Source organism: Pleuronectes platessa, chromosome 3, assembly GCF_947347685.1.
Source record: "Pleuronectes platessa chromosome 3, fPlePla1.1, whole genome shotgun sequence".
Lineage (NCBI taxonomy): Eukaryota > Metazoa > Chordata > Actinopteri > Pleuronectiformes > Pleuronectidae > Pleuronectes > Pleuronectes platessa.
The window spans coordinates 3,025,549-3,235,409 of record NC_070628.1 but is presented as its reverse complement, the minus strand read 5'-3'; the positions used below and the strand labels follow the sequence as shown (position 1 = coordinate 3,235,409).

Genomic DNA, 209,861 nt, shown 5'->3' with positions numbered 1-209,861 from the left:
AAATGATAAAGCTATTAATTAAGAAATGTAACACATTTAATTAGAAATGATACGGTTATCCATTAATAATAGTTAAAATAATTAATGAAAACAATAAAATTATCAATTAAGAATAATACAAATCTGTAATCATTGCTTATTGTTGCGGGGCACCACCCTGGTTACAGGGACCAACGATACAATCTATAAATATCAGTCTCATAATGATAAATGTCAAATCAATAATCTCAATATTTAATATTAATAATTATTTAATTAACAGTGAAGGCTACTAAGTTCGAGCACAGGCAATCATAATCCAGCTGCAATCACATACATATGCACAAATAATCACAGACTACAGATACTTTAATTACAAAAGCATTTATTAAAAAGGGGAAATAAAGTTAATGTTATTCAATGATTCATCATTTTAACAAACTCCCATATTTCAAAGATAACAACAGCAGCAGCACTTATCACAATTCAGAAAATACATGTAAAACCGGCGGTCTACCTATGTATGTCTGTCTATGTGTATGTGTGTGTGTCTGTGTCAAAGTGTCTCTCTGTGTGTGTGTGTATGTCTATGTGTATGCATGTGAAATAAAGTTAGTGTTATTTAATGATTCATCATTTTAACAAACTCCCATATTTCAAAGATAACAACAGCAGCCGCTTATCACAATTTAGAAAAACACATGTATTCATCTATGTGTATCTGTGTGTGTATCTGTCTGTGTCTATCAATGTGTGTCTGTGTGGGTGTGTCTGTGTGTGTGTGTGTGTGTGTGGGTGTGTGAGAGAGCGAGAGAGAGAGAGAAAAAGAAGGGGGCGTGGCGATGACGCAGTCACTTGGTGACGTCACATCTAAGATGGCGGCCGATCATGATTCGTGGAATCAAGGCCTAAAAACTCTCAAAATGGCGGATTGACTACAAAACAAGATGGCGGAGCCGTTATGAATTTAGAGCCAGAATGGGAGGAGAGGGAGAGAGGAGGTGTGGCAATAATAGATTCAAAATGGTGGTTTAACTTGCGTTATCCAAAATGGAGTCTATGTTAATGACACCATGTGGCCGGAGCTCACACTGGTGGTCGTCACATGAATTACACAAAGGGATTTTCAGACAAAGAGAATTCTTTGTCTCTGCTTTGGCGTTCGGCCGCATGGCTTCCAGATGTGTCCGGCCTCTCTGAATATAGATTTAACTATGTTACATGAACTGTATTCTAAATACAGATCGGATGTGTGTATAGGTCGGTTTAGAAGGAGAGAGAGAGAGAGAGAGCATACAAGGAGAGAGCAAAGCTCTTAAAAGCACCGTCAGAGACAAGTTACATTTACTTTACCACTCAGCACCCAAGTGGCGTTGTGTGCTGAGGTTTGACCGGTAAAGTCTCTTTAAAGTTGTTCAAACGGTCACAATGAGCTGGAGACGCTGCTCACGGCGCTTAAAAACTGTGGCACAAGGCCGTAACCGGAAACCGGAAGTGGCGAGTCGCCGCTAAACATTAGAGACTCGGCGGTCTCATACAAAACAAATACGTTCAATTATTAAAACAATACGCTACGTATTATATTAACATCTGCCCAGACAATAAAGCCTCTTACTGTACCACCCTCGCGGTGTGCGTGCGCGTCGGGCCAGTGAATCACGTGGTCTCTCAAGCGGTCTTCGGCCGCTGGACCGGACAAGCAGCGGATTTTCTCGTGCTGCTTCGACGGGATGAACGCCGTCCTTCTTCTTCAGGGATGTGGAGCTCGTGCTCCTCAGCGGAATGAATCTCGCGCTTCTGCAGGGGATGAACAGCGGTAACGCCGCTGTGGATTTGGAAAGAAAGTCTGTGATGCTCGACCGGCGAGCGAGTTCCTGTGCGCGGCCTCTTCAAGTTAAAATAACAAAAGTCCTTTTGAAAATAAAAACGTCGACTGAATAAAGAAATAAAAGAAATGAAAATAAAATAACTCTGGTTGATAAACTAAAGTTAAGGTTGCCCCCGTTAGCAACTGAATCAGCTGAGAGGCCCCGAAGGGGGCCTGGTGTTGTCTTCAGAGCAGGGTAAAAAAAAATGGCCGCGATGTTTGGGGTCTCAGTGGTTTTGTTCTACCTGAGAGGTCCTCCTCCTTGAGGAGTTGGTCATAGGATGATGCTGGCTTTAAGCCAATTGAGTGTCAGAAATGGATCTGAGTGGGCGGGGCTTGGAACTGAGCGGGGGTTTCTGGGAAAACCCCAGGACATTTCTCCACCACCAGGGGGAGATTATTGAGCCTGCAGGAGGATGTTTCCCGCCCAAAGTTTAACAACCCTTTGTTCCTCTCGGCTCCAGTGTCTGGCGGCCCCCCGCTGGGCTCTGGCCCAACATATGTATGTATTATGTATTTTGGTCTTTTGTTTTCACTCCTTATCAACTTGTTTGTTAGTTTTTATGCAGAATAAACACAGAAAACTAAAAAACGATTTTTCACACAATTTGGGCAGGAATCCTGATAAAGGGGCGGAGCCAGGAACCTGTTTGTATCACTTTCTTTATAATTGTGAGACTGATGAAAACAGTCAGGATTATTTAGAGGACTGTTTTCTATGAGTGATTGAACTCTGATGCAGCTTGATTGAATTGAGGGAGATTGAATTGATGGAGGCTGGCATGTACACACATAGACACCAAAGGGGGCTTGAGCAACTGCCCTTTTCCTTCCTCGAGAGAAAGTGGCCTTTTTTAAATACATGAATATTATATTCCTGTTTGCTCACAGCTTCCCTCTTAAACAAATATATTGAAATATAGTAAATAATCTAAATATCAGGGGGGGAGATTAGACTAGTCTCTGTACCCTCCCTCCCTCCACGTCTCCTGCACAGAGCTGAGCACTGGAGCTGTGGACATTTCTCTGTTTTTAGAAGCATCGCGACTCCGACTCTGAATAATTCTAACAGCGCTGCTCCAGGACAGACACTCGTTAAAGATCCGGTCTGTGTCAGAGTCTCTGACGGAGTCTGCTTCCTCCTCACTCCTCCTCTGACCTGCGCTCACTTTACACTTTAACATTAAACACCAGCACTGATCACAAGTTATCAGGACACCTCCAGGACTCATGTTTACTTTGTGTTGGTTTGATTCGCTTTAGAGTTCATGAGACACAAGTTTAAACCTGCGACACAACACGAGACGTGACGTGACACAGTCAGGACATCAGGGTTAAAGTGAGAGAACCATTCAGAGTCATGATCCGACATCATCGATTCATAACTAAATACATGTGATATCAGTTTGTGTGAAGAGGGACAGAGACCAACACACACACACACACACACACACACACACACACACACACACACACACACACACTACTCCTGCAGACAGAAGAGTTCCTCCATCAGATTCCGATGTAACACAGTGTTTTAACTTCTTTGCTGCAGAAGAAGCGACGCCCCGTTCCTCCAGGAACATAAATATAAATTCAGAAGGTTTTTATAAAGTTCAGTTCTAAATGTGATGATTAGAAAACATCAGAGGATCAAAGTCACTTGTTGACCTGCGGAGTAATGGCCTCAGTGCAGTGGGGCTGCTAAGGGGGGCCAGGTGGGGCCAGGCGGGGCCACCTTGATACAGTTAAGCCAATAATCAGAGTTTGTCCTTTTAACCTTTAGGTGCAGGACACAAGTCTAAACTGATTGAATGTCCAATCAGTGTGGAGAGCACTGACCACTGTCATAGACTCACTGCTGTAATGGAAATCCTTATTTTGTAAGTTAAAGCACAACTGTAAGAACAGTAACAGTCTGTAATACTTTTTAAAGCACTTTCTAAAATAAAACTGATTTCATATTTGTCTGACTGATTTAATTAACTCATGAATAAGCAGCCATGGGACATTGTGGATGTGGAACACTTTGACTTTTAGTTTTCACAATACACGCAGACCACAAAGTGGATCCAACTTGAAAAAGGTGAGTAGACTTCTAACATGAGGTTAAAAGAAAGAATAATTCAACATGATTTTTTAAGTCCAGTCTCAAGAAAATAAAGAAAGTGTTAAATTCACTGTCAGGCTGCAAAACTACTCTCTCTGTTATTTGCCTGAAATATATTTCAATAAGTTCAGGCATCATTTCCAAAGTAAAGGAACATTTCTTCATTTTAAAGAGGGGATTTACTGGTGTTTGTCCGTTCGTGCATGTTAATAATGTCAAGAGGAAGGAAGCCAGGCTGTTAACTGATCTATTATTTCTATCTCTCATCTTGACTGGCTGACAAACATCATTTCTCAAGAGTGGAATCTAGCTGCTGATGAGGCTTCACCACAAAGACGTGAGAAGCAACGATGGGTTTGAGAGAAGCAGCGAGTTGCTTTGTCATCTTCCTTCTCTCTGTGTCAGGTACGTCTACATTAACAGGAAAGCACTTTGTGTTGTATCCTGTTTGTATGAAAAGTGTTTGAATAATTGTTCCAGTCTTTCTCATGGTTCCAGCTTCTTAATGTTTGGGGTTTTTCTGCATTTCCCCCCTGTTCTCTCTCTCCGTCCCTCTCTCTCAAACTGAAACAGTCTCTCAAACCAGCAGTCAAGCACTAGGCACACATTCATACCATCACAGTTTGATTCAACAGAGTAGGATCAGGCCCACAACAAAGAGAAACTCTCAGTTCCCAACAGAGTTAAAGAGTAAGACACAGATTCCTGATCCCAGCAAGTATTTTACTGTACAACCAGATTTCAGCTGCGGCACACACACGACCAGCAGAGCAGCACCATGAGGTCCACTACGCCAGTGTCTGCTTCACCCAGAACCGAGCAGATGACCTCTACTCCAACATAGGTCGAGTTCAACCCCAGAGAGAAACTGAGGAAGAGGAGGAGGAGGCCTGTTCAACGCTGTTGATTTGACAGTGCAACAGGGTGAGAGTTGAGGAAGTTTCAGGTTTGGTAAGAACAGCCACTAAAGTCGTTTCTCACATTCTGTAAAATGAAGAAATTCGCAGTTTGTACAAACCACAGTTCAATCTAACACCATCAGGCTCAGCAAGCTGTTCAGTGGAAAGAGGAAGTAAGTTGGGTGTGTTTAACAGTTTAAATTTATCTTTCTCTTAGAGAATCTGTCTTTATTATCAGACTCTTCTGTGTTGTAGGTAGACGTGTCTGTGATGTGACTGAGTTTCATCTTGTGCACATTATTTATCTGTGGACGTTTTTCTTGTTTGAAGTCACAGACGAGAGCAGCAGCTACTATGAGTGTAACTGCAGCAGCCAGTGGATTTGTTGTCCTTCTTCTCACTGTGACAGGTACTGTACCTCTACATTCATGTTGTCACTCTATTTTACACTCAGACTTCTGATTCACCTGAAGTGAGTTTGAGAAAGAAAGTAAAAATATAAATGAACCATTCATTCATTTTCAGATCACCACCTGTAAAGTGATGCAGAAAGAAAATATATGAATGAATTATCATCAGTATTAATTTGTATCAAAGGTACAATTTTATTTCAGGCAGATCGAGGTCTAAAGCTCAAAATACAACAGAGTCTGAAACATGTTATTATAAAAAAAATTATTTATTATTATCATGACTGAATTCCTCTTCTCTCGATGCATTCGTTGAAATGCTGCTCATGGAAATGTGTTTCAGAGCCGGTGACACCCAGTGACCTCAGGCATCTTGTTTTCAGGTCGTCTCGTTGTCTGATTCTTGTGAACGTAATATCTCAAGATCCCTTTGAGGGAATTTCTTCAAATTTTGTGCAAATGTTCGTCACTTGGACTCAAAGATGAACTGATGAGGTTTTGTTGGTTGAAGGTCAAGGTCACAGTGGCCTCATGAAACCTGTTCCTGGCCTCTCGATCATGATATTTCTAGACTGCCTTTAGAGAATTTCATCAAAATTTAAGTGTAAATTTGAACTAATCACATTTCAAAGCTCAAACGTCACAGTGACCTCATATGATTCTGAAAGAGGAACACAGACTGAAAATGCTCTGGTGGGTGGAGGCATCCTACAGCAGGGTGGTCATTCTATTTTGTGCTGTGGTTACAGTGGTGCAGGGTGTGGATGACTGGGGAGTGAGGTGCACTCCTACTCAGATCTGTGCTGTAAAAGGATCGAAGGTGCAAATACGCTGCTCCTACTGGCACCCATCCAGAATAGATGACCATGATGTTGCAGTGGAGAAAGAGTTCTGGTTTACTAAAGTGCAGGATGGTCAACCTGTGGATCTGAGATCAGCCTCTGAGTACACAGGTCGTGTGAAGTATGACTGTGGAAACAAGGCCTGCACTCTGACCATCACAGACCTGAGAGACAGCGACTCTGATGTGTACCAGTTCAGGTTCATAACAAACCAACCTACTGGGAGTTTTACTGGTTCACCTGGAGTCTCCTTGTCTGTCACAGGTAACATTTCAGTTGGAAACAGTGAATCTATTGTTTGTTTATGTGGACAGCTCTGTCTAAAATGATGTGTGTGTTTCTTTACTTATACAGGTGTCCAGGTGCTCAACACAAAATTATCAGCTTGCTTGACGGATTACTGTTCATGGTCACGTGTGGAGTGTCAAACCAGTTGTTCTCCAACTCCCAGTCCGTCCTACATCTGGTTCAAGAACGGACAAAAGACATCGGGAGAAAAATCTTATAACGACTACTTTTATTCAAGAGACAGTATTTCCTGTGCTGTGAGAGGCCACGAGGATTTCCCCTCTGCTCCAGTGTGTAAGTTTACTTCTTCCAATGACCAATGATGTTCTGCTCTTTAACCTTCTGAGCTCAAACACTGACTAGAGTCAGAAATGGACTTGAGGGCTGATGCAGAGTAAAACAAATCTGACACATCAGCTGACATATCATATATTAAAAGAACATTGTCATTGATTCATAAGATGTTTATGAAACCTTTCTGATAAATTTTCTGCAGTCAAACAATGAATTTGAATGAGTCCAAACTAGAGTGGCAGTAGCAGTAGAGCACATTTCTCCATCAAGGCCCAACAGTCCATTCAATTCAATCAAGCTGCTCCATATTTCACACACTCCTCGATATCAGGCCTCTAAATATGTCGGATCTTTTCCATCAAGATCCATGAATTTGACTCTGGGAAAACTTGGAAATTTTGAAAACACGATCTTGTAATGCTAAAGAAAGTAAAAATAAAATCTTTGATCTGCACCAAAATCTTTTCAGTAAATTGTTGTGTTGTTGTGTCACACCAACCAGCCAATGTACTGGGGTGAAAACATAACCTCTGGGTGGAGGAGAAGAAAGCAAATCACAAATACAACCACAGATGTAGATCTGGAATTCAAAACATCATCGTCTTTACTGTAAAGCAAAATGAGCGTCTTTTCTGCATTGTTTATTTCCTGACATGGGAAACAGTCATCTGTGAATTATTGTTAAATACAGCAGTGAAGATTATACTTGTCATGGTGATAGTCAAAACATTTTTGTTTTTCAGGTGTCGATGGAAATTCATGCAACAGAGTGAATTACACCGACAGGAACATCTGTGCCTTTAAAGGCTCCTCAGTGGACATCTCTTGCAGTTACAGCAGTCACTATGATCCTATCACATCTAAGTTCTGGTTGGTTGCTGAGCGTAAGGATGTGCAGCTGTATCGTCCTCAAGCTGTGGACTTACTCAAAGACCCAGAGTTCACAGATCGTGTTCAGGTCCTTGATCCAGAGCCAGGGCGCTCCACTCTGAGAATAATGAACCTGAGACTGAGCGATTCAGCCCAGTATCGCTTCACATTCAAATCACAGTGGTTTGAATGGGAGAGCAGTTTCCCTGGCACAACTCTGACTGTCACAGGTACTGAGGAACACTAAGTCACTGTGTTGTTCACTGGTTCTCAACCTGGGGTCCCACAGCTGCTTCTATGTGTGTTTCCTGTTCCAGATGTTCAGGTGATCTGTTCTCCGATTGGTCCAACACTGACTTGTCACAGCAGCTGTCTTCTCTCTGGTCGTCCCTCCTTTGTCTGGTACAAGAATGGAAGAGAAGTTCACGGGGGAAACGTCTCCAACTTTCAGGGGATTCCTTCACCCTGAAAACAACTATTCCTGTGCGTATGAGCATCACCACTCGTCCTCTGTGTGTGAGTTGACTCCAAAATGTCCAGAGTGGAAACTTGACAGGTTGAGCTTGGTGATGTTCTATATTTTAATAATAGTAAAGAAATCCCTTGAAAAGAACAAATTAAATTATGTTATTAAAGCGCTTTTCATATCCAACAGAATATAGACTAAGAGCAATAAAACAAATAGAAACGATCTCATCAGCCAACCACACACAGAGAAAGACAAGATTACAGGAAGTGTGAAAAAGCTTGAATCACAGTGGCTCATCTTCCTTTTTCCCTTCAGATTTTGCATGTATGTGAATAGGTCACATGCAAATCCCACTCAGTGATTCCTAAGACAGAGGTGACATGTTCAGTTTTGTGAAGTCTGTATTAAATACAAACAATAATTACTTGGTTAAAACTACTGCACACTAAAGGGGCCTTCCTGTGTCCAAAGTAAATCAAACACTCTTCTAAAGATGCTGAGAACCAGGGACGGCTGTAAACCATTAAAAGACTATATTCTATAAAGCCACATTCTCATGTAAAGATCTGTTTATATCCTGCAGATGCTCCGAAGGTTCCTTTAGTGCAGCTGAGTCAACCTGGAGACATTCTGAAGGACAGCTCGGTGTCTCTGACCTGCAGCAGTGATGCTAACCCACCCCCTGCATACGCCTGGTACAAGGAGAACCAGACTTTGCTCAACAGAGCAGCTCAGCTGGTTTTCAGATCCATCCCGTTGTCTGACTCTGGAGAATATTACTGCACAGCTGAGAATGCGCTGGGGAAGACAGCGTCTAAACGTGTCTTAATAATGCTGTAACATTCTTGAAATCCATGTAAATCCAGATGCTCCACAGTCCTCCTCTGTGTCAGTGAGTCCCTCTGGTGAGATCATGGAGGGCAGCTCAGTGACTCTGACCTGCAGCAGTGATGCTAACCCAGCAGCTAACTACACCTGGTACAAGGAGAACGAGGACTCACCAACAGCATCAGGACAAATCTTCACCATCACTAATATCACAGCTGAACATGGTGGAAAGTATCAGTGTGAGGCCCAGAACACACACGGACGTAGTAACACCACCTTACATCTGACTGTTGGAGGTGATTTTAGCACTCTGACTTTTACAGCCTACACCCCCCCCCCTCCTCTTATTGCACCAGAACTTTAAACCATCAATACTCAGGATTTCCAGATGTGTCCCAGCTGTATATCAAGCCCATCATATTGCACATGAACAATACTGACTGACCAACAGCATCACCTGGCAAACTGAGTCATCAGTCTAACCACACTGCTAATGTCTCCTGTCTGTTGTCCAGGGAAGTCAGTGATAATCATGAATATCATCAGGCTGACTCTGGTGGTCGTGCTGGTTCCAGTGCTTGTCTGGACTCTGTGGACGAGGTAAAACAAATCCATCAGTTCACCCTCTGCTCTTTTACTGTCTTCTTCAATAATAATCAAAGTGTTTTTATTGATTTTCATATTCAGACATCAGACATCCCATCCAAGACAAAATAGTAGGATTCAAAACATACATCACAAGTACAGGACAGTACACAGACAGAACAATAACAAGACAGATCCTACTACTAGACATCAGACATACCCACCACCCGTGTAGTCCAGACACTCTCGGGTTAAAAATAAATACATAAATAGAAATGACAACAATAATAATAATAATAAATAAAAAAAATTAAAAAAAAGGGGAGGGGGGGGGGGGGGGTTCAGAAGCTGCCAATTATGTTGGAGCAGATGAAAACTCACGTTCAAAATAGGAAATAAAAGGCTGCCAGACCTTAGAATATCTCTTAGTGTTGCCCTGCAAAGTAAATCTAAGATGTTCTAATTTTAGGTGTGCCATCACCTCCTCTACCCACCGTTTGTGTGTTGGCGGTGCTGCCTTTATCCAGTTAAATAAGATCAGTCTCCTGGCCAACAATGAAGAGAATGCTATTGCTTTCCTTTGAGCAATCGTTAATTGTGTTTCCCCTGGTGCCACACCAAAAATGGCTGTCAGAGGACCGGGCTCTATATTTTTGTCGTAGATGGATGAGAAGGTTTCAAAAATTTTGGTCCAAAACTCTTTGAGCCTGGGACAAGACCAGAACATATGGCATATGTTGGCTGGCACCTGTTTACATCTAGGGCAAGTCGGATCAGCTCCCTGGTAAATTCTTGCCAGTTTGTCCCTCGTGAAATGAAGTCTGTGTAACACCTTAAACTGTATTAATCCATGTCTAACACATATAGAAGAAGAATGTATTAGTTCTACTGCCCATCTCCATTCATCGTCCGATATGTCCAACTCTAATTCTTCCTCCCATTTCCTTTTTATGTAATCAAGGGATGGGGAAGCCACCCTCTGGATATTCACATAAAGCATAGAAACTGTCCCTTTAAGAGTCGGGTCCATGTCCAATAGCCCATCTATCCACCCACTCTGTGGTAGTTCAAGGGATGAGGAGAATGTCTTTCTCACAAAATCTCGAATCTGAAAGTATCTGAAGTAGTTAGTCCTTAAGGGGATTCCATATTCCTTCTCCAGCTGAGCAGCAGACATAAATACACCATCTTTAAACAGATTTTTAACACATTCCACCCCAGCTCTATACCATTCCCTAAACGCTGCTCCCCCAAGGGCCGGAGAAAACAAGTGATTGCCATAAACGGGAGCAGACAGGAGGGCGTTTCTGTTTTTAAAATGAGTTCTGAATTGGACCCAGATTTTGATAGAGTCACAACAGGGTTGTTTGTGTAAAGGTGTTTGCTTAAGGGCAGAGGAGCACAGACCAGGGAGCGTAGGGATACCGGGCTAGATGCATATCTTTCCATATGTACCCACACTGGGGTTTCATCATCATTTAACTGTGAGACCCAAAACAACAGCTTATGTAGGTTAGCAGCCCAATAATAATGCATATAATTTGGTAGGGCGAGGCCCTCCTCTTCTCTCTGCCTCTCTAGGAACTCTCTTCTTATCCGGGGGACTGTTTTTTTCCAAATAAAGGTAGATGTACATTTATTCAGTTCTTTAAAAAAAGATTTAGGAATGAAAAATTGGCATTGCCTGGAATAAAAACAGGAACCGTGGCATTACAGTCATTTGAACAGAATTTATCTTCCCTGCTAATGATATTGGGAGAGATGACCACCTTTCCATATCTAATTTTGCCTTGTCCAATGTTACTTTAAAGTTATGATTAAATAAGTCTTTGTATTTACTTGTTACAGTAACACCTAAATAGGTGAATTTATCTTTGTTTGTTGTAAAAGGATAGGCCTGGAATGATAGTCTCCTCGCCTGTTTATTAATTGGGAAAATAACACTTTTTTCTAGGTTAATTTTATAACCCGAAACCCTCCCAAAGTCTTCGATAATATCCAGAGCCACCGGGATGCTTGTGACAGGGTTCGACAGGAAAAGGAGGAGGTCGTCAGCGTATAGAGAAAGTTTATGGTTTTGCATCCCCCTGCGTATTCCCCCCAGTCCAGCAGCATTCCTCAGCATTATTGCAAGGGGCTCAATTGCCACATCAAAGAGCAGGGGTGACAAGGGGCACCCCTGTCTTGTTCCCCGAAACAGAGGAAAAGGATCAGATATTATACTATATAGGATGGCATTTCCAGATTTTCAAAAAAATCCTTCACTCGCCCCCTGTCATTTACTTCCGAAGTATAAAGATCCTTATAAAAAGACTTAAATTGGTTGTTAATACCTTTCTGATCTATAATCTTATTCCCCAGGTTATCCCCTATCTCCACTATCATACCAGCGGCTGCTGACTGCTTCAGCTGGTGACTGAGGAGCTTACCTGCACGCTCACCATGTTCATAAAAATCCTGTCTCGACCTAAGATATAGATCCTCCTCACGCTGATTTATTAAGATATCATACTCAGTTTGGAACAAAATACGTTTTTTGTGTAGCTCCTCAGAGGGAGCCCTAGAATTTGCCAGGTCAACTTCTTTTATTGCCTTTGTTAATTCTGTGGTACGTTTCATCTTTCTTTTCCTTTCACCAGCATTGTATGAAATTATTTGTCCTCGAATATAAGCTTTTAAGGATTCCCACAAAATGGCACTGCTTATGTCGGGGGTGTCATTAAGCTCTAAGAAAAAAAACTATTTGCGAGTTTATAAATTTGGTAAAATTATCATCTGCCAATAGCCTGTTATTAAGGCGCCACATTCTCTGAGGTGGCGTGTTTTCTGGAAAGTGAAGTTTCAATATGACTGGGCTGTGGTCGGATATTACTATACCAGAGTATTCTATACCTGTTACTATAGGGGTCAGTTTATTGTCTAATAAGAAGTAGTCAATCCTAGTATACGTCCGATGTGGTGGGGAATAAAAAGAGTACTGCCTGGAGGTTGGGTTTACGTATCTCCATGGATCAAATATACCATATACCTTACAGAAGGAGTTAATGCATTGCGCTGATTTGCTCAGTACACTGGGTGTTGGACTAGAGCGGTCCAGAGTTGAATCTAGGACACAATTCAAGTCTCCCCCTAGGATCAGATTATGAGTATCCAAATTTGGTAATAATGAGAATAGGTCCTTAAAAAATTGAACATTATCCCAATTGGGTGCATATATGTTTGCCAGAACCACTGGCATATTGAATAATTTTCCAACTACAATAACATACCGACCATGTTTATCTTTTATAGTGGTTGTTTCTACAAATTGTACATTCCTGTGTATGAGGATGGCCACTCCCCGACCCCTACTATTGAAATCCGAGTGATAAACCTGATAAAATCCCCCCCTACAGAGCTTGAGGTGGTCCCTGTTCAACAAATGTGTCTCCTGTAGATATACTATCTCTACTCGCAGGTCTCTCAAATGTGAAAATACCTTACTCCGTTTAGCTGGATTATTGATCGCCCTTACATTCCAGCTCATCAGTTTTGTGGCCATTCTGCTCGGATCCATGTTTGGTGCCATGTCAGAAGACTGTGGCCTTTGGCAACAAAAGCAAAAAAGTTAAAAGGAGGGGGTCTGGAAAGGAAGGGGGGGGGCATTACACACGCAGACACAGCCAATACATAACACATAACATATATAAACACTAACCCAAATATAATGCTCTTTAGTGAGCTCTCTCGTGGCCAACCGGTCCACCATCTCCTGCACACCAAGCCTACCGTGTGCAGCTCTGTGTATATCGCTCTTAGTCTGAAAAGTATAACATCAACCTTTTAACTTATTCACCTCATTTTTCCGTTTGTCCATCCTATCAGCCAGACTTCTAATTTTATCAGCAACCAGCTTCACCTCCTCGCGTAGCAACTCAGATTGGGCTCTCGTGCTCTCTTCCAAACTTTTGGTCCATTTTTCCAACTCGGTTGTCATCTTTTTTCTTCCTTTTTCTATCTCTTCCTTACACTTTGCGATCTCAGTCTTTCTCTCCTCTCTGTATTTCGTAACCGCAACGTTGGCTTTTTTAATCTCGGACATCATGTCCTGAGCCCACTGAGGTATGCTGTCGGCTTGTGATGGGCTAACACTGTCCCTGCTAGCTAAGGAGGCTACGCCGCTAGCCACCTGCTGCTTCTCTCCACCCGTTCGACTCGTTCGAGTCGTCATTTTTCGGTCTAAAAATGTACTGAAAGCGCACTTGCTAGTACCCGAACAAAACAGTATTCGTTCACTCGCCCAAACTGATAACAGTATGGCGATATTAATATTTTTTGACAACTTTTACACGGAGCCTCCACACGCACGTCTTCACACGGCAAAGCACATCCGGAATTCACTGTCTTCTTCAAATGTCTTCAAACACTAGTTTCAGTGTTATGAAGTTCATTTTGTCAAATGTTGTGTTTGTTGTTGTTTTCGATCCAGGATGAAGAAAACTCTGAGCTTGAAATCAGAAGTGAATGAAGCTGTGGAGATGATAGAGGTGAGAGACAGTGAGGCCAAAAGAATGACTCCATATCACTGCTTTCATCTCACCATGTGAGAGAAAGAGAGAAAACATTTGTTGGATCAGCTACTTTGTCTGAATCTGCCCCAAAATGTAAAAGGTTCTTTCCATTGACCGTATATTAAAATGGACGTAGACTCTGGGTCTAGAAAGTGAAGTGAATGATCCATTTAGAGTCAAATAGACCATAAAGTACCACAGGCATTGGATAATGGATACCGTGTGATTGACAGCTAGTACTGGGTGCAGGTCACTGGTTTAAGTGGGCGGGAAGTGTCCTTGGGCCCTGAGTCAGGCTCCACCCCTTTTCCTCCCAATATGGTTACCTCTGGTTTAAAAAAAACAAGATGACGCTGGACAACATGTAAAAAATGGAGGCTTCAAAATGGCAGCTCACAAACCAATGGGTGATGTCACTGGTGCGTTGACATTTCTTTCTTGGCCCATGTCCCATCCTTCCACCAAGTTTTGTTGAAATCAGTTTATCAGTTTTTGTTTAATCCTGCTGATGAACAAACAAACGAGTTGACCGGGGGAGCAACTACGTTCAAACTGTTTTGAATGAACTGTGATTATTTGCAGGTTTCATGAATAAAGTCCAGTGAGGATTAATATTTTCTCATCTCTCCTCCATCAGTCAGACAACTGTCCTGAGTATGAGAACGTTGCTGCTGCAGCACAGACAGAAGACACAGAGGAGCAGGAAGACCTGGTGTGAAGCATCAGGTCAGAGCCACTGGGACAAACAGAACCAAGATGGACGACTTCAGAGAACATCCGTACAAGCTAGTTTTACTGAAACCATAGTGTGTAATTATTAAATACAGGAAATCTGTCCAAGCAGCAAAATATCTGAGTGCAAGCGCAGAGTTTGAGCACAAGCAGAGCAAATCTAAGCACCAGCAGGAGCTGTGTGAGTGCAAGCGCAGGGTTTTGAGTAAAAACACCACGAAATCTGAACGTGCAAGTCTAGCTCTCAAACTAAAAGACCACACTTTTTAATGAAGAGGAAAACACCCGTACATTTCCTTTCTACTCATGGTTTCCTGTTTACTTTTCTCCTCAGGTGCACTGTGATTGGTTGATGAAAGTATTAAGGAGGGAACAGGAAGTATCTCTCTTTCCATCCCCGGTTGCAGCAGCAGTTTGTACAGCATGACCTTTAGAGCAAGAGTATTGTTGTGTTGTGTCTTTTCTTTTTCTTTTCTGATGGGTCCAGTTGTCCAGTTTTCGCAACTTTATTTCTGTGAGCTTTAGTTTTGATGTTGGTTTAGGTTGAAGGAAGATTCTCAGGTCCTACGACCCTTTGTGGGTTGGTGTGTTGGGTTTTCCTTCTTCTGCCCATTTTGCTGGCCTGTTGTTGAAGTTATTGTCTTTTCTTCAATAAATATATTTTTTTTTTTGCTGTTACCCGACGATGAGCCTGTGAGGCTGTGGTAACACGACGTGACTCATCTCCTGTCTTATACATGATTTTAATGTGGTTATTACATGGATAATGAATTATTATGTATCGTGATTTTATGATTCTTTCTTAAATAAATGTTTTGGTTCTTTTGTTTTCACTCCTTATCTATCTGTTTGTTTGTTTCTCAGCAGAAGTACAACAGAAAACTAAAAACAGATTTTTCCACAAACTCATTAAATTTGGGCATGAATCCTGATAAAGGGGCGGAGCCAGGGGCCTGTTTGTATCACTTTATTTATAATTGTGAGACTGATGAGTGTTAGGATTATTTAGAGGACGAGTGATTGAACTCTGGTGCAGCTTGATTGAATTGATGGAGGCTGGCATGTGCACACATAGACACCAGCAGGGGCTTGAGCCACTGCCCTTTTCTTTCCTCGAGAGAAAGTGGCCTTTTTTAAATACATGCATATTATATTCCTGTTTGCTCACAGCTTCCCAGTCAAACAAATAATGGAAATAAAATAACTAATCTAAATATCAGGTGGGGAGATTAGACTAGTCTCTGAACCCTCCCTTCCTCCACGTCTCCTGCACAGAGCTGAGCACTGGAGCTGTGGACATTTCTCTGTTCTTAGAAGCATCGCGACTCGGACTCTGAATAATTCTAACAGCGCTGCTCCAGGACAGACACTCGTTAAAGATCCGGTCTGTGTCAGAGTCTCTGTCGGAGTCTGCTTCCTCCTCACTCCTCCTCTGACCTGCGCTCACTTTACACTTTAACATTAAACACCAGCACTGATCACAAGTTATCAAGACACCTCCAGGACTGATGTTTACTTTGTGTTGGTTTGATTCTCTTTAGAGTTCATGAGACACACGTTTAAACCTGCGACACAACACGAGACGTGACGTGACACAGTCAGGACATCAGGGTTAAAGTGAGAGAACCATCTGGAGTCATGATCCGACATCATCGATCAATAACTAAAACATGTGGTTATCAGTTTGTGTGAAGAGGGACAGAGACCAACACACACACACACACAGACACACACACTCCTGGAGACAGAAGAGTTCCTCCAACAGATGATCACGTAACACAGTGTTTTAACTTCTTTGCTGCAGAAGGAGTGACGCCCCGTTCCTCCAGGAACATAAATATGAATTCATCAGGTTTTTATAAAGTTCAGTTCTAAATGTGATGATTAGAAAACATCAGAGGAACAAAGTCACTTGTTGACCTGCGGAGTAATGGCCTCAGTGCAGTGGAGCTGCTAAGGGGGGCCCGGTGGGGCCAGGCAGGGCCACCTTTATACAGTGAAGGCAATAATCAGAGTTTGTCCTTTTAAGCTTTAGGTGAAGTACACAAGTCTAAAGTGAATGAATGTCCAATCAGTGTGGAGAGCACTGACCACTGTCATAGACTCACTGTTGAAATTGAAATATTTATTTTGTAAGTTACAGCACAGCTGTAATAACAGTAAAAGTCTGTAATACTTTTAAAGCACTTTCTAAAATAAAACGGTTTTCATATTTGTCTGACTGATTTTATTAATTGATGAAAAAGCAGCCATGGGACATTGTGGATGTGGAACACTTTGACTTTTAGATTTCACAATACACGCAGACCACAATGTTGATACCACTTGAAAAAGGTAAGTAAATCACTAATCTACTAATTAATTTAATTTAAAAACTGTATTTACCTAATTTTGTCAGATTTGTCCAAGTTAAAAACGGTAAGTAAAGTGACTCAAAGTAAAACTAGCTAGTCTGATTTAAATGAATATTTGTGTTTACTCTGGCTACATCCATATAACTGCGTTTTTAAATAAAAACGATCTCTCTTCACGTTCTGCTTGTGCTTTAATGTAGAATCAGACTAATCTAAACAATGAGCTCCAGAGTTGAGGTGGAGTTCATGTGAATTTCACAGTCGGGAATTAATTCTTCTGATTATTCCGACTCCACGTTAACGCACAACCAGAGCACAGTGGGAGGCTCCGCCCATCTGACCCAACAGTCGATGGTTCCTGTGTCTCTCTACTGCTCACGTGCACCTATGCGTGAGCTCATGAAGTCCAGTCTACACAAGTGAACAGTTTTACACGTGTATCACGTCCAGTCTCAAGAAATTAAAGAAAGTGTTTGATTCACTGTCAGGCTGCAAAACTACTCTCTCTGTAATTTGCCTGAAATATATTTGAATAAGTTCAGGCATCATTTCCAAAATGAAAGAACATTGCTTCATTTTAACCAGGGGATTTACTGGTGTTTGTCCGTTCATGCATGTTAATGATGTAAAGAGGAAGGAAGCCAAGGTCTTAACTGATCTATTTCTATCTCTCATCGTGACTGGCTGACAAACATCGTTTCTCGAGGGTGGAATCTAGCTGCTGATGAGGCTTCACCACAGAGACGTGAGAAGCAATGATGGGTTTGAGAGAAGCAGCGAGTTGCTTTGTCATCTTCCTTCTTTCTGTGTCAGGTACATCTACATTAACAGGAAAGCACTTTGTGTTATATCCTGTTTCTAAGAAAAGTGTTTGAATAATTGTTCCAGTCTTTCTCATGGTTCAGGCTTCTTCATGTTTGGGGTTTTCCTGCATTTCTCTGAAATTACTTTGACTTATCCTGAAGTTATGGGAGGGGGGGTGCTTATAAACGCTGCTTAAAATTGAGTTGAGAATGATTCAGGTTTGGTGGGAACAGACACTAAAGTCGTTTCTGACACTCTGTAAAATGAGGAGTACAAAAGACAACTTCCTTCTTTGTTTTAGGTTTAATCTAACACCATCGGGCTCAGCAAGCATGTAAGTGGAAAGAGGAAGGAAGGTGGGTGTGTTTAACAGTTTAAATTTATCTTTCTCTTAGAGAATCTGTCTTTATTCTCAGACTCTTCTGTGTTGTAGGTAGACGTGTCTGTGATGTGACTGAGTTTCATCTTGTGCACATTATTTATCTGTGGACGTTTTTCTTGTTTGAAGTCACAGACGAGAGCAGCAGCTACTATGAGTGTAACTGCAGCAGCCAGTGGATTTGTTGTCCTTCTTCTCACTGTGACAGGTACTGTACCTCTACATTCATGTTGTCACTCTATTTTACACTCAGACTTCTGATTCACCTGAAGTGAGTTTGAGAAAGAAAGTAAAAATATAAATGAACCATTCATTCATTTTCAGATCACCACCTGTAAAGTGATGCAGAAAGAAAATATATGAAGGAATTATCATCAGTATTATTTTGTATCTTTGTTTAGAAGTTTCAGGCAGATCAAGGTTTCCATCGACGATTATTATTATTCTTATAATTATCATCATGACTGAGTTCCTCTCCTCTCGATGCAGGACTTGTCATCAGTGTGTGGAGTCATTAGTTGAAATGTTATGGAATGCTGCTCATGGAAATGTGTTTCTTTTCTACAGAAAGTAAAAAGTAAACTAAGTGTTCTCTGGTGTGGTTATGAATCTGATTCTCTGTGTTACAGTGGTACAGTGTGAGAATGGCTGGGATGTGAGTTACACTTCTACTGAGATCTGTGCCTTCAGAGGATCAACAGTGGACATTACCTGTACCTACACATACCCATCCACATTTAATAACCATGATACTACAGTTCAGGAACCTTCCTGGTTCATTAAAGAGAGTAATGGGATTCACGTTGATCTAAGGACTGATCCGGAGTATTCAGGTCGTGTGGAGAATCTCTGTGGAAACAACAAGTGCACTCTGAGAATCTCTAACTTGAGAGAGAGCGACTCAGCTGTGTACAAGTTCAGGTTCACAACAAACCAACCTACTGGGAGTTTAACTGGTTCAGCTGGAGTCACTCTGTCTGTCACAGGTAACATTTACATCTGAACCTTCATTCATTTATTTCCTACATCTTGTTTGGTTCACTTGAGTGTGTATGTGCACTTTTATATGCATGTGTGTGTTGTCAGTTTGGACTAAAATTAATTTCTTATTCTCACACACAGATTTGCATGTGCAGGTGAGCAGATCAGAGAAGAATGAATATTATAACACCGTGTATGCAGAGTTCAGGTGTCAGAGCAGTTGTCGTCTTCCTGATCATCTGAACTACGTCTGGTACAAGAATCAAGATAAGATGAAGGAAGGAGCATCTTATTCACGTTATTTTCTTCGTGCAGACAGAGTTTCCTGTGCTGTTAAAGGACACAAGGATTTCCGCTCTCCATCAATGTGTGAGTTTAATCTACAGTATTTCACTAACATCACCATCTGCTGGAGTATTTGAGATAATGCATTGTACCATAACTTCATGCGTCTTTAAATACCTTTTTCTGCATGGGCACATTGAACTCTAGGGATACTACTGTCAGTACTGACAAACTAGTGTGGTACTAGTACAAGTATTCTGCTGGTGTAAATAAAGATGGAAGACATGACTACTCCCCAGAAGTGAAGCCAAAGCATTTTGATCGCCCCCTGGTGGTTGGATGCAGTATAGAACATACATCCTGTCTCCTCCGTGTTAGTGGGAAGGACATGGACCAATCTAAAAAGTAAAATACATTTTTCTCAAAGATGGTTTCTGTCATTTTAGGTCGTTCTTATCACACTCTATTGTTCATGTTTCTCATAAGTTTGGTCTTAATTTGTTATTTGATGAAATTAAAATTAGATTAAACTTCATGATTGACAGCTGAGGCTGACTCATGATTGGTCGAGCTCATGTATGGGCGGGACCATGATACTGTGGCTCCATCTCCGGATCACTACTGTGCAGACTGTGGTTCCAAATGTGAAAGATGGCAGCGTTGGTATCCAGGATATTTTGGCTTCATTTCTGGAGAGTGGGAGGAAGTGGAGACGTGTCGTCCATCTTTGATCGACTCTGCATAAAAGACACAGATCATTTCCTCCATATTGACCAGTTTGCTCCATTATAAGAGCAACTTATACAAGGTCCCTCATGTTCCTCACCTCCAACAGTGTGTTTCTCCCTCACTCTGAAGTCTAAAGGGAACTTCACTGTGTTTTATGTGAACTGAAAGTTTCCTCATCTTGGCATCGTCATCATCTTAAAATGAAAACCTGCCGACTGGTGATTCACCAGAAAAAATACATGGAGTTAGTTTTATAAATGTATAAGTTTATCTTCTGATTCTCTGATGTGCTCTGTGTTACAGTGGTATGGAGTCAGATTGACTGGGGTGTGAGTTACACTTCTACTGAGATCTGTGCCTTCAGAGGATCAACAGTGGACATTAACTGTACATACACATACCCATCCAGGTTGAATAACCTTGATACTACAGTTCAGGAAACTCTCTGGTTCATTCAAGAGAGTAATGGGATTCACGTTGATCTAAGTACTGATCCGGAGTATTCAGGTCGTGTGGAGAATCTCTGTGGAAACAACAAGTGCACTCTGAGAATCTCTAACCTGAGAGAGAGCGACTCAGCTGTGTACAAGTTCAGGTTCACAACAAACCAACCTACTGGGAGTTTAAATGGTTCAGCTGGAGTCACTCTGTCTGTCACAGGTAACATTTACATTAGAGTCAGTTTGAAATGTTAGTGTGTATGTTGAAATAAAATCACATGTTTGTTCACAGACCCTCAGCTCCAGGTACATGTGAGGAGATCAACAGCCAATCCATCTTCTACCTGGACAGAGCTGACCTGTCACAGCAGGTGTCAGCTCCCTGATCATCTTTCCTACGTTTGGTACAATAACAATAAACCTGTTGGACGAAAAAAATACTTTCACCTCCAACACTTTAATCCTGAAGACAGCTATCACTGTGCTATAAAAGGACAGGAGAGTTTCCCTTCTCCTACATTGTGTGAGTTTACTCCTCCTCATGAAGCTACAATAATGTGGAAATAATTTACATTTAAACTATTAACAAATAATACAGAGAGTGTTTTGATTGTATTCTCATCCTGTGTGTTAATATAATCTTTCCTTCAGATGCTCCAAAGCCTCCCTCTGTGTCAGTGAGTCCCTCTGGTGAGATCATGGAGGGCAGCTCAGTGACTCTGACCTGCAGCAGTGATGCTAACCCAGCAGCTAACTACACCTGGTACAAGGAGGACGAGGACTCACCAACAGCATCAGGACAAATCTTCACCATCACTAATATCACAGCTGAACATGGTGGAAAGTATCAGTGTGAGGCCCAGAACACACACGGACATAGTAAGGCCACCTTACATCTGACTGTTGGAGCAGGTGATTTTAGCACTCTGACCCCCCCCCCCCCCCCCCCTCCTTTTCATTGCACCAGAAACTTAAACCATCAATACTCAGGATTTCCAGATGTTTCACAACTGTATGTCAAGTCCATCATATTGCACATGAACAATACTGACTGACCAACAGCATCACCTGGCAAATTGAGTATTGAGGTCGTCAGCTGAGAATCATGAAGCACCTGACACAAAAACTAACATTTACAAAAAAGTGTTTTTTGTAAATGTTTCGTCCTGCAGCTTCAAGTATTGTGATTTCGTGACATGATAAAGTAAAAGTCATTTCATCATAGTTTTATCTGCAGCATGGAGATCAGCACTCATTGGATCAGCTGCTGCAGTTTTCCTCGCTGTGACTCTCCTCTCCGTGTTCCTACTGATCAGGTGAAAAAAAATGTTCCACTAAAGCTTTGTACGATGAATACCTTAAAATCTGTCCTGTTAAATTAAATCAACTCAATTATTATGTATATTGTTTGTTATTTGGTTCAATTGATCAGAAAAAAGAGAAACTCTCATCAATCTGCTGATCCTGGGGACAGACTTGACCACAGTGAGCAGGTGAGACACACAGTTCAGCTTCAATCCTTTCAAACGCCACTTTTCTCACATCAAACCCTTTTCTGTAATGTGAAGATTAAAAACTAGTTATTAAAATCACAGTCAAAATTATCATTGTAAAAACAATCATCTGGTTTTTTTTATTTCCTTCTGGTAATCTATCCATTTGAGCAAATTGCTGAGTGTTATAATTTTCTGTGCTGTGCAGTTTATTCAACAGTTTTTGCAGAACTATGACACTTGATGCTGCTCTAAGTTTGTTGATTTGTAACATGTGCTGCTTTAAATATTATGGAAGTTAGTGAAAGATTGTATTGATTGGTTCAGATATCTTTAGTGTGGAGCACTGTAATGTGGAGCAGATCACCATTTGGTGTGGCTGTGTAATACGTTGATTGTGCGTTGTTATGTTTGAGACTAAGTTTGTGTGAGACTGTGTTTGTAGAGTGTGTCGTTGGGACAAATAAAGTCAGTGTTGGCTGCGTGTAGATGCAGCTCTATAATTAAAGGTTGATCCACAGAGCAGTTGTGTTCTTTCATATCTGTATTTAGTGAGTATGTTGCCCTTTGACGTGAATTTGAGGTAATTGTGTTACGTGCTGGAGAGATAGCGTTGTGTGGCGCTTAGTGTCGACGAGTAGAGTGCGGTGCATCGGCGAGACGGAGAGTTGTGTACTCGTTGCTGGTCGGAATAAGACTGAGAGAAAGAAGGGAGTTAAGGGGGTGTGGCCTATCCCCCTTCCTTCTCGCTCCTTCAAGTTTCTGTGTGCCTGACTTTTCTTTTTTTAAGTGCTGACAGATAGTTTTGGGGTCTAGGGATTATATTTTGTGTAGCTCGACCTCTAATTAAATGTTACACAACTCGTTTTGTCCAAACTTGGCTGCAGTACGTGAACATCCAACTCCCAGATGTAGTCTTATCTGGACACAACCGATGTGAAAGCACACACACAAGTGGCTCATAGACACACTGAGTGAGAAGTTTGTATTGTAAGTGTTTGGAATTCATACTGAAGACCTTCCGTCCTTTTGGTTTATAGTAGAAACACATGTTTCCTGTCCTTGAAACACGTCTGGTGTAGAAGGAGGCGTTTTAAATAAATCAATAGCTGCTATAGTTGGACTCTAACGTTGTCCATTCTGCCACATGTTCACGATTAAAAAGCAAATTTGTGTTTGCAGCGTCTACCCAATCAGTCTGAGGAAAACTGTGACCTCAACTATGCCAGTGTCCACTTCATGAAGAGTGAGACGGATCCTGTCTACTCCAGCGTCAGATCAGCTGAACCCAGTGAACACAAGGAGGCGGAGGAGGTTGCGTACGCTTCTGTCAACTTTAACAGATCTGCCCCGAGGTGAGCAGCTCTTCATTCAGGACCATTATCCTCACTAACACCACAAAACCTCATAAACAGAGATACACTACCGTTCAGAAGTTTGGGGTCACCCAGACAATTTCGTGCTTTCCATGAAAAGTCACTTTTATTTATCGAATGAGTTGCAAAATGAATAGAAAATATAGTCAAGACATTGACAAGTTTAGAAATAATGATTTTTAATTGAAATATAAATATTGTTCTTCAAACTTTGCTTTCGTCAAAGAATGCTCCATTTGTAGCAATCATAGCATTGCAGACCTTTGGCATTGTAGCTGTTAATTTGTTGAGGTAATCTGTAGAAATTTCATCCCACGCTTCCGGAAGCACCTCCCACAAGTTTGATTTGCTTGATGGGCACTTCTTGCGTACCATACGGTCAAGCTCCTCCCACAACAGCTCAAAGGGGTTGAGATCTGGTGACTGCGCTACCAGCTGCCTGCTTCTTCCCTAAATAGTTATTGCATAATTTGGAGGTGTGCGTTGGGTCATTGTCCTGTTGTAGGAGGAAATTGGCTCCAATCAAGCGCTGTCCACAGGGTATGGCATGGCGTTGCAAAATGGAGTGATGGCCTTCCTTATTTAAAATCCCTTTTACCTTGTACAAATCTTTGCCACTCTGCCTAGAAGGCCAGCATCCTGGAGTCACCTCTTCGCTGTAGACGTTCACGCGTTTTGCAGGTACCATTTAAAGAAGCTGCCAGTTGAGGACCTGTGAGGCGTCTATTTCTCAAACTAGAGACTCTAATGTTCTTGTCTTCTTGCTGAGTTGTGCACCGGGGCCTCCCACTTCTCTTTCTACTCTGGTTAGAGCCAGTTTGTGCTGTTCTCTGAAGGGAGTAGTTCACACCATTTTAGGACATTTTCAGTTTCTTTGACATTTCTCGCAATGAATAGCTTTCATTTCTAAGAACAATAATAGACTTTGGAGTTTCACATGAAAGTTCTCTTTTTCTGGCCATTTTGAGAGTATAAAGGAACCAACAAATGTGATGCTCCAGATCCTCAACTCGCTCTAAGGAAGGCCAGTTTTATAGCTTCTCTCACCAGCTAACATTATTGCACAAGGGTTTTCAAAGGTTTTCAAATCATCCATTAGTCTTCGAAGGCGATTAGCAAACACAATGTACCATTAGAACACTGGAGTGATAGGTGCTGGAAATGGGCCTCTATACACCTATGTGTAAGGAATGCAGTCTGGTGTGCGGATCCAATAGCACGACTCGGAGACACAAGAAGGCGCAGTTAACCAACTTTACTGTTAAATAACGGTACATGTTAAGGCAGTCCAAACACGAGTACGTGAATCCAACAGGGAGCAGACAGCGGCAGAGTTTGTAATAGTTTCGGTCCAAGGTCGGTACACGGGCAGGCAGTCGATCAAAGTGCAGAGTATCCGGAAGGGAAAAGGCAGAGACGTAACTCGTTAAGCAGGCAGTGATCGGTAACAGGAGAGCTATCAGAAGTAAATGCTGGAACGCTAAGAACATGGAGAAACAAAGACGAACTGGCAACGCAACACAGGAACACACAGACTAAATACACCGGGTGATGAGGACCAGGTGCAAACAATCGGGGAGGAGCTGACAATAACCAAGGTGGAACACACACACGAGGGAGGGAGTGAGGAGTCTGAAACGGGAGGAGAGGTGAGTAAACAATAACAACACAGAACAGAAGAATAAGTTTTAAATATCAAGCCAACTTAACTTAATAATCGGGACTGGACATAACACTATGTAGATATTTCATTAAAAAAACAGATGTTTCCACCTAGAATAGTCATTTACCACATTAACAATGTATAGAGTGTATTTCTGATTAATTTAATGATTTCTTCATTGAAAAAAACACTGCTTTCCTTTGAAAAATAAGGACATTTCTAAGTGACCCCAAACCTTTGAACGGTAGTGTGTATCCTATAGAAGTCATTTGTTTTTACACTTTCATATTCTTGTATTATTTAAAAATGTGTATTTGGTAAAGGAGACATATTCTGCTCATATTCAGTTTAATTGTTTTAATTAGTGTTGTGACTTTAAAATGTTTAATGTTCAGAAAACATCACTTTCCTCAGACTGTCTATTGCTGCAGCTCCTCTTTTCAGCCTCTGTCTAAAACACTTGGTTTTAGCTCCTGTCTCTTCGCAGAAATTTAAAAGTCAATATGTCTCCTCTAGTGCTACGTCTCCATGACCTCCTGATCATTCATTTGTTTTATCTCCTTTCAGAACCAGAGGTCAGGACACTGGAGAGGATCCAGCTGCATTGTACAGCACAGTCAAAACACCTCCTGCTGTTTAGACCAACGTCTGGAAATCACCTAAGTCCCGATGGAAATATCTCAACAGCTGCAGGATGGATTTGAATAGAAGTTCATAAAACTGTTCATGGTCCCCTAAGGATGAATCCTTCTGTGGTGACAGTCAGACTCCAGCGTCATTGTTGAAGTGAATGTTCAGTTTTAAGAGACTTGTCTTGACAGCTAATTGATAAATTGCCCCGAGGATGAATCCAAACGACTTCAGTGACTCGACTTTTATCTGAAATATATCAGCAACTTGTAGAAGTTGTTAAAAACGCCACATTTAACCTGAATGAGAAATATCAAACATTTTATAAGTTGCAGCTTCAAACATGAAAATATCTGCAGTGTGTATCAGACGACAAACTGTAAACTTGTAAATAACTTTTTTCTATTCATAAAATTATCAAAACAAGAATTATTTGATAGTTGTAGTGTGACACTGCTGCCACTAGATGGTAGTAAAGAGTTTTACTGATAAAACCACAGAGAGGATTCTGTCCCTTTCTCTTCTTTCTGTTTCTACACTATTGTTTCCATCGTTTCCATCATCAGCCGATCAGGAGTTGAACTCATTTCCTCTGAGGACTGGAGGGAGCACGTCTCATGTGGATGTGAGCTGCTACTTACGTGATGAAGGCCTTGAATGTGACCGTTAACACAAAGTGAACTGCTGACACCAGATGAGCTGTGTTGCCTCTGGTGTCTGTTCAAAGTTTGCATCAGGCCCATTGATTTCACTTAAGTGTTTTGTGGTATTTCTCACATCACGTGTTAAACACGTTGTGGTATCACCGTAGGTTTAACCACTAAGGAGGGTGTAGGGCAGTGCGTCACAGAAGCAGAGAGAAGTCCAAAAAAAAGGGTTTCAAACCAATTCCGGTTTATTAAATAACAAAAAGGTCCCTCAGGAAGCAAATCATAAAGTTCATCAAAGTAATATTACAAGTTCTCCATCCACAGGCTTCTCAGGGTGTTCCGTTCCAAAGGATCTTTGTCCACGTCTCCTACTCTCTGCTGCGTGGTGATCTCCACTCCTTTGTTCGCCCTCTCGCCTCGCACACCTGAGCTCCAGCTTTAATGAGTAGGACCTTGGCACCTCCCCCAGCAGTGCCTTCTGGGAGATGCAGTCCTCCCGGCAGCCATCTTGTGGGGAGGCAGCCTCTCCCAGAGTGAGGCACATAACACCCCTCTACAACCCGCCCTCTTGTGATGCCACACATCCCTCCCCTCGAACCTGACGCCCTCGGCAGGTGGAATGAAGACCAAAAGGCATCACGGCGGGATAGTGCGTCAGCGTTTCCATGACTGCGACCTGGCCTGTGAATGACAGAGAAGTTAAAAGGTTGGAGCCCTAAAAACCATCTGGTTACTCTACTGTTCGATTCCTTGTTCTTGGCCATCCACTGTAATAGAGCATGATCCGTTACTAGTGTGAACCTCCTCCCCAACAGATAGTACTTGAGTGTTTCCAGGGCCCATTTTATCGCCAAACCTTCTTTCTCCACCGTGGCATAGTTCCTCTCTCTTGGCAGCAACTTACGACTCAAATAAAGCACTGGATGTTCCTCACCCTCATGGATCTGGGAAAGGACAGCCCCCAGCCCCACCTCCGAGGCATCTGCCTGAACCACAAACTCCTTGCTGAAGTCCGGCGCCATGAGGACTGGCTTTGAACACAAGGCCCTCTTGAGATTGCAAAAGGCTTCCTCTGCTTCCGGGGTCCACTCCACCATCCTCGAATGCTTCTTTGTGGTCAGGTCTGTGAGTGGAGCGGCTATCCTAGCAAACTCAGGAATGAATCTTCTGTAGTAATTTGCAAGGCCTAGAAACGATCTCACCTGCTTCTTGGTCAATGGGATTGGCCACTCTTGGATGGCCGCCAGTTTCGCCTCCTGCGGCTTGACGAGGCCTCGGCCAATGGTATACCCCAGGTAGTTTGTCTCACTGTAGGCCAGTTTGCACTTTTTGGGGTTCGCCGTCAAGCCTGCTTCTCTTATCGATGCCAGGACCTTCTCCACCCGAGGTAAGTGACTATCCCAATCAGGACTCTGGATCACCACATCGTCTAAGTAGGCAGAAGCATAGTCTTTATGAGGTTTCAGTACCTGATCCATTAAGCGTTGGAAGCTAGCAGGTGCTCCGGCCAAACCGAAAGGCAACATCCGATACTGCCAGAGACCTCCTGGCGTGGCAAAGGCTGTTTTTTCCTTAGACTCTGCTGCCAACGGAACCTGCCAATAACCTTTGGTAAGATCAATGAGCTCGTCAACACGAGGCATGGGGTAGTTATCAAATTCAGACACAGCATTCAGCTTCCTAAAGTCATTACAGAAACGTACAGTGTTATCAGGCTTGGCCACCAGGACGATAGGGCTTGACCAGGCACTCTTTGACTCTTCAATGACATTCAGTTCCAACATCTTGCTTACCTCCTCCTCAATCACTTTCCTGCGGGCCTCTGGTACCCGGTATGGCCTTTGGTTTACGGTTTTTCCCTCCGGGGTGCGTACTTTATGCTCCACCAGGTGTGTGCAGCCCGGGAGGGAGGAGAAAACAGCATGGTTGCGATCCACCAGCTCCTTTGCTTGCTGTAGCTGGTGAGGGGAAAGTTCGGGACCAAAACTCACTGCTTCCCGGGCTAATTCTCTTCGCTCCCTTGGGAAACAGCCAGTAAACAATGTCTCTCTGTCATGCCATTTTTTTAAGAGGTTAACATGGTATATCTGTTCACCTTTACGCTTTCCGGGTTGTCGTATTTTATAATTAACTTCCCCCACCTTCTCAATGACTTCGTATGGTCCCTGCCAGGTAGCCAAGAATTTACATTCTACGGTGGGCACTAGAACTAAGACCCTGTCCCCTGTTTGGAACTCCCTGGGATGGGCTGTTCTGTCATACACAGCGCTTTGATCCCTCTGTGCTTTTTCCATGTGCTCCTTCACAATAGGAAATATGGCGGCCATTCGGGTGCGCATTGCCGTCAAGTGTTCAATCATGGTCCTATGGGGACATGGTTGTTCCTCCCAGGTCTCTTTAGCGATGTCTAGCAGGCCCCTTGGCTTGTGGGAATATAGCAGATCAAAAGGCGAAAACCCAGTGGAGGACTGTGGGACTTCCCTAACTGCAAACAGGAGGTAGGGGATGAGCTGATCCCAATTTCTTCCATCTTGGCCGACTACCTTCCTTAGCATGTTTTTAAGAGTTTTGTTGAACCTTTCCACTAATCCATCGGTCTGTGGATGATATACAGAGGTTCGGACCTGTTTCACTTGCAGCAGGGCACACCACTGTCTCATGACACGGGACATAAAGGAAGTCCCTTGGTCAGTCAGTATTACTTTTGGTAACCCTACCCTAGTGCTGAAAAGGAATAGCTCATTTGCTATTTGCCTAGCATTAGCTTTTCTAAGGGGAATGGCTTCTGGATACCTGGTTGCGTAGTCCATCAGGACAAGGAAGTACTGATGGCCTCGAGCACTCTTGGGTAGTGGCCCTACAATATCCAGCCCCACCTTCTCGAAAGGAGTCTCTATTATGGGTAAGGGAATGAGAGGATTCTTATATCTTGGTTTTGGAGCGGTGACCTGGCACTCGGGGCAACTGCGACAGAAATTCTCTACCTCCCTGTGAATACCTGGCCAAAAGAACCTCTGTAGTATTCTCTCTTTGGTTTTCTCCACCCCCAAGTGAGCCCCTAGTATGTGCGTATGGGCTAACTGCATAACCGTTGGACGGTGAGGTTTTGGCACAAGAAGTTGTTCCACTACCTTATCCTGATACTTAATGACTTGGTACAAGAGACCATTCTTGACTGCGAAGTGAGGGAATGAAGGAGTTAGCCTGGGTCCCACTAGGGTTCCCTCTACAACCTGGACATTTTTACGAGCATTATTTAAGGTAAGGTCCTGCATTTGCGCCGTACCAAACTGACCTTTCAGTGGGGGTTTCGCTTCCACGTCCAAGACCTCCTCGTCACTTGAACCGGGACGCAGCTCTGAGTCGGCCGGCTCTTCTGGTTCTGAATCCCCACCACTGGAGTCTGCTGCAAAAACTTGAGCTACAACAGATGAGGAATCGCATGGCTTGGAAGGATTGACCCCTGACATGTTAGCTTTTGTGCCTAGAAACTTACGTTTTCGTGGTTCTATCTTACGCCTCTTTTCTGCCTCTTTCCACAGCAAGGAGAAGGCTGGGAAATCTCGACCGATCAGGACTGGGACAGGGAGGTTCTTAATAACCCCCACTATAACCTTAAATGTGCCTTTGGTAGTTCTCAGCCTCACGCTGGCCGTTGGACACTCACGAGTGTCCCCATGTACACACACAACCGGGACATGTTCACTTTCAGCAAGAGGTAACGCTTCCAGCACTGACTCCTGAACTAGGGTTCGGGCACTTCCTGAATCGAGCAAGGCTTCTACATCCCGATGATCCACAGTTACGGGGCAGGTCGGTCTATAGTTCGCACTTTCCCCAAGTAGCGCAGCAAAGTTTGCTTGCAGACTGCTGGAGGACGCAGCTGTGGGCATTGGCTCGTCTGGCTTGTCACACTGCCACGAGATATGTCCTAGTTGGCCACAGCGGTAGCACTGACGAGGTTCTGGGTTTGAGGAGCCTCGTTGCTGTTGAAACGGGTTAAACCCTCTTCTCTGTGAGCTAGCAGGAGAGCTACCCCGTTGAGTGACTCCAGGGCGAATTCCACTAGGCCGAACAGGAGCCCGAGCTGTTGGTTCACTCCGGGTGAGACGAAGCATATCCATGGCTGACTGATACTGTTCTACGGCTTCTACTAACTGCATGGTGGTGGTTATCTTCTGCTGGCTGATAACCTTTTTTGCCTCAAACGGCAGGGCTCTTAGATATCGGTCGATGATAAGGATCTCTACAATTGCAGCTGGACTGTTTTTTCCCGGGTCCAGCCACCTGTTTGTTACTCGGATCAACTCATGCATTTGTGACCTTGGGGTTGCCCCGGGTTGAAATGCCCATTCCTGGAACCGCTGCGCTAAACTAAACTTGGTAAGGCCCTGGCGGCTCAGTATCTCTTCCTTTAATTTATCATAGTCCTGCCCAATACTCGATTCCACATCTCGAAAAGCTTTAAGAGCCTCGCCTGACAGAAAAGGAGCCACAATTCCAACCCATTGTGTCTTCGCCCAACCCTCTCGAGCGGCTGTGGCCTCGAAGGCATGGAGGTAAGCTTCGACATCATCCGTCACTCCCAACTTAGAAATGAAATCACTTGCCCGGGGTGATGACCTGGTTTGTCGTAGCTCCTGCTCTTTGAGTTGATTTGCCTTCACTTGTTGTTGATGCAAAGCCGTGTTCATTTCATGTTGAACTCTTTGGCCCTCCACCAGCATCTGCAACAATTGCTCCATTTGTTTTTCCGGATCAGCTGGGTGTAGTCCTGAAAAAAAATTCCACTAAGGCGTTGATTTCTTCACCTCTGATCATTCGCACCTACGCCCTATGCCCACATTCTCCACCACATGTGGTATCACCGTAGGTTTAACCACTAAGGAGGGTGTAGGGCAGTGCGTCACAGAAGCAGAGAGAAGTCCAAAAAAAAGGGTTTCAAACCAATTCCGGTTTATTAAATAACAAAAAGGTCCCTCAGGAAGCAAATCATAAAGTTCATCAAAGTAATATTACAAGTTCTCCATCCACAGGCTTCTCAGGGTGTTCCGTTCCAAAGGATCTTTGTCCACGTCTCCTACTCTCTGCTGCGTGGTGATCTCCACTCCTTTGTTCTCCCTCTCGCCTCGCACACCTGAGCTCCAGCTTTAATGAGTAGGACCTTGGCACCTCCCCCAGCAGTGCCTTCTGGGAGATGCAGTCCTCCCGGCAGCCATCTTGTGGGGAGGCAGCCTCTCCCAGAGTGAGGCACATAACACCCCTCTACAACCCGCCCTCTTGTGATGCCACAACGTGAAGAAGAAAGAGTTAGGTGTGTTTTAATCCACCATGTTCACACGGCGGCCAATTTCCTCTGACGTCTCTCTCAGGGTGTGAAGCTCAAATGTTTTTACCAACAGAATAATGTTGTACTGCTGTGATCCAGGTTTATAAGTTAAGTAATACAGAGGGAAGAGTAATTTATGTATTTTATTCCTCAGTCATATTTGTATTGCAGAAATGTCTGATATCTCATGCATAACAAAAACAAAACTGACTGCTCTATACCTCTTAGACATAAAGGCCCATAATCTGCCCTATAGATGTTGAATGCATTCTGTAGTGAGAACACATTCAAACACACAGGCAAATTAATGGAGGTAAAAACAATATGTCCTACACCTCCATGGTAGGGGTGAGAAGGGGGAGGGATGAGAGGGGTGAAAGGGGGTGGGGTAAGATGGGGGCGGGGTGAGAGGGGAGGGGGCCCTCAAAACAGGTCGATCTGAGGAGGGCTGTTTTAGACAGAGTAAAAAGGTGCTGTTTTAAATGATCCTTGTGGTATTTTTACCAATTTTTTTTACAGACATTTCATTAAGACCCCAAGGAGCCATATCAACTGTGGTGAAATGGTCATAATATGTCCCCTTTAAATGTCAAACTGGTGGATTGATCGTTGGGCCCAATCTGTCTACATCATTCACTGGCTGTTTTTAGTCTCAGCTGGTCAGCTATAGTCAAACTTCTTCTAAAAAAAAATGGTTCCAACAGTTTTAATGGCAGTTTATTTTCCAGGTCAATTTTAAATCTTTCTTTAATTTGTCTTTTTCATGTCAATCTTTATTGCATCTTAATGAGACTTTGAACAGATTAAAAACACCCCAGTTTCTCTCAAGTCTCCTAAAATTTTCATTTCTTGTGTCAGTGAGATGTTGTGATGTGGATGATACAGGTTTGATAAGAAGTCGTTTCTCACACTCGTACAAACCACAGTTTAATTTAGCACCGTCGGACTCAACGTGCAGGTACGTAATAAGAGGAAGGAAGTAAGATGTGTTGAACAGTTTAAATTTATCTTTCACTTACAGAATCTGTCTTTATTCTCAGACTCTTCTGTGTTGTAGGTAGACGTGTCTGTGATGTGACTGAGTTTCATCTTGTGCACATTATTTATCTGTGGACGTTTTTCTTGTTTGAAGTCACAGACGAGAGCAGCAGCTACTATGAGTGTAACTGCAGCAGCCAGTGGATTTGTTGTCCTTCTTCTCACTGTGACAGGTACTGTACCTCTACATTCATGTTGTCACTCTATTTTACACTCAGACTTCTGATTCACCTGAAGTGAGTTTGAGAAAGAAAGTAAAAATATAAATGAACCATTCATTCATTTTCTGATCACCACCTGTAAAGTGATGCAGAAAGAAAATATATGAAGGAATTATCATCAGTATTATTGTTTTCATCTTTGTTTAGAAGTTTCAGGCAGATCAAGGCTTCTATCGAAGAAAGTCTGAAATATTATAATTATAATTATTATTATTGTTATTATAATTATTATTATCATGACTGAGTTCCTCTCCTCTCGATGCAGGACTTGTCATCAGTGTGTGGAGTCATTAGTTAAAATGCTATGGAATGCTGCTCATGGAAATGTGTTTCTTTTCTACAGAAAGTAAAAAGTAAACTAAGTGTTCTCTGGTGTGGTTATGAATCTGATTCTCTGTGTTACAGTGGTACAGTGTGAGAATGGCTGGGATGTGAGTTACACTTCTACTGAGATCTGTGCCGTCAGAGGATCAACAGTGGACATTACCTGTACCTACACATACCCATCCACAGTTAATAACCATGATACTACAGTTCAGAAAACTTTCTGGTTCATTGAAGAGAGTAATGGGATTCACGTTGATCTAAGGACTGATCCGGAGTATTCAGGTCGTGTGGAGAATCTCTTTGGAAACAACAAGTGCACTCTGAGAATCTTTAACCTGAGAGAGAGTGACTCAGCTGTGTACAAGTTCAGGTTCACAACAAACCAACCTACTGGGAGTTTAACTGGTTCACCTGGAGTCACTCTATCTGTCGCAGGTAACATTTCAGTTGGAAACAGTGAATCTATGGTTTGTCTATGTGGACAGCTCTGTCTAAAATGATGTGTGTGTTTCTTTACTTACACAGGTGTCCAGGTGATCAGCACAAAATCATCAAGTTGCTGGAGGGATGACTGTTCATGGTCACGTGTTGAGTGTCAAACCAGTTGTTCTCCAACTCCCAGTCTGTCCTACATCTGGTACAAGAACGGACAAAAGACACCGGGAGAAAAATCGTATACAGCCTACTTTTATTCAAGAGACAGTATTTCCTGTGCTGTCACGAGGATTTCCCCTCTGCTCCAGTGTGTGAGTTTACTTCTTCCAATGACCAATGATGTTCTGCTCTTTTGTTTGTTATCAAACCTTTATGATAAATATTCTGCAGTTGAACAATGAATTTGAATGACTCCAAACTATAGAGTGGCAGTAGCAGTAGAGCACATTCCTCCATCAAGGCCCAACAGTCCATTCAATTCAATCAAGCTGCTCCATATTTCACACACTCCTCGATATCAGGCCTTTAAATATGTCAGATCTTTTCCATCAAGATCCATGAATTTGATTCTGGGAAAACACGATCTTGCAATGCTAAAGAAAGTAAAAATAAAATCTTGGATCTGCACCAAAATCTTTTCAGTAAATTGTTGCGTTATTGTGCATGCACACCAACCAGCCAACAGACTGGGGTGAAAACATAACCTCCTGGGGGAGGTGATGAAAGAAAATCACAAATACAACCACAGATGTAGATCTGGAATTCAAAACATCATCGTTTTTACTCTAAAGCAAAATGTAGCATCTTTTCTGCATTGTTTATTTCCTGAGATGGGAAACAGTCATCTGTGAATTATTGTTAAATACAACAGTAAAGATTATACTTGTTTTTTGTTTTTCAGGTGTCCATGGAAATTCATGCAACAGAGTGAATTACATCAACAGGAACATCTGTGCCTTTAAAGGCTCCTCAGTGGACATCTCTTGCAGTTACAGCAGTCACTATAATCCTATCACATCTAAGTCCTGGTTTATTGCTGAGCGTGAGGATGTGCAGCTGTATCGTCCTCAAGCTGTGGACTTACTCAACGACCCAGAGTTCACAGATCGTGTTCAGGTCCTTGATCCAGAGCCAGGGCGCTCCACTCTGAGAATAATGAACCTGAGACTGAGCGATTCAGCCCAGTATCACTTCACATTCAAATCACAGAGGTTTGAATGGGAGAGAAGTTTCCCTGGCACAACTCTGACTGTCACAGGTACTGAGGAACACTAAGTCACTGTGTTGTTCACTGGTTCTCAACCTGGGGTCCCGCAGCTGCTTCTATGTGTGTTTCCTGTTCCAGATGTTCAGGTGATCTGTTCTCCGATTGGTCCACCAACACTGACTTGTCACAGCAGCTGTCTTCTCTCTGGTCGTCCCTCCTTTGTCTGGTACAAGAATGGAACAGAAGTTCACGGGGAAACGTCTCCAACTTTCAGGGGATTCCTTCAACCTGAAAACAACTATTCCTGTGCTTATGAGCCTCACCACTCGTCCCCTGTGTGTGAGTTTACATGTTCCATTTTCACTTCCACTTTTCCCTTCATATTTTGCATGTATGTGAACAGGACACATGCAAATCCCACTCGTTGATTCATGAGACAGAGGTGACATGTTCAGTTTTATGAAGTCTGTATTTAATACAAACAGTAACTACTTTGTAAAACTACTAAACACTAAAGGGGCCGTCCTGTGTCCAAAGTAAATCAAACACTCTTCTTAAGATGCTGAGAACCAGGGACGACTGCAAACTATTAAAAGACTATATTCTATAAAGCCACAGTCTCATGTAAAGATGTGATTATATCCTGCAGATGCTCCGAAGGTTCCTTTAGTGCAGCTGAGTCAACCTGGAGACATTTTGAAGGACAGCTCAGTGTCTCTGACCTGCAGCAGTGATGCTAACCCACCCCCTGCATACACCTGGTACAAGGAGAACTAGGCTTTGCTCAACAGAGCAGCTCAGCTGGTTTTCAGATCCATCCCATTGTCTGACTCTGGAGAATATTACTGCACAGCTGAGAATGCGCTGGGGAAGACAGCGTCTAAACGTGTCTTAATAAATGTGAAATGTGAGTAAATATTTAGAAATATTCAAAAGCTGAGAGGTTTTGTAGATCTTCAAAATTCCAGATGCTGCAACGTTCTTGAAATCCATTAAATTCCATGTAAATCCAGATGCTGTGTCAGTGAGTCCCTCTGGTGAGATCATGGAGGGCAGCTCGGTGACTCTGACCTGCAGCAGTGATGCTAACCCAGCAGCTAACTACACCTGGTACAAGGAGAACCGAGTTCTGCTTCAAGGACCAGAGGGTGTTTATCATCTCTCCTCCATCAGCTCTGGGGACAGCGGGGTCTACTCCTGCAAGTCTGAGAATCAGTACGGTCGGATCAACTCCACGTCTCTACACTTAGACGTCCAGTGTGAGTAGAAAACATCCACATGTCCATGAAACCCAGCACTGTCTCACAACCTTACAGAAGGTTCCTGGGTCCGCCCCCTTATCTGGATTCACACCAAACTTTACTGAGTTCTTCTCTGACCCGTTCCTCATCCTACCTCCAAGTTTCATGGTAATCGACTCAGTAGTTTTTGTGTAATCTTGTTTTAAATCAACAACCAACAAGCAAATTGACTGTGGGGAAAACATCTGTTATTGCACAGCTACACTATATGACGTCATTTTCTAAATTCATAGTGACGACATTCCCATCATATGATCATAGATTATTTTTCAATGTATATAATCTTCAGGTCGTCTTTATAGTCCTATTAGAGGCAGGAATACAGCATGAAGGAAGTTTTAAGGATTCATGATGTAAATCTCTAACTTCTCTGTGACATTACTTTTAAGTCATCTATCATTATATGATGGGGAATAATGTTCTGATCAGTATATGATTTAGTCTCTCTGCTATTTGTGGAAATATCTTATAAAAATTTGTCTTTTGGGTCAAAACTTTGCTCGTCTTGACCTCTGATCTTTGACCCATCAGCTGAAAAGATAATATTCAGTATAATATTCAGTAATTTTTGGTTCATGTGTTGAGTTATTTTTTCTACATTCACACAATCTGGCTGAAAACAAAACCCTCAGTACCTGCTTCTGTCTGTGCTGGCGCTCCGCGTTAATAATGATCATCTATATTTAAGAAGCACTTATCAAAACCAGAGATTGAAAAGTTCTTCACTTTGGTTAATGAATATTTCTGAATTGATTTCATGATCTTGCATGTTTTATACCAGACGCTCCAAAGCCTCCCTCTGTGTAAGTGAGTCCCTCTGGTGAGATCATGGAGGGCAGCTCAGTGACTCTGACCTGCAGCAGTGATGCTAACCCAGCAGCTAACTACACCTGGTACAAGGAGGACGAGGACTCACCAACAGCATCAGGACAAATCTTCACCATCACTGATATCACAGCTGAACATGGTGGAAAGTATCAGTGTGAGGCCCAGAACACACACGGACGTAGTAAGGCCACCTTACATCTGACTGTTGGAGCAGGTGATTTTAAGACTCTGACTTTTACAGCCTATACCCCCCCCCCCCCCCCCCCTCCTTTTCAATGCACCAGAACCTTAAACCATCAATACTCAGGATTTTCAGATGTGTCACAGCTGTATATCAAGTCCATCATATTGCACATGAACAATACTGTCTGACCAACAGCATCACCTGGAAAACTGAGTCATCAGTCTAACCACACTGCTAATGTCTCCTGTCTGTTGTCCAGGGAAGTCAGTGATAATCATGAATATCATCAGGCTGACTCTGGTGGTCGTGCTGGTTCCAGTGCTTGTCTGGACTCTGTGGACGAGGTAAAACAATACAAATCCATCAGTTCACCCTCTGCTCTTTTACTGACTTCTTCAAATGTCTTCAAACACTAGTTTCAGTGTTATGAAGTTCATCTTGTCAAATGTTGTGTTTGTTGTTGTTTTCGATCCAGGATGAAGAAAACTCTGAGCTTGAAATCAGAAGTGAATGAAGCTGTGATGATAGAGGTGAGAGACAGTGAGGCCAAAAGAATGACTCCATATCACTGTTTTCATCTCACCATGTTAGAGAAAGAGATAAAACATTTATTGGATCAGCTACTTTATATTTATTTTAAAATGGACGTAGACTCTGGGTCCAGAAAGTGAAGTGAATGATCCATTTAGAGTCAAATAGACCATAAAGCACCGCAGGCATTGGGTCATTGATACCCTGTGATTGACAGCTAGTACTGGATGTAGGTCACAGGTTTAGGTGGGCGGGGAGGGTCCTTGGGCCCTGAGTCAGGCTCCACCCCCTTCCCTCCAAATATCGTTACTTCAAAATGGCAGCTCACAAACCAATGGGGGACCTTATATTGCGTTGACACTTCTTTCTTGGTCCATGTCCCATCCTTCCTCTAAGCTTTTTGGAAATCAGTTTTTGTTTAATCCTGCTGATGAACAAACAAACGAATGGACAGGGGGCGGAACTATGTTCAAACTGTTTTGAATGAACTGTGATTATTTGCAGGTTTCATGAATAAAGTCCAGTGAGGATTAATATTTTCTCATCTCTCCTCCATCAGTCAAACAACTGTCCTGAGTATGAGAACGTTGCTTCTGCAGCACAGACAGAAGACACAGAGGAGCAGGAAGACCTGGTGTGAAGCATCAGGTCAGAGCCACTGTGACAAACAGAACCAAGATGGACGACTTCAGATTACATCCGTACAAGCTAGTTTTACTGAAACCATAATGTGTAGTTATTAAATACAGGAAATCTGTCCAAGCAGCAAAATATCTGAGTGCAAGAGCAGAGTTTGAGCACAAGCACGTTTTTTTTGCTGTTACCCTCTGAACTATGTTGGACGTCTTGGTGATGAGCCTTTGAGGCTGTGGTTACACCACGTGACTCATTTCCTGTCTTATACATGATATTAATGTGGTTATTACATCGATAATGAATTATTATGTATCATGATTTTATGATTCTTCTTAAATAAAATGTTTTTGGTCTTTTGTTTTCACTCCTTATCTATTTGTTTGTTTGTTTTTCAGCAGAAGTACACAAGAAAACTGATTTTTACACAAACTCATTAAATTTGGGCATTAATCCTGATAAAGGGGCGGAGCCAGGAACCTCTTTGTATCACTTTCTTCATTATTGTGCGACTGATGGAAACAGTCAGGATTATTTAGAGGACTGGTTTTTATGAGTGATTGAACTCTGGTGCAGCTTGATTGAATGGAAGGAGATTGAATTGATGGAGGCTGGCATGTACACACATAGACACCAAAGGGGGCTGGAGCCACACCCCTTTTTCTTACTCGAGAGAAAGTGCCCTTTTTTCAAAAAAGTAAAATTATATTCCTGTTTGCTCAAAGCTTCCCTGTCAAACAAATATGTTGAAATATAGTACAGACAGTCATTAAAGATCTGGTCTGTGTCAGAGTCTCTGTCGGAGTCTGCTTCCTCCTCACTCCTCCTCTGACCTGCGCTCACTTTACACTTTAACATTAAACACCAGCACTGGTCACAAGTTATCAGGACACCTCAAGGACTGACGTTTACTTTGTGTTGGTTTGATTCACTTTAGAGTTCATGAGACACACGTTTAAACCTGCAACACAACACAAGATGTGACGTGACACAGTCAGGACATCAGGGTTAAAGTGAGAGAACCATCCGGAGTCATGATCCAACATCATAGATTAATAACTAAACACATGTGGTTATCAGTTTGTGTGAAGAGGGACAGAGACCAACACACACACACACACACACACAGTCCCACACACACACACACACACAGATTCCGATGTAACACAGTGTTTTAACTTCTTTGCTGCAGAAGAAGCGACGCCCGTTCCTCCAGGAACATAAATATGAATTCAGCAGGTTTTTATAAAGTTCAGTTCTAAATGTGATGATTAGAAAACATCAGAGGATCAAAGTCACTTGTTGACCTGCGGAGTAATGGCCTCAGTGCAGTGGAGCTGCTAAGGGGGGTCAGGTGGGGCCAGGCGGGGCCACCTTGATACAGTAAAGGTAATAATCAGAGTTTGTCCTTTTAAGCTTTAGGTGCAGGACACAAGTCTGAACTGAATGAATGTCCAATCTGTGTGGAGAGCACTGACCACTGTCATAGACTCACTGTTGTAATGGAAAACCTTATTTAGTAAGTTACAGTAAGAACAGTAACAGTCTATAATACTTTTAAAGCACTTCCTATAAAAAACTGATTTCATATTAACTGATGAAAAAGCAGCCATGGGACATTGTGGATGGTGACCAGAGCACAGTGGGAGGCTCCGCCCATCTGACCCAACAGCCAATGGTTCCTGTGTCGCTCTACTGCTTACGTGCACCTGTGCATGAGCTCATGAAGTCCAGTCTACACAAGTGAACAGTTTGACACGTGTATGAGACAAAACAAGTTTGACTCACATGAGTTGAATTCTCGTGAGAAATGAGTAAAGAACACTAAAGTAATGTAAGTTTGTATAATTATGACCTTTTACAATGTGATTTTATGACCCAGTCTTCATATGGACTGGAGCTGTAAAGAAACAGGAACTGACTTCTAACATGAGTTTAAAAGAAAGAAAAAAAAATTTTAAGTCCAGTCTCAAGAAAGTGTTCAATTCACTGTCAGGCTACAAAACTACTCTCACAGTTTTTTGCATGAAATATATTTTTCCAAAATAAAAGAACATTTCTTCATTTTAACGAGGAGATTTGTTTGTCCGTTCGTGTATGTAAAGAGGAAGGAAGAGGAAGGGGGGGTGGGGGCAGGGTGGGGCTGTTCAACGCTGCTTACAGCTTCAGTTGAGCGTGATTCAGGATTGATGGGAAGAGCCACTAAGGTCATTTCTAACACTCTGTAAAATGAGGAAATTCACACTTTGCACAAACCAAAAGTTACTTCTTTGTTTTAGGTTTAATCTAACACCATTGAGCTCAGCAAGCAGTTCAGTGGAAAGAGGAAGGAAGGGGGTATTAAATAGTTTAAATGTATCTTTCTCTAACAGAATCTGTCTTTATTCTCAGACTCTTCTGTGTTGTATGTAGACGTGTCTGTGATGTGACTGAGTTTCATCTTGTGCACATTATCTATCTGTGGACGTTTTTCTTGTTTGAAGTCACAGACGAGAGCAGCAGCTACTATGAGTGTAACTGCAGCAGCCAGTGGATTTGTTGTCCTTCTTCTCACTGTGACAGGTACTGTACCTCTACATTCATGTTGTCACTCTATTTTACACTCAGACTTCTGATTCACCTGAAGTGAGTTTGAGAAAGAAAGTAAAAATATAAATTAACCATTCATTCATTTTCAGATCACCACCTGTAAAGGGATGCAGAAAGAAAATATATTAAAGAATTATCATCAGTATTATTTTGCATCTTTGTTTCAAAGTTTCTATCATTTAGAGCTCAAGTTATTAAAGAGTCTGAAACATATTAGTTATTGTTATTATAAGTATTGTTATTATCATCATGACTGAGTTCCTCTCCTCTCGATGAGGACTTGTCATCAGTGTGTGGAGTCATTAGTTGAAATGCTATGGAATGCTGCTCATGGAAATGTGTTTCTTTTCTACAGAAAGTAAAAAGTAAACTAAGTGTTCTCTGGTGTGGTTATGAATCTGATTCTCTGTGTTACAGTGGTACAGTGTGAGAATGGCTGGGATGTGAGTTACACTTCTACTGAGATCTGTGCCGTCAGAGGATCAACAGTGGACATTACCTGTACCTACACATACCCATCCACATTTAATAACCATGATACAACAGTTCAGGAAACTTTCTGGTTCATTAAAGAGAGTAATGGGATTCACGTTGATCTAAGGACTGATCCAGAGTATTCAGGTCGTGTGGAGAATCTCTGTGGAAACAACAAGTGCACTCTGAGAATCTCTAACCTGAGAGAGAGCGACTCAGCTGTGTACAAGTTCAGGTTCACAACAAACCAACCTACTGGGAGTTTAACTGGTTCAGCTGGAGTCACTCTGTCTGTCACAGGAAACATTTACATCTGAACATTCATTCATTTATTTCCTACATCTTGTTTGGTTCACTTGAGTGTGTGTGTGCACTTTTATATGCATGTGTGTGTTGTCAGTTTGGACTAAAATTAATTCCTTATTCTCACACACAGATTTGCATGTGCAGGTGAGGAGATCAGTGAGGGGTGAATATTATAACTGGGCAGAGCTCAGGTGTCAGAGCAGTTGTCGTCTTCCTGATCATTTGAACTACGTCTGGTACAAGAATCAACAGAAGAAGAAGGAAGGAGCATCTTATACAGATACTTTCTATCCTACAGACAGAGCTTCCTGTGCTGTTAAAGGACACGAGGATTTCCGCTCTCCGTCAATGTGTGAGTTTAATCTACAGTATTTCACTAACAGCACCATCTGCTGGAGTATTTGAGATAATGCATTGTACCATAACTTCATGTGTCTTTAAATACTTTTTTCTGCATGGGCACATTGAACTATTGGGATACTATTGTCAGTACTGACAAACTAGTGTTGTGCAATAGTGCTTAAAAAGTGTTACCATAGAATGGTGTGCCTTTATGCACTCAATAAATTTGGTAATCAAAATAAAATATAAAACATTAATATTTAAAATATTAATATTAAATCATAACTTTAATTGGTTAAAGTTCTCGCGGGGCACCACCCTTCATAGAAGGGAAAAGATAGCCAATTTATTGATTAAGATCAGTCTCATTTAGATCTAGTTCAATTAGAAATCTCAATATATTACCATTAAAGATTATATAATGAACAGGGAAGGCTATGGAGTTCTTAACAGTGTTACTTTTGGCAACATTCACTTATGCAATATTAATGAAATAACAATTGTGAAAGCAGAACATTTATTATGAACATAATAAAGTATAAAAACACAAATTACTAAACAATCAAACTAACTAATGACTAACTGACTAAATATGAGTGTGTGTGTGAATGCAAATTAGGGGCCTCCCAAAATGGCTGACCAAATTTCACACCTTTCTAGAATGCTTTCAAAATGGTAGTTTATCCCCTAAGATAAGAGCCCCCCCCCCCCCCCCCCTTCTTCTGAGGTGGCTTTACGGGGGTAGGTTTAATTAGGTGGAGACTATGCGTGTGTCTGTGTAGATGTCAGATAATGCAAGAGTCAGAGAGACCTACAAAGTAGGCCTATGAAGGCAAAATACTTGTTGCCACAATATCACAACACATATCAAACTTATAAACACACACCGATCAAATAAACAGTCTTGCTTAGGGTAGTATAATTATTAAGCCCAGATTATGTTACCAGTCCGAGGGAAAGGGGAAAAGAAGTTGCAGTCCAGTTGCAGTTCTGTGACGTCTCCTGGCTTTGTGGTCGTAGAGTTCTGCATTCGCGATTCTGTCGAGCCGTGTGCTCAGATGCTTGTTGAAGTTCTCCCGCAGGACATCGTGTCGCTACGAGGAGTTTTGTAGAGCTTGAAGGGCGAGGAGATTTTCTTGAGAAGATGAGCTGGGAGCTGCACCCTTGACCTCCGGTAGTTGGTGGGAAGAGAAGATTAGGCTGGGGCAGCCAGGCCCTCTCCTCAGCAATGCAGGAGAAACGGCTGGAAAGCCCTGCTGTCCTCGGTGGGTGGATGGAAAAGAGAGCTTGAGCAGCCTTCCGCCCTCGGCGGGATGGAAGAAGAGAGAAGAGAGAGAGATTTTGGGAAGACCTCTCGTTATATTGGCCCCGGTGACCTCACAGGTCTTGGACCAGAGTGACCAATAGGAGTGACCCTCGTGGTTCTTGACACCTTTGTGTGACATTGCCCAGATCACAGGAAATGCAGCATCCTGTTACATCCTGGGAGACGGAGTTCCTTGACTGTCTTAAGACAAAGGGAACATGTGGCACTCTGGGAGACTGAGTTCACTCCAGAACATGCGGCTTGCTTGTTTCAAGTTTGACTGAAAGGAGGCCTGTGGTTTGCACAAAAACCATGTCCCAACACTAGTGTAGTACTACTACTAGTATTGTGCCTCTGTAAATATAGATTGAAGACATGACTGCTCCTTAGAAGTGAAGCCAAAGCATTGTGATCGCCCCCTGGTGGCTGGCTGCAGTATAGAACATACATCCTGTCTCCTCCATGTTAGTGGGAAGGACATGGACCAATCTAAAAAGTAAAATACATTTTCTAAAGATGGTTTCTGTCATTTTAGGTCGTTCTCATCACACTCTATTGTTCATGTTTCTCATAAGTTCGGTTTTAATTAGTTATTTGATGAAATTAAAATTAGATTAACCTTCATGATTGACAGCTGAGGCTGACTCAGGATTGGTCGAGCTCATGTATGGGCGGAACCTTGATACTGTGGCTCCATATCCGGATCACTACTGTGCAGACTGTGGTTCCAAATGTGAAAGATGGCAGCGTTGGTATCCAGGATATTTTGGCTTCATTTCTGGAGAGTGGGAGGAAGTGGAGACGTGTCGTCCATCTTTGATCGACTCTGCATAAAAGACACAGATCATTTCCTCCATATTGGCCAGTTTCCTCCATTATAAGAGCAACTTATACAAGGTCCCTCATGTTCCTCACCTCCAACAGTGTGTTTCTCCCTCACTCTGAAGTCTAAAGGGAACTTCACTGTGTTTTATGTGAACTGAAAGTTTCCTCATCTTGGCATCGTCATCATCTTATAATGAAAACCTGCCGACTGGTGATTCACCAGAGAAAATACATGGAGCTGGTTTTATAAATGTTTGAGTTTATCTTCTGATTCTCTGATGTGCTTTGTGTTACAGTGGTGAGGAGTCAGAATGGCTGGGGTGTGAGTTACACTTCTACTGAGATCTGTGCCTTCAGAGGATCAACAGTGGACATTAACTGTACCTACACATACCCATCCAGGTGGAATCACCTTGATACTACAGTTCAGGAAACTTTCTGGTTCATTAAAGACGTTAATGGGATTTACGTTGATCTAAGGACTGATCCGGAGTATTCAGGTCGTGTGGAGAATCTCTGTGGAAACAACAAGTGCACTCTGAGAATCTCTAACCTGAGAGAGAGCGACTCAGCTGTGTACAAGTTCAGGTTCACAACAAACCAACCTACTGGGAGTTTAACTGGTTCAACTGGAGTCACTCTGTCTGTCACAGGTAACATTTTCATTAGAGTCAGTTTGAAATGTTAGTGTGTATGTTGAAATAAAATCACATGTTTGTTCACAGACCCTCAGCTCCAGGTACATGTGAGGAGATCAACAGCCAATCCATCTTCTACCTGGACAGAGCTGACCTGTCACAGCAGGTGTCAGCTCCCTGATCATCTTTCCTACGTTTGGTACAATAACAATAAACCTGTTGGACGAAAAAAATACTTTCACCTCCAACACTTTAATGCTGAAGACAGCTATCACTGTGCTATAGAAGGACAGGAGCGTTTCCCTTCTCCTACAGTGTGTGAGTTTACTCCTCCTCATGAAGCTACAATAATGTGGAAATAATTTAAATTTAAACTTTTAACAAATAATACAGACAGTGTTTTGATTGTATTCTCATCCTATGTGTTAATATAGACTATCCTTCAGACGCTCCAAAGCCTCCCTCTGTGTCAGTGAGTCCCTCTGGTGAGATCATGGAGGGCAGCTCAGTGACTCTGACCTGCAGCAGTGATGCTAACCCAGCAGCTAACTACACCTGGTACAAGGAGAACCGAGCTCTGCTTCAAGGACCAGAGGGTGTTTATCGTCTCTCCTTCATCAGCTCTGGGGACAGCGGGGTCTACTCCTGCAAGTCTGAGAATCAGTACGGACGGATCAGCTCCAGGTCTCTACACTTAGACGTCCAGTGTGAGTAGAAAACATCCACATGTCCATGAAACCCAGCACTGTCTTGCAATCCTATAGAAGGTTCCTGGGTCCGCCCCCTTATCTGGTTTCACACCAAACTTTACTGAGTTCTTCTCTGACCCGTTCCTCATCCTACCTCCAAGTTTCATGATAATCGACTCACTAGTTTTTGTGTAATCTTGCTTAAAATCCACAAACAACAAACGAACGGACTGGGGTGAAAACATCTTTTGTTGCATGGCTACACTATATGACGTCATTTTCTAAATTCATAGTGACGACATTCCCATCATATGATCATAGATTATTTTTCAATTTATATAAGCTTTAGTTTATCACTATAGTCCTATTAGAGGCAAGAATACAGCAGAAGGCAGTTTTAAGGATGCATGATGTAAACTTCTTTGTGACATTACTTATAAGTCATCTATCATTATACGATGGGGAATAATTTTCTGATCAGCATATTACTTAGTTTCTCTGCTATTTGTGGAAATATCTTGGAATATGTGTCTTTTGGGTCAAATCTTTGCTCATCTTGACCTGTGACCTTTGACCGATCAGCTGAAACGTTAATATTCACATAATATTCAGTAAGTTCGGTTCGTGTGTTGAGTTATTTTGTACATTCACACAAAGAGGCTGAAAACAAAACCCTAAGTACCTGCTTCTGTCTGTGCTGGCGCCCCGCGTTAATAATGATCATCTATATTTAAGAAGCACTTATCAAAACCAGAGAATGAAAAGTTCTTCACTTTGGTTAATGAATATTTCTGAGTTGATTTCATGATCTTGCATGTTTTACACCAGACGCTCCAAAGCCTCCCTCTGTGTCAGTGAGTCCCTCTGGTGAGATCATGGAGGGCAGCTCAGTGACTCTGACCTGCAGCAGTGATGCTAACCCAGCAGCTAACTACACCTGGTACAAGGAGGACGAGGACTCACCAACAGCATCAGGACAAATCTTCACCATCACTAATATCACAGCTGAACATGGTGGAAAGTATCAGTGTGAGGCCCAGAACACACACGGACGTAGTAAGGCCACCTTACATCTGACTGTTGGAGCAGGTGATTTTAGCACTCTGACCTTTACAGCCTACCCCCCCCCCCCCCTCCTTTTAATTGCACCAGAACCTAAAACCATCAATACTCAGGATTTCCAGATGTGTCACAGCTGTATATCAAGCCCATCATATTGCACATGAACAATACTGACTGACCAACAGCATCACCTGGCAAACTGAGTCATCAGTCTAACCACACTGCTAATGTCTCCTGTCTGTTGTCCAGGGAAGTCAGTGATAATCATGAATATCATCAGGCTGACTCTGGTGGTCGTGCTGGTTCCAGTGCTTGTCTGGACTCTGTGGACGAGGTAAAACAATACAAATCCATCAGTTCACCCTCTGCTCTTTTACTGTCTTCTTCAAATGTCTTCAAACACTAGTTTCAGTGTTATGAAGTTCATTTTGTCAAATGTTGTGTTTGTTGTTGTTTTCGATCCAGGATGAAGAAAACTCTGAGCTTGAAATCAGAAGTGAATGAAGCTGTGGAGATGATAGAGGTGAGAGACAGTGAGGCCAAAAGAATGACTCCATATCACTGTTTTCATCTCACCATGTTAGAGAAAGAGATAAAACATTTCTTGGATCAGCTACTTTGTCTGAATCTGCCCCAACATGTAAAAGGTTGTTTCCATTGAACAAACAAACGAATGGACAGGGGGCACAACTATGTTCAAACTGTTTTGAATGAACTGTGATTATTTGCAGGTTTCATGAATAAAGTCCAGTGAGGATTAATATTTTCTCATCTCTCCCCCATCAGTCACACAACTGTCCTGAGTATGAGAACGTTGCTGCTGACAGAAGACAGAAGACACAGAGGAGCAGGAAGACCTGGTGTGAAGCATCAGGTCAGAGCCACTGGGACAAACAGAACCAAGATGGACGACTTCAGAGAACATCCGTACAAGCGAGTTTTACTGAAACCATAGTGTGTAGTTATTAAATACAGGAAATCTGTACAAGCAACAAAATATCTGAGTGCAAGCGCAGAGTTTGAGCACAAGCAGAGCAAATCTAAGCACCAGCAGGAGCTGTGTGAGTGCAAGCTCAGGGTTTTGAGTGAAAACACCACGAAATCTGAACGTGCAAGTCCAGCTCTCAAACTAAAAGCCCACGCTTTTTAATGAAGAGGTAAACACCCGTACATTTCCTTTCTACTCATGGTTTCCTGTTTTCTTTTCTCCTCAGGTGAACTGTGATTGGTTGATGTATGTCTGTAAGTATGTGAGAGGAAACAGGAAGTATCTCTCTTTCCATCCCCAGTTGCAGCAGCAGCAGTTTGCACAGCATGACCTTTAGAGCAAGAGTATTGTTGTGTGTTTTCTTTTCTTTTTTTTTTCTGATGGGTCCACTCGTTCAGTTTCCGCAGCTTTATTTCTGTGAGCTTTAGTTCTGATGTTGGTTTAGGTTGAAGGACGATTCTCAGATCCTACGACCCTTTGTGGGTCGGTGTGTTGGGTTTTCCTTCTTTTGTACATTTTGCCGGCCTGTTGTTGAAGTTGTTATCTTTTCTGCAATAAATCAATTTTTTTTTTTTGCTGTTACCGTCTGAACTATGTTGGACGTCTTGGTTATGAGGCTTTGAGGCTGTGGTAACACCAGGTGAATCATCTTGTGTCTTATACATGATATTAATGTGGTTATTACATGGATAATGAGTTATTATGTATCGTGATTTTATGATTCTTTCTTAAATAAATGTTTTTGGTCTTTTGTTTTCACTCCATGTCTATTTGTTTGTTTGTTTTTCAGCAGAATTACAGCAGAAAACTAAACAGATTTTTTTATGAACTCATCAAATTTGAGCAAGAATCCTGATAAAGGGGCGGAGCCAGGAGCCTGTTTGTATCACTTTTTTTATAATTGTGAGACTGATGAAAACAGTCAGGATTATTTAGAGGACTGGTTTCTATGAGTGATTGAACTCTGGTGCAGCTTGATTGAATGGAGGGAGACTGTTGGGCCTTGGTGGAGGTATGATCTCGACTCAGTGACAGACTTGCTTGGTGGGTTTAACCAGGGTTTGTATGTGTGATGGATAAATGTCGATAGTTGTCCTCATTTCCTCTGAGGACTGGAGGGAGCACGTCTCATGTGGATGTGAGCTGCTACTTACGTGATGAACGCCTTGAATGTGACGTTAACACAAAGTGAACTGCTGACACCAGATGAGCTGTGTTACCTCTGGTGTCTGTTCAAAGTTTGCATCAGGCCCATTGATTACACTTTAGTGTTTTGTGGTATTTCTCACATCACGTGTTAAACACGTGAAGAAGAAGGAGTTAGGTGTGTTTTAATCCACCATGTTCACACGGCGGCCATTTTCCTCTGACGTCTCTCTCAGGGTGTGAAGCTCGAATGTTGTTACAAACAGAATAATGTTGTACTGCTGTGATCCAGATTTATAAGTTACACAAAAAAGATAATATATTATTACTTTTTCTTCTTTAGGAGTATTGATTCATTATTATAATAGTATTGGTAATTTTAGTAACATAATAATTTTTTTGCTGCACCTTTAAGAGACTGATTTTAATTATACTTTTTCTATTTTCAAATTTACATATGAACAATATTCAAATTTTAAGTCTATTTCATTTCATTTGTTGTTCACTCACAACTTCCTCTTTTCTAACTTTGTTATGTACAGTTTTGCAACAGGGAAGATTTTCTTTCAGGGATCATTTAAAGTTTTTTTTATTCTGTTCATATATTTTTATTTTTACATTAAATATGAAGCTCATTTGTTCCTATTTGCTATTGTTTTGAAACTCTTCCTATATTTTAATCTCACTTCCAGTATTTGTTCTGTCTTTCGTTCGTCCTTTTCATAATAAAGCCATTCAGACGCCATACGAGACTTCCATCACTCACATATTTATTGTCTTCTTCCCGTGAGTTGAGCTGCTTGCGGGTCCCGCTGCAGAGACGAGGTGGATGAATGCTTGTGTGACCCTTGGTTACACTAGAAAGAGTGTAAATGTGGAGCAGGATGAGAGATACTAGGTAAACAGGAGCCCTGGACTTGAATTAACACCTGGATTACTTTGAATGAACTTGTATTAGAACACATAACCTGCAGTTCAAGTTGGTTTGACAGTTACAATACAGCATAAATTTACCCAAAATAATAGGACAAATAAATGAAAGGGAAACAAATTGCACTTAAAAGTCCCTTCAACGTCCGTGAGTCCAGTCTTAAATGTCAAACTGGTGGATTGATCGTTGGGCCCAATCTGTCTTTGTACAGTGTCTGTCCTACCACACCGTGGAGTGAAGAGGAACATGGAAGTCTGAATCCCTCTCAAAGATCTGTATGTTGGCTCACCATCCAGTGAACTGGAGTCTTCATTCTTCGGTGGATGTCCTCTCTGGCACCGGAGAATTCGTCTCTCACCAAAAACCTGAGTGTTGAATAGTAAGAGTCCCTGTACCTTCCAGCAGGTCAGCAGGGTGACCTCACACTTCCACACGATATAACAGAATCTGAGCAAAGCAGGTAGTGAGATTGTAGCTTGAGAAGCAAAATGGCCGACAGGATGCAGACAGATGAAAAAACAATTCACTGGCTGGTTTTAGTCTCAGCTGGTCAGCTATAGTCTAACTTGTTCTAAAATAAAATGGCTCCAACAGAATTAATAGCAGTTTATTTTCCAGGTCAATTTTAAATCTTTCTTTAATTTGTCTTCTTTATGTCAATCATTATTTCATCTTAATGAGACACTGAACTGATGAGATTAAAAACACACTAGTTTCTCTCAAGTCTCCTAAAATTTGCATTTCTTGTGTCAGTGAGATGTTGTGATGTGGATGATACAGGTTTGATATGAACATCGACTGAAGTTGTTTCTCACACTTGAACAAAACCACAGTTTAATTTAGCACCGTCGGACTCAGCATGCAGGTACGTATTAAGAGGAAGGAAGGAAGTAAGATGTGTTTAACAGTTTAAATGTATCTTTCTCTTACAGAATCTGTCTTTATTCTCAGACTCTTCTGTGTTGTAGGTAGACGTGTCTGTGATGTGACTGAGTTTCATCTTGTGCACATTATTTATCTGTGGACGTTTTTCTTGTTTGAAGTCACAGACGAGAGCAGCAGCTACTATGAGTGTAACTGCAGCAGCCAGTGGATTTGTTGTCCTTCTTCTCACTGTGACAGGTACTGTACCTCTACATTCATGTTGTCACTCTATTTTACACTCAGACTTCTGATTCACCTGAAGTGAGTTTGACAAAGAAAGTAAAAATATAAATGAACCATTCATTCATTTTCAGATCACCACCTGTAAAGTGAAGTAGAAAGAAAAAATATGAAGGAATTATCATCAGTATTAATTTGTATCTTTGTTTGTAAATTTATATTGTCTAGAGGTCAAAATATTACGGATCTTATTATGATTATAACTATGATTATTATCATCATGACTGAGTTCCTCTCCTCTCGATGAGGACTTGTCATCAGTGTGTGGAGTCATTAGTTGAAATGCTATGGAATGCTGCTCATGGAAATGTGTTTCTTTTCTACAGAAAGTAAAAAGTAAACTAAGTGTTTTCTGGTGTGGTTATGAATCTGATTCTCTGTGTTACAGTGGTACAGTGTGAGAATGGCTGGGATGTGAGTTACACTTCTACTGAGATCTGTGCCGTCAGAGGATCAACAGTGGACATTACCTGTACCTACACATCCACAGTTAATAACCTTGATACTACAGTTCAGGAAACTTTCTGGTTCATTAAAGAGAGTAATGGGATTCACGTTGATCTAAGGACTGATCCGGAGTATTCAGGTCGTGTGGAGAATCTCTGTGGAAACAACAAGTGCACTCTGAGAATCTCTAACCTGACAGAGAGCGACTCAGCTGTGTACAAGTTCAGGTTCACAACAAACCAACCTACTGGGAGTTTAACTGGTTCAGCTGGAGTCACTCTGTCTGTCACAGGTAACATTTACATCTGAACATTCATTCATTTATTTCCTACATCTTGTTTGGTTCACTTGAGTGTGTGTGTGCACTTTTATATGCATGTGTGTGTTCTCAGTTTGGACTAAAATTAATTCCTTATTCTCACACACAGATTTGCATGTGCAGGTGAGAGCATCAGAGAAGAATGACTATTCTATCAAGTTAGAGCTCAGGTGTCAGAGCAGTTGTCGTCTTCCTGATCATCTGAACTACGTCTGGTACAAGAATCAACAGAAGATGAAGGAAGGAGCATCTTATTCACGTTATTTTCTTCGTACAGACAGAGTTTCCTGTGCTGTTAAAGGACTCGAGGATTTCCGCTCTCCCTCAATGTGTGAGTTTAATCTACAATATTTCACTAACAGCACCATCTGCTGGAGTATTTGAGATAATTCATTGTACCATAACTTGATGTGTCTTTAAATACGTTCTTCTGCATTCGCACATTGAACTCTTTGGATACTACTGTCAGTACTGACAAATTTGTGTAGTACTAGTACTAGTATTCTGCTTGTGTAAATAAAGACAGAAGACATGACTGCTCCCCAGAAGTGAAGCCAAAGCATTGTGATCGCCCCCTGGTGGCTGGCTGCAATATAGAACATATTTCCTGTCTCAAATACATTTTCTAAAGATGGTTTCTGTCATTTGAGGTCGTTCTTATTACACTTTATTGTTCAAGTTTCTCATAAGTTTGGTTTTAATTTGTTATTTCATGAAATGAAAATTAGATTCAACTTCATGATTGACGGCTGAGGCTGACTCAGGATTGGTGGAGGTCATGTATGGGCGGGACCTTGATACTGTGGCTCCATCTCCGGATAACTACTGTGCAGACTGTGGTTCCAAATGTGAAAGATGGCAGCGTTGGTATCCAGGATATTTTGGCTTCATTTCTGGAGAGTGGGAGGAAGTGGAGACGTGTCGTCCATCTTTGATCGACTCTGCATAAAAGACACAGATCATTTCCTCCATATTGGCCAGTTTGCTCCATTATAAGAGCAACTTATACAAGGTCCCTCATGTTCCTCACCTCCAACAGTGTGTTTCTCCCTCACACTGAAGTCTAAAGGGAACTTCACTGTGTCTTTTGTTAACTGAAAGTTTCCTCATATTGGCATCGTCATCATCTTTAAATGAAAACTTGCTGACTGGTGATTCACCAGAGAAAATACATGGAGTTAGTTTTATAAATGTATAAGTTCATCTCCTGATTCTCTGATGTGCTCTGTGTTACAGTGGTATGGAGTCAGATAGACTGGGGTGTGAGTTACACTTCTACTGAGATCTGTGCCTTCAGAGGATCAACAGTGGACATTAACTGTACCTACACATACCCATCCAGGTGGAATCAACTTGATACTACAGTTCAGGAAAAGTTCTGGTTCATTAAAGAGAGTAATGGGATTCACGTTGATCTAAGGACTGATCCGGAGTATTCAGGTCGTGTGGAGAATCTCTGTGGAAACAACACGTGCACTCTGAGAATCTCTAACCTGAGAGAGAGCGACTCAGCTGTTTACAAGTTCAGGTTCACAACAAACCAACCTACTGGGAGTTTAACTGGTTCAGCTGGAGTCACTGTGTCTGTCACAGGTAACATTTTCATTAGAGTCAGTTTGAAATGTTAGTGTGTATGTTGAAATAAAATCACATGTTCGTTCACAGACCCTCAGCTCCAGGTACATGTGAGGAGATCAACAGCCAATCCATCTTCTACCTGGACAGAGCTGACCTGTCACAGCAGGTGTCAGCTCCCTGATCATCTTTCCTACATTTGGTACAATAACAATAAACCTGTTGGACGAAAAAAATACTTTCACCTCCGACACTTTAATCCTGAAGACAGCTATCACTGTGCTATAGAAGGACTACAGTGTGTGAGTTTACTCCTCCTCATGAAGCTACAATAATGTGGAAATAATTCAAATTTAAACTTTTAACAAATAATACAGACAGTGTTTTGATTGTATTCTCATCCTGTGTGTTAATATAAACTATCCTTCAGATGCTCCAAAGCCTCCCTCTGTGTCAGTGAGTCCCTCTGGTGAGATCATGGAGGGCAGCTCAGTGACTCTGACCTGCAGCAGTGATGCTCACCCAGCAGCTAACTACACCTGGTACAAGGAGGACGAGGACTCACCAACAGCATCAGGACAAATCTTCACCATCACTAATATCACAGCTGAACATGGTGGAAAGTATCAGTGTGAGGCCCAGAACACACACGGACGTAGTAAGGCCACCTTACATCTGACTGTTGGAGCAGGTGATTTTAGCACTCCGACTTTTACAGCCTACACCCCCCCTCTCTCCTTTTCATTGCACCAGAAACTTAAACCATCAATACTCAAGGTAACCAGATGTGTCACAGCTGTATATCAAGCCCATTATATTGTACATGAACAATACTGACTGACCAACAGCATCAACTGGCAAACTGAACATTGAGGTCATCAGCTGAGAATCATGAAGCACCTGACACAATAACTATAATGACAAAAAGTGTTTTTTTAGTATTGCTTTTTGTGAAATGATAAAGTAAAAGTTATTTCATCTTAGTTTTACCTGCATCATGGAGATCAGCACTCATTGGATCAGCTGCTGCAGTTTTCCTCGCTCTGACTCTCCTCTCCGTGTTCCTACTGATCAGGTGAGCAAATCTGTTCCACTAAAGATTTGTACGATGAATTCCTGAAAATCTGTCCTGTTAAATTAAATCAACTCAATTATTATGTATATTGTTTGTTATTTGGTTCAATTGATCAGAAAAAAGAGAAACTCTCATCAATCTGCTGATCCTGGGGACAGACTTGACCACAGTGAGCAGGTGAGACACACAGTTCAGCTTCAATCCTTTCAAACGCCACTATTTCTCACGTCAAACCCTTTTCTCTGTCATGTGAAGATTAAAAACTAGTTCACTGTCAAAATTAGTTTGTTGATTTGTAACTTGTGCTGCTTTAGATCTTGTGGAAGTTTGTGAAAGATTGTATTGATTGGTTCAGATATCTTTAGTGTGGAGCACTGTAATGTGGAGCAGATCACCATTGGGTGTGGCTGTGTAACACGTTGATTGTGCGTTGTTCTGCCTGACACTAAGTGTGAGTGAGTCTGCTGTTTGTAGTCTGTGTCGTTGGGACAAATAAAGTCAGTGTTGGCTGCGTGTGGATGCAGCTCTATAATTAAAGGTTCATCGACAGAGCAGTTGTGTTCTTTCATATCTGTATTTAGTGAGTATGTTGCCCTTTGACGTGAATTTGAGGTAATTGTGTTACGAGTTTGGAGAGATAGCGCTGTGTGGCATTGAGTGTCGTTGAGTAGGGCGCAGAGAGTTGTGTTGTGTTTATATCAACAATTTGCTGACAGATAGTTTTGGGCTCTACTGATTATATTGTGTGTAGCTCGACCTCTACTTAAATAATGTTACACAACTTGTTTTGACCAAACTTGGCTGCAGTACGTGAACATCCAGCTCCCTGATGTAGTCTTATCTGGACACAACCGATGTGACAGCACACACACAAGTGGCTCACAGACACACTAAGTGAGAAGTTTGTAGTGTTAGTGTTTGGAATTCAAACTGAAGACCTTCCCTCCTTTTGGTTTTTAATAGAACAACATGTTTCCTGTCCTTGAAACACGTCTGGTGTAGAAGGAGGCGTTTTAAATAAATCAATAGCTGCTATAGTTGGACTCTAACGTTCTCCATTCTGCCACATGTACAAGATTAAAAAGCAAATTTGTGTTTGCAGCGTCTACCTAATCAGTCTGAGGAAAACTGTGACCTCAACTACGCCAGTGTCCACTTCAGGAAGAGTCAGACGGATCCCGTCTACTCCAGCGTCAGATCAGCTGAACCCAGTGAACACAAGGAGGTGGAGGAGGTTGCGTACTCTTCTGTCAACTTTAACAGATCTGCCCCGAGGTGAGCAGCTCTTCATTCAGGACCATTATCCTCACTAACACCACAAAACACAATAAACAGAGATGTATCCTATAGAAGTCATTTGTTTTTACACTTTCATTTTCTTGTGTGATTAAACATGTGTATTTGGTAAAGGAGACATATTATGGTCATATTTAGTTTGATCATTTTATTTAGTGTTGTGACTTTAAAATGTTTAACGTTCAGCAAACATCACTTTCCTCAGACTGTCTATTGCTGCAGCTCCTCTTTTCAGCCTCTGTCTCAAACACTTGGTTTTAGCTCCTGTCTCTTTAAGACTGGTCTGATTGGTCACCCTGCCCACTCTGTTGTGATTGGTTAACCACTTCCTGTGCGTGTAGGAAATCCTCCACTCTCACTTTACGAGGGACACATTCAATCTCAAATCATTTCTTATAGTTTAACTAGCGTTTCTGTGGTGAAGGACATGTTTGTTTGAACCCGTGTGCAGCGGGCTCTCGTCTGGTGGGTGTGTCAGAGGTGTTCTCCAATCAGCAGCGACTGTTTTAAAAGGCAGTGACACAATGGATTCTAAAGTTCTCTCCAGATGCTGGTGTTAGAAGCTGCTGTTCCAGACGATGGAAGCAGAGACTGTGACATTCAGCCTGTATTGAAGCATTCAACACGTATTTTAACTCACATCATCTTCCTCCAAGATGTTTTCCACGAGAACGCCAAGAATGAACTCCTCCGCTAACATTGTTGCAACATTTCATAACACAAGGTGTTCAACACACCACTGTTTACCTTTAAATACTGCTTATGCTACGTTTGCTACAGCCCTGGCTTCTGCCGATGATGCAGAGGTATGGGCGGGACTACTGGTGAGGTGTTTCAGGAGCTTCATGTTTTCTGTGGGGCAGAGGAGCTCGTTTTACCCGGAGAGGAGCTCAGACTTTGGGCTTTTTAACTTTGCAGAACTTAAAGAGGACATATTATGCCCGTTTAACCACAGTTGATATGGCTCCTTTGGGTCTTAATGAAATGTCTGTAACATTTTTTGGTCAAAAAACCACAAGGATCATTTAAAACAGCACCTTTTTACCCTGTCTAAAACAGCCTTCCTCAGATTGACCTCTCCTGTGTTTATCTCATCTCATTTATCTCACCTCATATTGTCTGTGTTTGTGTACATGTGAGAAACATAACAAATACTTGAACATAACAATGAACGGGGTTGTGCTTTTTATATGTCAGGGCCCTATGCTGCATTGCATTTGCAAAAGACCAAATTGGCCAAAAGTCTGTCAGTCATTTGTGCACGATGGGAACGTAGTATGATTCCAAGAATAAACAAGTTAAACACGAATAGTCAATATTCTTTAACTTTTTTTGAGCAATTTAATGTATCTCTTGTTCTGACTTTTTTGTGATATACATGGCTAAAAGGTACCTAATATTTCCATACTGAAATAATATCGGCATTATAATTGTAAGCTAATTTATTTAATGACGTTATTGTTGAGGGTTGATTTGTATTTCCGGTTTTAAGTGGGTTGTTGGTAGTGACTCTTATTTTGAAAGGGGGTTTAAAGGAAGTGGGTGCTGTGATGAGTGAAGTTGTAAAATGAACGGAGGATAAACGGGTGTGCTGTCCCGAGCGCATGACCTGCTCTCGTGTCCTTTGTCGGCTGAAGCCGGACTTATGATACAACCAAACGCTCGGCTACATAATTATTATAACTATGATGATTTTTCAGTTGCTTTTTTTTTGGTGCCCCCTCAGGACTTGGTGCCCGATGCACAGCGCGTAGTGCGCGTTTTGGGCACATACACACACACAGACGCACACAAACACGATGAATGATACAGAGCGCTCCTTAATAACATACTTTTTAATCTTTGTGCTTTGGGGAAAGGAGCAAGTCTTATCAAGTCAAACGGCTCAAGTCCAAGTGAAGTCACGAGTCATTGAGGTTGAAGTCCAAGTCGAGTTGCAAGTCTCTTTACATTTTGTCAAGTCGAGTCTAAAGTCATCAAATTCATGACTCGAGTCTGACTCGAGTCCAAGTCATGTGACTCGAGTCCACACCTCTGGTAAATACATTCACAAGCAGCCATTCCAGAAAGTGAAGCAACTTTAAACACAAACTAATAACCAACTAGCGTTAGCTCCCTGCTGCTAACCGTAAACAAACAGCAATAGGTCCACCAGAAGCGAGCCGCAGACATAGGTCCAGCAGCCCGACATCCCCTAACGAGCCAGAGCTGAGGAGGGGGCTTTGGCATGTGACTTACCCCGACCGCAGGCTCTGCTTCTCGGCCAGATCTCCGCCTCTCACCCCGCTCACCGGCTGGTTAGCGTCCCCCCTCAGCTAGCTTCCCAGCTAACACCCGCAGCCTTGAGCTGAGGAGGGTGCTGTGGCTCGTAATGTAACCCAGTCTCCTCCTCCACCAGATCTCCGCCTCCGGGGGGGGGGGGCTATGCCATGTAGACCGACTGTGACGTCAATTCTTGTCGTATTCCCATTCTACGCACTCTGTCGTTTCTTACATAGAGGAACCACAACAAATCGCGGGAGTTGTTTTTTCCAGAGTTTTTGGGACGGTAGAAATGCCAGATACCCACATTAACGTGTAGAAGCACTACAAAAGTGGATTTTTCATAATATGTCCCCTTTAATATGTCTCCTTTAATGCTACGTCTCCATGACCTCCTGATCATTCATTAGTTTTATCTCCTTTCAGAACCAGAGGTCAGGACACTGGAGAGGATCCAGCTGCATTGTACAGCACAGTCAAAACACCTCCTGCTGTTTAGACCAACGTCTGGAAATCACGTTAGTCCTGATGGAAATATCTCAACAGCTGCAGGATGGATTTGAATATAAGTTCATTCTACTGTTCATGGTCCCCACAGGATGAATCCTTCTTTGGTGACAGACTCCAGCATCATTGTTGAAGTGAATGTTCAGTTTTAAGTGACTTGTCTTGACAGCTAATGGATAAATTGCCCCGAGGATGAATCCAAATGACTTTGGTGACTCGACTTTTATCTGAAATATATCAGCAACTTGTAGAAGTTGTTAAAAACGCCACATTTAGCATGAATGAAAAATATCAAACATTTTATAACTTGCAGCTTCAAAAAATGAAAATATCTGCGGTGTGTGTTAGACGGTCGACAAACTGTAAACTTGTTAATAACTTTTTTCTATTCATAAAATTATAAAAACAAGCATTATTAGTTAGTTGTAGTGCTACACTGCTGCCACTAGATGGTAGTAAAGAGTTTTACTGATAAAACCACAGAGAGGATTCTGTCCCTTTCTCTTCTTTCTGTTTCTACACTATAGTTTCCATCGTTTCCATCATCAGCCGATCAGGAGTTGAACTCATTTCCTCTGAGGACTGGAGGGAGCACGTCTCATGTGGATGTGAGCTGCTACTCACGTGATGAACGCCTTGAATGTGATGTTAACACAAAGTGAACTGCTGACACCAGGTGAGCTGTGTTGCCTCTCGTGTCTGTGCAAAGTTTGCATCAGGCCCATTGATTTCACTTTAGTGTTTTGTGGTATTTCTCACATCACGTGTTAAACACGTGAAGAAGAAGGAGTTAGGTGTGTTTTAATCCACCATGTTCACACGGCGGCCATTTTCCTCTGACATCTCTCTCAGGGTGTGAAGCTCGAATGTTGTTACGAACAGAATAATGTTGTACTGCTGTGATCCAGGTTTATAAATTAAACAAAAAAGTAATTTGTTATTCATTATTCTTCATTAGGATGATTGATTCATCATTATAATATTATTTTGGTAATTTTAGTAACATAATAAGTTTGCTTGCTGCACCTTTAGGAGACTGATGTTAATTATACTTTTTCTTCACAACATTCTTCATATTTTACTCTTTGTTGTCTTGTTTATTTAATTTGTTGCTCACTTACAACTTTCTCTTTTCTAACTTTGTGATGTACAGTTTAGCAACAAAGCAGATTTTTCTTTCAGGGATCATTTTATGCTTTTTTTTATTCTCTTCATATATTTTTATTTTGGTTCTAATTTGCTCTTGTTTAGAAACACTTACGATGTTTAAACCTTCCAGTATTTCTTCTGTCTTTCGTTCATCCTTTTCATAATAAAGCCATTCAGACGCCATACGAGACTTCCATCACGAACATATTTATTGTCTTCTTCCCGTGAGTTGAGCTGCTTGCGGGTCCCGCTGCAGAGACGAGGTGGATGAATGCTTGTGTGACCCTTGGTTACACTAGAAAGAGTGTAAATGTGGAGCAGGATGAGAGATACTAGGTAAACAGGAGCCCTGGACTTGAATATCAGTAACGAGAATTAACACCTGGATTACTTTGAATGAACTTGTATTAGAACACATAACCTGCAGTTCAAGTTTGATTAACATTTATAATACAGCATAAATGTACACAAAATAATAAACAAAATTAAATAAAATAAAATAAAAGTGTGCACATCAAAGTCCCTTCAACGTCCGTGAGTCCAGTCTTAAAAGTCAAACTGGTGGATGACTGCTTCGGCCCAATCCGTTGTTGGGACATGGTTTTTGTGCAAACCACAGGCCTCCCTTCAGACAAACTTGAAACAAGGGAGCCGCATGTTCTGGAGTGAACTCAGTCTCCCAGAGTGCCACATGTTCCCTTTGTCTTAAGACAGTCAAGGAACTCAGTCTCCCAGAGGATGTAACAGGATGCTGCATGTCCTGGGATCTGGGCAATATCACACAAAGGTGTCAAGAACCTGGGGGGTCACTCCTATTGGTCACTCTGGTCCAAGACCTGTGAGGTCACCGGGGCCAATATAAGGAGAGGTCTGCCTAAAATCTCTCTCTTCTTCCATCCCGCCAAGGGCGGAAGGCTGCTCTCTTTCTACAATCCTTCGAAGGCCAGCAGACTGTCAAGCCTCTCTTCTCCTACATCGCCAAGGGGGGGGGGGGCTGGCTGATCCAGCTTCCTTCTCTATCCAACCCACAACCGGAGGTCAGAGGTGCAGCTCCCAGCTCACCCCTCTCAAGGAAATCTCCTCGCCCTTCAAGCTCTACAAAACTCCTCGTAGCGACGCGATGTCCTGCAGGAAAACTTCAACCAGCATCTGAGCACACGGCTCGACAGAATTGCGAATGCAGAACTCTACGACCACAAAGCCAGGAGACGTCACAGAACTGCAAACTGAACAGCAACCTTCTTTTCCTCTTTCCCTCGGACTGGTAAAATAATCTGGGCTTAATAATTATACTACGCTAAGCAAGACTGTTTATTTGATCGGTGTGTGTTTACAAGTTTGATATATGCTGTGATGTTGTAGGTATAAGTTAAATGAAGGTTAATGGCAGTTAGGCTCGCCACAAGCTTTGTCCCTGACTATCATTATCTGATTAACATACACACAGACACGCACAGCATCTCACCAAGTTAAACCTTCCCCCTCAGCCGTAAAGCAACGGCCATAAAGCAACCTCAGAAGAAGGGGGGGGGGGCTCTTATCTTAGGGACCATTTTTAAAGCATGCTAATTTACATTCACACACACACACTCACACACCTCCTTGTTAGTTAGTTTGATTGTTTAGTCATTTGTGTTTTTATACTTTATTATGTTCATAATAAATGTTCTTCTTTCACAAATGTTCTGTCATTAATATTGCATTAGTGAATCTTGCCAACTGTTACACTGTTAAGAACTCCATAAACCTTCATTGTTCATTATATAATCTTTAATGGTAAAATATTGAGATTTCTAATTGAACTAGATCTAAATGAGACTGATCTTAATCAATAAATTGGCTATCTTTTCCCTTCTATGAAGGGTGGTGCCCCGCGAGAACTTTAACCAATTAAAGTTATGATTTAATATTAATATTTTAAATATTGATGTTTTACATTTTATTTTGATAACCAAATTTATTGAGTGCCTAAAGGCACACCATTCTATGGTAACACTTTTTAAGCACTATTGCACAACATAAATGGTGCCCCGTGTGAGGCGGAACGCTGCACCTAATTTACATTTATGGTGCAGCCCGTGTAAGCAGAGTACAGTTGGCAAAAACTTCATGACTATGCAATATTAATGTGTTTTTCATTTTTGGCAAAAGCCAGAAATAGGTGAATTTGGAATTTTCAGTCAAGCCAGAGGCTTGAATTCAATTCCACTAGTCTGCTACCGGAGTAGACATTCAACCGTATTTACAAACAAGTGCATTGTGGTGAAATTTAATTTACTCATAAATTAAATGTTTATTAATTATAAATTATTAAGAACTACCACTTTAAGTCCCATAGTGTTACCCTAAAAGATTGCTATTGTTGCTAATAATTCTTGTTGAACGTTCTTTGTTGAAATTTTTTAAGAATTTCTTTTAACATTTGAATATCACATATTCAATGTTAACTGGTCAAGCTGCGAAATTGCCTGTAACTGTTAAATGCTTTTGAATTAAGACATAGCGTGCCCCCGGCCCTATGTAACAGAGCTTGTACCTGGCTGTTACTGCCTAGCATATCAGCCCAAGTTGGATAAGAGAACATGAGAAAGAGCCACAGCGTGCTTACAGCCCTGTGAATTTATAGAACCCTTAACTGTTACTGCCCTGCATATCAGTTATTGTGATTCAAAGTTTGGTGAATTGTTTTACTCACCATAGTTTTGGTTAGGCTAGTGTACAATCAAATCCACACTACAAGGTGTCTGCCATCGCAACACCAAAGCCAACCACACTGTTTTTGATTTATAAACTTAAATCTAATCACTACATTACTGATCCAACAATGGAGAATCCCTGTGTAGAACAATTTGTTTCTTCCCTAGCACCAAGCCTGACCCCTGGCTATCCTGAATTCATCAACAAGTTGAACTTCAATGAGTGTAATAAAGAAATAGATTCTTTACTTAATGACAGGTGTGATGCACAAACAGCATCAAAGGGTCCATTGTTGAGATGTATGATTCTTAATTTCCACAGGCAAATCAACCTTGCCTGTCAGAGCAAAGCAGCCATGGAACAGGAGGTAAATGCCCTTAGAGCACAAAATGCTTTTCTCCTCCAGGAGGTTCAGACTGCTAGTAAGAAAACTCTGCACTATTTGGAAGACCTGCACTCAGCAGAGTCAGATCTGTTTTCACACAAGGAGGAATTGTTAAAACTTAGATTAGAAGGCGCGGCCTCACATCAGTTTTTGAACCAATGTGATTCTGGTTACTCCGATTCATACTCCTCTGATAGTGTACGGTTAACTCCCTCTTCACTCCCAAGATGGGACAGAATCCCATCCGACCCGAAGTCTTTGGGAATGAAGTCACTTTCTGATCCTCCACTGACAGGAAGAGGTAACAGCTTCCTAACCGCCCACCTTTCTGACTCTGAGACTGACATTGATGACACATGTAGTTTATCTTCAAGAACACATTGTGCCTCATACACTTCTCATCCACTGCTGCATGACACATTGCTCCGTGCACAACTCTCGAAAGGGGGGACTTCAACATTCAAAAATGTTTTAACACCTCCCCCTCAACCAGAGAGACCTGTAGCAGGAGATGCACGCAGCCGGACCTCACAGTGTCCGCGCTTCAAGTTGCTGGAGTTTCTAGCTAAAGATATTGAACAATTTGATCCAGACAACTGTGATCACAACATTGATAATTACTTTAGAGAACTAGATCTCAGCTTAAGTGATGTGGCAAATGCAACAGAAAGAGAGAAGGTTAGACTTGTGTTAAAAACCAGCTCTACAGCTGTTCACAAGTTAATTCGGTCAGTTCCTTCCAGTGTCACCAGTAACTACACAGAGCTCCGTCAAGCACTAGTCGAGGAATTCTCTTCTACTGCTGATGAGATAACAGCCATTGTTACAGCATCCGAAATTAAACATTCACGTCGCGAAAATCCCAAGGATTATTTCAAACGTTTAAGACATGTTTATTTTCGAGGAAAGAACGAACCAGGCCTAGAAGAAAATCCCACCTTCAAGGCCATGTTCTTACGCAATTTACATCCATGTATACGCACACATGTTGTACTGATGACACAGGAAGGAAAACCATCAATGCAGCAGATCAGGAAGATGTCACAGGTGGCTTGGGAAACTGTTATCACTCTCAAGGCTACAGTTGGTGCAACTGAGCCTGTCAGAACAAACACCAAGGTGTCAAATTTATCCACAGCTTCAAAAAGGCCCCCTCACAACAAAACGAGGGGGGGTGACAACAGGCAGCATGGGGACACAGAGCGTATCCGCCATGTTCACCAACTGCCCAGAGATAGGCATTCCCACAGTAGAAGCTGCAGGAAGCCGTACTCTGACATTCTGGCCCAAACAGACAACCACTACTCAGAAGATGATGACAGCATCTCTGAGTACAGTTCAAAATATGGTTATGACCGAGCACACAGTGACAGCGCCTCTGAACGCAACTTAGAGCCTGGCCCCGCAGCGCGTTACAGCCTTGAGCCGAGACACAGGCGATCAAGAGCTCGCTCCTCACGGCCATAACCAACACACAGTTAAATCCTGCACGGACAGTCAGTATTAAGTTTCATGCAGTTAAATAGGAAAACTGTTTTTGTTAGCAACAGCAGCAAACTCAAAAACCTAAATTCTGATTAAACTTATATACCACTGCCAACTTTGTAAATATGTTTGGATCGAACACCTTTCATATCATAATAAAAGTCCATACCACACAGGTTAGGACATTAGCATATTATTACAGAAACAATGATAGTCATTTGAATTTTGAGATTTTGAAAATTATGACATCCTTCTGCAGAAAACCTGAGGAGTTAAAAATTGTTAAGTCTAACAGATACGACTGAGTACTACATTAAGTAAGATCCAATGAGGTAAAAAAAAACTCTTGGACATTCCCCCCCCAAAAAAAGAGATGACCTTACCAATGTACGTGTCTCTCTCTTCATCTTGTCTTACAATTTAGAAATGTCAAATTTTTTCTGTTTTCTCCTTAAACCTAGTGAACAGCACAGGTTATTCATATTGTACTGTTACTGTAACTCTGAATGATTTCTCTAATTTGAATCTTGCTTAGCTTAACTAGATAGTATATACAAATGCCCAGATGTTACCGTCCAAATGAACTGACAATTGACTTTTCCAGCCTTGCACTAAACATGTTCAGATATGCCCTCAGGAACACACGTCAGGTGCAATCCCTGAAGCCACAGGGGGGATGTTGGGACATGGTTTTTGTGCAAACCACAGGCCTCCCTTCAGTCAAACTTGAAACAAAGGAGCCGCATGTTCTGGAGTGAACTCAGTCTCCCAGAGTGCCACATGTTCCCTTTGTCTTAAGACAGTCAAGGAACTCAGTCTCCCAGAGGATGTAACAGGATGCTGCATCTGGTCCAAGACCTGTGAGGTCACCGGGGCCAATATAAGGAGAGGTCTGCCTAAAATCTCTCTCTTCTTCCATCCCGCCGAGGGCGGAAGGCTGCTCTCTTTCTACAATCCTTCGAAGGCCAGCAGACTGTCCAGCTTCTCTTCTCCTACATCGCCAAAGGGGGGGGGGGGGGGGGGGGGGCCTGGCTGATCCAGCTTCCTTCTCTATCCAACCCACAACCGGAGGTCAGAGGTGCAGCTCCCAGCTCACCCCTCTCAAGGAAATCTCCTCGCCCTTCAAGCTCTACAAAACTCCTCGTAGCGACGCGATGTCCTGCAGGAAAACTTCAACCAGCATCTGAGCACACGGCTCGACAGAATTGCGAATGCAGAACTCTACGACCACAAAGCCAGGAGACGTCACAGAACTGCAAACTGAACAGCAACCTTCTTTTCCTCTTTCCCTCGGACTGGTAACATAATCTGGGCTTAATAATTATACTACGCTAAGCAAGACTGTTTATTTGATCGGTGTGTGTTTACAAGTTTGATATATGCTGTGATGTTGTAGGTATAAGTTAATTGAAGGTTAATGGCAGTTAGGCTCGCCACAGGCTTTGTCCCTGACTATCATTATCTGATTAACATACACACAGACACGCACAGCATCTCACCAAGTTAAACCTTCCCCCTCAGCCGTAAAGCAACGGCCATAAAGCAACCTCAGAAAAAGGGGGGGGGGGCTCTTATCTTAGGCACCATTTTTAAAGCATGCTAATTTACATTCACACACACACACACTCACACACCTCCTTGTTAGTTAGTTTGATTGTTTAGTAATTTGTGTTTTTATACTTTATTATGTTCATAATAAATGTTCTTCTTTCACAAATGTTCTGTCATTAATATTGCATAAGTGAATCTTGCCAACTGTTACACTGTTAAGAACTCCATAAACCTTCATTGTTCATTATATAATCTTCAATGGTAAAATATTGAGATTTCTAATTGAACTAGATCTAAATGAGACTGATCTTAATCAATAAATTGGCTATCTTTTCCCTTCTATGAAGGGTGGTGCCCCGCGAGAACTTTAACCAATTAAAGTTATGATTTAATATTAATATTTTAAATATTAATGTTTTACATTTTATTTTGATAACCAAATTTATTGAGTGCCTAAAGGCACACCATTCTATGGTAACACTTTTTAAGCACTATTGCACAACACCGTCTTTGTACAGTGTCTGTCCTACCACACCGTGGAGTGAAGAGGAACATGGAAGTCTGAATCTCTCTCAAACATCTGTATGTTGGCTCGCCATCCAGTGAACTGGAGTCTTCATTCTTCGGTGGATGTCCTCTCTGGCACCGGAGAATTCGTCTCTCACCAAAAACCTGAGTGTTGAATAGTGAGAGTCCCTGCACCTTCCAGCAGGTCAGCAGGGTGACCTCACACTTCCACATGATATAACAGAATCTGAGCAAAGCAGGAATTGTGCTTGTAGCTTGAGAAGCAAAATGGCCGACAGGATGCAGACAGATGATAAAACTCTCCACAGAGTAGATTCACCAGAGAGGACGACTGGGTACCTCCCCCTACTGGCTAGAAAATATCACAGCAGGTCACCCAATGAGCCACTACTGTGTTATACAAAGTGTACAATCTCTTTCTCTATAGCACTTATACAATATACAATACTGCAGCCTTAACAATGTGTTTTCGCTGCTTTACTAGTGTGGTCTACACCTGCGTGTGGTGTGAATGTGAGGTGGCCTGACGTCTAGTTCTGTTAGGGTTTGTGGTGGTGTTCGGACCCCAAAGCAGACACGGAGGAGCAGATAGTGAAAAGAAGGTAACAGTTTATTTGACTGTAGGCAGGTACAGGCTGGAGCGGCAGGGTGCAGGCTGGCTGGAGGATCAACGGAGAGGCGAGGATGACAGCCGAGCGAAGAGGCACACGGAGGTTCTGCGTGGAGCAAGCAAGAGAGAAGAATTAGTCCACGATATAACACAAGACGTGAAGGTTGAGAGCATCAGCGAGACAACTACCCAGATCTATGGAATAATCTGGCGCCGGCTTGTTGAGCGGACCAGATCTTTATAGTGGGGAAGATTGGGATTGAGTGCAGGTGCGCCTCGTCCGCTGCAGGGAACCAGCCACGCCCCTAGCGCTCACAGCAACTGCCAAGGGAAACAGAGAAGGGGAGGAGGAGAGATGAAAACAACAACAAACAACTACACAAATCCTCATCAGTATTAATTTGTATCTTTGTTTAGAAGTTTCTATCGTCTAGAGCTCAAAATATTACAGAGTCTGAAACATGTTATTATTATAACTATAATTATTATTATTATTATTAGTAGTAGTAGGATTAGTATTATTAGTATAATCATGACTGAGTTCCTCTCCTCTCGATGACTTGTCATCAGTGTGTGGAATCATTAGTTGAAATGCTATGGAATGCTGCTCATGGAAATGTGTTTCTACAGAAAGTAAAAAGTAAACTAAGTGTTCTCTGGTGTGGTTATGAATCTGATTCTCTGTGTTACAGTGGTGCAGTGTGAGAATGGCTGGAGTGTGAGTTACACTACTACTGAGATCTGTGCCTTCAGAGGATCAACAGTGGACATTACCTGTACCTACACATACCCATCCACATTTAATAACCATGATACTACAGTTCAGGAAACTTTCTGGTTCATTAAAGAGAGTAATGGGATTCATGTTGATCTAAGGACTGATCCGGAGTATTCAGTTCGTGTGGAGAATCTCTGTGGAAACAACAAGTGCACTCTGAGAATCTCTAACCTGAGAGAGAGAGACTCAGCTGTGTACAAGTTCAGGTTCACAACAAACCAACCTACTGGGAGTTTTACTGGTTCAGCTGGAGTCACTCTGTCAGTCACAGGTAACATTTACATCTGAACATTCATTCATTTATTTCCTACATCTTGTTTGGTTCACTTGAGTGTGTCTGGGCACTTTTATATGCATGTGTGTGTTTCAGTTTGGACTGAAATGAATTCCTTATTCTCACACACAGATTTGCATGTGCAGGTGAGAGCATCAGTGAAGAATAGTTATGACTCTTCTATCTGGGCAGAGCTCAGGTGTCAGAGCAGTTGTCGTCTTCCTGATGATCTGAACTACGTCTGGTACAAGAATCAACAGAAGAGGAAGGAAGGAGAATCTTATTCAGGTCATTTTCAATCTGCAGACAGAGTTTCCTGTGCTGTTAAAGGACTCGAGGATTTCCGCTCTCCTTCAATGTGTGAGTTTAATCTACAGTATTTCACTAACAGCACCATCTACTGGAGTATTTAAGATAATGCATTGTACCATAACTTCATGTGTCTTTAAATACTTTTTTCTGCATGGGCACATTGAACTCTTGGGATACTACTGTCAGTAGTGAAAAACTAGTGTAGTACTAGTACTAGTATTCTGCTTGTGTAAATAAAGAAAGAAGACATGACTGCTCCCCAGAAGTGAAGCCAAAGCATTGTGATCGCCCCCTGGTGGCTGGCTGCAGTATAGAACATACATTCTGTCTCTTCCATGTTAGTGGGAAGGACATGGACCAATCTAAAAAGTCAAATACATTTTTCTCAAAGATTTTGGTGTCATTTTAGGTCGTTCTTATCACACTCTATTGTTCATGTTTCTCATAAGTTTGGTTTTAAACTTAAAATCAAAACCTGCCGACTGGTGATTCACCAGAGAAAATACATGGAGCTGGTTTTATAAATATAAAAGTTCATCTTCTGATTCTCTGATGTTCTCTGTGTTACAGTGGTGAGTCAGAATGGCTGGGATGTGAGTTACACTTCTACTGAGATCTGTGCCTTCAGAGGATCAACAGTGGACATTAACTGTACCTACACATACCCATCCACATTTAATAACCATGATACTGCAGTTCAGGAAAATTTCTGGTTCATTAAAGAGAGTAATGGGATTCACGTTGATCTAAGGACTGATCCAGAGTATTCAGGTCGTGTGGAGAATCTCTGTGAAAACAACACGTGCACTCTGAGAATCTCTAACCTGAGAGAGAGCGACTCAGCTGTGTACAAGTTCAGGTTCACAACAAACCAACCTACTGGGAGTTTAACTGGTTCAGCTGGAGTCACTCTGTCTGTCACAGGTAACATTTTCATGAGAGTCAGTTTGAAATGTTAGTGTGTATGTTGAAATAAAATCACATGTTTGTTCACAGACCCTCAGCTCCAGGTACATGTGAGGAGATCAACAGCCAATCCATTTTCTACCTGGACAGAGCTGACCTGTCACAGCAGGTGTCAGCTCCCTGATCATCTTTCCTACGTTTGGTACAATAACAATAAACCTGTTGGACGAAAAAAATACTTTCACCTCCGACACTTTAATGCTGAAGACAGCTATCACTGTGCTATAGAAGGACAGGAGCGTTTCCCTTCTCCTACATTGGGTGAGTTTACGTCTCATGAAGCTACAATAATGTGGAAATAATTCAAATTTAAACTTTTAACAAATAATACAGAGAGTGTTTTGATTGTATTCTCATCCTGTGTGTTAATATAATCTTTCCTTCAGATGCTCCAAAGCCTCCCTCTGTGTCAGTGAGCCCCTCTGGTGAGATCATGGAGGGCAGCTCAGTGACTCTGACCTGCAGCAGTGATGCTAACCCAGCAGCTAACTACACCTGGTACAAGGAGGACGAGGACTCACCAACAGCATCAGGACAAATCTTCACCATCACTAATATCACAGCTGAACATGGTGGAAAGTATCAGTGTGAGGCCCAGAACACACAAGGACGTAGTTACACCACTTTTCATCTGACTGTTGGAGCAGGTGATTTTAGCACTCTGACTTTTACAGCCTACAACCCCCCCCCCCCCCCCCCCCCCTCCTTTTCATTGCACCAGAACCTTAAACCCTTGTAGACGAATGTCGCAAATTTGCCTCAAACCCCATTCCGGTCTTAATGCCGCCAAGATGACGATTGTGCCTGATGGTGCAAATACTACACATACCAAGGAAGGTATTGGAAGCACTCTGCCGCCATCTAGTGGTCGGAGTGGAAAATACATACTGTGCAGCAAAGTTACTTTGAGGTATTAGGCTGTATTTGAAAAACTGTTATGATGGAACAGCAATGATTATACAGAAAACATATGTTGATATTCAATTTCAAGCAAAAGCAACATCAATATAATAACCCACATACCAAAATTTGTTAAATTAAGGTTATGCCCCATTATGCCTAAAGTCGCTAATTTGCCTCATACCTAAATTATATCTATTGTATATTCTACATTGAAATTAACAATCCTCACTTAATTTATCATCTGTATGACAGGCCAACAACACCAATCATTTTTTTGTTATATAATTGGAAATTAATTCAGGCAGTAAGGGGTTAAGCCTTCAATACTCAGGATTTCCAGATGTGTCCCAGCTGTATATCAAGCCCATCATATTGCACATGAACAATACTGACTGACCAACAGCATCACCTGGCAAACTGAGTCATCAGTCTAACCACACTGCTAATGTCTCCTGTCTGTTGTGTAGGGAAGTCAGTGATAATCATGAATATCATCAGGCTGACTCTGGTGGTCGTGCTGGTTCCAGTGCTTGTCTGGACTCTGTGGACGAGGTAAAACAAATCCATCAGTTCACCCTCTGCTCGTTTACTGTCTTCTTCAAATGTCTTCAAACACTAGTTTCAGTGTTATGAAGTTAATTTTGTCAAATGTTGTGTTTGTTGTTGTTTTCGATCCAGGATGAAGAAAACTCTGAGCTTGAAATCAGAAGTGAATGAAGTTGTGGAGATGATAGAGGTGAGAGACAGTGAGGCCAAAAGAATGACTCCATATCACTGTTTTCATCTCACCATGTTAGAGAAAGAGATCAAACATTTCTTGGATCATCTACTTTGTCTGAATCTGCCCCAAAATGTAAAAGGTTCTTTCCATTGACCGTATATTAAAATGGACGTAGACTCTGGGTCTAGAAAGTGAAGTGACTGATCCATTTAGAGTCAAATAGACCATAAAGCACCACAGGCATTGGGTCATGGATACCGTGTGATTGACAGCTAGTACTGGGTGCAGGTCACAGGTTCAGGTGTGCGGGCAGTGTCCTTGGGCCCTGAGTCAGGCTCCACCCCCTCTCATCCAAATATGGTAACTTCTGGTTTCAAAGAACCAAGATGGCGCTGAACAACATGTCAAAACTAGTCTTCAAAATAGCTGCTCAAAAACCAATGGGTGATGTCACGGTGCGTTGTGTTGTGTAAGACTTGATGTTGGCTAATTATTAATAATCATGAAATATGATTATTAAACTAATACAAATTATTTATTAAAAATGATAAAGCTATCAATTAGGAATAATAAAATAATCAATTAGAAATGATACGGTTATCAATTAAGAATAGTTAAATAATTAATGAAAACAATAAAATTATCAATTAAGAATAATACAATCTGCAATTATAATTTATCAAGACGGGGCACAACCCTGGTAACAGGGACCAACAGTCAATCTGTGAGGGTCAGTCTCGGTTTATAAAGGTTCAATTAATAATCTCAATAATTAATGTTAATGATTGTATAATGAACAATGAAGGGTTTTAAGTTTGATCACAAGCTATCATAATCCAGCTGTATTCACATGCATATGCACAAATGATCACAAGATACAGAAACTTTTATTACACTAGAATTACACTATATCACAGATAACAACAACAGCAGCACTTATCACAATTTAGAACACACATGTATCACCGATGGTAAATCTATGTGTGTGTGTGGGTGTGTGTCTGTGTGTGTGTGTGTGTTTGTGAGAGAAAGGGGGAGTGGCAATGGTGTAATGACGCAGTCACGTGGTGACGTAGTCTGGCCGAATTCAAGATGGTGGTACACTCACGCAGAGGTGTCAAGTAACGAAGTACAAATACTTCGTTACCTTACTTAAGTAGAAATTTTGGGTATCTATACTTTACTGGAGTATTTATTTTTGAGAGGACTTTTTACTTCTACTCCTTACATTTTTTTACACAAATATCTGTACTTTCAACTCCTTACATTTTAAAAATAGCCTCGTTACATACACATTTTTTCTTGTTTTCATTCCGTTTTGTCATCGTTCAAAAACACACCAAAAAAAACCCCTTTTTTTTTTTGAGACATTAAACCCCCCTCCTCCCTCCGGAGGAATGAGGAGAGTTTGAGTTGGGTGCCCGCCGCACGCGTGGGATGACAGCCAGGCCGAGGCCGCCAAACAAACGCAATGGGAGGGGTTCCGAAAAGGATGAGAGCAAAGCCAGAGCTGCGTGCGGCGTGCGGCACCGTCCTCGCAGCATCAGCCATCCTCCCGCCTCCGCTGACGCGCCTCGCTGTCAGGTCCGTCGGCCATTGGAGCAGGCCGGCAAAGGCGCACGGAGGTGGGGGTGGAAGAGCGTGGGAGAAGGAGGCACCGCACGGCCATGGACAGAGCTCAGACGAAGTGGAGGAGACAGAAAAATAGAAGGAGTGGGGGGGTAGGTGGTAGAGCACTCGCGTGCCACACCAACACAACCCCGGCCTCGGGAGACACGCTGGCCCTGGGGCGCAGCGCGAGACCTTGAGCACCTGTGGGGGGGTTTTAGGTGCCATGCAGTCGAATCCGGCTGTACCGGTAATGATCCTTCCGCAGGTTCACCTACGGAAACCTTGTTACGACTTTTACTTCCTATAGATAGTCAAGTTTGATCATCTTCTCGGCGCTGCGCCAGGCCCTTACCGACTCCGGCGGGCCGATCCGAGGACCTCACTAAACCTAAACTTTTACTTACGTAAAAAGCTTGAGTTGAACTTCTACAAAAGTATTTTTAAACCCTAGTATCTATCTATACTTCTGCTTGAGTAATGAATGGGAATACTTTTGACACCTCTGCAGTCACGTGATTCAAAATGGAGGATTGTGTTAATGACGCCAGTAGGCCGAAGTCAAGATGGCGGTAGGTCACTAGAGTTGAACAAAGCTAATTTAGGACATAGAGAATCTGATTTACCTCGTGGTTTGAAACTAGAACCAGGAGTTTTGAACAAGGGAATTTTAGAAAAAACTCTGATCTAGCAGAGAAAAATATGCAAGGAGTGATCAGAAAAGCTCTCAAACTACGGCAGAGACATTTTTACAGTGACTTTACCACTCGGTACCCAAGCGGGCGTTGTGTACCGATCTTTTGATCGGTAAAGTTTCAGCAAACTTGGTTGGACGATAACAATGCGGCCAGGGATGCTTCGTCACGGCTCGACGGCACTTCAATACAGTCGACACGGTGGTCATACACAAAATAACATGTCTTAACATACACTTAACATACACTTAACATACACTCCAATAATGACACGCTAATTATTAAAGCTAGTCTCTGCCCAGACATATGCCTCTTACTTTGAACAGCTTCGCGGTGCTTTCATGCGCGGGTGTGGCGCGAATTCCGAAAAGAGGAAGTGAATTGTTTTCCGTGGCCTCGGGGGCGCTGGCTCGGCCGGAAAGGAGCGGATTCTTCTCGTGCTCCTTGACAAGGTCTTTGTCCGTCTGCAGGGAAGAAACAACTGTGGCAGAGTTGTTCGTAGATCGTGGGGAATGTCTCTGAGCTCGGCCAGCGACAGGGGGCTTCTGCTGCTGTCTCTTCAAAATAAAATTAAGTAAAGAGTCTTGTCAAAATAAAAGCGTCAACTTTTAAGGTAAAAATAAAGAAAATGAAATAAAACAAACGTTCATTTGATGCGTCCTTTAGCAACTTAATCATCTGGAGAGACCTGGAGAGACCTGGAGAGGTCTTCACTGCAGGGAAAAAGCTGAGATTTCAGGGCTCTTCTGTATTTATTACCTGAAAGGTGCCTGCCCCTTTCCGATGGGGGCCGTGGGGTTCTGTTAGCTCTCAGCCAATGAAATGTCACGGTTCAACTTTCAAGGAGCGGCTAGGAATACAATGGGGGTCCCTGAAGGACACTGGGGAAATCTCCCCCGCTAGGAGAGGACTCCAGGCTGGCTTCAGCATGTCCTGCAGGCCTTTGTTTTAAGACCCATGGTGTGGACTCTACCCGCACAGTTGACACTTCTTTCTTGGTCCATGTCCCGTCCTTCCACCAAGTTTTGTGGAAATCAGTTTATCAGTTTTTGTGTAATCCTGCTGATGACAAACAAACAAATGGACAGGGTGCGCAACTACGTTCAAACTGTTTTGAATGAACTTTGATTATTTGCAGTTTTCATGAATAAAGTTCAGTGAGGATTAATATTTTCTCATCTCTCCCCCATCAGTCAGAAAACTGTCCTGAGTATGAGAACGTTGCTGCTGCAGCACAGACAGAAGACACAGAAGAGCTGGTGGGAAGCATCAGGTCAGAGCCACTGGGACAAACATAAACAACATGGACGACTTCAGAGAACATCGGTACAAGCGAGTTTTACAGAAACCATAGTGTGTAGTTATTAAATACAGGAAATCTGTCCAAGCAACAAAATATCTGAGTGCAAGCGCAGAGTTTGAGCACAAGCAGAGCAAACCTAAGCACTAGCAGGAGCTGTGTGAGTGCAAGCGCAGGGTTTTGAGTAAGACACCACAAAATCTGAACGTGCAAGTCCAGCCCTCAAACTAAAAGACCATGCTTTTAAATAAAGAGGAAACCACCGTCCATTTCCTTTCTACTCATGGTTTCCTGTTTTCTTTTCTCCTCAGGTGCACTGTGATTGGTTGATGTATGTCTGTAAGTATGTGAGAGGAAACAGGAAGTATCTCTCTTTCCATCCCCAGTTGCAGCAGTTTGTACAGCATGACCTTTAGAGCAAGAGTATTGTTGTGTTGTGTCTTTTCTTTTTCTTTTCTGATGGGTCCAGTCAACCAGTTTCTGCAGCTTTATTTTTGTTACTTTTAGTTCTGATGTTGGTTTAGGTTGAAGGAAGATTCTCAGGTCCTACGACCCTTTGTGGGTTGGTGTGTTGGGTTTTCCTTCTTTGTCCATTTTGCCGGCCTGTTGTTGAAGTTGTTATCTTTTCTGCAATCAATAGATTTTTTCTTTTGCTGTTACCCTCTGAACTATGTTGGACTTCTTGGTGATGAGCCTGTGAGGCTGTGGTAACACCACGTGACTTATCTTGAGTCTTATACATGATATTAATGTGGTTATTACATGGATAATGAATTTATGTATTGTGAATTTATGATTCTTTCTTAAATAAATGTTTTTGGTCTTTTGCTTTCACTCCTTATCTATTTGTTTGTTTGTTATAATGCAGAATTACACCAGAAAACTAAAAAACTAAATTTGGGCAGGAATCCTTATAAAGGGGCGGAGCCAGGAGCCTGTTTGTGTCACTTTCTTTATAATTGTGAGACTGATGAAACAGTCAGGATTATTTAGAGGACTGATTTCTATGAGTGATTGAACTCTGGTGCAGCTCGATTGAATTGATGGAGGCTGGCATGTGCACACATAGACACCAAAGGGGGCTGGAGCCACTGCCCTTTTCCTTCCTTGAGAGAAAGTGCCCTTTTTTAAATAAATTAATATTATATTCCTGTTTGCTCACAGCTTCCCTGTCAAACAAATATATTGAAATATAATAAATAATCGAAATATCAGGTGGGGAGATTAGACTAGTCTCTGAACCCTCCCTCCCTCCATGTCTCCTGCACAGAGCTGAGCACTGGAGCTGTGGACATTTCTCTGTTCTTAGAAGTATCGCGACTCGGACTCTGAATAATTCTAACAGCGCTGCTCCAGGACAGACACTCGTTAAAGATCCGGTCTGTGTCAGAGTCTCTGTCGGAGTCTGCTTCCTCCTCACTCCTCCTCTGACCTGCGCTCACTTTACACTTTAACATTAAACACCAGCACTGATCACAAGTTATCAGGACACCTCAAGGACTGATGTTTACTTTGTGTTGGTTTGATTCACTTTAGAGTTCATGAGACACATGTTTAAACCTGCGACACAACACGAGACGTGACACAGTCAGGACATCAGGGTTAAAGTGAGAGAACCATCCAGAGTCATGATCCAACATCATAGATTAATAACTAAACACATGTGGTTATCAGTTTGTGTGAAGAGGGACAGAGACCAACACACACACACACACACACACACACACACACACACAGATTCCGATGTAACACAGTGTTTTAACTTCTTTGCTGCAGAAGAAGTGACGCCCCGTTCATCCAGGAACATAAATATGAATTCAGCAGGTTTTTATAAAGTTCAGTTCTAAATGTGATGATTAGAAAACATCAGAGGATCAAAGTCACTTGTTGACCTGCGGAGTAATGGCCTCAGTGCAGTGGAGCTACTAAGGGGGGCCAGGTGGGGCCAGGCGGTGCCACCTTGATACAGTAAAGGTAATAATCAGAGTTTGTCCTTTTAAGCTTTAGGTGCAGGTCACAAGTCTAAACTGAATGAATGTCCAATCAGTGTGGAGAGCACTGACCACTGTCATAGACTCACTGTTGTAATGGAAAACCTTATTTTGTAAGTTACAGTAAGAACAGCAACAGTCTATAATACTTTTAAAGCACTTCCTATAAAAAACTGATTTCATATTAACTGATGAAAAAGCAGCCATGGGGACATTGTGGATGGTGACCAGAGCACAGTGGGAGGCTCCGCCCATCTAACCCAACAGCCAATGGTTCCTCTGTCGCTCTCCTTCTCACGTGCACCTGTGCATGAGCTCATGAAGTCCAGTCTACCCAAGTGAACAGTTTTACACGTGTATCAGACAAAACAAGATCTTGTGAGAAATGAGTAAAGAACACAGTTTGCATAATTATGACCTTTTACAATGTGATTTCATGACCCAGTCTTCATATGGACTGGAGCTGTAAATAAACAGGAACTGACTTCTAACATGAGGTTGAAAGAAAGAATAATTCAACATGATTTTTAAAGTCCAGTCTCAAGAAAGTAAAGAAAGTTTTCGATTCACTGTCAGGCTACAAAACTACAGTCACTGTTTTTTGCATGAAATATATTTTAATAAATTCACGCACCGTTTTCCAAATAAAAGAACATTTCTTTATTTTAACGAGGGGATTTACTGGTGTTTGTCCGTTCGTGCATGTTACAGTTTTTTTCGATTGCATAAACACTGAAATCAAAAGTATAACACAATTATCAAACCTGAGACTCATGTAGCAGAACATGGGCCCAGATCTGCACCACTATAAGCACAATGTCAGCTTCACACTTTTTGCAAAACAATACACACAGTGATCTGCAAAACACTAAACACACTTGTATACATTAAACATAGAAGTATATCAAGATGTCACTTACTTGCAATTCCTAAGCACTGACTGTCAAATGACCACCCCTATGGGCCAATTGGTTAAACACATCCATCAGGTGTTCAAACACATGATTGCTTAATTGTAGACACACCAATCAGGTTTAAGCACTTTAAAAATGCAGCAGCTGAGTTCACCTGTTTTCAACCAAAATGGAGCTTGTGCTCAAAAAAGAAGAAGAGTGAGGGTGAGAGGGGGAATCCTCGGAGGAGGAGAAGGCTGCGGCTGCGGCATTAGTAATGATGTTGTGTGTGATGTTGCATACTGCTCACATAACTTTCATAATGTAAATGTACTGTATTCCAGACCTATGCTGAACTACACAATCTTGTCTTTCACTGTATTTCTGAGAGTTTTACAGATGGATGATGAGGAAATCGCATGAATTCATATACATAGATGAGGCAGGGTTCATAGGACAAAATCAAAAAGGAGAGGCAGACATATCATTGGCCACGGGGCTATAATCAATGTCCCAGGAAAACGTGGTGGTAACATCACCTTTTGTGCTGCCACTACACAGAATGTGGTCCTCCTCCGTCACGCCAACATGGGCCCTTACAACACAACTCACATTCTCACATGTTTGGACCGATTACACAACATCATCACAGCAGTAAACCACACGCACCAGATGCAATCTATTGTCATCTGGGACAATGTGTCATTCCAACGCTCTACTCTGGTCCAGAACTGGTTTCAACACCATCCACAGTTTACAGTACCATACCTTCCACCATACTCTCCGTCTCTAAACCCAATCAAAGAGTTTTTCTCGGCATGGCGGTGGAGGCTTAATGATCTCCAGCCCCAGGCTCAGGTACCCCTCATTGAAACTGTACTGGATACAGAATTTTCAGCTTGTCTGATATTTGTGGAGCTTACAGTGTTATGCACACTCCTGTAGTTGCATGAAAACTGGGACATGTTTTGTTGTGATTCTCCATGTTGACATGTTGACTGATTTGGGGATATGGAAAGAAATACATTCAATTTTCATGGGACTGCAGCATGGTCTTGTGTAGTGTTTGCTGAATTTATTGTATATTTGCACTTTCTCAGTACTTCACTTATAGAACTCTAATCACTGAGAACTGGAATTGCTAAGTGTTTGAGGTTAGCAACAGCAGTGTGTAACTGGCTCAAACAGAATTAAGTCATATGAAGCGTGTGTGTTTCATATAGTAAAAAAATATGGTTTTGATAAATAAGTGTATAGTTTTTACAAGAGTGTTTCGTTTTGCAAAGGATCTGAGGTGTTCTGCTGATTGTGTGTGTGGTTGTGCTGATTGTGTTTAGTGTTTGAAACACCGGGCCCTGTTTTGAAAATCGTGCTTAAGCAATCGAAAAAAACTGCAATGATGAAAAGAGGAAGGAAGCCAAGGTCTTAACTAATCTATGATTTACATCCCTCATTGTGACATGCTGACAAACATCATTTCCCAAGGGTGAAATCTAGCTGCTGATGTGGATTTACCACAGATCTCTCTCTCTCTCTCTCTCTCTCTCTCTCTCTCTCTCTCTCTCTCTCTCTCTCTCTCTCTCTCTCTCTCTCTCTCTCTCTCTCTCTCTCTCTCTCTTCTCTCTCTCTCTCTCTCTCTCTCTCTCTCTCTCTCTCTCTCTCTCTCTCTCTCTTTTTCAAATCATTCATATTCAGTCCCAGTCACTGTGCCACCTACTGGTCACTGGAAGTAACCCTTGTGTTAATTACCATTCTGTTCACAAGGAATGTTCATGGTGTGTTGTACTCTTGATTTACAGCAGCATAGTGCGTGCAGGGTGTGTTCTCCGCTGCCACATAGTGGACACAGGAAGCATGTACACAGCTGCACACTCCACACTGGAATTAGCATCTTTCTCAATCGTGCAGTGTCGGACGGGTGAGAAAAGTAAACCTCTGCTTCAACTGGCTGTTCAACGCTGCTTACAGCTTCAGTTGAGCATGATTCAGGATTGATGGGAAGAGCCACTAAGGTAATTTCTAACACTCTGTAAAATGAGGAAATTCACAGTTTGTGCAAAACACAAGTTACTGCTCTAGATTTGATTTAACACCATCGAGCTCAGCACGCAGTTCAGAGGAAAGAGGAAGGAAGGAGGGGGGTAATAAATAGTTTAAATTTATCTTTATCTTTCAGAATCTGTCTTTATTCTCAGACTCTTCTGTGTTGTAGGTAGACGTGTCTGTGATGTGACTGAGTTTCATCTTGTGCACATTATTTATCTGTGGACGTTTTTCTTGTTTGAAGTCACAGACGAGAGCAGCAGCTACTATGAGTGTAACTGCAGCAGCCAGTGGATTTGTTGTCCTTCTTCTCACTGTGACAGGTACTGTACCTCTACATTCATGTTGTCACTCTATTTTACACTCAGACTTCTGATTCACCTGAAGTGAGTTTGAGAAAGAAGTAAAAATATAAATGAACCATTCATTAATTTTCAGATCACCACCTGTAAAGTGATGCAGAAAGAAAATATATGAATGAATTATCATCAGTATTAATTTGTATCAAAGGTGAAATTTTATTTCAGGCAGATCGAGGTCTAAAGCTCAAAATACAACAGAGTCTGAAACATGTTATTATAATAAAAATTTTTATTATTATCATGACTGAATTCCTCTCCTCTCGATGCATTCGTTGAAATGCTGCTCATGGAAATGTGTTTCAGAGCCGGTGACACCCAGTGACCTCAGGCATCTTGTGTTCAGGTCGTCTCATTGTCTGATTCTTGTGAACGTAATATCTCAAGATCCCTTTGAGGGAATTTCTTCAAATTTGGTTCAAATGTTCATCACTTGGACTCAAAGATGAACTGATGAGGTTTTGGTGGTTGAAGGTCAAGGTCACAGTGGCCTCATGAAACCTGTTCCTGGCCTCTCGATCATGATGTTTCTAGTCTGCCTTTAGAGAAAGTGTAAATTTGAACTAATCACATTTCAAAGCTCAAACGTCACAGTGACCTCATATGATTCTGGAAAGAGGAACACAGACTGAAAATGCTCTAGTGGGTGGAGGCATCCTACAGCAGGGTGGTAATTCTAGTTTGTTCTGTGGTTACAGTGGTGCAGGGTAAGGATCCCTGGGGGGTGAGGTGCACTCCGACTCAGATCTGTGCTGTAAAAGGATCACAGGTGCAAATACGCGGCTCCTACTGGCACCCATCCAGAATAGATGGCCATGATGTTGCAGTGGAGAAAACGTTCTGGTTTACTAAAGTGCAGGATGGTCAACCTGTGGATCTGAGATCAGCCTCTGAGTACACAGGTCGTGTGAAGTATGACTGTGGAAACCAGGCCTGCACTCTGACCATCACAGACCTGAGAGACAGCGACTCTGATGTGTACCAGTTCAGGTTCACAACAAACCAACCTACTGGGAGATTTACTGGTTCACCTGGAGTCTCCTTGTCTGTCACAGGTAACATTTCAGTTGGAAACAGTGAATCTATGGTTTGTTTATGTGGACAGCTCTGTCTAAAATGATGTGTGTGTTTCTTTACTTACACAGGTGTCCAGGTGCTCACCACAAAATTATCAGCTTGCTGGAGGGATGACTGTTCATGGTCACGTGTGGAGTGTCAAACCAGTTGTTCTCCAACTCCCAGTCTGTCCTACATCTGGTTCAAGAACGGACAAAAGACATCGGGAGAAAAATCTTATAACGACTACTTTTATTCAAGAGACAGTATTTCCTGTGCTGTGAGAGGCCACGAGGATTTCCCCTCTGCTCCAGTGTGTGAGTTTACTTCTTCCAATGACCAATGATGTTCTGCTCTTTAACCTTCTGAGCTAAAACACTGACGAGAGTCAGAAATGGACTTGAGGGCTGATGCAGAGTAAAACAAATCTGACACATCAGCTGACATATCATATATTAAAAGAACATTGTCATTGATTCATAAGATGTTTGTTATCACACCTTTATGATAAATATTCTGCAGTTGAACAATGAATTTGAATGACTCCAAACTAGAGTGGGAGTAGCAGTAGAGCACATTCCTCCACCAAGGCCCAACAGTCCATTCAATTCAATCAAGCTGCTCTATATTTCACACACTCCTCGATATCAGGCCTCTAAATATGTCGGATCTTCTCCATCAAGATCCATGAATTTGAATCTGGGAAAACGTGGACATTTTGAAAAACACTTCTTACAATGCTAAAGAGAGTAAAAATAAAATCCTGGATCTGCACCAACGTCTTTCCAGTAACTGTTGCGTTGTTGTGCACGCACACCAACCAGACAACAGACTGGGGTGAAAACATAACCTCCTGGTGGAGGTGATGAAAGCAAATCACAAATACAACCACAGATCTACAGCTGGAATTCAAAACATCATCGTCTTTACTGTAAAGCAAAATGTAGCATCTTTCCTGTATTGTTTATTTCCTGACATGGGAAACAGTCATCTATGAATTATTGTTAAATACAGCAGTAAAGATTTCAGTTTTCATGGTGATAGTCAAAAGGTTTTTGTTTTTCAGGTGTCCATGGAAATTCATGCAACAGAGTGAATTACACCGACAGGAACATCTGTGCCTTTAAAGGCTCCTCAGTGGACATCTCTTGCAGTTACAGCAGTCAATCTAATCCTATCACATCTAAGTCCTGGTTGGTTGCTGAGCGTGAGGATGTGCAGCTGTATCGTCCTCAAGCTGTGGACTTACTCAAAGACCCAGAGTTCACACATCGTGTTCAGGTCCTTGATCCAGAGCCAGGGCGCTCCACTCTGAGAATAATGAACCTGAGACTGAGTGATTCAGCCCAGTATCGCTTCACATTCAAATCACAGTGGTTTGAATGGGACAGAAGTTTCCCTGGCACAACTCTGACTGTCACAGGTAGGGGGGAGCGGGGTAATGTGGGACATCAGGTGATGTGAAACACCCCCTGTATCTAGGCAACGGAACACATTTGTGGTCATGTGACTATTATGTTTTCAAGCCCCTCCCATTCCCCCCTTGCCATGAAGGAGAAGTTGGTGCAGGTGCTGTGGAAAGTATGTTTTTTCACAATTTTTTTTGCATGTAATAGTACATTTTCTTGCTTTGAACTTAATCAACTGTTGTTTCAAAACAAATTGAATCAGGTAGAAAAACTTATATCATACATGTTGGTGAACTTCCAACATATAAAACCATGTGATTGATGCTAGCTGAAGATTAGCCTGAATTGATAAGAGATGTTGTTTTTCAAAAATGGTGGCTTCGGGGTAAAGTGAGACATGAAGCACAAGTTAGGTTTAGTCTTAAACATATTTTAGTGTTATATTACATTATATATGTTTTATTTTTAATGTCATAAACATTGTAGAAAAGCCATCATGCCAAGAAACTACACCAGGAAGACAACCTGGGGCCAAACACCCCTCGCAGAGATGGAGAGTGCAGCCGCTGAGGTCATGCAAGGAAAGAAGTCCTTAAGAAAAGCTGGAAGGGATAGAAATATTGATAAGACAACCCTCAAAAGATTCATAAAGAAAAAAGAGAAAGGGAAAGTAAAATCAGTAGCCTGGGGTGCAGTAGCTGAGGTAAAGAGAATATTCACAGATGAGATGGAGGAGGAGCTTGTCAAACACTTGAAACAACTAGCTGACCAGTTCCATGGCCTTGATCCAGTTAAGTGCAGTGAACTGGCATTTGAATACGCAGAGAAAAACAATATCCCTGTCCCTGCCAATTGGACAGAGAAACAATGTGAATCATCCTGAATTAATAGGAAATGTGTAAATTTTACTGATATATCAGTTTAGCTCGCCTAGAGGGGAGCAAATGTAAAAAATGTCCCACATTACACCGCTCTCCCCTACTGAGGAACACTAAGTCACTGTGTTGTTCACTGGTTCTCAACCTGTGGTCCCACAGCAGCTCTATGTGTGTTTTCTGTTGACAGATCCAGATGTTCAGGTGAACTGTTCTCCGATTGGTCCAACACTGACTTGTCACAGCAGCTGTCTTCTCTCTGGTCGTCCCTCCTTTGTCTGGTTCAAGAATGGAAGAGAAGTTCACGGGGAAAAGTCTCCAACTTTCAGGGGATTCCTTCACCCTGAAAACAACTATTCCTGTGCTTATGAGCATCACCACTCGTCCCCTGTGTGTGAGTTGACTCCAAAATGTCCAAAGTGGAAACTTGACAGGTTGAGCCTGGTGATTTTCTATATTAGACCAAATTAAACTTAGTTATTAAAGCACTTTTCATATCCAACAGAATATAGACTAAGAGCAATAAAGCAAATATAACCGATTCTCCCCACCCATCCACACACAGAGAAAGACAAGATAACAGAAAGTGTGAAAAAGCTTTAATCACAGTGGCTCATCTTCCATTTTCACTTCCACTTTTCCCTTCAGATTTTGCATGTATGTGAATAGGTCACATGCAAATCCCACTCAGTGATTCCTAAGACAGAGGTGACATGCTCAGTTTTATGAAGTCTGTATTTAATACAAACAATAATTACTTGGTTAAAACTACTAAACACTAAAGGGGCCGTCCTGTGTCCAAAGTAAATCAAACACTCTTCTAAAGATGCTGAGAACCAGGGATGGCTGCAAACCATTAAAAGACTATATTCTTTGAAGCCACATTCTCATGTAAAGATGTGATTATATCCTGCAGATGCTCCGAAGGTTCCTTTAGTGCAGCTGAGTCAACCTGGAGACATTCTGAAGGACAGCTCGGTGTCTCTGACCTGCAGCAGTGATGCTAACCCACCCCCTGCATACACCTGGTACAAGGAGAACCAGACTTTGCTCAACAGAGCAGCTCAGCTGGTTTTCAGCTCCATCCCGTTGTCTGACTCTGGAGAATATTACTGCACAGCTGAGAATGCGCTGGGGAAGACAACGTCTAAACGTGTCTTAATAAATGTGAAATGTGAGTAAATATTTTTCCAAAGCCGAGAGGTTTTGCACATCTTCAAAATTCCAGATACTGCAATATTCTTCAAATCCATTAAATTCCATGTAAATCCAGATGCTGTGTCAGTGAGTCCCTCTGGTGAGATCATGGAGGGCAGCTCGGTGACTCTGACCTGCAGCAGTGATGCTAACCCAGCAGCTAACTACACCTGGTACAAGGAGAACCGAACTCTGCTTCAAGGACCAGAGGGTGTTTATCGTCTCTCCTCCATCAGCTCTGGGGACAGCGGGGTCTACTCCTGCAAGTCTGAGAATCAGTACGGACGGATCAACTCCACGTCTCTACACTTAGACGTCCAGTGTGAGTAGACAACATCCACATGTCCATGAAACCCAGCTCTGTCTTGCAATCCTACAGAAGGTTCCTGGGTCCGCCCCCTTATCTGGATTCACACCAAACTTTACTGAGTTCTTCCCTGACCCGTTCCTCATCCTACCTCCAAGTTTCATGCTAATCGACTCACTAGTGTTTGTGTAATCTTGTTTAAAATCAACAACCAACAAACAAACACACTGGGGTGAAAACATCTGTTGTTGCATAGCTACACTATATGACTTCATTTTCTAAACTCATAGCGATGACATTCCCTTATGACATATTTTTCAGACGCTCCAAAGCCTCCCTCTGTGTCAGTGAGTCCCTCTGGTGAGATCATGGAGGGCAGCTCAGTGACTCTGACCTGCAGCAGTGATGCTAACCCAGCAGCTCACTACACCTGGTACAAGGAGGACGAGGACTCACCAACAGCATCAGGACAAATCTTCACCATCACTAATATCACAGCTGAACATGGTGGAAAGTATCAGTGTGTGGCCCAGAACACACACGGACGTAGTAACACCACCTTACATCTGACTGTTGGAGCAGGTGAGTCAAGTGAAGTCCTAACACCTTTAAAGGTTCTGGACCTGTGTATTGACTTTAGCCATTCTTTGTCCTTTACATTTTAAATGTGCAGATATGGGTCGTTTGACTTCTGCCACATAAATATTCACAGTCAGATCATCAGCAGCACAAAGAGGAATCCACCCAGTGTCAGTAAAAACATCCATAAAGTTTTCACCATCCTCAGTAAACTTGAAAGATATTTCCTTCACTGTGCACATTCACATGACGAGCAAACAGCTCTCAGCAGACAGACTGTGGTGAAAAGAAAACCCTGCTCCTGTGCACATGTCACACATACACCTCCCAGCAGGGGGAGCAGTGGCTCATAAAGAGTTTAAGAGACAAGTCCACAAACAGGCCACTCTGAGAGCTCAGAAATCTTCAAAATGCTTCATAAGAAAATATTGAATCAGAACATCGACACAGGTTTAGCAAACATGACCAAAAGTAGTTTTTGTAAATGCTTCGTCCTGCACCATTAAGTATTGTTATTTGTGAAATGATAAAGTAAAAGTTATTTCATCATAGTTTCACCTGGATCATGGAGATCAGCACTCATTGGATCAGCTGCTGCAGTTTTCCTCGCTCTGACTCTCCTCTCCGTGTTCCTACTGATCAGGTGAGCAAATCTGTTCCACAAAAGCCTTATACGATGAGTTCCTGAAAATCTGTCCTGTTATATTATATCCACTCCATTATTATGTATATTGTTTGTTATTTGGTTCAATTGATCAGAAAAAAGAGAAACTCTCATCAATCTGCTGATACTGGGGACAGACTTGACCAAAGTGAGCAGGTGAGACACACAGTTCAGATTCAATCCTTTCAAACGACACTATTTCTCACATCAAACCCTTTTCTCTGTCATGTGAAGATTAAAAACTAGTTCACTGTCAAAATTAGTTTGTTGATTTGTAACTTGTGCCGCTTTAGATCTTGTGGAAGTTTGTGAAAGATTGTATTGATTGGTTCAGATATCGTTAGTGTGGAGCACTGTAATGTGGAGCAGATCACCATTGGGTGTGGCTGTGTAACACGTTCATTGTGCGTTGTTCTGCCTGACACTAAGTGTGTGTGAGTCTGCTGTTTGTAGTCTGTGTCGTTGGGACAAATAAAGTCAGTGTTGGCTGCGTGTGGATGCAGTTCTATAATTAAAGGTTCATCGACAGAGCAGTTGTGTTCTTTCATATCTGTATTTAGTGAGTATGTTGCCCTGTGACGTGAATTTGAGGTAATTGTGTTACGAGTTTGGAGAGATAGCGCTGTGTTGCATTGAGTGTCGTTGAGTTGAGTTGAGTTGTGTTGTGTTTATATCAACAATTTGCTGACAGATAGTTTTGGGCTCTACTGATTATATTGTGTGTAGCTCGACCTCTACTTAAATAATGTTACACAACTTGTTTTGACCAAACTTGGCTGCAGTACATGAACATCCAGCTCCCAGATGTAGTCTTATCTGGACACAACCGATGTGAAAGCGCACACACAAGTGGCTCACAGACACACTAAGTGAGAAGTTTGTAGTGTTAGTGTTTGGAATTCAAACTAAAGACCTTCCCTCCTTTTGGTTTTTAGTAGAACAACATGTTTCCTGTCCTTGAAACACGTCTGGTGTAGAAGGAGGCGTTTTAAATAAATCAATAGCTGCTATAGTTGGACTCTAACGTTGTACATTCTGCCACATGGACAAGGTAAAAAAGCAAATTTGTGTTTGCAGCGTCTACACAATCAGTCTGAGGAAAACTGTGACCTTCACTATGCCAGTGTCCACTTCAGGAAGAGGGAGACGGATCCTGTCTACTCCAGCGTCAGATCAGCTGAACCCAGTGAACACAAGGAGGTGGAGGAGGTTGCGTACGCTTCTGTCAACTTTAACAGATCTGCCCCGAGGTGAGCAGCTCTTCATTCAGGACCATTATCCTCACTAACACCACAAAACCTCATAAACAGAGATGTATCCTATAGAAGTAATTTGTTTATATACTTTAATTTTCTTGTATTGTTTAAAAATGTATATTTGTTAAAGGAGACATATTATGCTCATATTCAGTTTGATCATTTTATTTAGTGTTGTGACTTTAAAATGTTTAATGTTCAGAAATCATCACTTTCCTCAGACTGTCTATTGCTGCAGCTCCTCTTTTCAGCCTCTGTCTCAAACACTTGGTTTTAGCTCCTGTCTCTTTAAGACTGGTCTGATTGTTCACCCGACCCACTCTGTTGTGATTGGTTAACCACTTCCTGTGCGTGTAGGAAATCCTCCACTCTCACTTTACGAGGGACACATTCATTCTCAAATCATTTCTTATAGTTTAACTAGCGTTTCCCTGGTGAACGACATGTTTGTTTGAACCCGTGTGCAGCGGGCTCTCGTCTGGTGGGTGTGTCAGAGGTGATCCCCAATCAGCAGAGACTGTTTTAAAAAGGCAGTGACACAATGGATTCTAAAGTTCTCTCCAGATGCTGGTGTTAGAAGCTGCTGTTCCAGACGACGGAAGCAGAGACTGTGACATTCAGCCTGTATTGAAGCATTCAACACGTATTTTAACTCACATCATCTTCCTCCAAGATGTTTTCCATGAGAACGCTAAGACTGACCTCCTCCACTAACATTGATGAACCACTTCGTAACACATCTGTTTACCTTTAAATACTGCTTATGCTACGTTTGCTACAGCCCTGGCTTCTGCCGGTGATGCAGAGGTATGGGCGGGGCTACTGGTGAGGTGTTTCAGGAGCTTCATGTTTTCTGTGGGGCAGAGGAGCTTGTTCTACCAGGAGAGGAGCTCAGACTTTGGGCTTTTTAACTTTGCAGAACTTTGAAACTCAATATCATTCATTTGTTTTATCTCCTTTCAGAACCAGAGCTCAGGACACTGGAGAGGATCCAGCTGCATTGTACAGCACAGTCCAAAAACCTGCTGTTTAGACCAACATCTGGAAATCACCTTAGTCCCGATGGAAATATCTCAACAGCTGCAGGATGGATTTGAATAGAAGTTCATTCAACTGATCATGGTCCCCACAGGATGAATCCTTCTTTGGTGACAGTCAGACTCCAGCATCACTGTTGAAGTGAATGTTCAGTTTTAAGTGACTTGTCTTGACAGCTAATGGATAAATTGCCCCGAGGATGAATCCAAACGACTTCAGTGACTCGACTTTTATCTGAAATATATCAGCAACTTGTAGAAGTTGTTAAAAACGCCACATTTAGCCTGAATGAAAAATATCAAACATTTTATAACTTGCAGCTTCAAACATGAAAATATCTGCAGTGTGTGTCATACGGACGACAAACTGTAAACTTGTAAATAACTTTTCTATTCATAAAATTATCAAAACAAGCATTATTAGTTAGTTGTAGTGTGACACTGCTGCCACTAGACGGTAGTAAAGAGTTTTACTGATAAAACCACAGAGAGGATTCTGTCCCTTTCTCTTCTTTCCGTTTCTACACTATTGTTTCCATCGTTTCCATCATCAGCCGATCAGGAGTTGAACTCATTTCCTCTGAGGACTGGAGGGAGCACGTCTCATGTGGATGTGAGCTGCTACTTACGTGTTGAACACATTGAATGTGACATTAACACAAAGTGAACTGCTGACACCAGATGAGCTGTGTTGCCTCTGGTGTCTGTTCAAAGTTTGCATCAGGCTCATTGATTTGACTTTAGTGTTTTGTGGTATTTCTCACATCAGGTGTTAAACACGTGAAGAAGAAGGAGTTAGGTGTGTTTTAATCCACCATGTTCACACGGCGGCCATTTTCCTCTGACGTCTCTCTCAGGGTGTGAAGTTCGAATGTTGTTACCAACAGAATAATGTTGTACTGCTGTGATCCAGGTTTATAAGTTACACAAAAAAGATAATATATTATTACTTATTCTTCATTAGGATTATTGATTCATCATTATAACATTAGTTTTGATAATTTTAGTAACATAATAAGTTTGTTTGCTGCACCTTTAGGAGACTGATGTTAATTATACTTTTTCTTCACAACATTCTTCATATTTTACTCTTTGTTGTCTTGTTTATTTAATTTGTTGCTCACTTAGAACTTTCTCTTTTCTAACTTTGTGATGTACAGTTTAGCAACAAAGCAGATTTTTCTTTCAAGCATTCATCCACGAGGTGGATGGATGCTTGTGTGACCCTTGGTTACACTAGAAAGAGTGTAAATGTGGAGCAGGATGAGAGATACTAGGTAAACAGGAGCCCTGGACTTGAATATCAGTAACGAGAATTAACACCTGGATTACTTTGAATGAACTTGTATTAGAACACATAACCTGCAGTTCAAGTTTGATTAACATTTATAATACAGCATAAATGTACACAAAATAATAAACAAAATTAAATAAAATAAAATAAAAGTGTGCACATCAAAGTCCCTTCAACGTCCGTGAGTCCAGTCTTAAAAGTCAAACTGGTGGATGACTGCTTGGGCCCAATCCGTTGTTGGGACATGGTTTTTGTGCAAACCACAGGCCTCCCTTCAGTCAAACTTGAAACAAGGGAGCCGCATGTTCTGGAGTGAACTCAGTCTCCCAGAGTGCCACATGTTCCCTTTTTCTTAAGACAGTCAAGGAACTCAGTCTCCCAGAGGATGTAACAGGATGCTGCATGTCCTGGGATCTGGGCAATATCACACAAAGGTGTCAAGAACCTGGGGGGGTCACTCCTATTGGTCACTCTGGTCCAAGACCTGTGAGGTCACCGGGGCCAATATAAGGAGAGGTCTGACTAAAATCTCTCTCTTCTTCCATCCCGCCGAGGGCGGAAGGCTGCTCTCTTTCTACAATCCTTCGAAGGCCAGCAGACTGTCCAGCCTCTCTTCTCCTAAATCGCCAAGGGGGGGGCCTGGCTGATCCAGCTTCCTTCTCTATCCAACCCACAACCGGAGGTCAGAGGTGCAGCTCCCAGCTCACCCCTCTCAAGGAAATCTCCTCGCCCTTCAAGCTCTACAAAACTCCTCGTAGCGACGCGATGTCCTGCAGGAAAACTTCAACCAGCATCTGAGCACACGGCTCGACAGAATCGCGAATGCAGAACTCTACGACCACAAAGCCAGGAGACGTCACAGAACTGCAAACTAAACAGCAACCTTCTTTTCCTCTTTCGCTCGGACTGGTAACATAATCTGGGCTTAATAATTATACTACGCTAAGCAAGACTGTTTATTTGATCGGTGTGTGTTTATAAGTTTGATATATGCTGTGATGTTGTAGGTATAAGTTAAATGAAGGTTAATGGCAGTTAGGCTCGCCACAGGCTTTGTCCCTGACTATCATTATCTGATTAATATACACACAGACACGCACAGCATCTCACCAAGTTAAACCTTCCCCCTCAGCCGTAAAGCAACGGCCATAAAGCAACCTCAGAAGAAAGTGGGGGCTCTTATCTTAGGGACCATTTTTAAAGCATGCTAATTTACATTCACACACACACACACACCTCCTTGTTAGTTAGTTTGATTGTTTAGTAATTTGTGTTTTTATACTTTATTATGTTCATAATAAATGTTCTTCTTTCACAAATGTTCTGTCATTAATACTGCATAAGTGAATCTTGCCAACTGTTACACTGTTAAGAACTCCATAAACCTTCATTGTTCATTATATAATCTTTAATGGTAAAATATTGAGATTTCTAATTGAACTAGATCTAAATGAGACTGATCTTAATCAATAAATTGGCTATCTTTTCCCTTCTATGAAGGGTGGTGCCCCGCGAGAACTTTAACCAATTAAAGTTATGATTTAATATTAATATTTTAAATATTAATGTTTTACATTTTATTTTGATAACCAAATTTATTGAGTGCCTAGAGGCACACCATTCTATGGTAACACTTTTTAAGCACTATTGCACAACACCGTCTTTGTACAGTGTCTGTCCTACCACACTGTGGAGTGAAGAGGAACATGGAAGTCTGAATCTCTCTCAAACATCTGTATGTTGGCTCACCATCCAGTGTACTGGAGTCTTCATTCTTCGGTGGATGTCCTCTCTGGCACCGGAGAATTCGTCTCTCACCAAAAACCTGAGTGTTGAATAGTGAGAGTCCCTGCACCTTCCAGCAGGTCAGCAGGGTGACCTCACACTTCCACACGATATAACAGAATCTGAGCAAAGCAGGAAGTGTGCTTGTAGCTTGAGAAGCAAAATGGCCGACAGGATGCAGAGAGATGATAAAACTCTCCACAGAGTAGATTCACCAGAGAGGACGACTGGGTACCTCCCCCTACTGGCTAGAAAATATCACAGCAGGTCACCCAATGAGCCACTACTGTGTTATACAAAGTGTACAATCTCTTTCTCTATAGCACTTATACAATATACAATACTGCAGCCTTAACAATGTGTTTTCGCTGCTTTACTAGTGTGGTCTACACTTGCGTGTGGTGTGAATGTGTGAATGTGAGGTGGCCTGACGTCTAGTTCAAGTCAACTGGTAGATTAAGGTATAGTAATTAAATTATGTCCAAGTCCGAAGTAACAAAATAACAAACGATAATTAATGAAAATCAACAAACTTAGGAGCGTGCATTTGAAAATCTGTTTCTCTGCAGCGTCTTTGTCTCTCGTCAACACCTGGTTCCATTGACCTCATTCTGCTGAATGTGACGTCACTGGCTGGTTTTAGTCTCAGCTGGTCAATTACAGTCAAACTTGTTTTAAAATAAAATGGCTCCAACAGTATTGATGACAGTTTATTTTGTATGTCAATTTTAAATCCTTTTTTAATTTGTCTTTTTCATTTCAATCTTTATTGCATCTTAATGAGACACTGAACAGATGAGATTAAAAACAACCCAGTTTTTTTCAAGACTCCTTAAATTTGTCTTTCTTGTTACAGTGAGATGTTGTGATGTGGGTGATATATGTTTTGTATAAATAGCCACTGAAGATGTTTCTCACACTTGTACGATCCATAGTTTTAACACTTTCTGTTTAAGCATGCAGTTAAGTGTAAAGAGGAAGGAAGATGTGCTAAAAAGTTTGACTTTCTCAGACTCTTCTGTTTCCACTTGCTGGATCGAGGGGGGGGGGGGGGGGTGTTCAACGCTGCTTAAAGGTTTGGTGGGAACAGACACTGAAGTCCTTTCACACTCTGTTAATGAAGAAATTCACAGTTTGTACAAACCAGAGTTCTCATCTCTCCCCCATCAGTCACACAACTGTCCTGAGTATGATGACATCGCTGCTGCAGCACAGACAGAAGACACAGAGGAGCAGGAAGACCTGGTGTGAAGCATCAGGTCAGAGCCACTGTGACAAACAGAACCAAGATGGACGACTTCAGAGAACATCCGTACAAGCAAGTTTTACAGAAACCATAGTGTGTAGTTATTAAATACAGGAAATCTGTCCAAGCAGCAAAATATCTGAGTGCAAGCGCAGAGTTTGAGCACAAGCAGACAAATCTAAGCACCAGCAGGAGCTGTGTGAGTGCAAGCGAGGGTTTTGAGTAAAAACACCACGAAATCTGAACGTGCAAGTCCAGCTCTCAAACTAAAAGACCAGGCTTTTGAATAAAGAGGAAAACACCCGTACATTTCCTTTCTACTCATGGTTTCCTGTTTTCTTCTCTCCTCCGGTGCACTGTGATTGGTTGATGAAAGTATGTGAGAGGAAACAGGAAGTATCTCTCTTTTCATGCCCAGTTGCAGCAGCAGCAGTTTGTAAAGCATGACCTTGAGACCGAGATTATTGTTTTGTTGTTTCTTTTCTTTTTCTTTTCTACTCAGGTGCACTGTGATTGGTTGATGAAAGTATGTGAGAGGGAACAGGAAGTATCCATCTTTTTCCATCCCTGGTTGCAGCAGTTTGTAAAGCATGTTTGTAGTGCAAGAGTATTGTTGTGTTGTTTCTATTCTTTTTCTTTGTTATGGGTCCAGTCGTCCAGTTTTCGCAGCTTTATTTCTGTGAGCTTTAGTTCTGATGTTGGTTTAGGTTGAAGGAAGATTCTCAGATCCTACGACCCTTTGTGGGTTGGTGTGTTGGGTTTTCCTTCTTTTGTCCATTTTGCCGGCCTGTTGTTGAAGTTGTTGTCTTTTTTGCAATAAATAGATATTTTTTTTGCTGTTACCCTCTGAACTATGTTGGACGTCTTGGTGATGAGCCTTTGAGGCTGTGGTAACACCACAGACTCATCTCCTTTCTTATACATGATATTAATGTGGATATTACGTGGATAATGAATTATTATGTTTCGTGATTTTATGATTCTTTCTTAAATAAATGTTTTTGGTCTTTTGTTTTAACTCCTTGTCTATTTGTTTGTTTGTTTTTCAGCAGAATTACACTAGAAAACTAAAATAAGATTTTTCCATAAACTCATAAAATGTGGGCATGAAGCCATATAAAGGGTTAGGGTTAGCCAGGAGCCTGTTTGTATCACCTTCTTTATAATTGTGAGACTGATGAAAACTCTCAGGATTATTTAGAGAAGCGCTACGGACCGGTTGGATGTCAGACAATATTTTCACGAACCGGCCTTGTCACCAGAGGGCTTCACTACAGAGGCCCTCTGGTGACATCGGTAGATTTTTTTTTTTTAACGAAATTAATTAATTGTTGTGGTTGTGGTAAGTTACCAGCAAGACGGCGGTTGACGGATACCAAAGCTCCATCATGCACACGCTGCGCCCCTGTGCGCTTTGGGGAGGTTTTCTTGTTACTTATAATAAAAAATTAATTCGTTAATCAAACAAAAATTCCACAGATGCCACTAGAGAGACATCTAACTAATACATAAATACATGTGGTTATCAGTTTATGTGCAGAGGGAAAGAGACCAACACACACACACACACACACACACACACACACACACACAGATTCCGATGTAACACAGTGTTTTAACTTCTTTGTTGCAGAAGAAGCGACGCCCGTTCATCCAGGAACATAAATATGAATTCAGCAGGTTTTTATAAAGTTCAGTTCTAAATGTGATGATTAGAAAACATCAGAGGATCAAAGTCACTTGTTGACCTGCGCAGTAATGGCCTCAGTGCAGTGGAGCTACTAAGGGGGGCCAGATGGGGCCAGGTGGGGCCACCTTGATACAGTAAAGGCAATAATCAGAGTTTGTCCTTTTAATCTTTAGGTGAAGGACACAAGTCTAAACTGAATGAATGTCCAATCAGTGTGGAGAGCACTGACCACTGTCATAGACTGACTGTTGAAATTGAAATCCTTATTTTGTAAGTTATAGCACAACTGTAATAACAGTAACAGTCTATAATACTTTTTAAAGCTCTTTCTAAATAAAAACTGATTTCATATTTGTCTGACTGATTTTATTAACTGATGAAAAAGCAGCCATTGGACATTGTGGATGTGGAACACTGACTTTTAGTTTTCACAATACACCCAGACCACAAAGTTGATCAGAATCAGGTTTATTGGCCAAGTAAGTTTTCACAAACAGGGAATTTGACTCGGTAAAGTGGCTCTCAGATGCTTTCACAGAATACACATCACAAAAACAAACATAACAAAACAAAACAATACAAACAGTCCGAACAGTGCGACGGTCTAAGAAAAGAAGTGCAGGTGTGCATATTACAATTATCCAGTGAGAGTGAAATAAGTAAACATAAGTAAATATAATTATATATAATATATATTATATATAATATAATATAATTCCGGGAGTAACTGTACAGTGGTTATTATAAGGATCCAGAGTTATTGCACAGTGCCAGAGTGGGTTGGCTGTTCAGTAGTGAGACGGCGAGGGGGAAGAAACTGTTTTTGTGTCTGGTGGTTTTGGTGAACAGCGATCTGTAGCGCCTACCAGAGGGGAGGAGTTGGAAAAGGTTGTTTCCAGGGTGAGAGGGGTCTGCAGTGATCTTTCCTGCCCGTTTCCTGACTCTGGATGTGTACAGGTCCTGGATGGTGGGCAGGTTGGCACCGATGATCTTTCCTGCAGACCTGACTGTCCGTTGGAGTCTGTTCTTATCCAATTCGGTGGCCGATCCAAACCAGACAGTTATGGATGTGCACAGAACAGACTCGATGACTGCAGTGTAAAACAGGATCAGCAGCTCCTGAGGCAGGTTGTGCTTCCTAAGCTGGTGCAGGAACTTGAAAAAGATAATTTAATTACAGTTTTTCTCCATTGCTTTTGCTCATTTCACGAAACAGAAATGACATTCTCAGAGCTCTAAGTGCAATTGGCAAAATAGCCCATTTGGTTCAGCACAACTACATAGATCACATTTTGCAAATTGCACTTATAGCTCTGAGAATGTAATTTCTGTTTCGTGAAATGAGCAAAAGCAATGGAGAAAAACTGTAAACTTACTGTGTGATTGGTGATCAGATGTGTGAAACTCAACCCTGATTACTAAAGTTCTAGTTGCACCTGAAAATTAAGCCGATGATCAAAGAGATCCTTATTACAGTATATACCATGATTTTTTTCATGGTATTATGTGCCTGAAATAATTTGACAGTAGAGTGAACTATTGTGCAGGTGATGATGTACAGAAGGAAATTATGCCAACATGTTCTACAGAGAACAACCACTTGACTGAGAAGCGACAGTCAGTTTTGACCAGCAATATATATTCAATTGGTAATTGGGCTAACTGAAGGCAATTGTACCAAACCATTTGCAAAGGTGTGCTAAATCATTTGAAATTTGTGCAAGCTGTTGGAAATTGTACTTGTCATTGCTAGGATGTGCTAATACAATTGCAATTTGATTAAAGGAATGAGATATTCCAATCTGTTGTGAACAAGTGCCCAGTGGTTTGGAGGTTTGCACGTGTTGTTTTGAGAATGTCATTTCTGTTTCCTCAAATGAGCCAAAGCAATGGAGAAAAACTGTAATTTAATTCATATCTACTTATTAAATTAACTTAAAAACTGTATTTACTTAATTTTGTCACCTTGTTCCAACTTAAAAAAACGGCAGGTGAAGTTAACTCAAAGTAAAACCAGCTAGTCTGATTTAACTGAATAGTTGTGTTTACTCAGGTTACATCCATGTTGAGGTGGAGTTCAGGTGAATTTCACAGTCTGGAACTAACTCTTCTGATTATTCCGACTCATCGTTAACCCACAACCAGAGCACAGTGGGAGGCTCCGCCCATCTAATAGTCAATGGCTACGCTCTACTGCTCACGTGAACCTGTGCATTGTAGCAGAAAGGAGAAAACTAAAAGGACAGAATGGCCCTTTACTCCTCAACAGGAAAAGGAGGGGCGAGGGAGATGATACGTGGGACACACCAGTGAGCCAGAGAGGAGAGGGAAACTCAACCAACGGCAGCATGGAGTGGAAGTGTGAGGATTGTGTTTTGTTGTTGTGTGGTTTTGTTGTTTCTCCTCCTTCCCTTCTTCTTCTCCCTGTGCAGGTTGTGTGTGGAAGGGGGCGTGGCTGGCTCCTGCTGCTGCGGACGAGACACACCTGCGCCCAATCTCATCTCATCATCCCCTCCATAAAGGCCTGGTCGTTTCTCCACTTCACTGCCAGATTATTCTGTCTACGATGGTAGCAAGCGCACTGCAGAAACTCTGGACCGTAACGTCTTTTGGATTCCTTCTAACCTTTGTATTTCCCTCTACACAGACTCTCAGTTTGTCTCTCCGCTCGGCTCCTCATCTCGGTCTCGTCCAGGATCTCCCAGCCAGCACCCTGCCGCTCCAGCCTGCACCTACTTTACCTACAATAAACTCTGTTCATTCTTCTACAATCTACCCGTCTGTGTCTGCTTGGGGTCCAAACCTAACTCACAAATTAACAGGAGGCATGTGAAGTGAGAGTAACTGTAGGAAGGAGATCACAAAACAGATAAACTAGTTTCTGGAAAGTTGATCCAAGACATTCCGAGTTTATTTCAAAATCGTCCATGAGGCAAAGAAGCTGATCCCTGGAGCCTGAAGTGGATTTAAAAAAATTTACTAATTAATCTCACACTTTGAAATTGCTTAATCTAGTTGAATCGCGATTAAAAGTTTTTTTTTTTTCTAAAGTCTAAATCTTATAAATTAACGAGTAATCACTTCAGACAGCGTGTATTTTAGACACTGTTCTTTAATTTTATTTTGTTTAAACACAAAACTACACACAGAGCTGTGTTTTCAAAGAGGCTCAGGCCTATAACTACTACCTATAAAGTGGCAGTTTATATGAATATCATGTCTGATAAATTGTGCCAAAAATAAATAATCTAGATGAGAATATGCGCAATGTCCTTGGAAATAAAAACATTGCTTCTTTCTTCAGTGAAACATCCAGATTAGGGGGGAAAAAAGGTATATTTGAGACACCATTGGTACTTTCATCTTAATAATTGAACAACACACACAACAGCATAACAAGTGGCCTCGTTAAACTGAACTGACATTCAAATCTGTCATGTTAAAGGGCAAAAACTTAAAGTGCAAACAAACATGAAAATGAAAACAGGAGGATCTCTGCTACTTTAACTGAATTGTGCCTAATCATCTTTGACTTTCAGCCAATTGCTGAGACAGACAAACATGTTCACAATTTCTGGAGCCAATGCTGATCTCCTCTTCTGGAAAATATGATCCGAGAGTGAGAACAGAGGCTCACACACACACAGGACGGGGAAACCGAAAAAAAAGGAAATACCAACAGAGTGAAAGCATAAGTAGAGAGAGAGAGAGAGAGACAGCATAGAGTAGAATATAGGCCTCACTCAAAGAAAAAGACTGTCAGAGGGAGAGCACAGACACACACAGGTCAGAATATAGGCCCTATCGAAAAGAAAGGGAGAGCAGGGACACAGAGGGAATGAGAGAAGACGGGGAGAGGAGTAGCTTAGGCTACAAGCAGAAAATACTAGCAGAGGAAGAGAGTAAGTAGGCCTACACACACGACCACACACACACACACATTTGAGGCAGACAAAACAATACACATGAGAGGACGGAAAGAGAGGACTTGCCTGCACGGTTCAAGTAGTTGCTCCAACTTATCCAGTTTAACCAGCTCTGGTGAAGTCAACATCCAGATGTTGGTCTTGTGCTGAGCCAGGGCCGCAGCAAGCGGACCCGTGTTCCGCTGGATCCGTCTGATCTTCTCCAAGGCAGAACTCCACCGGGAGGAAACATCTTGATCAAGCGACTCTTCCTGCTGTGCTTGTGCAGTTTGCTGTGCTCTCAACTCTCGATCATTTGACAGGCTGTGTTTGAAGTGCCCAACAATCTTCGGACATTGTGATGGGAAATTCTGTATTTAGATATGTTTAATGAAAGAAATGACAAGTGTACAATGTATGTTATGTTTTCTGTAGTTAAGACTTGGAACATGTGGGGGTTTTGCTTAGAGAACTAAGATGTTTCGTAACTTCCTCTGCTCAGATGTGTATTGCTTCGAGACTCCTGTGCCTGTTGCTAAAACAAAGGGTGTCACAGCAGGGGCCAATCAAGCAGATGTAGCAGAGTAGCTATGAGTTTTACTGACCAGAGACAGGGGTCTCTGAGAGCGATGTTTATTCACACCTAGAGTCTTAGCAGAACCCAGATGTCATTGTGTTGTAAGACTTTAAAGAAGTCCTCATGCACATTGATGGAGACAGAATGTCCAAGCCTTCTGTCAGGACAGTCAGAGAGCTGATTGGACAACGTTCTGCCTCTGTGAAACCAGGGGTTTGACTTGTATCTTTATATTGAAGTGACTTTACAAGGCTCAAGGCCAAATGACTTGTATCTGTCACCGTGGTACAAGCTTTGAGCCACCATCCGCAGATGGTAGAATTAAAACACCAGCAGATAATTGTTTGCTGTGTCATGTATTGAAATTCCGATTGCAACATTTAGCCAGGATGTTTTCAAAACCACTGTCTTTTAGGGCAGCAGTGATGGTCCTTTGAAGACTGTGTGCCGCGCAGCGTAGATGTTGAAATGGAAGTAGCCTAGCAGCTGCCAACATGTTACGGGCATCAGTGCCTAAAGTGCTCAGTTTGGCAGTTATCTCCCATCTGTTTGAGACGTCGAGGAACCACCGGAACCTCCGCATACCGGAAGTAAACAAGGTTGTGTTAACTCGATCAATTATTTTATCGCATTAATCTCGGACACAATAATCTTATAGATTAACGCATCAACTTTGACAGCCCTATAAAAACAGCATCTAACCTGCTCGGATTGGAACGTGATTTCACTCTGTCCTGCATGAACCAAACAAGCTAAGTCTCCCTATTGAAACTCTCCTGGCTTCACCGAGCTCTCTTTGCCTCTAGAAAACCCCCCTCATATTCCCTCTACCTGGAGATTAAAGGACCACCAAAAAGAACACACATTCCCTTACTCTACCTTTTCATTGGACCCTAAAGGCCGGCGCATGCTTCTGCAACTGCGTCGGCGGCGTTTCACGCAGCTTCCCCAACCTTCCCCAAGCGCTGCGAGTCTTATAAAGCAATTCCCCGCCAGAACACTAGGCGGAGTAATGTTTTTTGTCAAAGACGGCCTTCTTTCTTCTTCGTCGATTGTTTATTTACATAGCCACTGCGGCTCCTCGTAGCCTTTTTCTTGCGGACAAATCCTCCAGTCAGTGACGGGTTATACAAGTGATCATACTATCGGATCTCTTCTGCCAAGTGCTCCTCTATTTGGTCCATATTCGTTCTTCTAAATCTTCCGTGATTTCTGCCGGTATTATGGCCGGTATTGTGGGCTGCATGAGGCTCGCGTCGCTTTGACGTATAGTTATAAAAATTGGGCGACGCACGTAAGAAGAGATACATAAGCACGTAAGGGGCCCGGAAGGGCTCTTGCGCTTGAGGGCCCGTGAAAACGCAGAAGCATGCACCGGCCTTTACTCCCCTTTCCAACAACCACACACACACACACACACACACACACACACAGACACAAACTCACACTTGATCTGAACTCGAACTATACTCATCATGAACTCGTAATGGAAGCTTCTTTCATATGTTTATTGAATGGACGGTCTTATTTGGAAATGAATTTGTTTGCATTGATTCCTGGATGTTTTGGTCAAAATTTGTTCTTTGTCTGTTTATCCATCATAACTATTTGATTTGATTGTTAACGTGATTGAATAATTCAATTGAATATATATTGATAAACCGAATTGATTGTTTGGGATTTCTTTTTCTACGATGCCTTTTGTAGTTAGCTAAATAAGCTATCCGGGTTTACTCTCGTACCGGGAGGTGAAGAATCCCTTTCTAGTGCCAACTTTTTTATTTTTTCAATTTAGAAAACCTACGCTACAGCATGAGCTCATGAAGTCCAGTCTACACAAGTGAACAGTTTTACACGTGTATCAGACAAAACAAGTTTGACTCACATGAGTTGAATCCTCGTGAGAAATGATTAAAGAAAACTAAAGTAATGTAAGTTTGCATAATTATGACCTTTTACAATGTATTTGTATGACCCAGTCTTCATATGGACTGGAGCTGTAAATAAACAGGAACTGACTGACATGATTTTTTAAGTCTGGTCTCAAGAAATTCAATTAAGTGTTCGATTCACTGTCAGGCTGTAAAACTACTCTCACTGTTATTTGCATGAAATATATTTTAATAAGTTCAGGCATCATTTCTGAAATGAAGGAACATTTCTTCATTTTAACAAGGATTTACTGGTGTTGGTCCATTCGTGCATGTTAATGATGTAAAGAGGAAGGAAGCCAAGGTCTTAACTGTTCTATGATTTTGTATCTCTCATCCATCATTTCTAAAGAGTGGAATCTAGCTGCTGATGAGGCTTCACCACAGAGACGTGAGAAACAACGAGTTGCTTTATCATCTTCCTTCTTTCTGTGTCAGGTACATCTACATTTACAGGAAAGCACTTTGTGTTATATCATGTTTGTATGAAAAGTGTTTGAATAATTGTTCCTGTCTTTGTCATGGTTCCAGCTTCTTCATGTTTGGGCTTTTCCTGCATTTCTCTTAAATTACGTTGAGTTATTGTGAAGTTTGGACAAAACAGTTATTGTGAAGATGTCACTTGAGTCTCTGCTCTGCGTAGAGATGATGTTATTCTGAGTTTCTAGAAATTTTTATGCCTCAGTGACACCCGCTCATCCAGGAACAAAAAAATGATTAATGTTATATATTCACGTTTCCATGGTGACATGTCAAACTATGATGTTTCACCATGAAACAGGAATTTGTTTCAACTCAAATTTACAACATCTAATCTTCACTTAACTAAACAGTTTCACTTTCTCAGCCGCTTCTGTGTTGTAGGTAGACGTGTCTGTGATGTGACTGAGTTTCATCTTGTGCACATTATTTATCTGTGGACGTTTTTCTTGTTTGAAGTCACAGACGAGAGCAGCAGCTACTATGAGTGTAACTGCAGCAGCCAGTGGATTTGTTGTCCTTCTTCTCACTGTGACAGGTACTGTACCTCTACATTCATGTTGTCACTCTATTTTACACTCAGACTTCTGATTCACCTGAAGTGAGTTTGAGAAAGAAAGTAAAAATATAAATGAACCATTCATTCATTTTCAGATCACCACCTGTAAAGTGATGCAGAAAGAAAATATATGAAGGAATTATCATCAGTATTATTTTGTATCTTTGTTTAGAAGTTTCTATAGTCTAAAGCTCAAAATATTACAGAGTCTGAAACATATTATTATTATTATAACTATAATTATCATTATTAGTATTATTAGTATTATTAGTATCATCATGACTGAGTTCCTCTCCTCTCGATGCAGGACTTGTCATCAGTGTGTGGAGTCATTAGTTGAAATGCTATGGAATGCTGCTCATGGAAATGTGTTTCTTTTCTACAGAAAGTAAAAAGAAAACTAAGTGTTCTCTGGTGTGGTTATGAATCTGATTCTCTGTGTTACAGTGGTACAGTGTGAGAATGGCTGGGATGTGAGTTACACTTCTACTGAGATCTGTGCCGTCAGAGGATCCACAGTGGACATTACCTGTACCTACACATACCCATCCACATTTAATAACCATGATACTACAGTTCAGGAAACGTTCTGGTTCATTAAAGAGAGTAATGGGATTCACGTTGATCTAAGGACTGATCCGGAGTATTCAGGTCGTGTGGAGAATCTCTGTGAAAACAACAAGTGCACTCTGAGAATCTCTAACCTGAGAGTGAACGACTCAGCTGTGTACAAGTTCATGTTCACAACAAACCAACCTACTGGGAGTTTAACTGGTTCAGCTGGAGTCACTCTGTCTGTCACAGGTAACATTTACATCTGAACATTCATTCATTTATTTCCTACATCTTGTTTGGTTCACTTGAGTGTGTGTGTACAATTTTATATGCATGTGTGTGTTGTCAGTTTGGACTAAAATGAATTCCTTATTCTCACACACAGATTTGCATGTGCAGGTGAGCACATCAGTGAAGTATGACTTTTCTATCAAGTTAGAGCTCAGGTGTCAGAGCAGTTGTCGTCTTCCTGATCATCTGAACTACGTCTGGTACAAGAATCAACAGAAGATGAAGGAAGGAGAATCTTATTCAGGTTATTTTCTTCATACAGACAGAGTTTCCTGTGCTGTTAAAGGACTCGAGGATTTACGCTCTCCCTCAATGTGTGAGTTTAATCTACAGTATTTCACTAACAGCACCATCTGCTGGAGTATTTGAGATAATGCATTGTACCATAACTTCATGTGTCTTTAAATACTTTTTTCTGCATGGACACATTGAACTCTTGGGATACTACTGTCAGTACTGACAAATTTGTGTAGTACTAGTACTAGTATTCTGCTTGTGTAAATAAAGATTGACGACATGACTGCTCCCCAGAAGTGAAGCCAAAGCATTGTGATCGCCCCCTGGTGGCTGGTTGCAGTATAGAACATACATCCTGTCTCCTCCATGTTAGTGGGAAGGACATGGACAAATCTAAAAAGTCAAATACATTTTTCTCAAAGAAGTTTTGTGTCATTTTAGGTCGTTCTTATCACACTGTATTGTTCATGTTTCTCATAAGTTTGGTTTTAATTTGTTATTGATGAAATTAATATTAGATGAATCTTCATGATTGACAGCTGAGGCTGACTCAGGATTGGTCGAGGTCATGTATGGGCGGGACCTTGATACTGTGGCTCCATCTCCGGATCACTACTGTGCAGACTGTGGTTCCAAATGTGAAAGATGGCAGCGTTGGTATCCAGGATATTTTGGCTTCATTTCTGGAGAGTGGGAGGAAGTAGAGACGTGTCGTCCATCTTTGATCGACTCTGCATAAAAGACACAGATCATTTCCTCCATATTAACCAGTTTGCTCCATTATAAGAGCAACTTATACAAGGTCCCTCATGTTCCTCACCTCCAACAGTGTGTTTCTCCCTCACACTGAAGTCTAAAGGGAACTTCACTGTGTTTTATGTGAACTGAAAGTTTCCTCATCTTGGCATCGTCATCATCTTTAAATGAAAACTTGCTGACTGGTGATTCAACAGAGAAAATACATGGAGTTAGTTTTATAAATGTATAAGTTCATCTTCTGATTCTCTGATGTGCTCTGTGTTACAGTGGTGAGGAGTCAGACTGACTGGAGTGTGAGTTACACCTCTACTGAGATCTGTGCCTTCAGAGGATCAACAGTGGACATTACCTGTACCTACACATACCCATCCAGGTGGAATCACCTTGATACTACAGTTCAGGAAAAGTTCTGGTTCATTAAAGAGAGTAATGGGATTCACGTTGATCTAAAGAATGATTCAGAGTATTCAGGTCGTGTGGAGAATCTCTGTGGAAACAACAAGTGCACTCTGAGAATCTCTAACCTGAGAGAGAGCGACTCAGCTGTGTACAAGTTCATGTTCACAACAAACCAACCTACTGGGAGTTTAACTGGTTCAGCTGGAGTCACTCTGTCTGTCACAGGTAACATTTACATTAGAGTCAGTTTGAAATGTTAGTGTGTATGTTGAAATAAAATCACATGTTTGTTCACAGACCCTCAGCTCCAGGTACATGTGAGGAGATCAACAGCCAATCCATCTTCTACCTGGACAGAGCTGACCTGTCACAGCAGGTGTCAGCTCCCTGATCATCTTTCCTACGTTTGGTACAATAACAATAAACCTGTTGGACGAAAAAAATACTTTCACCTCCGACACTTTAATCCTGAAGACAGCTATCACTGTGCTATAGAAGGACAGGAGCGTTTCCCTTCTCCTACATTGTGTGAGTTTACTCCTCCTCATGAAGCTACAATAATGTGGAAATAATTTAAATTAAAACTTTTAACAAATAATACAGACAGTGTTTTGATTGTATTCTCATCCTGTGTTAATATAGACTATCCTTCAGACGCTCCAAAGCCTCCCTCTGTGTCAGTGAGTCCCTCTGGTGAGATCATGGAGGGCAGCTCAGTGACTCTGACCTGCAGCAGTGATGCTAACCCAGCAGCTAACTACACCTGGTACAAGAGAAGTGGAGATAAAAGAGTTCAACGTCTCAGTGAAGAGACACAATTTGTCCTCAGCTCCATCCGGTCGTCAGACTCTGGAGAGTATTACTGTACAGCTGAGAATGAGCTGGGAAGGAGTTCAGCAAACATCTTTATTACTGTGACATGTGAGTGAAACACAGGTTATTAAGTAAAGATATATTGAATCTGTCCCATTCTTTCTCCTTTAATTTTAAATGTGCAGATATGGATCGCTTGACTTCTGTCCCATAAATATTCACAGTCAGACCATCAGCAGCACAAAGAGGAATCCACCCAGCGTCAGTAAAAACATCCATAAAGCTTTCACCATCCTCAGTAAACTTGAAAGATATTTCCTTCACTGTGCACATTCACATGACGAGCAAAAAGCCCTCAGCAGACAGACAGTGGTGAAAACAAAACCCTGCTCCTGTGCACACGTAACGCACACACCTCCCAGCAGGGGGAGCAGTGGCTCATAAAGAGTTTAAGAGACAAGTCCACAAACAGGCCACTCTGAGAACTCAGAACTCTTCAAAATGCTTCATAAGAAAATATTGAATCAGAACATCGAGACAGGTTTAGCAAACATGACCAAAAGTAGTTTTTGTAAATGTTTCGTCCTGCAGCTTTAAGTATTGTTATTTGTGAAATGATAAAGTAAAAGTTATTTCATCATAGTTTTACCTGCATCATGGACATCAGCACTCATTGGATCAGCTGCTGCAGTTTTCCTCGCTCTGACTCTCCTCTCCGTGTTCCTACTGATCAGGTGAGCAAATCTGTTCCACCAAAGCCTTATACTATGAGTTCCTGAAAATCTGTTCTGTTATATTATATCAACTCCATTATTATGTATATTGTTTGTTATTTGGTTCAATTGATCAGAAAAAAGAGAAACTCTCATCAATCTGCTGATCCTGGGGACAGACTTGACCACAGTGAGCAGGTGAGACACACAGTTCAGCTTCAATCCTTTCAAACGACACTATTTCTCACATCAAACCCTTTTCTCTGTCATGTGAAGATTAAAAACTAGTTATAATTTTCTGTGCTGTGACACTTGATGCTGCTCTAAGTTTGTTGATTTGTGCTGCTTTAGATCTTGTGGAAGTTTGTGAAAGATTGTATTGATTGGTTCAGATTTCTTTAGTGTGGAGCACTGTAATGTGGAGCAGATCACCATTGGGTGTGGCTGTGTAACACGTTCATTGCGCGTTGTTCTGTCTTAAGGCCAATGTATGCTTCTGCGTTTTGACGGACACGGACAGATAGGACCGCCCTCTCCAACGTGGAACGCCCTCTCCGTGCCTCTCCGCAGCTCCTCGGAGAGCTTTTCGTGCAGCTCTCATTTTTCTAACTACACGTCGAAATGGCGGACAGCCCACGGATAGCACTTGGCTGTGATTGGTCCGCTAACGCCAGCCTTTCGGAATGGAAACTTCCTGTTCCATTCCCTACATCACAATAAACCAAAATCACAACTACGACTCTATGATTAATGTGACAAGTGTGTTAAGCCAGCGGCGTTGTCCGGCTGACGGTGGCTGGTTAGAGCACTTACAGCATGTGTGTACGGTCACATACGGTTATAACGAACTTTCATAACGGGGCTAGCGGGCTAGCCACCATGCTAACTGCGGTGGGAACAGCGCAAAAACCCGCTGACTTTAATCCCACGGCTCTCATGACACAGTTTCTCAAACACCGTCAGGTTAGAAGCAAACACTTGGTAGTAGCTAGTATCGGGTGTCCCTGCTGACTGTGTGTGGAAGCTGGGGGAAGCTAGCTGCCTCCGTGTAGCTTCAAGCTGTTGCAGCTGTTGAATTAGCAACACAGTTTGGAAACAAGACCGGGTAACCGCTGCGCTAAGACACGATAACAAAAGCATTTTGACCCGCTGGGTGTCACTTTATTTCAGCAAAAACTGTCGCGTCATCAACATCCTTTTTCTGTTAGTTGCCATCGTTCACTGTGTGTGAGGAGCCGGGAGGACGTAAATAAACCAGCGTGGACTTCTTCTATATACCTCATGAGGTAGGCTTCTCTAAGCTCGACTTCAGTTGCGCCATCTACTGTTCTGGCGGTGAATTGTTTTCACAACAAAAAGGCTCGTAGAACTATAAATCAAAAAGTGTCCGTCCGCTCTGTCCGTCCGTCAGTCCGCAACGGACTCGGAGAAGCATACAGAGGCCTTTAGACTCAGTGTGTGTGAGTCTGCTGTTTGTAGTCTGTGTCGTTTAGACAAATAAAGTCAGTGTTGGCTGCGTGTGGATGCAGCTCTATAATTAAAGGTTGATCCACAGAGCAGTCGTGTTCTTTCATATCTGTATTTAGTGAGTATGTTGAACTTTGACGTGAATTTGAGGTAATTGTGTTACGAGCTGGAGAGATAGTGTTGTGTGGCACTGAGTGTTGGTGAGTAGGGCACGGTGCATCGGCGAGACGGAGAGTTGTGTACTCGTTGCTGGTCGGAACAAGACTGAGAGAAAGAAGGGAGTTAAGGGGGTGTGGCCTATCCCCCTTCCTTCTCGCTCCTTCAAGTTTCTGTGTGCCTGACTTTTCTTTTTTTAAGTGCTGACAGATAGTTTTGGGGTCTAGGGATTATATTGTGTGTAGCTCGACCTCTAATTAAATGTCACACAACTTGTTTTGTCCAAACTTGGCTGCAGTACGTGAACATCCAGCTCCCAGATGTAGTCTTATCTGGACACAACCGATGTGACAGCACACACACAAGTGGCTCACAGACACACTAAGTGAGAAGTTTGTAGTGTTAGTGTTTGGAATTCAAACTGAAGACTTCCCTCCTTTTGGTTTTTAGTAGAACAACATGTTTCCTGTCCTTGAAACACGTCTGGTGTAGAAGGAGGCGCTTTAAATGAATCAATAGCTGCTATAGTTGGACTCTAACGTTGTCCATTCTGACAAATGTACAAGATTAAAAAGCAAGTTTGTGTTTGCAGCGTCTACCTAATCAGTCTGAGGAAAACTGTGACCTCAACTATGCCAGTGTCCACTTCATGAAGAGTCAGACGGATCCCGTCTACTCCAGCGTCGGATCAGCTGAACCCAGTGAACACAAGGAGGCGGAGGAGGTTGCGTACTCTTCTGTCAAGTTAAACAGATCTGCCCCGAGGTGAGCAGCTCTTCATTCAGAACCATGATCCTCACTAACACCACAAAACACAATAAACAGAGATAAATCCTATAGAAGTAATTTGTTTTTACACTTTCATTTTCTTGTGTGATTAAACATGTGTATTTGTTAAATGAGACATATTCTGCTCATATTCCGTTTGATCATTTTAATTAATGTTGTGACTTTAAAATGTTTAATGTTTAGGAAACATCAATTTCCTCAGACTGTCTATTGCTGCAGCTCCTCTTTTCAGCCTCTGTCTCAAACATTTGGTTTTAGCTCCTGTCTCTTTAAGCCCCCCCACTCCTGATAATGCCCAGTCTGCTCTGATTGGTCACCCTGACCACTCTGTTGTGATTGGTTAACCACTTCCTGTGCGTGTAGGAAATCCTCCACTCTCACTTTACGAGGGACACATTCAATCTCAAATCATTTCTTATAGTTTAACTAGCGTTTCCGTGATGAAGGACATGTTTGTTTGAACCCGTGTGCAGCTGGCTCTCGTCTGGTGGGTGTGTCAGAGGTGTTCCCCAATCAGCAGAGACTGTTTTAAAAAGGCAGTGACACAATGGATTCTAAAGTTCTCTCCAGATGCTGGTGTTAGAAGCTGCTGTTCCAGACGATGGAAGCAGAGACTGTGACATTCAGCCTGTATTGAAGCATTCAACACGTATTTTAACCCACATCATCTTCCTCCGAGATGTTTTCCACGAGAACGCTAAGACTGACCTCCTCCGCTAACATTGATGAACCACTTCATAACACATCTGTTTACGTTTAAATACTGCTTATGCTACGTTTGCTACAGCCCTGGCTTCTGCCGGTGATGCAGAGGTATGGGCGGGGCTACTGGTGAGGAGTCATGTTTTCTGTGGAGCAGAGGAGCTCGTTTTACCAGGAGAGGAGCTCAGACTTTGGGCTTTTTAACTTTGAAACTCAATATGTCTCCTTTAATGCTACGTCTCCATGACCTCCTGATCATTCATTAGTTTCATGTCCTTACAGAACCAGAGGTCAGGACACTGGAGAGGATCCAGCTGCATTGTACAGCACAGTCAAAAAACCTCCTGCTGTTTAGACCAACGTCTGGAAATCACCTTAGTCCCGATGGAAATATCTCAACAGCTGCTGGATGGATTTGAATAGAAGTTCATTCAACTGTTCATGGTCCCCACAGGATGAATCCTTCTTTGGTGACAGTCAGACTCCAGCATCATTGTTGAAGTGAATGTTCAGTTTTAAGTGACTTGTCTTGACAGCTAATGGATAAATTGCCCTGAGGATGAATCCAAACGACTTCAGTGACTCGACTTTTATCTGAAATATATCAGCAACTTGTAGAAGTTGATAAAAACGCCACATTTAGCCTGAAAGAAAAATATCAAACATTTTATAACTTGCAGCTTCAAACATGAAAATATCTGTGGTAAACTTGTAAATAACTTTTTTCTATTCATAAAATTATAAAAACAAGCATTATTAGTTAGTTGTAGTGTGACACTGCTGCCACTAGATGGTAGTAGAGAGTGTTACTGATGAAACCACAGAGAGGATTCTGTCCCTTTCTCTTCTTTCTGTTTTTACACTATTGTTTCCATCGTTTCCATCATCAGCCGATCAGGAGTTGTCCTCATTTCCTCTGAGGACTGGAGGGAGCACGTCTCATGTGGATGTGAGCTGCTACTGACGTGATGAACGCCTTGAATGTGACGTTAACACAAAGTGAACTGCTGACACCAGATGAGCTGTGTTGCCTCTGGTGTCTGTTCAAAGTTTGCATCAGGCCCATTGATTTCACTTTAGTGTTTTGTGGTATTTCTCACATCATGTGTTAAACACGTGAAGAAGAAGGAGTTAGGTGTGTTTTAATCCACCATGTTCACACGGCGGCCATTTTCCTCTGACGTCTCTCTCAGGGTGTGAAGCTTGAATGTTGTTACGAACAGAATAATGTTGTACTGCTGTGATCCAGGTTTAAAAGTTAAACAAAAAAGTAATTTGTTATTCATTATTCTTCATTAGGATTATTGATTCATCATTATAATATTATTTTTGGTAATTTTAGTAACATAATAAGTTTGCTTGCTGCACCTTTAGGAGACTGATGTGAATTATACTTTTACTTTTTCTATACAACATTATTTATATTTATAGTCTTGTTTATTTCATTTGTTGTTCACTCACAACCTCCTCTTTTCTAACTTTGTGATGTACAGTTTTGCAACAAAGCAGATTTTCTTGAGGGATCATTAAAAGTGTGTTTTTTATTCTGTTCATATATTTTTATTTTTACGTTATATTGTGAAGCTCACTTTTTCTAATTTGCTTTTGTTTTGAAACTTTTACTATATATTAATCTCACTAACAGTATTAATGGCATTTTATTTTCCTGTTCAATTTTAATCTTTCTTTAATTTTTTTTTTTTTTATGTCAATCTTTATTGCATCTTAATGGGACACTGAACAGATGAGATTAAAAACACCTCAGTTTTTCTCAAGTCTCTTTAAATTTATTTTTCTTGTGTCCTTGAGATGTTGTGATGTGGATGATACAGGTTTGATATGAACAGCCACTGAAGTTATTTCTCACACTGGTACAAACCACAGTTTGTACAAACCACAGTTTGATCTACGACCATCGGTCTCAACATGCAGGTCAGTGGAAAGAGGAAGGAAGTAAGATTTGTTTAACAGTTTGACTTTCTCAGCCTCTTCTGTGTTGTAGGTAGACGTGTCTGTGATGTGACTGAGTTTCATCTTGTGCACATTATTTATCTGTGGACGTTTTTCTTGTTTGAAGTCACAGACGAGAGCAGCAGCTACTATGAGTGTAACTGCAGCAGCCAGTGGATTTGTTGTCCTTCTTCTCACTGTGACAGGTACTGTACCTCTACATTCATGTTGTCACTCTATTTTACACTCAGACTTCTGATTCACCTGAAGTGAGTTTGAGAAAGAAAGTAAAAATATAAATGAAGCATTCATTCATATTCAGATCACCACCTGTAAAGTGATGCAGAAAGAAAATATAGGAATGAATAATCATCAGTATAATTGTGTATCTTTGTTTAGAAGTTTCTCTCATCTAGAGCTCAAAAGTCTGAAACATATTATTATTATTAATTTTTTTTTAATAATTATAATTCATATCATGACTGAGTTCCTCTCCTCTCAATTCAGGAATTGTCATCAGTGTGCGGAGTCATTAGTTGAAATGCTATGAATGTTATGAATCTGATTCTCTGTGTTACAGTGGTGAGTCAGGCTGGGGTGTGAGTTACACTTCTACTGATATCTGTGCCTTCAGAGGATCAACAGTGGACATTACCTGTACCTACACATACCCATCCACATTTAATAACCAGAGATTAGAAACTTTTTCACTTTGGTTAATGAATATTTCTGAGTTGATTTCATGATCTTGCATGTTTTACACCAGACGCTCCAAAGCCTCCCTCTGTGTCAGTGAGTCCCTCTGGTGAGATCATGGAGGGCAGCTCAGTGACTCTGACCTGCAGCAGTGATGCTAACCCAGCAGCTAACTACACCTGGTACAAGGAGGACGAGGACTCACCAACAGCATCAGGACAAATCTTCACCATCACTCATATCAGAGCTGAACATGGTGGAAAGTATCAGTGTGAGGCCCAGAACACACACGGACGTAGTAACACCACCTTACATCTGACTGTTGGAGCAGGTGATTGTAGCACTCTGACTTTTACAGCCTACACCCCCCCCCCTCCTTTTCATTGCACCAGAACCTTAAACCATCAATACTCAGGATTTCCAGATGTGTCCCAGATGTATATCAAGCCCATCATATTGCACATGAACAATACTGACTGACCAACAGCATCACCTGGCAAACTGAGTCATCAGTCTAACCACACTGCTAATGTCTCCTGTCTGTTGTCTAGGGAAGTCAGTGATAATCATGAATATCATCAGGTACACTCTGGTGGTTGTGCTGGTTCCAGTGCTTGTCTGGACTCTGTGGACGAGGTAAAACAAATCCATCAGTTCACCCTCTGCTCTTTTACTGTCTTCTTCAAATGTCTTCAAACACTAGTTTCAGTGTTATGAAGTTCATTTTGTCAAATGTTGTGTTTGTTGTTGTTTTCGATCCAGAATGAAGAAAACTCAGAGGTTGAAATCAGAAGTGAATGAAGCTGTGGAGATGATAGAGGTTAGAGACAGTGAGGCCAAAAGAATGACTCCATATCACTGTTTCATCTCACCATGTTAGAGAAAGAGATCAAACATTTAAACAAGGTTCTTTCCATTGACCGTCTATTAAAATGGACGTAGACTCTGGGTCTGGAAAGTGAAGTGAATGATCCATTTTGAGTTAAAAATACCATAAAGCACCACAGGCATTGGGTAATGGATACTGTGTGATTGACAGCTAGTACTGGGTGCAGGTCACAGGTTTAGATGGGCGGGGAGGGTCCTTGGGCCCTGATTCAGGCTCCACCCCCTTCCCTCTAAATATCGTTACTTCAAAATGGCAGCTCACAAACCAATGGGTGACGTCCTTGTGTAATCCTGCTAATGAACAAACAAACGAGTTGGAGGGGGGTGCAACTACGTTCAAACCATTTTGAATGAACTGTGATTATTTGCAGGTTTCATGAATAAAGTCCAGTGAGGATTAATATTTTCTCATCTCTCCTCCATCAGTCACACAACTGTCCTGAGTATGAGAACGTTGCTGCTGCAGCACAGACAGAAGACACAGAGGAGCAGGAAGACCTGGTGTGAAGCATCAGGTCAGAGCCACTGTGACAAACACAACCAAGATGGACGACTTCAGAGAACATCCGTACAAGAGAGTTTTACTGAAACCATAGTGTGTAATTATTAAATACAGGAAATCTGTCCAAGCAGCAAAATATCTGAGTGCAAGCGCCGAGTTTGAGCACAAGCAGAGCAAATCTAAGCACCAGCAGGAGCTGTGTGAGTGCAAGCGAGGGTTTTGAGTAAAACACCACAAAATCTAAACGTGCAAGTCCAGCTCTCAAACTAAAAGACTACGCTTTTTAATGAAGTGGAAAACTACCGTACATTTCCTTTCTACTCATGGTTTCCTGTTTTCTTCTCTCCTCAGGTGCACTTTGATTGGTTGATGAAAGTATTTAGGAGGGAACAGGAAGTATCTCTCTTTCCATCCCCTGTTGCAGCAGCAACAGTTTGTACAGCATGACCTTTAGAGCAAGAGTATTGTTGTGTTGTATCTTTTCTTTTTCTTTTCTGATGGGTCCAGTCGTCCAGTTTCCGCAGCTTTATTTCTGTCAGCTTTAGTTCTGATGTTGGTTTAGGTTGAAGGAAGATTATCAGGTCCTACTACCCTTTGTGGGTTGGTGTGTTAGGTTTTCCTTCTTTTTTCCATTTTGCCGGTCTGTTGTTGAAGTTGTTGTATTTTCTGCAATAAATAGATTATTTTTGTTTACCCTCTGAACTATGTTGGACGTCTTGGTGATGAGCCTGTGAGGCTGTGGTAACACCACGTGACTCATCTTGTGTCTTATACATGATATTAATGTGGTTATTACATGGATAATGAGTTATTATGTATTGTGATTTTATGATTCTTTCTTAAATAAATTTTTTTTGTCTTTTGCTTTCACTCCTTATCTATTTGTTTGTTTGTTTTTATGCAGAATTACAACAGAAAACTAAAAAACAAAATTTGGGCAGGAATCCTCATAAAGGGGCGGAGCCAGGAGCCTGTTTGTGTCACTTTCTTTACAGTTTTTTTCGATTGCATAAACACTAAAATCAAATGGATAACACAATTATCAAACCTGACACTCAAGGAGCAAAACATGGGCCCAGATCTGCACCACTATAAGCACAATGTCAGCTTCACACTTTTTGCAAAACAATACACTCAGTGATCTGCAAAACACTAAACACACTTGTATACATTAAACACAGAAGTATATCAAGATGTCACTTCCTTGCAATTCCTAAGCACTGCCTGTCAAATGACCCCCCCTATGGGCCAATTGGTTAAACACATCCATCAGGTGTTCAAACACATGATTGCTTAGACACACCAATAGGGTTTAAGCACTTTAAAAATGCAGCAGCTGAGTTCACCTGTTTTCAACCAAAATGGAGCTTGTGCTCAAAAAAGAAGAAGAGTGAGGGTGAGAGGGGGAATCCACGGAGGAGGAGAAGGCTGCGGCTGTGGCATTAGTAATGATGTTGTGTGTGATGTTGCATACTGCTCACATAACTTTCATAATGTAAATGTACTGTATTCCAGACCTATGCTGAACTACACAATCTTGTCTTTCACTGTATTTCTGAGAGTTTTACAGATGGATGCTGAGGAAATCGCATTAATTCATATTCATAGATGAGGCAGGGTTCATAGGACAAAAGCAAGAAGGAGAGGCAGACATATCATTGGCCACGGGGCTATAATCCATGTCCCAGGGCAACGTGGTGGTAACATCACCTTTTGTGCTGCCACTACACAGAATGGGGTCCTCCTCCGTCACCCCAACATGGGCCCTTACAACACAACTCACATTCTCAAATGTTTGGACCGATTACACAACATCGTCACAGCAGTAAACCACACGCACCAGATGCAATCCATTGTCATCTGGGACAATGAGTCATTCCACCACTCTGCTCTGGTCCAGAACTGTCCATCAGCAGTTTACAGTACCATACCTTCCACCATACTCTCCATTTCTAAACCCAATCAAAGAGTTTTTCTTGGCATGGCGGTGGAGGGTTTACGATCTCCAGCCCCAGGCTCAGGTACCCCTCATTGCAGTGTTCATTTTGGCAGCTATTTTTGATGTAGTTTTATACTTAGTCTTTTGACGAAAATGCATATTAGTTTTAGTCACATTTAGTCTATTTGAGTCCTCCCCATATTTGTGGGAAATGTATGAAATAAGAAGTACCCTATTTTGAAATAACTAAAAACATATAGCTGCAGCCTAATAGCTTAAAATATATATTTAGTTTTAAATGTGAAAACTAAAAGTGAGAGCAGGTCAGACTGGAGGCGAACACAGAAACTGAAGCTCGGTAGAAACCAACTGCAGCTTCTGCTCTGATCAAGAAGCTGAGGCGCTGATCTCTGATCAGCTGAGACCAGAGAAACTCTGTGTTTTCACTGTTTCCATAGTTAAGAAGCAGTGAGTCACTGAGCTCTGATCTCACTGTGTCTCTCTGAGCGAAGTGAGCGGGGCGGGGGCGGAGCCTCGGGACCGGTGCGCTATCTTGGGCACTCACACACACACACACACACACACAGACACAGACACTCGCCCGCTCCTGATACGTCATGACGGCCTGATACGATGATGTTTAAAAAAATTATGTGACTTAGTCATCCACCAACATAGTCATAGTTTTTATTTTCAAAGATCCGTTTTCGTTAAGTCTCGTCTTAGTCATGGTAAAAAGATCGTTAACGAATATTTTTCGTCCCAGTTTTCGTCAACGAAATTAACACTGCCTCATTGAAACTGTACTGGATACAGAATTTTCTGCTTGTCTGATATTTGTGGAGCTTACAGTGTTGTGCACACTCCTGTAGTAGCATGAAAACTGGGACATGTTGTGTTGTGATTCTCCATGTTGACATGTTGACTGATTTGGGGATATGGAGAGAAATACATTCAATTTTCATGGGACTGCAGCATTGGTCTTGTGTAGTGTTTGGTGGATTTATTGTATATTTGCACTTTCTCAGAGTACTTCACTTATAGAACTCTAATCACTGAGAACTGGAATTGATAAAAGTGTTTAAGGTTAGCAACAGCAGTGTGTAACTGGCTAAAGCAGAATTAAGTAATATGAAGCGTGTGTGTTTCATATGGCAAAAAAATATGGTTTGATAAATACGTGTATAGTTTTTACAAGAGTGTTTCGTTTTGCAAAGGATCTGAGGTGTTCTGCTGATTGGGTGTGTGGTTGTGCTGATTGTGTTTAGTGTTTGAAACACCGGGCCCTGTTTTGAAAATCGTGCTTAAGCAATCGAAAAAAACTGCAATGATGTAAAGAGGAAGGAAGCCAAGGTTTTAACTGATCTATGGTTTCTATCTCTCATTGTGACATGCTGACAAACATCATTTCCCAAGGGTGGAATCTAGCTGCTGATGTGGATTCACCACAGATCTCTCTCTCTCTCTCTCTCTCTCTCTCTCTCTCTCTCTCTCTCTCTCTCTCTCTCTCTCTCTCTCTCTCTCTCTCTCTCTCTCTCTCTCTCTCTCTCTCTCAAATCATTCATATTCAGTCCCAGTCACTGTGCCACCTACTGGTCAGTGGAAGTAACCCTTGTGTTAATTACCATTCTGTTCACAAGGAATGTTCATGGTGTGTTCTACTCTTGATTTACAGCAGCATAGTGCGTGCAGGGTGTGTTCTCCGCTGCCACATAGTGGACACAGGAAGCATGTACACAGCTGCACACTCCACATTGGAATTAGCATCTTTCTCAATCGTGCAGTGTCGGACGGGTAAGAAAAGTAAACCTCTGCTTCAACTAGCTGGATCGGGGGGGGGCTGTTCAACGCTGCTTACAGCTTCAGTTGAGCGTGATTCAGGATTGATGGGAAGAGCCACTAAGGTAATTTCTAACAGTCTGTAAAATGAGGAAATTCACACTTTGTACAAACCACAAGTTACTGCTCTAGATTTGATTTAACACCATCGAGCTCAGCAAGCAGTTCAGTGGAAAGAGGAAGGAAGGGGGGGGGGGTGGGGGGGGGATTTAATAGTTTAAATCTATCTATACATCTTTCTCTTACAGAATCTGTCTTTATTCTCAGCCTCTTCTGTGTTGTAGGTAGACGTGTCTGTGATGTGACTGAGTTTCATCTTGTGCACATTATTTATCTGTGGACGTTTTTCTTGTTTGAAGTCACAGACGAGAGCAGCAGCTACTATGAGTGTAACTGCAGCAGCCAGTGGATTTGTTGTCCTTCTTCTCACTGTGACAGGTACTGTACCTCTACATTCATGTTGTCACTCTATTTTACACTCAGACTTCTGATTCACCTGAAGTGAGTTTGAGAAAGAAAGAAAAAATATAAATGAACCATTCATTCATTTTCAGATCACCACCTGTAAAGTGATGCAGAAAGAAAATATATGAAGGAATTATCATCAGTATTAATGTCTTCATCTTTGTTTAGAAGTTTCAGGCAGATCAAGGTTTCTATCGATGATTATTATTATTCTTATAATTCTCAGCATGACTGAGTTCCTTTCCTCTCGATGCAGGACTTGTCATCAGTGTGTGGAGTCATTAGTTGAAATGCTATGGAATGCTGCTCATGGAAATGTGTTTCTTTTCTACAGAAAGTAAAAAGTAAACTAAGTGTTCTCTGGTGTCGTTATGAATCTGATTCTCTGTGTTACAGTGGTACAGTGTGAGAATGGCTGGGATGTGAGTTACACTTCTACTGAGATCTGTGCCGTCAGAGGATCAACAGTGGACATTAACTGTACCTACACATACCCATCCACAGTTAATAACCATGATATTACAGTTCAGGAAACTTTCTGGTTCATTAAAGAGAGTAATGGGATTCACGTTGATCTAAGGACTGATCCAGAGTATTCAGGTCGTGTGGAGAATCTCTGTGGAAACAACAAGTGCACTCTGAGAATCTCTAACCTGAGAGAGAGAGACTCAGCTGTGTACAAGTTCATGTTCACAACAAACCAACCTACTGGGAGTTTTACTGGTTCAGCTGGAGTCACTCTGTCTGTCACAGGTAACATTTACATCTGAACATTCATTCATTTATTTCCTACATCTTGTTTGGTTCACTTGAGTGTGTGTGTGTGCTCTTTTATATGCATGTGTGTGTTGTCAGTTTGGACTAAAATGAATTTCTTATTCTCACACACAGATTTGCATGTGCAGGTGAGCAGATCAGTGCAGCATGACTCTTATAACTGGGCAGTGCTCAGTTGTCAGAGCAGTTGTCGTCTTCCTGATCATCTTAACTACGTCTGGTACAATTATCAACATAAGATGAAGGAAGGAGCATCTTATACAGATTATTTCTATTCTGAAGACAGAGTTTCCTGTGCTGTTAAAGGACTCGAGGATTTCCGCTCTCCGTCAATGTGTGAGTTTAATCTACAGTATTTCACTAACAGCACCATCTGCTGGAGTATTTTAGATAATACATTGTACCATAACTTCATGTGTTTTTAAATACTTTTTTCTGCATGGGGACATTGAACTCTTTGGATACTACTTTCAGTACTGACAAACTAGTGTAGTATAAGTACTGGTATTCTGCTTGTGTAAATAAAGATGGAAGACATGACTGCTCCCCAGAAGTGAAGCCAAAGCATCTTGATCGCCCCCTGGTGGCTGGCTGCAGTATAGAACATACATCCTGTCTCCTCCATGTTAATGGGAAGGACATGGACCAAACTAAAAAGTAAAATACATTTTTCTCAAAGATGGTTTGTGTCATTTTAGGTCGTTCTTATCACACTCTATTGTTCATGTTTCTCATAAGTTTGGTTTTTATTAGTGATTTGATGATACGAAAATTAGATTAAACTTCATGATTGACAGCAGACGCTGACTCAGGATTGGTCGAGGTCATATATGGGCGGGACCTTGATACTGTGGCTCCATCTCCGGATCACTACTGTGCAGACTGTGGTTCCAAATGTGAAAGATGGCAGCGTTGGTATCCAGGATATTTTGGCTTCATTTCTGGAGAGTGGGAGGAAGTGTAGACCTGTCGTCCATCTTTGATCGACTCTGCATCAAAGACACAGATCATTTCCTCCATATTGGCCAGTTTGCTCCATTATAAGAGCAACTTGTACAAGGTCCCTCATGTTCCTCACCTCCAACAGTGTGTTTCTCCCTCACTCTGAAGTCTAAAGGGAACTTCACTGTGTTTTATGTGAACTGAAAGTTTCCTCATCTTGGCATCGTCATCATCTTAAAATGAAAACCTGCCGACTGGTGATTCACCAGAGAAAATACATGGAGTTAGTTTTATGAATGTATAAGTTTATCTTCTGATTCTCTGATGTGCTCTGTGTTACAGTGGTGAGGAGTCAGAATGGCTGGAATGTGAGTTACACTTCTACTGAAATCTGTGCCTTCAGAGGATCAACAGTGGACATTAACTGTACCTACACATACCCATCCTGGTTGAATCACCTTGATACTACAGTTCAGAGAACTTTATGGTTCATTAAAGAGAGTAATGGGATTCACGTTGATCTAAGGACTGATCCGGAGTATTCAGGTCGTGTGGAGAATCTCTGTGGAAACAACAAGTGCACTCTGAGAATCTCTAACCTGAGAGAGAGCGACTCAGCTGTGTACAAGTTCAGGTTCACAACAAACCAACCTACTGGGAGTTTAACTGGTTCAGCTGGAGTCACTCTGTCTGTCACAGGTAACATTTACATTAGAGTCAGTTTGAAATGTTAGTGTGTATGTTGAAATAAAATCACATGTTTGTTCACAGACCCTCAGCTCCAGGTACATGTGAGGAGATCAACACCCAATCCATCTTCTACCTGGACAGAGCTGACCTGTCACAGCAGGTGTCAGCTCCCTGATCATCTTTCCTACGTTTGGTACAATAACAATAAACCTGTTGGACGAAAAAAATACTTTCACCTCCGACACTTTAATGCTGAAGACAGCTATCACTGTGCTATAGAAGGACAGGAGCGTTTCCCTTCTCCTACATTGTGTGAGTTTACCTCATGAAGCTACAATAATGTGGAAATCATTCAAATTTAAACTTTTAACAAATAATACAGAGAGTGTTTTGAGTGTATTCTCATCCTGTGTGTTAATATAAACTATCCTTCAGACGCTCCAAAGCCTCCCTCTGTGTCAGTGAGTCCCTCTGGTGAGATCATGGAGGGCAGCTCAGTGACTCTGACCTGCAGCAGTGATGCTAACCCAGCAGCTAACTACACCTGGTACAAGGAGGACGAGGACTCACCAACAGCATCAGGACAAATCTTCACCATCACTAATATTACAGCTGAACATGGTGGAAAGTATCAGTGTGAGGCCCAGAACACACACGGACGTAGTAAGGCCACCTTACATCTGAATGTTGGAGCAGGTGATTTTAGCACTCTGACTTTTACAGTTTACATCCCCCCCATCCCCCCCATTTTCATTGCACCAGAACCTTAAACCCGGGGTTTTCAACCAGGGGTCTGCGGCCCCCTGGTGGTCCGCGACGGCATTGCAGGGGGTCCGCGAAATTGTTGTGATATTTCAACACATTTCCAGATTACTCTTGAATATCGTGAAAAATATTTAAAATAAGAAAAATATGTCTAAAATAATATAAAAGTGATGAGGGGAAAATTGAAACTGGCTTTGGGCTAGAAACTGCCAGTAGTTTCCCCCTGTGCATGTATTAAAGGTAGATGTAGAAGATAGATAGATAGATAGATAGATAGATAGATAGATAGATAGATAGATAGATAGATAGATAGATAGATAGATAGATAGATTACTTTATTCATCCCCGAAGGGAAATTAAGTCGTCATAGCAGCCGGTACATTTGAATACAATAAAATACAATACAATACAATAAAATATAAAATATAAAATATTGCAGTAGAAAGAATAAGAACAGAAACACAAGATAATATTGTAGTAGAAAGAATAAGAACAGAAACACAAGATAAATAGGTAGAAGAAGAGCGGTTGAGCTCGTCAGAAAAACTCTCAGGAGGTCTTGGAGAAGTAGTTTGTATCATGGGAATTTGTATTTTTCCAAAAAGAAGGCCCAAAAGGGCAGAATTAATAATGAAAATATTAAATAAAACAAAAGAGCCAAAAACAAATACTTTGTAATAAGAAAAGTAAAATGGCATAATAGCCAAAACAGTTAATTGCAATAACAGTCAACTTTACCAGGTTCGCTGGTTGAGAAACAATTTCTTAGGAGAGCTCTAGACACACAAACACACAGAAGAACTACTCACGCAGTAGGTGGGATTTGCTGCTGGTGATCATGAGGTTAAACTTCAGTAGGCCTCAATTGTTTGTGTGATATTGTATGATTATCATTTGTGACATATTCTGCATTACACTGTCATCTTCCCTATTCAGTTGCAGCCCCAGTTTATGTTGATTGTTATTGATCACCAATACTTTAACGTTATCTCAACATGTCAGCTACATGTCTGTATATTTAAGTCATGAACGTTATATATTGACGTACATATGGTTCTGAGATGCAGTACAACTACAAACTGCGTTTTAATTTTGTTTTCAATTCTTAAGCACTGAAAATCAACCGTTGTTAGTGATTTTTACACATTTTTGTAGAGTTGTTTGAGGTTTTTAAATAAACCAACATGGAAAACCAAATGTTAAAGATTCCTTCTATCCACTTGCACGCACACACACGTAGTCACGCACGCGCATTGGCACATCAGTGGGCCGCGGATTACTTACTCTAGTCAGAATGGTGGTCCCTGGGACAAAACCAGTTGAAAACCCCTGCCTTAAACCATCAATACTCAGGATTTCAAGATGTGTCACAGCTGTAAATCAAGTCCATCATATTGCACATGAAAAATACTGACTGACCAACAGCATCACCTGGAAAACTGATTATTGAGGTCGTCAGCTGAGAATCATCAAGCATCTGACACAAAAACTAACATGAACAAAAAAGTTGTTTTTGTAAATGTTTCGTGCTGCAGCTTCAAGTATTGTGATTTCGTGAAATAATAAAGTAAAAGTTATTTCATTATATTTTTATCTGCAGCATGGAGATCAGCACTCATTGGATCAGCTGCTGCAGTTTTCCTCGCTCTGACTCTCCTCTCCGTGTTCCTACTGATCAGGTGAGCAAATCTGTTCCACTAAAGATTTGTACGATGAGTTCTTGAAAATCTGTTCTGTTAAATTATATCAACTCCATTATTATGTATATTGTTTGCTATTTGGTTCAATTGATCAGAAAAAAGAGAAACTCTCATCAATCTGCTGATCCTGGGGACAGACTTGACCACAATGAGCAGGTGAGACACACAGTTCAGCTTCAATCCTTTCAAACGCCACTATTTCTCACATCAAACCCTTTTCTCTGTAATGTGAAGATTAAAAAATAGTTATAATTTTCTGTGCTGTGACACTTGATGCTGCTCTAAGTTTGTTGATTTGTAACTTGTGCTGCTTTATATCTTGTGGAAGTTTTTGAAAGATTGTATTGATTGGTTCAGATATCTTTAGTGTGGAGCACTGTTGTGTTGAGCAGATCACCATTGGGTGTGGCTGTGTAACACATTCATTGTGCGTTGTTCTGTCTGAGACTAAGTGTGTGTGAGTCTGCTGTTTTTAGTCTGTGTCGTTTAGACAAATAGAGTCAGTGTTGGCTGCGTGTGGATGCAGCTCTATAATTAAAGGTTGATCCACAGAGCAGTCGTGTTCTTTCATATCTGTATTTAGTGAGTATGTTGCCCTTTGACGTGAATTTGAGGTAATTGTGTTACGAGCTGGAGAGATAGTGTTGTGTGGCACTGAGTGTTGGTGAGTAGAGTGCGGTGCATCGGCAAGACGGAGAGTTGTGTACTCGTTGCTGGTCAGAACAAGACTGAGTGAAAGAAGGGAGTTAAGGGGGTGTGGCCTATCCCCCTTCTTTCTCGCTCCTTCAAGTTTCTGTGAGCCTGACTTTTCTTTTTTAAGTGCTGACAGATAGTTTTGGGGTCTAGTGATTATATTGTGTGTAGCTCGACCTCTACTTAAATAATGTTACACAACTTGTTTTGACCAAACTTGGCTGCAGTACGTGAACATCCAACTCCCAGATGTAGTCTTATCTGGACACAACCGATGTGAAAGCGCACACACAAGTGGCTCACAGACACACTAAGTGAGAAGTTTGTAGTGTTAATGTTTGGAATTCAAACTGAAGACTTCCCTCCTTTTGGTTTTTAGTAGAACATGTTTCCTGTCCTTGAAACATGTCCGGTGTAGAAGGAGGCGGTTTAAATAAATCAATAGCTGCTATAGTTGGACTCTAACGTTGTCCATTCTGACAAATGTACAAGATTAAAAAGCAAATTTGTGTTTACAGCGTCTACCCAATCAGTCTGAGGAAAACTGTGACCTCAACTATGCCAGTGTCCACTTCAGGAAGAGTCAGACTGATCCCGTCTACTCCAGCGTCAGATCAGCTGAACCCAGTGAACACAAGGAGGTTGCGTACGCTTCTGTCAAGTTTAACAGATCTGCCCCGAGGTGAGCAGCTCTTCATTCAGGACCATTATCCTCACTAACACCACAAAACACAATAAACAGAGATAAATCCTATAGAAGTCATTTGTTTTTACACTTTCATTTTCTTGTGTTGTTTAAAAATGTGTATTTGTGACATATTCTGCTCATACTTAGTTTGATCATTTTTATTAATGTTGTGACTTTAAAATGTTTAATGTTCAGAAAACATCACTTTCCTCAGACTATCTATTGCTGCAGCTCCTCTTTTCAGCCTCTGTCTCAAACACTTGGATTTAGCTCCTGTCTCTTTAAGGCCCCTCCTCCTGTTAATGCCCAGTCTGCTCTGATTGGTCACCCTGCCCACTCTGTTGTGATTGGTTAACCACTTCCTGTGCATGTAGGAAATCCTCCACTCTCACTTTACGAAGGACACATTCAATCTTCTCGTCTGGTGGGTGTGTCAGAGGTGTTCCCCAATCAGCAGAGACTGTTTTTAAAAGGCAGTGACACAATGGATTCTAAAGTTCTCTCCAGATGCTGGTGTTAGAAGCTGCTGTTCCAGACGACGGAAGCAGAGACTTTGACATTCAGCCTGTATTGAAGCATTCAACACGTATTTTAACTCACATCATCTTCCTCCGAGATGTTTTCCACGAGAACGCCAAGAATGACCTCCTCCACTAACATTGATGCGACACTTCGTAACACAATGTGTTCAACACACCACTGTTTACGTTTAAATACTGCTCATGCTACGTTTGCTACAGCCCTGGCTTCTGCCGATGATGCAGAGGTGTGGGCGGGGCTACTGGTGAGGTGTTTCAGGAGCTTCATGTTTTCTGTGGGGCAGAGGAGCTCGTTTTACCAGGAGAGGAGCTCAGACTTTGGACTTTTTAACTTTGCAGAACTTTGAAACTCAATATGTTTCCTTTAATGCTACGTCTCCATGACCTCCTGATCATTCATTAGTTTTATCTCCTTTCAGAACCAGAGGTCAGGACACTGGAGAGGATCCAGCTGCATTGTACAGCACAGTCAAAAAACCTCCTGCTGTTTAGACCAACGTCTGGAAATCACCTTAGTCCCGATGGAAATATCTCAACAGCTGCTGGATGGATTTTAATAGAAGTTCATACAACTGATCATGGTCCCCACAGGATGAATCCTTCTTTGGTGACAGACTCCAGCATCATTGTTGAAGTGAATGTTCAGTTTTAAGTGACTTGTCTTGACAGCTAATGGATAAATTGCCCCGAGGATGAATCCAAACGCCTTCGGTGACTCGACTTTTATCTGAAATATATCAGCAACTTGTAGAAGTTGTTAAAAACGCCACATTTAGCCTGAATGAAAAATATCAAACATTTTATAACTTGCAGCTTCAAACATGAAAATATCTGCGGTGTGTGTCAGACGGTCGACAAACTTTAAACTTGTAAATAACTTTTTTCTATTCATAAAATTATCAAAACAAGCATTATTAGTTAGTTGTAGTGTGACACTGCTGCCACTAGATGGGTGTAAAGAGTTTTACTGATAAAACCACAGAGAGGATTCTGTCCCTTTCTCTTCTTTCTGTTTCTACACTATTGTTTCCATCGTTTCCATCATCAGCCGATCAGGAGTTGAACTCATTTCCTCTGAGGACTGGAGGGAGCACGTCTCATGTGGATGTGAGCTGCTACTGACGTGATGAACGCCTTGAATGTGACCGTTAACACAAAGTGAACTGCTGACACCAGATGAGCTGTGTTGCCTCTGGTGTCTGTTCAAAGTTTGCATCAGGCCCATTGATTTCACTTTAGTGTTTTGTGGTATTTCTCACATCACGTGTTAAACACGTGAAGAAGAAGGAGTTAGGTGTGTTTTAATCCACCATGTTCACACAGCGGCCATTTTCCTCTGACGTCTCTCTCAGGGTGTGAAGCTCGAATGTTGTTACCAACGGAATAATGTTGTACTGCTGTGATCCAGGTTTATAAGTTAAGTAATACAGAGGGAAGAGTAATTTATGTATTTTATTCCTCAGTCATATTAGTATTGCAGAAATGTCTGATATCTCATGCATAACAAAAACAAAACTGACTGCTCTATACCTCTTAGACATAAAGGCCCATAATCTGCACTATAGATGTTGAATGCATTCTGTAGTGAGAACACATTCAAACACACAGGCAAATTAATGGAGGTAAAAACAATATGTCCTACACCTCCATGGTAGGGGTGAGAAGGGGGAGGGATGACAGGGGTGAAAGGGGGTGGGGTAAGATGGGGGCGGGGTGAGAGGGGAGGGGGCCCTCAAAACAGGTCGATCTGAGGAGGGCTGTTTTAGACAGAGTAAAAAGGTGCTGTTTTAAATGATCCTTGTGGTATTTTTACCAATTTTTTTTACAGACATTTCATTAAGACCCCAAGGAGCCATATCAACTGTGGTGAAATGGTCATAATATGTCCCCTTTAAATGTCAAACTGGTGGATTGATCGTTGGGCCCAATCTGTCTTTGTACAGTGTCTGTCCTACCAAACCGTGGAGTGAAGAGGAACATGGAAGTCTGAATCTCTCTCAAAGATCTGTATGTTGGCTCAACATCCAGTGAACTGGAGTCTTGATTCTTCGGTGGATGTCCTCTCTGGCAAAGGAGAATTCGTCTCTCACCAAAAACCTGAGTGTTGAATAGTAAGAGTCCCTGCACCTTCCAGCAGGTCAGCAGGGTGACCTCACACTTCCACACGATATAACAGAATCTGAGCAAAGCAGGAAGTTAGCGTGTAGCTTGAGAAGCAAAATGGCCGACAGGATGCAGAAAGGTAAAAAAAACATTCACTGGCTGTTTTTAGTCTCAGCTGGTCAGCTATAGTCAAACTTGTTCTAAAATGAAATGGTTCCAACAGTTTTAATGGCAGTTTATTTTCCAGGTCAATTTTAAATCTTTCTTTAATTTGTCTTTTTCATGTCAATCTTTATTGCATCTTAATGAGACTTTGAACAGATTAAAAACACCCCAGTTTCTCTCAAGTCTCCTAAAATTTTCATTTCTTGTGTCAGTGAGATGTTGTGATGTGGATGATACAGGTTTGGTGTGAACATCGACTGAAGTCGTTTCTCACACTCGTACAAACCACAGTTTAATTTAACACCATCGGACTCAACGTGCAGGTACGTAATAAGAGGAAGGAAGTAAGATGTGTTGAACAGTTTAAATTTATCTTTCTCTTACAGAATCTGTCTTTATTCTCAGCCTCTTCTGTGTTGTAGGTAGACGTGTCTGTGATGTGACTGAGTTTCATCTTGTGTACATTATTTATCTGTGGACGTTTTTCTTGTTTGAAGTCACAGACGAGAGCAGCAGCTACTATGAGTGTAACTGCAGCAGCCAGTGGATTTGTTGTCCTTCTTCTCACTGTGACAGGTACTGTACCTCTACATTCATGTTGTCACTCTATTTTACACTCAGACTTCTGATTCACCTGAAGTGAGTTTGAGAAAGAAAGAAAAAATATAAATGAACCATTCATTCATTTTCAGATCACCACCTGTAAAGTGATGCAGAAAGAAAATATATGAAGGAATTATCATCAGTATTATTGTTTTCATCTTTGTTTAGAAGTTTCAGGCAGATCAAGGTTTCTATCGAAGAGAGTCTGAAATATTATAATTATAATTATTATTATTGTTATTATAATTATTATTATCATGACTGAGTTCCTCTCCTCTCGATGCAGGACTTGTCATCAGTGTGTGGAGTCATTAGTTGAAATGCTATGGAATGCTGCTCATGGAAATGTGTTTCTTTTCTACAGAAAGTAAAAAGTAAACTAAGTGTTCTCTGGTGTGGTTATGAATCTGATTCTCTGTGTTACAGTGGTACAGTGTGAGAATGGCTGGGATGTGAGTTACACTTCTACTGAGATCTGTGCCGTCAGAGGATCAACAGTGGACATTACCTGTACCTACACATACCCATCCACATTTAATAACCATGATACTACAGTTCAGGAAACTTTCTGGTTCATTAAAGAGAGTAATGGGATTCACGTTGGTCTAAGGACTGATCCGGAGTATTCAGGTCGTGTGGAGAATCTCTGTGGAAACAACAAGTGCACTCTGAGAATCTCTAACCTGAGAGAGAGCGACTCAGCTGTGTACAAGTTCAGGTTCACAACAAACCAACCTACTGGGAGTTTTACTGGTTCAGCTGGAGTCACTCTGTCTGTCACAGGTAACATTTCAGTTGGAAACAGTGAATCTATGGTTTGTTTATGTGGACAGCTCTGTCTAAAATGATGTGTGTGTTTCTTTACTTACACAGGTGTCCAGGTGATCAGCACAAAATCATCAAGTTGCTGGAGGGATGACTGTTCATGGTCACGTGTTGAGTGTCAAACCAGTTGTTCTCCAACTCCCAGTCTGTCCTACATCTGGTACAAGAACGGACAAAAGACACCGGGAGAAAAATCGTTTACAGCCTACTTTTATTCAAGAGACAGTATTTCCTGTGCTGTGAGAGGCCACGAGGATTTCCCCTCTGCTCCAGTGTGTGAGTTTACTTCTTCCAATGACCAATGATGTTCTGCTCTTTAACCTTCTGAGCTCAAACACTGACGAGAGTCAGAAATGGACTTGAGGGCTGATGCAGAGTAAAAAAAATCTGACACATCAGCTGACATATCATATATTAAAAGATAATTTTCATTGATTCATAAGATGTTTGTTATCAAACCTTTATGATAAATATTCTGCAGTTGAACAATGAATTTGAATGACTCCAAACTATAGATTAGCAGTAGCAGTAGAGCACATTCCTCCATCAAGGCCCAACAGTCCATTCAATTCAATCAAGCTGCTCCATATTTCACACACTCCTCGATATCAGGCCTTTAAATATGTCAGATCTTTTCCATCAAGATCCATGAATTTGATTCTGGGAAAACACGATCTTGCAATGCTAAAGAAAGTAAAAGTAAAATCTTGGATCTGCACCAAAATCTTTTCAGTAAATTGTTGCGTTATTGTGCACGCACACCAACCAGCCAACAGACTGGGGTGAAAACATAACCTCCTGGGGGAGGTGATGAAAGAAAATCACAAATACAACCACAGATGTAGATCTGGAATTCAAAACATCATCGTTTTTACTGTAAAGAAAAATGTAGCATCTTTTCTGCATTGTTTATTTCCTGAGATGGGAAACAGTCATCTGTGAATTATTGTTAAATACAACAGTAAAGATTATACTTGTTTTTTGTTTTTCAGGTGTCCATGGAAATTCATGCAACAGAGTGAATTACATCGACAGGAACATCTGTGCCTTTAAAGGCTCCTCAGTGGACATCTCTTGCAGTTACAACAGTCACTCTAATCGTATCACATCTAAGTCCTGGTTAGTTGCTGAGCGTGAGGATGTGCAGCTGTATCTTCCTCAAGCTGTGGACTTACTCAAAGACCCAGAGTTCACAGCTCGTGTTCAGGTCCTTGATCCGGAGCCAGGGCGCTCCACTCTGAGGATAATGAACCTGAGACTGAGCGATTCAGCCCAGTATCGCTTCACATTCAAATCACAGTGGTTTGAATGGGACAGAAGTTTCCCTGGCACAACTCTGACTGTCACAGGTACTGAGGAACACTAAGTCACTGTGTTGTTCACTGGTTCTCAACCTGGGGTCCCACAGCTGCTTCTATGTGTGTTTCCTGTTGACAGATCCAGATGTTCAGGTGATCTGTTCTCCGATTGGTCCAACACTGACTTGTCACAGCAGCTGTCTTCTCTCTGGTCGTCCCTCCTTTATCTGGTTCAAGAATGGAACAGAAGTTCACGGGGAAACGTCTCCAACTTTCAGGGGATTCCTTCACCCTGAAAACAGCTATTCCTGTGCTTATGAGCATCACCACTCGTCCCCTGTGTGTGAGTTTACATCTTCCATTTTCACTTCCACTTTTCCCTTCATATTTTGCATGCATGTGAACAGGACACATGCAAATCCCACTCGACTGAGACAGAGGTGACATGTTCAGTTTTATGAAGTCTGTATTTAATACAAACAGTAACTACTTTGTAAAACTACTAAACACTCAAGAGGCCGTCCTGTGTCCAAAAGTAAATCAAACACTCTTCTTAAGATGCTGAGAACCAGGGACGACTGCAAACTATTAAAAGACTATATTCTTTAAAGCAACATTCTCATGTAAAGATGTGATTATATCCTGCAGATGCTCCGAAGGTTCCTTTAGTGCAGCTGAGTCAACCTGGAGACATTCTGAAGGACAGCTCGGTGTCTCTGACCTGCAGCAGTGATGCTAACCCACCCCCTGCATACACCTGGTACAAGGAGAACCAGACTTTGCTCAACAGAGCAGCTCAGCTGGTTTTCAGATCCATCAGGTCGTCAGACTCTGGAGAATATTACTGCACAGCTGAGAATGAGCTGGGGAAGACAACGTCTAAACGTGTCTTAATAAATGTGAAATGTGAGTAAATATTTAGAAATATTCAAAAGCTGAGAGGTTTTGTAGATCTTCAAAATTCCAGATGCTGCAACGTTCTTGAAATCCATTAAATTCCATGTAAATCCAGACGCTCCAAAGCCTCCCTCTGTGTCAGTGAGTCCCTCTGGTGAGATCATGGAGGGCAGCTCGGTGACTCTGACCTGCAGCAGTGATGCTAACCCAGCAGCTAACTACACCTGGTACAAGGAGAACGAGGACTCACCAACAGCATCAGGACAAATCTTCACCATCACTAATATCACAGCTGAACATGGTGGAAAGTATCAGTGTGAGGCCCAGAACACACACGGACGTAGTAAGGCCACCTTACATCTGACTGTTGGAGCAGGTGATTGTAGCACTCTTCCTTTTACATTTACATCCCCCCCCCCCCCCCCCCCCATTTCCAATGCACCAGAACCTTAAACCATCAATACTCAGGATTTCCAGATGTGTCCCAGTTGTATATCAAGCCCATCATATTGCACATGAACAATACTGACTGACCAACAGCATCACCTGGCAAACTGAGTCATCAGTCTAACCACACTGCTTATGTCTCCTGTCTGTTGTCTAGGGAAGTTAGTGATGATCATGAATATCATCAGGCTGACTCTGGTGGTCGTGCTGGTTCCAGTGCTGGTCTGGACTCTTTGGACGAGGTAAAACAAATCCATCAGTTCATCCTCTGCTCTTTTACTGTCTTCTTCAAATGTCTTCAAACACTAGTTTCAGTGTTATGAAGTTCATCTTGTCAAATGTTGTGTTTGTTGTTGTTTTCGATCCAGGATGAAGAAAACTCTGAGCTTGAAATCAGAAGTGAATGAAGCTGTGGAGATGATAGAGGTGAGAGACAGTGAGGCCAAAAGAATGACTCCATATCACTGTTTTCATCTCACTATGTTAGAGAAAGAGATAAAACATTTGTTGTATCAGCTACTTTGTCTGAATCTGCCCCAAAATGTAAAAGGTTCTTTCCATTGACAAACAAACAAATGGACAGGGGGCACAGCTATGTTCAAACTGTTTTGAATGAACTGTGATTATTTGCAGGTTTCATGAATAAAGTCCAGTGAGGATTAATATTTTCTCATCTCTCCCCCATCAGTCACACAACTGTCCTGAGTATGAGAACGTCGCTGCTGCAGCACAGACAGAAGACACAGAGGAGCAGGAAGACCTGGTGTGAAGCATCAGGTCAGAGCCACTGTGACAAACAGAACCAAGATGGACGACTTCAGAGAACATCTGTACAAGCGAGTTTTACAGAAACCATAGTGTGTAGTTATTAAATACAGGAAGTCTGTACAAGCAACAAAATATCTGAGTGCAAGAGCAGAGTTTGAGCACAAGCACGTTTTTTTTGCTGTTACCCTCTGAACTATGTTGGAGGTCTTGGTGATGAGCCTTTGAGGCTGTGGTTACACCACGTGACTCATTTCCTGTCTTATACATGATATTAATGTGGTTATTACATCGATAATGAATTATTATGTATCATGATTTTATGATTCTTCTTAAATAAAATGTTTTTGGTCTTTTGTTTTCACTCCTTATCTATTTGTTTGTTTGTTTTTCAGCAGAAGTACACAAGAAAACTGATTTTTACACAAACTCATTAAATTTGGGCATTAATCCTGATAAAGGGGCGGAGCCAGGAACCTCTTTGTATCACTTTCTTCATAATTGTGCGATTGATGGAAACAGTCAGGATTATTTAGAGGACTGGTTTTTATGAGTGATTGAACTCTGGTGCAGCTTGATTGAATGGAAGGAGATTGAATTGATGGAGGCTGGCATGTGCACACATAGACACCAAAGGGGGCTGGAGCCACACCCCTTTTCCTTACTCGAGAGAAAGTGCCCTTTTTTCAAAAAAGTAAAATTATATTCCTGTTTGCTCAAAGCTTCCCTGTCAAACAAATATGTTGAAATATAGTACAGACAGTCATTAAAGATCCGGTCTGTGTCAGAGTCTGTGTCGGAGTCTGCTTCCTCCTCACTCCTCCTCTGACCTGCGCTCACTTTACACTTTAACATTAAACACCAGCACTGATCACAAGTTATCAGGACACCTCCAGGACTGACGTTTACTTTGTGTTGGTTTGATTCGCTTTAGAGTTCATGAGACACAAGTTTAAACCTGCGGCACAACACGAGACGTGACGTGATACAGTCAGGACATCAGGGTTAAAGTGAGAGAACCATCCAGAGTCATGATCCAACATCATAGATTAATAACTAAACACATGTGGTTATCAGTTTGTGTGAAGAGGGACAGAGACCAACACACACACACACACACACACACACACACACACAGATTCCGATGTAACACAGTGTTTTAACTTCTTTGCTGCAGAAGAAGCGACGCCCCGTTCATCCAGGAACATAAATATGAATTCAGCAGGTTTTTATAAAGTTCAGTTCTAAATGTGATGATTAGATAACATCAGAGGATCAAAGTCACTTGTTGACCTGCGGAGTAATGGCCTCAGTGCAGTGGAGCTACTAAGGGGGGCCAGGTGGGGCCAGGTGGGGCCACCTTGATACTGTAAAGGTAATAATCAGAGTTTGTCCTTTTAAGCTTTAGGTGCAGGTCACAAGTCTAAACTGAATGAATGTCCAATCAGTGTGGAGAGCACTGACCACTGTCATAGACTCACTGTTGTAATGGAAATCCTTATTTTGTAAGTTACAGTAAGAACAGTAACAGTCTATAATACTTTTAAAGCACTTCCTATAAAAAATTGATTTCATATTAACTGATGAAAAAGCAGCAATTGGACATTGTGGATGGTGACCAGAGCACAGTGGGAGGCTCCGCCCATCTAACCCAACAGCCAATGGTTCCTGTGTCGCTCTACTGCTCACGTGCACCTGTGCATGAGGTCATGAAGTCCAGTCAACACAAGTGAACAGTTTGACACGTGTATCAGACAAAACAAGTTTGACTCACATGAGTTGAATCCTCGTGAGAAATGAGTAAAGAACACTAAAGTAATGTAAGTTTGTATAATTATGACCTTTTACAATGTATTTTTATGACCCAGTCTTCATATGGACTGGAGCTGTAAAGAAACAGGAACTGACTTCTAACATGAGTTTAAAAGAAAGAAAAATTCAACAAGTTTTTTTTAAGTCCAGTCTCAAGAAAGTGTTCAATTCACTGTCAGGCTACAAAACTACTCTCACAGTTTTTTGCATGAAATATATTTTTCCAAAATAAAAGAACATTTCTTCATTTTAACGAGGAGATTTGTTTGTCCGTTCGTATATGTAAAGAGGAAGGAAGAGGAAGGGGGGGTGGGGGGTGGGGGTGGGTGGGGCTGTTCAACGCTGCTTACAGCTTCAGTTGAGCGTGATTCAGGATTGATGGGAAGAGCCACTAAGGTCATTTCTAACACTCTGTAAAATGAGGAAATTCACACTTTGCACAAACCAAAAGTTACTTCTTTGTTTTAGGTTTAATCTAACACCATTGAGCTCAACAAGCAGTTCAGTGGAAAGAGGAAGGAAGGGGGTATTAAATAGTTTAAATTTATCTTTCTCTAACAGAATCTGTCTTTATTCTCAGACTCTGTGTTGTAGGTAGACGTGTCTGTGATGTGACTGAGTTTCATCTTGTGCACATTATTTATCTGTAAACGTTTTTCTTGTTTGAAGTCACAGACGAGAGCAGCAGCTACTATGAGTGTAACTGCAGCAGCCAGTGGATTTGTTGTCCTTCTTCTCACTGTGACAGGTACTGTACCTCTACATTCATGTTGTGACTCTATTTTACACTCAGACTTCTGATTCACCTGAAGTGAGTTTGAGAAAGAAAGTAAAAATATAAATGAACCATTCATTCATTTTCAGATCACCACCTGTAAAGTGATGCAGAAAGAAAATGTATTAAAGAATTATCATCAGTATTATTTTGCATCTTTGTTTCAAAGTTTCTATCATTTAGAGCTCAAGTTATTAAAGAGTATGAAACATATTAGTTATTGTTATTATAAGTATTGTTATTATCATCATGACTGAGTTCCTCTCCTCTCGATGCAGGACTTGTCATCAGTGTGTGGAATCATTAGTTGAAATGCTATGGAATGCTGCTCATGGAAATGTGTTTCTTTTCTACAGAAAGTAAAAAGTAAACTAAGTGTTCTCTGGTGTCGTTATGAATCTGATTCTCTGTGTTACAGTGGTACAGTGTGAGAATGGCGGGGATTTGAGTTACACTTCTACTGAGATCTGTGCCGTCAGAGGATCAACAGTGGACATTAACTGTACCTACACATACCCATCCACATTTAATAACCATGATACTACAGTTCAGGAACCTTTCTGGTTCATTAAAGAGAGTAATGGGATTCACGTTGATCTAAGGACTGATCCGGAGTATTCAGGTCATGTGGAGAATCTCTGTGGAAACAACAAGTGCACTCTGAGAATCTCTAACCTGAGAGAGAGCGACTCAGCTGTGTACAAGTTCAGGTTCACAACAAACCAACCTACTGGGAGTTTAACTGGTTCAGCTGGAGTCACTCTGTCTGTCACAGGTAACATTTACATCTGAACATTCATTCATTTATTTCCTACATCTTGTTTGGTTCACTTGAGTGTGTCTGTGCACTTTTATATGCATGTGTGTGTTGTCAGTTTGCACTAAAATTAATTCCTTATTCTACACACAGATTTGCATGTGCAGGTGAGGAGATCAGTGAGGGGTGAATATGCTAACTGGGCAGAGCTCAGGTGTCAGAGCAGTTGTCGTCTTCCTGATCATCTGAACTACGTCTGGTACAAGAATCAACAGGAGATGAAGGAAGGAGCATCTTATTCAGATACTTTCTATCCTGAAGACAGAGTTTCCTGTGCTGTTAAAGGACTCGAGGATTTTCGCCCTCTGTCAATGTGTGAGTTTAATCTACAGTATTTCACTAACAGCACCATCTGCTGTAGTATTTGAGATAATGCATTGTACCATAACTTCATGTGTCTTTAAATACTTTTTTCTGCATGGGCACATTGAACTATTGGGATACTACTGTCAGTACTGACAAACTAGTGTAGTATTAGTACTAGTATTCTGCTTGTGTAAATAAAGATTGAAGACATGCCTGCTCCCCAGAAGTGAAGCCAAAGCATTGTGATCGCCCCCTGGTGGCTGGCTGCAGTATAGAACATACATCCTGTCTCCTCCATGTTAATGGGAAGGACATGGACCAATCTAAAAAGTCAAATACATTTTCTAAAGATGGTTTTTGTCATTTTAGGTTCTTATCACACTCTATTGTTCATGTTTCTCATAAGTTTGGTTTTAATTAGTTATTTGATGAAATTAAAATTAGATTAACCTTCATGATTGACAGCTAACGCTGACTCAGGATTGGTCGAGCTCATGTATGGGCGGGACCTTGATACTGTGGCTCCATCTCCGGATCACTACTGTGCAGACTGTGGTTCCAAATGTGAAAGATGGCAGCGTTGGTATCCAGGATATTTTGGCTTCATTTCTGTGGGAGGAAGTGGAGACGTGTCGTCCATCTTTGGTCGACTCTGCATAAAAGACACAGATCATTTCCTCCATATTGGCCAGTTTGCTCCTTTACAACAGCAACTTATACAAGGTCCCTCATGTTCCTCACCTCCAACAGTGTGTTTCTCCCTCACTCTGAAGTCTAAAGGGAACTTCACTGTGTTTTATGTGAACTGAAAGTTTCCTCATCTTGTCATCGTCATCATCTTAAAATGAAAACCTGCCGACTGGTGATTCACAAGAGAAAATACATGGAGTTAGTTTTATAAATGTATAAGTTTATCTTCTCATTCTCTGATGTGCTCTGTGTTACAGTGGTATGTAGTCAGATAGACTGGGATGTGAGTTACACTTCTACTGAGATCTGTGCCTTCAGAGGATCAACAGTGGACATTAACTGTACCTACACATACCCATCCTGGTTGAATCACCTTGAAACTACAGTTAAGGAAACTTTCTGGTTCATTAAAGAGAGTAATGGGATTCACGTTGATCTAAGGACTGATCCGGAGTATTCAGGTCGTGTGGAGAATCTCTGTGAAAACAACAAGTGCACTCTGAGAATCTCTAACCTGACAGAGAGCGACTCAGCTGTGTACAAGTTCAGGTTCACAACAAACCAACCTACTGGGAGTTTAACTGGTTCAGCTGGAGTCACTCTGTCTGTCACAGGTAACATTTTCATGAGAGTCAGTTTGAAATGTTAGTGTGTATGTTGAAATAAAATCACATGTTTGTTCACAGACCCTCAGCTCCGGGTACATGTGAGGAGATCAACAGCCAATCCATCTTCTACCTGGACAGAGCTGACCTGTCACAGCAGGTGTCAGCTCCCTGATCATCTTTCCTACGTTTGGTACAATAACAATAAACCTGTTGGACGAAAAAAATACTTTCACCTCCAACACTTTAATGCTGAAGACAGCTATCACTGTGCTATAGAAGGACAGGAGCGTTTCCCTTCTCCTACAGTGTGTGAGTTTACGTCTCATGAAGCTACAATAATGTGGAAATAATTCAAATTTAAACTTTTAACAAATAATACAGAGAGTGTTTTGATTGTATTCTCATCCTGTGTGTTAATATAATCTTTCCTTCAGATGCTCCAAAGCCTCCCTCTGTGTCAGTGAGTCCCTCTGGTGAGATCATGGAGGGCAGCTCAGTGACTCTGACCTGCAGCAGTGATGCTAACCCAGCAGCTAACTACACCTGGTACAAGGAGAACGAGGACTCACCAACAGCATCAGGACAAATCTTCACCATCACTAATATCACAGCTGAACATGGTGGAAAGTATCAGTGTGAGGCCCAGAACACACAAGGACGTAGTTACACCACTTTTCATCTGACTGTTGGAGCAGGTGATTTTAGCACTCTGACTTTTACAGCCTACAACCCCCCCCCCCCCCCCCCTCCTTTTCATTGCACCAGAACCTTAAACCCTTGTAGACGAATGTTGCAAATTTGCCTCAAACCCCATTCCGGTCTTAATGCCGCCAAGATGACGATTGTGCCTGATGGTGCAAATACTACACATACCAAGGAAGGTATTGGAAGCACTCTGCCGCCATCTAGTGGTCGGAGTGGAAAATACATACTGTGCAGCAAAGTTACTTTGAAGTATTAGGCTGTATTTGAAAAACTGTTATGATGGAACAGCAATGATTATACAGAAAACATATGTCGATATTCAATTTCAAGCAAAAGCAACATCAATATAATAACCCACATACCAAAATTTGTTAAATTAAGGTTATGCCCCATTATGCCTAAAGTCGCTAATTTGCCTCATACCTAAATTATATCTATTGTATATTCTACATTGAAATTAACAATCCTCACTTAATTTATCATCTGTATGACAGGCCAACAACACCAATAATTTTTTTGTTATATTATTGGAAATTAATTCAGGCAGTAAGGGGTTAAGCCTTCAATACTCAGGATTTCCAGATGTGTCCCAGCTGTATATCAAGCCCATCATATTGCACATGAACAATACTGACTGACCAACAGCATCACCTGGCAAACTGAGTCATCAGTCTAACCAAACTGCTAATGTCTCCTGTCTGTTGTGTAGGGAAGTCAGTGATAATCATGAATATCATCAGGCTGACTCTGGTGGTCGTGCTGGTTCCAGTGCTTGTCTGGACTCTGTGGACGAGGTAAAACAACACAAATCCATCAGTTCACCCTCTGCTCGTTTACTGTCTTCTTCAAATGTCTTCAAACACTAGTTTCAGTGTTATGAAGTTAATTTTGTCAAATGTTGTGTTTGTTGTTGTTTTCGATCCAGGATGAAGAAAACTCTGAGCTTGAAATCAGAAGTGAATGAAGTTGTGGAGATGATAGAGGTGAGAGACAGTGAGGCCAAAGAATGACTCCATATCACTGTTTTCATCTCACCATGTTAGAGAAAGAGATCAAACATTTCTTGGATCATCTACTTTGTCTGAATCTGCCCCAAAATGTAAAAGGTTCTTTCCATTGACCGTATATTAAAATGGACGTAGACTCTGGGTCTAGAAAGTGAAGTGAATGATCCATTTAGAGTCAAATAGACCATAAAGCACCACAGGCATTGGGTCATGGATACCGTGTGATTGACAGCTAGTACTGGGTGCAGGTCACAGGTTCAGGTGTGCGGGCAGTGTCCTTGGGCCCTGAGTCAGGCTCCACCCCCTCTCATCCAAATATGGTAACTTCTGGTTTCAAAGAACCAAGATGGCGCTGAACAACATGTCAAAACTAGTCTTCAAAATAGCGGCTCAAAAACCAATGGGTGATGTCACGGTGCGTTGTGTTGTGTAAGACTTGATGTTGGCTAATTATTAATAATCATGAAATATGATTATTAAACTAATACAAATTATTTATTAAAAATGATAAAGCTATCGATTAGGAATAATAAAATAATCAATTAGAAATTATACGGTTATCAATTAAGAATAGTTAAATAATTAATGAAAACAATAAAATTATCAATTAAGAATAATACAATCTGCAATTATAATTTATCAAGACGGGGCACAACCCTGGTAACAGGGACCAACAGTCAATCTGTGAGGGTCAGTCTCGGTTTATAAAGGTTCAATTAATAATCTCAATAATTAATGTTAATGATTGTATAATGAACAATGAAGGGTTTTAAGTTTGATCACAAGCTATCATAATCCAGCTGTATTCACATGCATATGCACAAATGATCACAAGATACAGAAACTTTTATTACACTAGAATTACACTATATCACAGATAACAACAACAGCAGCACTTATCACAATTTAGAACACACATGTATCACCGATGGTATATCTATGTGTGTGTGTGGGTGTGTGTCTGTGTGTGTGTGTGTGTGTTTGTGAGAGAAAGGGGGAGTGGCAATGGTGTAATGACGCAGTCACGTGGTGACGTAGTCTGGCCGAATTCAAGATGGTGGTACACTCACGCAGAGGTGTCAAGTAACGAAGTACAAATACTTCGTTACCTTACTTAAGTAGAAATTTTGGGTATCTATACTTTACTGGAGTATTTATTTTTGAGAGGACTTTTTACTTCTACTCCTTACATTTTTTTACACAAATATCTGTACTTTCAACTCCTTACATTTTAAAAATAGCCTCGTTACATACACATTTTTTCTTGTTTTCATTCCGTTTTGTCATCGTTCAAAAACACACCAAAAAAACCCCCTTTTTTTTGTGAGACATTAAACCCCCCTCCTCCCTCCGGAGGAATGAGGAGAGTTTGAGTTGGGTGCCCGCCGCACGCGTGGGATGACAGCCAGGCCGAGGCCGCCAAACAAACGCAATGGGAGGGGTTCCGAAAAGGATGAGAGCAAAGCCAGGGCTGCGTGCGGCGTGCGGCACCGTCCTCGCAGCATCAGCCATCCTCCCGCCTCCGCTGACGCGCCTCGCTGTCAGGTCCGTCGGCCATTGGAGCAGGCCGGCAAAGGCGCACGGAGGTGGGGGTGGAAGAGCGTGGGAGAAGGAGGCACCGCACGGCCATGGACAGAGCTCAGACGAAGTGGAGGAGACAGAAAAATAGAAGGAGTGGGGGGGTAGGTGGTAGAGCACTCGCGTGCCACACCAACACAACCCCGGCCTCGGGAGACACGCTGGCCCTGGGGCGCAGCGCGAGACCTTGAGCACCTGTGGGGGGGTTTTAGGTGCCATGCAGTCGAATCCGGCTGTACCGGTAATGATCCTTCCGCAGGTTCACCTACGGAAACCCTGTTACGACTTTTACTTCCTATAGATAGTCAAGTTTGATCATCTTCTCGGCGCTGCGCCAGGCCCTTACCGACTCCGGCAGGCCGATCCGAGGACCTCACTAAACCTAAACTTTTACTTAAGTAAAAAGCTTGAGTTGAACTTCTACAAAAGTATTTTTAAACCCTAGTATCTATCTATACTTCTGCTTGAGTAATGAATGGGAATACTTTTGACACCTCTGCAGTCACGTGATTCAAAATGGAGGATTGTGTTAATGACGCCAGTAGGCCGAAGTCAAGATGGCGGTAGGTCACTAGAGTTGAACAAAGCTAATTTAGGACATAGAGAATCTGATTTACCTCGTGGTTTGAAACTAGAACCAGGAGTTTTGAACAAGGGAATTTTAGAAAAAACTCTGATCTAGCAGAGAAAAATATGCAAGGAGTGATCAGAAAAGCTCTCAAACCACGGCAGAGACATTTTTACAGTGACTTTACCACTCTGTACCCAAGCGGGCGTTGTGTACCGATCTTTTGATCGGTAAAGTTTCAGCAAACTTGGTTGGACGATAACAATGCGGCCAGGGATGCTTCGTCACGGCTCGACGGCACTTCAATACAGTCGACACGGTGGTCATACACAAAATAACATGTCTTAACATACACTTAACATACACTCCAATAATGACACGCTAATTATTAAAACTAGTCTCTGCCCAGACATATGCCTCTTACTTTGAACAGCTTCGCGGTGCTTTCATGCGCGGGTGTGGCGCGAATTCCGAAAAGAGGAAGTGAATTGTTTTCCGTGGCCTCGGGGGCGCTGGCTCGGCCGGAAAGGAGCGAATTCTTCTCGTGCTCCTTGACAAGGTCTTTGTCCGTCTGCAGGGAAGAAACACCTGTGGCAGAGTTCTTCGTAGATCGTGGGGAATGTCTCTGAGCTCGGCCAGCGACAGGGGGCTTCTGCTGCTGTCTCTTCAAAATAAAATTAAGTAAAGAGTCTTGTCAAAATAAAAGCGTCAACTTTTAAGGTAAAAATAAAGAAAATGAAATAAAACAAACGTTCATTTGATGCGTCCTTTAGCAACTTAATTATCTGGAGAGACCTGGAGAGACCTGGAGAGGTCTTCACTGCAGGGAAAAAGCTGAGATTTCAGGGCTCTTCTGTATTTATTACCTGAAAGGTGCCTGCCCCTTTCCGATGGGGGCCGTGGGGTTCTGTTAGCTCTCAGCCAATGAAATGTCACGGTTCAACTTTCAAGGAGCGGCTAGGAATACAGTGGGGGTCCCTGAAGGACACTGGGGAAATCTCCCCCGCTAGGAGAGGACTCCAGGCTGGCTTCAGCATGTCCTGCAGGCCTTTGTTTTAAGACCCATGGTGTGGACTCTACCCGCACAGTTGACACTTCTTTCTTGGTCCATGTCCCGTCCTTCCACCAAGTTTTGTGGAAATCAGTTTATCAGTTTTTGTGTAATCCTGCTGATGACAAACAAACAAATGGACAGGGTGCGCAACTACGTTCAAACTGTTTTGAATGAACTTTGATTATTTGCAGTTTTCATGAATAAAGTTCAGTGAGGATTAATATTTTCTCATCTCTCCCCCATCAGTCAGAAAACTGTCCTGAGTATGAGAACGTTGCTGCTGCAGCACAGACAGAAGACACAGAGGAGCAGGAAGACCTGGTGGGAAGCATCAGGTCAGAGCCACTGGGACAAACATAAACAACATGGACGACTTCAGAGTACATCGGTACAAGCGAGTTTTACAGAAACCATAGTGTGTAGTTATTAAATACAGGAAATCTGTCCAAGCAACAAAATATCTGAGTGCAAGCGCAGAGTTTGAGCAGAAGCAGAGTAAACCTAAGCACTAGCAGGAGCTGTGTGAGTGCAAGCGCAGGGATTTGAGTAAAACACCACAAAATCTGAACGTGCAAGTCCAGCCCTCAAACTAAAAGACCATGCTTTTAAATAAAGAGGAAACCACCGTCCATTTCCTTTCTACTCATGGTTTCCTGTTTTCTTTTCTCCTCAGGTGCACTGTGATTGGTTGATGTATGTCTGTAAGTATGTGAGAGGAAACAGGAAGTATCTCTCTTTCCATCCCCAGTTGCAGCAGTTTGTACAGCATGACCTTTAGAGCAAGAGTATTGTTGTGTTGTGTCTTTTCTTTTTCTTTTCTGATGGGTCCAGTCAACCAGTTTCTGCAGCTTTATTGTTGTTACTTTTAGTTCTGATGTTGGTTTAGGTTGAAGGAAGATTCTCAGGTCCTACGACCCTTTGTGGGTTGGTGTGTTGGGTTTTCCTTCTTTGTCCATTTTGCCGGCCTGTTGTTGAAGTTGTTATCTTTTCTGCAATCAATAGATTTTTTCTTTTGCTGTTACCCTCTGAACTATGTTGGACTTGTAACCTTGTAGACAATTGGGCCCTGTTTATTATAATTATTATTTATTATCATTTACTATCATTATTTTATTTCCATATAATATATACTTATTTCTCGATTTCCCCTTTCTGTACCATTCCCTGCATTCACATATCGTTTACCTGTTGGTTAATTAAGCTGTCCATCAGTGATTGAGTATACTGGAGTCTAATTGGCTGTATCTGAGGATGCAGACCTACGATTGGGTAGAGGGAAGTAAGCCCCGCCTTTTCACGTAGCTGTCGTCGATGCGCAGCCACACACGAGCAGACGAGAGACAAGCAGAGAAAACTAGTAGAAGTCGTAAAACTAGTATAACTGTAGAAACTGTGTTTATAAAACTATATAAAGCAGTGGAAGTGGAAGTTGAAGGAAACGGAACCGAAGTGAGACCGAATTGATGAGCGTCGGGAGTTTTATTATTTTCGGCGGAGTCTTGGTGAGTTCACAGCGCTAATGCTAATGCTAATCGCTAACCATGCCATGTCTTAACACGAGGCACTGTAGGAAGCATGTGAACCTGACTGTTGTGTATTTTACTTTTGTGGTGTTTTTATGTTTATCATTTGAGCATGTATGTTCTGTATGCACTTAATTTAATGTTCAGGTGTAGCCTGTAATATGTGTTTTATGTTAACAAATGGTTAAGAAGTGAAGTAATGAATAACTAAATATATAACTCATATTTAGTCAAACGATTACATTTAGAATACATTTAATATGGAAAAAAGCTGTGCAGTTAAAGAAGATAATTAATTCATATTACTACTATGTTTTGATATCTATAATGGCCATGAGAGTAATAGCCTGTTCTCATATAGGCTAGGTTTTTTGGAATCCCTTGAAACCGTTGAGAGATTGGATCGAATTCCCCTTGACGAAGGGGTGGCGAGCTAGTGATGAAAACACCTCCTTATCCCAAGGAGTGGATCGGATGACCTGTATGAGAAGCATCACCTCCCATCAGGTGAACACGTGCTGAAGCGCACACGTGACCATTGACTAACTTTTTGACTTACGACCTGACATTTTGACTTGAAGTACATTGAACCAAAGAACACTTGCAAGGATTTTATTTTGTTTTTATTTTATTTTTCCTTATGGACATTCTGCAGCCATTTATTGGTGTTTAAAAGAAATTGTTTTGAATTGTTCTAATGTTACCGGATATTGATTATTATTGAAAATTGAATGTTACTGATTGCACTTGAATCTATTTTATTATTTTTCTAAAAGCCAATACAATTCATCTAAACGTAATCAGTGGCTCCAGTTGATCATTGTGTGTGTCCTTTTATTCTTCCCTCCGTACGAACCTGGTAACTAGCCCACATCTGAATATATTCTATTGCCCATTGGGGTTACAGACTTCTTGGTGATGAGCCTGTGAGGCTGTGGTAACACCACGTGACTTATCTTGAGTCTTATACATGATATTAATGTGGTTATTACATGGATAATGAATTTATGTATTGTGAATTTATGATTCTTTCTTAAATAAATGTTTTTGGTCTTTTGCTTTCACTCCTTATCTATTTGTTTGTTTGTTATAATGCAGAATTACACCAGAAAACTAAAAAACTAAATTTGGGCAGGAATCCTTATAAAGGGGCGGAGCCAGGAGCCTGTTTGTGTCACTTTCTTTATAATTGTGAGACTGATGAAACAGTCAGGATTATTTAGAGGACTGATTTCTATGAGTGATTGAACTCTGGTGCAGCTCGATTGAATTGATGGAGGCTGGCATGTGCACACATAGACACCAAAGGGGGCTGGAGCCACTGCCCTTTTCCTTCCTTGAGAGAAAGTGCCCTTTTTTAAATAAATTAATATTCCTGCTTGCTCACAGCTTCCCTGTCAAACAAATATATTGAAATATAATAAATAATCGAAATATCAGGTGGGGAGATTAGACTAGTCTCTGAACCCTCCCTCCCTCCACGTTTCCTGCACAGAGCTGAGCACTGGAGCTGTGGACATTTCTCTGTTCTTAGAAGCATCGCGACTCGGACTCTGAATAATTCTAACAGCGCTGCTCCAGGACAGACACTCGTTAAAGATCCGGTCTGTGTCAGAGTCTCTGTCGGAGTCTGCTTCCTCCTCACTCCTCCTCTGACCTGCGCTCACTTTACACTTTAACATTAAACACCAGCACTGATCACAAGTTATCAGGACACCTCAAGGACAGACGTTTACTTTGTGTTGGTTTGATCCGCTTTAGAGTTCATGAGACACACGTTTAAACCTGCGACACAACACGAGACGTGATACAGTCAGGACATCAGGGTTAAAGTGAGAGAACCATCCAGAGTCATGATCCGACATCATCGATTCATAACTAAACACATGTGGTTATCAGTTTGTGTGAAGAGGGACAGTGACCAACACAAACACACACACACACACACACACACACACACATACAGATTCCGATGTAACACAGTGTTTTAACTTCTTTGCTGCAGAAGAAGCGACGCCCCGTTCATCCAGGAACATAAATATGAATTCAGCAGGTTTTTATAAAGTTCAGTTCTAAATGTGATGATTAGAAAACATCAGAGGATCAAAGTCACTTGTTGACCTGCGGAGTAATGGCCTCAGTGCAGTGGAGCTACTAAGGGGGGCCAGGTGGGGCCAGGCGGGGCTACCTTGATACAGTAAAGGTAATAATCAGAGTTTGTCCTTTTAAGCTTTAGGTGCAGGTCACAAGTCTAAACTGAATGAATGTCCAATCAGTGTGGAGAGCACTGACCACTGTCATAGACTCACTGTTGTAATGGAAAACCTTATTTTGTAAGTTACAGTAAAAACAGTAACAGTCTATAATACTTTTAAAGCACTTCCTCTAAAAAACTGATTTCATATTAACTGATGAAAAAGCAGCCATGGGACATTGTGGATGGTGACCAGAGCACAGTGGGAGGCTCCGCCCATCTAACCCAACAGCCAATGGTTCCTCTGTCGCTCTCCTGCTCACGTGCACCTGTGCATGAGCTCATGAAGTCCAGTCTACACAAGTGAACAGTTTTACACGTGTATCAGACAAAACAAGATCTTGTGAGAAATGAGTAAAGAACACTACAGTAATGTAAGTTTGCATAATTATGACCTTTTACAATGTGATTTTATGACCCAGTCTTCATATGGACTGGAGCTGTAAATAAACAGGAACTGACTTCTAACATGAGGTTGAAAGAAAGAATAATTCAACATGATTTTTAAAGTCCAGTCTCAAGAAAGTAAAGAAAGTGTTCGATTCACTGTCAGGCTACAAAACTACAGTCACTGTTTTTTGCATGAAATATATTTTAATAAATTCACGCACCGTTTTCCAAAATAAAAGAACATTTCTTTATTTTAACGAGGGGATTTACTGGTGTTTGTCCGTTCGTGCATGTTACAGTTTTTTTCGATTGCATAAACACTAAAATCAAAAGTATAACACAATTATCAAACCTGACACTCATGTAGCAGAACATGGGCCCAGATCTGCACCACTATAAGCACAATGTCAGCTTCACACTTTTTGCAAAATAATACACACAGTGATCTGCAAAACACTAAACACACTTGTATACATTAAACACAGAAGTATATCAAGATGTCACTTCCTTGCAATTCCTAAGCACTGCCTTTCAAATGACCCCCCCCTATGGGCCAATTGGTTAAACACATCCATCAGGTGTTCAAACACATGATTGCTTAATTGTAGACACACCAATCAGGTTTAAGCACTTTAAAAATGCAGCAGCTGAGTTCACCTGTTTTCAACCAAAATGGAGCTTGTGCTCAAAAAAGAAGAAGAGTGAGGGTGAGAGGGGGAATCCTCGGAGGAGGAGAAGGCTGCGGCTGCGGCATTAGTAATGATGTTGTGTGTGATGTTGCATACTGCTCACATAACTTTCATAATGTAAATGTACTGTATTCCAGACCTATGCTGAACTACACAATCATGTCTTTCACTGTATTTCTGAGAGTTTTACAGATGGATGATGAGGAAATCGCATGAATTCATATTCATAGATGAGGCAGGGGTCATAGGACAAAAGCAAGAAGGAGAGGCAGACATATCATTGGCCACGGGGCTATAATCCATGTCCCAGGGCAACGTGGTGGTAACATCACCTTTTGTGCTGCCACTACACAGAATGGGGTCCTCCTCCTTCAGGCCAATATGATCCCTTACAACACAACTCACATCCTCAAATGTTTGGACCGATTACACAACATCGTCACAGCAGTAAACCACACGCACCAGATGCAATCCATTGTCATCTGGGACAATGAGTCATTCCACCGCTCTGCTCTGGTCCAGAACTGTCCATCAGCAGTTTACAGTACCATACCTTCCACCATACTCTCCGTCTCTAAACCCAGTCAAAGAGTTTTTCTCGGCATGGCGGTGGAGGGTTTACGATCTCCAGCCCCAGGCTCAGGTACCCCTCATTGCAGTGTTCATTTTGGCAGCTATTTTTGATGTAGTTTTATACTTAGTCTTTTGACGAAAATGCATATTAGTTTTAGTCACATTTAGTCTATCTGAGTCCTCCCCATATTTGTGGGAAATGTATGAAATAAGAAGTACCCTATTTTGAAATAACTAAAAACATATAGCTGCAGCCTAATAGCTTAAAATATATATTTAGTTTTAAATGTGAAAACTAAAAGTGAGAGCAGGTCAGACTGGAGGCGAACACAGAAACTGAAGCTCGGTAGAAACCAACTGCAGCTTCTGCTCTGATCAAGAAGCTGAGGCGCTGATCTCTGATCAGCTGAGACCAGAGAAACTCTGTGTTTTCACTGTTTCCATAGTTAAGAAGCAGTGAGTCACTGAGCTCTGATCTCACTGTGTCTCTCTGAGCGAGTGAGCGGGGCGGGGGCGGAGCCTTGGGACCGGTGCGCTATCTGGGGCACTCACACACACACACACACACACACACACAGACACACACACTCGCCCGCTCCTGATACTTCATGACAGCCTGATACGATGATGTTTAAAAAAATTATGTGACTTAGTCAACCACCAACATAGTCATAGTTTTTATTTTCAAAGATCCGTTTTCGTTAAGTCTCGTCTTAGTCATGGTAAAAAGATCGTTAACGAATATTTTTCGTCACAGTTTTCGTCAACGAAATTAACACTGCCTCATTGAAACTGTACTGGATACAGAATTTTCTGCTTGTCTGATATTTGTGGAGCTTACAGTGTTGTGCACACTCCTGTAGTAGCATGAAAACTGGGACATGTTGTATTGTGATTCTCCATGTTGACATGTTGACTGATTTGGGGATATGGAGAGAAATACATTCAATTTTCATGGGACTGCAGCATTGGTCTTGTGTAGTGTTTGCTGAATTTATTGTATATTTGCACTTTCTCAGTACTTCACTTATAGAACTCTAATCACTGAGAACTGGAATTGCTAAAAGTGTTTGAGGTTAGCAACAGCAGTGTGAAACTGGCTCAAACAGAATTAAGTCATATGAAGCGTGTGTGTTTCATATGGTAAAAAAATATGGTTTTGATAAATAAGTGTATAGTTTTTACAAGAGTGTTTCGTTTTGCAAAGGATCTGAGGTGTTCTGCTGATTGGGTGTGTGGTTGTGCTGATTGTGTTTAGTGTTTGAAACACCGGGCCCTGTTTTGAAAATCGTGCTTAAGCAATCGAAAAAAACTGCAATGATGTAAAGAGGAAGGAAGCCAAGGTCTTAACTGATCTATGGTTTCTATCTCTCATTGTGACATGCTGACAAACATCATTTCCCAAGGGTGGAATCTAGCTGCTGATGTGGATTTACCACAGAGAACTCTCTCTCTCTCTCTCTCTCTCTCTCTCTCTCTCTCTCTCTCTCTCTCTCTCTCTCTCTCTCTCTCTCTCAAATCATTCATATTCAGTCCCAGTCACTGTGCCACCTACTGGTCACTGGAAGTAACCCTTGTGTTAATTACCATTCTGTTCACGAGGAATGTTCATGGTGTGTTCTACTCTTGATTTACAGCAGCATAGTGCGTGCAGGGTGTGTTCTCCACTGCCACATAGTGGACACAGGAAGCATGTACACAGCTGCACACTCCACACTGGAATTAGCATCTTTCTCAATCGTGCAGTGTCGGACGGGTGAGAAAAGTAAACCTCTGCTTCAACTGGCTGGATCGTGGGGGGGGGGCTGTTCAACGCTGCTTACAGCTTCAGTTGAGCATGATTCAGGATTGATGGGAAGAACCACTAAGGTAATTTCTAACACTCTGTAAAATGAGGAAATTCACAGTTTGTGCAAAACACAAGTTACTGCTCTAGATTTGATTTAACACCATCGAGCTCAGCACGCAGTTCAGTGGAAAGAGGAAGGAAGGAGGGGGGTAATAAATAGTTTAAATTTATCTTTCTCTTACAGAATCTGTCTTTATTCTCAGCCTCTTCTGTGTTGTAGGTAGACGTGTCTGTGATGTGACTGAGTTTCATCTTGTGCACATTATTTATCTGTGGACGTTTTTCTTGTTTGAAGTCACAGACGAGAGCAGCAGCTACTATGAGTGTAACTGCAGCAGCCAGTGGATTTGTTGTCCTTCTTCTCACTGTGACAGGTACTGTACCTCTACATTCATGATGTCACTCTATTTTACACTCAGACTTCTGATTCACCTGAAGTGAGTTTGAGAAAGAAAAATATGAATATAAATAAACCATTCATTCATTTTCAGATCACCACCTGTAAAGTGATGCAGAAAGAAAATATATTAATGAATTATCATGAGTATTAAGTTGTATCTTTGTTTCAAAGTTTCTATCATTTAGAGCTCAAGTTATTAAAGAGTCTGAAACATATTAGTTATTGTTATTATAAGTATTATCATCATGACTGAGTTCCTCTCCTCTCGATGCAGGAATTGTCATCAGTGTGTGGAGTCATTAGTTGAAATGCTATGGAATGCTGCTCATGGAAATGTGTTTTTCTTTTCTAAAGAAAGTAAAAAGTAAACTAAGTGTTCTCTGGTGTGGTTATGAATCTGATTCTCTGTGTTACAGTGGTACAGTGTGAGAATGGCTGGGATGTGAGTTACACTTCTATTAAGATCTGTGCCTTCAGAGGATCAACAGTGGACATTACCTGTACCTACACATACCCATCCACATTTAATAACCATGATACTACAGTTCAGGAAACTTTCTGGTTCATTAAAGAGAGTAATGGGATTCACGTTGATCTAAGGACTGATCCGGAGTATTCAGGTCGTGTGGAATATCTCCGTGAAAACAACAAGTGCACTCTGAGAATCTCTAACCTGAGAGAGAGCGACTCAGCTGTGTACAAGTTCAGGTTCACAACAAACCAACCTACTGGGAGTTTAAGTGGTTCAGCTGGAGTCACTCTGTCTGTCACTGGTAACATTTACATCTGAACATTCATTCATTTATTTCCTACATCTTGTTTGGTTCACATGAGTGTGTCTGTGCACTTTTATATGCATGTGTGTGTTGTCAGTTTGGACTAAAATGAATTCCTTATTCTCACACACAGATGTGCATGTGCAGGTGAGAGCATCAGTGAAGTATGACTATTCTATCTGGGCAGAGCTCAGGTGTCAGAGCAGTTGTCGTCTTCCTGATCATCTGAACTACGTCTGGTACAAGAATCAACAGAAGAAGAATGAAGGAGCATCTTATTCAGGTTATTTTCATCCTGAAGACAGAGTTTCCTGTGCTGTTGAAGGACTCGAGGATTTCCACTCTCCGTCAATGTGTGAGTTTAATCTACAGTATTTCACTAACAGCACCATCTGCTGGAGTATTTGAGATAATACATTGTACCATAACTTCATGTGTCTTTAAATACTTTTTCTGCATGGGCACATTGAACTCTTGGGATACTACTGTCAGTACTGACAAACTAGTGTAGTAATAGTACTAGTATTCTGCTTGTGTAAATAAAGATTAAAGACATGACTGATCTCCAGAAGTGAAGCCAAAGCATTGTGATCGCCCCCTGGTGGCTGGCTGTAGTATAGAACATATATCCTGTCTCCTCCATGTTAGTGGGAAGGACATGGACCAATCTAAAAAGTCAAATAAATTTTCTACAGATGGTTTCTTTCATTTTAGGTCGTTCTTATCACACTCTATTGTTCATGTGTCTCATAAGTTTGGTTTTAATTAGTTATTTGATGAAATTAAAATTAGATTAACCTTCATGATTGACAGCTGAGGCTGACTCAGGATTGGTGGAGCTCATGTATGGGCGGGACCTTGATACTGTGGCTCCATCTCCGGATCACTACTGTGCAGACTGTGGTTCCAAATGTGAAAGATGGGAGCGTTGGTATCCAGGATATTTTGGCTTCATTTCTGGAGAGTGGGAGGAAGTGGAGACGTGTCGTCCATCTTTGGTCGACTCTGCATAAAAGACACAGATCATTTCCTCCATATTGGCCAGTTTGCTCCATTATAAGAGCAACTTATACAAGGTCCCTCATGTTCCTCACCTCCAACAGTGTGTTTCTCCCTCACACTGAAGTCTAAAGGGAACTTCACTGTGTCTTTTGTTAACTGAAAGTTTCCTCATCTTGGCATCGTCATCATCTTAAAATGAAAACCTGCCGACTGGTGATTCACCAGAGAAAATACATGGAGTTAGTTTTATAAATGTATAAGTTTATCTGCTGATTCTCTGATGTGTTCTGTGTTACAGTGGTAAGGAGTCAGATTGACTGGGGTGTGAGTTACACTTCTACTGAGATCTGTGCCTTCAGAGGATCAACAGTGGACATTAACTGTACCTACACATACCCATCCAGCTGGAATCAACTTGATACTACAGTTCAGGAAAAGTTCTGGTTCATTAAAAAGAGTAATGGGATTCACGTTGATCTAAGGAATAATCCAGAGTATTCAGGTCGTGTGGAGAATCTCTGTGGAAACAACAAGTGCACTCTGAGAATCTCTAACCTGACAGAGAGCGACTCAGCTGTGTACAAGTTCGGGTTCACAACAAACCAACATACTGGGAGTTTTACTGGTTCAGCTGGAGTCACTCTGTCTGTCACAGGTAACATTTACATTAGAGTCAGTTTGAAATGTTAGTGTGTATGTTGAAATAAAATCACATGTTTGTTCACAGACCCTCAGCTCCAGGTACATGTGAGGAGATCAACAGCCAATCCATCTTCTACCTGGACAGAGCTGACCTGTCACAGCAGGTGTCAGCTCCCTGATCATCTTTCCTACGTTTGGTACAATAACAATAAACCTGTTGGACGAAAAAAATACTTTCACCTCCAACACTTTAATCCTGAAGACAACTATCACTGTGCTATAGAAGGACAGGAGCATTTTACTTCTCCTACAGTGTGTGAGTTTACTCCTCCTCATGAAACTACAATAATGTGGAAATAGTTTAAATTAAAACATTTAACAAATAATACAGACAATGTTTTGATTGTATTCTCATCCTGTGTGTTAATATAAACTTTCCTTCAGATGCTCCAAAGCCTCCCTCTGTGTCAGTGAGTCCCTCTGGTGAGATCATGGAGGGCAGCTCAGTGACTCTGACCTGCAGCAGTGATGCTAACCCAGCAGCTAACTACACCTGGTACAAGGAGGACGAGGACTCACCAACAGCATCAGGACAAATCTTCACCATCACTAATATCACAGCTGAACATGGTGGAAAGTATCAGTGTGAGGCCCAGAACACACACGGACGTAGTAACACCACCTTACATCTGACTGTTGGAGCAGGTGATTTGAGCACTCTGACTTTTACATCTACGCCCCCCCCCCCCCAATTTCAATGCACCAGATCCTTAAACCATCAATACTGAGGATTTCCAGATGTGTCACAGCTGTATATCAAGCCCATTATATTGTACATGAACAATACTGACTGACCAACAGCATCAACTGGCAAACTGAACATTGAGGTCATCAGCTGAGAATCATGAAGCACCCGACACAATAACTATAATGACAAAAAGTGTTTTTTTAGTATTGTTATTTGTGAAATGATAAAGTAAAAGTTATTTCATCATAGTTTCACCTGGATCATGGAGATCAGCACTCATTGGATCAGCTGCTGCAGTTTTCCTCGCTGTGACTCTCCTCTCCGTGTTCCTACTGATCAGGTGAGCAAATCTGTTCCACTAAAGCTTTATACGATGAATTCCTGAAAATCTGTCCTGTTAAATTAAATCAACTCAATTATTATGTATATTGTTTGTTATTTGGTTCAATTGATCAGAAAAAAGAGAAACTCTCATCAATCTGCTGATCCTGGGGACAGACTTGACCACAGTGAGCAGGTGAGACACACAGTTCAGCTTCAATCCTTTCAAACGCCACTAGCAGATCACCATTGGGTGTGGCTGTGTAATACATTGATTGTGCGTTGTTCTGTCTGAGACTAAGTGTGTGTGAGACTGGCTGCTGTTTGTAGTCTGTGTCGTTGGGACAAATAAAGTCAGTGTTGGCTGCGTGTGGATGCAGCTCTATAATTAAAAGTTGATCCACAGAGCAGTTGTGTTCTTTCATATCTGTATTTAGTGAGTATGTTGCCCTTTGACGTGAATTTGAGGTAATTGTGTTACGAGCTGGAGAGATAGTGTTGTATAACGCTGAGTGTCGGTGAGTAGAGCACGGTGCATCGGCGAGACGGAGAGTTGTGTACTTGTTGCTGGTCGGAACAAGACTGAGAGAAAGAAGGGGGTTAAGGGGGTGTGGCCTATCCCCCTTCCTTCTCGCTCCTTCAAGTTTCTGTGTGCCTGACTTTTATTTTTTAAAGTGCTGACAGATGGTTTGGGGGTCTAGGGATTATATTGTGTGTAGCTCGACCTCTAATTAAATGTTACACAACTCGTTTTGTCCAAACTTGGCTGCAGTACGTGAACATCCAGCTCCCAGATGTAGTCTTATCTGGACACAACCGATGTGACAGCGCACACACAAGTGGCTCACAGACACACTAAGTGAGAAGTTTGTAGTGTTAGTGTTTGGAATTCAAACTGAAGACTTTCCCTCCTTTTGGTTTTTAGTAGAACCAAATGTTTCCTGTCCTTGAAACACGTCCGGTGTAGAAGGAGGTGGTTTAAATAAATCAATAGCTGCTATAGTTGGACTCTAACGTTGTCCATTCTGCCACATGTTCACGATTAAAAAGCAAGTTTGTGTTTGCAGCGTCTACCCAATCAGTCTGAGGAAAACTGTGACCTCAACTATGCCAGTGTCCACTTCAGGAAGAGGGAGACGGATCCCGTCTACTCCAGCGTCAGATCAGCTGAACCCAGCGAACACAAGGAGGTGGAGGAGGTTGCGTACGCTTCTGTCAAGTTTAACAGATCTGCCCCGAGGTGAGCAGCTCTTCATTCAGAACCATTATCTTCACTAACACCACAAAACACAATAAACAGAGATGTATCCTATAGAAGTCATTTGTTTATATACTTTAATTTTCTTGTATTGTTTAAAAATGTATATTTGTTAACTGGGACAAAAGTGAGTTAATGCCAGTGTCCAAGGAGGTTAATATGACGTATTTATTGTCCACTCCCTTTAAAAAGGCTTATGAGCATTTTTCATATCTTGGTGTTATTGTTACGAAAAAATCTGAGGACCTCTTACGAAAGAACTGGAACAGCAAAATTGAACAGCTTAAGCAGGGAATTAATTTCTGGAAGACTCTTCCTATTTCTCTCGTAGGGAAGATTAATGCTATTAAGATGATTGTACTGCCGCGTTTCCTCCATCTTTTTCAATCCATTCCTTGCTTTATTGCTCAGTCTTACTTTAAGCAACTAGATTCCATTATTGTATCATTTATCTGGAACTACAAAGCCGTTAGAATTTCTAAAAAACATTTATGTAAAGCAAAGAATGTTGGTGGCTTTGCTTTACCAAATTTTAAAATGTACTATTGGGCTACGCATCTGTCTATGCTTGCTTGGTGGAGAAGGGGCCCCCCGTCTATTTCAGATTCATGCCCAGCGTGGCTACGCATAGAACGGCTGCTTTGCAAAAAGTCGTCCTTGTTGGCTCTGCTTAATAGCCCCACCACAGTCAAGAAGTCATGCTATAGTAACAGCCTTGTAATTCATGGCACTATACGCATATGGGAGCAGATCAAATCTTATATTAAGGCTCCAAAAATGTATACTGACACTCCCATTTGTAATAATCACTCTTTTATACCAGGCATTAAAGATGCAGCTTTCTTTGACTGGAAACAAAAGGGTATTGTTAACATAAATGATTTGTATATTGAAGGATGTTTTGCCACATTTAGACAGCTACAAACTGCGTATAATATTTCTACCTCAAGCTTTTTCAGATATTTACAAATTAGAGACTTTATTCGTAAAAATGTAACGAACTATCAGAGCCTGAATAAGCACGAAACTCTTGAGACAATGAATAAATTTGATCCGGCTACTCGCGGGGCGGTTTCCTTCTTTTACAAAATTCTTCATAAGGGAGCTGTGTTGGGTACCGAGGAGCGTAGGCAGGCATGGGCAGATGAGTTAAATTTGGAACTGAGTGATGATATTTGGGATGAATGTTTGCGGAATGTGCACAGATGTTCAGTTAATGTTAGACACAATCTTATACAGTTTAAAACAGTCCACAGACTTTATTATTCCCTGGAGAAGCTAAACAAATTTTACCCTAATGTCTCACCTGTCTGTAATCAATGTAAGTCCATGATAGGTAATTTAGCACACTCATTTTGGTTATGTAGCAAACTCCATTCATATTGGAAAAGTATTTTTCAATGCTTCTCTGAGGCTTTTGGGAAACGTTTGGAACCTGACCCACTTGTGGCAATTCTGGGAGCTACAAGTCCCTTGTCTTTTATTAATAAATACGAGAAGAAGGCTATTGAATTTGGGATGGTGCTTGCCAAGAAATTGATATTACGTGTGTGGAAGTTGGACTCTGTGCCTACATACGACCTGTGGTTAGGAGAAATGTCTAACACACTGCATTTGGAGCGACTGAGATACTATAACGATGATAGAGGAGATGTGTTTGATAAGATTTGGGACCCTGTACTAGGATTCTTTAATGGGTAGGCCGCTCTATAGTGCTTTACTATGCATATGTATGTGTATTTTTCTTTTTTATTGTACTCTGACATTCACTTGACAAAACTTCTGATCCTTTTACTTAATATTTATGTTTTGACCATGGACCGCGGCTACTAATTTTGATGTGCTTTGTTCTGTATGTTATATGTGTTTGTATGCACTGTCTGTTCTAAAAACTGAAAACTTCAATAAACATATTTAAAATAAAAATGTATATTTGTTAAAGGAGACATATTATGGTCATATTCAGTTTGATCATTTTATTTAGTGTTGTGACTTTAAAATGTTTAATGTTCAGCAAACATCACTTTCCTCAGACTGTCTATTGCTGCAGCTCCTCTTTTCAGCCTCTGTCTCAAACACTTGGTTTTAGCTCTGATTGGTCACCCTGCCCACTCTGTTGTGATTGGTTAACCACTTCCTGTGCGTGTAGGAAATCCTCCACTCTCACTTTACGAGGGACACATTCAATCTCAAATCATTTCTTATAGTTTAACTAGCGTTTCCGTGGTGAAGGACATGTTTGTTTGAACCCGTGTGCAGCGGGCTCTCGTCTGGTGGGTGTGTCAGAGGTGTTCCCCAATCAGCAGCGACTGTTTTAAAAAGGCAGTGACACAATGGATTCTAAAGTTCTCTCCAGATGCTGGTGTTAGAAGCTGCTGTTCCAGACGACGGAAGCAGAGACTGTGACATTCAGCCTGTATTGAAGCATTCAACTCGTATTTTAACTCACATCATCTTCCTCCAAGATGTTTTCCATGAGAACGCTAAGACTGACCTCCTAACATTGATGCAACACTTCGTAACACATCTGTTTATGTTTTAATACTGCTTATGCTACGTTTGCTACAGCCCTGGCTTCTGCCGATGATGCAGAGGTACGGGCGGGGCTACTGGTGAGGTGTTTCAGGAGCTTCATGTTTTCTGTGGGGCAGAGGAGCTTGTTTTACCAGGAGAGGAGCTCAGACTTTGGGCTTTTTAACTTTGCAGAACTTAAAGGGGACATATTATGCCCATTTCACCACAGTTGATATGGCTCCTTGGGGTCTTAATGAAATGTCTGTAACATTTTTTGGTCAAAACACCACAAGGATCATTTAAAACAGCACCTTTTTACCCTGTCTAAAACAGCCTTCCTCAGATTGACCTGTTTTGAGTGCCCCCCCCCCCCCCCCCCACACACACACACAGCCCCGCCCCCCCCTCACCAACAACCCATCCCCCTTCTCACTGCCCCGCCCCCTACACACACACACACAGACACACACAGACACAGACACACACACACATCTTAAATCTCCCCTTAGCATATTTAAGGTGGTTAAAATCATTTTAAGTCACTGTCCTACACATATATTTCTGTATCTGTTTGTTGAGTTTCTTCATTGAAGCTACAATTTTCTAAATACTACACCTTCTGATAAAGATGTACATTATTTAAATACATGCATTAGATGTGTGTATACACTATAATTGTATGTGTATATTTATTCATATAGGGCATATATTCTGAGCGCACACACACACACACACACGCACACACACACATACACACACACACACGCACACATCCAGTTTCACATCTTAAATCTCCCCTTAGCATATTTAAGGTGGTTAAAATCATTTTAAGTCACTGTCCTACACATATATTTCTGTATCTGTTTGTTGTGTTTCTTCATTGAAGCTACAATTTTCAACTACTACACCTTCTGATAAAGATACATTATTTAAATACATGCATTAGATATGTGTGTATACACACATATCTACACTTAAAATATGCGCTGCTGTACTCTCAAGCCCCGATGAGAGACCAGCTAGCCGCTGAGAGCTAGTTCGATTTGACGGTTCTCGACGTCTCAGTCCAGTTGTTGTCACGCCCTCACTCCTGGAACCCCTCACCCAGACACGGGTCTGTCCGAGTTCCCCTCCGCGTGGACTGACGGTCCGTGTGAACAACATCGCTGTGCTGCGTTCAGGGTAACTCGGATATCCCGACCTCTTGCAACATAGCGAACATGAAATAGTTTTCATCGATGAACATACACACCGACACACACACACACACACACACACACACACACACACACACACACACACACACACACACACACACACACAGACACACACACACACAACCCACACACAGACAAAGGGATCGTGGAGGGGCTACAGCTTTGGAGGCTAACACTGCTGCAACTTTTGCGGCGAAATGCACTTAAAACCCCGGCTATGAGTCTATTTTAAAGCGAGCGACGGAGGCAGCAACGAGCTGCTGGTGACCGGCACCGGTTCGTGCAGGTCGGGGTGCGTGGAGCAAATCTGTACGGGCCACAAAAGTTAGAAGGCGCAGCTCTCTCCCCCCCTCCTCCTCCTCCTCCGCTTCGCCGCCCGGGCATCACAGGAGAGGCTGTCGGCTGCAGCCGGAGACCGGGGGGGGGGGGGGGGTCCTGGAACACGTTCCGTTGCTATTTTATAACAAAGTTCCACAAACAGCTGTTTTAAGTTATACCTGCTGTTTCAACCGGGCGACACACACAGAAGCAGCGACTCGGGTTAGCCTCCCGGCCGGGGTTCCACTTAATGTACTGCTGTAAATACGTTCACAAGCAGCCATTTCAGAAAGTGAAGCAACTTTAAACACAAACTAACAGCAAGCTAGCCTTAGCTCCCTGCTGGTAACCGTAAACAAACAGCGATAGGTCCACCAGAAGCGAGCCGCAGACATGGGTCCAGCAACCCGACATCCCCTAACGAGCCCGAGCTGAGGAGGGGGCTTTGGCATGTGACGTAACCTGGTCTCCTCCTCCACCAGATCTCCGCCTCCGGGGGGGGGGGGGGGGGGGGCTATGCCATGTAGACCGACTTTGAAGTCAATTCTGGTCGTATTCCCATTCGACGCACTCTATGGTATAGTTTCTTACATAGAGGAACCACAACAAATCGCGGGAGTTGTTTTTTTCCAGAGTTTTTGGGACGGTACAAATGCCAGATACCCACATTAACGTGTAGAAGCACTATAAAAGTGGATTTTTCATAATATGTCCCCTTTAATATGGCTCCTTTTATGCTACGTCTCCATGACCTCCTGATTATTCATTAGTTTTATCTCCTTTCAGAACCAGAGGTCAGGACACTGGAGAGGATCCAGCTGCATTGTACAGCACAGTCAAAACACCTCCTGCTGTTTAGACCAACGTCTGGATATCACCTTAGTCCCGATGGAAATATCTCAACAGCTGCTGGATGGATTTGAATAGAAGTTCATTCAACTGTTCATGGTCCCCACAGGACAAATCCCTCTTTGGTGACAGACTCCAGCATCATTGTTAAAGTGAATGTTCAGTTTCAAGTGACTTGTCTTGACAGCTAATGGATGCATTTCCCCGAGGATGAATCCAACGACTTCGGTGACTCGACTTTTATCTGAAATATATCAGCAACTTGTAGAAGTTGTTAAAAACGCCACATTTATCCTGAATGAAAAATATCAAACATTTTATAACTTGCAGCTTCAAACATGAAAATATCTGTGGTGTGTGTCAGACAGTCAATAAACTATAAACTTGTAAATAACTTTTTTCTATCCATAAAATTATCAAAAAAAGCATTGTAAGTTAGTTGTAGTGTGACACTCCTGCCACTAGATGGTAGTAAAGAGTTTTACTGATAAAACCACAGAGAGGATTCTGTCCCTTTCTCTTCTTTCTGTTTCTACACTATTGTTTCCATCGTTTCCATCATCAGCCGATCAGGAGTTGAACTCATTTCCTCTGAGGACTGGAGGGAGCACGTCTCATGTGGATGTGAGCTGCTACTTACGTGATGAACGCCTTGAATGTGACGTTAACACAAAGTGAACTGCTGACACCAGATGAGCTGTGTTGCCTCTGGTGTCTGTTCAAAGTTTGCATCAGGCTCATTGATTTCACTTAAGTGTTTTGTGGTATCTCTCACATCACGTGTTAAACACGTGAAGAAGAAGGAGTTAGGTGTGTTTTATCCACCATGTTTACACGGCGGCCATTTTCCTCTGACATCTCTCTCAGGGTGTGAAGCTCGAATGTTGTTACGAACAGAAAAATGTTGTACTGCTGTGATCCAGGTTTAAAAGTTATACAAAAAAGTTAATTTATTATTACTTATTCTTCATTAGGATTATTGATTCATCATTATATTATTATTTTTGGTAATTTTAGTAACATAATTAGTTTGTTTGGTGCATCTTAAGGAGACTGATGTTAATTATGCTTTTACTTTTTCCATACAACATTATTTATATTTATAGTCTTGTTTATTTCATTTCAGTTGTTCACTCACAACTTCCTCTTTTCTAACTTTGTGATGTTCAGTTTTGCAACAAAGCAGATTTTCTTGAGGGATCATTAAAAGTGTGTTTTCTATTTTGTTCATTTATTTTGATTTTTACATTATATTGTGAAGCTCATTTGTTATAATTTGCTTTTGTTTTGAAACTGCTACTATATTTTAATCTCACTTACAGTATTAATGACTTTTTCATGTCAATCTTTATTGCATCTTAATAAGACACTGAACAGATGAGATTAAAAACAGCCCAGTTTTTCTCAAGTCTCCTTAAATTTGTCTTTCTTGTGTCCTTGAGATGTTGTGATGTGGATGATACAGGTTTGATATGAACAGACACTGAAGTTGTTTCTCACACTCGTACAAACCACAGTTTGATCTACGACCATCGGTCTAAGCATGCAGGTCGGTGGAAAGAGGAAGGAAGGTGGGTGTCTTTAGCAGTTTGACTTTCTCAGACTCTGTGTTGTAGGTAGACGTGTCTGTGATTTGACTGAGTTTCATCCTGTGCACATTATTTATCTGTGGACGTTTTTATTGTTTGAAGTCACAGACGAGAGCAGCAGCTACTATGAGTGTAACTGCAGCAGCCAGTGGATTTGTTGTACTTCTTCTCACTGTGACAGGTACTGTACCTCTACATTCATGTTGTCACTCTATTTTACACTCAGACTTCTGATTCACCTGAAGTCAGTTTGAGAAAGAAAGAAAAAATATAAATGAACCATTCATTCATTTTCAGATCACCACCTGTAAAGTGATGCAGAAAGAAAATATATATGAATGAATTATCATCAGTATTATTTTGTATCTTTGTTAAGAAGTTTCTATCGTCTAGAGCTCAAAATATTACAGAGTCTGAAACATATTATTATTATAACTATAATTATCATTATTAGTATTATTAGTATTATTAGTATTATTAGTATCATCATGACTGAGTTCCTCTCCTCTCGATGAGGACTTGTCATCAGTGTGTGGAGTCATTAGTTGAAATGCTATGGAATGCTGCTCATGGAAATGTGTTTCTTTTCTACAGAAAGTAAAAAGTAAACTAAGTGTTCTCTGGTGTGGTTATGAATCTGATTCTCTGTGTTACAGTGGTACAGTGTGAGAATGGCTGGGATGTGAGTTGCACTTCTACTGAGATCTGTGCCGTCAGAGGATCAACAGTGGACATTACCTGTACCTACACATACCCATCCACAGTTAATAACCATGATACTACAGTTCAGGAAACTTTCTGGTTCATTAAAGAGAGTAATTGGATTCACGTTGATCTAAGGACTGATCCAGAGTATTCAGGTCGTGTGGAGAATCTCTGTGGAAACAACAAGTGCACTCTGAGAATCTCTAACCTGAGAGAGAGCGACTCAGCTGTGTACAAGTTCAGGTTCATAACAAACCAACCGAATGGGAGTTTAACTGGTTCAGCTGGAGTCACTCTGTCAGTCACAGGTAACATTTACATCTGAACATTCATTCATTTATTTCCTACATCTTGTTTGGTTCACTTGAGTGTGTCTGTGCACTTTTATATGCATGTGTGTGTTGTCAGTTTGGACTAAAATGAATTCCTTATTCTCACACACAGATTTGCGTGTGCAGCTGAGCACATTAGTGCAGTCTTCCTATTTTAACCATGCAGAGCTCAGGTGTCAGAGCAGTTGTCGTCTTCCTGAACATCTGAACTACGTCTGGTACAAGAATCAACAGAAGATGAAGGAAGGAGCATCTTATTCAGGTTCATTTAAATCTACAGACAGAGTTTCCTGTGCTGTTAAAGGTCAAAAGGATTTCTGCTCTCCGTCAATGGGTGAGTTTAATCTACAGTATTTCACTAACACAGAACCATCTGCATATGTGAGATAATGTATTGTACCATAACTTCATGTGTCTTTAACCCTTGTGTTGTTCCTGCCTCCCCAAGCTTTTGTCCGTGCTTCCCCCGGCTGTTGGCCCCCTCAAATAGCCCACCACATATTAACACACACATGTAGGGCAATAGACAAGTGAGCAGCCCTTGCAGATGTATTTCTTACACCCGCGGAACACATTGTGAGATTGACAGTCCTTTTTCCTGGGGCATATCTGACACCCCTACTCGCCCCGAGCGGGGCTGCTGCAGCGGCGACTAGGGCCGGATGATCTGGTCCGGCGGCTTTCACAGACTTCACAACCGTCGTGGACACTTCCACGCGGGGGATGCGCTCCCTTCATGTGATGAACGGAGTCAACAGATCCTTTCCCAGCTGCTCAAGGAACACCCACCGCTTGTTCCGCTTGCCGGCATCCATTCGGGGTTGAGTAGTAGGAAGAGACATCAAGTATGTTGTCTAACCTTGTCTAGGTTGTCCACACCTCCTTTTTTGCGGTTGTAGTACAGGATGATGACCGGTTTCCCGTCCTCGCGGTCGCTGACGTCGGCATCCGCATGCCACGTGCTCAGGAGCACCAGGTTCTGTTTTTTCTTTGGGATGTAGGACACGAGAGTGGTGGTGGGTGTGAATGCGAACTTGGATGAGACACCTTTCTTCCCTTGATCGCGAGCAGCCTGGTTGGGAGCGCGGGTTTGTTCTTCCGATTGTCCTGCAGATTCATTATCCACCAAGGATGATGAATCTGCAGCAGCATCACCCACTGGGTTGTCGTCTTCGTCGCCGTCTTTGTGGTCGCCGTAGTCTTGGTCCGCTTCTGCGTCCATTTCTCGATCTTGCGAGTCCTCTTCGGGATCAGAGGATTGTTGCTGGAAGAATAGCTGTTCGAGAACCTGTTCTCTGGTGAAACGTGCTTGATGAGACATTGTGTCATGGTCAGGGAGAACGGCACACGGAGAAACACAACGTATTCTCTGTTGGTCTAATTTACCCCCGAGAATACAATTGGAATCAGCTGTGGGTCTAAATGACCCCGCAGAGAAGCGAAGTGTAACCCCCTGCTTGGGTGTTCCAGCAGGGATTAAACCTTACAACCCACACAGGGATAGAGGAGCTCCTGCTGGGGGTCAATAATGTTTTAGTACCAAAAAAACTGTGATCGAGAGGATCGAGAAAACAGTGTTGCTGATCGTTGCGATGTCCAGGTTTCACCCCCCCTGACAGAATACACTCTGCACGATTTCAGAAGCTTGGTTTTTAGGTGACACTCACTCTCATGAAATGGGTGAAATGACTGTAAACACAAGGCGTGTGTGCCCAGGCTATAAGCACTGTGAACCTGCCGCTGTGGATGGTGATATGGGCTCTCACTGGGGAGGGAGAGATCCTAAAATCCCCCACGGGATACAGCTCCTGCTGGGCCCGGAGAGCGGGCCCGGACCTGGTGTGTGATGCATGGAACCACAGAGAGACACAGAGAGACACAGAGAGAGACACACACACACACACACACACACACACACACACACACACACACACACACACACACACACACACACACACACACACACACGGTCTATCCGACCCAGGAACAACACAAGGGTTTAGTACAGTTTTCTGCATGAGCACATGCACTTTTGGGATACTACTGTCAGTACTGACAAACTAGGGTAGTACGAGTACTGTTATTCTGCTTGTGTAAATAAAGATTGAAGACATGACTGCTCCCCAGAAGTGAAGCCAAATCATGAGATCGCTCCCTGGTGGCTGGCTGCAGTATAGAACATACATCCTGCCTCCTCCATGTTAGTGGGAAGGACATGAACCAATATAAATAGTCAAATACATTTTTCTCAAAGATGGTGTCTGTCATTTTAGGTTGTTCTTATCAAACTCTATTGTTCATGTTTCTCATAAGTTTGGTTTAATTTTTTTTTGAAGAAATTAAAATTAGATTAAACTTAATGATTGACAGCTGAAGCTGACTCAGGATTGGTCGAGCTCATTGGCGGAACCCCGATACTGTGGCTCCAAATGTGAAAGATGGCAGCGTTGGTATCCAGGATATTTTGGCTTCATTTCTGGAGAGTGGGAGGAAGTGGAGACGTGTCGTCCATCTTTGGTCGACTCTGCATAAAAGACACAGATCATTTCCTCCATATTGGCCAGTTTGCTCCATTATAAGAGCAACTGATCCAAGGTCCCTCATGTTCCTCACCTCCAACAGTGTGTTTCTCCCTCACACTGAAGTCTAAAGGGAACTTCACTGTGTTTTATGTGAATTGAAAGTTTCGTCATCTTGGCATCGTCATCATCTTAAAATGAAAACCTGCAGACTGGTGATTCACCAGAGAAAATACATGGAGTTAGTTTTATAAATGTTTAAGTTCATCTTCTGATTCTCTGATGTGCTCTGTGTTACAGTTGTATGGAATCAGAATGGCTGGGTTGTGAGTTAGACTTCTACTGAGATCTGTGCCTTCAGAGGATCAACAGTGGACATTACCTGTACCTGCACATACCCATCCAGGTCGAATCACCGTGTTACTACAGTTCAGGAAACTTTCTGGTTCAATGGGATTCACGTTGATCTAAAGACTGATCCGGAGTATCTCGTGTGGAGAATCTCTGTGGAAACAACAAGTGCACTCTGAGAATCTCTAACCTGAGAGAGAGCGACTCAGCTGTGTACAAGTTCAGGTTCACAACAAACCAACCTACTGGGAGTTTTACTGGTTATACTGGAGTCACTCTGTCAGTCACAGGTAACATTTACATTAGAGTCAGTTTGAAATGTTAGTGTGTATGTTGAAATAAAATCACATGTTTGTTCACAGCCCCTCAGCTCCAGGTAGATGTGAGGAGATCAACAGCCAATCCATCTTCTACCTGGACAGAGCTGACCTGTCACAGCAGGTGTCAGCTCCCTGATCATCTTTCCTACGTTTGGTACAATAACAATAAACCTGTTGGACGAAAAAAATACTTTCACCTCCGACACTTTAATCCTGAAGACAGCTATCACTGTGCTATAGAAGGACAGGAGCGTTTCCCTTCTCCTACAGTGTGTGAGTTTACTCCTCCTCATGAAACTACAATTATGTGGAAATAATTTAAATTTAACCTTTTAACAAATATCAGTGTTTTGATTGTATTCTCATCCTGTGTGTTAATATAAACTATCCTTCAGACGCTCCAAAGCCTCCCTCTGTGTCAGTGAGTCCCTCTGGTGAGATCATGGAGGGCAGCTCGGTGACTCTGACCTGCAGCAGTGATGCTAACCCAGCAGCTAACTACACCTGGTACAAGGAGAACCGAGTTCTGCTTCAAGGACCAGAGGGTGTTTATCGTCTCTCCTCCATCAGCTCTGGGGACAGCGGGGTCTACTCCTGCAAGTCTGAGAATCAGTACGGACAGATCAACTCCACGTCTCTACACTTAGACGTCCAGTGTGAGTAGAAAACATCCACATGTCCATGAAATCCAGCACTGTCTCACAACCTTACAGAAGGTTCCTGGGTCCGCCCCCTTATCTGGATTCACACCAAACTTTACTGAGTTCTTCTCTGACCCGTTCCTCATCCTACCTCCAAGTTTCATGCTAATTGACTCACTAGTTGTTGTGTAATCTTGCTTTAAATCAACAACCAACAAGCAAATGGACTGGGGTGAAAACATCTGTTGTTGCATAGCTACACTATTTGACGTCATTTTTCTAAACTCATAGTGACAACATTCCCATCATATGATCATAGATTATTTTTCAATGTATATAATCTTCAGGTCGTCTCTATAGTCCTATTAGAGGCAGGAATACAGCATGAAGGAAGTTTTAAGGATGCATGATGTAAATCTCTAACTTCTTTGTGACATTACTTATAAGTCATCTATCATTATATGATGGGGAATAATGTTCTGATCAGTATATGTGTTACGGTTTTCAGGAGGAGATGGACCCAGGATGCAGAGGTTACAAACAAAAGGTATTTAATATAATAAAAGGGGTTTAAACAAGACAAAAACAAAACAGGAACACTAACAAAAGTAACACTGGCGACAAGGCGCACTGAGAACGAGGAAGCAGGAGAAGCTGGACGAAACAGCAGGAGCAAACAAACCATTTCTCACGACGTGGGGAGAAAACAACTAGTACAAACTGACAGAGGACAAAGGGAAACACAGAGGCTTAAATACAAGAAGGAAGGCAGGGGCAATTACACACAGGTGAAACACATGAGGATTGGGGACGACAATCAAAGACAGGAAGTGAGACACCGAGAAGCTGGAACAAGACACAGTGAAAGTGAAGCTACAAAATAAAACAGGAAGTAGAAAACACAAAGACTGAAATTAACAAACTAAAATGACAGGACGTCACAGTACCCCCCCCCTCAAGGACCGGATTCCAGACGGTCCATAACGAGCACCGAATCGGGAGGGAGGAGGGGGGAACCGGAGGAGGGACTCCGGGACGTGCCCAGGTTCTCGGACCGACGGCTCCGTGGCCGCTTCGGAACCTGGCATAATGTCTCAGGTGGACGGCCCAGAGGCCGGACAGGGACGAAGCATGGGAGCTCCTCAGGAGGGCGGCGCCTTGGCTGCTCCGGGAAAGAGTTCTGAGGCTCGGGAGGGCGGCGCCGTGGCCGCTCAAAGTCAGAGTTCTGAGGCTCGGAAGGGGGGTCAGGAGCCCAACACGGGAGCTCCTCGAGCAAGTGGCCCGAAGACCAGTCAGGGGCAGAGGGCAAGAGCTCCGACCTCAACCCCGGACGTGGGGCAAGAACTGGAGCTGGCACCGCGAGGATCTCCGACGCCGAAACACAGGGGTCGTCAGCCGAGAGCCTCCGGCGCGGAGCAGGCACTGGAGCAGGGACTGGAGCAGGTGCTGGAGCAGGTGCCGCTGTGAGGACCACTGACGTTGGAGAACAAGTGAAATCAGCTGAGGGCCTCCGGCACGGAGCAGCGACTGGAACTGGGTGCAGAGCAGGCACTGGAGCAGGGACTGGGGCTTGGTGCGGAGCTGGCACCGCGAGGATCTCCGACGCCGAAAGACAGGGGACGTCAGCCGAGAGCCTCCGGCGCGGAGCAGGGACTGGGGCTGGGTGCAGAGCTGGCACCGCGAGGATCTCCGACGCCGAAACACAGAGGACGTCAGCCGAGAGCCTCCGGCGCGGAGCAGGCACAGGAGCTGGGTGCGGAGCTGGCACCGTGAGGATCTCCGACGCCGAAAGACAGAGGACGTCAGCCGAGAGCCTCCGGCGCGGAGCAGGCACGGGAGCAGGGTGCGGAGCTGGCACCGCGAGGATCTCCGACGCCGAAAAACAGAGGACGTCAGCCGAGAGCCTCCGGCGCGCAGCAGGCACGGGAGCAGGGTGCGGAGCTGGCACCGCGAGGATCTCCGACGCCGAAAGACAGAGGACGTCAGCCGAGAGCCTCCGGCGCGGAGCAGGCACGGGAGCAGGGACCGGGGCTGGGTGCAGAGCTGGCACCGCGAGGATCTCCGACGCCGAAACACGGAGGACGTCAGCCGAGAGCCTCCGGCGCGGAGCAGGCACAGGAGCTGGTTGCGGAGCTGGCACCGCGAGGATCTCCGACGCCGAAACACGGAGGACGTCAGCCGAGAGCCTCCGGCGCGGAGCAGGCACGGGAGCAGGGACCGAAGGTGGGTGCAGAGCTGGCCCCGCGAGGATCTCCGACGCCGAAACACAGAGGACGTCAGCCGAGAGCCTCCGGCGCGGAGCAGGCACTGGAGCTGGGTGCGGAGCTGGCACCGCGAGGATCTCCGACGCCGAAAGACAGGGGACGTCAGCCGAGAGCCTCCGGCGCAGAGCAGCGACTGGAGCAGGTGCTGGAGCAGGGGACTGCGACCCAGTCGGGGCTGGAGGTGGCTGGTCCCTCTGAGCATGCTGCTGGAGGGATTGGCTTCTGCTGGGGATCCCCTCTCTCCAAGGTCCGCAATCCGCCAGAGGAAACCCCTTGAGGTTGCGGGGTCCCCAAAAGACTCCGCCGCTTCCAGCGTAGAGGACTACGGCTGGGGGATGGTGCCTGCGAGCTGGCTTTACAGGTGCCAGGTTAGTGCTGCGACCTCTGCCACCAACCGCAGACCTCTGCTGCAGGCTGCGGGGTCCACCTCTTGCCAGGCGGGTTCCGTAAAACGGGTTAGAGGATGGGTCTGCATGGCTGCGCAGCTTCCTCAACCTCTCCTGCACCTCCGGAAGGTATGGCACGGTGTGGCTCACCCAAGGGCGATCTTTAAGCCAGGCCTCCACCACCAAGATCTCCCTCAGGGTCTCCGCAGGGTCTGAGGATCCATCCTCCAGCTCGAACACCAAAAACTCAAAATAATAAACTTTTTCAAAAAATAAATTAACCTCTGCTGGGTCCATAGTTTGGTCGGTTTGTTCTGTTACGGTTTTCAGGAGGAGATGGACCCAGGATGCAGAGGTTACAAACAAAAGGTATTTAATATAATAAAAGGGGTTTAAACAAGACAAAAACAAAACAGGAACACTAACAAAAGTAACACTGGCGACAAGGCGCACTGAGAACAAGGAACGAGGAAGCAGGAGAAGCTGGACGAAACAGCAGGAGCAAACAAACCATTTCTCACGACGTGGGGAGAAAACAACTAGTACAAACCGACAGAGGACAAAGGGAAACACAGAGGCTTAAATACAAGAAGGAAGGCAGGGGCAATTACACACAGGTGAAACACATGAGGATTGGGGACGACAATCAAAGACAGGAAGTGAGACACCGAGAAGCTGGAACAAGACACAGTGAAAGTGAATCTACAAAATAAAACAGGAAGTAGAAAACACAAAGACTGAAATTAACAAACTAAAATTACAGGACGTCACAATATGATTTAGTCTCTCTGCTATTAGTGGACATATCTTAAATCTATCTACAAAACTTTGCTCATCTTGACCTCTGATCTTTGACCCATCAGCTGAAAGGTTAATATTCACTATAATATTCAGTAAGTTTGGTTCATGTGTTGAGTTATTTTCTACATTCACACAATCTGGCTGAAAACAAAACCCTCAGTACCTGCTTCTGTCTGTGTTGGCGCTCCGCATTAATAATGATCATCTATATTTAAGAAGCACTTATCAAAACCAGAGAATGAAAAGTTCTTCACTTTGGTTAATGAATATTTCTGAGTTGATTTCATGATCTTGCATGTTTTACACCAGACGCTCCAAAGCCTCCCTCTGTGTCAGTGAGTCCCTCTGGTGAGATCATGGAGGGCAGCTCAGTGACTCTGACCTGCAGCAGTGATGCTAACCCAGCAGCTAACTACACCTGGTACAAGGAGGACGAGGACTCACCAACAGCCTCAGGACAAATCTTCACCATCACTGATATCACAGCTGAACATGGTGGAAAGTATCAGTGTGAGGCCCAGAACACACACGGACGTAGTAACACCACCTTACATCTGACTGTTGGAGCAGGTGATTTTAGCACTCTGACTTTTACAGCCCCCCCCCCCCTCCTTTTCAATGCACCAGAACCTTGTACCATCAATACTCAGGATTTCCAGATGTGTCACAGCTGTATATCAAGTCCATCATATTGCACATGAACAATACTGACTGACCAACAGCATCACCTGGAAAACTGAGTCATCAGTCTAACCACACTGCTAATGTCTCCTGTCTGTTGTCCAGGGAAGTCAGTGATAATCATGAATATCATCAGGCTGACTCTGGTGGTCGTGCTGGTTCCAGTGCTGGTCTGGACTCTGTGGACGAGGTAAAACAAATCCATCAGTTCACCCTCTGCTCTTTTACTGTCTTCTTCAAATGTCTTCAAACACTAGTTTCAGAGTTATGAAGTTCATCTTGTCAAATGTTGTGTTTGTTGTTGTTTTCGATCCAGGATGAAGAAAACTCTGAGCTTGAAATCAGAAGTGAATGAAGCTGTGGAGATGAGAGAGGTGACAGACAGTGAGGCCAAAAGAATGACTCCATATCACTGTTTTCATCTCACTATGTTAGAGAAAGAGATCAAACATTTCTTGGATCAGCTACTTTGTCTGAATCGGCCCCAAAATGTAAAAGGTTGTTTCCATTGAACAAACAAACGAATGGACAGGGGGCACAACTACGTTCAAACTGTTTTGAATGAACTTTGATTATTTGCAGTGTTGGGCCAGAGCCCAGCGGGGTGCCACCAGACACTGGAGCCGAGAGGAACAAAGGGTTGTTAAACTTTGGGCGGGAAAACATCCTCCTGCAGGCTCAAGAATCTCCCCCTGGTGGTGGAAAAATGTTCTGGGAATGCCTTGGAACCCCCGCTGATTTCCAAGCCCAGCCCACTCAGGTCCAGCTCTGACACTCAATTGGCTTAAAGCCAGCATCATCCTATGACCAACTCCTCAAGGAGGAGGACCTCTCAGGTAATTTAAAAGCCCATGAACCCCAAACATCGCTGCCATTTTACCCTGCTCTGAAGACAACACCAGGCCCCCTTCGGGGCCTCCCAGCTGATTTAGGTGCTAAAGGGTGCAACCAGAGTTATTTTATTTCATTTCTTTTATTTCTTTATTCAGTCGACGTTTTTATTTTCAAAAGGACTTTTGTTATTTTAACTTGAAGAGGCTGCGCACAGGAACTCGCTCGCCGGTCGAGCATCACAGACTTTCTTTCCAAATCCACAGCGGCGTTACCGCTGATCATCCCTGCAGAAGAGACGAAGCTGAATTCCATTCCAAGAGCAAGAGAAGTTCGCTCGATTCGGCCCAGCGCTGATCTCCGTTGCAACCACGAGACCCACCGGAGCACCGCTTAAGAGGCCAGGACACTGATTTTGTTTTCCAGGAATCCGCCCGTTCGCACGCATCCTGGGGTTTAACGAGACATTCACTGGACTCCCGGAAATCCGCGCCCCACGCGCAAGCAACACCGCGGAGGTCACAGTAAGAGGCTTTATTGTCTGGGCAGATGTTAATCTAATACGTAGCGTATTGTTTTAATACTTGAATGTATTTGTTTTGTATGAGACCGCCGAGTCTCTAATGTTTAGCGGCGACTCGCCACTTCCGGTTTCCGGTTACGGCCTTGTGCCACAGTTTTTAAGCGCCGTGAGCAGCGTCTCCAGCTCATTGTGACCGTTTGAACAACTTTAAAGAGACTTTACCAGTCAAACCTCAGCACACAACGCCACTTGGGTGCTGAATGGTAAAGTAAATGTAACTTGTCTCTGACGGTGCTTTTAAGAGCTTTGCTCTCTCCTTGTATGCTCTCTCTCTCTCTCTCTCCTTCTAAACCGACCTATACACACATCCGATCTGTATTTAGAATACAGTTCATGTAACATAGTTAAATCTATATTCAGAGAGGCTGGACACATCTGGAAGCCATGCGGCCCAAAGCAGAGACAAAGAATTCTCTTTGTCTGAAAATCCCTTGGTATAATTCATGTGACGACCACCAGTGTGAGCTCCGGCCACATGGTGTCATTAACATAGACTCCATTTTGAATAACGCAAGTTAAACCACCATTTTGAGTCTAGTATTGCCACGCCTCCTCTCTCCCTCTCCTCCCATTCTGGCTCTAAATTCATAACGGCTCCGCCATCTTGTTTTGTAGTCAATCCGCCATTTTGAGAGTTTTTAGGCCTTGATTCCACGAATCATGATCGGCCGCCATCTTAGATGTGACGTCACCAAGTGACTGCGTCATCGCCACGCCCCCTTCTTTTTCTCTCTCTCTCTCTCTCTCTCTCACACACACACACACACACACAGACACACCCACACAGACACACATTGATAGACACAGACAGATACACACACAGATACACATAGATGAATACATGTTTTTTTCTAAATTGTGATAAGCGGCTGCTGTTGTTATCTTTGAAATATGGGAGTTTGTTAAAATGATGAATCATTAAATAACACTAACTTTATTTCACATGCATACACATACACACACACACACAGAGAGACACTTTGACACAGACACACACACATACACATAGACAGACATACATAGGTAGACCGCCGGTTTTACATGTATTTTCTGAATTGTGATAAGTGCTGCTGCTGTTGTTATCTTTGAAATATGGGAGTTTGTTAAAATGATGAATCATTAAATGACACTAACTTTATTTCACATGCATACACATAGACACACACACACAGAGAGACACTTTGACACAGACACACACACACACACACACCGAGACAGACATACATAGGTAGACCGCCGGTTTTACATGTATTTTCTGAATTGTGATAAGTGCTGCTGCTGTGTTTATCTTTGAAATATCGGAGCTTGTTAAAATGATGAATCATTGAATAACATTATAACTTTATTTCCCCTTTTTAATAAATGCTTTTGTAATTAAAGTATCTGTAGTCTGTGATTATTTGTGCATATGTATGTGATTGCAGCTGGATTATGATTGCCTGTGCTCGAACTTAGTAGCCTTCACTGTTAATTAAATAATTATTAATATTAAATATTGAGATTATTGATTTGACATTTATCATTATGAGACTGATATTTATAGATTGTATCGTTGGTCCCTGTAACCAGGGTGGTGCCCCGCGACAATAAGCAATGATTACAGATTTGTATTATTCTTAATTGATAATTTTATTGTTTTCATTGATTATTTTAACTATTATTAATGGATAACCGTATCATTTCGAATTAAATGTGTTACATTTCTTAATTAATAGCTTTATCATTTTTGATTATTTTTAAGAAATAATTATTATTTTAATAATCATATTTCATGATTATTAATAATTAGCCAACGTCAATTCTACTCCTACTATTGCACAACAGCAGGTTTCATGAATAAAGTCCAGTGAGGATTAATATTTTCTCATCTCTCCTCCATCAGTCACACAGCTGTCCTGAGTATGAGAACGATGCTGCTGCAGCACAGACAGAAGACACAGAGGAGCAGGAAGACCTGGTGTGAAGCATCAGGTCAGAGCCACTGGGACAAACAGAACCAAGATGGACGACTTCAGAGAACATCCGTACAAGAGAGTTTTACAGAAACCATAATGTGTAGTTATTAAATACAGGAAGTCTGTCCAAGCAGCAAAATATCTGAGTGCAAGCGCAGAGTTTGAGCACAAGCAGAGCAACTGTAAGCTCCAGCAGGAGCTGTGTGAGTGCAAGCGCAGGGTGTTGAGTAAAAACACCACGAAATATGAACGTGCAAGTCCAGCTCTCAAACTAAAAGACCACACTTTTAAATAAAGAGAAGACACCCGTACATTTCCTTTCTACTCATGGTTTCCTGTTTTCTTCTCTACTCAGGTGCACTGTGATTGGTTGATGAAAGTATTTAGGAGGGAACAGGAAGTATCTATCTTTCCATCCCTGGTTGCAGCAGCAGCAGTTTGTAAAGCATGACCTTTAGATCAAGAGTATTGTTGTGTTTCTTTTCTTTTTCTTTTCTGATGGGTCCAGTCGTCCAGTTTTCGAAGATTTATTTCGGTTAACTTTAGTTCTGATGTTGGTTTAGGTTGAAGGAAGATTCTCAGATCCTACGACCCTTTGTGGGTTGATGTGTTCGGTTTTCCTTCTTTTGTCCATTTTGCCGGCCTGTTGTTGAAGTTGTCTTTTCTGCAATAAATAGATTTTTTTTTTTGCTGTTACCCTCTGAACTATGTTGGACGTCTTGGTTATGAGGCTTTGAGGCTGTGGTAACACCACGTGAATCATCTCGTGTCTTATACATGATATTAATGTGGTTATTACATGGATAATGAAGTATTATGTATCGTGATTTTATGATTCTTTCTTAAATAAATGTTTTTGGTCTTTTGTTTTCACTCCTTGTCTATTTGTTTGTTTGTTTTTCAGCAGAATTACAGCAGAAAAATAAAACAGATTTTTCCGTGAACTCATCAAATTTGGGCAGGAATCCTGATAAAGGGGCGGAGCCAGGAGCCTGTTTCACTTTCTTTATAATTGTGAGACTGATGAAAACTGTCAGGATTATTTAGAGGACTGGTTTCTATGAGTGATTGAACTCTGGTGCAGCTTGATTGAATGGAGGGAGACTGTTGGGCCTTGGTGGAGGTATGATCTCGACTCAGTGACAGACTTGCTTGGTGGGTTTAACCAGGGTTTGTATGTGTGATGGACAGATGTCGATAGTTGTACTCATTTCCTCTGAGGACTGGAGGGAGCACGTCTCATGTGGATGTGAGCTGCTACTTACGTGATGAACGCCTTGAATGTGACCGTTAACACAAAGTGAACTGCTGACACCAGATGAGCTGTGTTGCCTCTGGTGTCTGTTCAAAGTTTGCATCAGGCCCATTGATTTCACTTTAGTGTTTTGTGGTATTTCTCACATCAGGTGTTAAACACGTGAAGAAGAAGGCGTAAGTGTGTTTTAATCCACCATGTTCACACGGCGGCCATTTTCCTCTGACATCTCTCTCAGGGTGTGAAGCTCGAATGTTGTTACAGACAGAATAATGTTGTACTGCTGTGATCCAGGTTTATAAGTTACACAAAAAAGATAATATATTATTACTTATTCTTCATTAGGATGATTGATTAATTATTATAATATTAGATTTGGTAATTTTAGTAACATAATTAGTTTGTTTGCTGCATCTTTAGGAGACTGATGTTCATTATACTTTTTCTTCATAACATTATTCATATTCATAGTCTGGTTTATTTCATTTGTTGTTCAATCACAACTTCCTCTTTTATAACTTTGTTATGTACAGTTTTGCAACAAAGCTGAATTTTCTCTCAGGGATCATTAAAGGCTTTTTTTTATTCTGTTCATATATTTTTGAAGTTCAGTTGTTCCTAACTCTTACTATATTTTTATCTCTCTTCCAGTATTTGTTCTGTCTTTCGTTCGTCTTTTTCAGTGTTGGGCAAGTTACTGAAAATTAGTAATTAGTTACAGTTATTAGTTACTTCTTTTAAAAGTAATTGAATTACTTCACCAGTTACTTTATATCAAAAGTAATTAGTTACTAGGGAAAGTAACTTTTAAGTTACTTTTATGTCTGCTATTTAAATGTAATGAATATGAATAGTACTGAACAGTTAAACACAATAAACATATTTTGGGTAATCAACAGGGCAACAGGCCTTCAAATCAAGCAGTAGTACAAAAATCCCTTTTAATACTTAACTTAATACAAAATAGCTGTCTCAGTCACTTAACAGTGTTTTTTTTTTACCACATTAGGCCCAATGAAATAAAAGTGATTTGCCTACAGTATTAACACTAATTAAAAGAGAAAACAAAGGTGCCTTGAGGTGCTGCATATAAATGAATATGTGATTTAACAAATGGTTGACAAAATGGTTTAACAAACATGCCTCATAAGGCAAAGGTAAATAGAGATAAGAGATGAGATTCTCAACAAACGTTAAAATGGGCTAACAAGTCTCATCTCTCACCTCTGACCAGTAGCCACAACATTGCTAGCTCTCAAAGCAGTTATTTTACCTTAAGAGGAGAAGCTTCTCAAACTTATGATCTGAGAGCCTATTTCCTCTTTGGAGAGAGAATCAGGCTCACCTTGCGTAACAGCCTGTAGCTCTCACGGAGCAGACAGATTTAATAGACACGGCGAAAAAAAAAAAAAACCTGGTACTTTCGCCGGAGCGTCCTCATGACTGCCTCTTGTCCAGTCGTGTGATCGACCCACACTACCTTCGCGATCGACCGACAGATCACGATCGACGTATTGGGCACCCCTGCAGAAGAGAGTAACGCGAGTAACGAACTCATTTAAATTTCAGTAATTGTAACTGCGTTACTTGATTTAAAAAAGTACTTCGTTACATGCTTGTTACCGCTAAAAGTAGTGGAATTACAGTAACGCGTTACTTTGTACCCCGTTACTCCCAACATTGGTCCTTTTCATAATAAAGCCAGTCAGACGTATAACAAGACTTCCAACACGCACACATATAACAGAATCTGAGCAAAGCAGGTAGTGTGCTTGTTGCTTGAGCAGCAAAATGGCCGACAGGATGCAGACAGGTAAAAAAACTCTCCACAGAGTAGATTCACCAGAGAGGACGACTGGGTACCTCCCCCTACTGGCTAGAAAAGGTCACAGCAGGTCACCCAATGAGCCACTACAGCGTTATACAAATCTCATACTCTATAGCACTTGTACAATATACAACACTGCAGCCTTAACAATATGTTTATCGCTGGTTTTTAGTTTGGTCTAGACTTGCGTGTGGTGTGAATGTTTGAATATGAGGAGGCCTGACGTCTACTTCAAGTCAACTGGAAGCTTAACGTAAAATAATTCAGGTCAAAGTTCAAAGTAACAAAATATCAAACGGTAATTAATGAAAATCAACAAACTTAGGAGCGTGCGGTTGAAAATCTGTTTCTCTGCAGCGTCTTTGTCTCTCGTCAACACCTGGTTCCATTGACCTCATTCTGCTGAATGTGACGTCACTGGCTGGTTTTAGTCTCAGCTGGTCAGCTACAGTCAAACTTGTTCTCAAATCAAATGGCTCCAACAGAATTAATGACAGTATTCTGCATGTCAATTAAAGTTGCCACTAAAGTTGTTTCTCACACTCGTTCAAACCACAGTTTAATTTAACACCTTCTTGCTCAGAAAGGTGTAAAGAGAAAGGAAGATGTGTTAAACAGTTTGACTTTCTCGGACTCTCCTGTGTTGTAGGTAGACGTGTCTGTGATGTGACTGAGTTTCATCTTGTGCACAATATTTATCTGTGGACGTTTTTCTTGTTTGAAGTCACAGACGAGAGCAGCAGCTACTATGAGTGTAACTGCAGCAGCCAGTGGATTTGTTGTCCTTCTTCTCACTGTGACAGGTACTGTACCTCTACATTCATGTTGTCACTCTATTTTACACTCAGACTTCTGATTCACCTGAAGTGAGTTTGAGAAAGAAAGTAAAAATATAAATGAAGCATTCATTCATTTTCAGATCACCACCTGTAAAGTGATGCAGAAAGAAAATATATGAATGAATTATCATCAGTATTAATTTGTATCAAAGGTAACATTTGATTTCAGGCAGATCGAGGTCTAAAGCTCAAAATACAACAGAGTCTGAAACATGTTATTATAATAAAAATTATTTATTATTATCATGACTGAATTCCTCTCCTCTCAATGCATTCGTTGAAATGCTGCTCATGGAAATGTGTTTCAGAGCCGGTGACACCCAGTGACCTCAGGCATCTTGTGTTCAGGTCGTCTCGTTGTCTGATTCTTGTGAACGTAATATCTCAAGATCCCTTTGAGGGAATTTCTTCAAATTTGGTGCAAATGTTCATCACTTGGACTCAAAGATGAACTGATGAGGTTTTGGTGGTTGAAGGTCAAGGTCACAGTGGCCTCATGAAACCTGTTCCTGGCCTCTCGATCATGATGTTTCTAGTCTGCCTTTGGAGAATTTGAAAAGATGAACTATTCACATTTCAAAGCTCAAACTTCACAGTGACCTCATATGATTCTGGAAAGAGGAACACAGACTGAAAATGCTCTGGTTGGTGGAGGCATCCTACAGCAGGGTGGTAATTCTATTTTGTGCTGTGGTTACAGTGGTGCAGGGTGAGGATGACTGGGGGGTGAGGTGCACTCCGACTCAGATCTGTGCTGTAAAAGGATCGAAGGTGCAAATACGCTGCTCCTACTGGCACCCATCCAGAATAGATGACCTTGATGTTGCAGTGGAGAAAACGTTCTGGTTTACTAAAGTGCAGGATAGTGAACCTGTGGATCTGAGATCAGCCTCTGAGTACACAGGTCGTGTGAAGTATGACTATGGAAACAAGGCCTGCACTCTGACCATCACAGACCTGAGAGACAGCGACTCTGATGTGTACCAGTTCAGGTTCACAACAAACCAACCTACTGGGAGTTTAACTGGTTCACCTGGAGTCACTCTGTCTATCACAGGTAACATTTCAGTTGGAAACAGTGAATCTATTGTTTGTTTATGTGGACAGCTCTGTCTAAAATGATGTGTGTGTTTCTTTACTTTACACAGGTGTCCAGGTGCTCACCACAAAATTATCAGCTTGCAAGACGTATGACTGTTCATGGTCACGTGTGGAGTGTCAAACCAGTTGTCCTCCAACTCCCAGTCCGTCCTACATCTGGTTCAAGAACGGACAAAAGACATCGGGAGAAAAATCTTATACAGCCTACTTTTATTCAGCAGACAGTATTTCCTGTGCTGTGAGAGGCCACGAGGATTTCCCCTCTGCTCCAGTGTGTGAGTTTACTTCTTCCAATGACCAATGATGTTCTGCTCTTTAACCTTCTGAGCTCAAACACTGACGAGAGTCAGAAATGGACTTGAGGGCTGATGCAGAGTAAAACAAATCTGACACATCAGCTGACATATCATATATTAAAAGAACATTGTAATTTATTTACAAGATGTATGTTATCAAACCTTTATGATAAATATTCTTATTTATTTTATAACTTATATTATTCTGCAGTTAAACAAAGAATTTGAATGACTCCAAACTAGAGTGGCAGTAGCAGTAGAGCACATTCCTCCACCAAGGCCCAACAGTCCATTCAATTCAATCAAGCTGCTCCATATTTCACACACTCCTCGATATCAGGCCTCTAAATATGTCTGATATTTTCCATCAAGATCAATGAATTTGAATCTGGGAAAACGTGGAAATTTTGAAAAACACTTCTCGCAATGCTAATGAAAGTCAAACAAAAATCCTGGATCTGCACCAACATCTTTCCAGTAATTGTTGCGTTATGTGCACGCACACCAACCAGGCAACAGACTGGGGTGAAAACATAACCTCCTGGTGGAGGTGATGAAAGCAAATCACAAATACAACCACAGATGTAGAGCTGGAATTCTAAACATCACCGTCTTTACTGTAAAGCAAAATGAGTGTCTTTTCTGCATTGTTTATTTCCTGACATGGGTAACAGTCATCTGTGAATTATTGTTAAATACAGCAGTGAAGATTATACTTGTCATGGTGATAGTCAAAAGGTTTTTTTTTTTCAGGTGTCCATGGAAATTCATGCAACAGAGTGAATTACATCGACAGGAACATCTGTGCCTTTAAAGGCTCCTCAGTGGACATCTCTTGCAGTTACAACACTCACTCTAATCCTATCACATCTAAGTCCTGGTTGGTTGCTGAGCGTAAGGATGTGCAGCTGTATCGTCCTCAAGCTGTGGACTTACTCAACGACCCAGAGTTCACAGCTCGTGTTCAGGTCCTTGATCCAGAGCCAGGGCGCTCCACTCTGAGGATAATGAACCTGAGACTGAGCGATTCAGCCCAGTATCACTTCACATTCAAATCACAGACGTTTGAATGGGAGAGAAGTTTCCCTGGCACAACTCTGACTGTCACAGGTACTGAGGAACACTAAGTCACTGTGTTGTTCACTGGTTCTCAACCTGGGGTCCCACAGCTGTTTCTATGTGTGTTTCCTGTTCCAGATGTTCAGGTGATCTGTTCTCCGATTGGTCCAACACTGACTTGTCACAGCAGCTGTCTTCTCTCTGGTCGTCCCTCCTTTGTCTGGTACAAGAATGGAACAGAAGTTCACGGGGAAACGTCTCCAACTTTCAGGGGATTCCTTCACCCTGAAAACAACTATTCCTGTGCTTATGAGCATCACCACTCGTCCCCTGTGTGTGAGTTGACTCCAAAATGTCCCGAGTGGAAACTTGACAGGTTGATCCTGGTGTTTTTTCTAAATTTTAATAATAGTAAAAAGAAATCCTGTGATAAGACCAAATTAAACTTTGTTATTAAAGCACTTTTCATATCCAACAGAATATAGACTAAGAGCAATAAATCAAATAGAAACGATTCTCCCCACCCATCCACACACAGAGAAAGACAAGATAACAGGAAGTGTGAAAAAGCTTGAATCACAGTGGCTCATCTTCCATTTTCACTTCCACTTTTCCCTTCAGATTTTGCATGTATGTGAATAGGTCACATTCAAATCCCACTCAGTGATTCCTAAGACAGAGGTGACATGTTCAGTTTTGTGAAGTCTGTATTTAATACAAACAATAATTACTTGATAAAACTACTAAACACTAAAGGGGCCTTCCTGTGTCCAAAGTAAATCAAACACTCCTCTAAAGATGCTGAGAACCAGGGACGACTGCAAACCATTAAAAGACTATATTCTATAAAGCCACATTCTCATGTAAAGATGTGTTTATATCCTGCAGATGCTCCGAAGGTTCCTTTAGTGCAGCTGAGTCAACCTGGAGACATTCTGAAGGACAGCTCGGTGTCTCTGACCTGCAGCAGTGATGCTAACCCACCCCCTGCATACACCTGGTACAAGGAGAACCAGGCTTTGCTCAACAGAGCAGCTCAGCTGGTTTTCAGATCCATCCCGTTGTCAGACTCTGGAGAATATTACTGCACAGCTGAGAATGAGCTGGGGAAGACAACGTCTAAACGTGTCTTAATAAATGTGAAATGTGAGTAAATATTTTTCAAAAGCCGAGAGGTTTTGCACATCTTCAAAATTCCAGATACTGCAACATTCTTCAAATCCATTCAAATCCATGTAAATCCAGATGCTGCAACGTTCTTGAAATCCATTAAATTCCATGTAAATCCAGATGCTCCACAGTCCTCCTCTGTGTCAGTGAGTCCCTCTGGTGAGATCATGGAGGGCAGCTCGGTGACTCTGACCTGCAGCAGTGATGCTAACCCAGCAGCTAACTACACCTGGTACAAGGAGAACCGAACTCTGCTTCAAGGACCAGAGGGTGTTTATCGTCTCTCCTCCATCAGCTCTGGGGACAGCTGGGTCTACTCTTGCAAGTCTGAGAATCAGTACGGACGGATCAACTCCACGTCTCTACACTTAGACGTCCAGTGTGAGTAGAAAACATCCACATGTCCATGAAACCCAGCACTGTCTCGCAATCTTACAGAAGGTTCCTGGGTCCGCCCCCTTATCTGGATTCACACCAAACTTTACTGAGTTCTTCTCTGACCCGTCCCTCATCCTACCTCCACGTTTCATGATAATTGACTCAGTAGTTTTTCTTTAATCTTGATTAATATCAACAACCAACAAGCAAACACACTGGGTTGAAAACATCTGTTGTTGCATAGCTACACTATATGACGTCATTTTCTAACCTTCAGGTCGTCTCTATAGTCCTATTAGAGGCAGGAATACAGCAGAAGGCAGTTCAATCAGGAGAGACGTGGTTTTCAATTTAACAAGTTTATTTTTTACAGTGCACAGAGAATGCGAATATTTATAGTCTTTGGCATTTTAGACCCCTGTGTGATGTCATCAGGATTAGAAGGGGGTGGAGCAGAGTGTCGTACAGGAATACCCCCCCCCCCCCCCCCCCCCCGGGGTCTAGAAACTGGTGGTGGTTCATCGGTATATCGATGGTTTAGATGGTCCATATATGAGCATTGGACTTCCTAAGTGTGACATCCTCTGTCCTTAACCCTCACAAGAGTAAGGAAAAACTACGAAAAACCCTTCTTGAGGGAAAACGTAGAAACCTCAGGAAGAGCCGCGAGGGATCCCTCTTCCAGGACGGACAGAAGTGCAATGGATGCTACGAGTAACAAGTATGTTGTCAGGCAGTCAGCTGCCACCTTAGTCCGTGATCGGTTGTCATCGGGATCCGGAAGAGGTGATGAATGTTCTGCTCGGGACTGGAGGAGATTGGGGTGGAGGAGGGGTTGTGCGAGTCGCTGCATTGACGCTGGCTGAGGAAGAGAGAGAAGGGATTTTTAAAGTTTGACAGCTGCTGTGTGACTGGCTGAAGGAAACCGTGCGGGCCTGATTGTTACGATACGAGTCGGGTGGACCCCAGAGCGGAGGCAAAACACAGAGCACCGAGGTGGTGCGTTCAAGGATGTTTATTTAACATGGGACAAGGTAGATAGACGGGGTGCTGATGCCTGGCTCCAGGGGATCTTCAGCGCAGGGGAGAGGCAGGAGGGCAGGACGAGGGAGTGCTGATGGCTCCGGGAGTTCTTCAGCAGGAGGGAGAAGCAGGTGAGCAAGATGACAGGGTAGCTGATGGCTCCGGGAGTTCTTCAGCAGGAGGGAGAAGCAGGTGAGCAGGATGATGAGTGCAGGTGCGCCTGGTGAGCCGAGTCATCTAACGGGACGAGCTGCACCTGCGGGGAAAAGCAGAGAAGAGAGGAGGAGGGGCACTGGAGGAACAGAGAACTGTGACACTGATTGGATGTTTGGGAACGCCCACGATCAGCTGACAGCATGCAGGTTAAGCCCTCCTGTGGGCGTTCCCGATATTTAGGACCGCCCGCAGTCAGCTGATCTGTATGGGGTTTTAAGTCTTCCTTATTGAACTTACGCTGACCTCCATTTTTAAGGATGCATGATGTAAATCTCTAACTTCTTTGTGACATTACTTATAAGTCATCTATCATTATATGATGGGGAGTAATGTTCTGATCAGTATATGATTTAGTCTCTCTGCTATTTGTGGAAATATCTTGGAAAATTTGTCTTTTGGATCAAATCTTTGCTCATCTTGACCTCTGACCTTTGACCGATCTGCTGAAAAAGATAATATACACAACACTATTCAGTAAGTTTGGTTCTTGTGTTGAGTTATTTTGTACATTCACACAAAGAGGCTGAAAAAAAACCCCTCAGTTCCTGCTTCTGTCTGTGCTGGCGCCCCGGGTTAATAATGATCATCTATATTTAAGAAGCACTTATCAAAACCAGAGATTGAAAAGTTCTTCACTTTGGTTAATGAATATTTCTGAGTTGATTTCATGATCTTGCATGTTTTACACCAGACGCTCCAAAGCCTCCCTCTGTGTCAGTGAGTCCCTCTGGTGAGATCATGGAGGGCAGCTCAGTGACTCTGACCTGCAGCAGTGATGCTAACCCAGCAGCTAACTACACCTGGTACAAGGAGGACGAGGACTCACCAACAGCATCAGGACAAATCTTCACCATCACTAATATCACAGCTGAACATGGTGGAAAGTATCAGTGTGAGGCCCAGAACACACACGGACGTAGTAACACCACCTTACATCTGACTGTTGGAGCAGGTAATTGTAGCACTCTGACTTCTACAGCCTACAACACCCCCCTCCACACCCCCCCTCTCTCCTTTTCATTGCATAAGAACCCTAAATCATCAATACTCAGGATTTCCAGATGTCACAGCTGTTTATCAAGCCCATCATATTGCACATGAACAATACTGACTGACCAACAGCATCACCTGGCAAACTGATTATTGAGGTCGTCAGCTGACACAAAAACTAGGTCACTTTTAAAGTACAGTAGGTGAAGTTATATTGAATCCGTCCCATTCTTTGTCCTTTACATTTTAAATGTGCAGATATGGGTCGTTTGACTTCTGCCCCATAGATATTCACAGTCAGACCATCAGCAGCACAAAGAGGAATCCACCCAGCGTCAGTAAAAACATCCATAAAGTTTTCACCATCCTCAGTAAACTTGAAAGATATTTCCTTCACTGTGAACATTCACGTGACGAGCAAACAGCTCACAGCAGACAGACTGTGGTGAAAACAAAACCCTGGTCCTGTGCATACGTCACACATACACCTCCCAGCAGGGGGAGCAGTGGATCATAAACATTTTAAGAAACACGCCCACAAACAGTTCTCTTTGACAACTTAGATCTCTTCACTTGTATTATTAGAAAATAAACTGTCTTTATATTCAGTCTGAACATCGAGTCAGGTTTAGCAAACATGACAAAAGTTGTTTTTGTAAATGTTTCGTCCTGCACCTTTAAGTATCTCGTGAAATGATAAAGTAAAAGTTATTTCATCATAGTTTCACCTGCATCATGGAGATCAGCACTCATTGGATCAGCTGCTGCAGTTTTCCTCGCTGTGACTCTCCTCTCCGTGTTCCTACTGATCAGGTGAGAAAATCTGTTCCACTAAAGCCTTGTACGATGAATTCCTGAAAATCTGTCCTGTTAAATTAAATCAACTCAGTTATTATGTATATTGTTTGTTATTTGGTTCAATTGATCAGAAAAAAGAGAAACTCTCATCAATCTGCTGATCCTGGGGACAGACTTGACCACAGTGAGCAGGTGAGACACACAGTTCAGCTTCAATCCTTTTAAACGCCACTATTTCTCACATCAAAACCTTTTCTCTGTCATGTGAAGATTAAAAACTAGTTATTAAAATCACAGTCAGAATTGTAAAAACAATCATCTTGTGTTTGAATTTCCTTCTGGTAATCTATCCATTGAAGCAAATTGCTGAGTGTTATAATTTTCTGTGCTGTGCGGTTTGTTCAACAGTTTTTGTTGAACTCTGACACTTGATGCTGCTTTAAGTTTGTTGATTTGTAACATGTGCTGCTTTAAATCTTATCAAAGTTTGTGAAAGATTGTGTTGATTGGTTCAGATATCTTTAGTGTGGAGCACTGTAATGTGGAGCAGATCACCATTGGGTGTGGCGATGTAACACGTTGATTGTGCGTTGTTCTGTCTGAGACTCAGTGTGTGTGAGACTGCTGTTCATAGTCTGTGTCGTTGGGACAAATAAAGTCAGTGTTGGCTGCGTGTGGATGCAGCAGTTGTGTTCTTTCATATCTGTATTTAGTGAGTATGTTGCCCTTTGACGTGAATTTGAGGTAATTGTGTTACGGGTTTGGAGAGATAGCGCTGTGAGGCATTGTGTCTCGTTGAGTAGAGTGCGATGCATCGGCGAGACGGAGAGTTGTGTACTCGTTGCTGGTCGGAACAAGACTGAGAGAAAGAAGGGAGTTAAGGGGGTGTGGCCTATCCCCCTTCCTTCTCACTCCTTCAAGTTTCTGTGAGCCTGACTTTTCTTTTTTTAAGTGCTGACAGATGGTTTTGGGGTCTAGGGATTATATTGTGTGTCGCTCGACCTCTAATTAAATGTCACACAACTCGTTTTGTCCAAACTTGGCTGCAGTACGTGAACATCCAGCTCCCAGATGTAGTCTTATCTGGACACAACCGATGTGAAAGCGCACACACAAGTGGCTCACAGACACACTAAGTGAGAAGTTTGTAGTGTTAGTGTTTGGAATTCAAACTGAAGACTTTCCCTCCTTTTGGTTTTTAGTAGAACATGTTTCCTGTCCTTGAAACACGTCTGGTGTAGAAGGAGGCGCTTTAAATAAATCAAGAGCTGCTATAGTTGGACTCTAACGTTGTCCATTCTAAAGCAAATATGTGTTTGCAGCGTCTACCCAATCAGTCTGAGGAATACTGTGACCGTCCATATGCCAGTGTCCACTTCATGAAGAGTGAGACGGATCCCGTCTACTCCAGCGTCGGATCAGCTGAACCCAGTGAACACAAGGAGGCGGAGGAGGTTGCGTACGCTTCTGTCAACTTTAACAGATCTGCCCCGAGGTGAGCAGCTCTTCATTCAGGACCATTATCCTCACTAACACCACAAAACACAATAAACAGAGATACACTACCCTCCAGAAGTTTGGGGTCACCCAGACAATTTCGTGTTTTCAATGAAAACTCACACTTTTATTTATCGAATGAGTTGCAAAATGAATAGAAAATATAGTGAAGACATTGAAAAGGTTAGAAATAATGATTTTTATTTTAAATATAAATTTTGTTCTTCAAACTTTGCTTTCGTCAAAGAATGCTCCATTTGCAGCAATTACAGCATTGCAGACCTTTGGCACTGTAGCTGTTAATTTGTTGAGGTAATCTGTAGAAATTTCATCCCACGCTTCCTGAAGCACCTCCAACAAGTTGGATTTGCTTGATGGGCACTTCTTGCGTACCATACAGTCAAGCTCCTCCCACAACAGTTCAATGGGGTTAAGATCTGTTGACTGCGCTGGTCACTCCATTACAGACAGCTTACCAGCTGTCTGCTTCTTCCCTAAATAGTTATTGCATAATTTGGAGGTGTGCGTTGGGTCATTGTCCTGTTGTTGGAGGAAATTGGCTCCAATCAAGCGCTGTCCACAGGGTATGGCATGGCGTTGCAAAATGGAGTGATACCTTTCCTTATTTAAAATCCCTTTTACCTTGTACAAATTTTTGCCACTCTGCCTAGAAGGCCAGCATCCCGGAGTCACCTCTTCGCTGTAGACGTTCTGGCGTTTTGCAGGTACCATTTAAAGAAGCTGCCAGTTGAGGACCTGTGAGGCGTCTATTACTCAAACTAGAGTCTCTAATGTACTTGTCTTCTTGCTGAGTTGTGCACCGGGGCCTCCCACTTCTCTTTCTATTCTGGTTAGAGTCCGTTTGTGCTGTTCTCTGAAGGGAGTAGTTCACACCGTTGTAGGAAATTTTCAGTTTCTTCGCAATTTCTCGCATTGAATAGCCTTCATTTCTAAGAACAAGAATAGACTGGGGAGTTTCACATGAAAGTTCTCTTTTTCTGTCCATTTTGAGAGTATAATGGAACCAACAAATGTGACGCTCCAGATCCTCAACTCGCTCTAAGGAAGGCCAGTTTTATAGCTTCTCTCACCAGCTAACATTATTGCACAAGGGTTTTCAAAGGTTTTCAAATCATCCATTAGTCTTCGAAGGCGATTAGCAAACACAATGTACCATTAGAACACTGGAGTGATAGGTGCTGGAAATGGGCCTCTATACACCTATGTGTAAGGAATGCATTCTGGTGTGCGGATCCAATAGCACGACTCGGAGACACAAGAAGGCGCAGTTAACCAACTTTACTGTTAAATAACGGTACATGTTAAGGCAGTCCAAACACGAGTACGTGAATCCAACAGGGAGCAGACAGCGGCAGAGTTTGTAATAGTTTCGGTCCAAGGTCGGTACACGGGCAGGCAGTCGATCAAAGTGCAGAGTATCCGGCAGGGAAAAGGCAGAGACGTAACTCGTTAAGCAGGCAGTGATCGGTAACAGGAGAGCTATCAGAAGTAAATGCTGGAACGCTAAGAACATGGAGAAACAAAGACGAACTGGCAACGCAACACAGGAACACACAGACTAAATACATCGGGTGATGAGGACCAGGTGCAAACAATCGGGGAGGAGCTGACAATCACCAAGGTGGAACACACACACGAGGGAGGGAGTGAGTCTGAAACGAGAGGAGAGGTGAGTAAACAATAACAACACAGAACAGAAGAACAAGTTATAAATATCAAGCCAACTTAACTTAATAATCGGGACTGGACATAACACTATGTAGATATTTCATTAAAAAAACAGATGTTTCCACCTAGAATAGTCATTTACCACATTAACAATGTATAGAGTGTATTTCTGATTAATTTAATGATATCTTCATTGAAAAAAACAGTGCTTTCCTTTGAAAAATAAGGACATTTCTAAGTGACCCCAAACCTTTGAACGGTAGTGTGTATCCTATAGAAGTCATTTGTTTTTACACTTTCATATTCTTGTATTATTTAAAAATGTGTATTTGGTAAAGGAGACATATTCTGCTCATATTCAGTTTAATTGTTTTAATTAGTGTTGTGACTTTAAAATGTTTAATGTTCAGAAAACATCACTTTCCTCAGACTGTCTATTGCTGCAGCTCCTCTTTTCAGCCTCTGTCTAAAACACTTGGTTTTAGCTCCTGTCTCTTCGCAGAAATTTGAAAGTCAATATGTCTCCTCTAGTGCTACGTCTCCATGACCTCCTGATCATTCATTTGTTTTATCTCCTTTCAGAACCAGAGGTCAGGACACTGGAGAGGATCCAGCTGCATTGTACAGCACAGTCAAAACACCTCCTGCTGTTTAGACCAACGTCTGGAAATCACCTAAGTCCCGATGGAAATATCTCAACAGCTGCAGGATGGATTTGAATAGAATTTCATAAAACTGTTCATGGTCCCCTAAGGATGAATCCTTCTGTGGTGACAGTCAGACTCCAGCGTCATTGTTGAAGTGAATGTTCAGTTTTAAGAGACTTGTCTTGACAGCTAATTGATAAATTGCCCCGAGGATGAATCCAAACGACTTCAGTGACTCGACTTTTATCTGAAATATATCAGCAACTTGTAGAAGTTGTTAAAAACGCCACATTTAACCTGAATGAGAAATATCAAACATTTTATAAGTTGCAGCTTCAAACATGAAAATATCTGCAGTGTGTATCAGACGACAACTGTAAACTTGTAAATAACTTTTTTCTATTCATAAAATTATCAAAACAAGAATTATTTGATAGTTGTAGTGTGACACTGCTGCCACTAGATGGTAGTAAAGAGTTTTACTGATAAAACCACAGAGAGGATTCTGTCCCTTTCTCTTCTTTCTGTTTCTACACTATTGTTTCCATCGTTTCCATCATCAGCCGATCAGGAGTTGAACTCATTTCCTCTGAGGACTGGAGGGAGCACGTCTCATGTGGATGTGAGCTGCTACTTACGTGATGAAGGCCTTGAATGTGACCGTTAACACAAAGTGAACTGCTGACACCAGATGAGCTGTGTTGCCTCTGGTGTCTGTTCAAAGTTTGCATCAGGCCCATTGATTTCACTTAAGTGTTTTGTGGTATTTCTCACATCACGTGTTAAACACGTTGTGGTATCACCGTAGGTTTAACCACTAAGGAGGGTGTAGGGCAGTGCGTCACAGAAGCAGAGAGAAGTCCAAAAAAAAGGGTTTCAAACCAATTCCGGTTTATTAAATAACAAAAAGGTCCCTCAGGAAGCAAATCATAAAGTTCATCAAAGTAATATTACAAGTTCTCCATCCACAGGCTTCTCAGGGTGTTCCGTTCCAAAGGATCTTTGTCCACGTCTCCTACTCTCTGCTGCGTGGTGATCTCCACTCCTTTGTTCTCCCTCTCGCCTCGCACACCTGAGCTCCAGCTTTAATGAGTAGGACCTTGGCACCTCCCCCAGCAGTGCCTTCTGGGAGATGCAGTCCTCCCGGCAGCCATCTTGTGGGGAGGCAGCCTCTCCCAGAGTGAGGCACATAACACCCCTCTACAACCCGCCCTCTTGTGATGCCACACATCCCTCCCCTCGAACCTGACGCCCTCGGCAGGTGGAATGAAGACCAAAAGGTATCACGGCGGGATAGTGCGTCAGCGTTTCCATGACTGCGACCTGGCCTGTGAATGACAGAGAAGTTAAAAGGTTGGAGCCCTAAAAACCATCTGGTTACTCTACTGTTCGATTCCTTGTTCTTGGCCATCCACTGTAATGGAGCATGATCCGTTACTAGTGTGAACCTCCTCCCCAACAGATAGTACTTGAGTGTTTCCAGGGCCCATTTTATCGCCAAACCTTCTTTCTCCACCGTGGCATAGTTCCTCTCTCTTGGCAGCAACTTACGACTCAAATAAAGCACTGGATGTTCCTCACCCTCATGGATCTGGGAAAGGACAGCCCCCAGCCCCACCTCCGAGGCATCTGCCTGAACCACAAACTCCTTGCTGAAGTCCGGCGCCATGAGGACTGGCTTTGAACACAAGGCCCTCTTGAGATTGCAAAAGGCTTCCTCTGCTTCCGGGGTCCACTCCACCATCCTCGAGTGCTTCTTTGTGGTCAGGTCTGTGAGTGGAGCGGCTATCCTAGCAAACTCAGGAATGAATCTTCTGTAGTAATTTGCAAGGCCTAGAAACGATCTCACCTGCTTCTTGGTCAATGGGATTGGCCACTCTTGGATGGCCGCCAGTTTCGCCTCCTGCGGCTTGACGAGGCCTCGGCCAATGGTATACCCCAGGTAGTTTGTCTCACTGTAGGCCAGTTTGCACTTTTTGGGGTTCGCCGTCAAGCCTGCTTCTCTTATCGATTCCAGGACCTTCTCCACCCGAGGTAAGTGACTATCCCAATCAGGACTCTGGATCACCACATCGTCTAAGTAGGCAGAAGCATAGTCTTTATGAGGTTTCAGTACCTGATCCATTAAGCGTTGGAAGCTAGCAGGTGCTCCGGCCAAACCGAAAGGCAACATCCGATACTGCCAGAGACCTCCTGGCGTGGCAAAGGCTGTTTTTTCCTTAGACTCTGCTGCCAACGGAACCTGCCAATAACCTTTGGTAAGATCAAGAGTGGTTATGAAACGTGCATTACCCAGGCTTTCAATGAGCTCGTCAACACGAGGCATGGGGTAGTTATCAAATTCAGACACAGCATTCAGCTTCCTAAAGTCATTACAGAAACGTACGGTGTTATCAGGCTTGGCCACCAGGACGATAGGGCTTGACCAGGCACTCTTTGACTCTTCAATGACATTCAGTTCCAACATCTTGCTTACCTCCTCCTCAATCACTTTCCTGCGGGCCTCTGGTACCCGATATGGCCTTTGGTTTACGGTTTTTCCCTCCGGGGTGCGTACTTTATGCTCCACCAGGTGTGTGCAGCCCGGGAGGGAGGAGAAAACAGCATGGTTGCGATCCACCAGCTCCTTTGTTTGCTGTAGCTGGTGAGGGGAAAGTTCGGGACCAAAACTCACTGCTTCCCGGGCTAATTCTCTTCGCTCCCTTGGGAAACAGCCAGTAAACAATGTCTCTCTGTCATGCCATTTTTTTAAGAGGTTAACATGGTATATCTGTTCACCTTTAAGCTTTCCGGGTTGTCGTATTTTATAATTAACTTCCCCCACCTTCTCAATGACTTCGTATGGTCCCTGCCAGGTAGCCAAGAATTTACATTCTACGGTGGGCACTAGAACTAAGACCCTGTCCCCTGTTTGGAACTCCCTGGGATGGGCTGTTCTGTCATACACAGCGCTTTGATCCCTCTTTGCTTTTTCCATGTGCTCCTTCACAATAGGAAATATGGCGGCCATTCGGGTGCGCATTGCCGTCACGTGTTCAATCATGGTCCTATGGGGACATGGTTGTTCCTCCCAGGTCTCTTTAGCGATGTCTAGCAGGCCCCTTGGCTTGTGGGAATATAGCAGATCAAAAGGCGAAAACCCAGTGGAGGACTGTGGGACTTCCCTAACTGCAAACAGGAGGTAGGGGATGAGCTGATCCCAATTTCTTCCATCTTGGCCGACTACCTTCCTTAGCATGTTTTTAAGAGTTTTGTTGAACCTTTCCACTAATCCATCGGTCTGTGGATGATATACAGAGGTTCGGACCTGTTTCACTTGCAGCAGGGCACACCACTGTCTCATGACACGGGACATAAAGGGAGTCCCTTGGTCAGTCAGTATTACTTTTGGTAACCCTACCCTAGTGCTGAAAAGGAATAGCTCATTTGCTATTTGCCTAGCATTAGCTTTTCTAAGGGGAATGGCTTCTGGATACCTGGTTGCGTAGTCCATCAGGACAAGGATGTACTGATGGCCTCGAGCACTCTTGGGTAGTGGCCCTACAATATCCAGCCCCACCTTCTCGAAAGGAGTCTCTATTATGGGTAAGGGAATGAGAGGATTCTTATATCTTGGTTTTGGAGCGGTGACCTGGCACTCGGGGCAACTGCGACAGAAATTCTCTACCTCCCTGTGAATACCTGGCCAAAAGAACCTCTGTAGTATTCTCTCTTTGGTTTTCTCCACCCCCAAGTGAGCCCCTAGTATGTGCGTATGGGCTAACTGCATAACCGTTGGACGGTGAGGTTTTGGCACAAGAAGTTGTTCCACTACCTTATCCTGATACTTAATGACTTGGTACAAGAGACCATTCTTGACTGCGAAGTGAGGGAATGAAGGAGTTAGCCTGGGTCCCACCAGGGTTCCCTCTACAACCTGGACATTTTTACGAGCATTATTTAAGGTAAGGTCCTGCATTTGCGCCGTACCAAACTGACCTTTCAGTGGGGGTTTCGCTTCCACGTCCAAGACCTCCTCGTCACTTGAACCGGGACGCAGCTCTGAGTCGGCCGGCTCTTCTGGTTCTGAATCCCCACCACTGGAGTCTGCTGCAAAAACTTGAGCTACAACAGATGAGGAATCGCATGGCTTGGAAGGATTGACCCCTGACATGTTAGCTTTTGTGCCTAGAAACTTACGTTTTCGTGGTTCTATCTTACGCCTCTTTTCTGCCTCTTTCCACAGCAAGGAGAAGGCTGGGAAATCTCGACCGATCAGGACGGGGACAGAGAGGTTCTTAATAACCCCCACTATAACCTTAAATGTGCCTTTGGTAGTTCTCAGCCTCACGCTGGCCGTTGGACACTCACGAGTGTCCCCATGTACACACACAACCGGGACATGTTCACTTTCAGCAAGAGGTAACGCTTCCAGCACTGACTCCTGAACTAGGGTTCGGGCACTTCCTGAATCGAGCAAGGCTTCTACATCCCGATGATCCACAGTTACGGGGCAGGTCGGTCTATAGTTCGCACTTTCCCCAAGTAGCGCAGCAAAGTTTGCTTGCAGACTGCTGGAGGACGCAGCTGTGGGCATTGGCTCGTCTGGCTTGTCACACTGCCACGAGATATGTCCTAGTTGGCCACAGCGGTAGCACTGACGAGGTTCTGGGTTTGAGGAGCCTTGTTGCTGTTGAAATGGGTTAAACCCTCTTCTCTGTGAGCTAGCAGGAGAGCTACCCCGTTGAGTGACTCCAGGGCGAATTCCACTAGGCCGAACAGGAGCCCGAGCTGTTGGTTCACTTCGGGTGAGACGAAGCATATCCATGGCTGACTGATACTGTTCTACGGCTTCTACTAACTGCATGGTGGTGGTTATCTTCTGCTGGCTGATAACCTTTTTTGCCTCAAACGGCAGGGCTCTTAGATATCGGTCGATGATAAGGATCTCAACAATTGCAGCTGGACTGTTTTTTCCCGGGTCCAGCCACCTGTTTGTTACTCGGATCAACTCATGCATTTGTGACCTTGGGGTTGCCCCGGGTTGAAATGTCCATTCCTGGAACCGCTGCGCTAAACTAAACTTGGTAAGGCCCTGGCGGCTCAGTATCTCTTCCTTTAATTTATCATAGTCCTGCCCAATACTCGATTCCACATCTCGAAAAGCTTTAAGAGCCTCGCCTGACAGAAAAGGAGCCACAATTCCTACCCATTTTGTCTTCGCCCAACCCTCTCGAGCGGCTGTGGCCTCGAAGGCATGGAGGTAAGCTTCGACATCATCCGTCACTCCCAACTTAGAAATGAAATCACTTGCCCGGGCTGATGACCTGGTTTGTCGTAGCTCCTGCTCTTTGAGTTGATTTGCCTTCACTTGTTGTTGCAGCAAAGCCGTGTTCATTTCATGTTGAACTCTTTGGCCCTCCACCAGCATCTGCAACAATTGCTCCATTTGGTTTTCCGGATCAGCTGGGTGTAGTCCTGAAAAAAAATTCCACTAAGGCGTTGATTTCTTCACCTCTGATCATTCGCACCTACGCCCTATGCCCACATTCTCCACCACATGTGGTATCACCGTAGGTTTAACCACTAAGGAGGGTGTAGGGCAGTGCGTCACAGAAGCAGAGAGAAGTCCAAAAAAAAGGGTTTCAAACCAATTCCGGTTTATTAAATAACAAAAAGGTCCTTCAGGAAGCAAATCATAAAGTTCATCAAAGTAATATTACAAGTTCTCCATCCACAGGCTTCTCAGGGTGTTCCGTTCCAAAGGATCTTTGTCCACGTCTCCTACTCTCTGCTGCGTGGTGATCTCCACTAATTTGTTCTCCCTCTCGCCTCGCACACCTGAGCTCCAGCTTTAATGAGTAGGACCTTGGCACCTCCCCCAGCAGTGCCTTCTGGGAGATGCAGTCCTCCCGGCAGCCATCTTGTGGGGAGGCAGCCTCTCCCAGAGTGAGGCACATAAAACCCCTCTACAACCCGCCCTCTTGTGATGCCACACATCCCTCCCCTCGAACCTGACGCCCTCGGCAGGTGGAATGAAGACCAAAAGGCATCACGGCGGGATAGCGCGTCAGCGTTTCCATGACTGCGACCTGGCCTGTGAATGACAGAGAAGTTAAAAGGTTGGAGCCCTAAAAACCATCTGGTTACTCTACTGTTCGATTCCTTGTTCTTGGCCATCCACTGTAATGGAGCATGATCCGTTACTAGTGTGAACCTCCTCCCCAACAGATAGTACTTGAGTGTTTCCAGGGCCCATTTTATCGCCAAACCTTCTTTCTCCACCGTGGCATAGTTCCTCTCTCTTGGCAGCAACTTACGACTCAAATAAAGCACTGGATGTTCCTCACCCTCATGGATCTGGGAAAGGACAGCCCCCAGCCCCACCTCCGAGGCATCTGCCTGAACCACAAACTCCTTGCTGAAGTCCGGCGCCATGAGGACTGGCTTTGAACACAAGGCCCTCTTGAGATTGCAAAAGGCTTCCTCTGCTTCCGGGGTCCACTCCACCATCCTCGAGTGCTTCTTTGTGGTCAGGTCTGTGAGTGGAGCGGCTATCCTAGCAAACTCAGGAATGAATCTTCTGTAGTAATTTGCAAGGCCTAGAAACGATCTCACCTGCTTCTTGGTCAATGGGATTGGCCACTCTTGGATGGCCGCCAGTTTCGCCTCCTGCGGCTTGACGAGGCCTCGGCCAATGGTATACCCCAGGTAGTTTGTCTCACTGTAGGCCAGTTTGCACTTTTTGGGGTTCGCCGTCAAGCCTGCTTCTCTTATCGATTCCAGGACCTTCTCCACCCGAGGTAAGTGACTATCCCAATCAGGACTCTGGATCACCACATCGTCTAAGTAGGCAGAAGCATAGTCTTTATGAGGTTTCAGTACCTGATCCATTAAGCGTTGGAAGCTAGCAGGTGCTCCGGCCAAACCGAAAGGCAACATCCGATACTGCCAGAGACCTCCTGGCGTGGCAAAGGCTGTTTTTTCCTTAGACTCTGCTGCCAACGGAACCTGCCAATAACCTTTGGTAAGATCAAGAGTGGTTATGAAACGTGCATTACCCAGGCTTTCAATGAGCTCGTCAACACGAGGCATGGGGTAGTTATCAAATTCAGACACAGCATTCAGCTTCCTAAAGTCATTACAGAAACGTACGGTGTTATCAGGCTTGGCCACCAGGACGATAGGGCTTGACCAGGCACTCTTTGACTCTTCAATGACATTCAGTTCCAACATCTTGCTTACCTCCTCCTCAATCACTTTCCTGCGGGCCTCTGGTACCCGATATGGCCTTTGGTTTACGGTTTTTCCCTCCGGGGTGCGTACTTTATGCTCCACCAGGTGTGTGCAGCCCGGGAGGGAGGAGAAAACAGCATGGTTGCGATCCACCAGCTCCTTTGTTTGCTGTAGCTGGTGAGGGGAAAGTTCGGGACCAAAACTCACTGCTTCCCGGGCTAATTCTCTTCGCTCCCTTGGGAAACAGCCAGTAAACAATGTCTCTCTGTCATGCCATTTTTTTAAGAGGTTAACATGGTATATCTGTTCACCTTTAAGCTTTCCGGGTTGTCGTATTTTATAATTAACTTCCCCCACCTTCTCAATGACTTCGTATGGTCCCTGCCAGGTAGCCAAGAATTTACATTCTACGGTGGGCACTAGAACTAAGACCCTGTCCCCTGTTTGGAACTCCCTGGGATGGGCTGTTCTGTCATACACAGCGCTTTGATCCCTCTTTGCTTTTTCCATGTGCTCCTTCACAATAGGAAATATGGCGGCCATTCGGGTGCGCATTGCCGTCACGTGTTCAATCATGGTCCTATGGGGACATGGTTGTTCCTCCCAGGTCTCTTTAGCGATGTCTAGCAGGCCCCTTGGCTTGTGGGAATATAGCAGATCAAAAGGCGAAAACCCAGTGGAGGACTGTGGGACTTCCCTAACTGCAAACAGGAGGTAGGGGATGAGCTGATCCCAATTTCTTCCATCTTGGCCGACTACCTTCCTTAGCATGTTTTTAAGAGTTTTGTTGAACCTTTCCACTAATCCATCGGTCTGTGGATGATATACAGAGGTTCGGACCTGTTTCACTTGCAGCAGGGCACACCACTGTCTCATGACACGGGACATAAAGGGAGTCCCTTGGTCAGTCAGTATTACTTTTGGTAACCCTACCCTAGTGCTGAAAAGGAATAGCTCATTTGCTATTTGCCTAGCATTAGCTTTTCTAAGGGGAATGGCTTCTGGATACCTGGTTGCGTAGTCCATCAGGACAAGGATGTACTGATGGCCTCGAGCACTCTTGGGTAGTGGCCCTACAATATCCAGCCCCACCTTCTCGAAAGGAGTCTCTATTATGGGTAAGGGAATGAGAGGATTCTTATATCTTGGTTTTGGAGCGGTGACCTGGCACTCGGGGCAACTGCGACAGAAATTCTCTACCTCCCTGTGAATACCTGGCCAAAAGAACCTCTGTAGTATTCTCTCTTTGGTTTTCTCCACCCCCAAGTGAGCCCCTAGTATGTGCGTATGGGCTAACTGCATAACCGTTGGACGGTGAGGTTTTGGCACAAGAAGTTGTTCCACTACCTTATCCTGATACTTAATGACTTGGTACAAGAGACCATTCTTGACTGCGAAGTGAGGGAATGAAGGAGTTAGCCTGGGTCCCACCAGGGTTCCCTCTACAACCTGGACATTTTTACGAGCATTATTTAAGGTAAGGTCCTGCATTTGCGCCGTACCAAACTGACCTTTCAGTGGGGGTTTCGCTTCCACGTCCAAGACCTCCTCGTCACTTGAACCGGGACGCAGCTCTGAGTCGGCCGGCTCTTCTGGTTCTGAATCCCCACCACTGGAGTCTGCTGCAAAAACTTGAGCTACAACAGATGAGGAATCGCATGGCTTGGAAGGATTGACCCCTGACATGTTAGCTTTTGTGCCTAGAAACTTACGTTTTCGTGGTTCTATCTTACGCCTCTTTTCTGCCTCTTTCCACAGCAAGGAGAAGGCTGGGAAATCTCGACCGATCAGGACGGGGACAGAGAGGTTCTTAATAACCCCCACTATAACCTTAAATGTGCCTTTGGTAGTTCTCAGCCTCACGCTGGCCGTTGGACACTCACGAGTGTCCCCATGTACACACACAACCGGGACATGTTCACTTTCAGCAAGAGGTAACGCTTCCAGCACTGACTCCTGAACTAGGGTTCGGGCACTTCCTGAATCGAGCAAGGCTTCTACATCCCGATGATCCACAGTTACGGGGCAGGTCGGTCTATAGTTCGCACTTTCCCCAAGTAGCGCAGCAAAGTTTGCTTGCAGACTGCTGGAGGACGCAGCTGTGGGCATTGGCTCGTCTGGCTTGTCACACTGCCACGAGATATGTCCTAGTTGGCCACAGCGGTAGCACTGACGAGGTTCTGGGTTTGAGGAGCCTTGTTGCTGTTGAAATGGGTTAAACCCTCTTCTCTGTGAGCTAGCAGGAGAGCTACCCCGTTGAGTGACTCCAGGGCGAATTCCACTAGGCCGAACAGGAGCCCGAGCTGTTGGTTCACTTCGGGTGAGACGAAGCATATCCATGGCTGACTGATACTGTTCTACGGCTTCTACTAACTGCATGGTGGTGGTTATCTTCTGCTGGCTGATAACCTTTTTTGCCTCAAACGGCAGGGCTCTTAGATATCGGTCGATGATAAGGATCTCAACAATTGCAGCTGGACTGTTTTTTCCCGGGTCCAGCCACCTGTTTGTTACTCGGATCAACTCATGCATTTGTGACCTTGGGGTTGCCCCGGGTTGAAATGTCCATTCCTGGAACCGCTGCGCTAAACTAAACTTGGTAAGGCCCTGGCGGCTCAGTATCTCTTCCTTTAATTTATCATAGTCCTGCCCAATACTCGATTCCACATCTCGAAAAGCTTTAAGAGCCTCGCCTGACAGAAAAGGAGCCACAATTCCTACCCATTTTGTCTTCGCCCAACCCTCTCGAGCGGCTGTGGCCTCGAAGGCATGGAGGTAAGCTTCGACATCATCCGTCACTCCCAACTTAGAAATGAAATCACTTGCCCGGGCTGATGACCTGGTTTGTCGTAGCTCCTGCTCTTTGAGTTGATTTGCCTTCACTTGTTGTTGCAGCAAAGCCGTGTTCATTTCATGTTGAACTCTTTGGCCCTCCACCAGCATCTGCAACAATTGCTCCATTTGGTTTTCCGGATCAGCTGGGTGTAGTCCTGAAAAAAAATTCCACTAAGGCGTTGATTTCTTCACCTCTGATCATTCGCACCTACGCCCTATGCCCACATTCTCCACCACATGTGGTATCACCGTAGGTTTAACCACTAAGGAGGGTGTAGGGCAGTGCGTCACAGAAGCAGAGAGAAGTCCAAAAAAAAGGGTTTCAAACCAATTCCGGTTTATTAAATAACAAAAAGGTCCTTCAGGAAGCAAATCATAAAGTTCATCAAAGTAATATTACAAGTTCTCCATCCACAGGCTTCTCAGGGTGTTCCGTTCCAAAGGATCTTTGTCCACGTCTCCTACTCTCTGCTGCGTGGTGATCTCCACTAATTTGTTCTCCCTCTCGCCTCGCACACCTGAGCTCCAGCTTTAATGAGTAGGACCTTGGCACCTCCCCCAGCAGTGCCTTCTGGGAGATGCAGTCCTCCCGGCAGCCATCTTGTGGGGAGGCAGCCTCTCCCAGAGTGAGGCACATAAAACCCCTCTACAACCCGCCCTCTTGTGATGCCACACATCCCTCCCCTCGAACCTGACGCCCTCGGCAGGTGGAATGAAGACCAAAAGGCATCACGGCGGGATAGCGCGTCAGCGTTTCCATGACTGCGACCTGGCCTGTGAATGACAGAGAAGTTAAAAGGTTGGAGCCCTAAAAACCATCTGGTTACTCTACTGTTCGATTCCTTGTTCTTGGCCATCCACTGTAATGGAGCATGATCCGTTACTAGTGTGAACCTCCTCCCCAACAGATAGTACTTGAGTGTTTCCAGGGCCCATTTTATCGCCAAACCTTCTTTCTCCACCGTGGCATAGTTCCTCTCTCTTGGCAGCAACTTACGACTCAAATAAAGCACTGGATGTTCCTCACCCTCATGGATCTGGGAAAGGACAGCCCCCAGCCCCACCTCCGAGGCATCTGCCTGAACCACAAACTCCTTGCTGAAGTCCGGCGCCATGAGGACTGGCTTTGAACACAAGGCCCTCTTGAGATTGCAAAAGGCTTCCTCTGCTTCCGGGGTCCACTCCACCATCCTCGAGTGCTTCTTTGTGGTCAGGTCTGTGAGTGGAGCGGCTATCCTAGCAAACTCAGGAATGAATCTTCTGTAGTAATTTGCAAGGCCTAGAAACGATCTCACCTGCTTCTTGGTCAATGGGATTGGCCACTCTTGGATGGCCGCCAGTTTCGCCTCCTGCGGCTTGACGAGGCCTCGGCCAATGGTATACCCCAGGTAGTTTGTCTCACTGTAGGCCAGTTTGCACTTTTTGGGGTTCGCCGTCAAGCCTGCTTCTCTTATCGATTCCAGGACCTTCTCCACCCGAGGTAAGTGACTATCCCAATCAGGACTCTGGATCACCACATCGTCTAAGTAGGCAGAAGCATAGTCTTTATGAGGTTTCAGTACCTGATCCATTAAGCGTTGGAAGCTAGCAGGTGCTCCGGCCAAACCGAAAGGCAACATCCGATACTGCCAGAGACCTCCTGGCGTGGCAAAGGCTGTTTTTTCCTTAGACTCTGCTGCCAACGGAACCTGCCAATAACCTTTGGTAAGATCAAGAGTGGTTATGAAACGTGCATTACCCAGGCTTTCAATGAGCTCGTCAACACGAGGCATGGGGTAGTTATCAAATTCAGACACAGCATTCAGCTTCCTAAAGTCATTACAGAAACGTACGGTGTTATCAGGCTTGGCCACCAGGACGATAGGGCTTGACCAGGCACTCTTTGACTCTTCAATGACATTCAGTTCCAACATCTTGCTTACCTCCTCCTCAATCACTTTCCTGCGGGCCTCTGGTACCCGATATGGCCTTTGGTTTACGGTTTTTCCCTCCGGGGTGCGTACTTTATGCTCCACCAGGTGTGTGCAGCCCGGGAGGGAGGAGAAAACAGCATGGTTGCGATCCACCAGCTCCTTTGCTTGCTGTAGCTGGTGAGGGGAAAGTTCGGGACCAAAACTCACTGCTTCCCGGGCTAATTCTCTTCGCTCCCTTGGGAAACAGCCAGTAAACAATGTCTCTCTGTCATGCCATTTTTTTAAGAGGTTAACATGGTATATCTGTTCACCTTTAAGCTTTCCGGGTTGTCGTATTTTATAATTAACTTCCCCCACCTTCTCAATGACTTCGTATGGTCCCTGCCAGGTAGCCAAGAATTTACATTCTACGGTGGGCACTAGAACTAAGACCCTGTCCCCTGTTTGGAACTCCCTGGGATGGGCTGTTCTGTCATACACAGCGCTTTGATCCCTCTTTGCTTTTTCCATGTGCTCCTTCACAATAGGAAATATGGCGGCCATTCGGGTGCGCATTGCCGTCACGTGTTCAATCATGGTCCTATGGGGACATGGTTGTTCCTCCCAGGTCTCTTTAGCGATGTCTAGCAGGCCCCTTGGCTTGTGGGAATATAGCAGATCAAAAGGCGAAAACCCAGTGGAGGACTGTGGGACTTCCCTAACTGCAAACAGGAGGTAGGGGATGAGCTGATCCCAATTTCTTCCATCTTGGCCGACTACCTTCCTTAGCATGTTTTTAAGAGTTTTGTTGAACCTTTCCACTAATCCATCGGTCTGTGGATGATATACAGAGGTTCGGACCTGTTTCACTTGCAGCAGGGCACACCACTGTCTCATGACACGGGACATAAAGGGAGTCCCTTGGTCAGTCAGTATTACTTTTGGTAACCCTACCCTAGTGCTGAAAAGGAATAGCTCATTTGCTATTTGCCTAGCATTAGCTTTTCTAAGGGGAATGGCTTCTGGATACCTGGTTGCGTAGTCCATCAGGACAAGGATGTACTGATGGCCTCGAGCACTCTTGGGTAGTGGCCCTACAATATCCAGCCCCACCTTCTCGAAAGGAGTCTCTATTATGGGTAAGGGAATGAGAGGATTCTTATATCTTGGTTTTGGAGCGGTGACCTGGCACTCGGGGCAACTGCGACAGAAATTCTCTACCTCCCTGTGAATACCTGGCCAAAAGAACCTCTGTAGTATTCTCTCTTTGGTTTTCTCCACCCCCAAGTGAGCCCCTAGTATGTGCGTATGGGCTAACTGCATAACCGTTGGACGGTGAGGTTTTGGCACAAGAAGTTGTTCCACTACCTTATCCTGATACTTAATGACTTGGTACAAGAGACCATTCTTGACTGCGAAGTGAGGGAATGAAGGAGTTAGCCTGGGTCCCACCAGGGTTCCCTCTACAACCTGGACATTTTTACGAGCATTATTTAAGGTAAGGTCCTGCATTTGCGCCGTACCAAACTGACCTTTCAGTGGGGGTTTCGCTTCCACGTCCAAGACCTCCTCGTCACTTGAACCGGGACGCAGCTCTGAGTCGGCCGGCTCTTCTGGTTCTGAATCCCCACCACTGGAGTCTGCTGCAAAAACTTGAGCTACAACAGATGAGGAATCGCATGGCTTGGAAGGATTGACCCCTGACATGTTAGCTTTTGTGCCTAGAAACTTACGTTTTCGTGGTTCTATCTTACGCCTCTTTTCTGCCTCTTTCCACAGCAAGGAGAAGGCTGGGAAATCTCGACCGATCAGGACGGGGACAGAGAGGTTCTTAATAACCCCCACTATAACGTTAAATGTGCCTTTGGTAGTTCTCAGCCTCACGCTGGCCGTTGGACACTCACGAGTGTCCCCATGTACACACACAACCGGGACATGTTCACTTTCAGCAAGAGGTAACGCTTCCAGCACTGACTCCTGAACTAGGGTTCGGGCACTTCCTGAATCGAGCAAGGCTTCTACATCCCGATGATCCACAGTTACGGGGCAGGTCGGTCTATAGTTCGCACTTTCCCCAAGTAGCGCAGCAAAGTTTGCTTGCAGACTGCTGGAGGACGCAGCTGTGGGCATTGGCTCGTCTGGCTTGTCACACTGCCACGAGATATGTCCTAGTTGGCCACAGCGGTAGCACTGACGAGGTTCTGGGTTTGAGGAGCCTTGTTGCTGTTGAAACGGGTTAAACCCTCTTCTCTGTGAGCTAGCAGGAGAGCTACCCCGTTGAGTGACTCCAGGGCGAATTCCACTAGGCCGAACAGGAGCCCGAGCTGTTGGTTCACTTCGGGTGAGACGAAGCATATCCATGGCTGACTGATACTGTTCTACGGCTTCTACTAACTGCATGGTGGTGGTTATCTTCTGCTGGCTGATAACCTTTTTTGCCTCAAACGGCAGGGCTCTTAGATATCGGTCGATGATAAGGATCTCAACAATTGCAGCTGGACTGTTTTTTCCCGGGTCCAGCCACCTGTTTGTTACTCGGATCAACTCATGCATTTGTGACCTTGGGGTTGCCCCGGGTTGAAATGTCCATTCCTGGAACCGCTGCGCTAAACTAAACTTGGTAAGGCCCTGGCGGCTCAGTATCTCTTCCTTTAATTTATCATAGTCCTGCCCAATACTCGATTCCACATCTCGAAAAGCTTTAAGAGCCTCGCCTGACAGAAAAGGAGCCACAATTCCTACCCATTTTGTCTTCGCCCAACCCTCTCGAGCGGCTGTGGCCTCGAAGGCATGGAGGTAAGCTTCGACATCATCCGTCACTCCCAACTTAGAAATGAAATCACTTGCCCGGGCTGATGACCTGGTTTGTCGTAGCTCCTGCTCTTTGAGTTGATTTGCCTTCACTTGTTGTTGCAGCAAAGCCGTGTTCATTTCATGTTGAACTCTTTGGCCCTCCACCAGCATCTGCAACAATTGCTCCATTTGGTTTTCCGGATCAGCTGGGTGTAGTCCTGAAAAAAAATTCCACTAAGGCGTTGATTTCTTCACCTCTGATCATTCGCACCTACGCCCTATGCCCACATTCTCCACCACATGTGGTATCACCGTAGGTTTAACCACTAAGGAGGGTGTAGGGCAGTGCGTCACAGAAGCAGAGAGAAGTCCAAAAAAAAGGGTTTCAAACCAATTCCGGTTTATTAAATAACAAAAAGGTCCTTCAGGAAGCAAATCATAAAGTTCATCAAAGTAATATTACAAGTTCTCCATCCACAGGCTTCTCAGGGTGTTCCGTTCCAAAGGATCTTTGTCCACGTCTCCTACTCTCTGCTGCGTGGTGATCTCCACTAATTTGTTCTCCCTCTCGCCTCGCACACCTGAGCTCCAGCTTTAATGAGTAGGACCTTGGCACCTCCCCCAGCAGTGCCTTCTGGGAGATGCAGTCCTCCCGGCAGCCATCTTGTGGGGAGGCAGCCTCTCCCAGAGTGAGGCACATAAAACCCCTCTACAACCCGCCCTCTTGTGATGCCACACATCCCTCCCCTCGAACCTGACGCCCTCGGCAGGTGGAATGAAGACCAAAAGGCATCACGGCGGGATAGCGCGTCAGCGTTTCCATGACTGCGACCTGGCCTGTGAATGACAGAGAAGTTAAAAGGTTGGAGCCCTAAAAACCATCTGGTTACTCTACTGTTCGATTCCTTGTTCTTGGCCATCCACTGTAATGGAGCATGATCCGTTACTAGTGTGAACCTCCTCCCCAACAGATAGTACTTGAGTGTTTCCAGGGCCCATTTTATCGCCAAACCTTCTTTCTCCACCGTGGCATAGTTCCTCTCTCTTGGCAGCAACTTACGACTCAAATAAAGCACTGGATGTTCCTCACCCTCATGGATCTGGGAAAGGACAGCCCCCAGCCCCACCTCCGAGGCATCTGCCTGAACCACAAACTCCTTGCTGAAGTCCGGCGCCATGAGGACTGGCTTTGAACACAAGGCCCTCTTGAGATTGCAAAAGGCTTCCTCTGCTTCCGGGGTCCACTCCACCATCCTCGAGTGCTTCTTTGTGGTCAGGTCTGTGAGTGGAGCGGCTATCCTAGCAAACTCAGGAATGAATCTTCTGTAGTAATTTGCAAGGCCTAGAAACGATCTCACCTGCTTCTTGGTCAATGGGATTGGCCACTCTTGGATGGCCGCCAGTTTCGCCTCCTGCGGCTTGACGAGGCCTCGGCCAATGGTATACCCCAGGTAGTTTGTCTCACTGTAGGCCAGTTTGCACTTTTTGGGGTTCGCCGTCAAGCCTGCTTCTCTTATCGATTCCAGGACCTTCTCCACCCGAGGTAAGTGACTATCCCAATCAGGACTCTGGATCACCACATCGTCTAAGTAGGCAGAAGCATAGTCTTTATGAGGTTTCAGTACCTGATCCATTAAGCGTTGGAAGCTAGCAGGTGCTCCGGCCAAACCGAAAGGCAACATCCGATACTGCCAGAGACCTCCTGGCGTGGCAAAGGCTGTTTTTTCCTTAGACTCTGCTGCCAACGGAACCTGCCAATAACCTTTGGTAAGATCAAGAGTGGTTATGAAACGTGCATTACCCAGGCTTTCAATGAGCTCGTCAACACGAGGCATGGGGTAGTTATCAAATTCAGACACAGCATTCAGCTTCCTAAAGTCATTACAGAAACGTACGGTGTTATCAGGCTTGGCCACCAGGACGATAGGGCTTGACCAGGCACTCTTTGACTCTTCAATGACATTCAGTTCCAACATCTTGCTTACCTCCTCCTCAATCACTTTCCTGCGGGCCTCTGGTACCCGATATGGCCTTTGGTTTACGGTTTTTCCCTCCGGGGTGCGTACTTTATGCTCCACCAGGTGTGTGCAGCCCGGGAGGGAGGAGAAAACAGCATGGTTGCGATCCACCAGCTCCTTTGCTTGCTGTAGCTGGTGAGGGGAAAGTTCGGGACCAAAACTCACTGCTTCCCGGGCTAATTCTCTTCGCTCCCTTGGGAAACAGCCAGTAAACAATGTCTCTCTGTCATGCCATTTTTTTAAGAGGTTAACATGGTATATCTGTTCACCTTTAAGCTTTCCGGGTTGTCGTATTTTATAATTAACTTCCCCCACCTTCTCAATGACTTCGTATGGTCCCTGCCAGGTAGCCAAGAATTTACATTCTACGGTGGGCACTAGAACTAAGACCCTGTCCCCTGTTTGGAACTCCCTGGGATGGGCTGTTCTGTCATACACAGCGCTTTGATCCCTCTTTGCTTTTTCCATGTGCTCCTTCACAATAGGAAATATGGCGGCCATTCGGGTGCGCATTGCCGTCACGTGTTCAATCATGGTCCTATGGGGACATGGTTGTTCCTCCCAGGTCTCTTTAGCGATGTCTAGCAGGCCCCTTGGCTTGTGGGAATATAGCAGATCAAAAGGCGAAAACCCAGTGGAGGACTGTGGGACTTCCCTAACTGCAAACAGGAGGTAGGGGATGAGCTGATCCCAATTTCTTCCATCTTGGCCGACTACCTTCCTTAGCATGTTTTTAAGAGTTTTGTTGAACCTTTCCACTAATCCATCGGTCTGTGGATGATATACAGAGGTTCGGACCTGTTTCACTTGCAGCAGGGCACACCACTGTCTCATGACACGGGACATAAAGGGAGTCCCTTGGTCAGTCAGTATTACTTTTGGTAACCCTACCCTAGTGCTGAAAAGGAATAGCTCATTTGCTATTTGCCTAGCATTAGCTTTTCTAAGGGGAATGGCTTCTGGATACCTGGTTGCGTAGTCCATCAGGACAAGGATGTACTGATGGCCTCGAGCACTCTTGGGTAGTGGCCCTACAATATCCAGCCCCACCTTCTCGAAAGGAGTCTCTATTATGGGTAAGGGAATGAGAGGATTCTTATATCTTGGTTTTGGAGCGGTGACCTGGCACTCGGGGCAACTGCGACAGAAATTCTCTACCTCCCTGTGAATACCTGGCCAAAAGAACCTCTGTAGTATTCTCTCTTTGGTTTTCTCCACCCCCAAGTGAGCCCCTAGTATGTGCGTATGGGCTAACTGCATAACCGTTGGACGGTGAGGTTTTGGCACAAGAAGTTGTTCCACTACCTTATCCTGATACTTAATGACTTGGTACAAGAGACCATTCTTGACTGCGAAGTGAGGGAATGAAGGAGTTAGCCTGGGTCCCACCAGGGTTCCCTCTACAACCTGGACATTTTTACGAGCATTATTTAAGGTAAGGTCCTGCATTTGCGCCGTACCAAACTGACCTTTCAGTGGGGGTTTCGCTTCCACGTCCAAGACCTCCTCGTCACTTGAACCGGGACGCAGCTCTGAGTCGGCCGGCTCTTCTGGTTCTGAATCCCCACCACTGGAGTCTGCTGCAAAAACTTGAGCTACAACAGATGAGGAATCGCATGGCTTGGAAGGATTGACCCCTGACATGTTAGCTTTTGTGCCTAGAAACTTACGTTTTCGTGGTTCTATCTTACGCCTCTTTTCTGCCTCTTTCCACAGCAAGGAGAAGGCTGGGAAATCTCGACCGATCAGGACGGGGACAGAGAGGTTCTTAATAACCCCCACTATAACCTTAAATGTGCCTTTGGTAGTTCTCAGCCTCACGCTGGCCGTTGGACACTCACGAGTGTCCCCATGTACACACACAACCGGGACATGTTCACTTTCAGCAAGAGGTAACGCTTCCAGCACTGACTCCTGAACTAGGGTTCGGGCACTTCCTGAATCGAGCAAGGCTTCTACATCCCGATGATCCACAGTTACGGGGCAGGTCGGTCTATAGTTCGCACTTTCCCCAAGTAGCGCAGCAAAGTTTGCTTGCAGACTGCTGGAGGACGCAGCTGTGGGCATTGGCTCGTCTGGCTTGTCACACTGCCACGAGATATGTCCTAGTTGGCCACAGCGGTAGCACTGACGAGGTTCTGGGTTTGAGGAGCCTTGTTGCTGTTGAAACGGGTTAAACCCTCTTCTCTGTGAGCTAGCAGGAGAGCTACCCCGTTGAGTGACTCCAGGGCGAATTCCACTAGGCCGAACAGGAGCCCGAGCTGTTGGTTCACTTCGGGTGAGACGAAGCATATCCATGGCTGACTGATACTGTTCTACGGCTTCTACTAACTGCATGGTGGTGGTTATCTTCTGCTGGCTGATAACCTTTTTTGCCTCAAACGGCAGGGCTCTTAGATATCGGTCGATGATAAGGATCTCAACAATTGCAGCTGGACTGTTTTTTCCCGGGTCCAGCCACCTGTTTGTTACTCGGATCAACTCATGCATTTGTGACCTTGGGGTTGCCCCGGGTTGAAATGTCCATTCCTGGAACCGCTGCGCTAAACTAAACTTGGTAAGGCCCTGGCGGCTCAGTATCTCTTCCTTTAATTTATCATAGTCCTGCCCAATACTCGATTCCACATCTCGAAAAGCTTTAAGAGCCTCGCCTGACAGAAAAGGAGCCACAATTCCTACCCATTGTGTCTTCGCCCAACCCTCTCGAGCGGCTGTGGCCTCGAAGGCATGGAGGTAAGCTTCGACATCATCCGTCACTCCCAACTTAGAAATTAAATCACTTGCCCGGGCTGATGACCTGGTTTGTCGTAGCTCCTGCTCTTTGAGTTGATTTGCCTTCACTTGTTGTTGCAGCAAAGCCGTGTTCATTTCATGTTGAACTCTTTGGCCCTCCACCAGCATCTGCAACAATTGCTCCATTTGGTTTTCCGGATCAGCTGGGTGTAGTCCTGAAAAAAAATTCCACTAAGGCGTTGATTTCTTCACCTCTGATCATTCGCACCTACGCCCTATGCCCACATTCTCCACCACATGTGGTATCACCGTAGGTTTAACCACTAAGGAGGGTGTAGGGCAGTGCGTCACAGAAGCAGAGAGAAGTCCAAAAAAAAGGGTTTCAAACCAATTCCGGTTTATTAAATAACAAAAAGGTCCTTCAGGAAGCAAATCATAAAGTTCATCAAAGTAATATTACAAGTTCTCCATCCACAGGCTTCTCAGGGTGTTCCGTTCCAAAGGATCTTTGTCCACGTCTCCTACTCTCTGCTGCGTGGTGATCTCCACTAATTTGTTCTCCCTCTCGCCTCGCACACCTGAGCTCCAGCTTTAATGAGTAGGACCTTGGCACCTCCCCCAGCAGTGCCTTCTGGGAGATGCAGTCCTCCCGGCAGCCATCTTGTGGGGAGGCAGCCTCTCCCAGAGTGAGGCACATAAAACCCCTCTACAACCCGCCCTCTTGTGATGCCACACATCCCTCCCCTCGAACCTGACGCCCTCGGCAGGTGGAATGAAGACCAAAAGGCATCACGGCGGGATAGCGCGTCAGCGTTTCCATGACTGCGACCTGGCCTGTGAATGACAGAGAAGTTAAAAGGTTGGAGCCCTAAAAACCATCTGGTTACTCTACTGTTCGATTCCTTGTTCTTGGCCATCCACTGTAATGGAGCATGATCCGTTACTAGTGTGAACCTCCTCCCCAACAGATAGTACTTGAGTGTTTCCAGGGCCCATTTTATCGCCAAACCTTCTTTCTCCACCGTGGCATAGTTCCTCTCTCTTGGCAGCAACTTACGACTCAAATAAAGCACTGGATGTTCCTCACCCTCATGGATCTGGGAAAGGACAGCCCCCAGCCCCACCTCCGAGGCATCTGCCTGAACCACAAACTCCTTGCTGAAGTCCGGCGCCATGAGGACTGGCTTTGAACACAAGGCCCTCTTGAGATTGCAAAAGGCTTCCTCTGCTTCCGGGGTCCACTCCACCATCCTCGAGTGCTTCTTTGTGGTCAGGTCTGTGAGTGGAGCGGCTATCCTAGCAAACTCAGGAATGAATCTTCTGTAGTAATTTGCAAGGCCTAGAAACGATCTCACCTGCTTCTTGGTCAATGGGATTGGCCACTCTTGGATGGCCGCCAGTTTCGCCTCCTGCGGCTTGACGAGGCCTCGGCCAATGGTATACCCCAGGTAGTTTGTCTCACTGTAGGCCAGTTTGCACTTTTTGGGGTTCGCCGTCAAGCCTGCTTCTCTTATCGATTCCAGGACCTTCTCCACCCGAGGTAAGTGACTATCCCAATCAGGACTCTGGATCACCACATCGTCTAAGTAGGCAGAAGCATAGTCTTTATGAGGTTTCAGTACCTGATCCATTAAGCGTTGGAAGCTAGCAGGTGCTCCGGCCAAACCGAAAGGCAACATCCGATACTGCCAGAGACCTCCTGGCGTGGCAAAGGCTGTTTTTTCCTTAGACTCTGCTGCCAACGGAACCTGCCAATAACCTTTGGTAAGATCAAGAGTGGTTATGAAACGTGCATTACCCAGGCTTTCAATGAGCTCGTCAACACGAGGCATGGGGTAGTTATCAAATTCAGACACAGCATTCAGCTTCCTAAAGTCATTACAGAAACGTACGGTGTTATCAGGCTTGGCCACCAGGACGATAGGGCTTGACCAGGCACTCTTTGACTCTTCAATGACATTCAGTTCCAACATCTTGCTTACCTCCTCCTCAATCACTTTCCTGCGGGCCTCTGGTACCCGATATGGCCTTTGGTTTACGGTTTTTCCCTCCGGGGTGCGTACTTTATGCTCCACCAGGTGTGTGCAGCCCGGGAGGGAGGAGAAAACAGCATGGTTGCGATCCACCAGCTCCTTTGCTTGCTGTAGCTGGTGAGGGGAAAGTTCGGGACCAAAACTCACTGCTTCCCGGGCTAATTCTCTTCGCTCCCTTGGGAAACAGCCAGTAAACAATGTCTCTCTGTCATGCCATTTTTTTAAGAGGTTAACATGGTATATCTGTTCACCTTTAAGCTTTCCGGGTTGTCGTATTTTATAATTAACTTCCCCCACCTTCTCAATGACTTCGTATGGTCCCTGCCAGGTAGCCAAGAATTTACATTCTACGGTGGGCACTAGAACTAAGACCCTGTCCCCTGTTTGGAACTCCCTGGGATGGGCTGTTCTGTCATACACAGCGCTTTGATCCCTCTTTGCTTTTTCCATGTGCTCCTTCACAATAGGAAATATGGCGGCCATTCGGGTGCGCATTGCCGTCACGTGTTCAATCATGGTCCTATGGGGACATGGTTGTTCCTCCCAGGTCTCTTTAGCGATGTCTAGCAGGCCCCTTGGCTTGTGGGAATATAGCAGATCAAAAGGCGAAAACCCAGTGGAGGACTGTGGGACTTCCCTAACTGCAAACAGGAGGTAGGGGATGAGCTGATCCCAATTTCTTCCATCTTGGCCGACTACCTTCCTTAGCATGTTTTTAAGAGTTTTGTTGAACCTTTCCACTAATCCATCGGTCTGTGGATGATATACAGAGGTTCGGACCTGTTTCACTTGCAGCAGGGCACACCACTGTCTCATGACACGGGACATAAAGGGAGTCCCTTGGTCAGTCAGTATTACTTTTGGTAACCCTACCCTAGTGCTGAAAAGGAATAGCTCATTTGCTATTTGCCTAGCATTAGCTTTTCTAAGGGGAATGGCTTCTGGATACCTGGTTGCGTAGTCCATCAGGACAAGGATGTACTGATGGCCTCGAGCACTCTTGGGTAGTGGCCCTACAATATCCAGCCCCACCTTCTCGAAAGGAGTCTCTATTATGGGTAAGGGAATGAGAGGATTCTTATATCTTGGTTTTGGAGCGGTGACCTGGCACTCGGGGCAACTGCGACAGAAATTCTCTACCTCCCTGTGAATACCTGGCCAAAAGAACCTCTGTAGTATTCTCTCTTTGGTTTTCTCCACCCCCAAGTGAGCCCCTAGTATGTGCGTATGGGCTAACTGCATAACCGTTGGACGGTGAGGTTTTGGCACAAGAAGTTGTTCCACTACCTTATCCTGATACTTAATGACTTGGTACAAGAGACCATTCTTGACTGCGAAGTGAGGGAATGAAGGAGTTAGCCTGGGTCCCACCAGGGTTCCCTCTACAACCTGGACATTTTTACGAGCATTATTTAAGGTAAGGTCCTGCATTTGCGCCGTACCAAACTGACCTTTCAGTGGGGGTTTCGCTTCCACGTCCAAGACCTCCTCGTCACTTGAACCGGGACGCAGCTCTGAGTCGGCCGGCTCTTCTGGTTCTGAATCCCCACCACTGGAGTCTGCTGCAAAAACTTGAGCTACAACAGATGAGGAATCGCATGGCTTGGAAGGATTGACCCCTGACATGTTAGCTTTTGTGCCTAGAAACTTACGTTTTCGTGGTTCTATCTTACGCCTCTTTTCTGCCTCTTTCCACAGCAAGGAGAAGGCTGGGAAATCTC

The 209,861-nt window shown here is 42.9% G+C and overlaps 4 protein-coding genes and 1 long non-coding RNA gene across 7 annotated transcripts; all 5 read left to right on the top strand.

The window, feature by feature from the left end:
• The first annotated feature begins 4,219 nt into the window (after positions 1–4,219).
• On the top strand, positions 4,220–179,772 carry LOC128437523 (B-cell receptor CD22). The gene is made up of 15 exons (XM_053419716.1): positions 4,220–4,361; positions 6,015–6,371; positions 6,462–6,689; positions 7,433–7,789; positions 83,261–83,464; positions 83,987–84,244; positions 84,344–84,589; positions 94,975–95,025; positions 100,935–100,976; positions 176,458–176,814; positions 176,906–177,133; positions 177,908–178,264; positions 178,352–178,549; positions 179,102–179,359; positions 179,504–179,772. Exons 1-15 carry the CDS (start codon positions 4,307–4,309, stop codon positions 179,770–179,772), a joined length of 3,465 nt encoding a protein of 1,154 aa, XP_053275691.1. The 5' UTR covers positions 4,220–4,306.
• Positions 9,793–15,556, top strand: LOC128437431 (uncharacterized). The gene is made up of 2 exons (XR_008338215.1): positions 9,793–13,967; positions 14,629–15,556. It is a non-coding gene; the product is annotated as an uncharacterized LOC128437431 (long non-coding RNA).
• LOC128437417 (uncharacterized) lies at positions 17,656–81,448 on the top strand. The gene is made up of 3 exons (XM_053419573.1): positions 17,656–17,891; positions 80,524–80,785; positions 80,876–81,448. The coding sequence occupies exons 1-3, from the start codon at positions 17,802–17,804 to the stop codon at positions 81,130–81,132; spliced, it is 609 nt and encodes a 202-aa protein (XP_053275548.1). The 5' UTR covers positions 17,656–17,801; the 3' UTR covers positions 81,133–81,448.
• On the top strand, positions 102,519–142,877 carry LOC128437408 (B-cell receptor CD22). The gene is made up of 12 exons (XM_053419551.1): positions 102,519–102,739; positions 103,687–104,043; positions 127,276–127,503; positions 128,220–128,576; positions 128,665–128,868; positions 129,174–129,431; positions 136,077–136,337; positions 137,057–137,141; positions 137,273–137,330; positions 140,801–140,889; positions 141,228–142,056; positions 142,439–142,877. The coding sequence occupies exons 1-11, from the start codon at positions 102,643–102,645 to the stop codon at positions 141,244–141,246; spliced, it is 2,013 nt and encodes a 670-aa protein (XP_053275526.1). The 5' UTR covers positions 102,519–102,642; the 3' UTR covers positions 141,247–142,056; positions 142,439–142,877.
• LOC128437412 (uncharacterized) lies at positions 148,039–163,607 on the top strand. 3 transcript variants are annotated; one of them, XM_053419561.1, is made up of 4 exons: positions 148,039–148,206; positions 160,123–160,479; positions 160,616–160,837; positions 163,323–163,607. In XM_053419561.1, the coding sequence occupies exons 1-4, from the start codon at positions 148,152–148,154 to the stop codon at positions 163,355–163,357; spliced, it is 669 nt and encodes a 222-aa protein (XP_053275536.1). In that variant the 5' UTR covers positions 148,039–148,151; the 3' UTR covers positions 163,358–163,607. The 3 variants fall into 3 exon arrangements, 2 of the variants coding, with proteins under 2 accessions (XP_053275536.1, XP_053275535.1); XM_053419560.1 differs by lacking the exon at positions 163,323–163,607 and having other exon boundaries at positions 160,616–161,087; XR_008338206.1 differs by lacking the exons at positions 148,039–148,206; positions 160,123–160,479 and adding an exon at positions 148,629–149,005.
• Positions 179,773–209,861: the final 30,089 nt, after the last annotated feature.

Bases quoted from the DNA above. Each gene is read 5' to 3' on its own strand.
- LOC128437523 (XM_053419716.1), top strand. From the start codon at position 4,307: ATGGGTTTGAGAGAAGCAGCGAGTTGCTTTGTCATCTTCCTTCTCTCT. The intron at 84,590-94,974 runs GTGAGTAGACAA...TTTGGTGAACAG, and splicing joins TCTACACTTAGACGTCCAGT to CGATCTGTAGCGCCTACCAG. The intron at 178,550-179,101 runs GTGAGTTGACTC...TATATCCTGCAG, and splicing joins TCACCACTCGTCCCCTGTGT to ATGCTCCGAAGGTTCCTTTA.
- LOC128437417 (XM_053419573.1), top strand. From the start codon at position 17,802: ATGAGGCTTCACCACAGAGACGTGAGAAGCAATGATGGGTTTGAGAGA. The intron at 17,892-80,523 runs TACATCTACATT...GGCTCCTACTGG, and splicing joins TTCCTTCTTTCTGTGTCAGG to CACCCATCCAGAATAGATGG. The intron at 80,786-80,875 runs GTAACATTTCAG...TTACTTACACAG, and splicing joins AGTCTCCTTGTCTGTCACAG to GTGTCCAGGTGCTCACCACA.
- LOC128437408 (XM_053419551.1), top strand. From the start codon at position 102,643: ATGAAGGAAGGAGAATCTTATTCAGGTTATTTTCTTCATACAGACAGA. The intron at 102,740-103,686 runs GTGAGTTTAATC...TCTGTGTTACAG, and splicing joins TTTACGCTCTCCCTCAATGT to TGGTGAGGAGTCAGACTGAC. The intron at 104,044-127,275 runs GTAACATTTACA...TTACTTACACAG, and splicing joins AGTCACTCTGTCTGTCACAG to GTGTCCAGGTGATCAGCACA.
- LOC128437412 (XM_053419560.1), top strand. From the start codon at position 148,152: ATGAGTGTAACTGCAGCAGCCAGTGGATTTGTTGTCCTTCTTCTCACT. The intron at 148,207-160,122 runs GTACTGTACCTC...TCTGTGTTACAG, and splicing joins CCTTCTTCTCACTGTGACAG to TGGTACAGTGTGAGAATGGC. The intron at 160,480-160,615 runs GTAACATTTACA...TCTCACACACAG, and splicing joins AGTCACTCTGTCAGTCACAG to ATTTGCGTGTGCAGCTGAGC.